This window comes from Podarcis bocagei, assembly GCF_964188305.1.
Source record: "Podarcis bocagei genome assembly, chromosome: 2".
Classification (NCBI taxonomy): Eukaryota; Metazoa; Chordata; class Lepidosauria; order Squamata; family Lacertidae; genus Podarcis; species Podarcis bocagei.
In genome coordinates this window covers 52331682-52575474 of record NC_138126.1, presented here as the reverse complement: position 1 = coordinate 52575474, position 243793 = coordinate 52331682, and the positions used below count along the sequence as shown (strand labels likewise).

At 42.7% G+C, this 243793-nt stretch overlaps 1 protein-coding gene and 2 long non-coding RNA genes across 4 annotated transcripts; all 3 read left to right on the top strand.

The window, feature by feature from the left end:
• The first annotated feature begins 3971 nt into the window (after nucleotides 1-3971).
• FBLN2 (fibulin 2) lies at nucleotides 3972-131261 on the top strand. Its single transcript, XM_081175932.1, is given in 22 exon segments — nucleotides 3972-4044; nucleotides 17718-17751; nucleotides 19504-19584; nucleotides 25312-25347; nucleotides 25350-25419; nucleotides 25421-26793; nucleotides 72329-72440; nucleotides 75261-75390; nucleotides 81479-81665; nucleotides 99311-99517; nucleotides 102799-102909; nucleotides 103387-103488; nucleotides 104861-105001; nucleotides 112803-112937; nucleotides 114544-114681; nucleotides 115006-115149; nucleotides 118411-118539; nucleotides 119600-119725; nucleotides 121882-121998; nucleotides 122097-122225; nucleotides 126063-126186; nucleotides 127893-131261. Coding segments are annotated over 20 exon segments (3903 nt in total). The 5' UTR covers nucleotides 3972-4044; nucleotides 17718-17751; nucleotides 19504-19550; the 3' UTR covers nucleotides 128251-131261.
• A 42017-nt stretch (nucleotides 131262-173278) lies between these two features.
• Nucleotides 173279-198776, top strand: LOC308577301. Of its 2 annotated transcripts, none has more exons than XR_014003578.1 (3): nucleotides 173279-173464; nucleotides 188246-188432; nucleotides 198542-198776. It is a non-coding gene; the product is annotated as an uncharacterized lncRNA (long non-coding RNA). The 2 variants fall into 2 exon arrangements; XR_014003579.1 differs by lacking the exon at nucleotides 198542-198776 and adding an exon at nucleotides 194404-195861.
• A 1045-nt stretch (nucleotides 198777-199821) lies between these two features.
• Nucleotides 199822-200773, top strand: LOC308579936. The gene is made up of 2 exons (XR_014004650.1): nucleotides 199822-200119; nucleotides 200253-200773. It is a non-coding gene; the product is annotated as an uncharacterized lncRNA (long non-coding RNA).
• The last annotated feature ends 43020 nt before the right edge of the window (nucleotides 200774-243793 follow it).

Here is a 243793-nt window from a genome sequence, read left to right as displayed (position 1 = left end):
GTTAATGGGCTAAATAGGGCCACAACTTTATTGGTTACAGGTGATGAGCGGTATTGGCCTAGGCATTGGTCGTGACTATATCCAACTTCAGCCCGTCTGGGGAGGGTTAACCACCAGTAGGAGGAGTCCTGCTGATGCACGTCAACTAGAAACTCCCCCGGGGTCACTGCTCGGGGGTGTGCCTTAGGCCCTCACCTCCATAGGCTTTGGACAGGGCCACGCCCCCCGGAATCCTTTATCGGACTACCCTTCAATATGCGGGGCAGGTGATGGCGCTTCCTCCCCTCTTTCAACTACAGAACAATACCAGTGCCTAACCTCCAATACCAAGAAAGTTGTGACGATTTGCTACGAGGTAGGCGAAAACCAAGTGGCTGGTGCCAATTTGCCAAGTGGAAAAATTCCTACCAGGCCCCTCAACGGCGACCAACCAAGGTACATAGCAAGGTCAAGGAATGGAAATCTTATAGAGTGGGAGGGTGGGAAAAGCAGGCGGGGAAAGAGGGAGATCCCCGGCCACGTCCTGCATTAAATAGGGCAGGCCACGCCCCCAGAGCCAGCCGATTGGCTGGCCAGGGTGTGACGCGGCCGGGAATCCCCCCAATCGCACGGGGCTGTGAAGCCCGCAACCCCACCACCTCTGTAGGGTGGAAGTGGCTTTGTCAAATGAGCTCATGAAACAACCAGTGACCCTCCTGCAGATGATTCCAGACTACTATTTTTTTTATAGTTTTACACTGGTTAAAAAGAAAAGGAAAACTATCCTTTCTTTCTTTTAAAGGAGAAATAGTTTATATTTATGAAATAATATAGAGCATAAGAACAGAGCTCTGTGGATGGGAACATGCTTGTATAAGACATCATCATGGCAAATAAATGTACCAATAATTATTACGTTGGCCAAGGATTGAGATGTTGTAGCCATCCAGGTGTTGCTAGACTCCAACTCCCATCAGCCCCAGCCATCATGGTCAATGATAATGATTCCTGCATGCTGAATCTTGGACCATGCATTGCCCTTTGAGAAGGGGCCCTTTATCCAGTAGAGATTCCTACTGGCGGAGAAGAGGGGGAGACATTTGCCACCAATCTTCTTTCCCCTGCAGTGCCCAGTGGTACTTTCAGTGCTGTCTTCCACCTTTCTAGAACAGATTTTCAGAAGTCATGGCTGGCTTCAAGGGAAGGGCGAATTGGCAAAAATGACCTGCTCCACTTCTGCTGGTGGGCATGTTTCATGAGCAAAACTCAACTCACAAAACATTACTGTATTAAGTACTTTGGGCTGTAAGTGTGGATGGCCAAGGAGACTAATGTGTGGAATCACAGGTGCCGAGTGTGCAGGGCTCTCAGGGCTCCAGCCCACACAACACACCCCATTAAGAGGCAGGGCACCCACAATTTTTTGCGGTGGGGCCATGCACACTGCGCGGGCATGTGTGCTTGACATCAGCATGACCAGCAGGAGAACATATGCTCCCGCTGGGAGCGTCCCCAAGGGAGCCCGCTCCGCCCAGCTGAGGAGAGGGGCAGCCAAATCCAGAGGGCCCTGGAGTGGCTACGCACACTGCCACTACCCCCTCTCCAACCACATACCTCCTTACCTTCTGGAGGCCTGTTGCAGCTTCCAGAAGGCCCTTCGGGGCCCACTGTGGCTGCAGGAAGGCCTGATGATTCCCACTCCGGCCTGCCTCCAGCTATGACAGGCCCCGTCAGGCCTTCTGCAGACCACAATGGGCCTTGGCATGCATTCCCATGGCCACAATGGGCCCCGTTGGGTTTTCCAGAGACTGCAACAAGCCCCATTAGGCTTTCTGGAGGCTTCCTCCTACCATGTGACGTCACATGTGTGCCACGTGCGCAGTGGCGGAGTGGTGGTGGGCAGCCGCAATGGCACCCTGGAGATCGCACAGCCAGGGGTGGTGCGCTCCCCCCGCATGCCTCTTCCTCCGCCAGTGCACGTGCATGTCATCACAGATCTGTGCCAAGCACACACAATGTGGAGCTGGACCCGGAGCCCTTGTGTGGAATGGCTTTGTAGATGGCAGAGAAGGTTTTCTGCCTCTAGTAGCTGAAAAATAAGAGATGCCTATAGGAAGTCCCAAAGCACGGCATGAGGACGACAGTTCTTGTCGTTGATTGCCAGCAACTGGTATTCAGAGGCACCATCTCTTTGATCCTGGAGGTAACCTTGTATTCTATTATTTTGAGAGAAGGAGAAAAGCTCTTGAATCAGCCCATCTAACAGGACCAGTGGTCAGGGATGATGGGAATTGTAGTCCCAAAACATCTGAAGGGCCGAGTTTGCCTATGCCTGGCCTAGCTAGTAGTAAACTGAATGACTGAAGGTTTCAAAAACATAAATGGAGTAGCAGAATGATTGTTTCTCTCTATACACATAGAGGGCAAAATTTCAGGAAAAAACGCCAGAAGAAATGAGGGCTAAAACTATTTGGAGGATGCTAACCCAACTCAAGACCTTTCAGAATTGTGTATGATGCTGTGGGGGGGACAGCATGGACACCTGTGAAGGAAGGATGGACTCTTTCCATTTCTTTTATCTGGGACATATATTAGCAGTGTCTGCACTTCCACAATTACCATACTTATCAGGTAAATCTTATTTTCCATGAATTCTCACAATGGACTAAGAACTGATTTCCCATACCCTGTGTCTGCCTAGCTATTGGCCAAGCTGCTGTAATGACATGGAATATTCACAAACATTATGATGACTCAGTGGAAATCCTCTGAGAGAAGCAGAGAGGGGTAGGTCTATGGGACTCTTAAAAACAACAACACACATTCAAAATACAGGGACCGGAAGGGATGTATGCTGTTTATGTGAGAGAAGGTTGACTGAGTCTCACTCCAGCTGTCTTGCGATAACAGAAGTAGGGGGGGAAACCATGAATTCTAGCATGGCCTAGAAGTGCAATGTCTTTAAATATCCCATTCCACAAGCCACTTGAAGAAAAATTGCTTACTTCTAAGGAGTCCAGCTTAGCTAGCACACAAATTGTAACGAAACCATTTGTGTTTCCTGTGTGCTCTAGTTTTATATCTGTTTCCTCTTATTCTGAATTGCCTTGCTGTTGCTTATCTTTAATCTCCTCTTGCAGCTGTTTGTCATGCAGCTTTCCCTTCCAGGTGTCTCTCTGGGCTATCCGGGAAGACAACGGAAGTGTCTTCATCAAATTCTGTTTCACTTACATTTTCATTCCAGACTCAACTGTAGATATGGGGGGCAACCGGGGGGGGGGAGCCACAAAGAGTTGTGAATCTGCAGCATCCCATGATGTGGATGAGAGTTCATGGGGAAGAAAAGGGTTCAGAAAAGAAAAAGCAAATCAAGGTATCAGGGAAGAATGCCCATTATTATTGCTTACATTGATAGCCAATTAGGGAACTTTAGTGAAGAAATAAATTTCATACATCTCCAGACGACTTTAAGCAGCACATAACCCAACTAGCATGCAGTCATAAAGATTAAATTGTAGGAGAAACTAGCCATTATATTTTTAGTCTATTCTTCGCACAGGCGGTGCTGGCAAGTCTGTGCTTCTGCACAATGTGTGACTGTTACTTTGAGTATGATTGATCTCCTCAGTCCTCTCAACTCCCTCCAGAGCCTCTAGAAAAAGTTAGCAAAAAGATCTGTACCAAGCAGGCAGGATTAGAGCTGGTCTGCATGAAAGCCAAGTGGTGGTATTTCAAGGCAGTGAATCTATTTAAATGCACAATAAAACACAAAAAAATTCCAAAATGGCCACATATAAATATGCTGCTGTTAATTTCTAAATCCTGCTGAACAGAAAAACAGTATTTCCATTTTTGTGCTCTCCCCTCACCCCGTTGCACATCAGAGGGAGGTAAAAAGTGAATTAACCGTATCATAGGCACATGGTACTACCCTGCTCAGATTACACCACAAAATCTAGGCAGTTCCTTTGGAATGGATGTGAGTTGAAAGCAGCACTTGGAAACAGAGGACCAGTAATATGACTGGAGACAAAAGGTTATAAGAAACTGTAACTATAGTCACAGGTCTGTAAATCTACCCACATGTGCATTGTAATAGTTAACTAAATGCATCTATTAGGTTTATTATTGCATAAGAATTTTAAAAATCTTTTGGTTTAGCTTTGGTTTTGCTACATATTGTGATTTGCTAGTTCTAAAAGTATATATTGCTGTCCTCTTTATTCCTAGGCTTTGTTCTTAAGATTTACCTCTCAGCATTTAAAGTTATTGTTAAGTTTGTTCTGTCTGACAAGGTTTGAAAACTTTTAGCAGATGTAAAATGATTTAGTGGGTATTTTTAGCTATTGACTGTAAAAACTATCGTGAAGGTTGCATACAGAGTTTTTGCATTCTACTTTTCTGCAAGGTATCTCAGATGCAGAAAGAAGTATTTGTATTATTAATTACATCTTAAATTGGTTTATGCATTCTTTTTAATGAGAAGCAATTGCTTTAGATGCTACGTCTGGGCTTTGGGCTGAACTAAGCAATGTCTTTTAAACTTTACATTCTTAGAGAAAGTTAAGTTTGCTTTTGTTGGTACAAATCAAGGAGGAGTTGTGATTCAGTGTGACAGATTGAATGTGAGCCATATGAGACTGACAGGGTCAGGCCCTTATAAAAGCTGATTGCGTGTGTTACAAAATATCAGAGAATAATTTAGATTCTGACAGTGTCGAGGGCTTCATGAGCTTTTTTCCTTTCTTCATTCCATTGGCTTGTGTGATTAAAAATGCTTGGGAGCAGTCATTTCTTTGCAGAATTTCTTGTGATGTGAATTCTTAAGGAATCACAACAGCTACAAAGAGTGCAGAGTAAGCAAGGGGTTGTATATTCAGTTGATGGTCATAGCTGAATCACTTCAGATCAATCAAAACTAGCTATGTTTAGGGTTTTTTTCTGCATTAGGAAACATGCTATGAGACACAGCATACTCCAAGCACCAGTCTTCTCTTAATAAGGATTACATTTTCACTGTGGCATGTGATGAAATGTAACTCGCACGACTCTCATTAACACTGCTTACAGAACTTGCATGTTCACTCTGATGAACAGTTGTCCCTAAGAAGACCATAACAATGAATCAATTTGCTGCCTCCCTTTTGCTTTTAGCAAAGAGAGTGTATGTGTATTTGCAATCTTTTGATGAATAGATTCTCTTCCAATCTGATATTTCTTTTTTAGAATGGAGTAATTGTCTTCATTATGTAGAAGACAAATGAAAGACATAATTGTTTTGCAAGTCCTGTTGCTGGTTAATCATGAGGTCTCTTGATACAATGTGTATGAGCACATTTTTTTTCTTTTAAACTTCACCTAATTCTCCAGGAGCTGAGACAATGTTAGAGCCGATTGTGAATGGAGGATAGTGTGTGTGTGTGTGTGTGTGTGTGTGTGTGTGTCTACACTAGTGAGAAGCAGAAAAAGGAGCATTTTTGTGCATTCACACGTATTTCTTGCATACAATATAACAGATGCATCATAATATAAGAGAATTAATCATCTATATTATAAGGCATTAAAGAGTTTTATAGGGGAAGTGAAGCTTTTGTCAGCAATTGCCTGAGCTGTCCTTGTGTTAAATGTGTGTTGGGCAGACAGCAGCTGCCCTAATCCTAGAGAAGGGCAAAGGAAATCAGGGTCTGGGGAAAGGGGGTTTCAAAGGAGACCCTAAGAAAGAAGGAGGCAGTGGGTTCATAAAGCAGCATATCCAGGATGGAGTTGAATAAGAAAGTTGGAATGCTAAGAAACATAAAAGAATGAGAAAAAAGAAGGTCAGAGCTAGAAGAATCAGGTGGGAAAAAATCTGTAAGAGAGAATGGACACTGAAGATAGGACTATGCAGCCAATTCATGACAAAAGGGGAGACAGGCCAAAGTTCACATACAGTGGTACCTCAGGTTACATACGCTTCAGGTTACAGACTCCGCTAACCCAGAAATAGTACCTGGGGTTAAGAACTTTGCTTCAGGATGAGAACAGAAATTGTACTCCAGTGGCGCAGTGGCAGTGGGAGGCCCCATTAGCTAAAGTGATGCTTCAGGTTAAGAACAGTTTCAGGTTAAGAACGGACCTCTGGAACGAATTACGTACTTAACCTGAGGTACCACTGTACTGATCTGAAATAGGTGTCCAGATCTTTGACTCCACTATTTAACCAAAGATCTAAACCAGGCTTCCTCAACCTCGGCCCTCCAGATGTTTTTGGCCTACAACTCCCATGATCCCTAGCTAGCAGGACCAGTGGTCAGGGATGATGGGAACTGTAGTCTCAAAACATCTGGAGGGCTTGGGGTTGAGGAAGCCTGATCTAAACTGTAGTGTTACATACTAATAAATCTCTACCTACAATATACTATCATAATACATAACCGATTGAGGGTCAGCTAGAGAACTGGCCAGTTTGTATCTCCATTGAAGTCACAGTAGCCATCCCTGTGCATCTTAAGCAGTATATGACTTCTTAACCAAGAGACAAAAAGACAACTCCTGATATTGGTTTATTATGAAGGATGTGCTAGCAGAAGTCATCCGATTCATTCTTACCTCATCTTTGTAAGAAGCTGTCCAAATTCTGTTCTTAATTTATGGAATGGTAAATAGTTCCTGGTCCTATTGTGCCCATCTAGAAAGAACAGATGGTAGTTTAAACAAGTTCTGCTATGGGATAAAATGTTCCAAGTCTTTGACAGATCGTATCCATCTGTATGGAAGAAACAGGGTTTGTGTAAAGTAAACAAGATAAATAAAAAGAATTTAAATTCTGTCTTGAAAAAGGGCTGTTTGTGGTTCTGTACCTCAAACATTACCCAGTCCAAAGGCATTATGTACACTTAAATGTGCTATTTTTGTCAGATAGGCGCAAAACACCAAGAACCCGTAGAACAGTGGAGAACAGTGGTCACTGTCCAGGATAATAAGCTCAGAAACTAATGATCTATTACAAGCAGCCAAAAAAACAGATGTTCTTTATTTATAGAAATACATCTGTATATGAGGCTAATTGTTGCCTTTGTTGACCCAACTGGCTAGAGTTTAGCCCTAGCCAGCCCAGTATATATCAGCTGAGTTAAAAATATACAAAAATATAAGAAGTGCCCTACTAGATTGGACCAAAGACCTAGGAGGTTGGTTTGTTCAAACATCGGAATAAGGGCCGTCTGTTTACTCTCTTGTGTAGAAGCCGACCTCCAGATGTTACTGAACTACAGCTCCCATTTTCCCTCAACACTGGCCAGGCTGGTGGGGGATGGAGTCCACTCACATTGGGAGAGCATCATATTGACTACTGCTGCCTGGTGGGTCCTCATAAACTGGGGTCTTACTGGGTGTTGACATTTTCTCAACATCTAGTAGGTCTATCCCAATTTGGTCTTCGGCTTTTTGTACATTTGTGTTCCAGAAATGCTACACTGGGCAAGAATGGTATTGCACCTAAGGGTTCAAAATATTTAACATTTTATAGGCAAGCATGACCCGCCCGCCCCTGGGTCTGTGTACCCCAGGCTATGCATGGACCCCATCAAACAATTTATATATTTATGTAATATGTGAAAGTGTCCACTTAGGCCTTCCACTTCCACTAAAGAGTTACATCAGGTCCTCAGAGGGCTCATCCTACCATTAGCTAGAGTGCTTTGAGGTGTCATGGAAGGGCAGCAAACTCTGAGTTATATACAGTGGTACCTCTGGTTATGTACTTAATTCGTTCCCGAGGTCCGTTCTTAACCTGAAACTGTTCTTAACCTGAAGCACTACTTTAGCTAATGGGGCCTCCTGCTGCATGATTTCTGTTCTCATCCTGAAGCAAAGTTTTTAACCCGAGGTACTATTTCTGGGTTAGCAGAGTCTGTAACCTGAAGTGTATGTAACCCGAGGTACCACTGTATATTGGGCCCCGCCCTGGGCTCCCTCCCTCCCTGTCAGTGATCACTGTCTATACTGTGATTCTAATAAATCAAAATGTAATCTAGAACAAATGTTCGATTCTTATCACTGGGGAAGAAGATGTGTTTTAGACATATATAGAGTATTAATTTTATTGATAACATGTGGTGCTTTCTATCAGATTGAAAACTGCATCTTCTTGAAGGCCTTTCTTTTCATGTCAGTTGTTTCTTCATGTTTCCTTCTGTTGCATTAATTTTTACTGGCTCTGTTATCTGTTGTCTACGGACTGTGGGCAACGTGAGTGGATTGCTTGAGCATTAGCTCATTTTCTTGCTTCCTTGTAATAATGAGTTATATTCCCTTGCTTAATCCCGCTTGCGTTTATAATTTTCCTTTACTGGAAAACGAATAAGAAGTTGCTTGTTTTCAAAGGAATGAAGAATTGACAAAAGTAGAACATTTCATTGAGTGGCTACCATGCTCAGATGACTTGCCTTCACCCATTTATGCCAAGCGGTAGGAATATTGTATCATACATTTGGGCCTGTACTTGTCTAGGAGACTTTAACTAAATAGGACAGTAAAATGCATGTGTGGAGGTTGCTCGTATGCCTCATAGCTTTCCTGGCAGCTGTGTAGTAAAGGGCCTCGGAATGACCAATAACTGCATCTCCCTTCTATCCTGAATGGATGCTAGCAGTCAGACTTTGAAAACCTTACTGGCGCATGACAGATTTTACACTGGAGTTTCTCTTCTAGTTTCTCTCACAGGAGTTTCTCTCTCTTGTCAATCTCTGTCCCCTGACCACACCCAAACCCTATGATATTAATGGGTCAGCCTACACACAGTTGACTGAGGCATGTGAGGCTCATCTCGGCCAGCTGACCTCTAGTTGAATGTTACTGCTGTGGATTTGCTGTGTAGGCCTGTCACTTAGGACCAACCTTGAGTTTAAGCTTTGACAAAATGACATGAAGGTTCCTTGGTGATGAGTTAAAATCTGTTGGAGCAAACTGTTGTTGGAAGATGGCTTTTTGATACACAGTTCTCTGTGGACTGTTCAGATCTGTAAAGTCAACAAGGGTCAAGCTAGATGAGGACTTAGGCACAATGGTCCTGCCCCAGAAAAGCAAAAACTGTAGGTTAAGGATTCAGGTAGGTAGCCGTGTTGGTCTGATGCAGTCGAAATAAATTAAAAAAAAATGTTCAGTAGCACCTTAAAAACCAACTAAGTTTGTTCTGGGTATAAGCTTGAAGAAGTGTGCATGCACATGAAAGCTTATATCCAGAACAAACTTAGTTGGTCTCTAAGGTGCTACTGGACAATTTTAGTAGGATAAGGAAGGCATCTAGTAGGATAAGGAAGGCATCTAGGAGAATATTCCTGGCTAGAAGGGCATACAAGATAGTGCAAGATTCCTAAAACAGCCAATTTCATCTTAAACAAGGTTTTGTGATATTAGGGGGTGCTTGGGACCACTTTTCTGGCTCCAGGAGAAGAAATAAGGATAAATATAGAAGGTAAAGCTTTTTGGGCAGCACAGACCAAGTGATTAAGAAATGGGTGTTGGATATGAGTCATATTTCTTCAGTGAAATGTTTAAGAATTGCTCTGCAGTTAGGTTCTAGAAATAGGTATTGCACAGAACATTTGGACCCATGCTCAGACTTGTGCTTAAGTGCTCGTTCCTTCCTTTCAGTCTGTTTCATCTGGTATTTATGTTTGAGCAGGAAATAATACAACTTGGGGCAATGAGACTAGCCACAGTAATACAACATTTGATGGACAAGGGCCTTCACTTTAGCCTTTCCTTTTTATTTGTTAATAAAGTACAGCACAACCCATTTGGTACAGGACTGGTTTGCAAGCCACATGTTACTTATGGAAAAGACCACAATAACTTCCTGTGGTAATAAGGGAACATAATATATAATTTACAAAAGAAACCAAAACAGATATTCTAATGTGATTCTGGTTTATGGGGGAAATCTGGTATGAAGCTCCAAGCTCATTAAGATCCTGAGAACCACACAAATACATCAAGGGCATAATGTGACTGTAAGTATTTTCCCCAAATTCCCAGAAAGACTGGCCTTTGCAATTACTATGCATAAATTCCATGTAGTATACAAAAACCCAGACCTCAAGGGTTTGCAAATTGAATTAAGATAATGAAGCAACCTATATATATTGGCTCTTTTCCAAAGGTTAGTTACAATGCATACCTAACCTGTCTACCCAAAAGTAAGTCCTATTGAAGTCAATGGGGCTTACTCCCCAGGAAACTGGGGTTAGAATTACAGTCTTAGCCACCAGACAAACCCACAATTTTGTAGCTTGTAATTCACAAGCATTACTTCCTTACCCCCATGTGTCACGTGGCACCCCGCTTTGAAGACTAACTTTCAAAAGCAGTTTATTGTAAGTGATTGAAGCCTGATGTTCTGTGAATAGTAAATCTGCTAGGCATCTCTAAGCACATCTAAAATAGCATACTGGTTTCCAACATGTGTCCTGGTCTGCAATAGCCCCATGTAAGATAGATCTGGTAAATAACATAGATTTTCATTAAATTCTCATTTTGCCGCTGGTGCTGGTCCAATTTCAACTGCTTGGAGATCTCTGAATGCCACATTGGTGACTGACATCTCCAACTAGCTGAGCCCTCCAGCTTTCTTAGGCAGCTAAGCAGAAGAGCTTATTTAATGTATTTAATATACTACCTTTTTCTCCAAGGAGTACATGGTTCACCCCACTCCTCAGTTAATCCCTAGAATGACCCTGTGAGGTAGTTTAAGAGACTATGACTGGCCCAAGGTCACCCAGTGAGCTTCATGACTGAGTGGGGATTTGAACCCAATCTCCCAGGCCATAGGCCAACGCTCTAACCACTACATCACCCTGGCTTCCTAGAGCAGTGTTTCCCAACCGGTGTTCCGCGGCACACTAGTGTGCCGCGAGATGTTGCCTGGTGTGCCGCGAGATGTTGCCTGGAGGGAGGCGGGCGAGTCCAAAAAAGGTTGGGAAACACACGCCAGCCGGGGTCTGCCTCCGCGTTGCATCAGCTTCCTCGCTCTCGGCGCTCTGCTTGCCAGCCTGGTGGCCTCTGCCCCGCCCCGAGACTGGAAGGGAGGGACGGGGCTTCCACTGCGGCTGCGTCTCTGGCTCTTTCGACTCATTCCTCCTCCGAGTGGGCTTGAAAGAGCGGCCGATGGATGAATCGGCTGGCGACCCTGAAGCCTTGTGCAAAGTAGAGGAGGCGGAGAAGCGACGGCAGGGAGCTTAGGCGCCGCATCTGGCTCATTGCGGGAAGTCAAGATGGCGTCGGGTAAGTGTGGGAAGCAGCTTTTTCCCTCCGCCGCCCCCCTCTCACCGGGAATAAAGGGGGCCCCGCTGTGGGGGGGTGACGTTGTAGAACGCAGAGTTCTTATTTTGGGAAGGTTTGAGGGGTCGGACTAAGCGGGTTGGGGGCTGGTCTGGGCTTCCGCTCCCTCCCCTCCCCACGGAGTGTACCTGCGGTGCAAGGAGGCGCTCTGAGCCACTGCTCTGGGAAAGGAAGGAGGGCGAGGCGGCCTGGCCAAGTGCAGGGGAGACCCGTAGTAGGGAGCAGGGGGAGGAGGAGGCACCGAGGAATGGAGGCGGGGGAGACTCCCTCGCTTTGCAGAAACTGCAAAAAACGAGGCAGGAATTGGGTTTGTTTTTGTAGCTTAGGACGTGCTTCGCTTCTGGTGTGCCTAAGGCGGCCGCCCCAATTATCCCCTAGCCCGTCTTTCCAGGTGCTGCCCCCCCTCCACAAAGGGCCATAGAACTGTAGAGTTGGCAGGGGTCCCAAGGGTCATCTAGTCTTAAGTTTCTCTTTCAAAAAGGAAACATGGGTTAAAGCAGCGACGCCGCCCCCCACTCACTTTCCTGCTCTGGCTTCCCTAACAGTTTTCCGAGTTGCGTCACTGGATCTAGTCCCCTTTTCCACAGGTGACACGGGGCTGGAGGGAGGGAAAGAGGGCTTTACGTCACGCACAAAGGCAGCCTCCTAGAAGCGCTCTGGGCCGGCGCCGTTTCGCCGAAGGCGCCGGAGGACCCCCACCCTCAGCTCCTTCAGAAAGGACTGGAGCGGAATAGCCCTTTCTCTTCTTCCCCAACCCTTGTCGTTGGAGGAGTCCCTCAGTCCCTCGCTTTGCTGCCTCCTCCCCCCCACCCCCAAAGCTTGGAGGTTCCCCGGCAAGGGGGAGGAAAAAAAATTGAAACTTACACTTTCGTGCGTCCCTCCCGGCGTGACGCTGCGCGCTGACGTCACGGGGCTGTAATGGTGGTGTGCCTCGAGATTTTTTTCATCAAACAAGTGTGCCTTTGCCCAAAAAAGGTTGGGAAACACTGTCCTAGAGTACATCTGTTATGGGGCAGCTTTATCATTGTAGGTAAATAAATATAGGAAAAGAAAAATGTTACTTAGAGAAGGATCTATATATTTTCCTTGAAGCTTGAATTTGATTTATTCTGGACTGTTTTGTTTGTTTATTGCTTTGTTTATTTATTGTTTATTTTATTTAATGTGCTGTAAACCGCTTTCAGGTTTTTTCTTTAGAATACAAAGTGGTATAGAAATGAAATTAATAGTAATAGTAATAATAAATTCCAAAGCAGAAAAAGGCACCTAGACATTCCCTTGTGGCGACCATAGCCTAGGTTTAAGGAGCCATTTGGTGGGTGATCCTGAAGCTTTGCTGTAACACAATATAGGGGGAAAACAATATTTTAAATTCCAGTAAAGTTAAGCAGCTTAAAAATAAAATTTGTCACCAAGATCTGCCCACTCAATCTTGCCCTGCACTTCCCATCCCAGAAGCAAGTTGGTTGTAGAATGGTTGTAGGTTGTAGAATGCTTCCAAAGGTTCTTCAGTTGGTTGCTTTCCAAGGAGAGGTACTCCCACTATAAAGCACATAACATTTTGATCTTTTCTACCTGTATACCTTGAGTTAAGGCACTCCTTTCATCAGTCTTACCCCCAGAAAGCATGTGAGATGAAGGAAAGAAAAGGGAACATGATTGTATAGAAGGTTTCCGCCATACAAAGGTTGAAGAAACAACTGCACCCTTCAATCACTTCTAAATAAACATGATTAGGAGGAAAGTCCCACTACAAAGGGGGAAAGTTTTTTTTAAAAAAACAACAACCCTGTTTGGTATATCCAAACCCTTGTGCACTTCTAAAGTTGCTCTGTTATGGTAGAAAATGTCTGTTAAAGAACTGAGAAGAATCTTCAAAGTGGGGAAGAGTGGACAGCAACAGACCCACAAAGATTGATCCAGTGGTCACAAATGCCTCCACAATTCCTGAATAAATATTACAACGTTGTGCCCACCATACTACTTCCATTACTTTATGGAGAGAAGACCATTTCACAAGATTCTCTCCAGAGGTTCCCTATGTGCCAGCCTCTTTCATACATTCATCAAAATGGGCCAATATCTGGGACTATGTCCAGAGCACAAATAATAGTAACAACAACAGCTTCTTCTTCCTCCTCTTCTTCTCCTCCTCTGTTTAATCTGTATGCTGCCCTTCATCTGACAATCTCAAGGTGGTTCACAGCATAAAATGTCTGGGATGTAGCTAGCTGGTGTTCTCCATGTACATTAGAAACACGGAGGAGAATATATGAAAGGGGCAGAGTCCAGAGTGTTTAGAATGGGAAATATCCGGATTGTAGTGTAGGATTCTACTGTAACTAATGGATAGTGTAGCAAAGAATCCTTCTTGGGCCCATTACATACTGCGCAACTGTCCCATTTAAATTGGGACATTCCAGATTTACAGAAGCCACCCTGGCTTCTGACCCCAATCCCAGGTGTCCCATTTTTCACGCCGTGCTGTGGCACAAGTAAATTGGCTCACACCAGAGTTCAGGACCAAAAGACAGAAGCAAAACTTACCTTGCCCCGCCCCCCGTCACCAGTGTTCTTCTTCCTTCCACTGTGCCTTTCCAGCCAGAAGCCAGCACCACACTGGCCACACTGGTGGCAGTGACCATGGCAGTGGTGGCTGAAGTCAGTGCACAAAGATGCAAGGGAGGGAGCTAGAGGTGAGAGGAGGGATGTCCTCCATCAAGGTTGTGTCCCAATTTTCCTCACTCCAGTGTTGGAAGGTATGCCATTAATTTGGGGTCTATTATTTTTGGTAGGTCTACTCTGAACAGGACTTCAACCTTTATTTGCTAGCCTGCATTCAGCCTCCTCCGCCCCCAGCTTCTAAACCCTTGTTAAGGTTTCACACTGTCTCCTTGGCATCTGATGGAAAAGAGAGAGAGAACTGGGAGATGTTTGCATATTGTTGACACTGTAGTTTTAATCCCTCATGACAGCTTCACACAGTTCTTTATTCAAAGTACAGCACACTTAAAAGCAAACATGAGTTACATGGGAGAATCTGCTGGAGAAACCTCTACAGTTGGTGATATTGTTATTTCTGAATGGCAGCATTTTACATCAAAGAGAAAGGCATGCATCTATGTATCTTAACGAATCAAATTAATTTCATTATCTTTTATGGAGAGATTTTGTACAAGCTTTTGACTGATGGTTAATGGTTGCAGACTCATTAACAGCATGACAGATTTAAGCTTCAGTTTCAAAGATTTTGCTTCCATTCCTGGAGAAAAACTAGAAAGTACTGTTTCTCAGCATGTTTGGGTTTTGTGTCATTAAAAACTCCCCTCTTCCTGAAACATTTGTCTGAATTCAATTTGTTTGAAATCTGTGGTAGTGATTAACATTTCAGTCTGAGTATTTCAAAGACGTGCTTCAGCTTGTCCTGCATTAAACAATAATTTTTCGCCTCCAGCTAAATGACATTAATTGGTATTTATATATTATTATTAGGAAAGTTTGTTTTGTCAATTGAGTTTCATAGTAAACTAAACAAGCTGCTGGTGTGAGTGGAAAAGCCAGATGCATTTATGCCACATCTTAATTTCCAAGAAACAATTTAACCCATTCAGCTGTTATGCCAACTCACCCAATGCAGTTAAACTGTGGAATTTAACTATGTATTGGGTTCCGCAAGATGGCCACCAACTTGGATCACTTTAAAAGGAGATTAGATAAATTCATGGAGGATAAGACTGTCAGTGGCTACTAGCCATGATGACTTTGTGCTACCTCTAGTATCAGAGGCAGAATGCTTCGAAACATCAGTTGGTGGGGATCATGAGTAGGAAAGGGTTATTGTGGTTGTGTCCTGCTTGCTTACTGTGAGACTAGAATGCAGGACTTCGAAGGATCCTTCTTGTGTTATTAAGTAAAGGCTCAGTATCTGTGTTTAGTGCCAGAGCTTGCTGTCTAATGGAGAGCAGAGACTGTCAAGGAAAGCAGGCAGCTCAAGTTACTTGCTCCTTGAAGCAGAGCAGCAATAGTCTCCCCATCTCCAAGTCATGGTGCATAATGCCCAAGGCCAGCCAAGTCATTTTGGCTCCTGAGACAGATCATTCCACTTAGCAGCAAATTGCTGGTTATTTAATTTACTATTTCATGACATCTCAAATCGGATGCCTTTGGGGTGGCTGCCTCACTATATCTAATGGTAGGACTGGTCCCAGCTATAAGGGTAAACAGAGATGTGAAGCCTTGGAGTTGTACTATATCTATATTTGTCATTCAGAAGCCAAATGGGTCTTTTCTCTAAAAAGAAATAACAGGTTGAAGATTTCATCTTTTTAAGGATGAGCTTACACAAGGAGAGTAGTTAATTGGTTGTTAAATGCGACCTTTTATCTAAGGAAGTGTAACAGGTATGTGAGTGCAGAACAGAAAAGGAACCAGTTTAATACATTTAAATTGCTCTGAAAAGTGTTATTTGAAAAGCAGCAGGGGTCATTCTTTGTGAAACACAATAATTTTTTTAATAAAAAATGTTTTAAAAAGGCCTGATGTGTATATGCCCACATTACAAGACCACCAGCCAGGCTAGAAAAATGGTATGACTGGCATCTTATCCTCTGGAGAACTGGAGTTCTTAGATGCTTCATGAGTATTTTGAAGATCAAAGCATAAGCACATTAACAGACTCCAGTTTTATCTGCAGCAATCAGTCTCTTGCTGTCAGAGTGTGGAAAATCATAGAAAGGCTGCAACCAAAACATGCTGGAGATTGATATGGAGAAAGCAAAATATGGTGCAATTAACATGTTACTGTATATTGCAATCAAATTTGACTGTTAATCATGGAAATGGCATTGTCTAGACAACTTTGACGGACAATTTATTACAATAAATAGCAAATACTCTTGTGGTGAGGTTTATTGTGATACAAATGTCCCATGATTTTTTCAGAGTTCATTATCAGACTTGAACCAAATCTTATCTGTTATTTTGGAGATATGGCTATAGCAGAAGGTGAAACCACTAAGTATAATTGACAATTCAGGGTGCACTACCAAGACTGACATACTATGGAAGATTTCTGGATGCTGGGCTTTGATGCTGATATTTCCCAACATGAAATTCAACAGTTTCAGGAACAGTCTTGGTTTGCTGAAAACAGCTGATAAACATATTTCTATCTTCCTATTTTTACCTGAAGTGGAAGGCAACATCCCTGTGGTATAGCATGACTCTAGAACCAAAATCTTGAGAAATACATGTCTCTGTGGTGACGTGTTTGCATGCATGTTTCTGTGTAATGTGTGAGCTTGGTTACAACAGATACTTGCAATTTATCTAGAGAAAATTCAACAGCAAAATTGCCTGCAGTGAATTGAGCCTTCATAAATTCACATTCTGCTTAATATTTTAAATACCCAAGCCCCTTTGGAAAACATGCAAAGAAACATTAAACTTTGGGTAGTTCTTGTATTTCTGAGGGATAACCTGTGTATGCCTTGGAGAACAGAGTGGGAAAGGAAAGTATGAGAGGCAGCCTGTGGAAAAGACACAAGTAACCTTTTATACATGCAGAAGGGAAGGTCAGTGTATGTATATGTGAATGCATTTATTCATTCTGGCTTGTGGCCTGTCTTATCCCAAAGGTGGATAACATCATATATAATATATACAGCCGACAGAAATGGAGGAAAATGCAAGCAAAATATAATCCCCTGTCCTTGCCACAGCCCCTATCCTGCTACTCCTGTTGCCTCCCTGCCCAACCCGCTTGCTCCTATTCCCAGCCAATACTCCCTAGTACAGAGGTCAGCAAACCTTTTCAGCAGGGGGCCGGTCCACTGTCCCTCAGACCTTGTGGGGGGCCAGACTATCTTTTTTGGGGGGGAAATGAATGAATTCCTATGCCCCACAAATAACCCAGAGATGCATTTTAAATAAAAGCACACATTCTACTCATGTAAAAACACGCTGATTCCCAGACTGTCCATGGGCCGGATTTTGAAGGTGATTGGGCCAGATCTGGCCCCAGGGCCTTAGTTTGCCTACCCATGCCCTAGTATGTGGACCAGTTCAATTAAACCAAATTCTTTCCCAAATGCATTCTTACAGGCTGCAACTCAGGCCCCCCTCCCCCATTTTTGATTGGTTGCAAATCTGTCTCCTTTTTACAAAGTACTATGATGACCCCTATGATGACCTTTGACTACAGGTTTTCTTGCATGTTAACATTGTTTCACTATTTTTTACTTGGTTCAGCATGTAAAATTGTTGAAAAATTGTGCCAGTTGTGAGCATGGAGATCTCTATGCTGGCTGCATCTTCCTATGCATATTGTAGAATTTTCTGTCATGTTGCATGTGATGTATTTTTATGTAATTATGGGCACCAGGAATATGCTGAACTACATAATTTGTTTTTTGTTTCAGTTACAAAGATGAATAATGAACTTGGAGACTCTAAGTAAGTAAATAAGTTCCCAGGCTGTATGCTGATTTGTTTCAGCATATGATATGCTAATATATACAATCGGGATATTGAAGGAATTTTAATTAGTTCGTAATCCATCATGGCCTCAGTACATAATGACGAAGGCTGGTGTTTATTCGTCCCCATCTAAATTTACCATGTCCTGGCCAGGGGGAATCTTGGTAACAAAAAAAGTGTGGTTTAAAGAGATCAGATAGTCATGGGGGAGGGGTCCTACAGCTTTGACATATTCCTAGCATTCAGCCTGGGCAGCTTGGGGAGCCAGGATAACTGGGATCAAAACTGAGATTTCCCGTGGCTCATTGACTGATCACTAATATCCTCATCATTTGCAACTGATAATGTAAAGGATTAGCATTAGTTCCAGAGGTTTTTGTTTTTTGATCAGGCTGATGGTAAACAGCAATGGAAGGGCTGCTGGTGTTGAAGCCATTGAGTTTGCACTTGGTCACCATGTGGAATCCAAAAATGTCCTTTAGGGAATATACAGGAATCAAAGCATGCTTCGAAAAAGAGGATTAATGATGGCTGGGTCCCTATCTCCAACAACTCAAGAACTGGCTGTTCCTTGATAGGTGGAAGTTCCTCTATCAACAGGACTCTAGGTTCTCATTGAATTAGCCAAGGTGCTAGGCAAAAACTTAATAGAAAGCCAAACTGTGGTTAATATGATTAGCCACTGTTCAGGGTTCTGATGAAATGCAGAAATTCCTATACTCCTTTTTGTGGCTGCACCAGAGGCAGAAAGGGAAATTCATGGAACCTCAGGCTAGCCTAGCCTTATCCTCATAATGCTAAACCATGGCTTTGTGCTATGTGAGCTAGAACGTTTTCCAGAACCGTCCCTCAACACCACCCCAAAAACCTGTCTCCCCCGCCTCCCCCTGGCACGATCTGCGTGTCATTTTAGAACCAACTAGAAATGCTGACATCGAAATAGAAAGGATCCCAATATTTTACTTCAAAAGTCAAATTCTGAGCAAGCTCCTTTGAAAATTGCAGGTTTCAATGGGCCTGTTTGACAGTTGTTCTTAATCCAGATTTGTACGTCCAAGATTTTGTCTGTTTCCAGTGAGAGAATGCTGTGAGATCTTGGATTTAGACTGGAAATGCAGCTCTTACCTTCAGTTGTAGGGTATCCTGCACACTGCACAAGGAAATTTATATGCCGTTTGGCAGGACTACAACTCAGCCCTTCTGTTTCTACATCTCTCACCTTCACAATCCATTGACTAATTTGTGGCTTTTCAAAACTTAGCAGTGAATATCTATAGCATCTATATTAATATCTAAATAGCTATATCTATCTTCCATGCAGTTTTATTCATTTCAGTAAGAACCCACCAGGTAAAATCCTACCAGAACAGTGCTAAGGATAACAGCATGTCCACATGAGTGCGAGAGGCCCAGTCAAAACACAAACTTGATTTTTCTGTGGCTGAAAATATGTGTTTAATTAGAATAGTGCAAGGGAGAGGAAAAGGAAGGGTCTCATGAGAATAGCCCAGGTGTATGATCTTTCCAGTGACACATTTCCCCAACCAACCCTGGTATAACAACTGGCTATTCATAGATGCTGGAGTAACATTCAAATAATATATTACCAAGTTAAGCACTAAAAGAAAGGGGGGGGGAAGATTTATTTAAAAGCCGGCTCTAAAGATAATATTTCTAGTGGCAGAAGAATGCTATTTATTTTACATTTACGTTTTCCATTCTCTTCAGAAATTCCCAGCAGAAAAAGAATGTAGGCCGCACTCTGAACTGAAGGCATGGCAGGCAAGTTCACAGATAGCAAGCAGGCGTGTAAGTCCTAAAGGAGAAATAACGAGGATAATGAAATTAGATGAACATTGTATTTTAAGGTCAAAATTACTAAATGGCTCCATTTTTCTATTCAAAGTTTGCCACATAAGCCTGAAATACTGGAACTAAGCACATTCATACTCCCTTGCATACTCAAGTTGTCCATGATATTTATCTTTTTTATATATGCAGGTAAAAAGGTAAAAGGCAAAGGGACCTCTGGACAACTAAGTCCAGTCGAATTTGGCTATGGGGTGCAGCACTCATCTCTGCTTTCAGGCTGAGGGGGCTGGCATTTGTCCACAGACAGCTTTTCTGGGTCATGTGGCCAGCATGATTAAACTGCTTCTGGTGTATGGAACACCATGATGAGTGCCAGAGCACATGGAAACACTGGGAGGGGGGTTGCGTGTGTATGATATCGAACGTGTGTGTGTGTGTGTGTGTGTGTGTGTGTGTGTATTTCTGGAAAACTGTAAACCTAACAGGATTACCAGCATACTTCCTTAAAACTCTTTCACACAAATTTGCATGTGCATCCAGACAAGCAAACACCTATTTACTTACCATTCTCGTATAAACCCCAATTATAAAATTAAAGTGAACATATTTGTAAGCCACATAATCACAACAGACACATAAACAAAAGATGCAAAATCAGCCCCTACTGTGTGTGTTTTAAAAATTATTACTGCCATGAAAGCAGTTTTGTTTCTACTGTCTAGGACAGCAAGCCCATATGCCAATTTCTTCTATTGTTTTTCAGCCTTCCTTTCCCTCCTCCTTTTAGATTGCTATACTTTTCTGCTTTGCTCACCAATCAGTGTTCTTCCCTTCAAAAGAATGTTTTCCCCACAGCTGGTGGCTGCTTTTGTTTTTCAGATTTCCTTATCACCATGAATGTTCTGTTTTATTGTGATGGGCTATATAATTTTTAAGTGGGCATGGAAATAGAGGTCTCTGTTCACTGTTAGCATAGTCACAAAGTTAGGCTGACAAGATAATGAGTGAGTTCGCATATAATTCTAAGCCATGTTTTGTTTAACCCATGGTTTATTGAATAAACCTCAGAGCTGTCTCACAGATGATCAAACAAGCCATAGTTTGTTTCTTCAAAGTTACTTTGTTTTCCAGCTGTTCTTGCCTCATGCCTCTGTAGATTTGCAAGTACAGTGGTACCTCGGGTTACATACGCTTCAGGTTACATACGCTTCAGGTTACAGACTCCGCTAACCCAGAAACAGTGCTTTAGGTTAAGAACTTTGCTTCAGGATGAGAACAGAAATCGTGCTCCGGTGGCGTGGCAGGAGCGGGAGGCCCCATTAGCTAAAGTGGTGCTTCAGGTTAAGAACAGTTTCAGGTTAAGAACGGACCTCCGTAACAAATTAAGTACTTAACCCGAGGTACCACTGTATGTGCAGTTGGGTACTCAAACAGACCATGGTTAACAAGGTTCCTGGGTTGGGATGTAATGCTGAACCATAGTTAAAATAAGCCATGGTTCATGAGCCAACAGGAAATTATGGCTTCACATCATGGTTTATTGCTGGAAACAAACTGTGGTTTGTCTGTCAGACAGGGTTCAGATATTCAAACAAATCACACCTTCACTAAATAAACAATGTTTCAGTGTTAAGTGTGAACCCAGGTCAATAAATACATAGAATAGAAAGTGTTCTACAACATATAATTATTCGAAAAATATATAGTGTATAGTGCAAGTATTATATTCTATGTTTTTACCACCATAGAATTGCCAAAACTTGCTAGTTTCATTTGACTTTGGTACAAAAAGCAACCTCAAAATTTCAAAGCACAAAGGGAATTGAGGTGGGCCAGATCAGTATGAAAACATGTTTTGAACAAAAAGAAGTAATAGGGGAATCATGTTCAAAATATATAAAACCTACAACTTCAGAAAGTCTGTTCCTACCATTAGATAAGTGCTTCCTTTCACACCCTCACAATCCGGAAATGTGTGAGCTCATCACAAATTAGTTTGAGAATATTCTTGGCATTTTTACCAAACCACACTGTCAGAGGTAACTGAAGTGCTTTTCAGAACATGAACGAACAACTGGCAACTGCAATAATTATGCAGTAATTATCCTATATAATGTAGAGGATAAACTGCTTGCTTGAGATGGGTCAGAATTAGACTCCTGACAAAGACAGCAGAAGATTCTAAGCAGGAATAGCAAACATTGTTTGAGGGCAAAAAATGGCATAAACTGACATTTAAATCCAAAGACATGTTTCATATAATCACCTTATATTCAGACAACTCAGGAAATGTTTATGAAGAGGGAATCCTCTTGCCCTTAGGCTTCATGGAACAGTTTTTGTTCACCAGTATCATTTGAATAATTCAATAAGATGGCCATTGGAATATGGGCACTTGCACCAAAGAGTCTGTACAAATCAGATTCAGAATTACTTACTCCTATTATGGATTGTTGAAAATGAGAAAAGCAGGAAATGCTGCAAGAATTTGTAAGTCTGTTCAGTTCAAGCTCCAGTGTTGCAGTGGAGTAATGACCTTCCCCAAGATATCTTGCATGTTCAGGTAAACAGAAGCAAAAACTGATAGTGAAAGGGGAAGCATCAGACGTTGCACTGATGTTGGATGAACATGTTGAGGCAGCCCAAGTGGTCAGTGTGACTACTTTCTTTCTCAAACGCATTGTATTTTAATTCCAAGCATACTTTCAGCTGTTGCCTTTCTATACAACAGTGGAAAACATGGCTCATAGCAAAATCACAACGTATTGTTACAAGGTTTTGGCGTTTCCATTTTTATTTTCTTCTTCGTTTTATTTGAGTCAAACCCTTAGAATAAGTTCCAGATCTACTTATTACATTCCTACTCCACCCTTTCTGTAAAATGATGAGGTTGACACCAAGAAAATCCACATATAATTAACAAGAGAACAATGTAACAATAAAACCAAAGAATGAATATATACAAAAAATCTGCAGCTAATTAAAAATAAAAAACAGATTAGAAACACATATTAAAAGAAAGAGAAGCAGGGGGAGGGGAATTAGCCCTGTAAACCAACATGGCTCTTACGTTCTATGTCTTGTTGCCTGTGTGTCTTCTGGAATTCCCCAGAGGGATCTGGCTAGGCACTTTGGGAAACAGGGTGCAGGGATGGGTGGCTTTTGGGGTGTGTGGTGTGATAGGATTGGGGAAGGGCACAGGCCAGGATGGAGAGGCTGCATGGAATCTGTAGGGAGAAGCAGGATGGTTTAAAGAAGATAGAGGGGTGTGTATAGCAGAGAGAAGAATTATGTGCGATAAGCAGCATACAGGCAACTCCTAATCTTCCCACCCTGACTCACCTCCATGTCCAAACACCCCATGAGCACCCTACAAGCTACAGACTTGCCTTTTCCATTGGGTGTACAACCCCGTCCAGAAGAGGTCACCCAGGTCTCAAGACTTGCAACACATAACACCTCTTGGAGGTTTTAAAGCAGAGGCGGGATGCCCATCTGCCATGGATGCTTTTGTTGAGATTCCTGCATTGCAGGGAGTTGGGCTAGATGACCCTTCCAACTCTACAATTCTATGATTCTATTAAATGGATTGCGTGCCCAAAACATGATTTCATAATGTTGTATTGCTGGTCAAGTTGCTGAAAAAGACAACAGCTCTTTCTGGCAATAAGATGGAGCAGGGTTTGAAATGATTAATGCAACCTGGACTCATTTCATCAAATGATGAATACTGCTGTATTTTTAAGGTTAAAAAAAAGAGAAAGACTAATGCAAACTTCTTGAAGAAGTAGTTCAAAATTTATGGCGAATCAAGGGAAGCAGTTGTGCAGTTAACTCCTGCTTCTGCTGTCTATGGTGAGACTGTAACGCCTAAAGGAGGCTGGCTTTTCTTGCACTTGAGTTGCAGATGTTGTGAGCTCCAGGAGCTCTTGTTTGGAATTCATAGTCCGCATGGACAACCCTCGTCTCCTTGTTTCTCCTTGTTTTGAGCTGCTCTGGGAACACATTGTGACACTGTTGTTTCATTTCTAGGGCTGTAGTTACTTTCCTTTCCCATTAGTGCAGAAACTCATAATATCAAATATATTTATAAACACAACGTATGGTTGCTAAACATCTCCCAGTAAGATTCTGAATAGACTCAAGAAAAATGATTAGTTTTCACCGTGGAAAACATTGTTTTTGGGGTGAGCCCATTACAGTTGTGGTTTGGGAAGTATGGTACCATTCCTGGGTCATGACAGATGCTTTCACATCTTTGCTACTGTATTTCTCTACTTAATACCTTTCCTGTTGAGCTCCAGTGCAGCAGTGGCATCCCATCTCACACACTACAATCATCCCTTTCTAGGACTGGAGTTCACTGTGCTCTCAGTGATGCCACTGGGAGAATTATTATTGATTTCATTTCAACAGTTAATATGCAGCTTAATTCCATACAGTACAGTAAGGTTGCAAAAGATGCAATATAGATAAAATCAGTTAAAATAAACCATAAAAACTTTCTTGAGGTGCCTTTTGAAATACAAAGGTCTCCACCAAGTGCCAGAAGTTCAGCTAAGAGGTGGTCTATCTTAGCTCAGCCAGGAAGGAGTTCCTCAGCACTAGACCCATAATAATGAATGTGTGGTTCCTGGTGGATATGAGTTGCATGTCTGTGCCATGGGAAGCCTACTGACAGGGAACTAAGGAATCAAGCAGTTCTTAAGGTATCCTGGAACCCAAGTTGTTAAGGGCTTTGTTGTCAATTAATATAAGAATGATGGGCCTGAGGGACTTCTCCTATATTTTCTTCCATCATAACAGTATTGGTGACAATGACTATGTTGGTGAGGGGCATACACAGTTGGGGTTAGGGGCCCAAGAAAACAAGGGGAAATGGCTGGTCAGATTCCCAGATTCTTTTCATTTTCTGTGCCTCCTGGTGTCCCATGGACCTTCTGGTTCATGTCTGTCACAGCATTTAGGGCCTAGTGAAGGTCCAGCTGTGAGGAGTTGCTGCCATCAAATTAGTTTGGGTCAGGGACAGGGACCCACGCCAGAATTGCCAAACTGAGACCATTTTGACTGTCAAATTCAGATTCCAAAGGGATCAAAATATAGTATGTTCACCCCTCCCCCAGCTGAAGTTTAATTTGAAATTTAATGTATGTGTGTATCAACTTGAGAAACTGCTTCAAATTGATACACACACACACACACACACACACACACACAGGCAGCCTTCCAGGGCAAAAGCCTTCACACACAAGGCAGTTTCCACAAAGTAAAATACAGTATACAAAAGCGAAATTATAGACACCATAAATACATTCTATGATCAAATATAGGAATGTTAAATCTGAAGAAGAAAGAACTGTGTATTTGTCTGCCAACTATTAATTTTTTTTAAAAAAACCAAGGCTTCTAAAATAAATAAATAAATACCAAATGTTTTCAAAATATTGCTTTTTATTTTACTATGTGTATATTTTATGAATAGATAAAAAGGCCACTTTCTTGTTTCTTTTTTTTAAGGGGTAGTGAGGGGAGGCAAAAGACAGAGAAATGAAAAACATGCATCTTGGAATTGGGTGTCTATAGCGCTTGGACGAGATATTATGATTAATTTTATATGTAGCTTTCCAGATGTTGGAATTTTATCCCATTTTAAAACTATCTCTAATGTCTAACAGGATATGTGCAGAGTATAGCCTTTAACAAAGTTCTCTTTCATAAACCTAGGCTCTAGTTGCAAAACAGAATCCAGGGAAATATTTCTGACCAGGAGCTGAGTGAGCAGAAATTCCAAAGGGGGGAAACGCACGAGAGAGAAAGAACGAACCCAATAAAAGGCTGGATTTTTGCTGCACTTGTTTTGGAAGATTATGGATAGGCACCGAGTGCTACATTTATGCTCGCTGAACACAGCCCTCTTGCTGCTTATTTGGATTGGCATCTCCAAAGCTCAGAAGGATTGCACAGGTGTGGAGTGTAAGCAGCTGGAAAATTGCATTGAGGAAGTGCTTGAGCCGGACGAGTGCTGCGCCTCTTGTCTCCAGCATGGCTGCACCTGTGAAGGCTATCAGTACTATGACTGTGTGAATGTCGGTTTTATCAACGGCAAGGTCCCCGAAGGGCAGTCTTACTATGTCGACTTTGGAAGCACAGAATGCTCCTGTCCCAAAGGGGGCGGCAAAATCAGCTGCCAGTTTATGCTCTGTCCAGACCTTCCGCCCAACTGCATCGATGCCGTGCTGCCCGCGGACGGGTGCCCTCAGTGCGGGAGAATCGGCTGCCTCCATGAAGAGCAGAAATACGCAGCAGGACACACGTTCCACATGCCTCCGTGCAAGGTTTGCCACTGCCCCAATTCGGGAGGGGATCTCATGTGCTACCTGCTCCCAGACTGTAATGAATCCACATTAAACCCTCATAGCCCACCCGAGACCGGGGACACCGAACCAGAACGGCACTATGATGATTCCTATAGTTATGACCAGGAGGCACCAGAAGGAGACACCACTCAGGTAGAGCCACCTAAGAAGTTCTACAGCTATTCGGCTCATACAGAGCAAGAGAGCATGGGCCAAGAGCAAAGTGAGGATTATGATTACCTTGCAAGCAGCAGTGTTACTCCTCTGTCATTAACTCACCCTGCTTCAACGACAGAAGATTTGCCACCCACAACCACAGTCGCTCGTGTTCTGCAGTACCCTGAAACTAGTCGCGCCACTGAAAAGAGTGAGGAAAGGATTTATACGACAAGCACGGTATCAACCCCCAAAGCACGGCAAAGGCATCATCGGACAACCATTGCTAACAGCGTTAGAAAGGAACAAGCTGCGGTTACAACTGAGAGGCCCAGAAATATGGCAGATGTGGAGAGGAGAAAGCCAGCCAACAGGGAGAGGAATGAGCAAGAAGAAAATGCCCGCTTCAAAATCAAGCTAAACATGAAGAAAGACAACAAGCAGAAAGAAAACAGGTTGCTGGTCTTACAAGAGTCCAATATGACTCAATCGCATGGGCTAAACTCTTTGCAGGAGAAAAATGAGGAAATTAAGTTCCCCAAGGTCAAGTTCAATCCAACACAACCATCTCCCATTGCACTGAAAGAAGACAACAATAGGATATCCTTAAAACAGCCTCAGACTCTTTATCATTACACATCTGAAGAGGACATAGATCCCAACTCTGTTCAGACTTCCCCCAAGTTATCAGAAGGTAAGATTTTGTATTCAAAACCGATAAATCAGATTTTGTATTCATAACATTAAATGTTTCAAAAGAAATAGAGCAGAATATTGGTTTTGCCTGCCTTGTATGATGTCAAACATAGCTCTAATCTTCAAAACTATCGACTCAATTCTCAGTGAGTGGCCTCAATCAATGGTCAAGTCTTTGTTCCATTGTGGCCTATTGTTTTATTAGAACTATTTCTCAGAGTGAGAAGTTTAACGTCTGCATTATATATATATTTAAAAAAACAAGCATGAATAATTGTTCGTTTTTGTAGAACTTTCATTATTGTATTCCTATCCACTCTACTTTCCTTCATAGATTGTTCACAGTGGCCCAGTTCACACATCACCCTAGTAAAACCACCAGAGGAGGGTGCAGAGTATGGCCTATGAGTGGGGTATGGCCTGGGCAGAGTCCTGATGGCTGGATAGTGAGGCATGGTGGGGGACATTTGGTCCCTGAGCATGATGTACAGTAAACCATGGCTTATGTCTTACCATAGAGGTTGCTAATATGTGGCCCTCCAGAGGTTGGAGGTTTGACTACAAGTCCCATCTACCCTTGACCACTGCTTATGCTGACTGGGACTGATGGGAGTTGGAGCCACCAACATCTGTAGGGCCATAGGTTAGCCATGCTGTTGTATGGAATCTGGCCAGTGCTATCTATAGTTATAGAGATGTTCAGTCTGAGAAACTATTCACCTGGTTATAAATATCTGGTCAAAATGCTAAATGATGGCCTTTTAAAAATAATGTTGCTAGTAAACCTAGTGACAAGCAAGTTGCTTATAGAAAGTTAAGTCAATCTCCATATACTGTTGAATTTGGAACATACTATCTGTTGTGACATTTCTATGCATTATAGGATATCCTCTCAATATATAACACAATTTCTCATGAACTGTGTAGAGGGAGTATCTGACAGATATGCAGATCTGTTCATGAGCTATTTGTTACCAGTAATTAATGTTAGCTAAATGGTTGCAATTCTAAGTGGTTACAATGTTTTGTGATTAGCCTCTACAGTGTGTCAGTCAAAATGACCATTTGCCGTAGTGGTTTACCATAGTACACACAAAACTCCCTGTTATCTGTAGCATCTAGCAGCGGCGTAGCGTGAGTTGTCAGCACCCGGGGCAAGGCAAGTAATTTGCGCCCCCTAACCCGGGGCAAGGCAAGTAATTTGCGCCCCCCCAACCCCTAACCTGCTGATCTGAGGTGAGTTGCCGCTGGCGCTGCCGCCCAAACCACGCCGCTTGCCCGGAGGAGGAGGGGGGCAGAGAGGCGAGGAAAATGCAACATGGCCCAGCAGCAGCAGCAGCGGAGGCGGGGCTGTGAGGAGGGGCTGCCTGGCATGTCCTCCGCGGCCCTGACGCACGGGGCTGAGAGCCGCTGCCTGCCGGACGCCTTCAGCCCGGGCGCACGCACAGCTCGCCGGCTCCACGAGACATGGGGCTCCGCTACAGCCTGCGCCGGAGGCTCTTCGGGGACTCCGGAGGCAGCGAGTGCGCCCCCCCAGATGTTGCGCCCGGTGCGGCTGGCCCCCCTGGCACCCCCCACGCTACGCCACTGGCATCTAGCCATGAGCTGGTGGGTATTTCCTTTTGTTAGTGATATGAAGTGTGGCAAAGTAGAAAAGAGGTAAAGGTTGCCTTATTACTACATGACTGTGCACTGATGACGATCTGTTACTGATACGGCTGTAGGTAACCTCCACCCAGTGCATTTGAATAAAGTAAAGTGCATATACATATGTCTGTGCTATAGAATACTTTGTGGAACTGCAAAAATAATTTATCAGTGGTAATCCACGGTAATCTAATTTTCCTTAGGGTAGTGAAAGCTAAGGCCACTGATGTGAATAGTGACCAATATGTGACACAGTTCAGGTTCATTTTCTGTCAGACTTTATGTCACCTTTATCATGGCATTAACATATTTCTTAATAAGCACACTACCATGTTTATTTGTACCCACATTTAATATCTGAAAAACGTCCAGGAAGCCCTGATTATTTTGGAGGCTTGACTTTGCGTTGCATTTCTTCACAGTAACAATAAGCCATAAAGTGATCCCTTCCTGTTCCCACTCTGATAAGATGAGAACTGAGATCAGATCACAATGGCTCTTGTCCAAAATAAACCATATCCATGATCTAAAGATTGGGACGTCTGCCTCTCCCTTTCCTGCCAATCTGAGAGTCCCCATGCTTGTGTTTCTCATTTCTTTTGTTGCCAATGCTGACTTAATCAGTCACGATTGCCACCCTAATCAGACGGAGACCTTATATGTTCCAAACTGTGGTAAAATAATATCCTGAACTAGGTCAAATAGCCTAGTGCCAAAAAGATAAAATGCATTCATTTGTACAGTAAATGGGCTGTATTTCTGGCTGGTGTTAAAGTTGGGAAGTTGCCACTTAACGACTTACTGGAAATCAACGCACGCAAGTAAAGGAAAGTAAAGATTCAGGTTTGTATCCAACTAAGGTTGGAACTAGATATAGTTTGGAACATGTTATTGCCACCAAAGCAGCGGCCTTGTTTGTCCTGTACTTCTCATTCCCCTCAAGAACCTGTGCTATTATAAAAGACATGATGGCATGTCACAACACTGGGAGTGTCCCTACCCCTGCAAGCAGCATCCAATGTTGCATGAGGGGATGGGGTATAGCATGATGACATCATGTCAGACATTACTTTGATGTTTCCAGGGGAGGGGAGGAGCAGGAGGAGACATGGAGAAGGAAATCATCGGGGTTGAGGCATAGTTGGCCACTGAGTAGAGGTCAGGAACCAAGAGTCAAGCAGAAGATCAGAGATGAGAATTCAGAGCAGTAGAACATGTTGAGAGTCAGAACTAGACAGGCATAATATAGACTACTGTTGTCTAAACAAAGCCCCAGCCTAAACAGGAAGTCTCTATAGCATGGGTAGGCAAACTAAAGCCCAGGGGCCGGATGCGGCCCAATCGCCTTAGAAATTCGGCCCACGGACGGTCTGGGAATCAGTGTGTTTTTACATGAGTAGAATGTGTCCTTTTATTCAAAATGCATCTCAGGGTTATTTGTGGGGCATAGGAATTCGTTCATTCCCCCCCCCAAATATAGTCCAGCCCCCCCACAAGGTCTGAGGGACAGTGGACCGGCCCCCTGCTGAAAAAGTTTGCTGACCCCTGCTTTATAGCCTCTTTCTGGCAAAGAAATCAGTGGCAAGCCTGTTACTCCAGCACCTTGAGATGCTTTCTTCCTTGGCTAGGTGTAATAATAATAATAATAATAATAATAATAATAATAATAATAATAATAATAATAATAATAATAATTTATTATTTATACCCCGCCCATCTGGCTGGGCTTCCCCAGCCACTCTGGGCAGCTTCCAAAAGAATATTAAAATACTATAATACATCAAGCATTAAAAGCTTAATGTTTAATGTAAAAGGTGCTTAATGTAAAAGGTGTAGCCAACCTGGTGCCCTTGAGATGTTTTGTTGGCCTGCAACTCTCACCAACCCCAGCCAACATGGTCAAGGATGATGGGAGCTGTACTCCATGGACAACTGGAGGGCACCAAATTGGCTACTCCTGCCTCAGGGAGACACTCTCTGGTCTGTAACCCTTCTGGCTCACCACACAGGGCAGCTGTGCATAGAACTGCATGTCAGCATCTGACTTGATTTTGGGGGTAGTTTTGTTTAGTCTTTACCATGAAAACTTCTACAGCACTGTTTCGTCATCAGCATGTTAAAAAGGTGTTTCTTTCATACGCACAGTATGTATACACTCAGTCTTAAGCAGCACTGCCATGTGATGAACAGTGTAAAGCCCTCCTTGCTGCCACACAGCCCCCCAAGTGAAGCAGCCTGCCTACAGTCATGTATACCTAAGTGTGCAAGGGGCCTGGTTCATGCTATTCTTGACCCACAAAAAAGTGGGGGGATTTATGTGAACTAGGCCTCTGCCTGATGGGTATCTCATAGAGGTTCATAGTGGGTGTAAGATACACACATGGCTTTTCCACTTAGACATAGTAGTGCAGTTCTGGAGTGACTGCATTAGCCAAAGTAAACACATGGTTATTTTTCTGGATCGCACGAAAGGAAAACAGCAAATGTAGTTGGGTATAAAGTGTTAGCAAATCTCAGTGAATCTAAAGTTCACCGAGAAATATAAATTGGTACATTAGGAAGAAATGGATGCACTTTCTGGCACTGAAAACATCCATTACCACTCTCACATTTACAGGATCTTGAAATAGCTCTGAGCGCTAGAACTAAGTCATTCAACTCTTTCAGTTTCCTCCATTATATTACAATCATGGCTCCAAGGTAGCCGCGATGACTAATTTTGGCATCATTTGAAAAGTATCTGGTGATGTTTTGTGGATATTACTTTTGCTGACACAGACTGGATAGGTTTTGTGACAGCACCAGCAAATTTTCTAAACCATAGACTTGAACCATATGTTTTTTTAAAAGGAAGGCGGAGGTTGCCAGTGCCTGAAAAAGTGGGAGTTCTGTAAGTCCCACCTAACCGATCAAGCTATCATGCTTTCTGTCAGTTCTATACACTCAAACTTAGTCATAAAGCTATCCTTCATCTGTATTCTACTTACATGGGTCCTGCCAGCCATGATAGCTAAATAGAATATTGGGTGCTGAAAACACAACAGTGGAGGACCATCACCCCATTTTAAAGTTCTGTAGATGAAGGTAGGAGGACAAAAGTTTGGTGGTAGAACATCAGCCTTGCATACAGAAGGTTCCAGGTTCAAATCCTGGGGCTAGGAATGTCCCCTGTCTGAAATCCTGGTATAGACACAGATTGGAATAGATAATATTGAGCTAGATGGACTGGTGGTCTGCCTTAGAATCATAGAACTGTAGAGTTTGAGGGGACACTGAGAGTCATCTAGTCCAATCCCCTGGAATGAAGGAATCCTACTCACAGCCTTCCCTGGGTGGGCTCGAACCATCAGCCTTCTGGCTACCAGCCAGATGCACAAACCAATTGTGTCACCTGAGGACTAGATATAAGGCAGCTTTCTATATTCCTATATGTTTGGCTGACCTCTGTTAACAGTGTACTGTATGGAGACAAGTGTAGGGCTGCCATACGTCCAGAATTTCCCAGATATATCGGGATTTGCCCATTGAAAATAGCATAGAGGCGGAATTTTCAGAATTCAGTGGGGTTTTTTTTTGTTTTGTTTTGTTTTTAAAAATCTCAACTTTTTGAAATATGGCAACACTTCTTCAAAACCATGGACTACAGGATCCAGGTTTGGCCCTTAGCCAGAGAAGACTTTATATTTGAACATCAGCACTTTAAACCATGCTTAGTAGTGAACCAGCAGCCAGCAAAACTGGTGAGATATGCTCTCACCATCGCATTCCAGTTAAAATTGTATCAACAGCAGCAATCTTGAAAATTCTGGGCAATCTTCAAGGGCAGTCCCATACCGTAGTCTAAATGGGCCACTAGCAGAGCTTGGATAGCTATGGCTAGACTTTGTATGTAACCCTTCTTATTCAGATAGACATGAAACTAGTGCAGCAGCTGCAAAAGACCGATGATCAGAGCTGCACAAATGACAGGAATCAAGGCATTTGTTTTCCATTTTCCCTTTGAAAATAGGTGATATTGACACACTTTTAAAACAAGCAGGCTGCAAAGGATCTAAAAAAGCATCTCATAATTAGGAATGTCTTCTGTCATTGTTGGGAGTGGGACCAAATTACTGCCTGGTAATGATAGTCGCTTTAATTGGGGGTAATAGTGACTCATATGAGTGCATCCATATGTGTTTCATGATTAAACACACATGTTGAGGGTTTTTTCCTTGGTAACTCCTTGAGCTAGTATGAGTGGTGAGTTTGAAAGAAAATTGACAAGCTGGGAATGGGGGGGGGGAATGGGATTGTTAAGACCACATCTAATGCGAAAGTTAGTGCAGATGCTGGAATTGCCTTCCAGTGCCTTCCAGAAACCCACAGTTACTCACTGACAAAAAGCAATGAGATAATTGTTTTAAAGAGGGCAGTTGTTAAGCTCTCTCTTTCTCTCTGTTGGTTTAAGCAAGGTAAAATTAATTAGCCACTTCTAAATTAATGGTTTCTAAAGTCAGTGAAGAAGGTGGTCTGTTTAATAATTCTGATGACAATACAACCATGCAGGGGGCTTTGAAATTTCTCAGGTTCACAGACGTTTAATGGGTGGATACATTTTTCAGCTCAAAGGTTTGCGATGGAAATGTATTCGCAACCACAGAGCACAGTGTGGTGTAGTCATTAGTGTCAGAGAAGGTTCTGAGAAATCAGGAGTCATAGCTCCACTCAGACAAGAAGTTCCCTGGGTGACCTAGGGCCAGTCACTGGACTCTGCTGTATTGGTAAAGAAAAGGCATTTTATATGTGTTGTATATGCGATACAACACTGTGACACCAGATAGTGCTGTGGAGTCCCATCTTTCTCTACCGGATTTTCCTGTATGAGCTTACAACGCGTTTAACTGAATCGCTTCGTTGACATGTCTGGATCCACCCGCTGTCTCTCAGCCTAAACTATCTCACAGGGTTGTTGTGAAAATAAAATGGAGGTTGGAGTGGGCAGGGGAGAGAGAAGGACGCCTGCCACCTTGGAGGAAAGGTAGGATATATAAATGTAAATATAAATTTAAATCACCTAATAACTGAACTTCTGTTAAATCTTATTAATATCATGAGTATAAGCTGTATCAGTATGGGATAGTTCAGTCAGTAGAACCTGAGATTCTTAAGAGGGTCATGGATTTGAGCTCCACATTGGGCAAAAGACTCTTGTATTGTGGGGGTTGGACTAGATGACCCTGCTGGTCCCTTCCTGCTTTTGATTCTATGAGAGGACATCAGGGTCGGCCATTTGCCCTAGCTGCAGTTCTGTGCAACCCAGTATGATTTATCATGTATACGTCAGGTTGTGTTGCTTATGCATATACAGTATACCACTTTTAAGGGTTATTTAATGGAGTACAACTTGCTTTTGAGTAGACATGGCTAGGATTGCCCTAGGTGGAGTTTTAAATGTTGCATGACTGGTCTCTACACACACTTATCTGTTTCTGTAATTTTATTCTTGTTTATAGAGCTTGAAAAATCCATGCATGTATTGAAAGTTTACAAAAGAGCTAATCTACATAAATATATAAAGATAAGTTGTATAAGTATGCATGCATGAGGAGACTCTTTTCACAGCAGAAACTTTGCAAAGGTTCAAACAGATGATTATATTTCTCCTAAAGTGGGAAGCAATGCTGATCTTTCTGTTCTTATTATTAAGTTTCCTGGCAAATAATGATAATAATAATTCAGATGTGGTTGATTCCTTCATGCCTTTGGTTAAACATCTGGCTTTACTACTTAAGTTTTTGTTTTTTTTAATGTCTCCGCTTTGGTATTCAGTTTTCATCTTCTGAATCATGTGAGCTTTTAACCTGTAGCGTGTCACACCATAACATAATGTAGCTTGGGTTTCCCCTCCCTCTTTTTGTTTCCTCAATTTCCATTTTTCTTTTAATTTGGTATTTTAGTATGGTAAAAGCACACTGTATTATATCTCTGGAAAGAATAACACTGATGGGCACGGAATAAGTTAAGAGATAATGATTGAAGTAACACTCAGAAAAGGCAAACACAATGCAAACTTTCAAGCAATGCAGGAAGCTAATCACCCAAAGCAGTGAATGCAAATTGCCCTTTGTTTGTTCAGGTGGGCTGATCTGAGACAATAGAGACAAATCAAAGCAAGAAGTTCTGAAGATAATGGGGATGATCTGCATTCCAGCGAAGTCAGTGGCGAAGCTGCCATTGATGGATGACACCCAATGGAATCAGTGCCAATGCTTGTAGCAAGGAAGGGTGAAAGAACCTGGTGACCTATTAGGCTTAATAGGAACAGAAATTAAAATAGAAGATCAAAATTTGTTCATGTATGCTACAGCTGCCGCGAGGACCCTTCTGGCCCAAAGATGGAAAGTACAAGATATACCAACTATACAGGAGTGGCAGGCGAAGTTGACAGAATATGCAGAACTTGCCAAACTGTCAGGGAGGATCCGGGACCAGGGAGATCAAAGATACCAAAATAACTGGAGTAAATTTATTGAATATTTAAAGAAGAATTGTAAAGAGGTCAAGACACTAGCAGGATTGACATAATACCTCCAATGTATAATAGTACTAATTTGAGAATGATGTGTGTGATGGAAAGAGGATAAATATACCAGTTGTGGGGAGGGAGGGGGGTCGCGACTTGGCAGAGTCAAAGGAAATGTATGGTGCTATTACAATTTGTTGGAAAAGAATATGTAAGGAAAACAATAAAAATTCACTTGGCAAAAAAAAAAAAAAAAAAAAAAGAATCTGGTGACCACCTGCCACATCCTAGCTAAAGGATTGCCCTTGGAAAAAGGAGCATTGGAAGTTGCCTATTACTGAGTCAAATCAGTGGTCCATCTAGTGCAGTATTATCAATACAGTATGACTGACAATAGTTCTCCAAGGTTTCAGGCTGGGATTGTACTAGGGACCATCTGATTGTAAAGTGGATGCTCTGTCCTTGAGCTACAACTCTTCCCTTAGGTCAGGTACCAGCGATGAAAGGAAATGCAAGATCTCAACATAAAACCCATGTTTTATGTCACACTCACACATTAGCCAAAGATAGCATTGAGATACCATCCCTGCCCCACCAAAACCCATAGATGACAAAAAAGTACCAAAGGTTGTTTTCCATAAAATATACATTTAGACTCTTAAATACACATGCAAAGTAGATTTGGGCAAGATTATAGCTAGCTATGGACAAGGGTGGCGCTGTGGGTTAAACCACTGAGCCTAGGACATGCCGATCAGAAGGTCAGCGGTTCGAATCCCCATGATGGGGTGAGCTCCCATTGCTTGGTCCCTGCTCCTGCCAACCTAGCAGTTCAAAAGCACGTCAAAGTGCAAGTAGACAAATAGGTACCGCTCCGGCGGGAAGGTAAACGGCGTTTCCATGTGCTGCTCTGGTTCGCCAGAAGCGGTTTAGTCATGCTGGCCACATGACCCGGAAGCTGTACGCTGGCTCCCTTGGCCAATAAAGTGAGATGAGCGCCGCAACCCCAGAGTCGGCCACAACTGGACCTAATGGTCAGGGGTCCCTTTACCTTTACCTATAGCTAGCTATAAGTGACAGCAAAGTTTCCTGGTGACCTATACAAACCTCCTCATCTCAAGGATTTGGCTGCTCCAAAACAAATAGACCTGATCTCTCTTATTCTGGGAGACAGGCAAGTCAGAAAAGGAAGCAGGATGACAAGAGCCTGTGGCATGACTTAAGGAGCTGAGAAGAGACACCCCACAGTGGCTTTATAAAGACTGTCTAAAAATAAGTATTGTCTCCCAGGGTTGTCAGTTGGGGGGGGGGGAAGGTTGTTAGGCAAGCACTGCAACATGCCTGAGTTGTTTTACTTTTGCATGAGTTTTGAATGCATTTTCCTCCAACCATCCTGCCCACCCTGACTGTCTTACCCTGCAACTGTAGGTAGTAGCATCCAGTGGTGGCTGCTCAGTGCTTCCTGTAGCTCCCTTCTTCATTTTCCTCCTGATACATCTCCTGCTCTCCCTATCCCACCTGAGCTTAAGGGGCAAAGGTTGCAGTCCCTATCCCACTTCTGTGATTTTTTTTTAAAGCCAGTGGGACAGTGTGGTACCTTCCTGGGAAATGTGGTCTTTGCAGGATGCCTGACATATTTTAAGAACCATGTGAAAGCTACATTTGCTAGAGCATGCATCTCTTCATTAATGATGTTTCTCACCCCAGGGATGAGAAGATGACGAAGGGTGCAAGAAAGACAGCAAGAGAGAGAAAGCTCCTTCTTTTCTGCACCACAAAGTCCTTTATGTGGGAGACAGGTGGAGAGTTCTTTCACGGCTTAGGTAAAAAGGAACTGAGTTTAGGACAGAACTGATCACCCTTATACTGAAGGCCAACTTTGCAAATCAACAACATTCATATTAGGAGCCTAACTATTGCAAAACTTTGTCAGCCTCACTAGTTCTCAGTGTAAAAAGGACATGAACATACAGCTAGAAACAGAAAGTTATGTTAGATAAGGAAAACTATGTCTTGTTCTTCAGGAAGGTGAATGGATTGACTTTTTCGTACCAAGGATCTAGTTGATTTTGACCTATTTGCCAACAAAATATTTCCCCCCATTTGGTAGTGTTCTTGGCTTGGTATTTGGCCAGGTTCACATGAACCTTGCAGATGGCTTAAATCAACTATTCTTTGCTTACAGATCCTTATGACATGGTGTACCTCTAGGTTTTCAAAATGTTCTTTAGCTATGGCCATAGATGTAAGCAGAGAACATGTGTGATTTGTTGAAGGTATGAATTCCTATAGTTATGGTCCTTGTAATTGGCCGGCCCTCTCCCTTTCTCCATACAGATCCATCCAGTAAATACAAGATCATTGACTTTTATGGGAAAAGTAAAAAGGAAACCAATGCGTGCATGAGGGGCACATTTAACTCCAGATCCTGCCATCCCCAAAGTCCTGGGTTAGAAAGAATGCTCCCCATCAATGCTACAATTTTTAAAACAAAGGAAAAAACAAAACACTCCATCCGCTTCCTCCAGCTAATCTTATTTCTATTCCTTCCCAATATTTCCATCTCCCTCTTTTCTTCCAAGCTGTGCCCAGTTTCACCTCCATGCTTTGGTGGCCGTGTTTGGGTAGGTGAGCTTTGCTGTGTTACATTCCTGGAAGATATGTCTACCTAGAAAGGGCATTGCTTAGAGCATGGGGCTGCCATCGTATATCCTGACAGTTTGATTACTTTGTTTTCTACTGCTCTACCTTCTAAGAGAACTTCCTTCCTTCCTTCCTTCCTTCCTTCCTTCCTTCCTTCCTTCCTTCCTTCCTTCCTTCCTTCCTTCCTTCCTTCCTTCAAATTCTTGTCTGTGTTGCTGTATCACTCGTGGAAACATTTTAAATACTTCTGTTTTGCCTATATTCAGACCCATCCTTTCCACCCCAGCAATACATTAGCCTTTCTGCTGTTCCCAGAAGGAAAAAATGCTAATTAGTACATTCCATGAGGATTTGTTGGGAACATTCAGAGTGAAGTACAAGTAGCTACTCAGCTCAGAAGGCATAAATTACTTGAGCACATTTACAACCAAAAGGGTGGGAGGCAAGACTGACTTTGGCTTTATTCAGTTCCTTGCTTGGTTAGTATTGCTCCAACCTTGTAAGTGTCACAAGAGTAATAAAAAGGGGTAGTTATTGCCATGCCATATGTCCTCTTTCTCCATCCTAAAAAAGTCATGAACAAAGCTGAGAAGATAGAACAGCTTAGAAGAATTGTTCTCAAGTTTTATTACAGCTTTCCCATCATTTCCTATATGTTTTCCCACAAGACAATGGGTGTTTGTTTGTTTGTTTTGATCAGCAGAACTTGTTTACTCTGCTTGGTTATATTGCTTTAATTTAGGATTGCGTGTACTTGGAACAATCTTAAAAGCAACCAACTAATTTTACTTGAATTGCATTCATTACAATGGAAGAAAATACTGGTTGCACATCATGGTGAGCCATAAAGAAATGGCCTACCCTGGCAGCATGCAAAACCTCTGCCAAATTACCCCTGTTTTACTCCATCCTTTCTGGAGCTGCACACAACAAATTGAGAACCTCAATGTGCAAACCAGGGCCTGTTGTTTATCCCAATCTGCACTTTGAAAGTGCAAAGCAAAACTCTTCCCCATCAGCAAACAAAGTGTGAGCACTGGTTTGCATGTTGCAGTAAGCCAAAGTCCGTGGTTAGTTGCTACTGGCTCCAGGAGCAAAAGGATGGAGTTGAATCACCAGAATTAAGTAGCATGCTGTCCATTCACAGAAAGCCATGGTGTCTGTATGTATGGTTTATTGGGATGCGTGAATGTGTTCCATGGTTCATGGTGCTCATCCACACATTGCATCAGTATATTTCCCCTGTATCAGAAAGAGTGAAAATGAAAAATAAAATAAAAATTGATTCCCACAAATGTCTGCAAGAGTTGAAATGCAGTCCTTGCATATCTCTGACCATCCCACTCCCTGTGCTGGTATAGAGTACCCACACAGCACGACAGACACGTCTTCCATTACTCCTGAAATATGTTCAGTATGAGACTTGGATAGACTATATGGGAAAAGAATATACTATGAATGCGGGAAATGCCTTTCTGGGTGCCTTTTGTTTTGTTTGTGGATGGCAATCAATTTAGAGATGGAACATAGACAATCCCTCAGTAAAGGAGATGTTTAATTTAATTAACCACCCGCTGTCAAAAACTCTTCCAGCAAAACCAAACATAATACTGGCAGGAAGACATTATGTAAAATATTTACTCCTGCATGGCTATGTTTTTGTTTTTGTTTTTTAAAAAATCGATTCAGTGCTTATTCATGTGGTGGATAAAAGCCATACCACATCTATACCAAGGCTGAAATCCTGTGCCTAGGAATTTGTGGAATTGTGCCAAACCGATAGCAGGACTACACCTTCAGCATTTAAACCCATAGTGGGAGGGAGCTGAACTGTTATTATTTCTTCCCCCAAACACTGGGAAATGCAGTTCCACAGCTGCAGTTGTGTAGCCAATAATGCATGGTTGTGTTTCATCGAACAAATGAGATTTGAGTGCACATAGCTCAGGCCAGGAACTGTGTAACACATGCTCACTCCTGAACAAAATCGGCTATGGATCTTGCCATAGACAATATCTCTTACCTCTTGAGGGATTCTTAAATGGCAAGCCAAAAGTATCTGATGGTTTTACAAAGGCTTTCAGGTGGGGGAAAGACTTTGTATTTCATTGACTATCACCAGACTGTCTGCTTTCTCCAAGATGAGTTGTCGCCCCCTCCGGTGCCACGTATGGCTCTTAGCCAATGCTCTTTGGAGAGATAGAAGTCATTACGTTATCATTCCAAACAGCAAACCTCTATAGCAGGTTGACCCCTTCCTGCCTTTGTCAAAAACTCCTGAGGAACCATTGTTTGTAGGGCATTTTTTTTATCGTTGATTGTGGAGTGCATGCTTTGAGCCTTTCGTTATTGAATTATGTTACATATAAAATGGCAAAGACTCAAGAGCTCAAACTTGGCCGTGTAGTTTGCATTGTGACTGCAGAAACCACAAACAGGAATGACAAAGAATTTCCATGTTTTAAGGCTTTTCCTATTTTCTTTTTCAAATTGAAACTTGAAACTTAATTAGGTTGGAGGGAAACTTTCTGCCCCCAAGCATGACTTTAAGTGGTATATTTAGTTGTATAATGCTTAGGAACTTTTTTTTTTTTTGGTAAATTACTTTAATTTGTGCAGCAAGCTAATTTGAGAGTGATAATTTGAAGTCCTTAAGATCCCAAAATAAGAGAGTTTCTGAAATGGAAGCCAGTGATGGTTTGAGGCTCCTTCAACATTAAAAGTGACTGTTACTCTTTGTACTAACAATGGCCAGGACTTTGTGCGGGTGCCATGTTAATAAACCATTGTCATTTATAAAATTGTGCAGACTTGTTCGAATAGGGTCTGGTTTCCTAGTTTAAACTTTACATGTTGTAATCTAGGAAAATGAGGTGGGATGGGTCATATCTGTTGGCTTTGTGTCTGGCCCCATACATTAATCTAAATCTGTGGTAGGGAATATTTTTTTCATCTCTAGGGCCCCGTTTGCTTGCAGATAGTCTTCTGAGACCATCGACCATTGCTGGAAGGGCCAGAGGCAAAGTTTTGCAGAGCAATGGATGTAGCCTGTACCTCTACACAGTAGGCTAAATTCCAGCCATGTGAATGTAAGAGGTTTTTACAAACATCCCAGACTCTCTATTCAGGCAGGCAAAAGGCATTATCTTAGTTTTAAAACACGCTCTAGCTAGGCAAAAGTCCCCCCAGAGGGTTTTGGCCCAGTTGGTGACAGATGTTGTGTGAGAGTTATTATGGTCTGTTGAGAGTCCCAATGGCCAGATTAAGAGGGCTGGAGGGCCATATAGGGTCCCTGGGTCTGAGATTCCCTACTGGTGATTTAAACCTCTATAGACACCATCCACATGTATAGACAAGCCGCACCAAGATTGTTGCTAGGTACGTACTTAAAATACTAAGGGGCAAAAACAGGGTTGCCAAGTTGAATGAAATGGGGGGGGGGCAGGTAAGCCCTTCCCACATAATTGATCACATGATGCAGTGCATGCACACCATTTGAATAACAATGCTCATCAACTTGGGGGGTGTCGAATATTTTATTGGGGGGCTGTCAGCCTCTAGGAGTTGGCTCCTATGGGCACAAACCTATAGGGCACAATTTTGTATCACATTAGCATAAAATCAGAAGTCCAATTGAGTTCAATGGGGCTCACTCCCAGGTAAGTGGCTGTAGTCTAAATTAGGGCTAAAGGTTGAGGAATGGATAATCTTATCCACACACTTGAACAGATCCGAGTTAAAACATCTCAAAATATTAAACTGTATTCAGGCCATCTTTCCTCCTTTCTAGCCCCCTTCCTTTAATATGTTTATTTCTCATGACACACATTATTTTTCTAAGAGTGCAGAGGGGATGAAAGATGAGAAATTCAATAAGATTAATTCCACTGCTCCCCACCCCCAAGTCTTTAAAATGCCAAGCAACATTCCACCCTCTCCCCACTTCTCCATTGGCCCAAATTGCTAATAAATCACCGCAGACAGCCTTTAATTTCCCAGCAACATCACCATCTCATCTCATTTGATCTTGTTGCAATAATATGTCTCTTCAAATAAAAGTGGCACACAAAAACAGCAGCAAGCCCATTGGCAGGTCAGAGCATTGCATAGCGGCATTTTCAGTTCCAGTGGCAAGCTGTCTTTATTTCTGGGCATGCCAGACAAAGGCAAGCGACAAGGGAAGGGAGGGTGTGTGTGGACAGGAGAACAGCAGAGCACTGCAGAGCTCACCAGGCAGTGGGTGATTGATGAAAGATGACTCCCACCAGGAAGGGAGGGTGGGGCCCCTATCCCGGAGACCATTTATCCCTTGAGCAAACTGAAGTTGCAGCTGCTGCCCTTCCTGGTTGTCATGTGCTCCAGTGGCTCCTGACCACATGACTAGGCAGCTGATTAGTGGTCAGACTGGGGCCTGGGTAGGCAGCAGTGGCAGCTGTGAGTTAGGCTCTTGGACCCCAGGCTTGGAAAAGCAGGTGTGGCTATATTGCAACCACCAAGCTACAGTTGGATGTTTCTTGGGGTAGTAAAATGTGGTAGTAAAACCACAAGGATGTAGTGTCAGAAGAAGTAGGCTTCCTTGGGTCGTTTTTTGGCTCAAAAAGCCATGCGGCATTCTTTAAATCTCATTATATTAACATTTTAGATGGGCGAACAGATACTCCAGTGGTAAAGACAACAACAAACAAATAAATTTCTTCAGAAAACACTTTCTGGTCACTTAAATTGCATCACTGGATCATTTTTATTTGGTGGTGGTGGTGGTGGTGGGGAATTGTCCCAAATGCATTACATTGGCTGGCAAAACACACCTACCTGTAAAATTAAGCTGGGGATATTTTGTGCCCCAGACACTTTTTGTGTATAGAAAGAAAATTGTAAATGGGAAATGGCTGAACCCTGAAGATAATGTTTCCTACTGTGCAGGTGACAATGTCCTTGAAAGTTTGTTGCAAGTCTACCTCTGTGCAGATTCTGCAACAAAAAGTGCACTGGTGTGGAATTTTACCCCCCAGACACCTGGGTTAGATTTTGGGATTTGCTATCACAAGATTTGTCAACACTGCCGACATGGGTTGCCATACGTCCGGATTTTCCCGGACATTTCAGCGATTTCTGCCCAGACACTGCTTACGATATGTCTGGGAAATTCCAGACGTATGGCAGCCTTAATACCCACTATCTCAGATGCCAAAAAAGGGAATTGATGTGTGTGATGGATAGGACAGTCCATGGATAGGGCTACCAGTGATTTGTCTTTGCTCGGAAAGGAGCAGCAGCAGGAGAGGGCTGTTGCCTTCATTTCCTGCTTGTGGACTTCCCAGCAGTATGCTGTGGGAAACAGATGCTGAACTCACTGGACTGGTCTGATCCAGTTATGTTCTTAACCTTAGATGTCAGAGCCAGCCCTAGGTAGGAAAACCTTATTTCCTCAAGGATTCTAAAAGCCAGGAGTCCATGTCCTCTTTTATCTGTGTCATATTTTGGAAGAGAGGCAGAAAACAGATGGGAGTAAACCATGGGAACTGAGTTTCTCAGCCTTGGGATGTGATGCTGGGAATGGCAAGGACTAAGAGAGCTGGGTTTGTTGCAGAGTTGGTGAGCATGCTTCTTAGGTTGAGAAATGGGAGGCGATATTGTATTAGAGATACATAGAAATGTTGGGGGCTCCTGCAGTGTTTCCTTGAAGCTCAGTTTGTCTAATTACACTAGAGTGGTGCCCTCCAATTACCACCATTCTTGACTGTTGGATGATGTTGGACTGATGGGAGTTGGAGTCCAACACCATCTGGAAAGCACCACGTTGGGGCCCCTTGAGTTTCATTCTTCAATCTCCATAGCAAGTCATTTTTAATTCTTCCCACATCCATGAACCAGCATTGTTTGCTTGCTAAGCACACGTGGAATCAGTGGGCTGATTTAGAAGCACATCACATTTGTCCCTTGTTTTGGGGAGATCTTGAACTAAAGTTGTAAGAAAAAGAGCAACCTTTATTGATCTTTGGAAATTTTGAATGGAAGAAGAAAAAAACTTTGTTAATCTGAAATATATAGCATATTAATAGTATGAGCACCCTGATCCACTTAAATTTAATATTGAAACAAGAAGCAAATGCTGTCTAAGAGAAGGCATAATGATGTCATCAGAGAAGCTCCTTATAATTCTAGATTCTCAGTCAAATCAGATACATCAAGAAACAGAGCTCTGTCTAAACCCATTATTTGGTTAAGATGCTGGATCGAAATTGAGATCTTTATTTGCTCTGGCATGATCCTGAGTGACAGGTAAGGTGGGCTGTCTGGTCAACCGGAGTGAATTATCAAATACTCTCTCATTGGAAACTTAGCTTTATTGCTGAATTTTGCAACCTGAGTTCAGGCACCACATTGCTGTGAATTTAGCCAGGTTAATGAGCCTTTCAGATTTTGTGAGTTCTCTAGTCATTTCCAACTTATTTAGACTGCATCTTGGACCAAATATTTAGTGGCTTCCACCTCCTGTTTCAAAAACATCAAAGCTCCATGAATGATATTATTGTAAGATGTTGATAATGTGTACCCAATATGGAATGATTTCCCATTGAAATCACTTGAATGGCAGGTAATGCCCGATCCTGCAGATAACAACATTTGCTCTTTCCTTGGTTCTGAATCAAAGCCTAGAAATAGTCCCTTTATGCAATTTATGGTAGTTTTATTTTTTAAAAATGAGGCATTAAAGATGTGGGAGACTGCCAAGTTTCTAAAGCCATCAATTACAGTAACAAGTGAACATGCTGTTATCAGTGTGGATTAGTTCAGGTCAGTACTTGGTCTATAATAACAGTTTCGCAAGCTCATTTTTCATTTAAAGACAACATTATCAAGGCTACATCATCCAGTCATTTATCATGGACAGTAATCAGGGAGATACGATCCATTATTTCATCAGCATACCTTCAAGTAGAGGCTAACAGTATCAATCTCTTGCTAGTTCAAACATTTCCTGTAAGGTATGTTTAGTGCAATAAATTTATTAGTACACAATAAAGCCACATCTATAAGGACCGGGTTGTTGTTTTTAGTTACTCAGTTTAGTTCATTATTGGGCCGTGGGTGGCGCTGTGGGTGAAACCACAGAGCCTAGGACTTGCTGATCAGAAGGTCGGCGGTTCGAATCCCTGCAACGGGGTGAGCTCCCGTTGCTCGGTCCCCGCTCCTGCCAACCTAGCAGTTCAAAAGCACGTCAAAGTGCAAGTAGATAAATAGGTACCGCTCCGGCGGGAAGGTAAACGGCGTTTATGTGGGCTGCTCTGGTTTACCAGAAGCGGCTTATTCATGCTGGCCACATGACCCGGAAGCTGTACGCCGGCTCCCTCGGCCAATAAAGCGAGATGAGCGCCACAACCCCAGAGTCGGCCATGACTGGACCTAATGGTCAGGGGTCCCTTTACCTTTACTTAGTTCATTATTTGTGTCCCCTTTTGTCTATTACAATAATAAAAGTTGCTTGCAATATTAAAAAATAAAAGCAAGGGCAATTTAGACAACAACAACTTATTTATACCCCACCCATCGAAACAGTAAAATAACAAGAATTTAATACATCAGTAAGAGAGCAGAACTAAAGCTTCTACCAAATGACAAGATTAAAATTGTAAAGCAGGTACTGTAGATCAGATTAAAAACCAGATGGGATTAAAAAGACTTTACCAGCTGTCTATGGATAGAAAGAGAATCATAACCAGGAGGGAGTTTGCTGCTTAAATTTTTTGGTAATTAAGTGGGATATAAATAATTTAAATAAATAAATCACAGCACCACCACTGAGAAATCGCTCTCTCTTGTTCCTTCGTGTCCTGTGAGTGACAGAAAGAGATTGTTTATGAAGCTGGCTTTAAAGTCTTGGTGTGCTCAAACAGTTTCTGAGAGCAAACAGTTTCTGAGAGGACATGTTTATTCTGTAAGCAGATATGTAGGTGGGATAGGTCAATCAACAGAGCAATTCCCACAGTTACATTTCCCTGAATGCAAGCAGGGAAACTTGATCACGTCAGGAAACTAGAAGGTGTAGTGGATCTTCAGACCCTCTTATAGTCCTCATGGCTGCATTTTAGGAAATAGCTATATTAATGCATAGCATGGGTCGCATGAACATGCTCACGCGTTCCTGCTGAAAGAGAGACTTAGCTGCTCTTAAGTAGCGGGGAAATGGCTGTGTGAACTGTCTAGAACAGGGAATGAGACTCTTCTGGAGTCCTAGGGCTGCATTCCCTAGTGGATTCCCTTCTAAGGGCCACAGGGCAATGGCTTTGACGTATCTTTGACAGGAGGCTATATCCAGCTGTGCAAAACCATGTACATCTTACAATCTAGGCAAGCAAGAGGCATTATTCTAGTTCCATCCCAACAAAAGAACTGAAGGGGTGTGTGGCACAGAGCCAGTGAGGGTAAAGCCCTGAGGACTGGCTAGAGATGCCTAGAGAGCTGTATTTGGTTCCTGGGCCTGAAGTGCCAAGCATTTTGTCACATGGTGGACTCAGTGTATAGCTGGAATGCTTGCTGCAATACTTCAGTTGTCTTGCAACTGTTGCTAGAGAAACCTCTTTGCTTCTTGGTTCCCTTGCCTTGTCTCTGGTGATCACAATCTGCTCCCCATTTTTCTGCCTGTGTGACATCTAGCCAGAAGCTCTCCGACTTCTGCTCCTCAGCATCCATTTCATGCTGTTGCTGCTGATGTTGCATTTACAGTGGTACCTCGAGTTGCAAACACCTCAGGTTACAAACGCCTCAGGTTACAAACTCCGCTAACCTGGAAGAGTTACCTCGAGTTGAGAACTTTGCCCCAGGAGGAGAACAGAAATCGTGTGCCGGCAGCGCAGTGGCAGCAAGAGGCCCCATTAGTGAAAGCATGCCTCTAGTTAAGAACAGTTTCAGGTTAAGAATGGACCTCCAGAATGAATTAAGTTCATAACTAGAGGTACCACTATACTTCTTCAGATATGCACATCTGAGACAGAGCACAATCAAATAATCAAATTCTGCCTTCCAAGTCCTTATACTTAATTTATTTAAAAAACATACCTCATAGAAATGTACAATAATTATTCTCAAATGTTGCTGTAGCTATTTACCTTGGCTTTGCAAATTCCATAAGGGAATTTCTGTCTTCTGGGCAGAAATAATTTACATGAAGATGCATAAAGCAATGACAAGAAATTAATCCTGTGGTCACTCTTTCAGAGTGCGAACACGGGCTGAATTTAATGAACCAAACTTTGCTTTGAAAAACAGAGCGTTTCTCACACATCCCATGACAGAAGTCCTTTTCAGTTGTTCTCTCACATGTAATTCCCACCCTCACAGGAGTCTGCTGCAGTCATTGGCTGTGCAGAGTTCTAAATTACAAGAGGACAGCAGAGACCCAGCTGCAAAGGTTTTGCATGACTATATGGTAGTCACTTTCCTGTTTTATGCTCTGTAAACTGTTCTGAGGTGTTTGGGTTTTTTTAACAATAAATTTTATGAAATAAATAAATACTAAAGAAATCACAAATATTAAATAAGCAATTTTAAAACATACTATAATCATGTGACTAAAATTACACGCCTGGGTAGCCTTACTGGAACAACAACAACAACAAAAAGTCTTCGCAGGCACTAAAAATAATCCAATGAAAGCATTTGTCTAATATCATTGGCCAGGGAGTTAATGGTTTTTAGCCATGATAAGTCATTGCAACCTCCAGATTCAAGTTTCTGGAAGGGTGCAAAGATCAGTGGGGAGTTCTGACCACCAACTGAGGGGGTTTCCAAAGGCATCTGGTGGTCCAACGTTGGAAAGAGGATGGACTAGATTAAAACTTCATAGAATTATAGAATCCTAGAATCCTAGAGTTGGAAGGGACCCTGAGGATCATCTAGCAATGCAGAAATATGCAGCTGTCAGACTGAACCTCCAACCTTGGCATTATCAGCACCATGCTCTAAACCAGGCATCCCCAGCCTGCGGCTCTCCAGATGTTTTGGCCTACAACTCCCATGATCCCTAGCTAACAGGACCAGTGGTCAGGGATGATGGGAATTGTAGTCCAAAACACCTGGAGGGCTGAAGGTTGGGGATGCCTGCTCTAACCAACTGAGCTATTCAGGCCTTGGCTAAATATAGGCAGAGCTTTCCTTGTATTTTAATATAGGTGCAAAAAAAGAAGAAGCAACATTCCTTGTCCCATTAGGAAGAGAAGGTACAAAGCGATTCCAGCGCTCAAAGTATAAAATAGGTGTTAATGGCAGCACACACAACCTTTTATGTGTTTGGGTTACACATGTGCCATCTTAAAGAAATTGTGAAAACAGGATTCTGAATGGCGCTCTCAAACATATTGCAAGCCAGATTGTCGACATCTCAGGAGGCATGAAGTCATGCTGAAACCTGTTTTATCACGGTCAGGGATTCAGCTTTGCTGTGGAAAGAGTAGATAAGGCTTGCTGATGTCATTCTGCAGCTACTGCAGAAAGAGTTCACACTGGCAGAGTCTCTGGAAAGAAAGAAAAAACAATAATCTTCACACTTCAAGGGCTTTCTTGTCTCTTACCCCAGGAGGCCTGTCAAGCTCCAGTATCCCTGTGGTGTTCTGCTTCCTTACAAAAAAAGGGTGGGGGCCCTGACTCTCAGATTTAAAGGGGTTGTTTTTTTTCAGCCAAAGGGCATTAGATTATTAATGCTGAAAAGAGGCATTCTTCTCAAATAATTTATTTCCTTAAGAATATTTCCAATGTTAGAAATCATGCCAACTTTGCCTTCATCCCCTTCCAGAATGTGCAAAGAAAACATGAAAATGGTTTGGCTTTGTGCGCAGGAAGCTTTTCCAAAAGTTTTGGTTGCCACAAATGAATTTAGCTCTGGGGACTTGGAAATATTCAACTGTTACCCTATATGCTTTGAGTCGTTCACTTGTGAATGCTTTTGTGGTATGATGACATTCTCGGTGATCTCTGGCTCATCCTGAGAAAAGCAAAATAATGGCTTTTCCGCATTGGGTCTGTTGCAGAGGATGTAGTATGTATGATGCTGGCTTGCGTCTATATAGACTGAGAATATGCCTATGTTGATTCTTCTGGGCACCTTGGTTGCCTTTGATCAGCTCATTGTCAAGGCTTGCAAAGCACTGGGCAAGAGGCTTTGTAGGTAGCATTGATCGGCCTGCAATACCCATTTTGCTTCAACTGTGTTTTTACCTGTCCCACACCTGATAGGTCAGGTGGGTGTAGCTTGACCAAAATGACCTCATGAGTCAAATGGGGAGGATCTGCTGGTTCCCCACTGTTGAATGAGAGTATTCTTTCTGGCAATCTGTATGGAGAAGAATTTAGAGACATCACACTGGACGTTCTAGAATCTAATGCTGGGATTTATGTTTATTTGTTCACTGTATCCCAATGACATGGAGTGCTTAAAGATTTCTGCTGCTGTTCAACTTAGTCACCTGTTTGTTTGAGACAAAAGTGCTATCAACATGCTGATGGCAGTTAGCTCTGTTTCTCTTCTTTATCTCATCCAGGCATAGGCCAACTCGGCCCTCCAGATGTTTTGGGACTACAACTCCCATCATCCTTGACCACTGGTCCTGTTAGCTAGGGATGATGGGAGTTGTAGTCCCAAAACATCTGGAGGGCCGAGTTGGCCTATGCCGGATCTCATCCAAGTGTGGCAGCTGATGTTCTGATCCTCACAAGGCATTTGAGACCAGTCATTTAAGTAACTTCTACTGTATATGATTCGTATCATCAAGCACAACTCAGGCTGCTGACTGTGTCCTTTGAAAACCTACACTATAAATTGATTTTGAGCATGATATCTGAATTGCCTTATCTCAAATTTATTTAGAAGATTTCCGTGCTGCCCCCCTTTAAAAAAAAATCAACATACATGTATGCTGCCTGATCACTGGAGACCTTGTACTGTCTACCAAATTGTCAAAAGAGACTGGGGGGGGGGGGCTAGAATGTCCTCCACAGAAAAGTCTTCTTGGCCACCTCCCTCCTTTTTAGATGATAAGTGAAAGAAATACCCACTTTGAAGGAGAAAGGAGATTAAATGTTTCTTTGTTCTTCTGACACTGGGTTGAATCCAGCTAAATCATTGTTGTTGTTGAGTCGTTTAGTCGTGTCCGACTCTTCGTGACCCCATGGACCAAAGCACGCCAGGCACTCCTGTCTTCTAAATCATTACAAGAATGGAATGACATCTGCAGACACAATGGAACTTCCCCTCCCTCTTCTCCTGTCATGTGTCCCCCATTTACACCCCAAATCTGCTCCAGAGGTTTGGGGGAGCCCCCAGAGCAGATTTGGGGACAAAGTGCAGAAGGAGAGGAAGTTCCATCGCACTCTCAGAAGTGATTCTGGGCAGGCAACTCTTTAGTTGGATAAAACCTATCTGCATTACTCTGTGTAGACTGACAGCATTCTTTATCGGCATTAATTGTTTGCTCTTTTGCGATATACTGTGTGTGTGTGTGTGTGTGTGGTTTGGTCAGAACGGAGACCACAGTATTCAGGGAGTGTTGCTTCTGACTAAGCACGCATAGCTATAACGCTGTTGGCGATCATGGGTACATTCTAGTGGAAAGGCAGGATGTAAATATTTTTAAATCTATATATCTTTGCACACATTCACGATCTGTGGCCAGTTTCTCAGCTGGCATAAGTCAAAACAGAATTTCAGTGTCTCTCGCTGCTGTGGATGTAGCTCTGCCAATTTACACAAGTCAAAAGGCTGGTCCTTGGATTGTATAGTCTGCCTTTTGTGTTTTATTTCCTTTCCAGTCCCTCCGCCCCTTGGTAGGTGGTATGGAATAGGCATTTAATTAGTTGCAGGCTGCAAATGACAACCAATCCCCTCACATTGTTTACATTTCTGAACCAGACTCTTTCTGGAATGTGCTCTGTGGTTGAATATATTTGGAGTCTCCATAGGCCACATTACAGTTTGTATTTATGAGACGATAGCAATCTTTTCTACTGTACTGAGAAAAAAGGAATTCCGTTCCAAATAATAGACTTGACTGCATATCTTGCTAATTTTATGGTAATAAAAATCTTTGACATGATACAGTTTCCTGAAGCGCCGGCTGCGTGTAGCTGTGAGAGGTCTCCTTTGCTCTCTCCTTACCACAAATAGTGTGTAGTGCCAGCCAGGAGATGCACTGCTGCATGTGCTCGCCCTGGGTGCTAGGAATGGAAAAACTATGATGCACAGAGGCAAGGTATATCCTGATCATTTCAGAGACAGTGTGGTATAGTGGTTAGAGTGTCGGATTAGGGACCTGGGAGACCAGGACTCCAATCTGCCCTCAGTCATAAAGCTCACTGGGCCAATCATTCTCTCTCAGCCTAACCTACCTCATAGGGTTGTTGTGGAGATTAGATGAGACGGAGAGAAACCTGTATTCCATCCTGAGCTCTTTGGAGAAAAATGTGGGACCTAAATGCAATAAATAAGTCAAAAAGTCAGCTGTTCTAAGATTTGCGGACTGGATGTTTATGTATTACAGTGGTACCTCGGGTTAAGAACTTAATTCGTTCTGGAGGTCCGTTCTTAACCTGAAACTGTTCTTAACCTGAAGCACCACTTTAGCTAATGGGGCCTCCTGCTGCTGCCACGTGATTTCTGTTCTCATCCTGAAGCAAAGTTCTTAACCCGAGGTAATATTTCCGGGTTAGCGGAGTCTGTAACCTGAAGTGCATGTAACCTGAAGCATGTGTAACCCGAGGTACCACTGTATTATTTTTTTACTTCTCCGAAGAGCATAGGATGCTGCACCTGGTTCTCCAAGTACACTTGGGCTGGATCTAGACACATCAAAGAAGCGTTTCAGTTCAACGTGTTTTTGTATGAGAAATTGTGTTGGCAAAAATGGAACTCCACAGCACCCTCCGGTGTCACAGTGTTAAAATGCAAATATGAAACGCGTTTTCTTTACCAATCTAGCTGAGTCCTTAGTAATATGGATGGAGCAGCTTACTTGTTTCTGTCTGATGGGTCACTGGGGCAAAACGCCTGGCTAACAGCTTGTGGCTAAGTCTTGTAGTTAAGTTTAGCCAGCAGTACAACCTTGGGAGGTTGTGGACTCTCCTTCCTTGGAGGTCTTTAAGCAGAGGTTGGATGCCCACCTGTCATGGATGCTTTAGCTGAGATTCCTGCATTGCAGGGGCTTGGACTAGATGACCATTGAGGTCCCTTCCAATTCTATGAGTCTACACAAAGTAAATAGACCTCATCCTTAAACCAGGGAAATCTAGACTCTCAAACTAATCATAGCTAACTATGAAATCTGTAATATAATAATAATAAAATAATATTGATATGATGTAGGAATAACTTGCTCTGGATTTCAGAGCAAAGGGACTCCTTTATGGCAAAAATGTGTACTATGTACATTTTGTAACCATCTGGTTTACATAAACTACATTGGATCCAAGGACTTTTTCTTGAGACATGTCAAAATAAAGATTTTTTTATAAATGATTTGGCTTAGCTTTTGGTGCCTCATGTTAAGCTGGCAAAGGTGGGAATGTTTGTGTCATAATGAATATTCTCGGTTTTATCCAACTACAGTGGTACTTCGGCTTACAGACTCTTCAGGTTACAGACGCTTCAGGTTACAGACTCCACTAACCCAGAAATAGTACCTCGGGTTAAGAACTTTGCTTCAGGATGAGAACAGAAATCACACGGTGGCAGTGCAATGGCAGCGGGAGGCCCCATTAGCTAAAGTGGTGTCTCAGGTTAAGAACAGTTTCAGGTTAAGAACGGACCTCCAGAACGAATTAAGTTCTTAACCTGAGTTACCACTGTATGTCCTACACAGAGGAGACCCGTTGAGATTAACAAACCTGTTAGCTATGCCCAATAACTTCAAGGGGTCTACTCTGAGTAGGACCAGCATTGGGTACAACCCACAGTGATTCCAAGGCTTTGGGGACAAAGCAGGCTAGAACTCTTGCCACTGATTGATTTTTTTGAAAGGAGGAATAATACAAATACAAAAACTCAAAGCAAAAGCAAACAAGGAAAGCAAAAAAGCAATTCAACAAGCAGTTAAATGACCCACTTTGGGGTAAGAGAAGGGAACAGTAGCCGCTAAGCATGTTGCTTCAGTTACTGTGTCCAATCTCTTTTCCAGCAATGACTACATCACAAAGAACCAACTTACCTGCATTTCAATTTCCCTCCTCAAAACTTGTTCCCATTCTGAAGTCATATACGATACTGTTTTAAAACAACAACCTCTGCTTTTGTCACCATTGGCTATTGCTGCCATTGTTACGTGGGCAAAACCATTTTGTGTGGGGAATGACTTTGGCAAGCACAACATAATTACTCTCTCCTCCTCCTCCTCATGTGTGTTGCCCTTCCCAATCTGCTCCAGGTTTCCCCATAACTCCCCACAGCAGACTTGGGGGTGATGTAGGGTGGCGTGCAAGGGGGAAGAGAGAGGGGGGAAGTCCTGCTGCAGTCACCAAAGTTGAAAACCAGTTGCTGGAAAGCACAGGAGGGGAGAGGGCTCTTGCGTTCGAATCCTGCTTGCAGGTTTCCCACAGGCATCTGGTTGGCTACTGTGAGAACAGGATTACCAGTGGCTTGATCCAGCAGGCTCTTCTTATGTTCTTAAGGTTGGATTCGGTTACTACTAGATTTCTGTTTTTATCTGTTTTTTTATGGTACAATGATACCTTGGTTCTCAAACTTACTCCATTCCAGGAGTCCGTTTGACTCCCGAAACCATTCAAAAACCAAGATGCGGCTTCTGATGGGCTGCAGGAGCTTTCTGAACTCAAGCAGAAGCCACATCGGATGTTCAGCTTCTGAAAAACGTTCGCAAACCTTACTTCCAGGTTTGCGGCGTTCGGGAGCCGATTTGTTCAACAACTAAGCCATTCTGGAACCAAGGCTCTGTTATCATTTACATTTTTCTACCCTACTTAGACGTTTGAAGCAGTTTTGAAATACTTTTGAAATAAATAAAAATTGTTTTATCTTGTTTTCTGGTATCAGCTGGAGCTGTTTCCTTTCCCTTTCTTTGACACTGTACATCTGCTCTCTTCCTCGCGGTGCATTGTAGTTTGGCTTGAGTGGGTTGACTTGTGGAAAGCTGATCAATGGGTGGCAGCAGAATTGTGGCAAGGCTGGATGGTGTTTCGATCTCTTCTAATTCTGCGATATATTCTAACTCTGTGATATATTTGTACAGGCGGGGTGGGGGGAGCATGAAAAAGATGGCAAGGATTATATGAAAGAGCCTTGGGAATTGGACAGGATTATCTTCATAGTCATTCCACTTGAAGCCACTTGGAGCTGTCATTCTGTTAGCATTGCTTCTGAGAGAGAGAGAAATCTAGCACATTATTGGTTTCCTAGGACAGTCACTTCTCATACACACTAATTGGGTCTGAACTGACAGTGACTGACCAGGAAAATGAACTGGGGGTGGGGAGTGATGGAAATGTTAGTCATTAGGAAATGGATCAGAAATAAAACTGCTACCGTCATAATGCTTTTATACAAATCTCTGCATTTATTCCACCTGGAATAATGTGTACAGCATTTCAGAAATGGGGAAAGGGCAGAAGAGAGCAACCAAAATAATTGGGGGGCAGGAGCTACTTGAGGAAAGGTTGTAATGTTTGAAGCTTTCTAGCTTAGGAGAAAAGCAAGTAAAGAGGGAACAAAATAGAGGTGTATAAAATTATGTGTGGTGTCATGGAAACTGATGGGGATAAGTTTTTCTTCTCTCATACTCTTAGGCCCCAGAAGGCAGCAATGCTTCTGAATTCAGTGCCTCATGTTCCCTTACTGCTACAGTGCCTCCCAAATGTCACAACTTCCATTCCACATTGAGGACTCAGCTATAGAGCTGTAAATAAAACATTTTAAGTGTGCTGCAAAGTGTATTATACCAATGTGGCACTAGATGGCGATTGTGAGCTATGGCAAATTCAATATATTTTTCAAAACTTTTTTAAAAAGCATTTTCACAGTGTTTTTTTATATGTGTGTAGATTTGATCCCAGACTCTGGTGCGCTAAACATCAACTGTTTAAATAATTTTAATGTTTTTCCACAAATAGTAAATTTGAGACTAAACTGTAAAGCAGAGATCCATTTTTTATGTTAAGTATGTTCCCAAGTGTTGTTTTATGTCTTGCAGACTATGGTTGGGGTTTTGGAATTCTTGATATGGCTGATCCTCAGGCTAATTTGTCATTTGAAGTGGTTACCATCAATTGCTTGCCTCTTGTGGGGAATACAATTTTAAAATATCCTCCTCTTCATGTGGCCAAAAAAATGAATCATTAGGTTATTGTATTACTTCAGATGTCTGGTATTTATTATGCATACAATCAAGGAACAAAGGGTCTGAGAGTCTACCAAGATTCCCTTTGCAATATTTACCTAGAAACTTGATTGACCAGTGCAATCTTATACACACCCACTTAGGAATAAGTTCCACTGAGTTCAATAGGGCTTACTACTATGCAAGTGGATATAGAATTGCAGCCTTAGATGTATTTCTTTAGTACAGAACTGTAGCTCTACAGATGTTCCTAGACTGCAGTTCCATTATCCCCGACTGTTGACCCTGCTGATGGAGTCCAAAAACATCTGGAGAGCCACCAGTTTCCTATCCCTTCTTTACTTGCTTTGATGTACAACTATGATCCACATTTCTCTAGATAACTATCTGGTACCTTATTTCTTTACCCATTTCTGCAAATTAAGGGCAGAATTCCCCCAAAGATAAACACCTGAAGGTGTCACGGATTTCAAATGGAGAAAGTTCAGCAGCAACTGTCCTGCTGTAAATAATTAGTGCTTAAAAGAGCTTAAGTTTTGGATGAGTAAGGTCTCTAATATCTATCCTTACTTTTTAGCAGATTGCTGCAAGAAAGCTCCACTGTTATTAAAGTCTGGCAAAACTTCCCTAATGAGCAATTAACAGGGCACCACTTGAAGGAGTTCTCCTGGCACCACTTTTCGAGAACAGCAAGTTAGCCCTAGCATACTACTGAGTATACAGAACAAAATATTGCAGCTAGACTGGAGACTGGGAGTGGCCACTGAAACCATACAACACCAGTCCTGAAAGACCTACATTGGCTCCCAGTACATTTCCAAGCACAATTAAAGTGTTGGTGCTGACCTTTAAAGCCCTAAACAATGTCTCCACCCCCATCATTCAGCCCGGACACTGAGGTCCAGCTCCGAGGGCCTTCTGGCATTTCCCTTGCTGCGAAAAGTGAGGTTACAGGGAACCAGGCAGAGGGCCTTCTTGGTAGTGGTGCCCGCCCTGTGGAACACCTTTCCATCAGATGTCAAGGAAATAAACAACTAGCTGACTTTTAGAAGACATCTGAAGGCAGCCCTGTTTAGGGAAGTATTTAATGTTTGATCGTGTTTTTAATATTCTGTTGGGAGCCACCCAGAGTGGATGGGAAAACCCAGCCAGATGGGTGGGGTATAAATAAATGATGGTGATAATGATGCTTCACCAAATTTCCCTGCGAGAAATGGTTTCTCAGGAGTGAGGCCCACTATTAGGAGCTGGAGCAGCGTTGGCTTCACAGATGAGGTGGGATGAAGCAGCTTCCTCATGCGGTGAGCACCCCACCTGTCCTGCCTTCTCTGCTGCTGTGGAGAGGCGGCGTTGGTATTGGTGCTGATTTCTGGCGAGATCTCATGAGATCCTGCTTGGAATCTGCCACCTCTGCTTTGCACCACTGCCATGCGGCCTTGATAAGGGATGATGGCAGGGCAGGGCAGCACTTCCTGTTTGGTCTCAAGAGGTGAAATGGGAACTGCCGCCCCTGAGTGCGAGCAGCACAGCTTTTTCTTTTTCTTTTTTAAAGTGTTCATTTTGTTTTGTTTTCTGCTGTTGCTGCAAGCAGCTACAGCGGCAACTGTGTTGGCAGCCTGCCAATTTGCTTCTTTGCAACGCACTGCTACATTGTAAGGGAAAAGCAGCAGTTCGCCACAAAACATGATGGTGGATATCTAGTGAAAACACAAAAAGTGGCCTCCTTTTGCTAGGGTTGGGGGATGAGAAAAAGAAACCACTGAGAAATGTGTTTTCTAAAGTGACTTGTACGTATTCAGCCAAGTCCTGCTCGGAGTAGAACCACTGAAATTCATGAACTGTTCTGAATAGGACTAGCATTGCATGCCAGCCTGACTTCCACAATCTCTTTGCATTAGTATATGTAAGTCGTTGCCGTCAGTTATCCCTCCACATGTTTTTAGTTCTTGATGTGTAGAGCTGGAACATAAATAAACATTCCTTAGTGTGGTTCCTCTTCAATTTTGCCCCCATGCCTTTAGACACAATCCGCTTACTGGTTGGGGGCATAGCTGTCAACCTTCCCTTTTTTGCAGGAAATTCCCTTATTCCAGCGCCGTTTCCCACTGCTTCCTGCTGCTATCCCGGATTGTTAGATAGACTGTCCCTGGGACAGGTGAGGCTGCTTATCACTTATTTTCAAATCTGAAAGTTGACAGCTATGGTTGGGGGCAATCCTTTTCTAAGAAATGAAGGCAAGGACCATATATCCAGCTGCAAATATTTGGGACATGACCCAGCCAAAGTTGAGAACATTTAATTCCCAATACTTCCTAATGGATAGTAACAGTGCAGTCATATCCATATCTACTCGGAAGTAACTGCCATTGAACTCATTGAACTCGCAGGTAATTGGTTACAGCAGGGGTCGCCAACATGGTGCCTTCTAAAGGTTGCTTAGCTACAACTCTCAACACCAATGGCATTGCTGAATGGGGCTGATGGGAGTTGTAGTCCAAAGCAACTGAAATGTGCCACCTTAGCTATCCCTTGGGTATAGAATTGCAACATTGAGCATCTCCATCACTTTCTCCCATTGAAATCAATAGGACTTAATGGGTCCTTGATTGTGATTTGATTGTGTCCTTTACTGTCCACTTTTTAATCCTTCCAGCAGTGTCTAAAAAGGGCATGAATTGATCATTCTGAGAATGCATTAGTTTTTAATAATGTGGAAATTACTATTTTGTAGGGGGAAATACTTATGCAGCACCGATTTATTTTATTTTAATGACTTGAGGTCTGCTACTGAGCATCATGTCACACTGTGTGTTGTGGTGGCCCTGCTCCCGAAATGTAAACAATGTTAGAATCAGTGCTTTGGAGGCAAGATGTTACATGCCAGAAATGTTACTATTTTGCACAATTTATCTGACAGCTCCCCTGGATGATTATATTTTACCAGGCATTGCCCACACAGTTTGTATCTTTGCAGTCATAAGTATGAAAAAACTTTCAAAAGCTGAGATTCTGTGTCTAGTACCTCATTCGGTGGAGGGTTTTGTTATGAAATCACAGCATATACACTGGGTATTTTTAGGGATATGTTCTTGAACTGCAAATTACATATATGGAGCGATTCCAGTTTATTTTTGCAAAGTGTACTGTAGGGAAAGTAGTCGTTATTTTGGAAGAAAACATATTTATGACTTAGCCAGACATCTTTGCTATATCCCACATGTTTTAAATATGTCCAAAAACAAACTTCCCCCCTTTAAAATTCCTGCATCCCTTCTTAAGTATGAGCAAACCACTTCAAGATAATTTTTAAAATAATACAAAAGATTTGGTGCATTAAAAAAAATCTTGGCCAATTCACATGAAATAAAGTAACTGGTTTTATGGTGACTTCATCATGCATTATAATAAGTTGTGGTGAAATTGCAGTGGTGAAATAACTTTGTGGGTATGATACATGCTATGAATGCAGATGGCTTCAGGCTAGATGATCTGGTGACCTGCATGGACTTATGGGGCAGCTCAGGCTCCCTTGTGCCCCTGAGAAGAGGGAAGCGGTGGTGTTATCTCTGAAGATAGCCCCCAAACTGGGTGCTCTAGCCAGTGGCGTAGTGTGTGGGGGTGCAGGGGGGCCGGCCGCACCGGGCGCAACATCTGGGGGGGGGCGCTCGCACTCGCAGCTCTCTGCCCCTACCTGGCTCACTCACTCTCTCTCAGTTAGGGAGCGCAAATTACTTGCCTTGCCCCGGGTGCTGACAACCCACGCTATGCCACTGGCTCTAGCATTTTAGCTCTAGAGATCAGGAGGGAGGAGTTCTGGCATGTAAGTGACCACAAGAGTCACCTTTGTAAAATTTGGAAGCAGCTCCTTCTGTTTGCAACCCACTTTATGTCATTCTGATTCAAATTGTTCAATCAGAGCTCTCTCTTCTCTTCTGAAAAACAAAACAAAAAAACCTGCTAGAATTTGATGCAGATGGCAGGTGTGGTTGTCTCTCCTGTGGTACCAATTTGAATAAATTATTGTGGGGGCCCAGGAATGTCCCACCCAGCATAATCAATCACATGACGTGGTACACACACACCATTTGAATGGCAGTGCCCATCAACTTTGGGGGGCTCAGCCCCCACAAATGCTTTATTGGGGGGGGGTGAAGCCCCCATGGCCCCTAGGAGTTGGCTCCCATGGTCTCTCCTCTGGGGATGAAGCCTGAAAGATAGGTGGAGTGGTTCTGCTGCAATACCAGACTTTACCATTTGGGGGTTGGAAAACAGAAATCATGTTCCCTCCTCTAGTTTTTTGTGGGTGGGGGACAACCGCATGAAGACTGGGGGCAAGCTGAAGGTGCTCCTGGATAAGAAACCTTCCGAAAATCAAGTCAAAGAGTGGCGCAGAAGCTATCATGCTTAGGTGATTAAAACTGGAAAAGTCAGTTTTTCTTGCACAATCATGCAAAGTTCATGACTGAATATAAAGATAACATTTATGACTATGGTTCTTATAGTTCCTGGTGATTTCCTCGGCTTGCTCATAACATAAGCAGACAGTCATTTCAGATGATATTTCCCAGTCATCCTACAAACACATACAAAAGTATTTCAATATTGGGAGGCAGGGGAATGTTGACTAATCCCATCTCTCTCGACCACCTCTCTCACAATGAATTTTAACAGCAATTATAGCTCCAAGTGCAGACATTTCCTAGGGACTTCAGAGCTGGCCAAGTTTAATGGATCAAGGCATAGCTTTGGACTATCAACTTTTTCCTTAATCCAGGAAATACCTTGGACCGCAATCTTAATTGCTGACATTCTTCTGCAAGCTCTGATTATGACAGCTAATAAAGTGACAAAAGTAGGAAGCCATAAGGAGCAACGGTGCTTGACCTTTTGTAAATGCTATGTTTACTTGGCCCAGAACATAGTAAGCAGACACCATCATCTGTAATTGTAAAGATGGTTCTACAGACTGGTAGATGTCTATCCTCAGCCTTTGGGCTTGTGTCCCTTCCCCCACCCCCAAAAAGAGGTTTTGACATCTTCATGTCTATTGAGAATCTGAAGCATTTCCTTCCTATTAATAGCCAGTGGCCTCTGGCCAAACACCCTGTCAAAACCTCTCTTATCTAGAAGGAACTGGGCTTTTGAGGTGTTTGGGATTTGAAAGAAAATGCTCAACTCACAACACCACATTATCTTGCCTTTGGCTCTGGCTCTCATCAGTGCAGATCATGACAGCTGAGATAGGGCGCCCAAATTGCAACCCACAGATCCTGCCCACACCTTGGCTATTTTCAAGGCAGCAAGAAAAGATGCTACACTTTCTGCCATATCCCTTCACATGCTCTGCTTGTTCATCTACATTGATGCCCTAAGGCATTCTGGGCAGATAAAGGTGGCAGGACGTGGCAGCCTTGGATGGTGATTTGCAGTGTATACCTGCACCTCAACTAAAATCAGGTTAAAGGCAGATGAGAAGGGATAAAATGGATGTTGACAACTGGTATCAGTCCTGGTGAGCCTACCTGGCCTCATGCGCCCCAGCATTTGGCAGCCATGATGACTGCTGGTGATGGCCCTGCTCTGAGCCCTGTTGTCTTGATGCAAAGCAACTTCCAGCACCATGCTGAGAGGCAGAAGGAGAGCAGATCTAAGCAATGTAGTGGTGCTGTCCTAAGTAATGCAGCCTCTGAAGTTGCAATCCACTGGAGTAGGTGACTGAGCCTTGCCCAGTTGCCAAGGGAAAGTGAGGGCTCCTAGCCTGAACTTCTTCCACTGTGCTGCCTAGCATGGCCAGCCTCAAACATTTTGCTGCCCAAGAAAAAAGTTTGAGGTGATTATTATTATTATTATTATTATTATTATTATTATTATTATTATATTTAAAAAATCTAAGTGGTGTACAAAAAAGAAGCAACAACAGATAACTTAAAACAAAATATTACAAAAGTACACAACATTTTGATTTCACCCCCTGAGGCACATTCCACTATCTCTCAAGACAGATGGATGCCAACAACAGAAGCCTGCAGCCAATGGATGCCATCTGTTGGCTGCAGAGACAGCTAACTCATAACTGCTGCCTCCTATGTTGTTTTTGCTGCATTAACTGCACTGAAGTGACCTCTCTGAGTCACAAGCTTTTGGGTAGTGTGTATGGAGGTCCTGGGTTGCCCAGACAATAAGACCCCACTTTTGGTCTCCCTGTTGTGTTCCAAAGGAAAGCAGAGCAATACATTTGGCACCAGCTTGGCTGCAGGTGTTGGCAGAAGAAGGCGTACAAGGAGCCACCCAACCTTCTTAGGGACAGCACTCCAGACTTGTGTACCGTTTACTCCTTAGCCTTTTCTTCTCTAGAAGATGGACAGGTACAGATTTTTTCCCTTGGGGTTTCATCCTGAAGCCTTTCTCATGAATGAACATAGCTGCAAGGTAGTGTAGGTTTAGGATCAGAGTTTCCTTCTCCCAGGTCGATGAGCCCCATCTGCCCTCATTTTTCTATACAGAGTGTGCAGTAAGCACTGCTCAATCATATATATATACTCTGTGTTCAGGTAGGTAGCAGTGTTGGTCTGATGCAGTCAATATATTGTCCAGTAGCACCTATATAGTAGCACTTATGTTGTCCAAACATCACCCTGGGTAGAAAACACTTTAATGTTTGGGAAAATCCAATCATATGGCAACTCATGTTGGAAGTGTGGATTTTGGTGAATATCCTTAAAAATAGCTCAAAAACTTCATTAGTTGTGGGGTTTTTTTTGTTTTTTGAGATTTTGCAAACACACGCACACACCGTTGACCAAAGAAAGCTCAACAACTTTTGTGTCCAGATTTCACTTTTTTGCCAGCCAGCTTCCTTATTCAAAACAGTCAGATCCAAAAGCCTGCTGGAATAAAAAAGTATCCATCTGCAGTGGAAGGACAACAAGGAGTGAGCCAATCTAACATCTCTAGGGAGGGAGTTCCAAAGTCTGAGAGCAGCCACCAAGAAGACCCTCTCCCACATCCCCATCAAGTGTGCCTTTGAGGATGCTGGAACCAAGAGAAGGGCCTCTTATTTTCCTGGCACCACTGTAGGTATTGTGTGAAGTAGTAATGTATGCATTAAGCTACCAAGTTGAGGCACTGAGCATGAAGACAGGATGTAATTTATTTGAATAGAACTTTCAAGTTTGAAGGATCTTTGAGTATCAAAAGAGAGCCTTTACCTTTTCTCCATGAAAACCTGGAGCTAATAAATTATGCTTTCATGGAAACGTTATAGATTAAGCATGCTAAATTAGTTGACCTCTGTCTCAGATGGTTCAAGGTTCAAAGTAGGAGGATTATCCTACACTCTGGCCAGAGGGAATATTAACTTGCCTGTTCATTTGCATTAGGAGCAAAGTCAACCAAATCATTCAGGCTTATGGTTATGTGCATATGCTCATGGGGTGAGGAGATAGCTCTATTTATCTGCTTTTTCTAGTTGTCTTTTTTTCAGACTAACTGGATTTTTAACCTGAGAAATCAAGCCAAAGAACATTTATGCAGCAAAGTGTGAGCTATGAACAAAGAGAGCATTATTGGAATCATATCAAAGACCCAAATTTTAAAAAAATTAAAAATGAACAAGCAATTTATGAAAGCATGACTTTGGAAGCAGATATGGCAATAGCTTTAGAAGGAAAAATAAATTTTAAAACAAACCATTTCTTTATATAAGATATCTTATAGATAATTTTGTATACGTGAGCAGAGGTGCTCTCAGGACAGAGAAATTCCTTGCCTGCCTTAGTAATGCAAGTTATGTGATTCAGAAATATGAGACACTGTTCACAATGTTGTCCTTACAGTTTAAGGTATGGGTAGGCAAACTAAGGCCCAGGAGCCAGATCTGGCCTAATTCCCTTCTAAATCCGGCCCACGGACGGTCCAGGAACCAGCGTGTTTTTACATGAGTAGAACGTGTGCTTTTATTTAAAATGCATCTCTGGGTTATTTGTGGGGCATAGGAATTCATTCTCCCCCCACCCCCCACAAAAAATATAGTCGGGCCCCCCACAAGGTCTGAGGGACAGTGAACCAGCCCCCTGCTGAAAAGGTTTGCTTACTTCTGGTTTAAGGCAATGAACTTGTATATCTCTGTTATGCAAGCCTTAGAGGACACACAAGGCAAGAAGTTAGACAAGAACTTTATTGTCACTAATAAAGAAAAATAGATAGTAATGGGAAACTCTTGACTCCACCCAGAAACAGCCACCTAATGTCCATTATTACACTTTCCACACAATATAGTTTCCTTCACAATTCAATCTATTATTATTTGAAATCAAATAATTATTCCATATTCACAGTGGGTTCAATGGAATGATGGTATTGTTATTAGTGTTTCAATATTGTTTTATTCTTGTGTTTTGACCATCTTTGTCATATCAACCACAGTATGTATGTCTGTCTGTTTGTGTGTGGATATATATGCACTAATGCAAGACTGAGGAACAAGTTTGTGTTACCATCATTCCAATTCATGTTAGAAACATTGTAATTATTCTGGGTGTAATTATTTTTGACTAAGTGATACACAAAGTTGATCCACTGAAATCAGATACAGTATATAAATATAGGTACAGTATATTTAGAAAAATTCCAGGACTATGACAGGTTCATAATCAAATAAATTGTCAGAACCTGATAATTTTAGTTTCTTGGTTCTGCATATAAATATTTAGTTTGAAATGCCTGAAAGTGTGTGTCTCTATGTGTGTATGTATACAGTATGTAGGTCAAATCCACTTTACCTGATTCTGTTTCAGAACCTCCATTTGATTGCATGGAGGCTGACATGAGACATAATACAGATAAAAACTATGAGTTGGCAAGGATACTAACAGCCTCAGTTCACTAATGCAACTGTCTTACTGTCCTTGAATTTTTTGTCTAGATAGAAAAAGTAGATCTGTATTAGTAGTCCATATATTTCAGGAGAGGCGACTCATAACTGATCTAGACACTAATGTGATCTAGACATCTGTTCCAAAAAGGATGCAGGCCACTTCAAGCAGAGCAGGATCTGGGATAGCCCCTAGCAGGTGCACCAACTCTAGGGGGTGGAGGTGTCTTCGGCCCCCTTAATTTTTGTTGGAAGCGGCAGGGCCTCCTCAGTGCAGAGGGAGCAGAGGAGGCCAAGTGTGGCGCTCAATGCAGCACAGTTTCAGTGGCCGGCTGCTCCAGAGCGCTCAGCCTTCAGAAAATGTGATGTCACATATGTGAGCTGCGTGCAGGGCCCCTCAATTTTGGAGGCAACTTGACCCTTTGTGTTAACTCCCAGGAGCAATGGAATTAGCTTTGGTAAGGGTCTGAGCTTAACTGAGCAATTAACGTGGTAACTAGGCAGCTTTCATTATCATCATGTTCTCTGCTACTTGTTAGAGCTTACGAAGGAGGGAGGGCAAGAAGATGATGAGAAACTGGAGAATTTGATTCTTTGACTGACGTCTGAATTCCTGGGTTTGGGGAACAGCCAAGTGATGAATCCTCTGACTCTGGTCTCCTGCGTAGTGCTCTTCCTTAGACTGCATCTGAGGCCAGCTTGAAGTTGTAGGATTCTTGAGGCAAGGACCCAGTAATCCACCTCCAAATTTGACTGAGTCATCTGGTGTCCGCTAGATTATACCTTATAGAATACATGTTCCATAGCACAGGTCTTTCTTTAATTCCAATATCAAATACACACTGTGGTGGTAGAAGGGCTGCAGTTTTATATTTTCACAATATGTACTAGCAAATGAGAAATTTCCTGTAATTTAGATGCTGTTTCTGACACTGAGATTTATAAGTTTCCTACAAAAAAATTCCTCCTGAACGTCAAACCTTCCTGCAAAAGTTCATATTACCACAAATTATCTGTAATTTGTGTGAAATCAGAATTCATCTGGCCGCTTCATTTGCAAACACTGCCCAGCCAAATCAAGCAAAGATGTTAAAACCATATATATATATATATATATATATATATATATATATATATATATGCAGGTTTTGGTGTTTTCGGGTATCTTCCCGTGTAAGAGTTGGGGTGTCTAGGCGACGTTTCGACGAGGTCTCACTCGTCATCTTCAGGCTGGTGCTTTCGGCTTCTTGTTACTAGAACAGAGCAGGATCTCAGTGTTTGAGTTCCTATAAATACTGTTGAGGGGGTGTGGTGTATAGCCTCCAACGTTCTGGGCAGAGAGGAAGTTCCCAGGTTATTGTGCCTTTTCTTCTTTTGTTCATTAATTACTTGAGGGATATCTTGAGTGATTTCTTGAGTGATATTCTGAGTACCACTTAGGAGGGTCATTAGGTGTGGATTAGTTGCTAAAGCTTTCGTGTCTTGACCTCTTGAGCTTGTGAAGAGTTTTTCTGAGTTTTTCTGAGAAGAGTTTTTCTGAGAAGATGGCTGTACTGCACTTAGTTGTGCTCTGGCTTGGCTTCGTGTATAGGGGCGAGCTGTGGTTTTGTGCCCTGTGCCAGCCAGATCTGTGTAGGGATTGCAGGGGGGTGCAGCATCCGGAGGTGCCACTATGGTTTGGCTACTGGATGGTATCTGTAATTTATCTGTGGAGAGGGTCTGGGTTTGGGTCTGGTGTGGTTGATTGGAGATGGCGTTCTGTGTGCCTCTGGTTCTGGTGTCGGTTTTTGTGGGGAGGGCTAATTTCCAGATGTCTGGCAGGCGGGACGTGTCGTCACGCTTGTTCATGTTGTGAGGGTGTTTCTCTATCTCGATGGCTTCCATGATTATTCTCTTGTGGTGATGTTCCATGTTAAAGAGCAATTTGGAATCTGCAAAATTAATTTCGTGTCCTGTTTCTTTCATGTGTTGGTAAAGAGAGGAAGTTTTTTCTTCTTTTTTGACGGCATTCTTGTGTTCTGCGATACGTGCATTTATTCGTCTGTTTGTTTGTCCAATGTACGTGGCTGGGCAGACTTTGCAGGGTATTTCATAGACCCCTTGGTTTTCTAACTGGATTTTATCTTTTGGGTTTCTGAGGATATTGGCTATTTTTTGGTTGGTGCAAAAGGCTGTTTTGATATTGTGTTTATGGAGGATTTTGCTAATTTTATCTGTGGTGCCCTTGATATAAGGAAGGAGGGCCATGCCATTGTTTTCTTCTGTGTCTTGGTTTTTGGGGGGTGTTTCTTTTTGGATTAGCTTCGTAACCCTGTTTTGCTGGTATCCGTTGGCGATTAACACATTTGAGAGATTCTGTAACTCAGTTGTCAAGTGGTCTTCGTCAGCCAGGCGTTTGGTTCTGGAGATGAGAGTCTTGGCTACGGAGTTTATTTGTGCAGGGTGGTGGTGTGATTGTGCATGTAAGTAGCGGTTGGTGTGTGTTTTTTTCCGGTAGATAGTGTGTCCTAGGGAGCCATCAGGTTTTTTGTAGATTAGGACGTCAAGGAAGGGAAGTTGGTTGTTGGCTTCTATTTCCATAGTGAATTGTATTTTGGGGTGTAGGCTGTTGAGATGTGTGAGGAAGCTATCTAGTTTTTCCTTCCCGTGTGGCCAAATTACAAAGGTGTCGTCAACATATCTGAGCCAAAGTTTGGGTTTGTGTTCTGACTTGTCTAAAGCATTGGTTTCAAAGTGTTCCATGTACAGATTTGCGATGACCGGTGAGAGGGGTGATCCCATAGGTGCTCCTTCTATCTGTTTGTATCTTTGTCCATTGTGGATGAAGTACGTGTTGGTTAGGCAGTGGTTGGTCAGGTCCAGGATGTATTCGGGGGGATTGTATTTGTTTTGAATGGCTGTCAAGGCTTCATTAATGGGCACTTGTGTGAAGAGAGATACAACATCGAAGCTCACAAGTAGGTCATCGGGATGTAGGTCTGGCAGGCGGGACGTGTCGTCACGCTTGTTCATGTTGTGAGGGTGTTTCTCTATCTCGATGGCTTCCATGATTATTCTCTTGTGGTGATGTTCCATGTTAAAGAGCAATTTGGAATCTGCAAAATTAATTTCGTGTCCTGTTTCTTTCATGTGTTGGTAAAGAGAGGAAGTTTTTTCTTCTTTTTTGACGGCATTCTTGTGTTCTGCGATACGTGCATTTATTCGTCTGTTTGTTTGTCCAATGTACGTGGCTGGGCAGACTTTGCAGGGTATTTCATAGACCCCTTGGTTTTCTAACTGGATTTTATCTTTTGGGTTTCTGAGGATATTGGCTATTTTTTGGTTGGTGCAAAAGGCTGTTTTGATATTGTGTTTATGGAGGATTTTGCTAATTTTATCTGTGGTGCCCTTGATATAAGGAAGGAGGGCCATGCCATTGTTTTCTTCTGTGTCTTGGTTTTTGGGGGGTGTTTCTTTTTGGATTAGCTTCGTAACCCTGTTTTGCTGGTATCCGTTGGCGATTAACACATTTGAGAGATTCTGTAACTCAGTTGTCAAGTGGTCTTCGTCAGCCAGGCGTTTGGTTCTGGAAACCATATATATATGGTTTCCAGAACCATATATATAAGCATATATATATGCTTTCGTAGATTTTCACGGGTACAGGAATGCAGGTTTTGGTGTTTTCGGGTATCTTCCCGTGTAAGAGTTGGGGTGTCTAGGCGACGTTTCGACGAGGTCTCACTCGTCATCTTCAGGCTGGTGCTTTCGGCTTCTTGTTACTAGAACAGAGCAGGATCTCAGTGTTTGAGTTCCTATAAATACTGTTGAGGGGGTGTGGTGTATAGCCTCCAACGTTCTGGGCAGAGAGGAAGTTCCCAGGTTATTGTGCCTTTTCTTCTTTTGTTCATTAATTACTTGAGGGATATCTTGAGTGATTTCTTGAGTGATATTCTGAGTACCACTTAGGAGGGTCATTAGGTGTGGATTAGTTGCTAAAGCTTTCGTGTCTTGACCTCTTGAGCTTGTGAAGAGTTTTTCTGAGTTTTTCTGAGAAGAGTTTTTCTGAGAAGATGGCTGTACTGCACTTAGTTGTGCTCTGGCTTGGCTTCGTGTATAGGGGCGAGCTGTGGTTTTGTGCCCTGTGCCAGCCAGATCTGTGTAGGGATTGCAGGGGGGTGCAGCATCCGGAGGTGCCACTATGGTTTGGCTACTGGATGGTATCTGTAATTTATCTGTGGAGAGGGTCTGGGTTTGGGTCTGGTGTGGTTGATTGGAGATGGCGTTCTGTGTGCCTCTGGTTCTGGTGTCGGTTTTTGTGGGGAGGGCTAATTTCCAGATGTCTGGCAGGCGGGACGTGTCGTCACGCTTGTTCATGTTGTGAGGGTGTTTCTCTATCTCGATGGCTTCCATGATTATTCTCTTGTGGTGATGTTCCATGTTAAAGAGCAATTTGGAATCTGCAAAATTAATTTCGTGTCCTGTTTCTTTCATGTGTTGGTAAAGAGAGGAAGTTTTTTCTTCTTTTTTGACGGCATTCTTGTGTTCTGCGATACGTGCATTTATTCGTCTGTTTGTTTGTCCAATGTACGTGGCTGGGCAGACTTTGCAGGGTATTTCATAGACCCCTTGGTTTTCTAACTGGATTTTATCTTTTGGGTTTCTGAGGATATTGGCTATTTTTTGGTTGGTGCAAAAGGCTGTTTTGATATTGTGTTTATGGAGGATTTTGCTAATTTTATCTGTGGTGCCCTTCATATAAGGAAGGAGGGCCATGCCATTGTTTTCTTCTGTGTCTTGGTTTTTGGGGGGTGTTTCTTTTTGGATTAGCTTCGTAACCCTGTTTTGCTGGTATCCGTTGGCGATTAACACATTTGAGAGATTCTGTAACTCAGTTGTCAAGTGGTCTTCGTCAGCCAGGCGTTTGGTTCTGGATAAATGCACGTATCGCAGAACACAAGAATGCCGTCAAAAAAGAAGAAAAAACTTCCTCTCTTTACCAACACATGAAAGAAACAGGACACGAAATTAATTTTGCAGATTCCAAATTGCTCTTTAACATGGAACATCACCACAAGAGAATAATCATGGAAGCCATCGAGATAGAGAAACACCCTCACAACATGAACAAGCGTGACGACACGTCCCGCCTGCCAGACATCTGGAAATTAGCCCTCCCCACAAAAACCGACACCAGAACCAGAGGCACACAGAACGCCATCTCCAATCAACCACACCAGACCCAAACCCAGACCCTCTCCACAGATAAATTACAGATACCATCCAGTAGCCAAACCATAGTGGCACCTCCGGATGCTGCACCCCCCTGCAACCCCTACACAGATCTGGCTGGCACAGGGCACAAAACCACAGCTCGCCCCTATACACGAAGCCAAGCCAGAGCACAACTAAGTGCAGTACAGCCATCTTCTCAGAAAAACTCTTCTCAGAAAAACTCAGAAAAACTCTTCACAAGCTCAAGAGGTCAAGACACGAAAGCTTTAGCAACTAATCCACACCTAATGACCCTCCTAAGTGGTACTCAGAATATCACTCAAGAAATCACTCAAGATATCCCTCAAGTAATTAATGAACAAAAGAAGAAAAGGCACAATAACCTGGGAACTTCCTCTCTGCCCAGAACGTTGGAGGCTATACACCACACCCCCTCAACAGTATTTATAGGAACTCAAACACTGAGATCCTGCTCTGTTCTAGTAACAAGAAGCCGAAAGCACCAGCCTGAAGATGACGAGTGAGACCTCGTCGAAACGTCGCCTAGACACCCCAACTCTTACACGGGAAGATACCCGAAAACACCAAAACCTGCATATATATATATATATATATATATATATATATATATATATATATAGTTCCAACATCAGCAAGTATTTTTACTCTTCCATTATTTTCACTGTGATAGCTGATCTGTGAGTCCCTTTTGGATATTCCTGCAGAAAAAAGTTCAAAGGGCATGTAGGACCAAACATTTTCTATAATTGCCTATGTGCTTGCAACCTACACTTGAGATAGAGGCTGAAAAAATACCATATTGCCCCCAAAGAGCAATAGTGGACAGGCGGAGTCCCCCCAACCCCAGGTGACCCCCGAGCAGAATAATGACTCAAGACAATGTGCTATGGGATTAAAATTGGCCACAACTTTATTCAGATGTAGGGAGACCTTGGCTCAGGCATTGGGCGTTTACCCTTCCCAGTCCCCAGCCTGGGAGACATCAGGGTTGGCTCCCAGTACATTTCTGAGCCCAATTCAAAGTGTTGGTGCTGACCCTGAAAGCCCTAAACGGCCTCAGCCCAGTATACCTGAGGGAGCGTCTCCACCCGCATCGTTCAGCCTGGACACTGAGGTCCAGCTCCGAGGGCCTTCTGGTGGTTCCATCACCTTGAGAAGTGATGGAACCAGGCAGAGGCTTGAGAAGTTAGGTTACAGGGAACCAGGCAGAGGGCCTTCATGGTAGCAGCGCCCACCCTGTGAAATACCCTCCCACCAGATGTCAAGGAAATAAACAACTATCTGACTTTTAGAAGACATCTGAAGGCAGCCTGGTTTAGGGAAGTTTTTAATGTTTGATGTTTTATCATTTTTTAATATTCTGTTGGGAGCTGCCCAGAGTGGCTGGGGAAACCCAGCCAAATGGGAGGGGTATAAATGATGACGATGACGATGATGATGATGAACTGACCCCTGGCCTCACCCCAGTGTGTATGCTTAGACAGACACCATTCCTTGGATCTACTAACCCTATTCCTGAAATCCTACAGTATGGGAAGCATGCTTCTTCTGCTTGCCTGGGCTATGAACATCATTCTGCCTCCACCCCCAACCCTGAGGTAACATCCAATTGTTTCCAGAAGCTGCACTGTGGACATCAGAAGAAACTGGTTTTCTTTCTTTCTTTTAGCTTGCGGAACAAGCTTTTACCTGTGAGAGTTTAAAAATACATGAACAATGAAAGCGGATAGTGTTCAGCCTGTCTGTCATATGCTTTGTTTGCTGACAGCACTGGATTCTTAAATGGTTCGCCAGCTGCATCTGTCTTGTAAATTGGGCTGGTAATTGAGTATGCCTAAAGCTACTGGCCACAAACCACTCATTTTGGAGTCATCCCATTGACCTTCTGTACTGAACCTGAGCACTGAGGGTCTCTCGACAAGCAAAGTTCAGCTTCTTTTTCTTGGAGGCCTTAAGGCCCTGAGGAGTCTGTTCTTCACTGAATACGGTCAATACTTGACTAATGATAATTCAATAAAAGACATGGCCTTTTAATGCAATTATTACTCACATGAATATTGATCAAAACCAGTAACATTTGTTAAATCCTTGCTAGATAGTTATTCCTCTTGTATGCTACATTGTTGCTTCTGCCTTCAGCAATATAGAAGATTAATCAAAATTGGTTTTATGTAGAAACACCACAATCAAACATGTATTTTGTGAGTGACACAACAAAAAGAAAATAATCCATATGGCCCCTAGGAAAGATAAAATACCAAATTCTGGAATTTAAGTTTCCAATGTGTATATGAGTTTTGGTCCCTTCTGGCATCTTAACTAACACTTGAAGAAAAATGCATTGCAGAACTGAAAGTGCATGTGGCACCTGTATACAAAATGTTGCAGAAATGTGTGGCAGACATCCATGCCCTTTTACAGGATACTCTATTCTACCCCCCCCCCCCACCTTGCTTTCCATTTCTCTCCCTTCCAATAATCAGCCAGCATTCTGTGACCACGGAGTATGCTCAGTCCCCATAGGGCTATTTTGGGCTTTTTAAAAAAAATCCCCTTAACGTTTTGGTACTTCTGAAAACCTTGGCATTCCCCTAAGCCTGCCGATACATCTACCTTGTCTGTGGAAGGTGTCATTTGGCTATATAAGGATCAATTATGAAGACAATGAGCTCACTGTATAGGATGGACGACAAGGTGGGTGAAGCTATTCATAGGTTATATGTTGTTAATAGTAAATATTCGGACAGGATCTGTATCCCTCAGCTGAAGCAGCTGTTCAAGAGAAGCTTGAAGGCTGCAATCCCATGTACACTTACCTGGCAGTAACTCCCATTGGACTCAGTTGGGCTTACTTCTAAGTAGACAGAAGTGTAAGAAGCAGTACAGTTGTACCTTGGTTTTCAAACAGCTTAGTTCTCGAACATTTTGGCTCCTGAATGCTGCAAACCCAGAAGTGACTGTTCTGGTTTGCGAACTACTTTTGGAAGCCGAACGTCCAACGGGGCTTCTGCGGCTTCCGATTGGCTGCAGGAGCTTCCTGCAGCCAATCAGAAGCTGTGCTTTGGTTTCTGAATGTTTTGGAAATCGGACAGACTTCCAGAACGGATTCCATTCGACTTCCAAGGTACGACTGTGCTGTAATTGTAAGCTTCTGCACAATGGAATTTTGACAGATATACCCAGGTGTGTCCCTTTGTACAAAATCAGGAGACCAGGTTGCAGAACTCATCCTAGCATACAAAAATCTGTTTTCCCACAGCGTATTTTATATAGTTGTATATCTGCTATTTTTCAGGTTCAACAAAAGATTTAATTGAAACTTGCTGTGCTGCTGGACAACAGTGGGCTATTGACAACAATGAATGCACAGAAATCCCTGTAAGTGGAGCTGATGGCGATATCTGCAGGTATGTAAACTAAAGTTAAGAAGCTGAAAAATTACAAGCAGCCTGCGTTTTATAATCTGACATATGATCCATGTTACACACATACAGGGATTATCCACTCTTACCATTTGCCCTGCTCTTTCAACCCAGAGCTCCATGCTTTAACACTCCATGTCCAAACGTGCCTTTTCTCTCTTTTTTGGCCCCAAGCTTTTCTCACAAAAACCCGTTCTTTAAAACTTAAATCAGACCAAACATCAGTTCAGGTTTTCTGCAGATTGACGTTTGTTCTGATTGAGCTATAAAGAGCTAGTTTTCACCAGGAAAGCTCTGGAGGGGTGCACCCTGTCACAGAGCTTTAAATTGTGGACCATGCCTGGAAAGTGCAGAAGAAAGATATGGATAAGCCCATCTGCGCACATGCTGCGTAAACTTACTGAAGTGTGGCAAGACGGCCTGACATATATATATGGAACATTTCTCTCCCAAAATATAGAGCCTTAATGAACTTGAACCTTTTAATATGCACATTCCTCCAATTACAGGAGAACAATTATTTTGGCTTATCGCAGATCATACGATGATTTTTTTTAATGCTATAGATGAATAAGATAAGGCCTTTAATTTTGCCTGATAAAAGTCAAGCTCCCTGCTGAGAATCTGTGCTAAGTGCAAAAGTCTGTTTCTCATAAACGGCACACATAAAGTGCACTATGCAAAGGACTGTGCATATGGAACTGAGTTAATGGGATGCTTACTTTCCGTCACTGCCACCTGAATCTGTTTCCCCAGCGTAATCTCACAGAATTTGATATGACCCATTTGCTAAGAAGTGCACTATTATAGTTACATAAAGGAATCAAGACCCTTGGTCTAAAATAGCAGGAATACTGCAATTAAGAAAATGTGAGCCAGTTTCTCTCTCATTTGTGGGGGGAAATGTCTAGCACAAATGGAAACTAAATAAATAAAGATCAAATTTTAAGTAAATGAGCTCCTTACAAAGGGATTTAGAATTTAATTAATGGGTCTTTCTTCTCATTCCATATGTAAATATCAGACTGAACTCCTGCTCAAAAAGATTATACTCATTTCACTGCAACTTTTTATAGCAAGTTTACAAATAACCAAAGTAGATCTGATACTGATGGAGTACAGGAGCTTAGCGAGGAGAAAAAAGTGCACTTGGTGATAGAAGCATGATATTTGGTATGTATTTATACAAAGAGGAGCGTGTCAAGGCTCCTCATTTTATGCTTTTATAGCAGCTGCACAATCCCACCTCTTATCATGGCCTGAGCATTGTACCAATGGAAGGTGTGGACTGGATGTATACTGAGCCAATAAATAAATATGTATAAATATGTATTATATGTATATTATATGTATAAATAAATATGTATACTGAGCCAATAAATAAATAATGAGAATGACTGAATCCATGTTTGCCATGGATGGAATGGTAATGCTTGTATCTGGCAGGATAATATAACATAGGAGCCAACCCCTAGGGGCCAAGGTCCCTTTGGCCCCCTGAATAAAATATTTGAGGGGGCTGGTCCTCCCCAAGGTTGATGAGCATTGCCATTCAAATAGTGTGTGTGCACTGTGTCGTGTGATCTATTACGTTGGGACATGGCTTACCTTCCCCCAATATTTTATTCAAGTTGGCACCCTGCAATATATAATATTTCTATGTTGATCAAGACCTGGAATGTATGTTCCTGCATAGGGACCATAGGAAAGTGCCTTATATTAAATCAGACTTGTTGGTCCATCAGGACCGAACTCTCCAGGATTTCAGAACAGGGACTTACTCACAAGTAAGCATCCAGTGGATTGCAGGGCATCTTGCAGAAACCCCCCCAGAGATGGACAGTACTAATAGTCATGTTGTTATGAATAATAATAATAATAATAATAATAATAATAATAATAATAATAATTTATTATTTATACCCTGCCCATCTGGCTGGGTTTCCCCAGCCACTCTGGGTGGCTTCCAAAAGAATATTAAAATACTGTGATACATCAAACATTAAAAGCTTCCCTAAACAGGACTGCTTTCAGATGTCTTCTAAAAGTCTGGTAGTTGTTGTTCTCTTTGACATCTGGTGGGAGGGCGTTCCACAGGGAGGGTGCCACTACTGAGAAGGATGCATTTTAAGGACATGGAGAAACTAATTTGAGACCCACCACTTGGCCCCTAGATCCTTCTGAATCATGGTTGCTAAAATCATGGTCAACTCTAGGCAGTTGGATCATGCAAGACCAAGATTGCATCAGTTGCTCTAGTTGCCAATGAATTCCCAAGCCAAATGTAAAGTGCTGGAGGGGCGGGGGGAATCTCCGGGTTTGGTCCTGCTGGGTGTGGTGAAGCAAACCACTGCAGTCGTCAGCATTGAACCAGCTGGCAAGCAGATGGTTTAAACCTGCTGGGTGCTGCATTGCCAGCACAAAGCAGCCCCTTGCAGCCAGCAGGATTGAGTGGAGAAGTGCAATCCTGTGGGAAACACGCTGGCGAAGCAGCCTGCAGGATTGATCCCTGTAGGACAACAGTGCCATGAACCTAGAGCTCCACTAACACCATTCCACAACCTTCCTGTTGTGGCAAACACAGTACTGCCCCTACACACACACACACACACACACACACTCCTTTGCCCCTGTTGACCTCTTGATTCAGCATTTTGAGCTGCAAAATAGTGATGCCAATGAAAGGGCAAGAAAACATGCAGAACATCTATTTGGCGTGTCCAGTGGTGTCAGTTCTTATTGAATAATGGCATTTGCAAGTAGAAACCTGCCTTTTGAGAGCATCATGTGTTTTATTTGTTGTAGAATTGCTCAGAAGCAGTGTTGTGTCTCGTATTTAAAGGAAAACAGCTGCATTGTTGGCATGATTGCTGCCAGAGAAGGTGAATTGTGTGGCCCGGATGAAAGTGAGACCTGCGGAGGATCGTTTTATAAGGCAAGGCACAATGCTGGAACCTTTGTGGCACCATTACTAATTCAAATCAGGTTAAGCTTTGGCACTTTTAAGGGTTTGGCATTTGTTCTCTCTCTCTCTCTCTCTCTCCTTAATTGCAAAGCATCATGGACCAGGAATGAAAATTTCACTTAGCTAAGCATTTTGACTGCTCATATTTATTTCTCTGCTTCAGCCAGATGCACAATCTTGAATTTCAGGGCCTTCATTTTAATATGCTTTTCCATATATCTAATAGATAAGAATTTCATTAGTGCATAGCTTAAGAAGTCTATCTCCAGTATTATACTTAACAGCATGTTACTTGCTTTTTAAAAATCATATTATAGATAGGGAAGTAGATTACATCAGCCCCCTCCCCTTCCTTGCTTAACCACTTATTGGATTGAAGCTGAGCTGAACTGAGCAGTTGAACAGAACACTTGACTTAGAAGAAGAAATGTTTCACTCCAGAAACTTTAGCTCATAAATAAAGATCGACGCAGATGCTAAATTAGGGGGGGGGAGAGGGGGATTTGCCCTGGCAAAAAAATTGCACAGCTTCATTCACTTCATTGATTCCCATACAATGGAGCCTTGCCAGTTTCTGCCTGCTTAGGATCTGACTCCTTATTTATTATGTCCTTTCTTCCAGATTGTAGCCAAACTGAAGGTTTCAGAATTCATTAAACATTGATCACCATTTACAAAGTTGTTTGATACTCCCGAGTGTAATTTTCCATTGCCTCAGCAGGAAATGCATTAATCCTGCCAAGTCTTGTAATATCAAAGTGTCTTACGAATAACTTCTGTTAGTATGAAAAATGTAAGGTCATTCTTGGTGCAACACAGGGGTTAATTGGTTGGTGAGGCTTATTATTCCTACTGAATAATCTAATTTTCAGGACATTATTACAGTATTTGATTATTTCTGAAAATGAGTAAAAATGCTATGCTGAGATTTGTGTTATGGATCATTTATCTGCAATGGATGTTGCTATGATATAAACTGTACAGCCCAGTTGCCATAAAATTCCTAGTGAATGAACAGGGAGAACTGCTTGTCAAGGACGCCTCCAAATTTCGGGAATTACTTCTTTGTGCAGTGAAGTCTTGTTCCATGCGCATTATTTCAGAGAATGGGGCTGTGATTTCATGCATGCTTACCTGGGAGCAAGTCCCATAAAAAGGTTTGATGGGACTTGCTTATGAGAAGATATGCACCCAATTGCATTGTAAGCAGCATTGTAAGTCAGGGTGGTATTACTGGTGCAACTACACCTAATCACCTATTAAATAATGTTGAATGGTGAGCTGTTTGAAATAGGAAATGCATGCTGTGTTTGCTAGCATTCAGCCTCCTGCTGTTGGCAGTGGTGGCTGGTGCCCATTGGGACTGAGGGTGGAGGAGGTGGAGCCAGAGCCAATGACAGGTAAAGCCAATGACATCGCTTGTCCCCATCCTCCTGCTTGCTTTGTTCAACAAGCGTGGCATTGAGATGATAGCTCAGTCAGTAGAGCATGAGATTCTTAATCTCAGGGTTGTGGGTTCTAGCTACACATTGAGCAAAAGATTCCTGTACTGCAGTAGGTTGGAAATAATAATAATAATAATAATAATAATAATAATAATAATAATAATAATAATAATAATTTAATATTTATACCCTGCCCATCTGGAAACCCAGCCACTCTGGGCGGCTTCCAACAGAATATTAAAATCACGATAAAACATCAAACATTAAAAACTTCCCTAAACAAGGCTGCCTTCAGATGTCTTCTAAAAGTCAGCTAGTTGTTATTTACTTGACATCTGATGGGAGGGCATTCCACAGGGTGGGTGCCACTACTGAGAAGGCCCTCTGCCTGGTTCCCTGTAACCTCACTTCTTGCAGTGAGGGAACCACCAGAAGGCCCTCGGAGCTGGACCTCAGTGTCCAGGCAGAATGATGGAGGTGGAGACGCTCCTTCAGGTTGATGGCCCTTGTGGTCCCTTCCAACTCTACAACTCTGTCAGACTAAGGAGAAGGAGGAAGTTGAGGGCCAGGGCCAGCACTGGGGCTGCTTGTCACTAAGAAGGCAGGCAGCTGGGGGCCAGCTGAGGGCAGGCTGATGTTGGCAGTCCAGGGCTTAATTTGCCCTAATGGGCCAGCCTTCACTGGCTGATGGTTCAAGGAAGATGCCTTCAAAAGAACAGTTAATAGTAAGACTGCAAAGAGTATTTCTGAGGCATAGAGAAAATGGGATTGGGTTTCCCAACTACAAATGTGCACTGTGGGGCATTGGCAAGAATGAGCAAACAAGATGAATGGGAAAGGGAGGCATATTATCATATCTGTATTCCTGGATTGGTTTGTGGTGAATGTCACTAAGACAGGGTAACACTTAGTCCTGAGGGCATTCTGATTTTTTCTGAGACAACCCAATCAGCCTTACAGCCTTAATTGTGCTTGATAAGCTTCGTACAATGCTGTAATTCTGCTTCTCATTCCTTTGATTAAGGGTAGTGTACCTATAAAAAAAGAAATAAAATAACAGATTCCTTTTATTGAGCCAATTAATGTTGGTTTAAAAGCATGCATGCTCTTAAACATCATTTAGTATTCTGTGGCAGGCTACAGAGATATGAATATGAAAGCATCCAACACACTGAAAAGATAAAACCTCAAGCCCAGATGGAGGGAAGTACAATAAAGATGACATCTGTAAGAGAAGAAGGAAGTTAGAAGAAAAGAATAAAAGCAGGCGTGGAAAACATAGAAATGCTGCAGGACACTCTGCTCATTAAAGATTCCAAGTTTAGTCCATAATGACTCTCTAGTCTACGGAAGACTCTAGGAGGAATATAAAATGTATTTATGTACATTTGAATTTGTTTACTACATTTTGACTACTCGGGTCCTCAAAGTAGCAGCTTATAAGAAAAATAAAACATCAACAATGCAAAACATTATAAAATCAGTTCATAAGAACAACACAGATGCAAGATGTTAACAATATTCCATCTTCTTAAACACAAATGAACTACAGTAGTGCCTCGCAGGATGAAAAGAATCCGTTCTGTGATTCTCTTTGTCTAGCGGTTTTTTCGTCTTGCGAAGCAAGCCCATTGACGGATTAGCGGATTAGCACTATTAGCGCTATTAGCGGCTTATCTGCTGATCGGATCAGCTGATAAGCGGCTTAGCGGCTTAGAAAAAGGGGGGGAAGGGGAAAAAAACAGCAGGAACTCGCAAGACATTGTCGTCTTGCGAAGCAAGCCCATAGGAAATTTGTCTTGCGAAGCACCTCCAAAACGGAAAACTCTTTCGTCTAGCGAGTTTTCCGTCTTGCGAGGCATTCGTCTTGCGGGGCACCACTGTAATCCTGTCTTCTTAAGAAGTCAAAGTAAGTAGCCCTACTTCTTAGACACCCCAGTGGAATAAAGCCATCCTGAAAGATCTCACAAAAACTGCAGTGGGAAGGGTCTGGTCAATTTCTCTAGGGAGCAAACTCACAGTGCAGGTCCTGCTATGTTTCAGGTAGAGGCTAATTTTATCTCAGAAGTTTGATAAAACATCACCTTTGCTCCATGTAGACATATATATTAGAGGTGTGCATCAGATTCAGATAAATTTCTAAATCCCAAGCTGAAGAAGACTGCTTTTGAAAGGTTTAGGGCTTGCCAAAGGTGAACTGAGGTATCTTCAAGGCAGTATGTGTTGAAGCACCTCTGAAGTGCTTCATGGCTCCAAGGCAATCGAGATTTTTAAAAAATGCTTCAGACAGGCATCTATTATAAGCAAAAATACTGTCTCTAAACCTGCCATAATACCATAACGCCAGGGAGGAGTGATGGGCAATAGCAAGGAAACACCACAGTGGGGAGAAGGCAACGCAAAAGTTCCATTGTGCCTGACAAGTCAGGCTTGTAATCATCAGAGGGGGTTACTTTACCTGGAAAATGAATTATTTTTTGTTTGCACCTGATTTATTTATTCCCAGGCAAATTCTTTTAGGGTTGCAGCTTTAAAGTTAAAAATCAATACCTTGAAAGCAGCCTGTAATCAAAACAGCAACCAGTGAAATTTTCAGAAAATGGGTATGAACTCTGCAGGGCAGTTGCGAAGATGCCTAGCCTTTGGTGCTATTTCCTCTTTGAACTCAGGAGCACTATCCCCTTCACCACTTCCCTCAAATGCAATGGGGGCAATTTTGCTGCAGACATTATGAGGCCCAGAGAGAAATGGGCCTGAGATTAAAATAATACATTTCTTGTGACTGGCTGCTTACACTGTCAATCAGCCAGCCTGCCAATGAAGGAATAGGGGGAAGTATTTTGGCATCAACTCAAAATATACATGAGCACTTTGTTGCAGCATTAAATTAATATAAAAACACATTAAAATGCCTCTTTCAGTTGTCTTCTCTTTATTGCACCTAGGAAAGAAAGAGCTGTGGGGTGGAAAATCCAGCTCTTTTTAGTTGTTTTTGTTTGTTGGGAAATTATGTGCATTTTTATTGTTTGTTGTGGCTTGATTTAACAGTTTGAAAATGGAATCATAAATTGGATGCCGTAGGGGTAATTATAATTACCTGCTGCGATAAATTAAGTTTCTCAGTAAGAAAGAACAGGTCTATTATACTTGAATTTTCAGCTTTGAAACTTCTTGTTGTGGGTGATTGCAACATTTACTAGTAGGTACGGATCGACTGTTGTGTTCGTTAATGTGAATTTTGTCACAAATCATAAAGAAACATATGGGGAGGGAGGAGATCTGATATATGATCCTGAAACCTTTGTGTTGAAAACAGGGATTTGCAGAATGATGAAGTCCACCATAAAGATGCCATTTTAGCTGCTGAAGCCCAAGCACAATAGGTCTTGTGCAGCTGTATTGAAAAGCTGGTTCACACGTGAGCCTGATATATTAAATATCACATGAATTTGTTACAGTTTGTTCAGGGCTGCCCTGTCACCCAGTGACTGATTCCAGTGCCCCTGATTCTGATGCAGGTGAAACAAATGCACCCCTGCCTCCCTAATTTTCTTAGATTCGGGGTGATGGCTAGGGCAGCTCAGAAGCATAACTGTCAAACTTCCCTTTTTGGGTGGGAAATTCCCTCATTCCAGTGCCATTTCTGCTGCTTCCTGCTGTTATCCCGGATTGTTAGATATCCTGTAGACTGTCCCTGGGACAGATGAGGCTGCTGATCCCTTATTTTCAAGGCTGCTGATCCCTTATTTTCCAATCTGAAAGTTGACAGCTATGCTCAGAAGGGCCCTCGTGCAAACGTGTGTGTGCAATGGTAGAGGTCTAGCTGGAAAGCTTAAAGCCTGCTGCCACTACAAGGGAGACAGATTGAAGAAAATGTGAACTGGCTCCACCCCTTTGCTAGACCAACTGCAGCTAGAAGGTGGGTGGAGTCATAGATCTTAAAAAAGTGTAGACTCGCACACGCTGGCCAGCTTCCATTTTGACATGCATTGTTTGTTTTGGGCTCCTCAGAAGTACATAAAGGCAAGAAGTGAGGTGTGTGTGGGGGGGAGAGTGCCAGCCAGCAATGGTGCCCACCTGAGAGGTGCCAGGACTGCACTCTGTCACACTCCGACTGAAAAAAATAGCACTAGGAAGTGCACATTTCTTAGGATGGCCATGCTTCAGTTCATGTATTATTGGGGGAAGTTAGTAGGTTCACTTTCAATATGAATTGAACTGAATTCCTCTCAAGTTCCTGCCCACTAGAAGAAGAAGAAGAGTTTGGATTTGATATCCCGCTTTATCACTACCTGAAGGAGTCTCAAAGCGGCTAACATTCTCCTTTCCCTTCCTCCCCCACAACAAACACTCTGTGAGGTGAGTGGGGCTGAGAGACTTCAGAGAAGTGTGACTGGCCCAAGGTCACCCAGCAGCTGCATGTGGAGGAGCGGAGACGCGAACCCGGTTCACCAGATTACGAGTCCACCGCTCTTAACCACTACACCACATCATCATGCTAGAAGCCATTTTGGCTTACAAGTGATATATAAATTAGTAAATAAGAATAATATATAGCAGTTATTTGGTGACACCGCCAGAGTTGCCATGCTAACAGTCCCCTTCTCTTGCAGCAATGCTGCGATTGCTGTGCGTTGGGCCTACGAGTGAAAAGTGAAGGTCAAAGCTGCGAGTCCAACCCCAATCTTGGCTACCCTTGCAGCCATGTAATGCTTTCCTGCTGTGAAGGAGAAGACCACCTCATCCCTCCAGAGCTAAAGAGGCACCCTGAACCACTGCCAACAGTGACACCAGAGAAACGTAAGTGCTGCATTGTTAACTACAGGAAGCAGAGATGTGAGGCATCTTCTTCACACTCCGTAAAAACCATCAACCTGGAGGTAACTTGCATTCTCTAGGCAAACCATTTCCAAGAAATTTAGGTGACTCTCAACTGCAATAGCAATTACTTGCCTCTGCACAGTGCTTGGTTCTGCTCCTGTCTCTTCTGTTTATTGCTTGTTGCAGTATTTGTGAGAAGTGCCACATTTTACCATGAGGCCAAGCAGGTTTTATAAGGGGTTGTTAAGGACAATGTATATATACCTGTTTTTCCGACTTACAGAGATGGAGGTTATTAGCATAGAGTTTATGCTATCCACACATATTGAGGGACATGAAATCTCCTTGCTGCAGTAGTACATTTCTGGAATCAAAGTTTTCATAAACCATATCAATATATAGGTGCTATGGGACATAATTTTACAACTACTACAGAGGTATTTGGAATGTGTGCTTCAATAACATTATACTTTGTATTTCCTGGTATTTTCCCATCCCTTGAGTCTATGTTCATCAAAAGCATAACTGGGGATCTGTCTGTTGTCTGTCTGCCTCCCCCTGCTTTCTCGATCAGCAGCCTTTAATATTAAACAAACACAAAAAAACCACATATTGGAACAAGATACATTCAGCTACCATTATGAAACAAGACACTATGAAATTTATCCCCAATATACTCAAATGTAAGAGAATCTGCACCAATCATGCAACCATACTTATGATATGGTATGGGAATTTCAGTTATCAAACTACATTGTTTGAGTGGGAAATGGCTATCAAAGATTAGCTAATATCAACAGACATTTCTTACAATGCAATTACGACACACATATATATACATGAGAAATAATGTTACCAAGTGATAACCGTGTTGCTTGATAAATGCCCAGAAGAAGGGGATAATCAGCCGTCTATGAATGTTGAAATAAGATAAAATAAATTGTTGCAAGAGTTGCCAAGGGAACCTTTAGACAAAAAACAAAATTCATATTCAAGGAATCTTACTTCCTGCAGCAGATGAAAGGACACAAAACAACCACTTGGACATAAATCTTAGCAATGAACTCAAATTGGGATTTATTTGAATTTCCTGGGAGGTAATGACTGAGAGGTGAGATGCTTCGCCCTTGGCAAATGTGGATTCTGGCTACATGCAGAAACTAAAATATGTTTCACAATAATACCATTTTATTAGATAATTTCAAGTTGTTAGTACTAACATACACAGTCCTGAACAAGCTTGCCCTAGTACCAGCCAAACAAAGTTTTGAGTTCTGTAGTGGGGGTGCTGGTGCTGGTTGTGGATCCCCTGGTGAATGTAACGCAAGGCCTTTTCAGTGGTGGCATCCTCTGTGGAACTTCCTGTTGTTGCCCTGCTATTTTAATTAAGGAATCACTTCCAGATCTATTTATTTTTGCAGCCCTTTGTGACATAGTAACAGAGACCCGTTTGCTGTAACTGTATCACTGGTTGTTCTACACTTCGATTACTATTTTTTTTTTAGGTTGTGGTTTTAATTATGTTGTTTAAGCCTGTGTTTTTAGATGATGTAAGCCACCATGGGCTCTGTATGAGAAAGGGGAGATTATAAGATGTCAGGGGTTCAGAAGCAGAGACGCAGAGAAGGGAGGAGACAGAGAGCGAGGGGGAGGAATACGAAGGAAAGATGAGTGGGGATGACGAACCGAGATCGCCGAGCTTATCCAGTGAGTCCGAGGATTCCCAGAAGGGAGCGCCAGCAGTCAGAGCAAGGGGGGAAAGCAGGGGGACACCCCAGGAAGAAGGGTCCAGAGAGGAATCAGAGAGCAGCAGTTGGAGATCGGGACCCACGTACCCAGACGGGAACAGCGGGGAGAAAGGGGACCAGATATCGGGTTCCGGAGGCTTTCAGAAGGAGGGAGGGCATGAGTCAGGAGTAGTCACGCCCACCTCGGGGAGCGACGAAACGATCAAGAGGAAGGTTGAGAGTTGGGCGCGCGCGCCAAGTTCAAATGTAGCGGAAGCTGGCGCAGTAAGCAGCCCAGAGAGTGAACCAGGTCCCAAAGCCCGCCGCAAGGAGGCGGAAGGGTCAGGGGGGTCCGCGTCAGAAGAGAGTAGGAAAAAGGAGACCCCGGGGGGCAGAAGGACCCAGAGACGGAGGGAAAGGCGCAGGAGGTGGAGCAAGGCTAGGGTATTAAGCTGGTGTGCTAGAGGCGGAGACTCAGACGGGTCTTCGCCGGTCTGACCTAGAAGAAGTAGGGCTGCATATTGCAGTTTGGAAATGGAAGCTGTAATCCAATAAAGACTCTTTTAACCTGAACGCTGGCTAACGTGGTCCTATGTGAGCTGGGACTGAGTGGCAGCCCTGACAGTAAGACCCGTCTCTTTTAAGCTTCGGACACCTGATACCTCGCAGCGGAGGCAGAAGCAGCGAGAGGAGGAAATTGGTGTTTGGGAGCGAGCTCACAACGGTTGGCAGAGATGACGGAAGCAGAGAAAATTTCAGCGCTGCAACAGGCAGTGACCCAATTGAACGCGGAGGTACAGGCATCCAAGAAAAGGGAGGAGGATGCGGCAGCCGCCTACAGAGATCTCCACGCCAGGTTTGAAGCATTGGTTAAGCATGGGCAGCCAGGACCCAGACCGGAGGGGGTTGGGTTGGCACGGAGAGCAGGAGGGCTTGTGGCTCACTTCGATGGGAATTTACAACAGTACCCCAATTTTCGAGCAGACGTAATGTGCGCACTGCAACTGCTGGCGAAAGACTTTAGGGATGAGGAAGAGAAAGTGGGGTTTATACTATCCCATTTGCATGGGGATGCTAAAGCGTGGCTACGCAATTTGTGGAGGGATAAAGATCCAGCGCTTCAGAATGCAGATGCCTTTATCAAAGCGATGGATGCGTGCTTTTTATCTACCATTGACGTGGATCTTGCCCGACGGGAGATTCATGGACTGAAACAAGGGAGGGCGAGCGTACGCCAGTATCACGCCCGCTTTTTTGCGCTGGTCAGTGCCTTGGAATGGGACCGGGATTCGCCCCCAGTCAGAGACCTATTCTGGGAGGGTTTAAGCAGTGCTGTTAAAGACGAAATTGCGAGGGGGGAGAGGCCCCGGAGCACGCAGGAGGTGGTCCAAAGGGCGCTGACTGTGGGGGTGAGGCTGGAAGAACGTCCGTGGTGCAGAGACGAAGGACGTGGAGGGCGCGAAGCAGCGAGAAGTTTCTCTTTCGTTCCCAGGGACGCTACGCGTGCGCAATCTACACCTCCGCCAGGAGGGGGAGTGGAACCTATGGAGGTGGGAGGAGCCAGGGCTCAGTCAGCTACCAGAGCCCCTGCACCGGCGGCAGTCAAGACTAAACCTCCTAGAGGGACCAGGAAGTGTTATATATGCGACAGCTCTCAACACTTGGCGAAAGAGTGTCCCCAGAGGAGCTCCAAGCACACTGCAGCCTCCGCAACGGTGAAAGCGGCCACGCAACACAGCGAACACCAGCAGGGAAACGACGATGTCTGGCTGGAGACAGAGGCACTGGGGCCCAGCCAGACGCATCACTGAAGCAGTCCCCAGCGATCTTGCAACCCACAGACCCCCTCCCACCCAAACCAGTAGTGCAACTCACAGCATCTCTCCAGCTGCCCGATGGCGTCACTATCGAAGTCCCGCTTTCTGTGGATTCTGGAAGCAACGCAGACTTTATAGCACAGGATTTTGTGGAGCAGCACGCTATACAGCTATTGCCGGCCACTCTGCCCCTGCAAGTCGTCACAGTGGATGGCAGAGAGTTGCTGGGGGGGCAGGTGGTGAAGCAAACGCCGCCAATGGTGATGCGCCTTGGCAACCACAGGGAAGTCATCAGTTTTAACGTCACACGACTGTCGGACACACCCATTGTGTTGGGCATGAGTTGGCTGGACAGGCACAGTCCGACACTGGCTTGGTACCAGCGACAGCTGATCTTCGGCTCCTCTTACTGCGCAGAACACTGCATCCTGCCCGGACAGGAGGGAGAGGAGGAGGAATCACAACTGCAGTTGGGAACGTTGCAAGCAGTCCCCCACAAATACGCAGACTTTCTGGAGGTCTTCTGCGAGAAGGAGGCAGACAAGTTACCACCGCACAGGCAATATGACTGCAAGATTGACCTCCTACCAGGGGCGACGCTACCGAAGGGGAGGCTGTATTCCATGTCTGAGGATGAACTACAGGAACTCAAACAGTTCATAGATCACAATTTGGAGCGCGGTTTCATCCGGGAGTCCAGGGCAGTAGGGGGCAGTCCTGTTTTCTTTGTGAAGAAGAAGGACACGCCCCAAAAGAGGCTGGTGGTGGATTTTCGCCTCTTGAACAAGATGACCAAGCCCTCTGATTTCCCCATGCCCAGGATTGACGACCTACTGGCGATGGTGCGCAAGGGACGCGTGTTTACCAAGTTGGACCTGCGAGGGGCGTACAATCTCATCCGCATGAGGGAGGGCGATGAGTGGAAGACAGCCATGTTCACGCCTCTGGGCACCTACGAGTACAGAGTGATGCCGTTTGGATTGCAAAACGGTTCTCACTGTTTTCAAGCTTTCATGCATCACGTGTTGGCGGGACTCCTCTACAAGAAGTGCGTCTGCTTTCTGGATGACATCCTGATATTCTCCGAGTCGCAGCAAGCGCATGACCAAGACGTTCGGGAGGTGCTGGAGAGGTTGCAGCAGCATAGACTGTACGCCAAACTGGAGAAGTGCCAGTTCGACACGACGGAGGTGGATTTCTTGGGTTACAAGTTGTCGGACAAGGGGCTAGCCATGGACAGCGCCAAGGTGCGAGCGGTGTTGGATTGGAAGAGCCCGCGCAACCGGAAGGAGGTCCAGCGGTTTGTCGGCTTCGCCAACTTCTATCGCAAGTTTATCAAAGGGTTCGCGATGCAGACGGCGGCTATTACGGACACGCTAAGCTCCAAGAAAAAGAAATTCATCTGGACGGAGCAGGCAGAGCAGTCCTTTCAGGCACTCAAGCGTCTCTTCGCGTCGGAAGAGCAACTGCTGCATATCGACCCCAGCAGACCGATGCGGGTAGAGACAGACGCGTCCGATAGAGCAGTGGGAGCTGTCCTGCTGCAGAGGGACCCACAGGGGGTCTGGAGACCGGGAGCGTTCTACTCCAGAAAGCTCAGCAAGTCGGAGCAGAACTACACCATCTGGGACAGGGAGTTGCTTGCCATTCATGCAGCATTCAAAGCATGGAGGCACTTCCTGATCGGCGCCAAGCACACGGTGCAGGTCTGCACGGACCACAAGAATCTGGAGCACTGGCGCACGGCGAAGTTCCTGAACCAGAGGCAGATACGTTGGGCGGAGTTCTTTGCTGACTTCGATTTCCGAATAGAGTACGTCCCAGGCGACACCAACATCATGGCGGATGCACTGTCCCGAAAACCGCAATACCTCGAAGAGGCGACGCCAGCGGCAGCCATGCACATCTTCGCGCCAACAGCGTGGGCGTGCGCTTCAGCCACAGTAGACCTGGAGGCGGTGCGGCGGGCGTTGCAGGACGACTCATTCGCGCAGGCGAAGATGGCCGAGGTGCACAAGGGCACGGCGAAGAGCGACGAGTTCCAGATGCAGGACGGCTTGCTCTTACGTAAAGGGGCCATCTACGTGCCTGGAGATGAACTTCGCGCCAAGGTACTGCAGCAGTTGCACGACGCACCCACGGCCGGGCACTTTGGCACGGAAAAAACGGTGGAATTAGTCGCAAGGGACTTTTGGTGGCCCAGACTGAGAGGGGAAGTCGCGGACTACGTCTCGAGGTGCGACACCTGCCAGAGGGCCAAGCCGGTGCACAAACCACCGGCGGGACTGCTCGAACCGCTGCAAACGCCGTTTGAACCGTGGGAGAGGGTGGCCCTGGACTTTGTCACGGATCTACCCAGCTCGAGAGGCAAGACGGCTGTACTAGTGGTGGTGGACTTGTTCACCAAGATGGCACACTTCATACCGTGTGCGAAGGTGGCCACGGCAGAACAAACAGCCAAACTGTTCATAGATCACGTGTTCAAAGTGCACGGGCTGCCGCGGTCTATACTGTCCGACCGCGGTCGCCAGTTCATCTCGAATTTCTGGCAGAAGCTGATGGGCTTCCTGAACGTCAAAATCAACCTGACATCAGCGAGACACCCGCAGACCAACGGGCAAGCGGAGAGGGTCAATGCCATCATGCAGCAGTACCTGAGATGCTATGCCAATCAACAGCCTGCGACGTGGGTGGATTACCTGCCGCTCGCCGAGTTCGCCTACAACAACACGAAGCACGTGTCCACAGGGGTGACACCGTTCTTCGCCAACAATGGGAGGAATCCCAGAACCTTCCCGGGACTGGACAGAGTGGGGGAAGGGGAACCGCAGACGGCGGACGCTTTCGCGTCTGAGTTGCAGGAGGTCCACGATCAACTCCGACGGCAGCTGGAGCTAGCGCAGCACGCGTACAAGGTGCAAGCGGACAAGCACAGGCGGGTTGGCGAAGAGATCCGAGTGGGAGACTGGGTCTGGTTGGCAGCCCACGCAGTGCCGACCAGATCGTTAGCCAAAAAGAAGTTGGGGCACAAGCAACTCGGTCCATACCAAGTCGAAGCGCAGATCAACCCAGTAGCTTTCAGGCTGGTGCTCCCGGAGGGTTCCAGGATGCATCCGGTGTTCCACAGGTCGGTGCTCACTCCCTACAGGACACCTCACAGGTTCCAGGAACCAGGAACAGCACCGAGTCCGTCTCAGGAGCGGTCGGAGGCGGGAAGATTGCCACAGCAGGACCCCATCAACGAAGTCACGGAGATTTTGGACTCCAGATGGGGGGAAGACGGAGTGGAATACCTCCTAGCCAGAGAGGGCACCCGGGCTAGTGCTAATAGCTGGGTGCCAGACTACGCTTTGGAGGAACCCCTGCTCAAGGACGAGTTTCATGCCCTTTTCCCACACAGACCCATGCCAGCAGGCTTCTTCGACGACTGGTTGTTCACGCCCACACTTTCCTCCAGCACGTTCCATGGCTTCGACTCGGACGGGGAGCCCGCACAGCGCACACATTCCCCAGAGGGGTCACCGGAGGGTTCGGCGTCCGACACCTCGTATTGGTGGGACGATCGGCCAGAGGAGCAGTGGCGCCGGAGGTGGCTGGAGATGCCAGGTCAAGCGACCGACGCAGAGACTGACATGGACGTGTGCGGGGAGGATCTCGGTTTCGAGCACGGCGGCACTGAAATGGAGGCGGAGCAGCTCACCGTTGACGAACGCGAGGAGGAAGACTCGGAGGTCTTCAGTTGGCGGCCAGCAACGAGGAGCGAACTGTATCCGGCATTCACTCCTGTGATGATGGAGCACCCTGCAACCACCCTTGAAAGTGGGGAGGGGGGAAGGGGGGGCTTCGAGGGGGGGATGGATGTCAGGGGTTCAGAAGCAGAGACGCAGAGAAGGGAGGAGACAGAGAGCGAGGGGGAGGAATACGAAGGAAAGATGAGTGGGGATGACGAACCGAGATCGCCGAGCTTATCCAGTGAGTCCGAGGATTCCCAGAAGGGAGCGCCAGCAGTCAGAGCAAGGGGGGAAAGCAGGGGGACACCCCAGGAAGAAGGGTCCAGAGAGGAATCAGAGAGCAGCAGTTGGAGATCGGGACCCACGTACCCAGACGGGAACAGCGGGGAGAAAGGGGACCAGATATCGGGTTCCGGAGGCTTTCAGAAGGAGGGAGGGCATGAGTCAGGAGTAGTCACGCCCACCTCGGGGAGCGACGAAACGATCAAGAGGAAGGTTGAGAGTTGGGCGCGCGCGCCAAGTTCAAATGTAGCGGAAGCTGGCGCAGTAAGCAGCCCAGAGAGTGAACCAGGTCCCAAAGCCCGCCGCAAGGAGGCGGAAGGGTCAGGGGGGTCCGCGTCAGAAGAGAGTAGGAAAAAGGAGACCCCGGGGGGCAGAAGGACCCAGAGACGGAGGGAAAGGCGCAGGAGGTGGAGCAAGGCTAGGGTATTAAGCTGGTGTGCTAGAGGCGGAGACTCAGACGGGTCTTCGCCGGTCTGACCTAGAAGAAGTAGGGCTGCATATTGCAGTTTGGAAATGGAAGCTGTAATCCAATAAAGACTCTTTTAACCTGAACGCTGGCTAACGTGGTCCTATGTGAGCTGGGACTGAGTGGCAGCCCTGACATAAGAAATAAAACTTAATAAGATGATAATAATAATTAGATTTAAATCAAGCTTTAAAATCAGCTGCATCACATCCCTCCTGTTTTCTCATTGTAATTTTGCATAACTCATTTAATCAACTTCTTGGCTGTGATTCATTCATCTTCAGTTACTTCTCATGTGTCCAGCAGTTCCGGTCCTTCACCTGATATATTTATTAATTTTTCACATGATCGGGTGGAAGGCAACTTCATTCGGAACACAAACAGAATTATTGTGGGGAGGGAACCTGAATTGCAGCTGTTGGATTTGGAACTCCTGCTTTGTTCATTCCAGAAAACAAGTATCAAGAGCGGAGAGAAATGGAGCTTCATGAACTAATGAAGTGACAGTGCTCCATCTAACAACCTGGTGTCAGGGAAGGGGGTGTCCAGGGAATTCAGAGGTATCTGGAGAATACCCTGAATCCAAATAATCTCACAGCTCAAAAAAAGGCTTGGTAAAATGTAGGAATTCATATAAAAACTAGTTTTCAGCGTTGTTGTTTTTCCAATTCTCTCCTTGGCACAGATAGAGGGGAAAGATGGATGCTTTTGGGACACAGCCCATCCTCTGTGGACAATGATCCTATTGTGTGGACGCAGGGAGCGGGGTGAGGGGAGGATTTGCATCTCTGTGTACCACCCACATAGAATTGCATTATTCCTTTCTGCCCCTTTTTAGGGACTCTGTGATCCGCAATCCCTCTTTGCTCCCATCCTCTGCCTGCCTAAATGACAGGCACTCCACAAAATCAATAACATTTGCTACTTGGTTACAGCATAAAAGCTATTATAAAAGAAATTAGTCCATTGATCTGCCCAAACAATCATTTCGAGCAGATCCTCCTGGACTGTGTGCATGCACCCCCTTTCTTCTTCTCCGACTTCTGTTGAGAGTGCTCCCTGTAATTGCTAGTAATTGTAAGCAATTTCATTCTTGGCTGGAAGTAGCAAGAGAGCTAGCTGAGAAACAGAAGCATTTGCACAAGGCAGCTGGTGGCATGGGACCTTCCAAATGCCCAGTGCCTGGGGGGGGCAGGGAGGGCAAGAAGAGATTTGTCTTATGAGTAGGTTGGAACCTTGTTAAAACATGGGGTTGAACAGCTGAAAGGTTTCATCATCCCAGGTGAAATTATGTCTGCTCCAGTCATTTGCAGATGCCATTTTTCCAGCTGTCACTATGGAGATTCTGCACCCTTTCCCTTTCCTGTTCTTTTTACCTTCAGGGTGTAAATTCAGTTGCTTTATGGGTGTAACTGAATTATTTTGCTTTAATGTTTCATAAATTATGCTTTTGGAGATCATAAAGTAATTAATGCTGCACACTATTATTTTTGATGTTTAATTAGGTTTTACATAAAACAGAGCACAGTAATATATTACAGCAAAATCCATGTCAGGGAGTAATGCAGTAAAGAGAGAATAATATTTAATGAAACCCTTTTTTTTAAGAGAAGGAGGTTAGCAGATTGAAACTCACATAGATTCATAATAAAGCCTTTCTTAAGTGTGTAATGTGGTTTTATTGCAGTCACACCTATTAGGGAAAATAAGTCTTCAATTAAAGCACAGAGGAAGCAGATTAGTCTACACAGTGTTTCCCAAACTTGGGTCGCCAGTTATTTTGGGACTACAACTCCCACCATCCCTAGTTGCAGGACCAGTGGTCACAGATGATGGGAACTGTAGTCCAATACAGCTGGAGACCCAGTTTCGGAAACACAGGTTTACAGAATGGGTATGGGGAATCTGTGGACCTCCATATGGTGGAGAACTACAACTCTCATGATCCCTTACCATTGCCCATGTTGCCTGGGGATGATGGGAGTCTTCAGATGCCCACAAGACATAGATAAAGATGAAGGTTGGCCAGACTTCTTGGTTCAGGGAGTTCCATATGTGGAGTGGTGCTCCATAGAAAGCCCTCTCACAAATTGTCACCAGAAGCCAATGGCATGCTGAAGAGGGCCACATCAACTGATCTTAAAGGACCAGCAGATTCACATGGAAAGAGGTCATTCTTTGGGAAGCTTGGTCCTAAGCTATTTGGGGCTTCAAAGGATACAGCCAGCACCTTGAATTGTGCATAGAAATGAACCAGCAGCCAGTCAGCTAATAAAATAAAGGGGTCACATGATCCCAACACATGGTCCCAGTCAAGAGTCTAGCAGCAGTAATCGGCACCGATTGAAGTTTTCAAGAGCAACCCCTTATAGAGCATAGGATAATAGTCCAGCGGAGTTCAGCTGTTCAAGAGTGGAACGGACTCCCTCGGGAGGTTGTGGACTCTCCTTCCTTGGAGGTTTTTAAGCAGAGGTTGGATGGCCATCTGCCACGGATGCTTTAGCTGAGATTCCTGCATTGCAGGATTTTAGCCTACGCTCAGGGTCCCTTCGGACTCTACAATTCTATGATTTTATGAGATTTAAATAATGCATGTCAGATCATGGCCAGGACTGACCATACCAGGAATATGCACAGCTGGTATATTGGTCTGAGTTGGGCAACAGGATACTTGATTATTTTCCGCAACTAATGACTTTTTGCCCTTTAACCGCCAGTCAGTCAATCTCAATTCCTCATCTCAGTGGCCATGGAGATTAAGTTAACTGGCCCGGAGTAAAAGCATCTGATTTGCATTTAACTGTGAAGTTTTTCATAGGACCTTTTAGAGGGTGGAAGGAATATTTGCATTTAAAATAATATTTCTTGCCAGTTGCTTTGCTTGACTCCCAGTGAGATGTTGTGCTTCTATGGTCACCACTGAGGGTTTATAGCTTCACCATAAGGTGATCAAGATTTTAGAGGGTTGTACATCGCCTTTGAGATATTGATTATTGGGTCTTCTTCTATATTGTATACACATACAAAAAATAGATAAACAAGCTACTTGCTTCTTTTAATTTTCTGAAACTAATACTGTCAAAGTTACAAAAATAGTTTCTTTTATAACATCCTATAATTCCTTTGTTGGTGCCAATAACAAATGAATGGAGTCCATTGGAATGAAGTTGCCTGATGGCATCAATCCAATTCTTCTGTGAACTGTGGCTCTCTATTTCAGCAACCCCCAGAATTTTAATCACACATTCTTTGACCAAAGCAGATACAGGTCTTTTTCAATGCTGAACTCAAAACTATCATAGCAGCAAATAACTTCCTAATGCTTAAGTCTGTGGAATATTTTCCACAACCATATGAAACAATACATAGGGGCATCAACAGATATCTTAAAAATGATCCCAGAAGCTGGCAGTGGGAGATTATCAAGAATACGACCACTCACAGAGATGGAAAGAAGAAACAGTTCCAACCAAGGAAGATTGGCAACAAAAACTGATGGTGCGTGCAGAAAAGGCGAAACTTACCAGAAGATTAAGAGACCAAGAAGAGAGATGTTTTAATGTAGAATGGGGAAATTTTTTAGATTATATGAAGAATTTTTGTAAACACCTTAAATCATTAGCAAGACTGACATAAAAGTGCACAATGAGAATAACCTAAATAGAATATAAAGGATAACCAGTTAATAGATTTGAACTGGATATGCGGTGGTAAAAGATATAATATAAGTAATGGCATAAAAACCTCCAAGGAAGGAGAGTCTACCATCTCTTGCGGAATCTGTTCTACAGTCAATCAGCTCTTACCATCAGAAAGTTCTTCCTGATGTTTAGTCAGAAACTTATTTCTTGTAACTTAAATCCATTGGTTCAGGTCCGCAGGACAAAACAAGCTTGTTCCATCCTCCATGTGACATGTTCCTCTGCACATGTTCCAACATCAATAATATTCTTAAATTGTGGTGCCCAGAACTGGACACAGTATTTCAGGTGTGGTCTGAATAAGGAACTTTGTCAACAACCTTACTGAAATCAAGATATACATGTCCACAGCATTCCCCCGATCTACCAACTTTTCAACTTTATCAAAATAAGAAACGAGATTCATCTGGCATGACTTGTTTGTGGAAAAACCCATGCTGGTTCTTAGTAATCACACCATCAGTTTCTAAGTGCTCACAGACTGACTGTTTAATTATCTGTTCTGGGACCTTTCCTGGTATCAGTATCAAGTTCACCAGCTGTTAGTTACTTGGGTCTTCTTTTTTTTCTCCTTGTTGAAGATGGGGACAACATTTGCCTGCCTCCAATCTGCAGGGACCTCACCTGTTCTCCAGGAATTCTCAAAAAATTATAGACAAAGGCTATGAGTAGGAAGAGAAGAGAAGGAAGCATTTTAAAAATCTTTTGGGAGGAGAGTTATATTTATATGAATGATGGTGCAGGTGAATGCATAGCTGATATTTGGTAAGCTGATGGCATTTCCTGAGCAGATAACAATATTTTTTATTTGCTAATGTTCCCACACTTGCGTGTGTTATGGAGCTACGTGCTTTTTCTAAAAGAGATGCTTCTTGTGCAGCTGCACAGCCTGACCCATCTTTTATTATAATACAACATTTTTGTCCATTGTACTCAGGCAGAGTCCACAGGAATAAAAGAAATCTCAAATCAGCTGAGACCTGCCTTAACTCTCCAGGTCAAAATGTAAATTGATACCTGCCTCTTTATTCTTGCTATTTCTCTGCTCAACTTCAAACCACTGGTAAGCCACAAAAAAGAAATGAATAGGAAAAAGGTAACAAAACACTGATTAGTCACTTACACTGGCAATGCTGAGCTTATCAGAAGCAAACACATTCCTCCCTACTGGATTGTAGCTGCTTTGGGGAAATGCGAACAATTTCTGCCTAATATATCATTACCCTTCAGAGGCTGATATTTATTTATTTATTATTAGCAACTTGTACAATGTCTGTCGTTACTGGGTCCCCCCCCCCATTTCCCCCTTTATTAACATGTTCTTAGCTTCTTGTTTCTGTCTGTTTCCTTTAAAAGCCATTTTCAAAAACTTAGAAATATTAATGGATTTTCAAACATTGCACTGAAAACAAAACCATGAAGGTGACTCACGCTTGAAAGAGCGACTGTGCTTCTTTGCTGGACGAGTGGCAAAGGAAAGGTTCTCCAGTCACGTAGAAATGCATTAAAATATTTATGGGAAATGCAGTAAAATGATAGGGAACGTTGAAGTCTTCTCACCAGTGTTCAATAGCAGTCCTAATCTCAGTGCCACCACCAGTGGAAACTTGGTAAGAAATGAGAACATCACAACATCTGTAGCCCTGCTACCCAAGTGGTGGAAGGTGGAGTGCAGGATGATCAGGCCTGATGCTGACACGAAAAGGCAGTGAGACTGATGTGAGTTCCAGAGGATTCCAGGCTGGCTCAGCTCCGCCCTGTTTCAGGGCTTTGTGTTGGCTCCCATCAGCAGGAAACCTGCCAGTGGAACTCACCACCACCACCCCATCTGCACATGTGGTAGGCCAAAGGGGGAGTGCAGTGCCAATAGAGTAGCACTTGCATTGCTCTAATGGTAACGGCTGGTGGGAGGCCAGTTTAGCCAGCATTGGGAAGGTTTGGATTGCAGTGTAAAGTTGAAGATTATAGCTTGGCTCCTCAGTTGTGTGCAGTGGCACTCCATGAAATGGAAGCAGGGATGCAGTTTTCTCCAATCCCTAGAATAGAATCATAGAATAGAATCATAGAATCATAGAGTTGGAATAGACCACAAGGGCCATCGAGTCCAATCCCCTGCCAAGCAGGAAACACCATCAGAGCACTCCTGACATATGGTTGTCAAGCCTCTGCTTAAAGACCTCCAAAGAAGGAGACTCCACCATACTCCTTGGCAGCAAATTCCACTGTCGAACAGCTCTTACTGTCAGGAAGTTCTTCCTAATGTTTAGGTGGAATCTTCTTTCTTGTAGTTTGGATCCATTGCTCCGTGTCCGCTTCTCTGGAGCAGCAGAAAACAACCTTTCTCCCTCCTCTATATGACATCCTTTTATATATTTGAACATGGCTATCATATCACCCCTTAACCTCCTCCTCCTCCATAACTCCTCCTTAACTCTCTTCTCCTCCTTAACTCCCTCTGTCCCTGAAAGCCTTCTCCAGGAGTTGAAGGGCCATCAGGAATAGGAATAGGAAGGGAGGCGTTGCTGGGGGTTTTAGGGAGGAAGCAGAGTTGGCAAGTTCCACCTATGAGAACATCCAGTTTGTGGAGCAGGAACCTCTGCTGGATCCAGCTCACTTCCATGAATGGGAGGAGCCCTTCCATTTATAGCAGTAGTTCTCAAAGGCTGTGGCAGGAGAGGGCGGCAGGTGTTGTAGGCAGATTAAAGGACACCGAACATTAAATTTTGGGAATGGTTCATGTTCCTGTGCAGCTGCATTGTTTTCTATTTTCTGGGTGTCCCATGATCATATTATGAAGTAGTTGTGTTCTATGTTATGAATCAATCAATCACTGCTAGGAGTGTTTTCCAATGTATTTCTTATCCATAAAAATATATGGTGTGGTGCGAGTAATTTTTTATTCTGAAAGTGTGGTCCAGAGAAACTACTGATTTATAGAATGGCAGGTGTGAGTCCAGCTCTGTTGTTGTTGTTTTATTTCTTGTGTACAAAGGAACATCAGTGTACATGGCACTTCCCCTGAATGACGCAAGAAAGGCAATTCCCTGCCTGGGGAACTAATCTAAATTTAGACAAAGGAGAGAAGGGAAAGAAGAGGGGGAGAGGAACAATGAGATCAGATGCTGTGTACTTCAGGAGAAGTGGTGCAAAGGAGATATTCGCACACCCTATGCTTCTGATTAAAATGTGAATGGAGTGACTTGTGTTTTGATAGCAGCAGCCCAAGAGGAGAGCTTTCCAAACTGTACCCCGTCCCCTTTCTGGGCAAAGTAATCACTCCCCCAAAACACCCATTTTTGAAGGTTACCTGCACAGGTGACCAGCCTCATGTTGCCCCAGGTCCTCTCCCCTTTGGTTGGGCCTCCCCCATCCACACATCTGCCAGCTCAAATATAGGGATGGTGGTTTTTAAGAGTTTTTATTATAGCATCTTGAAGATTTATTTATATGCCAAGCATAACTGTTGAACTTTGTACCTTGCTCAAAGGTAGTAGGCGAGCTGGGTGCCAAGTTAGTTTTATATTATCTTGTACTCTGCTTATCTCTCCCTTAAACTTCTCTCTCTCTCTCTCTCTCTCTCTCTCTCTCTCTCTCTCTCTCTCACACACACACACACACACACACAGTGCTTTTTTCTTTAAAAAATGTTTAGGGGTACTCTCATTTTGACTCCAGAAAACCACCATTTTATAGTTCAAATGGGGAAAATAAATACAGTAAATGGACAAAAGTACAAAGATTCACAAAATGTTTAGGGGTATGCGTACCCTTGCATCCCCCCCATAAAAAGCACTGTGTAGATATAGAAATATAAACTTTAGTCATGAATCTAAAAGAATGACTTTTGGACACCAGTAGAATGATTGTGATTCTTTTTTGGTCATCCGTTTTCACTTGGCGTTTCCTATTTAATGGTCAAAGAACCAGGTCAGAATTTAATCAGCTCTGGCTACATCCATCATGCTCCAGGATTATTCTCTTAGATCATAGTCACTAACAATACAGAAGCATAAGGAAAAAGCACCCCCTCTCCCCCTCCTTCCCCAATGCTACTAGTAGTACTAGAAGCTGACGATCTCTGTGGAATAAACATATGTTAATCACAGGCATCTGACGAAGAGGACTGTATTTCATCCAAGCTCATGCCAAAATTGATTGGTTAGTTTTTAAGGTGCCATAAGGTTCTTTGTTGTTTTTGCTGCAAGAGACCAACATGGTCAACCCTCTGGAAATGGTTGCATTTTGCATCATCATCTGTTATGCATTATAAAGTCCATTTCTTGATAAATGGCACAGTGCAACGGAATCTGTCTCTAGACAACTGAAGTTTACACCAGCCATTGCCTATTCTGCATGACCTCCAGCAAATAGGTTTTCCTTTATTTCCTCTGTTTGCCCTCCACATTTGCTGACCAAATGAGCTGTGCACTAAGAGCTAAAGCAATTCCTTTTAATCAATGGTCATTTTAAAGTTCAATTCTCCCTCTCTCGGAGCTCTCCCTCCTCCCAGGTTTGTGATCAATTGCATTTAACCTTTAGGCTTCCTCTCTGCCCAGCCTCCTCCCCTCCTCCTCGTGGCAGGGAGAGCAGAACGGAGGAGGGCTAAGTTGTCCAATATGCTAATGTGGATGTATGCTTAGAGCTTGCCCAGAGGCAAGGCTCTAGATAGAACTTGAAACAAGATGTTCACCATTAAAAACAGATCCCCTCTCCTGGGTTTTAATATGTTCCTCATCTTCATTCTGTGGACTTTGCATGCATGCACTGTGAATGAGGGAAATCCTCTGGATTTGCCTCGTTCAGGGCACATGTTCTTCTTCAGCCTTTGTAAGCCACCATCTGCTGCTTCTGTACGCTCTTGTCATCTTGAAGATGGTACTGTGCATTCACAAAAGCTCTGAAGATCAGGAAATGTATTACTTTTATTTCCATCCATACCCCACTCTTCTTAGTGTCGTTCCATCTCTTTGGATTTTTCTGCAGTGTTACACATTTAAATATGGCTTCCCAGAGGCCTGCGCCCTTCTGTCCTCTACTGTCAGGTGTGGAGAGTCCTCCCCTCCCTTCAGTAACTTCACAGATAAGAATTAATGAGTGGTTGGTAGATTTATAGGCTTTTTATCACAGCATCATGTTGCAAGCACAAATACACAGCTCTCCGCAAGGAGGGCAGTTGGCTACTCTAAACCTTCCTTCTGACTTCCGCAGCATATTGGGCACCAGTGGGAAGTTCCTTCCTCCCTCTGACTCCTTTGCTCTCTGGTACATTCGGATCTCTGAGTCTGTGGTGAGGGAGGGTCCCCCACACTCTCAAGCAGCGTCTCAACTAGCTGCCCCATCCCTTCTGGTTCTCTTGTCATTATCTCAAAACTGAGTAACTCCTCCCTAAGCTGTTCAGCTTCTCTCTCTCTCTCTCTGCTTCTGAACATGCTGTGGACAAGGAGGGGGGCGACTCTTCCCCCTTCAGCTCTCCATCGGAAAAAAGGTGTTCTGCCATAGAATGCATTCCCCAGTCCTTGTCTTCAGACCATTCCCTGATATCTGCAGGGCTAACTAGAAGGCTCTGTGTGATCAAAGCGTAGGAAGCCTATTATGATGTGTCTACAGGGCTCTTGTCAGGAGAAATGCTCCCCTTTCTGCCACCATGGCACTTAGTGACAGGAACCCTGGTGAAGAGGTATGCGTCCCCCAAAGTCTACCTGTCAGTTGAATTACTGCTACCACCATCATTCAGAGACAAGTCAAGCTATGGGAGTAAGGCTATTCCTGCTCTCCCAGTCACAGCCTGTCAGACTGATGGGTTTTTCACTAATATATAGCAGTGCTCAAAGTCATGTAATCTGCATATAAAGAACATGCATTTCCCCTTGTCTTTACTAATGGTTTGGGCATGTTGACAGTTTCAGAGTTTGAGGATCACCATGAAGCCTTGTCGATCAGTAATGAAGCTGAATTGTCAAACAGTTTACCTGGAGATGACCTGGACGAGTGTCTTGCCTATCCTGGAGAACTCTGCCAACACCTTTGCATCAACACAGTGGGATCCTACAAGTGCTCATGTTTCCCAAGATTTACTCTGCAGGATGATGGACTCAGCTGCAATCCAGGTGAGAAGAAGAAACACTGGGAAAAGGGGAATTGGGTCCGACTACAATAGGTTTGCTCTCATATTTAGCTCTCATAATTTGCCAGCTGGGATGCGGGTGGTGCTGTGGTCTAAACCACTGAGCCTCTTGGGCTTGCCGGTCAGAAGGTCGGCGGTTTGAATCCCCGCGATGGGGTGATACCCGTTGCTCGGTCCCAGCTCCTGCCAACCTAGCAGTTCGAAAGCATGCCGAAAAAGTGCAAGTAGATAAATAGGTACCACTCCGGCAGGAAGGTAAATGGCATTTCCATGTGCTGCTCTGGTTTCGATATTCCATTGCGCCAGAAGCAGCTTAGTCATGCTGGCCACATGACTTGGAAAATCTGTCTGCGGACAAACACTGGCTCTCTCGGCCTGTAAAGCGAGATGAGTGCCGCAACCCCAGAGTTGTCTGCGACTGGATTTAACTGCCAGGGGTCCTTTACCTTTTAATTTGCCAGCACACATGTACATATGCATCAGCTGTTACTGTAATCATCATCATCAACAACAACATCATCATTTTTAATTTATATACCGTCTTTCTATCTTTCAATACTCAAGGTGGTTTGCAAGCTGAAGAAACAAAAAATGTACATCTTATAACAATCTAATGCAATACAAAAATGTGATAATAAAACATAACTTTAAAATAAGCAATGTATATCAAAAAAGTAACATTCAACAATCATTAGAATAGTATAAAATAATAATATCAGCATATAAAAGTTAAACAGAAATTCAACCTTAACAGTTACGATAAATAATTTCTAAACTATAATCAATAAAACAACGGCTAGCCACAGTACATAAAAGAATACAATAGAAATTGAGAAGCAGAGACTAGAGGTTGGAGCAAGGCAGGTGGAAGAAAGCCTTGCCTGATGAAGCCTCTCCCCTCACAGATCTTCCTCCAGGCACAGCTTCCTTATGAGGAGTCCCAGGGCCAGGGGTGGGGTAAGGCAGGTGGAAGGAGGCCTACTGTAATGATCTTCAACCAAATGTATGAAATGTGCCCATTGAAGAGTCTTGTGTGTGAGGTACTATGAAACCTTTATCTGTGCAGGCTGATATGTGATGGCTCTTTCACATGTGCCGGCCATCACATGAAAGGGATGCCCTGTACACCCAGTGTCTTCCAACCCCAACAGAAAAGGTGCTCATCCAGCACAGCAAACAGCTCTTGGGCTGGCTGAAGAGAGTATGGTTTCCCTGGGTATGGTGGCACATGAGAATCACTTGAGAGGAGGGATCGTTGGCAAATGACTAAGGTCTCATGAGACATCAAATATGCATTGGAGGTATATTTAGCCTTATTGAAGGCTTCTTCATTGGGGGTGTGAATTTGACAATGGCAGTAGCTTGTTTACCTGCAGTAGTATGCATGGGGGTGCTCCAGGCTCCAGAGGATTAAATTCCTCAGCAAGCATAACTCCAGGGGCTTCTGCGGGAATGGGAGGCCAATAAGATTTCCTCATCCAGGGTTCCAAAATACTTGGTGCCACAACAGTCCTTGATTACAACTCAGGTTGATTCAAAAATCTTTTCGCTTGTACTGCTTCCAGTCTTACATTTTCTTTTTCAAAAGTTATTCCAGTCATTTATTTTCTTCTTGCCAAAAAACCCTTATGTTTTCCTCTCCACCCTCCCTTTCTCTTTCTTATTCTCCCTTTGCAAAACTCCAACAGAATCACTACAAAAAAGTCATGATTTTTCTTAGAAAAAAATTGTGTTTCATTAGCTTTTCAGGAGGATAACCAGCAGGATTTAGGTGCAGTCCCTCCAGCAGTGATTCTGCATTCATAAAAAACATGTGTTGCAGCATTGTGGTTCAGATTTTTGTGCTTACTCTGTCCACTGTTGGGAAACAATTTTTTCATTCAAATGTTTGTGGTGTGTAATTTCCTCACCCATCACCAAAAATAAGAATGTGGTTGGAAGGTGGGGGTTGGGCAGAGATGTGGAAAGTACAATTAACTTTCAATTTGTTTAATTTGTATAGACAGTCCTAATTAGGAAACCATGACTATATGAACCTCTCTCCCTCCTTGTGGGATGTGGGCATTCTCTTTGACTAGAACTGCGTCATGTTATCCTGCCTTTTCATTGTGCTTCATCCTCACTAGAGCTTTCAGACTTCTTAAATACTTGGCAAACTTGATTGAAAATCCTCTTATAGTAACAACAGCCCCACATTTTCACAATCAGACATATAGTCATATCCATGGATGGAAGTAAGTCACAGCTTTAAATCTATAGCAGGGAGCAGAGTCGTATTCTGTATGAAGCCAGACACACACTTAATTAAAGTGAAACTGTTCACATTTCTATGACAAATAGAAGTAACTAAATCAAAATATGAAACTCATCCAGCCCCTGCCCCACAACCACCTCTTGTTATCTTTTTAGCAGATGCTGTTCTTACTGTTTTGCAAACAAAACTAAATTGCAGCAAGAGATCCAATGTATCAAATACAGTTTTCATACTTGTAAGCTGCCCTCTAAATGTCAAATAGGACAACTTGATTTATACAAATCATATCAATTATTCTTGTGGACTTACACTGCAATTCCTTCTCTTAGTGATGACTAGCTATTCATAGTCATCTATGTCTAATATATGTGTATGCTTTCAAATAGAAGAAAAATACACTTTTGAGATGCTAAAACATGGGTAGCATCCACCCAAAGTTAAGAACCTTGATTAACAGTTGTAAATGGAAGAGGTTTAATCACTTCCTGGATAACTCCAAATAACTCAATGAGACTTTCCAGTGCTCCCCTTCAAATGGACCGTACCCATCATTTGATCAGAAAACAAATTTGTCAGCATCCATAATGACAAATATCTTCAAAATATCGTTACACATCACAAATGTATCCTTACATTTTATTTTTGTATCTTTACAAAGAATTGTTTATCCCTCCCTTCTCAAATACGACTGTAGTTGTCTTTAGCCAATTTTCAATGAGCAGGCGAGGAACGGCTGAAGCTTCACCCACTGGTGTGGATCGCAAGCAATGGAACAACTGTGAATATGATTACTGAAAAAGCAGGAGTGTGTGGGACCTTACATACCAAACAAAGCGAAATTGGACCTAAACAATCCGTTTATGATATCAGCTCTCTGTCTGGAAGCATTCTGTGTTTTCTTATAAGCCACAAATAATAGTTTAGTTACTGTTCATGTCCCTGTGGCTATTGAGATATATGAAGCAAATTAAAGTTGATTTCCTCCATTTTTATATAATATAAATGTATAGATTTTGAAGAAGATGGACCAAATACTGCCTTACAGGACAAAGCCACTATTGCTCCAGAAGCCTTGAATATCCAGCCCGCAACCATCAACGAAGAGGAAGAGAAGTGTAAAGGTATGTCTAAATAGGCAAGGTGGAGACAGGAGATGGTTTTTACAAGTCTGCAATACATTCAAAAGCATCTTCGGCTGTTTTGATTTCAACACACGTCCACACATTGCTTGCCTCCAGTATTAGCCTGAAGAGAGCGAGAGACGGACAGAATCTCAGAAGGTAACGTGCTGAGGTAATTTGAGGTTAGCTTCTGAATTCAAGGTTATTTCATGCTATCTATTTAGGGCTGTTGAGGCAACACAGCTGTACATGGTAATTTCAAATGCACAGATGAGAATGAATGACACAGGTGTGTTTGCCTATAAAAGAAGGCTTGTACATAGTGATTAAGGTTACGAGAATAGATTGTTTGTTTCCACATTTTACATCCTGGTGCAATGACAGGGGTTATAATTAGAGGAAGAAATTCTTGGGACTTGGAAGGAATTTTGCTTTGCACAGGAGTTTCATGCATTTTTCAAACACTGTGTTTCCTAGATAATGGTCCCTGCAAGCACATATGTAATACTTTGGAAGGGGCCGTTGTGTGCTCTTGCTCACCTGGATATGCTCTGATGTCAGACGGGGTTTCGTGTGAAGGTACGTGAATGCTGAAATTCTATCTACTCTGTTTCATACATGGAAATGTATCAGGGAAGCTTCCTAGCAGCTTGTTTGCAAGAGTGGTTCATGAGAACATTAGCTAACTGGTGCAGGCCATGACACAAGACGTGTTGGGCAGCCCAGTTGCTCAGTTCATTGATGTTGTTGGAGGCAAGTCGCAAACATGGATGGCCTGTTTTATACATCATGCTAAATAGCTGTTGGGTGAAGGGTTGTGGATGATCTCTCTCTCTCTCTCTCTCTCTCTCTCTCTCTCTCTCTCTCTGTGTGTGTGTGTGTATTCCCCCCTCCCCAGTTTTCTCTTTCTGTGGCATCTTTTCCCCACCTTTTCTCCCCTCTATGAAATTAGGGTGAACCCCATATGTGGCTGTGAGGCCACAGGCTTTGCAGCCCTGCTTTAAAATCTGATGTATAAAACTGCCATTCATTATTTTCCGTGCCCTATGAAGCCCGCACTCCCACTGATGTTGTCATGCACCTAAGTTAATTTTCTGTCTTAGAGATACATATCACTGGGTGGAAAATTAATTAATTTAAGTGCCAATTAAGAGTCAAACACCTCCTTCATTGCCTTCCTCATGATCAGACCAAAGCTCTCATTTCTGCCCATGGCCTAAGTGCTGGTGTATGACCCACAGTGTGAAAACTGCATTGAAAGCCTCCTGTGGTTGCTTCTTTTACGCAAGAAGGTCTTGCTTAAGCAAGAGCATACCACAGGAATTGGGGCATTTCCTTCATGCCACCGCAAACTAAAAGAGAGCGAGCGAGCGATTTGATAGTATGGAGAAAACGTTCTGTTTCTCGCAGTAAAATGAATAGGAAACCACTCTGGCTGAGGGCCAATGAAAGTCACTTAAAGACTGTCATATGTGCTACTCTTGGGCAATGACTTTACCATTCAGTTCAATGTGTCAAAGATAGTATTGTGCAAAGCGGCCTCACATGTGTATTGTGTGACTAGTCTGCTAGAACTAATAGCAGAAGCAAATATGTTTCTGTTGGGAAGGACCTTCCTCACCCTCATGACCTCAGTGTTTCACCTTCTGCCTCTTTGGCATGTAAGAAGTAAGAGAAAGCACCACTAAATCCAAGGAAGCTGAAAGAGAAGTTTGCAGAAGCAACCCATAGAGATTGAAGTCAACAGCGCAAAAGGGCCCAGCTGAAGATCCAGAGACCTTCAATTCTTGAACGAGTTCAACAATTTAGCACAAGGAAATTATAGCACCATAACTCAGGCACATTGTTAATTAGATCGTTTCAGTGTGGAACAAATGTTATTTCATCCCCGGAGTAATTCTAATACAATTTTGTTTTTCCCCTCCCTTTTGACTGCAATGTGTTGATAAAGACCTGGATGAGTGCCTTACAGGTATTCACAGTTGCTCCAGAAGACAATTATGTGTGAACACATGGGGATCATTCTACTGTGTCAACCACAGTGTTATCTGTGCAGAGGGCTTTGTACTCAACATGCATAGAAAATGTGTTGGTAAGAGGATATGATAGGTGGCACCATAATTCTTCATGCTACGCAATGTGTTCAGCTTCATATCTTGGGTGCTATAATCCTCCCTTCCCTCTCTGTATTTAAGTCCATGAAAAGGCATGCCCTGTTATCTGGGTTGTGTTTAACATTGTCCATTTTCTGTTGCGTGGCTTTTGCCCAAGCAAAATCTCTATATAGTCCTAAACATCCATAGCTGTGATGGCTCCATTCTGGTAGAGGAGAGGCAACCATTTCAATCACCTACCTTTGTATGAACATGATAACATCTGTGGCTTTTGTCTTGTTATATCAGCTTCATGTATTTGTCTCATGGCCACAGTGAAAGACAGTGCAACCAGGAAGGACTGTGGAGAGAGAAGAAGGAACTGGGAGGAACTGAAATGGTTATATTTTACCCATCCCTAATAGGAAGCCATGGAGCTGCAAAGTCCATGGTGGGCCAGTGAGCCAGTGGAAGGATTTGCCAAACCTGGGCTGCGTTGCTGTCCTTTATGCCACTTTGATAGCATCCTGAAAATTCACGTTACCCTCAGCTGGTTCCACTCCAAGCCTATATTTGAATACAGTTGAAACCAGAGCTTTTTTCCAGCCGGAACTCACCGGAACTCAGTTCCAGCACCTCTAAGGTGGGCGCCATTACCATTATAATAGGCGTTCATGGTGAGTTCTGGCACCTCTTTTTTATATAGAAAAATAGCAGTGGTTGTAACTGATGCCAATATTCCTTATTAGCGTGAGATGTAATGCATACAATTTTAACACATACCAAAAGGTGGCTGTTCTTTCACAACGAGACATGCCCCTCCTAGTTAAGTTTTGTCTGAGCTATACTACAGCACAAATGGTTCTAGATAAATGTTGTTTCTGACACATATTCCATATGCACGTGTTTCCTGTCTTTGCATTTGATTTTGCTGTACGTGTGGTACATGGAGTACTCATTTGCCGTTATTAACATTTTCTTGACTTTTTAAGGAGGCAGGGAAAACCACAGATATATGATGGTTTCTAATTTATTGAGTTGCTGTCCCTTGAAAGAACCATAAAGAATCCTTGGCCAGCTCAACTGCTTTCGTGCTTCGTCTTGAACTATTTTGGAGGAAAATGTAAATGATTTTGAACTTAATGCCTGCAAATTATACATTTCTAATGTCTGAAGTTGTTAATAACATCAGTATGTGTAAACTTACCAGTAAGGGAGCCATCTTCTCTGGTTCCAAAATGGATCACTTAAGAAGAATATTGTCTCTTGAATTTCCTGTAGTTAAATAATGAAAGATTGAAATTCCAGCTGCATTCCTAAGTGGGTTTCCAGAATTCCTGATAGTCAGACATGCTGTAAAAGTCACTGTCTATTAATGCAGCATAGAGACACCTCTTTGGTGTTGTTCCATGAATACGAACTGCATTTTTTCCTCTCCTAAAAGTTTCATGTTTACCACAAAAAAAGGATTCACTGCCCTAGTTCACACAACACAGTAAGCTCCTCTCCAGCATTTTTTATTCCCACTCCTTGGTTGCAACTTGTGGTGAGTAGTGAGCATAAGTTTGGACAACACACTAAGCCAAACTTTGATTTAGTTCGCTGTGCAGTTGGAATATAGAGGATGGGAAGAGCTGTGAGCCTGCCTCTGAGGTCCTGCACAATCCTGGAAAGCCATACATCCCAGCTGCACTATACATATACGATAGTAGAAGACCACTTTAAACAGTCCTGGGCTTTACCCAAAGTATCCTGGAAACTGTAGTTTGTTAAAGGTGCTGAGAGTTGTTAGGAGACCCCTATTTCCCTAACAGAGCTACAATTCTCAGAGTGGTTTAATAGTTCTTCTACAAACATTGGGAACTTTAGCTCTGCATGTTTATCCCAAGGAAAACCTGGTGACCCTGTTTGGATGTCTAGGCAGCAAACTTTAGGTAGCACCCTTCAACCCCCCCCCCCCCCATATATGGCCACAACAGCATCTATTTAAGCTAACGAGCAACAGGAACAAGAGACTGGTAGCAAACAAAACCCAAATTCCTCCCAAGGTCTAGATGTGTTAATGAAAATCATTTGGCTGTACTTATGGTTAATTTGAGGATGCGGCCGGTAAGGTGGTGTTCCTTTTGTGCTACATCAAGATGCAAAAATGTAATAGGTTGCAACAAAAACTGTCCATCGGTTTATGTTCTTATAAATTCTTTCAACCAACAGGTGGCAGCAAAAAGGATGCTGTAGATCCTTTTGGTCTCTGCCACTTTAGCCAAGAGGAAGTGCAAGCAAGATCCCAGCTACAAGTGTGGCTCACAAACCTCTCACCCTAGTAGTGGTTTCAGGCAGGAAGGACTTACAGTACTGGTGACTTCTGCCAAAGGGGATCTCAGGGAGGTTAGCAAACCTCTGTGTTTAGCTCAGCAATGTTTCAGTGTACAGACTTAGTTGTGACTGAGTCTGTTTTTCTATACAGGTCTACACTTCCCTTTTATACTCCTTAACCGTTGATCAGTTTCATTAACCAACCTTGAGTTTTAGCGTCATGGGTGTTTTTGTGTGGGATGGCAGATTCCGTGTGTTCCTGGATGGGAATGCCGAGCTCAGTCATGAACACCTGAGGCCCTCCCCAAACTACCCTTTGTTTACTGGTGGTAGTCAGCTCTGTGCTCTGCAGAGCCTCAAGTGACTGAGAAGCTGGCAGGAACAGCAGAGGCTGATGCATCACATCACAAGTGTGCAGAAGTGACTCATTGGGTGGGGCAGGTGGGTCGCTATTACTTGCTGGGAGGGAGAGAGGCAAGGTGGTGGGGAGGTTGGCATGGTGCTAGTGTTGACATTCCATAGCTTCTGCTTACGAGTTTGCACAGCACTGATCTTCCTGTGGTCTCACCACTTTCCGTTTCTCTCTGGGTAAGCAACAGTGGCCTGCCTGCCAGGAAACTAGCATAGTGGATCCACCTCCATCTGCCAAGCTGCTTCTGCAAGTTTGCGTACATGGATACTTGCCAAGAAATGACTGCAGACAGTCGTTTTGTGATGGATAGACTGGCTAGGAGTCCACCCTTGAAGGATGGCCAATGGAGTAAAATCAAGCAGTTTACAGTGGGAGTCTTGCAAGCTCTCAGAAAATCTTTGACTCATGTCATTGCAACAACTTTTTCTAAAGCTACCCAAATATTCACGGAAGGCAATGATGAAATGTAGCAGATATTAGAAAAGTAATTCATCTAAAAAGCACGAAAGATTCCATTAAAATCCCCACTCAGGTTTCAGTATATTAATGCAACCATATGCTGTACATATTTGGAAAGCTGACTCTGAACTGAACATGAGAGGACTTGTTAACGTTGTTGCTTGTTGTAAAAAAACAAACAAAAGGCAGGATCAGCTGAACATTTCCGTGATAACTGGGAGGATACTTCAAGGAGATTTTTAGGCCACGTATTTTAGGAGTGTTGAAGATATGCTATGCAGAAGATATATTCAGAAGCACCCCCCACTGAGTTTCTTTGGGCTCACTCCCAAGTAAGTATCTTGAGGATTACAGCCTTTGTATTCTGAGATATGCTAACTTGGAAGTAAGTCTCATTGAGTAAACATCAGTAGAATTGGGCCACAAGTAAACTTTTCTGTGAATGTTTCCTTAGACTCAGTGAGTTATTTAATTTTTGTTGGCATTCATCAAATTTCATGATTTCACATTACAAATAAGACAATGTTGAAAATATTTGTTTCGCAGTGTGATTCAGTTTGTTTCCAGATAGGTCAGTATTTCCCAAAGAATATAGATTGCATTTTCTTCTCTCAACTAAGTTTTCACATTCAACTGAAATCAATCAGCATGCAAGTCAAACCTGTGAAATTTATTTCACTGGTATAAATTCCAGGGAGGGAACTATTTATACATCTTGGAGATGGTGAAAATAATTGGAGTCTTCTCTGTTTTCATGTTTCCATATCATTCTAGTTTTAATTAAATGTTCAAGGTCGCTTAGGGATTCCAATTACATTATGTTTCCTTCCATCTTTAATCTCTGACAGCTTTTTGAGAACCATCGAGAGTTGGAAGAGGCCTTGTACACCATCTCTCAGCCCCTTTGCTTGATACAGGAAATGGAGAGAGCAAGAGCATACCCTGCTCCTCTCCCAACAGATGACTTCCCAACCTCAGCTTGGAAACTTTAGTGAGTGTCCAATGAGGACATTGGATTGGAAGTTTAGTTCTTTATAAGCACAGTGCTCTATTACAACAGCTGCTAAGGTGCAAGAATCACATGCACTGTTGTTGTTGTTTAGTCGTTTAGTTGTGTCCGACTCTTCGTGACCCCATGGACCAGAGCACGCCAGGCACTCCTGTCTTCCACTGCCTCCCGCAGTTTGGTCAGAAATCACATGCACAGCTCCTGTTCAATAGCTGGACCTGGAGCAAATGTGCATCATGCCTCCATCAGCACATTTAAACCCCACCTACTGATGTAGTGTGTGCAAGCAACCGGTGGCTTCTCCTGTGCAGCAGCAGAGTAGAGGTCAGAGGAAATTCTAACAGCCCAGTTCTCTTTGAGGCTATGTCTTCCATCTCGATGCATTCCTGCACTTCTTCTCCTGCCTCCTTTTCTCCCATCCCTGACCACCCGAACCCTGCCTCACGGGTGGCGTAGAAACCCAGAAATCACTGGCCCCTTCCCCTGGATCATCCTCCTGTTCCTCTTCGCACCCTTTGGCCCCCTTCCTGTCCCTGACAGTGAGAGAGAGGCAATTTGACAAACAGCTCTCATAATTGAGAAGTTTCTCATAATGTACAGCTGAAATCCACCCTCCTATTCCTTGAGGAGTCATCTGGAGAGTTGGAGTGTGCTGTCACCTCTGTGCAGACGACACTCAGTTCGATCTCTCCTTTCCATCTTCATCAGGAGATGTTGTGAAAGTGCTGGAACAGTGTCTGGAGTCTTTGTCCTCTTCTATATGAAGGCCCTTCAGGTATTCTCCCTCAGCCTTCTCTTCACCAGGCTAAACATACCCAGGATCTTCAGGCTTCTCTCATATGACTTATTTCCCATACCACCAACCAACTTCATTGGACAGGATTAAGCTAACTTAGTCCTGCTATCAGAAGCCCATGCAAGCTCTTCTGTTAGTTCAACAGTACTTTCGCCCCCTCTTCTCCTCCCACACCTTGCCCTTCCCCAAATTGTCTCAGGGAATCTGAGAACCTCTAGATCAGGTCATTATCATCATCACACTGTTGATTCATCCCTCAGCTAGTGATTAACTGCAATCCTCAGATCATTTTCACATGCAGTACTGCCAAGTCAGGTATTCTTCCATTATATTACTTTACTGTAATACAATGTACTGTAGAACATCTGTCTTGTATGCAGAAGGCCCCAGGTTCAGGCCCTGGCATCTCCAGGTACGGCTAGAAGAGACTCCTGACTGATGCCATAGAGAGCCACTGCCAGTCAGTGAAGGCAATTCTAAGCTAGATGGACCATTGGTCTGACTCAGTATGTGACTGCTTTTATAATGGCTGTCAGCCTGGCTTATTCTGTGGCTCCCAGTAGGATTTCTACACCCTTTCTGCCTTTGACATTTTAAAAAAAATCCCCTGATTTATTTTTGAGATGCATCATTCTTGCTTATGAGACGTAAGTGGCTTGTTGGTTGTATTTCTATCACATAAAGCGTGTATATTACGGATGGACGGTCTGGTTGAGGACATTTTTATTTCAGGATTTATTTTATCTGAACACATTGCTAGTGTAGTTGCTCTTTTCCCAAGAGGACTGGATTCTAGTGGGGTGTACCTCAAACAATGAGGCGAATTGGGGTGATTCAGGGAAAGGTCTCACATTTCTGAGTAGGATTGTGCCATTGACGACAACAACAACAACAACAACAACAACAACAACAACAACAATTATATTATTTATACCCCACCCATCTGGCTGGGTTGCCAGACATTTCAAGACATTTCAAGGTAAATCAGGGACTACCTAAGCTTTTGGGTGGGTCTGTGGCTTCAGCTGTCTGAAGAATGCATGGCCATATTGTTTCTAAGAAACAAAACCAAGCTGGGGTAATGGTCCATGCTGCTAGAGTTACATTTCCCCACCCCAGACTTTCAGGGATATTTTTTTTACAACTCACTTCTCCGGTGGAAATAAATATGGAATTATATCTCTTCCAGGGAAAAGATGCTGTATTTCCCAAAATCCATGAGAGGCAGAAGACCACCCACCACCACCAAACCTTGGAGTAACAGGGTCCCAGCTGGGTGGTGACATTTCCCCCATCTCAGTCTTTCCATGTTCTTTCCCCACCACCAATACTACCCCACCTGTCCCAAATTCTGTTGTATCCACACCAAAATGTTCTTTGCTGCCGGGAGAACCACTGCAACTATCATTCTGAATTTGACAGCCTCAGAAGGGATGGCCATGCCTGCAAACTGCACCAATTTGGATAGAAAACAAAAAAGTTACAGATTTTCCTTTGTTTAAAGATTTTTTTTTTAAATGTGTCCTGCCTGAAAATCTCCAGATATACTCAGCCTGCACTGGGCAGGCTTAATTCATTTGTGGAGGAGGGAGGCTCATGTACCTGTAAATTTCATCCACTTTGGCGAAAAAGGGAGAAAGCTATGCATATTTTTAAGATTCTCTATTATAGCAAATGGGGAACACAGAACTTCATTTTAATTCGGCTCAGAAGCTGAATCACAGATCAAAATGGAGACAGCATGGACACCACACCCACACAGGAAATCTTGGGACCTGTGAACACTCCTAGCGAACACTGCCTTCCGTAAGATCTGGTGAATAAGTCGATATACAACTGGTTGAGGATATGGAACTGATTGAGGATATGGCTATATTAGGAATTCCTGGACCTTCTCACAAAACAAGTGAAGGGATTTCACTCTGCTACAGCCTCTTGCTATGTATGTCCCTGTCACCATTACTATACCCAGTAGCATACAGTGCCTTCCCTCTGGCTGAGATGCTGCTGCATACCAAGATGGAGAAAAGAAGAAGTGAACTAGTGGTGTGGTCAGCGTGGTGCAAATGCACCAGTGGAACCAATCTAGTGCTCTTGCCAGAACATCTGCTGTACCCCAGCCTTGCTGCTTCCTCACTCCTCCCCCTCTCTGTCCTAGTTTGCAGCAGTAACTCAGCCAGAGGGAGGTCAGATGAACACAGCTCCACCACAACATCTGTTACGGACTATATCTGTATTACTGTCACAGTCGAATTGGAAATGGCAAGAATCAGCTTCTGGCTTAAATCCTAGGACCTCCACAACTAGTCTTACTTAAGTGCTGGCACAGATACCTGTCCTTCTTTGTGGCTCTTACTCCTCGTTGCTTTGTTGTTCTACTCATGTTTGTCCTTTGTGCCCTGTTTCACCTAAGTGGTTTAATCTCTCTGAAAATGTTTTAATGAACATGAAATCTAAATTATATGTGCTGTCTTAACTGGGGTCATCCTGCGCATGAGATGTAAAGCTTTCCATCAAAGCCTTCCTAACTTCTGTGTCTAATCAATTCTTTCCACTGTGACCTTGATGAATGCATCATTCAGTGCAAAATCAAAAGAAGGAATATGTCTCATAACTCTACCTATAAAATGAAAGTGTTTTAAGCTCCTCTACCTTGGCAGGAAACTCTGGAAATAGCACCATGTAAACCTTTCCTTTTGGACAAAATAACTTCTACTAAATCTTTTAAGATGTTTGGTTTCCTGTAGTGAACTTAAAAGAGGTAAGTTCTTTGGTGTGTGCTATACTGACATCTGTTTCCTCTCATAGATATTAATGAATGTATAACAGACGCTCATACCTGCAAGAGAGGGGAGCACTGTGTTAACACAATTGGATCCTTTACATGTCTTCAGCAACTCAACTGTGAATCAGGTTATGAGCTGAAGGATGGTGAATGTGTTGGTGAGTTTACTTATTTTAGTATGAGTGGTGATTTGTGTGCTGGGGGTAGTATATTTTTAATTTTCAAAATAAATATAAGCACAACACACTATAACAACAACCTAAATGCAATGAGCCCGGGACTGCAGGCAGCTCTGCGCGGCCATCGGGAGCCGGGCGGGACTTCGCGCCCCACTCCCGATGGCCGCGCAGAGCTGCGCTGAGCCCGGGACTGCAGGCAGCTCTGTGCAACCCTCGGAGCCGGTCTCCTGAGGGTTGCACAGAGCTTCCTGAAGCCTGCATTCGCCCCATAGGACGCACACACATTTCCCCTTCATTTTTGGAGGGGAAAAGTGCGTCCTATAGGGTGAAAAATACGGTAATTGTCAAGGAAACTCTCTAACTTTGAATTGCTTACAGACACTCCAGTTTATGTTAGCTGGTTTCAAATATTTGTCATCATTACCATTTACAGATGCTTATGAATTTAACAGTGTTAGGGGTGGGGTGAAGCCCCTGATTTTAGCAAACTGATACATAAAATTGTTTCCATAAAATTGAATGGGAGACAATCTAGGAACACTGAGTTGTATTCAACTAAGCCCTACTCAGAGTAGACCCATGGAAATTAATGAATCTTAAGTTAATCATGTCCATTAACCTCAATGGATCTACTCTGAGTAGGACTAGCATGGAAGACTACCCCCTGTACATGCTACCTTGAGCAGGAAATTGATGTGATGAATAAATTAATTTTCATTACGAACTTGGCTGTGAAATTTTCTTTAATTTGGTAGGCGGCTGGACCTGCTGCATCATGGGAAATGGCTTGCAGTGTGACCTGCTGAGAAACATCTCTCCACACATAGTCTATGTAGCATCTTATGCCAAATTTAATATGCTAGTTCATTTGAAAGCTAATGTATTAAAAATTACAAAGCAGGTGCCTAAGTGGCCCTCAGATGGATGACCGGCCTCTAGGCCTATAATTCAAGTGCCCCTATAATAAGTAATGCCTGATTACTTGCTGTCATTTCCATGCGTTTGCATGTGGTGTAGATGCATCTTTCTTATTTTTAAGATGCTTCATCCTGTTTTCTTGGCAGAATGACTAGGCAATGTGGGCAACATTTGAAAGAGTGTAACATATGAGTCTGATACTTAACAGCAGGAGACATCTGTCTTTGGATTTCTTCATCCATGAATTTTGCTACAGATTGGAATTGTTGGCAGCCCGAGTTGGTTTTCTTTCCGTAAATATTCTTCAGATGGCTTATCTGACATGAAATGAAGATGCATGTTGTGTTTTAGAATATTTAATAAGAAAAGGTTAGCCACCATATAGGCTGTGTGAATTTTGCTCTGCAGTTACACATCCGTAATACACAGAGTAATACATTCTCCGATTAAGTTGGATTAGTTAATAAAGGAATGCCATAAATGATCTTAGATTAAATTGTGATGCTGTACAATATTGCAGCTTCGCATTGTAGAGTCATCCTCTAAAAACTTCTTTTGAGCTAATCTACATTAATGTACAAATGGAAGACATCAGAGAAGCCAAGACAACAAAATTGGGAAAGCTATCACTAGATTAATCCACTTTTACTTTTTAATTTCCCTTAAGACATTGATGAATGTGAACGAGGAACTCACAGCTGCAAGATAAACTTTGTATGTCAAAATACAAAAGGATCATTCTATTGTGAATCAAAGCAGCGGTGCATGGATGGATTTTTACAAGATCCAGAGGGTAACTGTGTTGGTGAGTTCAACTCGAACAATATAGTTGTAGATGAATGAGCTCCCCATACTCTTATATTACCCATAATTGTTCAAGTTTAATGGTCTTTCAAATTTTACTGTTCTCCCCCAAAACCTATCTCACTATTTTAATTTTTTTATTATTAAAAAAGGATTAGATTTACATAGCGTTAAATATAGAAACGTTGGCTTTATAGAATTCCAGCAACCTAGAATTTCTTGAATAATAAATCAAAACCAAATGAATAGGAAAGAAATGACAGCTGGAAGATGGCTCCCTGATTAATTTACTAGCTGAAAGCTTAATGTATATTCTCATCCACAGATATTAATGAATGTACATCACTTACGGAGCCGTGTAAGGCTGGATTCAACTGCATCAATACTGTTGGATCTTATACTTGTCAGAGGAACCTCTTAATATGTAGCAGAGGGTATCATTCGAGTGAAGATGGAGCCAGATGTGTCGGTAAGACAGACTAAGTAACCTGGCTAATTTTGCTGGATATCCCCCATCCTTAAATGCCAATAATTACATTCAAATAGGGGTTTGTTTGTTTTTTGACAGTTTTCTATACATATGCACATCCCAGATTCCCCTAACACATAGAAGTGTTTGTTGCAAACAATGTTTAAAGCTGGTGATGACTTGTTTAAACACTTTTTAAAGCTTAAACCATTCCCCCCCCCCAAACCGCGGAGATGGTGCAGGTCCTTTCCTGGCTACTTTCCCCACAAGGCTCCTTCGCCTTTCCTCAGAACAAGGCAAGTGGAGGTAGCAGTGGAGACTGTAGCCATTCTGGGTGGTGGTTGTTGGTGCAGCAGCAGCAAGAGGTCTGAACAATAATGAAGCAAAGGCCCTTGGGGGCGTGTCAGTTTTGCCGTACTCACTGCCTGCAGTGGTTGTCTCATTCTGCCTCATGTGCAAGCCATCCCTGCACATTGCTCTTGGAGACATTTCCACCTCCACTGCCAAGCACACCACTCAATCCTGTCAATCCAGACCATTGCTCAGAGGTGTCCTCTCTTTCCTGCCTCTGCCCAACTGCAATTCATTTAGAAATTTGGCAAGTACAGAGGTCAGCCTTGTGGCACACTCAATGAAAGCACTGCGCCTCTCTCTAGAGACAGGTAAGTGATGCACCTCTGCTTAGAGTCTAAATGTTCTACTGTGTGTTCTTTTTTTAAAAGGGAGGAGCATAAACAACAGAACCAGGAGATTTTGTGGTTTGACTTTTCTCTCCTTTTTTCGTAAGAGGCATCTTTCTGGATAATTAGCTTTCAGATTGGATTAACATATGGTAATATAAATAGATCATCTGGACAAGCCTCCGCAGCAAAACTGAGTCTGTGTGGTCGCTTTCTTTTGTTTAGAAAATTCATCTTCTCAGTGATGTTCATTCTCTCTAATTCAGTAGATTGGTTAGCAGCACCTTTATCCTATATTTAATTGAAAAATACTGTAGCTATCGTGAAATATGGTGCACTTCTGACTGAATAATGTTCTGGACATAATTAAAGCTGAATGCACTGGAACACACAATTTCACAGAAGCTAATCAAAGGGCTGGACCAATGAATTAATGGCAACTAAAGTTGCTAATTTGCAGATTTAAATCTATATTAAAATTAACTTTTCATGCTTGCCGCGATACAAAGACAGAACCAAAGGGACAGTGCTTTAATGAAAAATATCCATCCTTTCCAATATTGATTCATATATTTATTTAAAACACGACTGATTAGATAATGGATAAAACAGGAAATATTTCTAACTGTACCCAGGTTTCCCTATGGATTTCTACACTAGAGATGTTTTATTTATATCATTCATTATTTGGAACAGTTTCTAGTCATGCTTCCATGCAAAATTAGATGAAGCCTTTTAGTGAACTTTGCACAATAGACATATAAGTATTGTGGCTATTGTGCCTAAAATTTGTCCTGGATTTTTTAAAACCATTCTACATCAGAATTTTTTCGGCTAGCCTGCTGGTTCTTGTTGTACTTGCCTACTTTTGATGTTGCCAAGGGGTGTTTCTGGGCATCCTTTCATTCATTCAAATAATCTCTTCAACGGTCTGTGATGTCAAGCCTTTCTGGATGCAACACCTCCTGAAAACCCCATGACATCTTAGGTAGTTCCTATTGTGTGCCTAACAGCAGAGGCGCCATCTCCCAAAGTACATTGCAGGGCCTGTATTCAGTCTTAACAATGTGGGGCAGCCCTCAAAACCTCCTCTGGTGTCTGCATCTATCTCATGTGTTTTGAACCTGCTACCCTGGCTTTCTGCACTTCAATTTAAACCCAGGGAAGGACATCATGAGGTGGGGCTTTTTCAGATCAGGAAGTTTCATGCAGCCTGGGAGGCTAAGCCTAAACTTATGCCTAGCACAACAGTGATTGGACAAGGAGCTATTTTAGCTGAGGAAAAAGGAAAGGGGAAAGATGGTAAGTTGTCCAGAAGCATGTGATATTAGTTATCACTGTATAAATGGTCCAAAAAGATGTCTGTGCAGCATCCAAGTTAAGGCGTGTGTGGAAACCAGAAAACAATCTTAAAGAAGGAAAGCAGTCTGGCAGACCTCTGGGTACAGAAGGCCTCACAGTGTGAGGCCTTACAGTCAACATTTATATACAAATATCATTCACCAGAGATTCCAACTAAAATGTGATGGTCTTGGTTGCTTCTTAATTCTGAGTGTTAAGTACATGACTGATGTCTGTCACTGAGGGTTGTTATTTGATGCTCTGTATAATTTTCATATACAGTCGTACCTCCTTTTGCATCCGGGGTCCATTCCGGAGCCCCGGACACTCGACGAAAGGGACGCTCGACAAAGCGCTGCTCTGTGCATGCGCGAAGCAACGCTTCTGCCTGTACGTGAGTGGCAAACCCGGAAGTAACCTGTTCTGGTTCTTCCGGGTTTGCTCCGGACGTTGGACGAAATGGACCCTAAACGGGGGCGGACTCAAAACGAGGTACCACTGTACCCAACTATATTTGTTTGCAGGTAAATCCCTTAGTCCATTTTATAGGAAAGCTACGCATGTGTCATTCCGCCATCACTCCCTCATCTTACAGAGTTGGTAGCTGGGTGGGACTCCAGCACTTTGTAGATTCCATACATCATGGGAAATGTGTGAGTATAGGAAATTTACGGTGGATTGTATCAAAAGGCTACAACCCTCTGTGCGATCAAATCCTCAGACTGTGTGTTGTTGTTTTTTAATAGGTGAGAAGGGGAGAAAACAGATATCAATTGTGATTAAGTTAAACTATTATTGTTTGCCTAACTCGTCCATTCTCAGAAAATCCTGTTTTAATGAATCAAAGCATCACAAACCAGACAGGAGAATGTCAGATAAATGTAGATGTTATTACAATGTCAAGGGCACATCTCTTTTTATTTTGATAATCTTTTTGTTTGGAACCAACCACAGAGGGCATTCTAAGACCTTGCCAGCTGCATCTTCATTTTCATTTTGAAACACTGGCCTCTGGAAGCGTAGACCTGCATGAAACCAGCTTTGGGAGACAGGGATTGCTGATTGCTAATCACTTTTCCTGCAGTGTCAGGAAAAAGTTAACCGTGCTTCTGCTCCAGGTTGACTCTCATGATGCAAGCCTCTTCATTCAGTATAGCTGCCTGCAAACTGTGGTATTTGGAGAATGACCATCAGCTTGGCCCTCTGCGGTGAGAGTAATTGCTACCTTTTGCTTCTGTAGATGTTGATGAATGTCAAACCGGCGTACACCGCTGTGGCGAGGGACAGATTTGTCACAATCTACCTGGAGCTTACCGCTGTGATTGCAAGACGGGATATCAGTATGATTCATTCAGCAGGACCTGCAATGGTATGTGTGGCACAGGAGGAGATGATATTGCTGATTGATGAAACATGGACCTCAGGCCAGTGTGCAGTGCTGCCGTTTCCAGCACAATTATTAATTCCATAGCACTAGAACTCAAACAAGATAACAGAATTGCTTCTGAAACCACCTTCACTCGCAGTGAACAGCTTGTCTCTTAATCAGAAGCACTAGTGAGAATATGTTCTAATTTTATTTCAAGTATAATCAATTGATTGGATAAGAACTGAATTAGGAGGATTCCATAGGTGAAAAACCTTTCTGCTGTAAATATATCACAAATTGTGGACCAGAGAGTAGTTCAGTTTCTGACACAAGTATGGTTGGAGGAGAAATTCTATTCAATTCCCATTTAAAGGGAAATCTACTCAAGTCACACTTTCTGAAACAGCATATGAACTGAAATACGGCCATCCTTTGAAACTGGAACTTCTCTGAATTTTGCAATGCAGTTCTCCAGCCAAGTGAGGAGTACAAAAATGAATATACTGGGGTTAAGTGTGCACATAAATAGCATACAAAAATACAATATCTCATGTATGTATTCTGGACCCTCCTCATGTCAAATTCTATCCAATTTAATTTTCATTGGGAGGAAAATGTTTGGCAGCTGGATATGAAAATGTGTGCATGCTAGTTGGGGGACAGATGGACAGTGGATACTCTAAAGCTTGTGCACAGTATTTTGAAAGTGCAAATGTGCAATATCTTCTGATATTGCAAGAGTTCCTAACCATCAATCCCAAGAACTGTAGCTCTGTGGTGCGAATAGGGGAGTCTCTTAATAATTCCCAGCACTCTTAACAAGCTACTGTTATCAGGATTCTCTGAGGGAAGTCATGATTGCTTAAAGTGACATAACACTGCTTTAAATGTATAATGCCGATTGAGCCTCTGTTACATCATATGTTAATACAAAGTAGCATACAAAGTTAGGAAAATAAAAAATGAAATCAAAGCAATTAATCAATGCAGTCCTCAACATTTTTCCTGTTCTCTCTCTCTCTCTCGATTTATATTTTTGTTTACTGTGCATTTGTGGCAGACATAAATGAATGCTGGAATTATCCTGGCCGACTCTGTCAACACTCATGTGAAAATACTCCTGGATCCTATCATTGTTCCTGTTCTACTGGCTTTCGCTTGGCATATGATGGGAAGCATTGTGAAGGTATTGGGCCAAACATCTATTTGTTAAATCTTTATTAATTTGAATTTTAAAATATCAAAACACAAGAACATTTAATACAGACACAAAGTGAGAAAATGAAGAAAGAAAAAAAAGAGAAAAAAAGAGAAGGGGAAAAGTAATACTATAAGTTTCATATATGTAAATGCCATATCATATTTACAAACTCACAAAAAAGAACAAAAACATTACTATGAATTAGCTAAAAAAGGCTTCCAAATATTTTCATTTACTATATCTATTCTTTCCTTTATAATGTACAGTCTCAAATGAACTTAATTATTTTTGTACTTCCAAACATAATATCATTTCCACCTTTTATTTACATGAATCACTCTAGTTCTGCCAGGAGATTCTTATTCTTACAAAAATTTTTTAGATATTCTTTAAATATTCTCTGTTCTTTATATACATTCTGTTTTGATTGATCTCTTACTCTCCCTGTCATCTTTGCTAGCTGTAGATATTCTATCATTAGGGCTTGCCACTCTGCTATTGTAGGTATTGCTTCATTTTTCCAATTTCTTGCCACTAATATTCTGGGTGCTGTCGTTGCATACATGAACAATGTTTTTATATATTTTTTTTCCTATTTCTATTGGCAATATGCCTAGAAGGAGGGTTTCTGGTCTTTTTTAAAAAAATTACATTTAAATATCTTTTTAAGTTCATCATAAATATTGTTCCAGAAGTCTCGGATAACTATGCAGTTCCACCACATATGCAAATAAGACCCTATCTCTTTTTTACATCTCCAGCAGATAGGTGATCTATTTTTGTACATTTTTGCCAATCTTGCTGGAGTAAGGTGCCATCCCTCCATAGTCTCTCCCATTGTTCCATTTAAATATTATACCCAAGGTCTTGCACCCATCTCACCATTACTGACTTAACTTCCTTTTCTTTCACTTCCCATTCTAATAGGAGATCGTACATTCGTGAGATATATTTTCATTTTTTTAATTAGATCTCTTTCAAATATAGATGTTTCTTTTGCAATACCTTCTTTCCTATCCAAATTTAGTCTTTGATTTATCTGAAAATATAGGAGCCAGCTTGTCATATACTTTTTAATTTCCTCATATTTTTTCAGTTGTCTTGTCTTGGTTTCCCTCTAGTAATATTCTATATGTGGCCCATTCACCTTCCATTTTCTCTTTTTTTTTTAACAGCCAAGGCTTCTGTGGGTGAGGTCCACAGGGCTATTTTTTGCTCTAAAATTCCCTTAAAATTATCCCAGATCTTATATAATGACTTTCTAATTATATGATTTAGAGAACCCCTAACACTAACCAACACAGATGTGTTAGATCTAGAGGGCCACGATAACCGATATGGGTGGCACGGATACCTGACATATGATAAGGTGAGGATTCACAGGGGTATTTGGCTAAACATCTAAATCTAAACATGTCTAGGTTTTGTATGTCCTGATGCCACAAAAAATCCACAGATTCACATGTGCTTGACTGAGATTAATAAATTATTTTTATCTGTGTTGGTGAGCAGATGGTTGCATGAACAAATACTGATGACACCAAACTTGATATTGAATGGGGAGGTTAGGCAGTTGGTTGTGTGCCTATGAAGGCAATGCAAATGTATATCTGAAAGTGCATCCCATTCAAAGCAATACTCTGTATCCTCCCTTGTATATACAATTAGATGTGCCACCAAATCTAGGTTTTATTTGTGCCGCTGATCAAGCAAGTGATTTTGTTGCATTATGTATGTTTTGATCTTCTTAGCTAGATACATAATGAAACGACTGTTATAAGAATTACTTCTACTGTTTTAGACACAGTCAGCTCAATATGACTTTACTTTCCCTTGTTTTGTTAATTATTAAACTTTTCTTCATCAAGCATTTCCATGTGCTCATTGTTATGTGTCATTGTGAATGAAATATGTAAAAAAAGAGAATCCAACCAGCTCAATCAACAAAAATTTTAGCTGATGAATCAAATATATCATCATGCTTCAAGACACAAGATATTTCTGCAACAGTCAATACAAATTCACTGACTGTCAAAAATGGGCCTTTTCTTTAACCTTTCTGCTCTTTGTTTGATAACAGACAATGACTGACATGGCAGTGGCTGGACTGATTAAATGTTATTTCTATACTTCTTATACAGATATCAATGAATGTGACAACAATCCATGCAGTCAAGAATGTGCTAATATATATGGTTCCTATCAGTGTTACTGCAGGCAAGGCTATCAATTAGCAGAAGACGGCCATTCTTGCAAAGGTATGTTTTGAACTTTCCATTGGGATTACTATTGCACGTTCCTACTGGACAGCAACTTTATTGTCCTCACATGTCTATACATTCTTCTTTTTCCTCAGATATTGATGAATGTGCACAAAGTGCAGGTATTCTGTGCACTTTCCGCTGCATGAATGTGCCTGGAAGCTATCAGTGTGCTTGTCCTGATCAAGGATATACCATGGCAACAAATGGAAGGACTTGTCGAGGTAAGAAGGAGATGGAAGTGCTTCAGATTCTACCTGCTCAGCCATCAGGTCAAACATTCTTATCGCACTGTTTGCTGTTATTACAATTGCAATAAAAATCACAGTTAGTCCAGATATTATTGAGGTTGCACAAGGGGAAAAAAAACTTGGAAGGAAAGATAGCATTTGAAGGGCAGGCTCTATTTCTCTTATGTGGTTTGTTTGGGGCAAAAATACAGAAGGCTCTTTTGCTTGTTTTTCAAGTGCAAGCAGGGCTCTCATCACAATACTCGACCAGGTGGAGAGAGTTTGGCAGAGGGGAGAGATCATTTTGGACACCTTCATAGTAGGATAGGATAGCTGCCCTGATCGCTGCCATGCCCAGCACCACTCTCACTCCTGGGACACCACGCCACCCTCCTCACCAAGCTCCCAGAGCCATTTCAGAGTTGGTGTCCCTTTCGAATATGAGCCAAGCTTGGCTTCCACCCATGATGACTGCTGACTATGTTTAATTATCCAAACTGCAGTGCCCCAGCCTATAGAACTATGAAATCTATAGACTTAGTAGATCTACAGTGCTGGTATTTATAAATGAATAGAATGAGCAGCTAGTTTATTTTTTGTTTCACAGTCATCTTGAATTACAGCAATGTATACAGGTGATAAGAAAATAGCAGTGGTAACCAAGTCCTAATGGTTGCATAGACACACACCACTAGCATTATTCTCATATCCCAGGAGTGATATCATAAGCCATGTAAATAATACTCTGCTGTCTCTGAAACTAAACACCAGCATTTTTGTTTAATTTTCCTAATACAATTTGATAACAGTGGTAGCATATCAGTGCTTCTGAGATTACAGCATCAAAACTGGTACAAGTCGAAAGCAGCCTAGCTGAGGATCCTTGGATGGATTACTGGCCCAGTCACCTGGATGATATCTTAACCCCAAATTATCCTACTTTTGAAGGCAGAGTAAGATCATCATCATTCTGCCTTTTGAAGGCCATGCATGGGCATAAAAACCAAGCAGGACGCCCGATGGTCATGAACCTGAGTCACGTAGCTGCTTCCCAGATTTTGGGGAGATACTGGCTACATGATTTATCAACGTTGGATTTTCAGCACAGGAAGCCTATTTAAACAATAAGCTCCAAAGATCTTAGACATGAGATGGGTGAGCTCACTTCCACACCATGGGGAGAATGTAGGAAAAAAATATTTTTGTATCGGGGACATATTCGCCTATGAGTCATTCCACCCCCTTCCTTCCATTTCATTCATGGCCTTTTTATAGTTGAGTGAATTCAAGCTGATCTGTTTGAACTGGCATGCTGGAGTTTTATGTTATGGATCATTGTTTTTAAAGCTATGTGGTAAAGCTTCAGACAGCCAAGATGGAGAAGTAAATCTTTTTGCAACATCGGGTTCCATATGGAAACAATTTAACCTTTTCACCTAGTTTTAAGAAACAGTGAGGAGGGGGCTTAATTTACTTTAATTTTCTTTGACTTCCTATTAAATTTTTTGCCCTTTGGGCTTTTAAACCAAGCCATGCTCCACGCAAGAGCAATTTTTGACCCTCCGGGAAGGCTATGGTATTTCTTTAAGAGCCTGCCTCCTGCATGACAACGGGCAAATTTCACCACAGGATTTTGCCACATGGTTTGTCTGTTAACATTTATTTTATTTGCAAATCTCTGAATGCTGTCTAGACATCTGAGAGTTTTCTGTGTGGCTACACACAGACCTCAGCCAGTTTTTCCCCTCCCTCCTTGAACTGGATCCATCGCATCTGGTATCCCATATCTTCGGAACCGCAATTGAACATTTTGTCATCTTATTGTTCAAAAAACCGTTATTGTGCTCAGTAACAAAAGGAGTCTTTCATTCTGATCTTAAGCACATTTTGTGGAAATAAACTTCTCTGAATGCAGGGGAAATACAGGAAGTCTGCAATCTTTTTTTTAAGCTTAATGCAACTGTAAGTGCAGAAGAGGGTTTTGTTTTTTTAGTAACGTGTCCTAATAAGATAATAATTAAGTCCAAATCTGCATATGTTAATTTATCCTTTTATCTTCCTACTTGTATGAAAAAATACTGATTTGGTTCTCCCTTTCCACTGTTATTGCAGAGTACACAGAGTATACAGGTGTACAGGCCAAATATCAACTTAAATATAAGTATCCTAGTAGATACCTACTGAGTGATAGACAAATACTGTCACACACCATTTGCATAGCCTTGCTAAGGGCCAACCAATGAGATAGGGCTATTGGCTTCATGCTGTGCTTGTGAGCTCCCTGGGGTCTTCCAGCTGGCCACTGCTGGAATCAGGTTGCTAGACTTTAGATGAACCCAAGCTTGTGTGATCCAACTGGGCTTTTCTCAAATTCCTATTGCAAAACATACAAAAGTGTAGCACCCAGAGTGTCACCCTGGAGGCTATTTGTGTGCAGAAGTGGAGAGGTTGGCATGGATTCCCCACCACATAACTGCTGTACTGTCCATAACTGTTGTAACTGGATGGCGGCTAATGGATTGAAGTTGAATCCTGACAAGACAGAAGTACTGTTTTTGGGGGACAGGGGGCGGGCTGGTGTGGAGGACTCCCTGGTCCTGAATAGGGTAACTGTGCCCCTGAAGGACCAGGTGCATAGCCTGGGAGTCATTTTGGACTCACAGCTGTCCATGGAGGCACAGGTCAATTCTGTATCCAGGGCAGCTGTCTACCAACTCCACCTGGTACGCAGGCTGAGACCCTACCTGCCCGCTGACTGTCTGGCCAGAGTGGTGCATGCTCTAGTTATCTCCCGCTTGGACTACTGCAATGCGCTCTACGTGGGGCTACCTTTGAAGGTGACCCGGAAACTACAACTAATCCAGAATGCGGCAGCTAGACTGGTGACTGGGGGCGGCCGCCGAGACCACATAACACCGGTCTTGAAAGACCTACATTGGCTCCCAGTACGTTTCCGAGCACAATTCAAAGTGTTGGTGTTGACCTTTAAAGCCCTAAACGGCTTCGGCCCAGTATACCTGAAGGAGCGTCTCCACCCCCATCGTTCTGCCCGGACACTGAGGTCCAGCGCCGAGGGCCTTCTGGCGGTTCCCTCATTGCGAGAAGCGAAGCTACAGGGAACCAGGCAGAGGGCCTTTTCGGTGGTGGCGCCCGCCCTGTGGAATGCCCTCCCATCGGATGTCAAGGTGATGGACAACTACCTGACATTCAGAAGACATCTTAAGGTGGCCCTATTCAGGGAAGCTTTTAATGTATGATATTTTAGTGTTTTTTGGTTTCTGTGGAAGCCGCCCAGAGTGGCTGGGGAAACCCAGCCAGATGGGCGGGGTATAAATAATAAATTATTATTATTATTATTACTGTTGTGTGGAAGAAGCAAAGCTTCGAGTCTAAGGCTGAGGTCCTGTGCATGCTCACTTGGTCTTAAGCCTTACTGATCTCAGGAGGTCTGACCACCATAAACATGCATAGCATTCAGATGCCTGAGTCAGCACTCTAAAGCTGCAGTTGTGTGCTCATTTACTTGGGATCAAGCCTGTTTAGATCACTTAGACTTCTCTGTAAGCATGACAGGTTTCCCTACTGGCGGTTAATATTTTCCAAAGAAGCAGATGTACTTGAACCTTAAAAATGGTTACATCAAAGCAAATTTAATGCACTCTCTGCTGCTCTTAGCATAAAGTAGCACAGCAATAGTTCCCATACCTACATGTGAGTGATATTTCTTGCATAGTTTTGGAATAAAGCTGCATCTTGTGATTTGGAATAAGGCTGCAACTACACTGTTTTGTGAATATGTTACGTGATCTTTCTTACGTGTTTCATTCCCAGATATTGATGAATGTGCAATGGGAACCCACAATTGTTCCTCAACCGAATCTTGCTACAATGTTCAGGGCAGCTTCCGGTGTCTTTTGTTTGAGTGCCCAGCGAACTACAGAAAAGTGTCTGAAATGTAAGTCCAATAAGAAAGCCACTAAATCAGATGATATTTATAAAGTTCTCCTCAGTACAGTGGTGCCTCGCAAGACGAAAAGAAATCGTTCCGGGAGTCTTTTCGTCTTGCGATGTTTTTCGTCTTGCGAAGCATGGTCCGTCGCAACTGCGCCTCTTCAAGCGACTTTAAAAAAAAAACCAAGACGTTTTCGTCTTGCGAAGCAAGCCCATAGGGAAATTCGTCTAGCGAAGCAACGCAAAAATGGAAAACCCTTTCATCTAGCGAGTTTTTCGTCTTGTGGGGCACCACTGTAGCTATATCTTAGAGAGTTTGTTTAACCCCTACTGTCCCTGGCCAAAAGCATGAAACAGATGCAAAAAGATATGAATGAGAGAGTTTGGGGTATACTTTGGACCCCTCCTCTTGAAAGCTCTCGTACCAAAATGTTTGCCTACAAACATTTCATCCTGACCTAATTTAATTTTAATTACTTTTACAGCGTGCAGAAATGTGGTAATTGGCACTAGTTGACAGAAGAATGGAAACAGAAGAAAATAATGACTTTTTAAAAAGGGGATTCCAGAGCCTCCTTTCAAAAGGAAAATCACCATTAACTGCAGATAATAAGATAATAAAATTAGTTTTTACTGGACCAATTTCTTTTAATTGCAATTTTTTTCAACAGCTCAGTGGTTTGCTGGTAGTTTGATTTCTTTTTTAAAAAAACTTTATATCCTGAATTCTCCCCCCCCCCAAAAAAAATATCAAAGTGGCTTACAACACTAAAATATACAAACATAAATTGCATTAAATGTCCATCAGAACATACCAATATTATTAAAACAAAAAATGAAAATCACCAAAAACAGTAAATTGTTTACTCCACACCCAAATTATGAACTCTGACAATCAAGACAGGCCTAGTCCCTCATCTCTCTGGAGCGGGGGTGGTGGTGGTGGTGGTGCTGCAAGGGAAGGGAGAATGGGCAATCATGATCTCTCCCTCTCTGCCACCAATGGATTTTCTACAATAGAGCAGAGTTGAAAAACCATGTTGTAACAGTATAGGAAGAGGTCTGTTAGATCTAGTCCAGAACATTGTTCTTGCAGTGGCTAACCCAATGCCTATGGGAAGCCATGGCAGCATAATGTCAAGGTGTTTCCCTGGCAGAAGTGCATCCACTACAGTCATCTGGAGGTTCTGCTTGAGAATTTGCAGAGCTGTCAGGCTTGTGGGTCCTGGGACATTTGAGGTGACTTAGCATAAGGCAGCTCTTTATCCTCGATCTGTACTGCTTTAAATGAAAGCAGAAAAGGCACTCCTGGGCTGCCTTTGTAAGCATGACTCTCTGGGATTTTGTATATAGCCTGATCAGAGCACTGCACTTTGATGGTTCACAGATTCCTTTTGCAGGCAAACGGCACAGTACGATTTTGTCTGTTTTCCTCTATGTGCTCATTGTGGTGCTTCCAGAGGGGGCTTTCAGGGTTCATGATCTTTTGATACTTGGCTGTTATGCTGACAATTGCATCAGTGTAAAGAGTGTTGTAAAAGAAGAGCGAGCAGCTGTTAATTGCACAGTCAAAGTTTGCAGCTCTGTGGTGCATCTGCCTAACACATGAGAGAGGTTTTTCTGGGACTTTGCAAATTGCCCAGATGTGTATCTTTTCGAATCACAGTTTCTGCAGTGCTAACTATTTCCCTTTTCTCCTCTCTCTCTCAGGAGATGTGAGCGTATCAACTGCTTTAACTATGTGGACTGCCAAAACACTCCTTTGCGAATTACTTACTATCAGCTTAACTTCCAAACTAACATTGTCATCCCTGCGCATATTTTCCGAATTGGTCCCTCGCCTGCTTATGCTGGAGACAACATAATCCTCACAATCAACAAAGGAAATGAAGAGAACTACTTCAGCACCAGGAAGCTTAATTCCTACACAGGCATTGTCTACCTTCAGCGGCAAGTGAAGGAACCCAAAGACTTTTTGTTAGATGTTGAAATGAAGCTTTGGCGTCAAGGAACCTACACAACCTTCCTGGCTAAAATTTACATCTTTATCTCTTCTCATGCCTACTGAGGCATATGTACTCTAATGGGAGTTTATTGGTGCTATCGCCTTTGTGTTTTCTACCAAAGCTTATTATGATGCCTAGTTATAGATTTTTTAAATAATAATCATTTTCCCCCTTATTATTTTTCTAAAAACATCTTTGTTTTTTGTAAAATTAACTTAAAACGCATAACCCGTTTCTCTTATAACTCTGGATTTTTAACTGAGCAGAAGAAGGCATTGTGGTTTAAAGCAAATATATATGTACAGTATTTACGTGATGCTCTAAAATCTTCTATTGGTATTGCACCAGTGACAACTTCAGAATGAGTTGCTGGGAGGGGGGAGACAATCTATCCAAACTTAAGCACTTAAAGGTCCTGTTGATTTCCCAGAGAAGTAATCATGCGGCCACTGAAATTAATTTGACTTTGTGCTTAAATACAGTTGGATTGGGCTGGTTGGCAGGCAGGACGTCAGTCCCTGCCCATGGCAATGTCTGATGAAAGTGATCTCTTTACACCTGCTGAGCTTCTTCCGGTGCAGCTTTTAAAAAGACCCAAAGCCCTTAAAGTCTCTTTAATGTATTTACACTTATTTACATGTAATATACAAAGAGAGTTCACTATGCTTGGACTGTGTAGCAAAAAAATGCTGCATTCTGACATGCCAGCAAATCAGATGGGGACATGTTAGTCTCGCACCTCCTCATGCAATTGCCTGCTCAGTAACTTTAGCTGCCTCGTTCTCTTCTTCCAGGCAGGAGGAAGACAAAAGGTTAATATGAGAACTAATGCACAGCACAGCAAGCTCTCCTTATAGAGTTACATGCATTTTCAGCTTTGGAGGACAAGAGGTAGAAATCCAAAGGGTTGGATGAAATCCAGCCTCCTTAGGCACTTGGGTCTTGTCCAGTGTCCAGGAAGCTTGAACATTTTTTGGGTGGGAGGGGGGAGCGGGTCAAATCCAATGTTCATCATACTCAGAATAACCCACTGAAATCAATGAACTTAACCCCAAGTCCATGGATTTCATTGGATGTACGCTGAGTGTGACAACCAGCAAAATTGTAACCATGTCTACTCAGAAATAAATCCTATTGAATTAAATGAGAATTGCTCCCAGGCAATGCTTTCATGCATTCTCTTATGGTGCCATGGAATTACACCTTATGGTATATCAGAGATACTGCACCAGTAGTGCCAGATCAGTGCCACACTTTACATGGGAATTGCAATTGCTGAGGGCAAATCACCCACATCATGGGAAATACATATAGCCAGTGTCAGCACACTGTACTCTCAGGCAAATGCTGCAGGCCTGTTGCTTCTGATCTCTGCCTCTTCATTGGGCTGGGTATGAATTTTTCTTCTCCTTGGTCCCGCATGCCATACAGCCACAGCAAATCAGCAAGGGATATAGCCTTTCAATCCACAGGTGAGCAGCATGTGGCCACCTCCTATATAGATAGGCCCATCCTCTTTCTCTCTGCAGTGGAGAAAAGATTAGTGTTGCTGCACTGCTATTTACAGCATGGGGAAATTGAAGCCCACTGAAACCTGGAGCCAGTGTTTACATGTCTGAGGACTCAAATTGTACATCCTGTGACCATGCAGCAATCATGTTTGCTATGTGGGGCAGTTTTTTAATGTGCAAGCTGTGGTGCTAGAGTAGGAGTGGGGAACCTCTGGCCTCCCAGATGTTCCTGGGCTGCAGCTCCCATTAGCCCTAGCAAGCATTGTCAATGGCCAGAGATCATGGGAGCTGTTGTTCAGCATCATCTGGAGGGCCAAGGATTCCACACTTCTATATTAGGTAACATTCAGGCTGACATCATATACACAATTGCCTGGAATCAATGGGATTTACTTCTTATTAGACATGCATAGTGCTGTCAGTGACTTACTATTAGATGTCTTTTCTTTTTTGTCCTCATAATTTATGTTTACTTATCTACAAACACAGGTCCCTTAACGAAAGAACACAATTTGGGTGGAAGTTAATCCATGCTTACACTTAAACAAAGCCGAATAATTTTCAGATCCAGTGGAAGAGAGAGATGTGTTGTGCTTTCTTGCTGAAATTGACATTGCAGTTTGCATTACTTGCCTGGTTTTGTATTTAAATTCAGTACTGAAGGTGCCCATTCTTTTTGGGGTGCATACAAGTTGTATTATATTTTTTAAGGACATGCCAAAGATGAAGCATGACAGACCAAAGATGCAAAACCGTTGTTAACACCTTATTGAATGTCACGGCTATCCAATTAGAATGTTAAGATAAAACTTGAAATAGATCAGATTTATTTTCTGCTTTTCTGGCCTAAATGACATGGCAGAAGTAGGAATCTAGTTAATTTGGCAGCTTGAATAAACCATATACTATACTAATAGGACAATGCAAGGTTTAAATTCTTTTCAAGTTCTCTTATTTTATAGAAAACTGGATAAGGCCCAAATCAAGCAGCCATGTGTACTGATGAGTAGTTTAATCAAAATAATTTTAAAAAGTTTTTTTGCAAGTGAATAGCAGAATTTTAAAATAAATATGGTGTGGTGTTGTTGTTTTTTTTAAAAAAGATAGAACAGTCTAGTGCAAATCTTTTACTTAATTTTTTTAGCACAGCTATACATAAATAACATATGAAATGTTGTTGATCAAAACCATAACTGCAACATATAGATTTTTTGTGATATGGTTTAATCCTTTCCTTATATCGTAGTGGATCTTATTTTGTATATAAAACAAGGAAGAAGCCAAGCCTTTGGGGCCTTTTTATACAGTATAAAAAGTATTATAAAATGCTGCAGTATTATGACATGTAAAATACTAATTTGTACTGTGGATTAAACATGTAAATGCTTTTTATGTTTAACGGGAGCGAGGGGAGAAGGGAAAGATGTGCTGTCATCAGATTCATTGAATGTTGTCTTCCCTGCTATTTCTGCTGAGATTTCAGTCCATAGTAAAGCATAAGTATGGTTTTAGCTAATGTTATACATAGTTGTGCTTCTATAAATTCTTTTCTTGGTCTCTTAGTGCATATTTGCTTCCATTCTAATAAATAGACTCTTAGAGCTGAAAGTGGAATTGTTAGGTACTAACCTGGAGACTTTTGCTGTCACTCCAAATAGCTTATTGGCAGAAAATGCAGCAGGAATGTCTCCCACCACAATTCTCTGGTCATTTCTTCATCTATCTGTCTCAGTGAACCTGTTGGTTCCTGAAACTAGATTTTTCCTTCACAGAGCAATGGGAAAAGGATCACTGGACACATGGGGAAGGAGAGAGCGTCAAGGAACTCTAATTACTAGGAACTAGGAAACCTTACTTAGAAGGGTATAGGAACATAGGAAGCTGGCATTATCCTGAGCCAGATCATTGATCCGTCTAGTTCAGTATTGTCCACCCTGACAGGCAGAGTGTCTCCCAGCCCTACTTAGAGATGCCAGGAGTTGGACCTGAAAGCCTTCTGCATGTAAAACAGATGTTCTACCACTGAATTACAGCCCTTCCCCCAGAAAGGCGTCTCACTACACCACTCAAAGGCTATCCATATACAGTGGAACCTCAGTTTTCAAACGCCTCTGTTGACAAACATTTCGCCTTTCGAATGCCAAAAACCTGGAAGTAGCTGCTCTGGTTTCTGAACGATTATCGGAAGCCAAACATGCCACATGGCTTCTGTTTCGAGTTTCCCTATGATATTGAAGCTTCCACTTTCAGTTTTTGGTTTTCGAACGTTTCGGAAGTCAAACGGTCTTCTGGAACAGATTACGTTCAAAAACCAAGATTCTACTGTTATCATATACCATAGCAGAGTTGCAGAAGATCATGTGATACAAGCAGATTAGCTACAGAAAATGTGTCTTGGGTATAAACAGCCTCACACCTAACAACTACACATTTCCTACTGCACAGCATCTTGAGAAATGAGCAATAAAAGAGCAGGTGGAAATAGGTTTACTAGAGAAGTTCTCAAATTCCACCAGAGATGGCAGGGTAGGGCTGTAGCTTCAACTGCGGAGGAATCACATTGGAACAGACTGGAAGCCTATTTGATTCAGTTATGGTCCCAGAGTCCAGTAAATTAAAAGCCAAAAGTGTCCCAAACTATGACATGAATTCCATAAGTAATACGGAATGGTCTGCCCATCTCCAAGGCATATGCAGTACAATTAAGCACATCTTTCTGCAGGGAAGAGGAGCAGGGCAGTATGCAGTTATGAGACCTGAAAGCTTTTTTAAAAGCTCTGTGCAATAAACACATGATGGAGCGGTGGAGTTCTCCTTGCCCCGGCAGGGCACATCAAGAAACCATGAAACCCAGCATTTTCAATCAACATTAGCATTTGATTGAGTATAAATGCCATTCAAGCTCCACTGGTCTGTCCTGTCAGAGAAATAATGGACAAGCAATTTGTAATGTGGAGACCTTCCGCTGACTAGAAGCAACTGCAGTCAATCATTTTGTTAAGTCACTGGCAGGCAGTTTCCAATGACGACTCTTCATTTTCTAACAGAGGTAATTGATAAAGTCCAGTGTGAGAGGGGGGTCCCAAACAGACTCTTCTGCAAAGACTTTCTTTGGCATACCCACTCTCCTTTTCCCAACACTGAAAGCACCATTTTAGCTTTTGTGGAAATGCTAGAGCATTTTCTCCTCTAATTGAACAGGAATCTCTGCAGACATGGCTACTGTTGTCAGCTGAAGCGAGTCCCAAGATTACAATGTAACCTTGATATCCCAGTGGGCAGATCAGAATGTTACGGCTTTCATGTTATTTTACAGCTAAAATTTCAATGTCAACATTGGTTTAACAAAGGCATCAAGCGTCTTTACTCTAGCCACCTTAACAATGCAATCCTATGCATGTCTACACTGAAGTAAATTCTATAGGTCTGACATCCAAGAAACTGTATGTAGGATTGCAAACTGAGGATCTTGCTCACTTTAGGAGCCTTTGTTTTATGCTGTAACCAAATGGGTTTAATTGATTAACTGAATGAATGAATGAATGAATGATTATCAGCAGCTGACAGCCATTTTATAGTTAGACAGTTCCTCTGACTGTGGTGTGTGATGTATCCTTGAAGTCAGTATAATGTAATTTATGCCAATTTCAAAGCTCTTTCATAGAGCCACATGAGAGTGTAAATGTGAATTTGACTCACTAGTCTTGCTAGATACTCAAAAGCTTTAAGGAAGTTTGAAATTGGCTTTAGCTTTACCTTAAAATAATCCCAGATTAAGTTGCTTTGAAGGAAGCTACTGCCAAAGTGATAAACGGGCAATGGTTGCACTCCATCAATGATGAAAGCTTTTAATAAATTTGGACAATCTAAGAAAATGTTTAAGGCTCACTTCCCTATCCGTCTTCACAGAACTATTCAAATGCTCAAAAGAATGTGAGGGAGCTTAAACTGAGGATGCTGAAGAAGCTGTCCTCACCTCCAATATCCACATATTGGAGGTATGAGGTGTTAGGAGATGGGTAGTACTTCTGGTGGGGGACATATCATACTCCTTCTGGGGTAGTTTGCTCACTTTTGGTCCCCACCCTGCACTCAGCTCTCACTTGTGACTCCTAGAAGCTGTTAGCATGTGTCAGCAGCCACATTCTGGAAGCAGCTTTGACTGACTGGCTAAACCAGTTACAGATAGGTAGCCGTGTTGGTCTGCCATAGTCAAAATAAAAAAATTCCTTGCTGTAGCACCTTAAAGACCAACTAAGTTAGTTCTTGGTATAAGCTTTCGTGTGCATGCACACTTCTTCAGATACACTGAAACAGAAGTTGCCAGATCCTTCTATATAGTGAGAAGGTGGGGAGGGGTATTACTCAGAAGGGTGGTGGGAATGGGAGATTGGCAGATAGCTGAGATGAGCCTGTTGACGACTCTTAACGACTGTAATAGGTCTTACAGGAAAAGGCAAGGGGTGAGAAGGTGAGAAATGGCTTAGTCATGTATAATGAGATAAGAATCCAATGTCTCTGTTCAGACCAGGTCTCTCCATTGTTTTAAGTTTGGTAATGAGTTGCAATTCAGCAGCTTCTCTTTCCAGTCTATTTCTGAAATTCCTTTGTAGTAAAACAGCTACTTTGAGATCTTGTATAGAATGTCCTGGGAGATTGAAGTGTTCTCCTACTGGTTTCTCTGTTTTGTGATTCTTGATGTCAGATTTATGTCCGTTTATTCTTTGGCGTAAGGTTTGGCCTGTTTGTCCAATATAGAGAGCTGAAGGACACTGTTGGCATTTGATGGCATACACAATGTTAGACGATGAGCAATTAAATAGTCCTGAGATGGTATGTGTGATGTTGTTGGGGCCAGTAATGGTGTTGCCCGGGTGTATGTGGCAGCAAAGTTGGCATCTGGGTTTATTGCAGGCTCTGGTGCCAGTGTCCGTGTTAAGTCTGGTTGTAGTATTATTGTGGGTTAGGAGTTGTTTAAGATTGGGTGGCTGTCTGTAGGCAATGAAAGGTCTTCCTCCCAGAGCTTGAGAAAGAGAACTGTCATTGTCCAGGAGAGGTTGTAGATCTCTGATGATGCGTTGAACTGTTTTAACTTGGGAGCTGTATGTACCTTTTCAGAACTAAAATACCCAGCAGATGAAGTTAGACAACAGATCAACAGAGCCAGACTGATACCCAGAGAGAACTTGCTGCAAGACAGACCCAAAAAAGAAAATAACAGAACACCACTAGTCATCACATACAGCTCCCAGGACATTCTATATATTGGATTCTTATCTCATTATACATGACTAAGCCATTTCTCACCTTCTCACCCCTTGCCTTTTCCTGTAAGACCTATTACAGTCGTTAAGAGTCGTCAACAGGCTCATCTCAGCTATCTGCCAATCTCCCATTCCCACCACCCTTCTGAGTAATACCCCTCCCCACCTTCTCACTATATAGAAGGATCTGGCAACTTCTGTTTCACTGTATCTGAAGAAGTGTGCATGCACACGAAAGCTCATACCAAGAACTAACTTAGTTGGTCTTTAAGGTGCTACAGGAAGGAATTTTTTTATTTTGGCTAAACCAGGTGAGCGTAGCTGATGGGTCTCAAAAGTAAAGTAAACCTCAGGTTCATATTGTCTATGTGTACCAGTTGGCTTTTTGATGAAAGCAGCTTCAAAGCTAAGGAAATGATATTTTATTTGCATTATATTAGTGCCATTGCAACAGAGGGAGAGAAGAGAAGCTAAGGAAAGCAGGCCCACTCTACCAGCTCCGCTGAAACACCAGCTCCTTGTAGCTCCTCTTTTCCCTGAACTGCTTCCACCCCAGCTGGTTATTATGAAAATCCTGTGACTGGAATAAAGGGTGCCTGAGTTTGCTTCCCTCCCCCCTCTGCAGCCCCCCTCCTCTAATTCTTTTTGTTTCATTTCCTCACATTTTTATTGATCTCATTTAAGATGCTTTGGGAGACTGTACAGTTCAAAAGCAAGGCAGAAAAATATATGCTAGTTTTAACCTAGTTTTTAAAATTAATCTAGTTAACCTAGTTTAACATAGTTTTAAATACAGAACAATTACTGCAACACCAAATAAATTAGAAGAATAACTTGCAAACTTTTTACCTTTAGAAAAGAAAATTCTCCACATAGACATATTTACCAAGTAAGCTCTCAGCATCTATCACAAGACCCCTTCTTGTTGCAAAAGATTCTGGGAAATAGTCTCAGTTATGCACATAGTTCACCTTGGGCTTTTTGAGCAATCCTAGTTATTTTGGCTGCTTCGAGTCTTGTTGCTTGTTGTTGCTTCTTGATGTACGTAAAAGGTAAAGGTAAAGGACCCCTGGACGGTTAAGTCCAGTTAAAGGTGACTATAGGGTATGGCACTCATCTTGTTTTCAGGCCGAGGGAGCTGGCTTTTGTCCACATAAAGCTTTCCGGGTCATGTGGCCAGGATGACTAAACTGCTTCTGGCACAACAAGACACCATGACGGAAGCCAGAGCACACGGAAATGTTGTTTAGCTTCCTGCCACAGCGGTACCTATTTATGTACTTGCACTGGCGTGCTTTCGAACTGCTAGGTTGGCAGGAGCTGGGACAGAAGAACGGGAATTCACCCCATTGTGGGGATTCAAACTGCCGACCTTTCAATCGGCAAGCCCAAGAGGCTCAGTGGTTTAGACCACAGCGCCACCCATGTCTTTATGTAAAAAGGTAAAGGTAAAGGGACCCCTGACCATTAGGTCCAGTCGTGACTGACTCTGGGGTTGCGGCGCTCATCTCGCTTTATTGGCCGAGGGAGCCAGCGTACAGCTTCCGGGTCATGTGGCAAGCATGACTAAGCCGCTTCTGGTGAACCAGAGCAGCGTACGGAAACGGCGTTTACCTTCCCGCCGGGGCGGTACCTATTTATCTACTTGCACTTTGACGTGCTTTCGAACTGCTAGGTTGGCAGGAGCAGGGACCGAACAATGGGAGCTCACCCCGTTGCGAGGATTCAAACCGCCAACCTTCCAACTGGCAAGTCCTAGGCTCTGTGGTTTAACCCACAGCGTCACCCGCGTCCCATGTCTTTATGTAGTAATTGGTAATTTCAGAGTCAGTTATGGGCTGGAGTTAAGACTCCACCCTTTAGCTTGTTCTTGTGCATACTCTCACTTTCTTATGCAGCTGTGTGCTAGCCTGTTCATCAACAAACAACCTGTTGTTCTGCAGCAACTTTGTTTAATGTTAAATAAGTAAGAACTTTACAACAGCAATAAGTAAATTAATATCATATTATCCTATGGTATGTGCGACATGATTTATGTGCTTTATGTGTTTTTATCTTATACTGGTTTGTTGTAATTGAGAGAATGAGTATGTGTATCCACTACTTCTACAGTTGCCCTATTGCCTGTTTAGCATGCTGTATGTATGTATGTGCTTTTACCTTACCTTATGGCTGTAGTAACGATTCTTCTTCTCCTATGGGAAAATCGAGGGATTTAATTCAGAAACAGTGGAATGGCAGCAATATGTGGAAAGACTGGATCACTATTTTCATGCTAATGAAATCACTGAGGGTGAGAAACAAAAGGCAACAATGCTGATGGTTTCTGGCAGTGAAGCTTACTCCCTTTTTAGAACTTTAGTGCAAACCACAAAAGCCAGGGGACAAAAGTTTAGCAACCACAAAAGCCAGGGGACAAAAGTTTAGCAGAGTTGCACAAGATCTTGTCTGACCACTATATTCCAAGGCCAAGCATAACACTGGAACGCTTTGAATGCCATTTTAGGAGGAGGAAGGAAGGTGAATGTATACTGCTGGTCGCAAAAAGCTTGCTGAACGCTGTTCTTTTGCAAATGTTCTGGAGCGTGGAGTTGGTGATATTAAAATTCAAAATCAATGACTGACCTGGGACAAAGCTTTAAAGGGGGTGACAGCCATGGAAGCAGCAGTGAGAAATCTACAGGATATGGAACTTAACAATAAGGACAAAATACAGACAAAATGAGTCAATAAATCCAAGCGCACAGCCCACAGGAGAAACCTAGAGATCTGGAGATGCGTTGTCATTGTGGAGGAATGCATTCATCCTCTGTAAACACAGAATGTCTTGGTGCCACAAATGCAGAAAAATTGGGCATTTAGCAAGAAATTGCAAGAGGAGCTATTTAGTTGGACAACCAAGTCAGGCCAAGGAATGGGCAAGAAAATAAGGGAAGAGAAAGCAGATCAAAGGGTTCACAATGTGCAGCTGAGGGGGTGGAGAGAGAAAGTGGAGCCTAATCATCTAGTAGGCATGGAATTAGATGCAGGAGATTCTGTTACAGTAGCCAGTGAAGAGACTTACCAACAATGTAAAGGAGACCTAGGACTATTGGCCAAGACAAGGGTGAATAACAACAACAACAACAACAACAACAACAACAACAACAACAACAACAAATTAATAATAATAATAATAATAATAATAATAATAATAATAATAATAATAATACCCCACAACTCTGGCTGGGTTTCCCCAGCCACTCTGGGTGTCTCCCAACAGAATATTAAAAACATGATAAAACATCAAACATTAAAACTTCCCTAAACAGGGCTGCTTGTCTTCTAAAAGTCAGATAGCTGTTTATTTCCTTGACATCTGATGGGAGGGCGTTCCACAGGGTGGGTACCACCACTGAGAAGGTCCTCTGCCTGATTCCCTGCAACCAAAATGCTTGTTTACAAAGCAATTGTACTACCAACCTTACTATATGCTTGTGAAACATGGACCACTTATAAACACCATCTCCAACTCCTCGAAAGATTCCATCAACGGTGTCTCCGAAAAATTTTACACATCACTTGGGAAGACAGGCAAACTAATACTGTACCAGGGTACTGGAAGAAGCAAAGATCACCAGTGTTGAAGTAATGATTCTTCAACATCAACTTTGTTGGACTGGTCATGTTGTGCGGATGCCTGATGATCATCTTCCAAAGCAACTACTCTATTCCAAACCACTGTATATTGATATACATATACATATAGGTATATACAGTCATACCTCATGTTACGTTCTTTCAGGTTACGTCCTGCGGTGACCCGGAAGTACCGGAAAGGGTTACTTCCAAGTTTCACCACTCATGCATGTGCAGAAGCGCAAAATGACATCATGTGCTGCTGCGGGTTGCGTTCTTTTCATGTTGCGAATGGGCCTCCGGATAGGATCCCGCTCGCAACCAGAGGTACCACTATATACTCAATGAAACAAACTTGAATTGACATATGGGAAGTAACAATTAGAATTGAAGGCACTGTTATTAATTACCATTTTTAAAAGAATTATGTAGCCTGACTAAGCTTCCGCAGCTTTAGAGACCATGGATAGGTTTAGAATATTTATTTCATTAATACAATTACTTCGATTCTGACTTATTTAACAAAGCACCGCCTTCTTCATGCATGATCAAGTTTGTTATTCCTAGTTTCTCCAGGTACATTTATATAAAAGTAATGATGGGGAAATGTCACAAGAAGATGGCATTTTCTGTTCATACATTCAGATTTATTCATCCTTATACAGATGAGTCCTCTGTGGTAGAATTGAGGCATGAGAACATCAAATACCACATTAATTTTCCATTGCTGTATCACAGTTGGTTGCATATTGATTTTACTGGCTGGTAAACAACAAACTGTGGGGAAATTATGGAGCAATGCCATTTCAGTGACAGTTGCCCATAAAAATGTGCAACCTCACTTGACAATGCACTGCTATTTACAGTGACTCCACCAACTTTCACAAGTGCCACTATCTTTATCTCATACAGGGCACTTGAGTTCCTTTCATACCACAAATGTTCCTAGTTTTGTTTTTGGAGTTTATTTTTGGATCTGTTTTCATTGTGTCATAGTGCCATGATGCCTTGCCAATGCATCAAATTAACTTTGCTTCTTTGCGACATACTTCCTTTTGATGCCGGATACTGGCATTCCTGGGGTGGTGGAACCTAGCACAGCAATCACAAACTTTAAAATGTCTTAGAAGCCTAATGTGGTGACATGGCGTTGGCATGATGTCATAGCACAAATAACCACCCTTGAAGGGGGACCAAGAAGGGGGAGATGTTTGCGCTTGGATGCCCTGGCAGTGGCGTAGCGTGGGTTGTCAGCACCCGGGGCAAGGCAAGTAATTTGCGCCCCCTAACCCGTGGATTTGCGCCCCCTAACCCGTGGATTTGCCCTAACCCCAGATGTTGCGCCCGGTGCGGCCGGCCCCCCCTGCACCCCCCACGCTACGCCACTGTGCCCTGGCAATTTGGTGAGTTAAAATTGCTCCAGAAAAGAGGTAGCAGGAGGCATGTGGACACACGTACAACAAGGCACTCCATTGGCCCTACCCACTGCTTGCTTTTCCACCTGTCTGCTCCATGCTAGCTAGCCCATTCCTCCCCGCTCGCCATTTGCTTCCCCCCTGTCCATTTGTATGTATTAAATAGTGGGTGGACATAGCAGACGACACAGAGATTTCTCCAAGTAGTTCTTTGTAAGTAAGCTGGAACTGAACTGAACAGCAAACAGCTCAGCCCGCCTGCTTTTACAGTGGTACCTCAGGTTACAGACTCCGCTAACCCAGAAATAGTTAAGAACTTTGCTTCAGGATGAGAACATAAATTGTGCGGCAGCGGGAGGCCCCATTAGCTAAAGTGGTACCTCAGGTTAGGAACAGTTTCAGGTTAAGAACGAACCTCCAGAACGAATTAAGTACTTAACCCGAGGTACCACTGTATAGGCAGCTGGCTGTCAACATTGTAACAACAACCCAGGGTTTCCCACCTAAATTAACTGACGTGGACCTGAGTGAAAACTATATACATGGTGGCCAGGGTGATAACTTCAATACATCACAGTATGTATTTGCCTTTCTCCACCTGTTTTGCATATTTCCCTCCCTTCCTCAGCTAGCTCTGGGAACCATCTTGTGGTCCCTGCTCTCTGGCCTCCGGTGTGTCATGATAGTGCAGCTACCTTGCAGTTTAAAAACTGGGGGATAGTGGGCAGTAACTGTGTGAATGTTGCAGTCAGTCATGCTGACCTAAGAGTGGGAAAGAGAAAACACTGCCATGCAGGATTCCAACCATTCCTTTCAGCAAGGGATGGGGGGGGGATTGAGACAAGGTGTGAAGACCTCACAACTCTAATTAATGCCTCTTTTGTGGGGAGGGGTGTTTCTCTGTCCCTTTTGAAGGATTTACAAATACTGGCTGAATCTTGCTGAATACCAGGCCAGGAGATAATAGCATCATGTGACAGTCTAAATACCATGCAAGGTGATATGCCTTCATACTGCAATTAACCCCTGCTGTTAAAAAGGGGGAAATGGAAGCAAGAGAGTATGGCAGGAATGGAAACGAAAGACTGAGAGGAGTCAGAGGACAACAGTGAGGAGTCAATAGTGCAGCAGTACAGAAAACCATTTTTGAAGGAGGAGCAGCCAGTATAGAACAGAACCCCTTAAAAATACACATGAATTGGCATGACTAGTCTGATATCAGTGATGCTATGGTGCCTGACATCAGTTAAATATGTAGCCGAAATTCTTAATCCAAGCATTACAGCACAGAATTACTTCATTAAAAGATATGCATTGGATTAATGTGAAGATTTTGATCAAATCAATGTGTATCTAAAATAAAATCATTACAGGAAACCATAACAGTACAGTATTATATTGTAACATAAAGGTTATTTCTGTGGGATCAGTCCAGAGGCTCAGTTCTCTCTTATCTTGCAAGAAAAAAACCTCATCTGCCTTAGTGGAACAAAATCAAAGGTGACATTTTGAAATACAAATGGGGATTTATGTTTCTATGAGAGCCTGATATCACATCCCAATTCGCCAGAAAATCAAGCCAGGCAAATGAAATGAGACCAGTTAAGTCATTCTCAAGAAAGAGAAAAATGAACCGAAAGGTTCTTGAAACTGTTCTAAAATGAGGTATTAGTCTCCAAAGTTTTCATTTGATGTGTAACAAGGACTGCCCCGCAGGGTTCACAGACAGAAGAAAAATGTACAAATGCTGAGCTTTTTGAAATGTAATGAGGACAAAAGAAAGGATAATTTCCCCATTCCTTTAAAAAAAGCCCAACCACAGTCATTTACTGTTCATGGCTTTAGACATTTTTCAACCCAGGGGATACATTCTGTCATAGAGAATCTTCTGTGGATCACACGCCAATGGTGGGTGGGGTCAGAGACAAAAATGGGCAGAGCAATGGATGCGACTTTGTATAATAGGCTGCATCCAGCCATGCAAAGTCAGAGGTTTTGACACACGCAGCCCAGCCCACTGCATCCAGGTAATCAAGAGGCTTATCACAGTTCAAAGATGCATTTCAGGCAGGTAAAATTGCTCAAGAAGGACACGCAACAGGATGTGGGGAGACTCCCATGAATCAGATAAAATGGCCAGGGCCTCCATTTTTGCTTTAAACTTGGGGTCACCAGTGTGGTCAACGGTACCTCCTATGCATTTCACGAAATATCTCAGTATCCCCTCAAACAGTTCCGGTTTGCACTGATTTGTACTGTTCTGCATTAAACACATCCCCTTAAACATGCCCACATTTCATTGGATGACAGAACAGGACACCCCACACCCTTCAGTTATGAACAGAGGAGAGGGACAAAGATTTACTCTATGAGCAAGATCAACAATGGTGCATTTGTTGCAATGGTGCAACATAGGTGCATTTTTGCATTTAAGAAGAGGCATGTGTTATGTACTGAAGTTCTCACCCTGGGCCAGCAGGGGGATACTGTAGATAGTTTTCACTCAGGTCCACATATGCAAATAAGGAATTGAAAGTGACATTCAGTGACTGGATAGTTACAGAAAGTTGTTACTGTTGCCTTGTAGTTGAGCTCTATATAAGCAGGTTGGCTGAAACCTTCAGCTCAGTTCTGTTCTGGCCTGTGAATAAACAAAAGCTGTTTGAAGAATCGCTGTGTCGTCTGATATGTTCACCCACAATTTAATAACTTGTGGGTGGGGAGGAGTTACCTGTACAATTTTGTGGCCCTGACTCTTTTTCTATTCTCTTAGATATGGCAGCCATTTTGTACTATGCTGTGCCACCATGGCAGCCATTTTTGTTATGCCAACCCCCACAGTCAGTGCTCCCCCCCCAGAGGGTACTCAAGGGTACGCAGTACTAGCATAGCTGTTAACTTTTCCCTTTTCTTGCGAGAAATCCTATTCGGAATAACGGAGTTTCCCTTAAAAAATGGGAAACATTGACAGCTATGAGTACTGGCACCTCTTTTGATGTTGTTAAAAAGTGTGGCACTTATTGTAAACTTCATTGTGAGTACCAGCACCTATTTTTCTAGAAAAGAGCACTGCTCACATCTTGTGGAAAAAAGCACTGCTATTTTGTGTTATTCCATACCCATGGCAGCCATGTTGTGACTGTCTCAAAATTCCAAAATGCCTACTGCCGCCTGCCCCCCCATTGGTTGGCGCCCTCTGCTTTAAACTGCCTCGGGAAATTATGGCTGGGGTGGACTGACTCTAATTTTGTGTAGCCAGTGGAACAGGAATTCAGAGTTACGTACATCTGCAGAGAACCTTCTGAAAACACAGAGATTTAAAAATATTTAATTTTTCTACCAAGTAAATGCAAATAGGATTGGAGAGGCACTTCTTTCAGGCATTGCAAAATTTTGTCATTGTTCAAAACTATTGGGGTTAGGGGGGAATGAACAAAAATTTAACTCAGATCAGTGCATGTTGCCTGCTCTCTTTCCCCCCACCCTTTCCTGAAACACGGCATTTGGCATGATTTTCTGGCTTGAGAAGCAAACCAATCACAATAGTCACTTGTAGAGCTTCAATTCCCAGGGAGAGTTATGCCTGATATGACTAGTTCAAAAGGACAGGATCTCACACGGCCACAGGCCGAAGTGCCAGCCTATAAGCTGCAAGAGTATTTTCCTTGTCATTTCACAGCATTCCACAAACACTTCTTTCACTGAGGGCCTGGCATCTCTCTTAGCTCTCGCTTTTCATTTTGACACTGAGACAAAAGATTATGTTCAAACTAAAATAAGCTCTGGCTTTCGGACGCATCTGGCAAACCAAGTGCTTTCATTTCCCCGAATGGTATGTTCCTTATCGGAACAATTCTTATGGCCTAAGAAACATGTCATTCCCCTATATTCCCCCCCGCTACACACACATATTGACAATTCACCAAGGAAAAGTACTCAGAACATGGAGATAGTACTGTATTAGTCATATCATTTTTCTGCCTGTTATGTTTTGAATGCACTGTGAAGATCAGACACAAATTGCACAACCCTAGAACATTTCTGAACATAGGATGTCAGGACAGCAACTTCCTTCATCTATATTTTGGATAGCTTGTATTACCAGTTAAAATACTATGCATGATAATAAAAGAAAGAAAGAAAGAAAGAAAGAAAGAAAGAAAGAAAGAAAGAAAGAGAGAGAGAGAGAGAGAGAGAGGGAAAGAAACTCCTGGAATTCCAATATGTATATATTAATTTGTTGCTAGAAAATGTAAGGTTCATAGAAAATTATGGCAAGAAAAATAAGAAGTGTATACAACTGTCACCACAACCAGAAAACTGCCATACATTTTTAAAAAGTAAAAACAACAACATAAAATATTGTGTGTGGTGCTTATTGTGCAGCCAGTGAAATTTCAGGGCGCAATTTACTTGGTCTTTCAAGAGTGTGCATGTATTCACAGCCATTGGTGAGGCGTTCATGTTTCTTTCTGTTATTTTATTTTCTGTGCATATTGTTTTGTGGCTTTGAATATACAGTGTGATTATTGGGATGCTTCCATCATTTATTGTGTGCGGATCCTCCTTCATTTTTTCTGTCGATTTTGCTCAAGTTTGTCAGTAGCTGTGGCCTACTACTGCCTAGAAATTGAGTGATGACCTTCCCCACCAAGAAATTTGTAGTGAGTAAAAATGTAGGTAAGAGAAAACGTTGACAGAGTTGTGTCTAACTGGCAAATGCCATCATGTTACCTTCTGGTATGTCTTCCTGCCATGGTGTTACTGGGTGAAGGAGACCTAGCCTCTGCACTCTAGCTGAGTCCTCTGCAAGACCAATGTGGGTGAAAGAAAGTCACCAAAAGGTGAGCACCCCAGCCCACCTCTCAAACCTGGCCTGCAAGGGATGAGGAAGAGAACTACCTGGCTCACCAGACAAGTCCTGTTCCCCACCCCGACCTACAAGAGCTAGTGATAGGAATTACCCTTTGCACATAGGCCTTCCTTGGTAAGAAGAGTATCAGGGGGCAGAACTAAAGGCATTTCCTTTCTCATTCTCAGTTCCTTTAATTCTATATAGGGCAGCAAAATAAAGGGGAGGGGGAATCAACCTCCCTGCCTTTCCTCCTACTCTCAGAGTTCATCCAAAAGGCTGCAATTTTCAGTTAATAAATCAAAGTTTTACAGCAGATTTACCGCAAAGTCTGAGCTGAGGTGAAATATGAATACTTTCATGGAGTCATATTCCAGAATAAGCGAGCAGCAAAGGTACACAGCAGCCCTGCAGTAAGAACCAGAAGGTAGGCCATTGGCAGGGCAAACTAGATCCTCGTCAAATTTGTTAGTCCTTCTATACCTTTAGAATAAACAGTAATAAAACACGTTGGGGATATGCAGAACCCTTTTTCAGCCTTACATATAAAGTTCAGCCATATATTAAAAAGCCAGCTGTGCGTTTCCACTAGGCTCCAGTGCTTCCCTGGAATGTGATGACAATGGAGAATGAGGGGAGAAGTGATACGCACAGAACATCTCTGTCAGAAAAAGGTGGAAACCCTCCCTGATATTCAAGCCCATCTTCATGAGCACTACACAATATTTCTTGGTTTGACAGGATTATTCTGCTTTGTTCTATAGCCCTATTGACTAGTCCAAGCTGAAGGGACACAAAACCTAAGTACCCCAGAGCTGGGGAACCTTTGGCTCTCTGAATGTTAAAGGACTCCAACTCCCCTTAGCACCGGCCAGCATGACCAAAGGTCAGAGATTATGGAAGTTGTGGTCCAACAATAGGACAAAAGTTTCCCCATTCCTAGTCTACCCTAATTGCCTATATTAATAGTTTGTCATCAGGGCTTGTTCCATGTGCCATAGGATGGTTTCTCTGTAGAACTCTATGGTGTTCATTAATTCCAAATGTCATCTTTGTTACGATATTTCCATTCCACCTTAAAAGGGAGCAGGCTTTGTGAGTCACAGAGTCTGCGTATTTCCTGTTCACAGGAAGTTTCTGTTTGTCTATTGCTTTCGTTTCTCTCTCTGTGCCTGAGACACCGAAGCAGGCAGTCATGTTTTCTTTGTTCTGACCAACGCTGAATAAAATTGTAAATAATGCTCTCCTGCGTGCATCTTTCGCTGTGAGTTATCTGCTGATAGAGCGTGCAAGAGCTCTGGAATGTGGGAAGCTATTTCTGGGGCTCGTGTCGCTAATTGAATGATACTGCGTGTCTACGGGAGAACTATGGATCATCCGGAATCGACGTGGGGCCTTGATGGATGATGTCTCCCTGGCAATATCCCAACAATCTTCCACTATCACTTTCAGAGTTTCAGCAGATATAGTGGCTCAGGGTGAAAGTAAATGGAGAAACACTAAAGAGTGAACTCGTTATTAGCTGGACTGGGCAATTAGGATTGTGGCCTTTCCTAGTTCAGTGGTACCTCAGGTTACAGATGCTTCAGGTTACAGAAGCTTCAGGTTACAGACTCCGCTAACCCAGAAATAGTACCTCGGGTTAAGAACTTTGCTTCAGGATGAGAACAGAAATTGCGTGGTGGCGGCGCTGCGGCAGAGGGAGACCCCATTAGCTAAAGTGGTACCCTCAGGTTAAGAACAGTTTCAGGTTAAGAACGGACCTCCAGAACGAATTAAGTTCTTCACCTGAGATACCACTGTATGTCTTTTCTTAACAAGGGAATATGCTGATGGGGAAATGGCCCCCATGCTAAATTTCTGTTTGTCTGTTGTTAAAAGCAAAGGTGCAGGGAAATGACTGGATAAAAAAGGTTGGCAACCTATGGGTAATAGACAGGTGATCCACTTCACTGCCCAAGAATGCGGCTAACTGATCTCAAGTGATGTTTAGAAATGAAAACTGGATGAGTTCAGGTGCTGGGGGAATCTCCATCCAGACAACTGTCAGACTGACAACGGTTTATTTCGGAAGCTGTCTTCTCTTCCCATATTGCAGTATGATAGCTGAATTCGTAATTGCATATGTGGGCTGACCAACTGGCAGAGTGCTTATCAGGTTCACTTTCAGATTAGTATGAATTCCAGGCTGTGATTTATCAGTCTTCCAGAAACTATTTTAAAGCTCATCTTTCCATACATGGAGAAGGGATGACTTGGATGCTGAAAGGGCTAAGATTGGCTTGGCTTTGCCATCCTCATTAGTTTGACCGCTGGAGGTTTATTTATTCATTTAAAGTGATGCACTGGCTTCTAGAGTATATCTTCACGTTTATGATGGACACTATTCAAACATGCAGGATGCAACTTTGCAGGGATTCCTTGACTAAATTTTACCCATCTTTAGTTGTATTTCTGACTTGCAGGAAACAAAACAAAGCACCATGTGTCACCTTGCATTTTTAAAATATCAGTTAAAAGATACGGGACCCCAGTTCTCCTACAGGTGCACACATGTGCTACAAGAAAGCAAGGCATGATTCTTCAGTATTTAAAGTCAAATAGGCTGCACTTTTTGCTTAGATCTGTAGGCTCTCTGCTGGGAAAATTTCACAGTTTCGCTACTTAGTAATACCACTTCTACAAGGTTGTGATCCTGTGCATGTTATTTACCTGAGAATGGTCCTGACTGAAAACAGTGGGACGTACTTCTAAGAAAGCATGCACAAGTTGGGTTTGTCAGGCGGAAAATGGCTGGTGCTCATACACATGTATAATTGTGGCACATTTAATTTGGTTTATTTAATAGCATTAAGGCTGCAGTCATATACTTATTTACCTGGGAGAAAGCCTCATTGAATTTAATGTTACTTACTTCTGAGTAAACATGATATGTTCGTGCTGTACGTTGACTATGCAGAAAAGGGTGGAAGAGAGGTTTGTGAGCCTTGTCATGCAAAGGTGAGAATAACCACACCTCCTGAAATTTCTTCTTGTGTAGATCTATGAAATGTACACCCCGGTTGTCTGCTGAATCTGGTTTGTCTAATGCATTTGAACTACATTCTAAAAACCTTTTTCTATATGAGGTCCTTTCAACAGTTAAATAACTCTGAGTCATCCAGTGAAGGACAATGGCAGAGAAATCAGAACAAAAAAGTACAAAAACTACTAATATTTACACAACAGAACTGACGTATGAAATCCACTGCCACAAGACGTAATGATGACCCTAATTTGGATGGCTTTAAAAGATGGTTAGACAAATTCCTAGAGGACACCTCTGGTATTTCTTCTATCATGTAGAATTTTATATACTTATATGCTGCTTAATTCCAATATAGTCTCAAACAAAACCATACCAGCACATTTTGAAGTCCTATTAGGAGTCAGGGATCCCTTCGCTCTTAGAATCTGCATTATTTCACAATTTGTGAAACACATTTTAAAATTTTGTTTATATTTTGTTGCATTTGATACATTCTTGAGGTTCCAAAAAGGAAACTGGAGGGGGGGAAAGAGCTTTAAAGTGAACTTTAGCACTATAATAAGGCAATTTTATGCACACTTACTTGAGCTCAGGGTGATTGCACAACACATGTATATTGGGTTTACTCTAGAAACAGGCTGGTGTTTGATAAACCAAAGCAGGACATGAACACAGATGTTGCACATGAGCTGTGAAAATAAGAGGGAGATGTCCATTGCAGCAAATAGATCGAAGGGGACTGGAAACTGGTTTCACTTTTCAAATGGTGTATTTAATGTGACCTGGACGTCAGGGAATCATTTGGCAAACAAATCCAGATAAAAGCAGGCAGTGTTGGTATCAAACAGAAAAAAAGAAAGAAATAATATAGTCCTCTATTATTGCATGGCAGGTGTAGCTGTGAGATGAGTTAAAACTGCCACAGCCAAATTTGATCTATAAATGACTCAATCGCTGTGATTATCACACCTTTGCTGCCATGCAAAGTAATGTGATTCATTATCTCCAAAGTGCATTAATGATCATCTTTGCATTCATCAGCTTTCTGATTAAGGATGTGAGGTTCATTAATGTAAAACGAGAACCATCCACACCAGCGACAAATTGTTAGCACTCTTCCAGGAATATTGCCCAGGAACCGTTTATCGAATTGAGCTCAGCACTGAGAAGCATTGTTGATTCTTGAAGAAACTGAATTTGGAACAAGACAACACTAGCCATATTTTTACCTTTGATTCTCTACGCCAGGCACCAAGAAACATGTAGAAATTAATAAAGACACCTTATACGCCATCTGTTATAGATGCTTTAGTTGAGATTTCTGCATTGCAGAGGGTTGGACTATATGGATTTGTAGCTGGCTGACTGACCGAACCCAACAAGTACTCATTAATGGTTCCTCGTCATCCTGGAAAAAAGTGACAAGTGGGGTGCCTCAGGGTTCTGTCCTGGGTTCGTTGTTGATCAATGTCTTTATAAAGGACTTCGAATGAAGGAATTGAGGGGATGCTCATCAAATCTGCAGATGACTGGGAGGGATAGCTAATGACGCAGAAGACAGAATCAGAATTCAAAATGACCTTAACAGATTGGAGAACTGGGTGCAAGCTAACAAAATAAATTTCAATAGGGACAAATGTAAGGCTTAGCATTTAGGCAGGAAGAACCAGATGCACAAACATAGGATGGGGGACACCTGGCTTACTAGCAGTACATGTGAAAGGGATCTAGGGGTCTTGGTGAACCACAAGCTTAACATGAGTCAACAGTGTGATGCAGAAGCAAAAAAAAAAAAAAAAAAAAAAAGAGGGAAAAAAGCTAATACTATTCTAGGCTGCATCAACAGAAGTATAGTGTCCACATCAAGTGAAGTAATAGTACTGCTCTATTCTGCCTTGGTCAGACCACACCTGGAATACTGTGTCCAATTTTGGGCACCACAATTTAAGAAGGAAGCTGACAACTGGAACGTTGCAGAGGACAGCAACCAAGATGATCAAGGGTCTGGAAACAGTGGCGGAGGAAGCGACTTGGGCACCTGGGGTGGCGTGAGCTGCCCATAGGGATGGAGCACACTGCAGGGCCTCCAGAGTCTGTCTGCCTCCTCCCACACAGCCACCCTACAGCTGTGGGGGAGGCAGCAGGTGGACCGTTGGGCAGCGTGGCGCCTGTGCGTGCCCAAGCCACCGCACCTCTCCCAGGAGAGATGTGTGGCTCGGGCATGCTGCAGGCCCCACGGTGAGTGCCGCCCAGCATTTTGTCACCCCCCTCAGTGGTGACACCCGGGGCGACCAGCCCCTACTTCACCCCCTTCTTCCGCCCCTGTCTGGAAAGTAAGTCTTATGAGGAGCGCTTGAAGGAGCTGGGTATATTTAGCCTGGGAAAGAGGAAACTGAGAGGAAATATGATAGGCATCTTCAAATAACTTAAGAGCTGTCACATGGAGGAGGGAGCATGCTTGTTTTCTCCTGCTCTGGAGCGTAGGACTCGAACCAATGGCTTCAAGCTTAAAGAAAGGAGATTCCGACTAAACATCAGGAACAGCTTTCTGACAAGAAGAGCTGTTAACAGTGGAATGGACTCCCCCAGGAGGTGGCAGATTCCTCTTCCTTGGAGGGTTTTAAGCAGAGGTTGGATGGCCACCTGTCATGGACGCTTTAGCTGAGATTCCTGTGTTGCAGGGGGTTGGACTAGATGACCATTGAGGTCCCTTCCAACTCCAAGATTCTATAATTCTACAACAAATGTTAGCACATTAGTTACTCATTCTCTTACAGCAGTGTTTGCCTAGGAGGTAAGGGCTGCATATACACCACTTTCCCATTTCTGGTTGCATCCTTTCCTAGTGGCTCACCAAAGCTCATTGTATCCTGTCCCCAAAACTGAATGGCACATGGGGTTGCTTTCTATTATGCTGACTGGCTTCTCTAGCAGTGTCCCCGCAGTGCTTTCACATATGCTGCTTATTAAAATGAAAGTCAGAGCTAGCTTTTCTCATTAAATTTCATCACTTCATTATGACACTGACAAATACGTTTGATTTCTCAAGTCAACATAACGACTTAGATGGTGGAAGCGGCTTTTTGCAAAGGAAATGCTTCACAATGCTAAGACACGGCACAAAGGAATTCATTAGTTTACATCTCAAGAAAGTGCTGAAGTAAAAAAAAAAGCCATTCATTCACAGGAGATGCAAAGTGCACACTGGAGCATTTTCTGAACCTTATTAGCCTGCATTAGCGTATATTAAGCCACTTTGGCTTGCGTTCCCAGCAAGGGCAATGCTAGCTTGGGACGGGGCCGTGTCATTTACGCACGTAGTTCCTGTACCCAGACATTACAGGAATGAAGCACTGTGGAATCGCGCTGCGGGTAGCTGTGTGAGCTGATTCTTCAAAGGGCAAATGCGAATAAGTAAAAATAAATCCAGTTTTCAGAAAGGGGAAAGAGACAACTTTACAAAGTGGGGCAAGGAGGGAACTTACCCCTAAATCAAATTGGGTTTTGGGTTGTAAGGTAGGGTTACCAGACATCCCTGGTTCCCGGGGACAGTCCCCGGATTTGCAAATCTGTCCCTGGACAAATTCTGTCCCCGGAATGTCTCCAGATTTGCAAATCTGTCCCCGGGAAACGTGGCAGTGGCAGCCTCAGCAGCCCGGAGCCAGCCTGGTAGCGCACTTGCCTCTGGCTGGCTGCAGGAGCTGCTCACTGCCGTGGCGTCCGCCATTTTCCCTGCACCAAGGCAGCGAGCAGCTCCTGCAGCCAGCCAGAGGTAACTGCACTACCAGGCTGGCCTCTTCTGGGCAACGGCCGCCTGCCCGTGACTCCCGAGCCTCCCCTGATCTGTCAAAACAAAGCAGGAAGGAGATCAGGGAAGGCTCAGGAGTCACTGTTGCCCAGGTTCTTTTTTAAAAAAAACCTCTGCGTATTTATGTTTCACAGGGTGCGAAAGAAGGGTTTTGCACCTTTATACAATATGCATTTGTGCTTGGGATCAGGGTCTTTTGCCTCACCATCCCCACTACTGACTCCCTTTTGCTACTCAGCTTCCAAAAGGGGGGGGGGGAGTGTCCCTGGATTCATTGAAAAAAATCTGGTAACCATATTGTAAGGGGCTGAGCTGCTTTGATGTTGCCAGGGCTAAACAACTTATTTGTATCCATGCTCTTTTCTGTTTCCAAATTCTGATTTGCTGATAAACCTTTCCAAGGATTGTCTTACTATTAGTGGAGATTTCGGAGATGCTGAGATACTGCAAAGATCTCCGTTGCCCCAAAGTTTCACAAAGCTTATTTTGCATAATTGAACCCTGCATTGCTCCAGAAAATATATCTGAGCCAAGTTGCTCAGCAAAACTTATCATCCCATAAAGGATAAAAAAAATTGTTGGCCTATGCCAGTGGTGGCAAACCTATGGCATGTGTGCCAGAGGGGGCACTCAGAGCCCTCTCTGTGGGCACGCATGACATCGCCCCTTCCAACTCCCCACAATCCTATGATTCGATGGTTAGCCCGCCGGGCTGCACTTCTGAACCCCGCTCATGCAGGAGGGAGCAAAATGCTGCCAGGCTTACTGACAGTTCTGCACCAAGGTGCTTTAAGACAGCGGAATGGAATGTTCCCGTTTCAGCTGCAGCCCGCGGGCAGCAAACTGGCTACTCGCGCATGTGAGGCTATACTCATCATGCGCGCTGCCCCTACAAACTCTGTGCTGGGGCACCTCCCTTCTAGGCTGCAACTGGCAGCAGCAGAGCATTGAACCGCTGTGGTTCTCTGGGCTTCACTCCGGGATTTCCTTTTCACCTGCTTGGTCAGGCCAGGAAGCAAACTTTCGGGCTGAACTCTCTCCTATCACCATGGGTAAGTGCAAGATCCTCCCTGCTAGGGGATACACAGCAGAGGGCAAAGGAGACTGTAGTGTTTTTTCATACGATTGTGGGGAGTTGGAAGGTAACGAAGGATCATCTAAGTCCAACCCCTCTGCGATGGAGGGATCACAACTACAGCATCCATGGCAGATGGCCATTCAGCTTCTGCATTGAAATCTCCCCAAAAAGAGTTTCTTGAGGGGAAATTATCAAAACGGCCATGTTGTCTGGATGTAATTCCCTTTTTCATGATTTCCCAAACAAGGATAATGCAAACTTTTACCTTTCAATAAAAAGTTGTTTGTATCATTGAAAGCTCTGCTATTGTGTTTTTCTTTTAAGGCAAAAGATGTTAATGTATGAGTTGTTTTTTTCAAAGTGAAAACCTCAGTATTCAGGTTAAAATGCCGTGTTGGCACTTTGCAATAAATAAGTGGGTTTGGGTTGTAGTTTGGGCATTTGGTCTCTAAAAGATTCGCCATCACTGGCTTGTACAGGTTTTGTCTTCATCTGCTCACTCCCAAAAAGTCAATGTGGAAAAACATTCTGTGTGACCAAAAGGTTGGTGGCAGTTGCCTTGATCAAATCGGCACTTTTTCCGTATTGCATGACAATTGCTTGAATTCATATATTACTAATCTAATCACACATTAGATTACTTGGTGTGAGTGTCTTCCCTCCAAAGGTCTCTTCTGCTTAGGGGCAGGGAATCCATACTGAATTAACCTGCCTTTTGTTCTTTTCTTCCATTGAGATTTTCTAAGCAAACAAGATTTAAAAATCTTTCAGTCAGTAAACTGATGCTCAAAGCAGTTTTGCTGCCAACTTCCGCATAATCATCAAACAATCACAAAGCACATTCTAAAAAATAATAATAATAACAGTGTGATACCAAATACAATCCACCTTTTAAGAGATGTGCTGTTTTTAAATGGTTTGCCCCTGGTTGTTTTATTTCTGAAAGGTGAGGGGTTTTGTATTTGAGTTAAGAATATTCATGAAATAATCCTTCTTCTTGCATCATTTATTTCCTCTGCATTTACGCCAAGGTTGGGCTTTCTGCAGAGCATCCCATTAACTGCCATTGCCAGAGTGAGAAGATAAGTGTAACCTTTCACTCCCTTGACAGTGAGGAAATCAATGACTTTATTAGGACCTCAGTGTGCTTTACTGTAAAGCTCAGCAGTTGTTTAGGCTATCTGTACAAAGATGGACTCAGCTGTGCCTTCCTCATACCAGAATAGCCGTACTTGATCACTAAAGGGCACAGAGTATTTTACTAAGGGGCAGAAAAGGAAATGACTTTGCACTGAAAATATTGCAGATTGCTATCTTTTTTAGACAGAAGGGTTGTACACAAGCCTTTCCTGTTACTTTCACTCTGTGGCATTCCGGCTTCTGAGAGGCCAGAATTCAAGTTTTAAGTTTTAACTTAACCTATTTCAGGTGCCTTACAGTAGCTTATCTCCCCACCATTAGAAAGTTTGTTGGCGGAAATACCAAGATAAATTAAACACAATGTTTTTCACTGAAATCTGAAGATCCTCTATAGATAAACCATCTGAGAAATTTCAAAAGAGCATGTGGCGGTATTTCCATAAGATTTCTGATCTTTAGCGGGAAGAATTTCACACAATCCATTCTTTTCCATGCTGACTCAGTTCATAAACGGATGAATAAAAATCCTCCTTGTGCACAAAGCCTTTATATGTGAACAGCTCTTTAGCTCCATTCAGGTGTTCATTATCTTTGGGTAGTGAATGCGCGTGGGAAGGGAAGACTGCCCTTTCAACCTATTTGTGTTCATTTGGAAGTCTGCCTAGGCCTAAACAAGGGCTTATTTTTCTTTTTAATGTAAAGTTGTTTGAACTGATTAATTAGGAATTTCCCCTGCAACACTACCACAAACCCTGCAAATACTTATTCATCTCTTGTAATGAATCTGTTTGGTCTATGCAGCTATCTCTCCAGGGTTTGGGCTCCATTAATATTTTAACATTCATCCATTACAGTGCTAATGATCTTAATTAGACCTATTGCTTTTATTTAAATGTGCAGAGCCAGAGCCAGGGAAACATGAAGCATTTTGCTTCTCTATTCCTGGTTCCCAGTGAAAATACATACAGAGTAGTGATGTAACTCAAGCTCTTGTCATTCATTGTATCTCCCAGGCCTCTGTTACAGCTAAACTGCCAATTCCCTGCTCCCCGCCACACACGTTCAGTTAACTATTCACAAATCAAACCATTTTATATAGCAGAACAAGAAGAAACTTATATTTACATTTATACTTCTCTGCAGCATTACAAATAATAAAATAAATACGAAATCAACCAATCAGTGGAAATAATTAGGTGGTATAAATCGTGTCCTCCCTAAAAGAGGGCATGTGTTGCAGTGAGACCTGGAGACTGATCTCCTGGTTGTGGGTGGGCCTATTGGATAGCCACAACACCCGATTGGTAGGTCCCTCGTTGCTGGGTGTAATCTGGCCAATGAGGTGCAGTCTAAACAGATTGAGGGACCTATATATACCCATGCACGTGTCCCAGAGCTTCCTCTTTCAGCTCGTGCATTGGAACACCCGCCAACCTCTCCCTAATTTTAGGGCCTTTTGCAATTGACCTTGCTCTGCCGTCGTGTGTCGTCTGTCGTTGGGACAGGGGCACGGCAGGAATTTTCCCCACTTGGCTGATTGGCTGTGGCCATTTAGGTTTGGCCTGCCACGTAGCATTTCGTCACAACTTGTAAGGTTGTGGATAGGCACTGGTTCATGTGATAGGGATGGGAGAACGGTCTCGCCTTCCCTATGTGAAGGGTATTTTGTTAAAGGAATCCAAGGACTCAACTTGTTTTGGTCAACCCCCGTGAGGGGGTTGTGCCCGTGCCTGAGTCCAGGGGAGCATCTGGGGAGTGAATAGTGTCTGCTCCCAGACTTTTCACCTGCCTCAGGTGTTCACCCTTGGCTGACCTATGATAGAGCTCTGGGTCAGCACTAGCTGCAAGGGTGTAGGGAGCTAGTCAAACCGGAGCCTATGCAACCACTCACTTTTCTGTTATCAATAAAGTTGTGGCCTAAATTCTGCCAAAAACCAAAACTAAAATTTAAGTCAAATGTGTCTTTATTTAAGGGGGAGGTCTCTGGGTCTGAACACACAAATGATGGCATTTATCATTGCCAGATTTCTGGGTTCGCTGAGAAAATGAAAGTGTCTGGATTACCCAGCATGCCTTTGTGTTATTAAACTGTGTTATATTAAAGAGTGGAGCTGCTGCAGCACCCAGTCTGCTGCGATAACATATGAGAAGCCTTAGGCCACAAGGGAGGAGCTGCAGCATGTAGAACACATTGCAGTAGGCCAAGTAGGAGGTAACCAGAGCATGTTTCACTCTGGCAATACAGTGTGCAGGCAGGCAGGGTCTCAGCTGGCATACTAGATGGAGCTGGTAGACAGCTGCCCTGGATGCAGAGTTAATGTGTGCCTTTGTGGACAGTTGTAAGTCCAAAATGACCCCCAGGCTGTGTACCTAGTCCTTTAAGGGCACAGATATCCTGTCCAGGACCAGGGAGTCCCTCACACGTGTCTACCCTCTGTCCCTCAGAAACAGTACTTCTGTCAGGATTCAACTTCAATCTGTTGACTGCCATCCATCCTCCAGCCTCCTCCAGACACAGAGGAAGTTCACCGCCTTCACTGGTTTCAATTCAAATGAGAGGTAAAGCTGGGTATCATTTGCATATCAGTGAACATTGCTGATGATCTCTCCCAGCGGCTTCATATGGATGTTAAAAAACATGAGCGTAAGCTACTGAGTACACTCACAAAAGGACCTGCACACACATAATTATGCATCCTCTGTCAAAGACCAAATTATGAGCTCAAATAATATCACATGTACAACTAGCAAAAGGGACGCGGGTGGCGCTGTGGGTTAAACCACAGAGCCTAGGGCTTGCTGATCAGAAGGTCGGCAGTTCGAATACCCGCGACGGGGTGAGCTCCCATTGCTCGGTCCCTGCTCCTCCCAACCTAGCAGTTCGAAAGCACGTCAAAGTGCAAGTAGAAAATAGGTACCGCTCCGGCAGGAAGGTAAACGGCATTTCCGTGCGCTGCTCTGGTTTGCCAGAAGCGGCTTAGTCATGTTAGCCACATGACCCGGAAGTTGTACGCCGGCTCCCTTGGCCAATAAAGCGAGATGAGCGCCGCAACCCCTGAGTCGGTCATGACTGGACCTAATGGTCAGGGTTCCCTTTACCTTTACCTTACAACTAGCAAATATTCCGAGAACATACAGATTCTATTTAAGCAACCAGAGAGCACAAGTGAAATATCAGCATAAAAAGTCACAGAAGGATAAAGGTGGGGAGCAAATTTATTTCAGCTCTGCTTTGTGATAGACTTGGCTTTATTTGTATGAAAGGCTGCTTCACACCTGACAATGTGCCTCTTCTGAGATCATGTATCAGCATGGACAATATCGTGGTTGGGTGTGGAGTGCAATTCTGGTTTTGGTATTGCAAGTAGCGACGTTGGGAAGCCAATTCATGTATGCTACATTAAAGACTCCCCCCCCCCCTCGTTTTGACCTGTTGTGGCATACATATTTTGTACAGTTCTGTTCTACATGGATTTGATCTTTGCGGACAGAAAGGCTGCAAGTGAAGCAAGCCTCACACATTGTGTCATTCCCGGCTTATCCCTTGACCTTCAACTTCACTTGGATCTTTAACGAGATAGTGGAGGCTTAAACCGAACCAGGCTGATTGTTTTGCTCCTCTTCATCTCACTGCCTGCTTCTTTGAAGAAACCCGACTCTATTTTTAACTGTGGAATAATAATAAAAAATGTCCTAGAGAAAGAGTGCTTACGAAAGCAACATTGTTTTTGATAAGGTATGAGGTTTTTCTTTTCTGTTAATGAGCACCTTTTTGTCACAGAGTCTATGTTAAATGTCAACTGGGCAGATCTGTGAGAAGCAAAGGAAAACAAGATGTGCTGTTCTTCTTCTGAACCAACAGCCATTTTTGAAAACAGCTTATCCAAAGAATTTGGACACAGGCATGCAGAATCCACAGAGGTGTGGGCCTTGATGTATTGCTGCCTGACTGCTGTTGATTTGGGTAGATTGCTAGTTCAAAATAGCCTTCTCTGTTGCTTTGGTAATCTAGGAAGATGATTTTTCAAAGCTGACGTGCAAACATGCACACCTTTCTGTCATGCAGTGATACCCTAGCTGAGGTGGCAGAGCTCCTTTTCCAGATAGTTCAAGGGTGCCACCCTGTGGACATTATTGCTTATGTTTTGTATTTGTTTCGGAAGAACCGCAAGACCTCAAGGCTTTTCAGCTACACCTGCATGTGCAGCCAGCGTTCATTATTCGTATTTGCAGTTGTGACACAGGTAGATTGAATATCATCAAGTCATAGAGTTGGAAGGGACCACGAGGGTCGTCTGTTTTCCAGCTTCCTCCCACCGCCTAAAAAGCCAGATCATAATAATTCTGCTAATTTTTTCAGCAATGTTGTGAATCCAGCACACTGCAGGCAAAGTCAGGTCTTGGTAGGCATTTTCAGGCCCTTGCAAGGGCCCACAACCAGGAGTGGATATACTATGAAACCAATGAAGCTTCAGGGCCCCTACTACCAGAGGCGATTTTAGTGTGCACGGCTTAAAAATATTTGGACTAGTAATCAAATCGATTGCGTTTTCTGCTGTGTCAATTTCAACAATCCCAAAGTTTGAGAGTTAGTAGCACAGATGTTGTAAAGGTGTAGTGATCTGTCATGGAACAACCCCACTGAAGAAGATAGCAGGAGTTATCTTGTTGCTGGTTGTGAAGGGGGCCCCGCGACATTTCAGGCTTCAGGGCTCCAAAAATGTAGGTCTGCCCAGAGGTGGAGCTAGCTGCTCCAGCACCCGGAGCAGCGCACATGCTATGCACCCAGGGGTGGGGCTAGTGTCCCAGGGGGGTGCCACTTGCGGCGAGTGTCTCAGGGGGCGGGGCAGTGATGTCACCCCCCTCAGGGATGACACCCGGGGCGGACTACACCCACCACACCTCCTTCTTCCACCAGTGGGTCTGCCACTGCCCACACCCCTATAGAAGGCCCACTATCAACCCTCTACTGATCCTCTTCCGTGTTGTCACTGCACTTGGTAGAACCTGCAGCGAATTATAAAAAGGCTACTGGAATACAAATAATAACAACAACAACTTATTATTTATACCCCACCCATCTGGCTGGGTTTCCCCAGCCACTCTAGGGATCTTCCACAGAAGATCAGTAAAGTATAACAACAACAACTATTATTATTATTATTATTATTATTATTATTATTATTATTATTAATAATACCCTGCCCATCTGGCTGGGCTTCCCCAGCCACTCTGGGTGGCTCCCCGCAGAATATTAAATAAACAATAAAATATCAAACATCAAAGACTTCCCTAAACAGGACTGCCTTCAGATGTCTTCTAAAAGTCACATAGTTGTTTATTTCCTTGACATCTGATGAGAGGGCGTTTCACAGGGTGGGTGCCACTACCGAGAAGGCCCTCTGCCTCGTTCTCGCAGGGAGGAAACCGCCAGAAGGCCCTTGGAGCTGGACCTCAGTGTCCGGGCTGAATGATGGGGGTGGAGACGCTCCTTCAGGTATACTGGGCCGAGGCCGTTTAGGGCTTTAAAGGTCAGCACCAACACTTTGAATTGTGCTCAGAACCGTACTGGGAGTCCATGTAGGTCTTTAAGGACCTGTGTTCTATGGTCTCAGCGGCCTCTCCCAGCCACCAGTCTAGCTGCTGCAGTTGCTTGGAACATGGTCTGATAACGCCAAGGTCACAGGTTTGATCCCCATATGAGCGCATATTCCTGTATTGCAGGGGGGTTGGACTAGATGGTCCATGGGGTCCCTTCCAACTCTATGATTCTATGTTACTTTATTTATTTATGTTACTTTATTTATTTGCATCAATTAACACTCAAGAACAAAAAGCACACATAAACCTCCACCAGGGGGTGGAGACGCTCCTTCAGGTATCCTGGGCTGAGGTAATATCAATATATAATCTTACTACTACCTACTGAGCTTAAAGCACCTCAGATGCATTATCTAAAAATCCCTACAAACCATAGAGACAGAGGAAGGCACCTCTGTAAGGTGCCATGGAGGAGGCAGGATTGGCATCTCTGTAATTTCAGATGGGAGGCAATGCAAGGAGTATCCCAAAGGGCCCCATTGTACAATGTGATTCAGGTAGACAAGCAGATCATTGATCAAATAATCTGTTTAATGCTTTGTATTTTGGTTCTCCCCCCCCCCCCCCGCCATCCCCACCCTCTACTAGAATTCCAGCTCAGATGAGGGCTGAGTCAGGCCCTGGTCCTGGGAGTATCATTACTGAAGGAAGACTTTTCTGGTCCTTCCTCCATTTCTCCACCTTCAGGTACATCTTACATCTACTGCCTAGCTTCATTAATTCTTCAATAAGCAGTCAATAGTCTTGATTGAGCTCTCATTGTAAAGGGGCATTAGATTGTCCAAACTATTAAAAACAACATTACATGGCTAGAGGACATCTACTGGTCCTGAATGGGGCAACTGTGTCCAGGGCAGCTGTCTACCAGCTCCATCAGGTACGCAGGCTGAGACCCTATCTGCCCATGGACTGTCTCGCCAGAGTGGTGAATGCTCTAGTTTTCTCTCACTTGGATTACTGCAATGCGCTCTACGTGGGGCTACCTTTGAAGGTGACCCAGAAACTACAACTAATCCAGAATGCAGCAGCTAGACTGGTGTCTGGGAGTGGCCGCCGAGACCACATAACACCAGTCTTGAAAGATCTACATTGGCTCCCAGTACGTTTCCGAGCACCATTCAAAGTGTTGGTGCTGACCTTTAAAGCCCTAAACAGTCTCAGTCTTGTATACCTGAAGAAGCGTCTCCACCCCCATTGTTATAAAATAAAATAAAGTTATAAAATAGAGTTATAAAATAGAGTTATAAAATAAAATAATAATAATATATTTATACCCCACCCACCTGGCTGGGTTTCCCCAGCCACTCTGGGCGGCTTCTAACAAAAGATTTAAAATACATTAAAACATCAGTCATTGAAAACTTTCCTAAACAGGGCTGCCTTCAGATGTCTTCTAAACATCAGATAGTTGTTTATTTCATCTGATGGGAGGATGTTCCACAGGGTGGGTGCTACTACCAAGAAGGCCCTCTGCCTGGTTCCCTGTAATTTCGCTTCTCGCAGTGAGGGAACTGCCAGAAGGCCCTCGGAACTGGACCTCAGTGTCCGGGCAGAACGATGGGGGAGGAGACGCTCCTTCAGATATACTGGACCGAGGCCGTTTAGGGCTTTAAAGGTCAGCACCAACACTTTGAATTGTGCTCGGAAACGTACTGGGAGCCAATGTAGGTCTTTCAAGACCGGTGTTATATGGTCTCGGCGGCCGCTCCCAGTCACCAGTCTAGCTGCTGCATTCTGGATTAGTTGTAGTTTCCGGGTCACCTTCAAAGGTAGCCCCACGTAGAGCGCATTGCAGTAGTCCAAGCGGGAGATAACCAGAGCATGCACCACTCTGGCGAGACAGTCTGCAGGCAGATAGGGTCTCAGCCTGCGTACCAGATGGAGCTGGTAGACAGCTGCCCTGGATACAGATTTGACCTGTGCCTCCATGGACAGCTGTGAGTCCAAAATGACTCCCAGGCTGCGCACCTGGTCCTTCAGGGGCACAGTTACCCCATTCAGGACCAGGGAATCCTCCACACCTGCTCACCTCCTGTCCCCCAAAAACAGTAATTCTGTCTTGTCAGGATTCAACCTCAATCTGTTAGCTGCCATCCATCCTCCAACTGCCTCCAGACACTCACACAGGACCTTCACCGTCTTCACTGGTTCTAAGCTTTCAGAGAAGACATATTTGTGAATTTCAGGGAAAGCTATTTCTCATTTTTCCCTGGTATGAAGGGAGCGGCGAACAGGGGACACTGTGAGTATAGCATGCCTTTTAAGTTGAAAATCAGAATGTTTCCAATAAAGTGAAAGATGAATTAAGCCAACGCTATCGGCGCCTAACTTAGACTGGAACTACTGGAATGCTATGGTGCATCTGAACACTGAAAGATTACTAACATACTGTGCATAGCGTCCATTGACTTACCGGGCCATTATTTTAAAATAAACACTTGAAAATCTCAGTACACACTGCAAGCACCTCTAAAGTTTCCTTTATATTTGTGAACCTCTGTGTTTGCACATTCTTATAATTTAAGGAGCACTAAATGGATTTTTTGTTTTTAAACATTTTTAAAGTGTTTCTGGGCTGGCAGCCAGATGTCAAGTTCCTACCAGCATGGTTTTCTTTTTGTTCGGGAAAATAAATATATAAGCAAAGCTCCTGAATCAGGCGCTCATAATGAAAATGCTGATCCTCAGTTCTACTTCTGGCACTATGAATACTGATTTGCCAATTTGGAAAGAGGCCTTTGAATTAAAGACAACAATTACATAAATTTCAAATAATGCAAAATAATAATAATGCATTGCAGAAACCACTACAAAGTCTCTGAATCAGCTAGCTTCTGAGATCATCATTTTTCATACCTATTTTCCATGGAGCTTGATTGGTTATTATGCACTAATAGTTGGAGATGGACTGATCCTCTCTGTGTGAGAAGTGCTTGCACATCATTATATTCAGAGTATGACCTGCAAGGCAGCAACTTAAAAAAAAATAAAAAATCTTAGGCCCCATAAAGTTAGATTCATAATTAGGACTAACTGGATGTCCTTCCTCTTCATGGTGTTCCCAATTAAAGGCAGAATGATGTGGCCAAAAATGGTAGGTTATCAATGTTGGCAAAACCCAGAGCTAAATGAATCTAGTTCATTCAAAGACAAACGCTGATAACCTCTGGAGATTTTATTTTATTTTCATGTGGTGCCAGCAATGTACTACATCACAGGCGGTGGGGAACCTCTGGGTCTGCAAATCTAATTAGCCTACCGGCTCTCCTCGATTTAGCCCTATGTGACCATTTTCCCTGGACACCCTTCCCCACTGTCACTCAGTTGACATCAGATGACATCAGGTGTGGAACAAGCAGTGCTTTTTTTCTGGTGGTATACAGTACTGGCAGCTGAGGGAAGAGAAAGTGGGTTGGCACAGGGGTTTGGGTAGAGAGAGGGCCTAGAAAGAGAATAAAGTGATATGAGTTTCAGAAGAGGAAAGTTCTTTGGATCCTTGCTCTCGTGTAAGTGCCCATAACCCTGTTGTTGACATGCAACCAAGGAAATGGGGGCAATTGGCAGGCCCCCAGCTGGCTCCAGCTCACCGGCCAGTGTGCCAGGCGAACTCCAGTCCTTGGTACAGCATGAATCTGCAACCCAAGCTTCAGAAGCTAAGGCACGCTACTCAGCAGAGTAAACGCTACGCAACAGAAGTGGCAGGAGAGGCAGTGTGAGCATATTTACAAGCAGTTTATTCAGCGTACATCAGGACAAAAGGAAACATGTCTGATCCCCTTCGTGTCCAAAGCAAGACAGCTAAAGCAAAAGCTATACACAAACGGAAGTTCCCAGCAAGCTGTGCTGGAGTGTAAACAGGCATCTGACACACAACAATAAAATGTGCTGGTAGTGTATGTTTTATCATGTTTCCCCAGCCACTCTGGACAGCTCCCAACAGATTAAAAACATGATAAAACATCAGACATTAAAAACTTCCCTAAACAGGACTGCCTTCAGATGTCTTCTAAAAGCTTGTCCCTTCCAAAGCTTGGAGACTCCTGCCATAGACAAAAGCAGCTTGATAAACATACCCTACCAGCACATTTCATATTTTCAAGGACAGAATTTTAACAGCTTGCAACAAGAATTGTTGCCCTTTAAAATGAAAGCAGAATACTGAGTGCTCCTCTTTAGAAGAGATCTCTGCCGGACGTTTACGGGAAAAGGAGAGCTAGTCAAAGGGGTTAAGTGGAAATGACAGCGCTGGCCTTGTGTTCACTCCTAGGCTACACTTGTCATTTCTGAGCCCTCTGCTAATTTCATTACTCAGCAAGCTGTTGGGATTGATTTTTGTTTCCCAGCTGTTAGCAAGAGGAAATTTACATTTTTACTAGATTTCTGCCTTTCAGCAAAGAAAAATGAGCCAATCAGGATTCATGGTTGGCAAAGTTGCTTTGGAAATGTAAATGTAATTGGCAGTTTCTACATCAGCTATCTGTGGGGGAGCAGGATGGGAGGGGGTGCATGAGAGAGAGTCATAGTTGCTGAGTCCTTGTTATTAGGTTATAAATGGAGAATACTGCTTACCTCTCTCCCCCCACAAGGATCTACACCAGTGTGCAACTACTGACATCTTCAGTTCAAATGCAGGAAATTATAGTCAGCCGTGACTCATACATAAATCTTGAAGGATGTATTAAATGATAAAAATGGGGTTGCTGTCTGGTTAGTAAGAAGAAAGTTAGCCTTGTGGATTAGAAATGAGCTGGATTTATAACACTCTCAGCTTCTAGAAAAAGGTCCAGATAAAGCAGAGCTAGAGCACGCTGAATGAAAAATGTCTGGCCAGCCTTAGGCACCTGTATGTAACTCAAAAGAAGGGTTGAGGGAAAAAAGAGGGGCAGGTATGTTGGCTATAGATAGCTGAGCCAGAAAAGCAGCGACAAGGAGTCAATTTGGCATTGGGGTTGGGTTATCTTGGCCTTGGACACTTTGCCAAGAGGAAATTTTAAACGAAAGCATGGATATATCATATTGTATATTTTGTTTTAAAAAAATATTCTTGCAACACCCAGACATTTCAGTTTATTGTAGGACATCCAGTGGTTTAAAAATACAAGGTGGAAGGATAAATTACTTCAGTAGTATATATGTATATTCAAAACAATAATGAAAATATCACTCTTCCTGATGGTAAAGTGGGATTGGCTGTATGGATGAGATGGGCCCCAAAAGGGAGTCAGCAGGAGTGGCTCACTGCAAAAACCTGGTCCACTTGGTTGTCAGGGAAATCTGGACTTTTTCCCCTCTCCCCAACTCCCAGCCCCGTATCCTAGCTGGAAATGAGGGCTGCTCTTGTCCCCACATTAAACCCAGGCAGCACACAGGAAAACAGAAGGTTCTGATTTTGTGTTGATAACATCCCACCTTTAGTCTCTTCTGATTTGATGTAAAACCAAAGATATCAGCAGCAGGCAACGATTTCCTTAGACTGCCATATGTTGTTTACAGCAACTGAGGACAGAGGTTGAAAATAAGAAATGGAGAGGAAGAGGAAAAGCTAAGGTGAGTAAGAACATGTTGATGGAGGGAAGAAGATGCCAAAATACTGGAATGAAGAAACAAATCAGAAAGGGGAAAAGGTACATGAATGAAAACTGCATTGTGTGCAACAATGCTGACATCTACTGGCTTGTTCTGTTAGTTACACATTCTGATTGTGCTCTCTTTTATCACATTCATTCAAATTCCTCATAAATTTCTGGTCCTGCACCATAATCATAATAATATTTTATTTATACCCCACCCATCTGGCTGGGCTTCTCCAGCCACTCTGGGCAGCTCCCAACAGAATATTAAAAACACAATAAAACATCAAACATTAAAAACTTCCCTAAACAGGGTTGCCTTCAGATGTCTTCTAAAAGTCTAAAAGCTGTTTATTTCCTTGACATCTGATGGGAGGGCATTCCAGAGGGCAGGCGCCACTACTGAGAAGGCCCTCTGCCTGGTTCCCTGTTACCTCACTTCTTGCAGTGAGGGAACTGCCAGAAGGCCCTTGGAGCTGGACCTCAGTGTCTGGGCAGAACGATGGGGATGGAGACACTTTTTCAGGTATACTGGACCGAACTTCATGATCAAGAGAGCCACCCAGGCAGATGGGTGGGACATTATTATTATTATTATTATTATTATTATTATTATTATTATTATTATTATTAGCAAATATGCAAGAAGCTATCTAGAAGCCATGCTAAAGGTTTCCCCACAATCTTTCTATCTAACTGAGGTTAGTCATTCTTGGATTTCCTCATTCTTTTTATATCCCAGGCCAAGCATGTGTAAGAACTCTTCTCACTCTTGCCAAATGCATAGCAGGCAGGAGGAATGGCTAGTGGGCAGATTAGGGAAGGGCCTGCATAATCCCATGATCCCTTCCCATGCTCTTTAAGCACATGTGCGGGTCTGAATGAGTTCTCTATCCCGTTTTGGCTGAATGGACTTAATCCTTTCTTTCTGTCAAGTCAGTTGTTAAATCCCTTTGCGCTCCCTACAAGCCTACTAAACCATAGAAATCACAGCCGTCTCCCGTGCACGCTCCTAACATTTATTCATTTTGACTTGCAAAATATAATCCAGTAGAATGATCAGAAATGTGAATATCAGCCGCTATGGACAACTGTCCTCCTCAGCAATGGAAAAAAATGAATCCTAGACAATCAGGAAATAAACTTCTGCAGTGTCGTTTCACAGCAAGCCACTGCCAGCATATTTTCAGTACTGGCATTAGAATCACAGCACAGGATTGCACTCTGAGCTATAGCCCTTCTGCTGAGCTCTGTAGGTCAAGGTTGAATATAGAAGTCCAGAAAGTTGTCATTGCTTGCAATTGTTCAGACGCCATGATGATTAGAATTTTGGCTGCGTCGTTTTGAAAAAGATGTCCTTGATAAGCTGCAGCATTTCAGATTTCCTTCATAGATAATGAAGTGTACAATAACTGATATCACTGGTTATGGAGGGTTTACAAACATTGTGTCAGCATTCCAGAAATACAAGTCACCTCTTTTGCATAAGTTAAGATGACTGGTGCAAATGATTTATTCCTGTTACTCAGCATGAATCACCTTGGCACTTTCTTTAACAAAAATGGTATGAAAACTTTTTTTTGCCAGTCATGTATTTTCCTCATAGATGAAGTAAGAAAAAGGGTAGATAGGGCTATTTAACACTATTAAATTTCTCACTTGGCCATTCATGTGATTGTGATAATATGTTTTATGTGGCTGTACACCACCTTACTCCTTTATAATAGTGCAGTATATAAATAGCTTTTTGAAATAATTAAATTAAATTAATTAATTAAATAAATAATAGATAGATAGATATAGATGATATAGATACAGATACAGATACAGATACAGATATAGATATAGTAGATATAGATATATAGATATATATGAGAGTTTTACGTGTCGTGAACCAGCAGCCATTTCTACAAGAACAGATCAGTGCAAGAGCACATGGCATGTCCAAATAAATAAACAAATGATTTTGGGTTGGACTTTTGTACAAGGATCAACTGATCTTCAGATTGGACACTTACAGGTGTAAGGTAATCCTGTTTCTAGGTTCTTGCCTGGATTCTGGGCACACCATACATTGCCTCAACCCACGGCTGGATAAGCCATTGATAGCACTGTAGGTTTCTGGGCTGATTATTTTTGGATCTCAATATGGTTTTGTCTTTCAGAAGGAGTGAATGACCTTCTTCTCTGTGAAAGGTTATTGCCATGCAGGAAATGTCAGCTGTAGGCTGTGTCCAGTGGTGGGTACAGCAAGAGGCAAATGCAGACAGAGACTGCAGAACACACACTCTCTAGTCTCATTTTTCTTGCTCTCCGCCACCCCATCTCTCTCCTCCTTTCTTTCTGCTTTCCTCCTCCTCCTCATCTCCATCTATTTCACTACCACCCACTGCCGCCAACTCCAGGGCGCCCTGGATGCCTGGGCAACCACAAGAATTTCACTGTTGGTGCCCATCCACCACCACCTGCTGCCTTACCTCTGACTCTCCAGCAGTGGCTGGGCTGGGGTCTACTTCTCCACCGCAGGGCCTCTGTTTGGGCCCACAGGGAGCAGCAGTGTCAGTTGGATGCTGAGCAGCACACGTGAGACATGACGTGACGTCGTGATGTTATGTCTCGCCCGCCACTGGGCACCCACAGTCTGGGGCCCAAGTTGGCCTCTCTGCTACCACCCCATTTGCCCCTCCATTAATGCAGGTATGAGCTGATTGTTTGCAGAGGGCCACATTAAATTAACCAAAGGCCACATGCAACCCTTAGCCCACAGATTCCTATCCCAGCCTTAATGCTGGTCAGTGTCTGGAAACTGACAAAATAATGTTGATATTTCTTAATAGCTCAGCAAAACCAACATAGAGTTGGTTGGCAGCTAAAGATTAACAGATTTACTGTAGCATAGGCTTCTGTGGACGAAAGTCCAGTAGATGATCTGATAATATAAATCCATGCCACTTCCTTTCATACTAAATCTAAGGCCCAGCTGCCTGAGAGTTTGCACCTAACTGGGCCGTGTTCAGAAAGTGGTGGTGGGGGATGAGTGTTCAGACCCTTGGGCCCTCACTTGTGGGGTGCCTCAGGGTTCTGTCCTCTCCCCCATGCTTTTTAACATCTATATGAAGCCGCTGGGAGAGATCATCAGGAGGTTTGGGCTGGGTGTTCATCAGTATGCGGATGACACCCAGCTCTACCTCTCTTTTAAATCAGAACCAGTGAAGGCGGTGAAGGTCCTGTGTGAGTGTCTGGAGGCGGTTGGAGGATGGATGGCGGCTAACAGATTGAGGTTGAATCCTGACAAGACAGAAGTACTGTTTTTGGGGGACAGGAGGCGGGCAGGTGTGGAGGATTCCCTGGTCCTGAATGGGGTAACTGTGCCCCTGAAGGACCAGGTGCGCAGCCTGGGAGTCATTTTGGACTCACAGCTGTCCATGGAGGCACAGGTCAAATCTGTGTCCAGGGCAGCTGTTTACCAGCTCCATCTGGTACGTAGGCTGAGACCCTATCTGCCTGCGGACTGTCTCGCCAGAGTGGTGCATGCTCTGGTTATCTCCCGCTTGGACTACTGCAATGCGCTCTACGTGGGGCTACCTTTGAAGGTGACGCGGAAACTACAACTAATCCAGAATGCGGCAGCTAGACTGGTGACTGGGAGCGGCCGCCGAGACCATATAACACCGGTCTTGAAAGACCTGCATTGGCTCCCAGTACGTTTCCGAGCACAATTCAAAGTGTTGGTGCTGACCTTTAAAGCCCTAAACGGCCTCGGTCCAGTATACCTGAAGGAGCGTCTCCACCCCCATCAGTCTGCCCGGACGCTGAGGTCCAGCGCCGAGGGCCTTCTGGCGGTTCCCTCACTGCGAGAAGCAAAGCTACAGGGAACCAGGCAGAGGGCCTTCTCGGTAGTGGCGCCCGCCCTGTGGAACGCCCTTCCAGCAGATGTCAAAGCGATAAACAACTACCTGACATTCAGGAGACATCTTAAGGCAGCCCTGTTCAGGGAAGTTTTTAACGTGTGGCATTTTACTGTATTTCTGGTTTTTATGGAAGCCGCCCAGAGTGGCTGGGGAGGCCCAGCCAGATGGGCGGGGTATAAATAATAAATTATTATTATTATTATTATTATTATTATTATTATTATTATTATTATTATTACTAACTGAGGCGTCCTTCTTCCACATTCCCTGGCATCAAATGAGAACAGCCCTCAGCTGCCATCACCTAGTTTCAGGCAGGGGATGTAGAGGTCATCCCAACCCTTATGCCGTAATGCTGCATTATCACCAATTACTGTACTTTACCTTTCACGAGTCACTTCACATATTTTTGCATACATTTAAGCTCTAATGTCTAATTAAATTGACACAGACTGTACGTTCTGCATTTCATTGCCATTTAAGCCAACCTTTATGGTTTTCCCCTTTATATTCATGTGTTTAGATAACTCTAGTGGGTTTTACACAGTGCTGCCGTAATCAATGTGTTGGTCTTTTAAGGTGCAACAAAACTCTTGTTGCTTTTTATGTAACAAACTAACATGGGTGCCAATCTTAGAAAATGTGTATATTTCTGAGCAGTGCTGTGTGTGTGTGTGTGTGTGTGTGTGTGTGTGTGTGTGTGTGTGTGTTGAGGTACGCTCGTTTTGACTCAAGAAAATCACCAAGAAAGGAAATGAAGCCACCACTGGAGGTGGTAACAACAAAACTGGCCAATCACCATTCTAGATTCCAACTCCTACTTCACACATTAAACACTCACTTCCGACTCAGGAAACACCATGACAGGAAATGAGGCCGCCATCAGGGGTAGCAACGGAATTGACGATTCACTGTGCTATTTAATGGAACTGACGATTCACCATGCTAGAGAAGAAACTATTTTTTAAATTAAAAAAAAGTTTCTTCTTCCGTTAGATTCACAAAATGTTTAGGGGTATGTGTACCGCTGTGTCCCCCCAGAAAAAACACTGTTTCTGAGAGTAGATGGCCCAGGCACATCTGCAGTGGCAGACCCTTGTTGGCATTCACAAGGCTGGGTTCAAGTAGTAGTTGCTGTAGCAGGAGCTGCTGCAATGAATCCTGTTAATGTGGTGAAGATTTGCCCCCTCGCCTCCCCCCATGCCCCCCAAATAGCTCTGAGGGGTTGGGAGAGCCCCCAGAGCAGCATGTGGGGGGAGGAAAGGTGAGCTCATTCCAGCTTTGCAGGGGGTTGGACTAGATGACGCTTAGGGTCTCTTCCAACTCTGCAATTATATAATCTGGCAAGCAGAAATGGTTGCACTAAGGGAATTATTGTATTAGTGTTACATTGAAATCCATCCATTATATCTATTGTCTTGTTTGGCGAATAGCTCCAAGATCAAGTGCTTCCCAGTAGTATGTTTGTGTACATGCTGTTCATTAGTGTCTAGCTTTGTAGGCTTTCTCTCTGATGAATAATCTCTGAATAAAAGAAATTACCTCATTCATCCCTTTAATTTAGCAGTTGGAGTTTCTTCATGCTGTATTGATTAAAACAAAGGCATTCATTAGAATGATTCAAGAAAAGAGTTACAAATAAAAGTGGAAGGTATTCCACTGATAGATTCTTTAAAAAGCAATAGAAAATGATTAGGATGAGTCAGAAATAATCTAATTTCTACTGTAGGGTGGAAATAACATTCTTCAAAGGACATTTATTGTTCTCTTCAAAAAGTATCTATGCTTGAAAGGATTGCAAAACTGTATACTTAAAAACTTGAACGAGTTTTAAAAATGCATATATTTTCCTAATCCCAATATTATAGTGCTGTTTTTTTCTGCCAGCTATACAACAGTAGTGATTTTCATATATTTCTTACATCTTTTCTAAACGTATTGTTGCTTGGTGAGAGACACCAGAGGTTTCAGCATTTACCCAGCGTTCAGTTTCCTTGGAAAGAAGGTCAGTGGAAACTGTGGTGTCTTTAGGATAAATGGTTTTATTTACACATATATACAACCTGATAATAGGATGGAAGTGCCCTCTGCATTGACACTCCAACAGATCTTGCCAAGCCATTAGGTTCCCAGGGAGATCCCCAAACCAAACCAAATATTTGGGTCCATCATAGTGCAAGAGAAACCTCTGTGTCTGTAGCTTCTAGCATCAGCCAGATATCCCATAACAGACACTTGCTATTGTTCTTCTAACTTGCAAGGTGATGTTGCTTCCAACTAAGTGAGGGTAGGGGGATGGCTACTCCCATTTGTCTCTATGGCAACAGGGAAACCTCTTTGGACATAAAAATGCCAGTACTTGACTAGCCTTCTGTGGCCATTATCTTACAAAGAAACTGGTCTGACTGGTTCAGAGGCCTCTTCTATTAGATTTGAAATCTCCATGATACAGAATCGCAGAAGGGACCCACAGACTGACACCACCAGTCCAAAAAACATCAGAGTTTTGAGAAGTTAAAGGACAAAGTGCGAGATTGGCTCCATTATTATCAGATAATGGAGGTTTTTAAGTTGGACAGGAAAATTGGCTTCCAGGTGGAAAAATCAAAATTAGAAACAGAACTGATAGAACCCAATACTAAGAACTTGTCAAGAATGTATAACTTGCTGTTGAAATGGAATATACAAGATGAAACAGTGAAATCAGCTATGATAAAGTGGGCACAAGATATTGGTTATAACATTATGTTTGCTGACTGGGAACAGTTGTGGAACACCGGTATGAAATTTACGGCATGTAATGCCTTAAAGGAAAATATTATGAAAATGATTTATAGGTGGTACATGACCCCAGTCAAGCTTGCAAAAATTTACCACTTGTCTGACAATAAATGTTGGAAATGTAAAGAAATTGAAGGTACTTTTTTCCACCTTTGGTGGACGTGCCCAAGGATTAAGGCTTTCTGGGAAATGATATACAATGAAATGAAAAAGGTATTTAAATATACCTTCCCTAAGAAACCAGAGGCCTTTCTCCTGGGCATTGTCGGCCAATTGGTGCAAAAGAAAGACAGAACATTCTTTATGTATGCTACAACAGCAGCAAGAATACTCATCGCAAAGTATTGGAAGACACAAGATCTACCCACCTTGGAAGAATGGCAGATGAAGGTGATAGACTACATGGGACTAGCAGAAATGACTGGCAGAATCCGAGACCAGGGAAAAGAGATGGCGGAAGAAGATTGGAAGAAATTTAAGAACTATCTTAAGAAATATTGTAAAATTCATGAGTCTTAGAATGATGTGGTTTTAAAAAATTAAATGGTGTACAGCTGTAAAGATTAAGTTGAAAGAAAAGAAAGGATGACAATTAGATAAAATTAAGGGTGAGGATTTGCTGAACTAAATTTTTGAAATGGGAATGCAGAAAGGGGAGGTATGAGGAGGTCGGTGAAATAAGTTTTAAGAAAATAAGGTCTTGAAATTATACTTGTTCTTTTTATTTTATTTTATTTTGTGTTTCTGTGTATTGTTATGTTTGTTATAATTTGTAAAATCCTAATAAATATTTATAAAAAAACCAAAAAACATCAACCCTATAACAATATATTTATACTTCTAGCTGGAATTTGTTGGCTCTGAAAATAGGCTGTTTAGGTAGAGAGGCTGGAAACCAAGTTCATGAGAAACCTAGGAATGAAGTATATCCTGAAGTGTGAAGTAGCAGCAGGTGAACACCCACCTGAGAGTTTGATAGTGTCTCTGAAGTATCTTGGCTGTTTCCTGTGGCAGTTTCCAGAGAGAAAAAGCACTTATACAGTGGGTTTCTGTCATGCTAAGTGCCGCACTCTTAAAGTTTACTCTAAAACTGCTAAGTGCATCTTGTTCATTTTTGTAATTGTTAAAACCCTCCTTCTGGAGCAGTTGGCGGCTCTCATAAGCTCCCGGCTTATTGCACTGGGTGTTAGTCTATCTGAACTATATCTATGCACATATCATATTGGCCTGAATATAAGCCTCACCTTTTTTTAACAAATTCTGACCATGAAAAGTTAAAGTGCGGCTTAAATTCACAACCTTACAAAAATTGGCTTGTACGATATCGCTCCTGAAATAGACATATGGTAAAACAGAACGGGTGTGAGTGCCTGTGGAATTTTAAGGGAGTGGCTTATATTCAGGTATTCCCCCCCCCCTTGAATTTTAAAGATGCGGCTTATATTTGGGCCAATATGGTACATGTGAAAGGAAGGAAAGTGCACAGCTCATTGACAAAATGGCTACTGTTTATCTGCCCTGATAGCTGAATTATGAAGTGTATGGTTATGCTATAACGCCCCAGATTCCTTTTTTACCTTTGGCTCAGCACCTGCCTGCTCACCCTGCATACAATGGGAGTTAAACGTGTGGACATCACAGTGGCAAAGTTTGGCAGGTGCAGTTCAAGAGGAACAAAACTGAAGACAACGACCATTTGGTGAGCAGCCTGAGGGCATCTGTCAAGACTTCCTCTGACCTGCGCCTTCAGGTCTATGGGACTAGAAAGGATAGGGACATGGTCTTCCCTTGGAGCCTGCCCCCCTCATTTACACCCAAGGCCCAGGGGTGGGGTGGTACTGCCAGCCGCTCCTTAGCAGGGTCAACTCCATTTTGGGCAGAAGCAAGCAGGGGGGGGGGGACAGCAGCCACCCCCACCCAATCCTGAGCCCCCCAGCCATTCCCCTCAGTTGGAGATCAGCGCTATGGGTGCCACAGGCTTGTCATAAATGCCCTAGCCTGGCCTCCTGCCCCAAGTACACAGGAGGCCAGTATTAAGGTAGGATTGAACTGCTGCTCCAGTCAGTTTCTGTATATAGAATGTAGGTGGGGGATCTTTGCCTCAGGCAGGAAAAAATGTCTTGGGCCAGACCTGTTCTTCCGTACCTCAGTGTGAAAGCCCAGGGAGGCCATGATAAGAAAATGACTAGTCTTTGGCCCTGAGCCAAAGGAAGCTCACCCTGAAAGAGCTGAGAGAGAAGGATGAAAAGTCAACCTGATCGTGCACCTGCACCGGAGGTAGGAATTCAGTTACATCAGGCATAGGCAAACTTGGCCCTCCAGATGCTTTGGGACTACAACTCCCATGATCCCTAGCTAACAGGACCAGTGGTCAGGGATGATGGGAGGCGAGTTTGTCTATGCCTGAGTTACATTAATCATAATAACTGTTGCAGGTCCCTTTAATGTTTGCTAATGTCATTTCTCATTCAGACACCAAGACGTGAGTCTTGTCTCTTCATTCCTTGAATGTGGGAATATCTGTGACCGGGAGCGTACATTTACCCAGCCTCATCCAGCAAACAAGTGCACTGATTCCTCTCATGAAAGAGAAGTTGGGATTAGATCATACTTTCATTGCCCGTAACCTTTTCCCTGCCAGGCTCCTAAAACACCCTAATCTCCCCTTTGACTCCCACCATTTCCTACAGAGTGTGTCCTTGCTCAGAGCCTGGAAAAACATCTTGGGAATGTTCCCTCCTTTATACCGTGTTGTCTAATCATTCAGCTGCAGTTCTCTGAGTCATAGTATAGCACTAGGAATGAATCAATTTAATCCCTTAACCTTGATGTTTGTATCTCAGAAGTTTCTCTGTAATGGTTGGACCGTTTATTTTCATGGCAGAATTTTTGCAGAGAGGTTTCTGGCTTTATCTTCCTATTAAGAAAAATTAAATCAATACTGGCAATTAAGCCAAAACCCACAAAACAGTAAGCACCCCCCCACCTCCTTAAAGCAGTGGCACTTTGTGATTTAAGAGACATCCCTCAATTCTCTTCCCTCCTCTTCCAGCTCCAGGTTGCAACTGAACATGGTATCTTCTTCATTTCCTTTCTGCTAATGAGTAGATAGGGAAAGTGCACTCTTGCCACTCATATAACTCGGAGACAGTGAACATGAGGCTGACCCTTTCCTTTCTGCACTCAAAATCTAACCGGGAACTCTTCCGTATATTATTTTGTAGCTGTCTGTATGTTTAAGGATAGCAAGGTTTGACAAATTACTTGTTTCCACCAGTCACTTTATCAGCAAAAAAAGGTCATTGTTTGACAAAATGCCAGTTCATTTTTCGGAATACCCAGGCATAGGAAATGAGCCAGAGTTATTTTCTGCAGAATTTTAAAGCAGCAGCAAATATAGAAGAGATGTTTATATTGGGGATCAGGGTGAACCTTGTCATCTGAGATTATGTTTAAGACATTTTCATCATCTTTTCAACACAAAAATAATGGCGTTAACAAATCTCTCTGTACAGACAAGGCTTTTCCTGAGGAAACAATAGAAATATGAGAATTGCTTTTATGGGGTAAAATGTGGATAATATTACACACATGCCACCTTTTGAAATACGGCCTGCTGAATTTTCCCCTCTATGTACACTGAACACAACAAGCCAAATCAGCTTCTTAATGGCAGAAAACCCTTCAATAAAAATTGATGTGCTTTCCCCCCCATTTTATTTTTTTGTCCTCAAGATGGTGATAAGGATCTAATAAAGAGACTAGGAAGCTCTGGTACCAGAGCATTCGTGCAAATATTTCGCAATCTATGTGCTCCTGCAAACAATGGCAAAGCCCTACCTGGATAAGTTCTGTACATTCTGGAGGAAGAGCAGGGCACTTCTGTTTGAAGACTGGACCAACAACTGTCATGGGTGGCTGCTGAGTGGGCAGCAGCTGCCGGTCACATCTTTTAAACTTTCAAAGAGTTTGCCTTCATTGGCGTCCCACTTATATGGTAGAGAGAGGTTTTTGGTGGAGAGGAGTACTGGGCTAGGCTGGTGTCTTGCCCATCACTTGTAGCTGCCTAGGCTTTCCCTCCCTGTGGGAGCTCACTCACAACCTTGTGCTCAGCCTTCATTCTTAAAGTCTGCTGATATGATGACAGACATAGACATAAAACTTCCTACACTGTCAAACTGTGTCACAGAATCATAGAAAGCAATCCCATGTGCCATTCAGTTTTGGGGACAGGATACAATGAGCTTTGTTAAGTGGTTTTAGCAGCAATGTTATTAAGGTGTATGTAAAAATGGATTGTTAACAGATGAAAATCCAAAGTCATAATTTATTAAGTTAAAGGATTAAGATAAAAACAAAGAGGGAAAGGAATTGCTGAATCAATTAATAGAACTGGAATACAAAAAAGGGAGGTGTGAGGAGGTCAGGGAAGCAAGGAAATGAAATGTAAGGTACGGAAAGATTGATGTGTTTTTTTAAAATGTTTATTATCTTTTTTCTGTATTTTGTATTTTTATATTTTTTTATTTATTTCTTTTTTCTTTTTCTCTTTTAATTTATGTAATCTTTTCTTTGAAACTTTAATAAATATCATACATATAAAAAAAAGGATACAATGAGCTTTGCTGAGCAACTAGGAAAGGATGCAACCAGAAATGGGAAAGTGGTGTATATGCAGCCCTTATCTCCTAGGAAAACACTGCTGTAAGAGAACGAGTAACTAATGTGCTAACATTTGTTGTAGAATCATAGAATCTTGGAGTTGGAAGGGACCTCAATGGTCATCTAGTCCAACCCCCTGCAATGCTGGAATCTCAGCTAAAGCATCCATGACAGATGGCCATCCTACCTCTGCTTAAAACCCTCCAAGGAAGAGGAATCTGCCACCTCCTGGGGGAGTCCATTCCACTGTTAACAGCTCTTCTTGTCAGAAAGCTGTTCCTGATGTTTAGTCAGAATCTCCTTTCTTGTAACTTGAAGCTATTGGTTCGAGTCCTACCCTCTGGAGCCGAAGAAAACAAGGTTGCTCCATCTTCCATGTGACAGCCCTTTGGATGTTTAATTATAACTATCAGATCTTTGCTTGGTCTGCTCTTTTTCTGGCTAAACATACCATTCTCCCTCAACCGTTCCTCCTAAGGCTTAGTTTCCAGACCCTTGATTTTGACTAGGAAAAAATAGTCTTCCCTGTCTATTTTGGCATTTTACAGGCCTGTGTGAATGTACCCCTCTGCTGGTTAAAAGATACATAAGATATTACCTTGCATGCCATTTATTGATCTATTGCCTATTGACATTGCATGGTACGGTGACCTTATTTAATTCATACAGAAGTAATTTTTGAATTCAGAGCCCATTGGTTTCATACTTGGGGGTGCAGTAGAACCAGTTGCCGAAGAATAAATAGTTGGGATCTGATGACGGTAGCTCAGGCTTTGCAATGCTGTATGTTCTGTATGCATGTAACATGATCCAGTCCTGAAAGAAATAAAAAGCATTCACGGAGGACATACAGGTTCCTTTGTTTTAGCTTATATCATTGTACAACACTAGGGGGCAGACTAAAGATGCAGACTAGAGACTAGGAAGATCTTGGTCGTGCAATTATTTACTCTTTCACATCTTTCCTTTAAATATGCTGCAGTTTTGTCTCTCTTCATTATGATGGATAAACTGTACTGATCCTGCAATCATGTGCATACCAAAAATATCTCTAAACTCATATGGCTGCCTGATCAAGGCAACCTTAGGTATTTCCTTAACTGACAAGAGTAAGCCTAAAAAGAGAGTTGTAAAAGAAACTAATGGCCAGGGAAAGAAAACCATTTTATAATAAGTTTAAAATATGCCAGGTGTCAGCTTCTGGAATGAGCCATTTTTAGCCTCGGGGTTACAGCTCCCTTCCCGTCTAGTTTCAAATTGTTAGAGGGGGAGGAAAGTGGATATGCAACTCTCCATTTATTTATTTATTTCTAATTTTTATTTTTTTTCCCCATGGGGGAGATGCACAAAGCCACTGGAGACACTCTATAATATTCTTCAGTTCAGGTTCAGTACCTTGACAGCGTTAAAGCGAACATGCCCTTATGTAACCATTGTAGTATCCTTTCTATATATTTCTATATATTTTTAAATTAATTTTCACATTTTCACATTATCATCATATAAACCATAACAAACAAATACAATTAAAAAGAAAAGAAAAGAAAACATTTTCACACCATATTTAATCTATATTTTGGGAGTACTCAGATCCCTTGACTTCCCTCCAATTGCTCCCCTTGTTCTTTTATAATATCTTATATCGTACATGTCTACAATTTCCTTATCCTTAATTATTACAAATTTTAAACATTATCGTAGTATCCTTTCTATATTTACCATTTCTTTTTTTAAAAGTTGATTACATTTATGAAAGATTCGTATAAATGTTCTATGTAAACCACTCAGAGATATTTTTTAAAAAATTAAGCGGGCTATACATATTGTTAAATAAATATATTGGTACCTAGTACTTATAGAATTTTTTTCCTGGTCTTTCCTTGAGTTTCTTATTTTCAGTTTGATTTCATTTTAGCTTTGTCTCTGCTATTCCCAAGTGCTGATTTTGCAAAGTAAGGTTGGCTGGAAATGGCTTTCCAAAACTGACTTGCAAACTGTACCTGGTGCGAAATACAGCAGCTAAGTAGTTCCCCAGGACTTCCTTCTATGCATATACAGTGGTACCTTGGTTCTTGAATTTAATCCATTCCAGGAGTCCGTTCGACCCCCGAAACCATTCAGAAACCAAGGCACGGCTTCCGATTGGCTGCAGGAGCTTCCTGTACTCAATTGGAACCCGTGTCGGATGTTTGGCTTCTGAAAAAGTTCACAAACCGGCATTTGAGAACCGATTTGTTCGACAACTAAGCTGTTCGAGAACCGAGAAGCTGCCCAGACTGCCTGTCGGCTACTGAGCCAAGGCATATAAGGCTCTACACAGCTCAGGACCAGGTTATGTAAGAAAATACCTCCTACTGTAAGAAGAATCTGTGGAGGAGGCCTATTTAACCACACCACAGTCTACAGGCTTTTGTCTGGTTTTTGGTATCAAGGCAGGCCTTCCGTGTGGGCATCAACTCTAGGGTGCTTCCACAGACACTGAAATGCATCTATTTACTCAGTTGTCTCCTTGGTTCCCATGTCAGTCCCTGACGCACTATGGTTATTGTACTGATAATTTGCTAACGATCTGACTTTATGGTGTTCTTTGATGAGGTGTTGTTGTTGTGCACCACTCTGCATCTCTTCCTTGGCATGAAAAACAGTAGATAAATTATTTTAATATAAATACATAAAATGGTGAGGGATATACAGTGGTACCTCAGGTTACATACGCTTCAGGTTACAGACTCCACTAACCCAGAAATAGTGCTTCAGGTTAAGAACTTTGCTTCAGGATGAGAACAGAAATCGTGCTCCAGCAGTGCGGCAGCAGCAGGAGGCCCCATTAGCTAAAGTGGTGCTTCAGGTTAAGATCAGTTTCAGGTTAAGAACGGACCTCCGGAACAAATTAAGTACTTAACCCAAGGTACCACTGTATCTATGTGTTGGGTGGAGGAGGTCTGGCAAATTCTGCCATGGTGTATTGAGGTTTGGAAGCAAAGTATTTAAAAGTGTAGTGTATATTTCTGTGGTAGTCAGTCAGAAAGTGATTAACACCTTCTCCCATCTAGGTGGCTGCCTCAACCGCTGTGAGTTATAACTTTGTCATGAGCAAACTGATGCTGATATACTGCATGGGAAAATAGTTAGCTGATTGTGGCAATAACAAAATTGACATCCACACTCTCTGCAGACATAACTAAAGCTTGCCTGTGTGTTAAATAGGATTGTAAGGTGTTTATTTTAACTCATTTTTACAAAAAAGATAATAATAATCAAAGGTCCTATCATAGTTTATTTCTTTTCAGTGCTTACTGATATAAAAACAGTAGATGACTGTTTTTATTCCGCCTTCAGTTCATGCCCATTCTATAGGCTCATGATTGAGGACAGTGTGAACCATGGGGATTGTAAGGTCAAGATAAGAAGTCATATAAATAGGAGCGACCTTTTCAGGCAATCTGTGACACATTTCCCCTCAAATGTTTATAGCCATTCAGTTCCTTTCCAAATCACATTAAGGGCCATTTTTGTACTGTCTTGGGTTGGTCATCCATCTCATTTGTGTAAGACAAAAACCTGCCACCTTCTCATTTTATCTTCTCTTGCGGATGATAGAAAAAGGAACAAAAGTGTACACCATAGCCTTGAACTCGTAGGAGGGGGCAGTGAAAGTGAAGCTTAAGGAAAGCTGCCTCATCCTTCTTATTGATCCATGTCCCTCAGAATGTCTTGCATAAGACTGAAGCTAAAGTTTGTTTACAAATATGCTGCCATTGAAATAATGTTGTCCAGAAATGAAAGTGAGATAATATTCCATTTTGCCACTGTTATTTGGAGTGCCACTAGTGGTCTTTGTATTTTGCCTTGGATGCTACTTTTAGCCCTGATTTAACCTATTCCCTAGAGGGCAAATTGTCCCGTCCTGCCATTCCACTTGTGGGTTGCTCCTCATCCATAGTATACATACATGGAGTGCCACTATTTACCTCAAAATACCTGAAACCACAGTTCTTGCAGTCCCTTTAACTGGGAATTTGGATTAGCTGGGGAGAAATTGAAAGCTTAGTCTTATATAGTTGTTTTCTTATGGTAAAATGGAATTAATTCAGTCTTTGATTCTTTGGGGAAAGTGGAAGGTAATGTAGTTAGTCATGTAACAGGGACAGGCAATCCTTGGTATTGTAAATTTCTTTCTTGGTTTAAATTTATCTCTTCAAAGGAAAAGCAAATTACTTTTTTGACTAGCAGACTTTCTGCCTCTGGAAATTGTACTTCCAGAATTAGCAAACGGATTGTTTTTATCCTGAATACAGAATACCAGTGGTATTTATAATGTATTTTGCTTGTGGTTAAAACTGTCTTTACTGCAAAGAGCAATCACTGAATCATATCACCAATACAATTCTAATGTTTATTTTTCAATGTGGCAGACAGGTAGCGTCTTGTCAGAGGCAAGCATATCTGCAAGTGAAATAATGACTCTTTAATTAAGATAATTATAAAATAGGAATGTAAATACTTAAGGTGCAGTATGTCTGCACTTTTTTTTTCTTTCTTTCACATTATTCAGACACTTACCTTGCATTCCTGAATCCCTCCTGACCCCCTCCCCTCTCAGTCCCAGATGATGATAGCAGTATAGACAAAAGGCAATCTCGGCTACTAAACTCTGTTTAGAATGGGTGGCTCATTTGATCTCAGATAGAGCGGTGGAGTACATTTTTTCATAATGTCATGTGGCCTTTCCATTGCTTTCTCTTTCCATGTCCTCTCCTGTTTGTTTCCTCTGCACTGATAATAATAATAAAAAGTCAGTGACACCCACTGGCACCGGAGCCAACTCCCTAGAATTCCTTTTCAGAGTTATTTTTTTCAAGCTCATGGATAGATACTGGCTGCATGTGGCTACAGCCAGGCTTTAAACTTAATCTCTGTGACTTGCAGTGGGGATCTTGACTCGAGCCATCTATTCACAGTCAGATGGCAAGCACCCTCTTCAGAGTCCAAGCAACACTGGAAGGGCAGGAAGGGCAGGGGAACCCATAGGCTGGCCTTGGCCCCAGTCCTGCTTGTGGTGCCCCAGCCTTCAGGCATTAAGCAGGAAGGTCTGAAGGGGACTTTGGCAAGGGCATATTAGAAGCCACCCCCGGCATTGGGAGCCCTGAGAATGCAGAAGCTTCTAACTGCATTCAGCTGGATGTGGTGAGATGCCTCCTCCAGACCTTTCTGTTCAATACACAAAGTTATGGGATGGGAAAGTTGGCAGTGGGGCTTGCACACGCAGTGGCATAGCATGTGGGCAGGGGCACAGGGGCATTTGTCCCTAGCTCAGAATTGTTAGGAGTGCAAAATTTCAACACCTGGTTCCACCTCCGTCACTGGGCTCCACTGAAAACAGCTTCTCCCTGCGAACCAGGAAGTGACCTCTCCAGACAAGGGAACAACTCTTCTTCTCTTATCTCTGTGGCTGCGATTTCTTGGGTGTGATGCAGATGCCGTTAGGCAGTTGAATGTGTATGCGTACACCGTCCATTTCCCTCCCTCTCTCCCACCCACCCACCTCTCTGTGCAGTCCCAAGTTCTGCCAGCCCATGACACTCCACGGACCATGTGCGATTCTGCTGCATGTTCTTTGCATGTTCCCTTGAACACCTGAAGAGCGTGATTGCCTTAAACAATTATGTGAGAACTTCAATGTATGTCCATTGCATAACTGATCTTGCTTTTGCCAGGCCAACTTTTTTCAGTCCGGAATCAAATCATCTGGAGTATTTCATACTTACCTGCAGCTCCAACTAACAGTTGCCCCCAGTCTGCAGAAGTGAAGAGAAGTACACTCTGGCCTCTGCCTCCAGCCAGAAGGCAAGGGCTGCTGTGTCGCCTGTGGCAGCTCCAACCAAGCAAGTCAGATCAGCCTGACACCACCACCCTCCCAGCCCGGTGGATATAAATGCCTGTTAACACCTCAACACTTTTTCCTGGCCTTCAAAGCCTGGCCCGCCTGCTCTGCCTTTTCCCTCCGCGTCCCTTCCCTTGTGTGTCTTGTCTTTTTTTGGTTTGTAAGCCTGTCTCTGTTATTATTATTGATGTAAATTGCTTTTGGGAGACCATCTTTGCCTGCACATTGGAATGAAGATACCATACACTGTATAATATAATCTTTGTGGTGCAAACAAAACTTTTGATGCTGGATTCAATGATATGGGTGTTAGTTTTTCAATCTTTTAAAAATTATCTTCTAAAGGGGGGGACATGTTGTATCCAATATAATCTGACTTAGAGCAGGCCCATTAAAGTGAATAGACATGACTAACTGAGCATCATTAATGTCAGCGGGCCAAACTCTGAGTAGAACTTAGCTGGCTACAATCCAATAATTTTTGTGCGCTTGTTACCCCAAAATGGGAAGTACAATATTTCAAATCTTCCTCGCAAGTGTCTCCCTTCTGGAAGATTTCCAAGCCTGATTTGCAGGGGCTAGCATGTACAGAAGGGGTGTGCATGTTTTTAGATGTTCCTATTTTATCTGGAAGCCACTCTGAGTGCCTGTCAGGGAAAAAGGTGTGTGTGTGTGTGTGTGTGTGTGTGTGTGTGTGTGTGTGTGTAGGTAAGTGGTGGATAAAAGCATCCAAGCAGAATCACCACAACACTCTCTCTCTCTCTCTCTCTCTCTCTCTCTCTCTCTCTCTCACACACACACACACACACACACAAATATTCACAAATATTCCTCCTGCTTTTGGAGCTCTGCCCACTTCTAAAGTATGAATGATGATCAGACCCCCTGTTGGTAGAAAACACTCTGCCTTGGTCTACTAGAGGTTGACCTAGCAGTTCAACGCATCCCTAAATACTATTTGTGTAACTCCTGAGAAAATGAAATGAATTTATCATATTCTGACAGCCATTAAATCATTAGACTCACTGCTTGTCCATGAACCAGCGCGCTCATAATTTATACTTTTATCTCCTGTGTTTCCACATCTTTAAAAGCATGAAATAATAATGCCTACCTAATTAGGGATGTAGTGACAATTATTTAATTCCTGTCTGTAAATTTCTTTGAAGTGAAACCGCCTGCCTCTCCTTTGTCTTGTCTGGTCATTTATAAGTATCCTGGATTGTGGGCTAGAAGAATTTCAGCTATGCCTCACAGTTCATTTGTGCCAAAGTGGAAAACCTATAAACTGAAGTACCCCAAATAGTTTAAACAAGGGTAGGCACAATATAGAACACACTAATCGTGAGTGAATGAGAAGGGGTTTTGTCTGAGGTGCCAACGGTAGATTAATTTCTTTTAGCTGCTCTGCAGGTGCAATCCTCATGGGAAGATCAGAACTGCCCCCAAGGCTGGAGGTTTAGAGGAGTCAAGACTGCCTATGTTGTGTGTTGTATCTTTAGGTAGTGAAGGGTATCAGGTCAGCTGTAAACAGCAGCAAGAGCAGCGTGGATAGCCTTGGTGTCAGACTGTGCCAAGGACAACAGAGTTTCATACAATGATGAAGATTGATAAGTTGAAACAAGGATAGCCAGGATGTTTTGGACTACAACTCCCATCAGCATAGCCCATTAGTCAAGAATGATGGAAGTTGTAGTCTGTAGGACACCATATTAGCTATCTTCCAGAAAGCTTGCACATCCTGGATGGTTCAAATGGAGACTGCCCTTAAATACCTATTCTATTTAATTTTCTTGCCCACCTTTTGAGGCAACTACGCACAACTGAAGAAAAAACGTAAAATAAAAACATCAGATAACATCGCGTACACGTGAGCCTGGATTCATACACCTCTGATTCATGTTTGTTAGCATCTCTTGGTGGTTTCCAGCAGTTCCCTGTTCCCTTTGTCCTTGGTTTTCCTTTTCCATGTTCCATTTCCTACATGAGTATACATTTATATTCCTAGTCTGACATAATGTTGCAATGGAATGCAGTGGGCAGAAGGTGGCAATCAAGTCTATAACTCAGGCTACCAAGTGATCAGCAGAGGATGGAGAAGAAAATATGAGGAGAAACTATTTATATTAAGTGACCTAAGAGCTGGATTCCCGTTAAGAAGACAAAGAAGTCCCATGGACAAGGGCTGTGTGATGTATGTGATCATTACTAGAGGGCCTGGCTGTGTGCAGCTTTTGCCACATAAACAAGTCGAATCAAATTGTAGTCTTCAGCGGGAGCCATTTCAGATGCAGTCATGAAGCTCATCGACTTTCACCAGCATGACTGCATCAAACTCATTTTTTTTTTTTTTATTTACCTGTGATGCAGATTTTCCAGAAAAAAATGGACTGGAAAATTTGTACATTTTCTGTTTGCACTGGAAAATTTCTGATGCCCTAAATGTAAAGGACCCCTGGCAGTTAAGTCCAGTCGTGACGTGCTTTCGAACTGCTAGGTTGGCAGGAGCTGGGACCGAGCAACAGGAGCTCACCCTGTTGTGGGGATTCGAACCGATGACCTTTCGATCAGAAGGCCCTAGGCTAAGTGGTTTAGACCACAGCACAACTCATAGGACATCCAGGAAACTCCTATATCTGAACGCTGTCTGGGAGGGCCTCCACCTGGTGTTCAGCAATGGAGATAGTAAACTAGGATTACTGCTGATGTACCATCCACCTTGAGCTTCTCTGACTGAGCTGAAGGAGACAGTCTTGGGTGTGGCTTTAGGGAAACCCATAGTGATTTCAACATCCATGCTGTGGCTTCCTCTAGCGTTTGAACTCAAGACTTCATGGCTCCCATGACGAATATGGGGCTGTCTTAAGTCGCCATCAGTCTAATACAGAGGGTAGGGGACACCTCTGTCAAGGCTTTGGGAATTTTATTCCTCCCCCAGTGGCAGCAAGAAGCAGAGAAAACAAAGTAGAGTCCTTTTTAATGAGTTTATTCATTCCTACAAGCAAGAGACAAAAGAACGCAGCCAGCCCTGACAATGGCATTGCTCCATCTGAGCCTCTCCTCCCTCTTTCCTAGCAACAGCATTTCCCTTTACGGTGGCCACTTGTGGCCAATTGTCGCTGACTCCTTTGTTCCTGCACTCTTAACGAACGCAGAGTTCTGGGAGAAGGGGGGTCAGAAATACTCTCCAGTGACAATGTGTCAGCTGGCAGCTCTACCCTCTGTCTCCCCTCCCCCTTCTCCTAACACTTCCCAACTCATATGTTTGTCTGTCACTGAGCTGTGACCTTCCTCAAGCCCCTGCTGTAAATCAAGGCTGCATTCCTCTTCTCCTGCAGCGTCAGGAGAATGGGTGTGTGATCTCCACCATTCCTCCTCTATCTCGTCCCCTTGAGGCCGGTCCCTGAGAACCCTCAGCTGTGCTCCAGTTGGAGGAAAGGTGGTCTGGAATTAGCAGGGTTTGATCCCTTACTGATTAAATTTGGACTCACAGCTCCAATCTCCCACTCAGGTATAGTGGACTGATTTGGATGGTCCACCTCCAGAGATGAATGGAATCCAATATATTCCAGAATGCCCTGGCATTTCTGCCACTCACACCACACACACATCCCCGCAATGGATAGACCAGTCAACTCTGTTGTTGTGTTGTGCAATAATGAGACACGCTGGGCTCTTGACACAGTTGCCCTCTCTGGCACTGTAGAACCCACTTTGTACCTTAGTGTAACAGAGACCTAAGGGTAATGGAGCAGGCTGGGTGGTGCCTAGAACACAAGTTGCAAAAGACACGCTGCAAAGCTGACCAAACACAAAATAAAGCTCATAATGGAGCCTACTGTGTGGTAGTGAGTGCGTCACTTCTCTTCTGCCAGGGATGCGGGTGGCGCTGTGGTCTAAACCACTGAGCCTCTTGGGCTTGCTGATCGGAAGGTCGGCTGTTCAAATCCCCTTGACGGAGTGAGCTCCCGTTGCTCTGTCCCAGCTCCCAGTTCAAAAGCATGCCAGTGCAAGTAGATAAAAAGGTACCACTGTGGCAGGAAGGTAAATGTCGTTTCCATGCACTCTGGTTTCCGTCACAGTATTCCGTTGCACCAGAAATAGTTTAGTCATGCTGGCCACATGACCCGGAAAGCTGTCTGTGGACAAACGCTGGCTCCCTCGGCCTGAAAGCGAGATGAGCGCCACACCCCATAGTTGCCTTTGGCTGGACTTAACCATCCAGGGGTCCTTTACCTTACCTCTCTTCTGCCATTGTATCCTCAACCACCCATCCAATGGAGCTATTTTTTTTTTTTGTAATGTTCAGGGTCTGTTAAAATATACTCACAGAAATTGAGTTTTGGACCCTTTGGAAGCCCAGTGTGACTTATTTGCAAGGCACTTGGACGTTAAGTTGCTGTGTCTCACTCCCACAATGACTGCATAAACAGAGTGGATAGATCTGGGAGTAAGGCAAGAAAGCTGACATTCCTCAGCTCAAATGGGTTCACTGGGAGGATGCTATCTACTAAATAAGAAAAGTTATGTTGCTATATTCACTGCTGTGCACAAATAAAAGACTTGGGTTCAATACCCCTATCATTTTTAGATATTTTTTTTAAAAAAAACTAGATTTTTAAAATAAAAACCCCAATTTTATGCATATTCATATGGAAGTAAATCCCAAATTGTGCCATATTATGTACAGTTCAGATGGGTCCCCAAATATACTTACATTTCTACAGCAGTGATCTGTAACATGGTATTAATTAGTAATATTACTTGGGTCTCACTATACTTAAAGCAAACAAAACCCAACAGTAAAACTAACCCCAGCACGTAGAGTTCTCCAAATCCTTTCTCTCTCTCTCTCTCTCTCTCTCTCTCACACACACACACACACACACACATACACACAACCTAATACCACCCTCAATTTCTTTAAGAATAATCTTCATTCAGCCTCCATCCTGGACCATATATTTTTTTGCGCTTGGGATATGAAAACATTTCCCCCTTCCTTTCAAATTGGTAGCTGGCACTGCAAGAGTACATTTTAACCCTTTGCAGCAGGTTCACTTCCAGTTCAACAGGATAATTGATCAGCAATTATGTAGCAGGCAGGTGGAAAATGGGAATAGGGTGGAATTTGCCTGAAAGGAAAAAAAGGATTAAAGAGACCTGGATGCATGTGTCAGGCTCTAGGTCCTTTCCTGTTTCTAACCTTGTGGTGGTGAAGTGATTGGTATCTAATTGCTTCAGGGGTTCCTCCTTGTCGTCGTCGTCTTCTTCTTCTTCTTCTTCTTCTTCTTCTTCTTCTTCTTCTTCTTCTTCTTCTTCTTCTCCTTCATGAACAGGTCCTGTAATTCTTTTTCCTAGTACTATCAGTGGGAAAGTTTGTTTTCGTTTTTCCTGTACGGGGCACCAGTTCTGATTCTTTATGTGTAAGAAACGAAAAGGGTTCAAGGTGTCGGTGACGTTATTTAGTTCGCTAATTGTGATTTTGTTTTTGCAGCATCATACGTAGACAATTCTGGCTGACTCTTGGGTTTACAAGGTAAAATCCAGTTAGTTTCACTTAACTCCTATTGATTTCAATGGAGCTTGGGTTATTCATCATGTTGGCGCCTTGAGCTCCTCATTTTCTTATTTGCCCCATCTTTAACAGACAGCAGTGGAACGTCTCTTTTTTTTAAAAAAAAAACACCGCACACAACTGTCTTTGACCTGAATGTGTATGGAATTTGTGAAACTGCGAAGAAGAAATAATGATGGACGATGACTGATCAGCAACCTTCCATGACATGCTGACTTTATATCTGTATATGAGGGAAATGAAGTTTCCTAGAGGTTTAATCTAGGCTTGCCAAATATTTCTTACTTGAGGGAAATATCTCTAATTCCTAAACACTGCATCTCCGCACATTTTAATAAATTTCCCTCATTCCAAAGCACAGCACTGCTGTAGTCCTGTATGGAAAAGGAACCCAGGGAAGTCAAATGGCATTTATCATTAAAGCCTGATCTAGCCACTGAAGAATGTCTTGGCTACAACCACCTCCGTTCTGCTAGGAGAAGGGGGGGGTGGCACCAAAAACCAAGAGAGAAGCAGAGGGAGAGATGGCATTTCAAAATGGTGGTAAGAACTTTTTGTGTTTTGATAAATCCTGAACATAAAATCAATTAGTCAATAACAATGATTGACCTAAGTTTGAATAATCATATAATAAGGGGAGGATGAAAACAAAAATGAATAGTCCCGTTCCCCCCCAAAAAAATCACCAAAAGGCAAAAAATAGATACACAGTAATTTTCAGGGTCAGTCTTTATGAAATGCTAAAATGTCCAACCCTATTTCAATTTAAAACAACCTTCTTTGGGGGCACTAGGAAAGAAAAATAAGTAAGTAAACCAAAGTGCAGGCATTAATTAATAGAACAATCAATATTATTATTATTATTATTAGTAGTAGTAGTAGTATAACCTGTCCATCTGACTTGGTTGCCCCAACCACTTTTATACACTCTTATACATGGGGACACGGGGCATATGTTAAAACTTGGTTGGCACCCATGTATCTTGGGAGACAATGCAGGAGTGTACCTTTGGGATGAAGTCAAACCATTGCAGAGTTACAGCTGTGACTGTAGAGATTGATACAGGAGACACTGCTTTGTTTCAGCTGAGGCAGATGAAGGCACCCACTTGTACTGCTGCAAGTGCACTCTGTGCTCCTCCCAGTGTTCATTCCTCCTCTGGTCACTTCTATGGATGCATGACCTGTCTGTCTGTCTCCAGGCACTGCAGTCATCCGCAAGGGATTTCTACATGGTGGGGTTAATGTTGCCAGCTTTCGTGGCATGTTTGTGAGCTAAAACTGAAACTAAATCATAATGCAAGTGAGTGTCACAGAATTATCCAACCACAAATCCGTGTACATTCCATGGGCCACCTGAATTAAGCTCGTGGACTACTGGTAGTCCATAGTTCACAGTCTGGGAACCTCAGGTGTTGACAGTACTGAGGTAGATGGTGTGACTCAGTACGTCAGGCTTCCAGGAATCAGCTTCCTCCCCCCCCCCCATGGCAGTAGATAAGCAGAACAAAGGAAAATGAGTCTTTTTACCAGTTAGAAACTTTAATAATCACAGTGAGAGAAAAAAGAACACCCCCCCCCTGGAAATGGCAGTGTTCCCAATTAAGTTCCCTCCCCCCTCCATCCTATTAAACTACGTCACTCCTATGTCTTATAATCTGAGCTTGGAGCCACTGTGTTTTCTGTTCTGCCACTTTCTGAGCTCTCCGGGACTTTAGGAAAGGGGGGGTGGACACTCTCCAGAGACTGTGAATCTGTTAGCTCTCTCTCTTCTAGTGTTTCTTCTGCTAGCTGTTCCCCATCCATTATTTCCCAGCTTCTGCCTTCTGAACTATGCCCCTTTGCAAACCACTGTTCCAAATCTATACTGTGGCTCCCACCATCCCTGCTTAGTACTGCCCTCCTCAGCACGGTCCCTGATACAGTATAAGGCAACTTCCTATGTTAGTTATGTCCTATATATGAGAAATTATTAATAATGATAACTAATCATATAGACTTAAACCAACTTATTGAAAACATTATTGTCATATAAATCCCCATATTTCATCATGATTTGATTCTTAGCAACACTTTGATGTTTTTCCTCCTCCTTTACTACAATTCTGCTGTGCTAGAAATATCCACGTTTGGTGTGGAGACACTCTGAACATTACAGCCATGATCCCTGTGGTAAGTTGTTTATGACAGCATCTTTTTGAAAGTGTGACATGTAGGCTGGCCCTACACAAGAGGAAAGGAGAAGCCTGAGTGAATGATCCTTCATTTGGGCACTAGTGTCGAGCATTTCGTAGTTGTGACACTGCTTAAAAGTGGAGCCAGTGTAGTGAATTAAAATAGGTTGCTTTAGACCAGGTATGAGCATGTTTCAGGCTTGTGGTATTGCTAGAACTCCAAGGTCTGCCAGGTCAAAAGTGGCATCTATGGGCTGGAGCCATTATGTACTGAATCCCATAAGTCAAATATTGGAATGTACAAAATATAGCCACATGCACAAAGGTCTTAAACTGGCTACTAGAACTGCACATAGACCTGCTCAAAAGAAACCAAAGAATATTTATATTTTACTGTAGAGAAACACAAAGGCTGATAAGCTATTAGCCAAAAAAAAAGCAAAAAAAAAGCCTGACACAACAGTATTTTATTTTTCTTCTGATTATACAAGCTATTGTTGAGTTATTGAGAGTCATGGACCCTTGCTGCAAATCCTTCAGCAATCTACCATATGCCCATTCCTGCCTTAGATTAGGAACATAGGAGGCTGCACTATCCTGAGTCAGACTATTGGTTCAGTATCATCTACACTGACTGCTAGCAGCTCTCCGGAGTTTCAGGCAGGGAACTTTTCCAAACCAACCTGGAGATGCCAGAGTTTGAACCCAGCACCTTTTTCATTCAAAGCAAATACTCCATCACTGAACTACGGCCCTTGCCCAAAAACTGACAAGTGATGTGTGGTCTATCTCATAGGGTTGCTGTGAAGATAAAACAGAAAAAGCCACCTTGAGCTTCACTGAGGAAGAGCATGGCATATGTAGAAAATAAATAAGGTGGAACACACAGGCATTTCCTCTTCCTCGCTGTCCTCAGCCTGACATTTAGCCCCCACCATCATTCTGAAATGTGTTTCAGATTGATTTCCCCCCACCCCCCAAAAATTCATTTACAGATTCGTCTCCTTTGCCACCTGTTGTTCCAGTAACTAATATTTTAATAGAAGCTGGTATTGATTTATAGCTTTTGGTTTCCCTTCCCCGCTTTGTTCTATGGAACAGCAATGACTTCACTTAGCTAGTATGATGACAATAATAATAAAAAAAATCTTCGCAGATAATTAAATGCACAAACTCCCTAAGGCAATGCTTCCTTCTGGCCTAAACCACTTAAACTTTAAAAGGAGCTGGAAAGTGTTAAAGCCTCTATCATTTCAATACTGGAACATGAAATTTGTGACCAGATGCATTAAATACCATTCCTTTAATAGGAAAAAAAATGCTTTCATTTTAACAATCAGTGACTTTTTTCTTTTCTTTTCTTTTCTTTTACTAATTGTGCATATTATGCAAGTCCTTTAATATAATTGTGTCGATTGAATAAGAGATCTGATTTAAGACGCTCTATTAAATTACTGGCAGTGGTGGCCAGAGGCTAGGAGTGTTCTTCTTTCATTCCATTCATATTGCAGATCAAGGATCCAGTTCCAAGAGTAGTAAAAGGATACATGTTACAGAATACACCTCCACCTTTTGCTGGTTCTCTTAAACTTTTTTTAAAAAAACTTCTGTAAGCTTAATAAGGAAGAATTAATAAGATGCATTCCTTCCAGGTATGTTACTGACATCAGTCTTTCATATTTCTGCCGTATGACAGAGAGATAAAGGCTGTAATTTTATGCACACATACCTGGGAGTAAGACCAGTGAGGCTTACTTCTGACTAGACACAATAGGACTGTGCTGGGTTTGATCCAGGCTTAGTCATCCTTAATATAGACCCATTGCAACCATTGTGATTTAACTGGACTAACCTAATCTGGCTTGCTCTGAGCAAATCTGGATCAAACCCAACAGATTTAATGTGTGTTTAAAAGGAGCAAAATTCTACTTTCAGTTGCGGACTTCGCTCTGCTCCAACAGCAGAACACAGCTTACAGTGGGGTACAGTCAATATGTATACAGTGGGTGAGATTCACCTAATGAATTCCATCAGCGGAAGCCCTGCACAAGGACTTCCGGTTGTGCAATGGGGCTTCCTTCCTTTCCACCCCCGTGTGCCCTCTGAGTCCCCCAAAATTGGCTCAGCATGGAGGGGTTAGAAGAACATCAAAAACATAACAAGGTTGGTCTTGCTTCAGTTCCAGGGAAACTGAAGCCCAACCTCTGGGATTCAGCTTCAGTTTTTTGGCTCAGATTATCCAAGACCTGGTGCTACAAAGCTGAAAGCATGTGCTCAAGCCACAGCACGCATTACTGCATCAGTGTGTGGATCCATAAGCAAATCTTCATTCATAGATCTAAGTGACTGGGGTGGGATACAGAAAAGTGGCTTCTCAGAGACCCTGGTCCAGAAGCATATGAGGATTCACACCCAAGTGTTAGAAACTTGAATCTAACCCAGTAGAAAAATTGGTAGCCAGTGCAGTGCTTTCAACAGAGGCGCCACATGCAGATGCATTCTGCACTAGCTGCAGCTTCTGGACCAAATTCAAGGGCAACTGCATGTTAAGTGCAGCTATTCCTGTCCAACAATGGCCATTGCTGGTGACAAAGCTGGTCAAAGGCACCCCTGAGCCTCCAGTGATAATGCTAGATCAAGAAACAGCCCTAAGCTCCTCACCTGTTCTTTCTGAAGGTGTGTAACCCCATCCCAGCAGGCAACCCCAAAACAACTCACCCACAGAGCCTCCAACCTCTGGGATTCAGCTGCAGTTTGTTAGCTCAGATTACCTCCTGATTCAGATGATCCAGAGAAATGGAGCTGTCCTTGTGCTCCAGATCTAGTGAGTGGTCACAACAATCTCATGTAGGTGTTGAACTAAACACCTATGGTAGCAATTGAGATTAATTTGAGGCATGATTTATAGTCTCATGTTGACTGCATAATTTTTAGTTAATCATTGTGCTATCAACGCCCCATTTTAACTATTCTATCAATGTTGAATATGTATTTACTGAGAAATGGTATTTACTGAGGGACGCGGGTGGCTAAACCACTGAACCTCTTGGGCTTGCCAATCAGAAGGTCGGCGGTTTGAATCCCTGTGACAGGGTGAGCTCCCATTGCTCTGTCCCAGCTCCTGCCAACCTAGCAGTTTGAAAGCACGCCAGTGCGAGTAGATAAATAGGTACTGCTGTGGTGGGAAAGTCAATGGCATTTCTGTGCGCTCTGGTTTTCGTTACGGTGTTCTGTTGCACCAGAAGCAGTTTACTCATGCTGACCACATGACCTGGACAAACGCCGGCTCCCTCAGCCTGAAAGCGAGATGAGCGCCGCAACCCCATAGTCACCTTTGACTGGACTTAACTGTCTGGGGGTCCTTTACCTTTTTACCTTACTGAGAAATATTTTGTTTACAAGTATTTCCCTTATACAGGCAGAGAATTTGTCTCAAAGTCAAGACCAAAAAGGCCAGGGGGTGGGGGGATGGTGTTAAGAAGCAAAGCAAAGGAGATGTGGGAAGTGAAAGCAAGGACAAACATTAAGAGCAAGTGTTAAGAAAGAAACCCAGTTGCCACAGAGAACATTTGCAATTCTAAGCACGGGCCCTTGGGCCCTTGTTGATGTTCTGTAATGAGTGAGTAAGAATGACGCAGGCAGCTAAAAGTGGAGGACGGGGGTCTTCGCTCTATTATAAAGGCCAAATGCTGTCTTCATTTCAGATTGCTCAGCTTCATTACATTCAGAGCAGGTTGCACATGTATGTGATGGCAGACTTTGGCCTCCATCCAGGAGACATTGATTACACGGTCACCAGAGCTAATCACAATCAATGGTGCCAAGAAATTAGGTCATCCTAGTCCAAAACCCAGTAGTATGTGTACTGCAGTATGATAACAGGGACACCAGCAAAATGAATCTGAAAAAGGCAAACATTAGCCCAGTGCTTTGAACTCAGTAGTCAGGTGGCAAGGCACACAAAGGAAGGAGTCTGTGACCAGGACTCTACAATCCCATCCCCTTCGGATTCAATAGGACTTACTTCTGCATAGACATGGTTAGGTTTGTGCTCACAGCTCCTGCGCAAGAGTTAACCTTGGCTTCTGCTTATCCAGAAAAACAGCAGCTTCAGTTGTTGCAGAAGAAGAAATGAGCTTCTCGAAGCTATTTAATCTCATTTCATTTATGGAGCCTTGCTTTTCATGTTTGGTTAAAGCCTGCCATATGAAGGAATTCGCTGGACATCCCATGGTGCTCTGGGGCTATGGGTGTCCTATGCCATTGGAAAACTGCCTGAACATTGCCCCCTAAAATTGACTCTTGCTTACATTTGCCAAAATGTTTTCATTGTCTCCTAGTGTAGCCATTGTTTCAAGAGGTGTGAATCCGTGTTTATGGCCACCTGTGTACCCAAGGGAGCAGTTTTGAAAAAGATCTCTACAGTAGCACCCCCCCCAATCCTTGCTTCCACAATTCAGGCAGTGTAAGGGACTGTGCCAGAAGCCATGCCTGAACTAGGGGACTCTGGGAACTCTGGCCATCAGTCAAGACATTGGTGAGCCTTCACAACAATCAGGCATAATGGAAGATATATTGGGTAAAAACTAGTCCAGTTGACATTAGTGTGGGAAGTTTCTCATCTTGGTTTTTATCAGGCTTTTGACCGAAATCCTGTGCTTCCTTTTTCATTAAACTTATAAACAATCTTCCCTAGTAAAGGGGTTAATTTTAAGCTCATTCATCTTACACAGACGTGAAATATTTTCTCCAGCACATAAATTACAAATTTTAATAAACCAGGACTTTGATTGCTCTATGTGGTTTGACCTGCATTGTAATCTAGGAGAGACGACTTGACACGGTTCCAAAAGCCAGTTTCTGTTTTGCATGTTAGAAGATCTACAAATTTGGGCATGTACAGGTTTTCATGGCCTATGAGCAAACAATATTGTTGCTGGAAAATTATTTGACCAGCTCGTGAAAATAATTGCTTTTGCCAGAAAGTGATCATTATTTGCTTAGAAAAAAGTTCAATTCATTGTTAACATGGATTATCTTTAATTTATGTTCATATACCCTACAATCATTTCCCCACTCAAATTAAACTGGGTTTGTAATTGGAAACAAGGCTTCAATTTCACCCTACAGCCATGATCACTGAATTTCTTTCAACTGAGAATGCACGATCCAAAATCTGGAAATGTTTCAAGGTCAAGTTCAGTTCCTTGGTGTTCCGAGTTACTAAATCCAAGCTTCTGTGTAATGCAAAAGCTTTGTGTATATTTTCTGCAAATTCAAAAGAATTTAGCAGAGATTGTATGGTTGTGATATATATGAATATATGAATCAGTGATCGTGTGGTTTTTTTTAATTATATTTATACCCCACATTCCCCCCCCCAAGACCTCACAACAGCCCTATGAGGTAAAATAGGCTGAATAGTCCCAGGTCACCTGGTAAGATTACTGAGTGAGCAGGGATTTGAACCTGGGTCTCCCTGGTGCCCTAGTCCAACACTCTAACCACTACACCGCACTGGCTATCCATTTTATTTAATAGCATATTTATTTAGTATTATTTTATATATTTATCTGCTACATTCCTATCCCGCCTCTCCTCCCATGAGCTCAAGGAGGTGCATGTGGTTTTCCTTGCTTCCATTTTATCCTCACAACAATGCTGCAGCTAGGCTGGGATAACAACTGGCCCAAGGTCACCCAATGAGCTTCATGGTTCAGTGGGGAATTGACCCTGGGCCTCCATAGTCCTAGTTTGATGCCTTAATCGCTACACTACACTGACATATGATATTCAAGCATACTCTAAGTTGACCATGACTAATTCAGATATTTAGCTATTCAAATATATTGTGAATAAACAGTTATCTACATGACTGTTGTGTTTTCTTCCAAGTGATTTTTCTTCTACTGCCATGTTTCAGAGCAACAGTGGTCAAGGTTCTCCATTTAAATTAGTGGTTTGGAATGAGCAAAATATAGATGAGAAATGATATCCTCTGTATTTAGATAGCCCTTTTGCCTAGACCCTCTCAGATATTCAGGGAGGCTTGAGCCACTGCCAGCTTTTGGGACCCCTAGCCAGATAATCAGAGAAGACATGTTCATCACATAGAACATCATGGGGTTGGGTGGGTATCTGCAGTTGTGGAGAATTGGTATGATCTAGGGTACTGATTCTGAAGAGCGTTGGTTGGTGGAGGACAGCACTAACTTAGCAAAAAGATGAAGCATGCTGCAAAGAACTCCCATTTCTCTATGAAGCCTTCTCTAGATCTACACAGCACCTTCCAGAGCCCAGATTTCACAGGCATTTCTGTTAAAGTCATTCTCTTCTACTGTCTTTGCAGTAAAGAGAGAGTAAGTACATTGATGCCTTTTGTTTGTCTGAATACTAGTCTCTTCAGTGAGCCTGAAGAGTCCACTTTTTATTTATTTATATATTGCATTAGCCATGTGGCCGTAGCATGATATACATTAAAATAACAGCATAAAATGGGGGTGGGGAGGTAAAGGTAGATATCGTCCTGGGCGATTACTTAGAGAAAGGAAAAAGAAAAAAACTAACTGCTGAGATGTGTCTCAGGAGCCTGAAGAGTCTATAACCAATCCATTGGAGGGTCATACTGAGTCTCAGTTATGATGACACAGTCCATTCACACCACATTTCAGGGAATCCTCATTTTCACACTGCAGATGGCTCAGTCAAATAAGTAGTGCTCGTTTGCTCCACAGGATCCCATATCCATATCAGGTATATCACTATGTGGTAAAAAACATAGGTGCTTACATAGAGACAGCATCAGCTACTCTCTTGACAGATTGAACTGAGGTAACCATAAACATCAAACGATCCTTCTATATATCTTTCTCTATAGCATCCTGTACATGTATTAAACATTCCTTGTTTGTGTGAACTGAAAGTTCCCTGAAGAAATGGTCACATTCCTAACCGGTGACTTGACCTAACCCCATAAGGTTGGCATTGTTCATTTAGGAATGTGTTCATAACCACTTGGTTAGGTGCTGAACATGTTGTGTTCATGTAATCCAGGAATTACACAGCTGATGAAGATGCCATGATAATGATGCCCTAGTAATTTGGATCTAAAGTCCTCAAACCCTTAAGTGGTGGTGACTAATTCTATGACTATAGTGTTTCTTTGAGAATATAACAATACTTTCCAATAAATCCCATTGTTAGAGCTGACAGCTCGTCTTTAAACTTCTGAATATTTATGGCTTAGTTGAGTTTGGCTTGTCTGCTTTTAGCACTGTGTCATTTTCCAGGGACTTTTGCACATGATTAACAATTAACTCTGTTTGCTACCCATTGGGATGATTAATGTTCTTATATGAAACAAATTTCTGCAGAGCAAAACACTTTGTGTTTTTGCTAGGCTAAAATACAGAATGTGTGTTTGTTACAAAATAATTTATTATTGAACTTTCATCAGTGGGTTTGCTCTCTGATATTGTATCTCCCCCCATGCACACATCATCTCCTGTTATTGATTAAAACTGAATGTTGCCTACCTCACTGTTACAATGCTACTTTCCCACATTTATTATCAAAAAGTACACAATTCATAGGGGATATGTTGAAGTATTTGAAATTATGTAGCATAAGAGAACAGTAGGTAATAGATAAACAGGATTTTGAATAGCCTTGTAAATAACCCCACAGAAGTCACGAGCCTGCAGAAATTATGACTACCCTGTCACAGAAGCAAGAAGCCGACATTTTCATGCTGGACCATGCATGGAAATAATTTCAGATTGGTAGCTCCTGAGAAAGTTGCCACTATCAGTCATTCTTGATTAAAAAAAATTATATGCCCCAATCAGGAGACCCTTTTATGCTCAGATGTACGAACAGATCATCTGCATGTGCCAGTTGCCCAGTTGCCTTGTTCCATTAGAGGGTTCTGGTCTCGATTGTTGTGTCAGCTCACAGCCTGCACTTCCTCAAGGCACTTAGGGACCATGTATGGTGGCCATTTATATTTAATGGTTCTTTAACTTGTTTGGCCCTATTGTTTAGGCTGAAGTAAGTTCTCGGTGCAGTGCATACTAAAAAGAGCATGTAAAGGTCATCAGTAAAGATTTTACTCTAGGAGCTCAGCCAAGACTAGTATGAAAACTCATTTGTTCATGGATTTGGCAGCAAAGACTGACATGAGCATTTAACCATGGAGATTGTGTACATTCCTTACAGTGTGCTAAATCTCAACATACAATGCCATTCAATAGCATATTTTGTTCAATTAAGTGGATCCTTGACACTTAGTTTAATGAATGCCTTTTTATGTGTATCCAATTATTTTTTTGATATGTTTTTCCCCTTTTGCTGAAAGTTGTTAAAGCTTTGCTATGCTCAGTTCTTTTCTCTACTTCAACCCCATACCCTTCTTAAGGTTACATATATTTATTTCTAATCACAAATCTTACATCTTTAATATTAATTGTCTCTTGCTAGCTATCCTGTCCTGGAATCCCTGGGCTTGGGCATCACCAATGCAGAAGCCAAAAGAAGGGCCTGGAATTTGCATACACAGTAGTACACCATGTGACAGAAGAGGTCAGTAGGAACTAACCTGACAGCTGTTCTTTAGCAAGAAGGCCAAATTATCACTGTCAAAGTCTCGACATACATGCACGCTTACCCATCTGCCTATCCTGCTTCATCTCACATAGCTTTCCTCCTTAGTAGCTACTGGCCTTTTGCCTTGATTGTGTGCGGACAACCACTGCCCCCTACATGGTCTTCCAGCCATGGTCCTGTGTTCAGGCTTTCCATAGGCATAGGATGCTGAACTAGATGGGTCATTGGCCTGATTCAACATTTTAATGTTGGGTTTTCCATTGGGTTGTGGGGTTGTGATGTGGTTGGGAGGATAAATATAAATTCTAAGCCCAAAACAGATGGATTCTGCATCCTGCATATTTACATATTCATAATTTATTCTGCTGCATCCAATTATGAGAAAAGGTCAAGGAGTTCTGCAGATCTCTGACGTTCCCCCAACCAGTGGAGATCTTTATTCATGACTCTTGAGCTTTCCTGATGCCTAGCTCCATAAGCCATCAAACCTACAAAGGTGTTTTGTTTTGTAAACCATGTGCTCACTGGAAGGACAGATCGTGAAGCTGAGGCTCCAATACTTTGGCCACCTCATGAGAAGAGAAGACTCCCTGGAAAAGACCCTGATGCTGGGAAAGATTGAGGGCACAAGGAGAAGGGGACGACAGAGGACGAGATGGTTGGATAGTGTTCTCGAAGCTACCAGGATGAGTTTGACCAAACTGTGGGAGGCAGTGGAAGACAGAGGTGCCTGGCGTGCTCTGGTCCATAGGCGCCGACTCCATGGGGCTTGAGGGGGCTCGAGCCCCCTCAAAAAATTTTTTGGGGGGGCTCAGCCCCCCCAATAATCTCGGGCGGGCGCCCTTCCAGCAGAGCGCCGCCGCCGTCCCCTGCCTCCTCCTCACCTGCTCCTTCGCCAGCCAGCCAGCCGCGCGCCCTAATCGGAGAGCCCCGGCCGGAAATCCCGCGAGAACAGGGGAATCCCGACTGGCCACACCTCCCAGCCAGCCAATCGGCTGGCTGGGGGGGCGTGGCTTGCCCTATTTAGGGCCGGAGCCACTTTATTTGCATATTCATGAGCTTATTTATTATTCATGAGCTTTCCCGGGCCCCCCCAATATTTTTTCTAAGTCCGCGTCCCTGCTCTGGTCCATGGGGTCACAAAGAGTCGGACACGACTTAATGACTAAACAACAACAACCAATCAATAGCTTGCAGGATTTTCATGCTAAGGATTGCATTTGGTTCTTTTTTCCCATGTACTTGCAAGAAATGTTGGAATACATACAACCCTCCTAAATGGGGTTCTGTCAAATGGGGAACTGTCAAATATTGTAGCATTCCTATCATTTCCTTGTGCAATCATAGCAATAATGCATTTTAGTCTATAAAGCTCATGCAAGCTATATTGCCACAGATATCTAAGTGTTGCTTATCATATTTCCTTCTGATCATTTGTCAACAGTAGAGCCAGTGGCGTAGCGTGGGTTGTCAGCACCCGGGCAAGGCAAGTAATTTGCGCCCCCTAACCCTAACCCCCAAATGTTGCGCCCGGTGCGGCCGGGCCCCCCTGCACCCCCCCACGCTACGCCACTGAGTAGAGCAGTGGGTAGCAATGTCTTTTGCATTGGTAACATTAGGAATTGGAACAGAACCATTATTTTAAGCTAGGCGCGCAAACACAGTTTTGTTAAATGTGTCTTTTAACTCTGCTCCAAGATAACAAGTATCCAGCTTAGGCATGACATCATTGACTGGAAAAGCAAAACCCAGACTTTCAATACAAGCTGGCCTGCAATATAAATCCTTGAAACATTCATCCTGTAGGTGATATTTTATCCTGCATGCAACCTGGATTTGTAAGGCTAGCCATCCCTTCTTGAGTCACTTCTGTACAATTTGAAAGCACTGGTGCACAGCTAACTGCTAGTGCATTGTGTTCAGTTCCAGCAGCCAGTGAATGATTTCCAGGAGTTGATTATTCTTGGATGAATTGTTTTCTGACAAAAAGTATGTGCAGGATTGCCAAACTGTATTTTGTATTTGCTGTTACAAATGTGTAACTGTTAACCAACTGTTATACTCCATTGATAAATTAGTCTACATTGGTGGACTTCATTTTGTACATTCCATTGGCTATGTTCTTTGATATTTAACAATACAGTCTTCACGCTTAAATGATAGATGTGCTCTTGAAGTATTTGAATGGGGGAGGGGAGTTAGCTTGGTCAACAGGGGCAGCAGCCTCCCAAGAATCCTAGGACACCCCCCCACCCAGATCCCTGAATCTAGAAAATAAACTGCATTCAAAATTATCAAAGTGGAGAGAAAATGTTGCTGAATTTTCAATTTTGTTGCACTTACCTTACTTCCATGTTGTTGGGGCTGAATTTCTATATTTTGAACTAACAAGCTCATCTTCATAGCCAATAACAAAGGGTCACTTATTACTCTTTCAGAATCTTCCGTATGGTGCAACCCAATAGGTACAGTTATGAGGAAGTAACGTGTGAGCTGGCTGGACATGGTTCATGGGGTGGCTAAAACGGTGCTGCTGCAATCCTGTGAGTCATTGCTGGGAACTCAGGTGACAATGTGGAATCATACAAAGAGGATAATTTATCAAGATTGCCGCTTCATGTGGAGGATTTTAGATAACATTGTTACCTTTTAGCCCGGGAAATGATTGGCAGTTCAGCCATTTGCTATATCAATGGGGCAATATAATTTGGACGTCAAGAAGCCTACTGCTGCCACAGTGTAAGCATAAGAGCCAAGTCACATTATTTGATTCATTTACAATCCTATATGTGTCTACTCAGAATGAAGTCCCATTTAACTCAATGAGGCTCACTTCAAAGAAGAAGAAGAAGAAGAGGAGGAGGAGGAGGAGGAGGAGGAGGAGGAGGAGGAGGAGGAGGAGGAGGAGGAGAAGGAGTTTGGATTTGATATCCCGCTTTATCACTACCCGAAGGAGTCTCAAAGCAGCTAACATTCTCCTTTCCCTTCCTCCCACACAACAAACACTCTGTGAGGTGAGTGGGGCTGAGAGACTTCAAAGAAGTGTGACTGGCCCAAGGTCACCCAGCAGCTGCATGTGGAGGAGCGGAGACACGAACCCGGTTCACCAGATTACGAGTCTACCACTCTTAACCACTACACCACACTGGCATGTAGAATTTCACTGCTGGTGGTTGAATGTGGAATTGGAAAACAGATCACCTTTGACTGATGCCTTTAAGCCTTCTTACTGTCGTATACATCATTTTCTGTTCTCAGGATGGGTATATCACTATATTTTTCATATCCCCACACAACTTACTTTTATTGTTTTTAATCTTACTTATATTTTTGTTTTCCACCTCAAAAGACTTCCTTTTTTTACTCAAAGGCATAGCTTTGAAACTTGGTTGAAATTTGTTGATACATGCAATTTTCTGCCTTTATGAAACCATAGACAAACTCTGTCTGAAACAATTTTACCACTTTTTGTAGACACAGCTAAAAATATATTAAAAATGAGAAAGGGGTTATAATCTGGAATTTAGATAGCATGAACTGGCCTGCATTAAAGAAAAACTTCAGGAAATGTGAAAATGAACCAGAACCAAGACAAAAATGGCAGATCCAAATTCCCAGTGTCAAGGGCAGAAACTATGCCTAAAGTAGGGTGTGTTCTCTTCCTAATGGGAATTTGGCAGATCTGGTATATATGTGCAATTCCATGAATTTTCATTTTATCAGTAGCCATAATGAGCACATTTGTTATTAGTTATTTTTGAATAGTATCTTATAACAAATCTTTACGGGTTTTTTTAACTGAAAAAGAAATGTTCTCATATCAGATAATTTTATTTCAAAATTATGTTAACTGCTTACACCCCGGAAATTGCATAATCTTAAGCCATTTCCTTTGTGGGGGTTGCCTTTCTAATTCCCATTATGAAACCATGAAGACGCAGGGTAGGCCTAAACAAATCTGGGGAGTAGGCCTACAAAGAAGGAAATACCTGCCCTTTTTTGAGATTGCTCTCATGGAAAGAAAAGTAATATATACAGAAAGATACCACAATGCAGCCAGTTAAAACAATTAGAGGCAAGAATAATTAGTTGTAGGGTTAAGGATCTTTTATTCATTGCTTTCCACATCACAGTTCAGAACAAGATGTAAATGCAGCCAAGTGCAATATTGTGATTTGCACATATATATTAATGCAAAAATGGTCTTAGCTTCGCATGATGTTGATTTAATGCTCATGACACCACTGCAAGTGAAAATAAACAGCATTGTGCTCATCCTACAGAGCGAAACAGGAGAAATGAGGAGCTTTTTCCCTAGGAAGATTGAAACTCATTCCAGTAGTGACTTCTACAAAACTGCCTTCCGTTCTCTTGTGGCCTGCTCAGATTCTCAGCCTGAAAACAGTTGTGGTTCTCATAATCAGGACATGTGGGAAAGCAGACTGTTCCAAATAAATAATGAGTTGCCAAAATGTGCGTAGCCTTTCCCCAAATTAGGATAATACATTTCCTGGTAGGATGGTCTCCACCTGGAAATGGATCCAATAGACCTGCAGAGTATATGGTAAGGACCCTGTGTGGGAAGGGCAATATCTTAGTGGTACAGCATCTGCTTTGCACCCAGAAGGTCCCAGGTTCAATCCCCAGCATCTCCAAGTAAGGGCTAGAAAAAACACCTAGCTGAAGCCCTGATGAGCTGCTGTTGGTCAAGGTCAGGCATCCCGAAACTCGGCCCTCCAGATGTTTTGGGACTACAATTCCCATCATCCCTGACCACTGGTCCTGTTAGCTAGGGATGATGGGAGTTATACTCCCAAAACATCTGGAGGGCCAAGTTTGGGGGTGCCTGGTCAAGGTAGACAATACTGAGCATGATGGACCAATGTTCTGACTTGGATTAGGCAGTGTCCTATTTTCCTAGAATGGTCTCGTCAACAGCTGCTTGGTCAGTGACAGGGTCCGTCTCTCAAAGGCTCTATGCACCCATTCCTATAGTGGCTCTTAGACATATTCTGCTCACTACAAGGGACAAAAAATTGTGAGGCAGTTAAGATGATGACTGGAGTGGAAATGTTAGGAGATTCCTGGTAAATCTGATCAAAAAGTCTATGATGTGGTGGTATAAGAAGGTCAAGGTGTTATTTTCTCTTACCATTGTATTGTCGGTGTGTCAACTATATCTCTACTAGGTGGTGGATGTGGTTGTTACTGCTTTCCCATTCATATCCTGAGAATGAATCATCGACAGGTCATTGTGAACATTGCTTGCCAGTCATCTGGCTGATAAAATCATCCATATCTTGGATGCCACAATTAAGAATGAGTCCATATGTCTGGAGTGTTAGTAATGTCTGTGTATCATTTCTTCAGCTGATGAATTTCAGTCCTTTGCTGTCAAAGACACTGACAGGATGCAATATGGAAGACCATATGAATATTTTATCCATGTTTCTGTCTGTTGACTGAAGTTTCTGGAAGGACCTGCAGGACATGGTGGGTTTTTATTATTATTCAGGAAGTGTGGGATACTACTGCTATTCACTGGAATTTAAGCTATTCTTGGTTTTTAGAAGGAATATCTTAGCTCAGGCTTCCCTAACCTGGTGCCTTCCAGGTGTTTTGGACTACAACTCCCATCATCCTTGACCATTAGCCATGCTAGCAACATCTGGAGATCAGCAGGTTGGGGAAGGCTGCCTTAGCTGCATGTTTGGAGTTCCTACTACAGTTGAAATAAAACTGAAGTGACCGTACTCATTCAGAATCTTAATTTGTATATTCAGAGTCTCATGTTTCATATGTATTCATGTTCTAGCTACAAAATTTGGACTGGCAGTTCTTCTTACTGCCAGTCCAAATGAAGCCAGGTCATGTCTTCATCTGGACACAGCCATCTTGTGCTTGCTATGCCACGTTTGCTGCACAGATTTATAGGCATCATTTGGCTCCTGTTCAAAAATTCCCCAATGTTGGAAGACACCAAATTCTGGCTTGGAGGAACTTAGCTGCAGTCTGGCTCCTTCTTCATCAGATCATAGGCAAGTGAAAACTTGCAAACAGTTACTCATTTAAGTGTGGTTCTCCATCTCCCGCTGATTTTGCTGGAATCCCTGTGGCAAGTATGCTATTTTTTTTCAGTCCTTAAAAGTGCTTACAATATGAATCAGCAGCAACATGCTGAGCATCTACATACTGGCAAGGGCTACAAACATCCCATGGGGTGTGGAGACTCTCCATGTGATGACAGTGCTCTCTGTGGCAAGCCTGTCTACAAGATGGGGCTCACTCACCATGAGAAGCAGAGTCCCACTGTTTGGGTAATGAGTTTATGAGCCCTATTAATAGAGCAATGCAAGGCTTCATAGACTTCGTGCTCATCTTATTTAGCAGTTATGCTGTTTCATGCTCAATTCAAAGTAGCACACACATTCCATTGACTCCCCAGTTATAGATTCCAGGAGTAAATAAAATAGCATTATTAGCACTTAATTAGGTTCTCGCGGCACAGTGATTTATGGTGAGTGTAGCAACCTATTTGCTTCTAAGCCAGGTACAAGATTTTGGCTGCTACTATGCCAGACTCAAGGTATGTGTACTGACATCCAAAGACTTAAAAGAGCTTGGGATCCAGATACTTGGCAGAGTGCCTGCTCCTATATAGACTTGCCCCAAGTTGCTCTCTTGGCAGTGTCACCCTGTCCTCAAATTCATTAATACAGCTATGCAGGCAAGGGCATTCTCAGTGCAAACATTCCTCATGAATTTCCTTCCCCTCTCAAATAAGGCTGGAACTGACCATTATGTGCTTCGGGGTCCAGTTACACACACTCCAATATAAACACCGACAACATTGGCCTGCGAGCACTCCAACTGGAGGTGTCATGGGCTTTGAAGACACTCGAACTCAGGAGGAAAGGGAGAAATGCGCTAAGAGGAAGGCACGCTTGGCAAACCCTCAGCATGTCCCCACTGTGGAAGGACGTGTGGATCCAGAATTGGCCTCCACAGTCAGTTACGGACTCACTGCTAAAACCGTGATCATGGAAGACAATCTTACTTGGATACGAGTGACCGCTAAAGAACACACACACCAACATTTGTCAGATGAAAATGGGACATTTCTCACTCCCCCCATCCACCGACCCTCCTCAAACCCGCCCCCATTTTTGTCTCCCCCAGCAGGGACTTTCCTATCAGAAGGAGAAGGTCAAGTGCCAGCACCATTACACCAACAGGACACAGCACACATGTCGTCCACCGCCCTGAGAGAACCTCTTAATCCTGATATTATTTTGCTTTTTGGTAGATTGGCAAAGCAGCAAGAGTAGATGCGGAAACAAAAAGCATTTTTAAAAATAAAAATCAAGACTCATTATGTTCTGCTCTGCTCTCCCTTTCTTCCCTCCCAGGGTAGCCCTGTCCTCTGCCTGCCCCTCAGAGTAGTGCATCACACGGGGCCAGGCCTCAGTGGCAGCAGCCTCTGTTCCTCACCAAAGCAGGAGCCCAGCAGCGGCGGACAGGGAGAGGCAATGGGATGCTTCCTTGCAGCAAGTGCAGCTCACCCTCCTCCCTGAGCTTAGCAAAGGCAGCAATGGCGGGGGAACTAGGGGCAAATCACAAGCAAGGATGGTTTTCCAAATACCAGGACTGTCCCTGTAAGATCGGAACACTTGGGGGGGGGTATGCAGTTAAAACCCACCTATTTGGTCAGGCTTTTGCTCTGATGAAATTTTATTGGTTTTGTTGCTGCACATGTTATTTTATTGTTGTCTTTGAAGGATTTAATGCTGCAGCTCACGGTGGGTTGCCTTTTTAGTAATGAAGAGTGGGCTATAAATATTTTAAATAAATAAAAACCCTTTACTGCTTTTACAGAAACACAATGAATTCAGTAGTTTTCACCCAATGCTACAAGACAGCTCAGGTAGCTTTTCATTATACTTCTGCATAGAAGCTGTGTATGACCATGTTGGATCTAGTTGAAACATAATTTTTCAATTCATTACTACAGGCAGTGTAAATAATATCTGGGATATGGTTTTCACATTCATAGCAGAAATGAGCAATGGAGATATTTACTGTTGCTATTCCCTTGAGCATTTTCCTCCCATAGATGTGTACTTTCTCACAGTAGCCTGTCTGCACTTTATAATTATATAAGAAAGTAAATTCATTCATTATTTTTGGTAGATATAGCTTCTTATCCATTTGTAATTAAAGCAACACCCATAAACTAAATTATATTTATAGGCACAGATTGCATAGTCTTCTAAACCAAAGTGTTCTATAAACAAAGTCCTTAAGAGAGCAATCCTATGATGCTCCAAAGGATAGAGACAGAAGTCCACAGGTGTAGAAGGAAGTCCCCACATTATGGGCCTAGAAATCACCCTCTGTGTTGTGGTCTGATAGATGTCATGGGATGTGGCAGAAATTTGGTTCATATCACTTTTAAAGGCAAACTTACCTAATCTGCACTTTCCATGACAAGATGCAAACTGAAGCACAGAAATCCTTTGAAATTCACACTTTTCAAAATATAAATGCATATGTTACTGGGGGGGGGCATATTAAGAGAAATTGTTTTGCAAAGTGGTGTCTGTTAGGAGAGATTTGAAGTAAAATGCTGATGAATTTTACTGTGGACTTTAAAAAATCAAATTCGCAAACTCATGTGGAAATGTGGAAAAGTGAATTTAAGATTGGGAAAAAGAAACCATACGTATTTGCATGTCAAAGCCCCAAGCGACCCCCATGAGAATAAAGATACAAGGACACAGAATTTTAGGTTAATGTGAATGGGCAAAATTTAGGCCACAACTTTACTGGTTACAGAATGTGAGCGGTATTGGTTTAGGCATTGGCATCAACAGACTATATCTGAATCCTGCCCGCTATGCAGGAAGTCTGGTAAGGGTAAACCACCAGTAGGGGGTGCCCCGCCAATGTGGATCGACTCAAGCATCCCCTAGGTTCCTGCCAGGGTTGTGGCATGGCCCTAGCCCCTCCCCAGGCTTCAGACAAGATCCACACCCCTGGATTCCTTTAACGGAATACCCTTGAGCAGGAGGAGCAGGTGATGGCCGCACCTCCCCTCCCCCCACATTGCTATTCCAGTGCCTAACCACCAAACCTTACAAAATTGTGATGATTGCAATAAGGTAGGCAAAACCAAGTGCCCAGTGCCAATTTGCCAAGTGGAATAAGTCCTACCAGGCCCCACAATGGCAACCAACTGAAGTCCATAGCAAGGCCAATGACACAAGCTGAACAAAAGGTGGGAGGGATCCACGGCATGAGGCTGAAAAGGGGCGATTCAGTGTCGTGCAGTGATTTAAATTGGCCCCGGCCACGCCCCCAATCTGCCTGATTGGCCGCTTGGCTAACTGGCATGGCCGGGCCTCCCCAGCATAAGGTGGGACACAGTCGTCGTCCCCACACCGAGGGGGGAGGCTTAGTGGCTCACCCACAATGCATCCCCACAAAGAGGTGGAGCCGATTTGCCCACCGTGATGTGAACCACAAACCAAGTAATTACAGAGAAAGTTTTGGCTTTGGGTGTAAGAAAGACCAAGTGTCTACTGGTGGGCTTTGGGTAAGCTACTCTCTCTATATCCAGCCCCAATTCATCTAACCTAGGGAATTCTTGAAATAGTAAAGGGTAGAGTCCAACATAGAACAGTAGAGACTGAAATTTTGCATTAATTTGTGGCACTAGCCTTTAAATGGCTCTAGATAGCTCAGTTGGTTAGGGCATGGTGCTGATAATGCCAAGGTTTCAGGTTCGATCCCCGTATGGGACAACTGCATATTCCTGCCTTGCAGGGGGTTTGGACTAGATGATCCTAAGGGTCCCTTCCAACTCTACAATTCTATGATTCTAAATAAAGATCTAAAACTTGGCAATGTGACTTCCTTTGTTATGCTTTTGCTTACTACCCATTTTACTAATGTTTGCTTGAGAATGTAATGGAGATTGCACAACATACAGATTTTCTGATAATACTAAAAGCTGGCGCAGGATCAACTTTGCTCTATTTCCAGGCATAGAGTATATTCTCTAATTCTGCTGATACTGAGCGATACATCTCTTCATGGGCCAAACAATGAAAGCAACTGCAAAAAAGGGCTAGTTTGTTGCATTCAAACATATGAGAGTGAGGTCACTTCTGTTCATATTTGATTTTCTGTGCTTTTTCCATGTGGCTCTAATATAGACATCTATGTAAATAATTTAATATTTGCTTTATGAGGAGAGTGTGATACTTTGATTCTCTTTTCACACATCTAGAAACATTTCATCATATTCTTACCATTTACAAAGATACTTCCTTGACACAGCAAGTCATCTGTGAGTTCCCTGTCTCACATTATTTGCAATAAAACATATTGAGGATTTATATATTTGGTTTACAGTATAGTTTCCTTCTCATTCACAACTCTTTCAGCACATTTACACTTTTTATTAAAACATGTTAAAGCACTTCCATTATTAAACAGTGCTTGAGGGAACCAGTGAATGATAACAAAACTGGCATAAATCCCAGCGTGTTCTGGGGAGACGAAGGGCTAAGGATGCTAACTACCAAACAGAATGACAGTAATTAAAATTAATGAAAAAAATTACCACATAACACACACTGTTTTGACATACATTCAATACTTTTCAGAATCTCAAGAGATAGCCATCGTAGGTGAAGTTTGGGAACATCTCAACACATTTTATAAACAAAATCATAGCTAAATTAATATGTCAATAAAAACTGAGGTAAAAGTAGCTTTAAAAAACATTAGAAAATCTGTAATTGTGAGATTGTGAAACTGAGAGGCTATTGTACAGTGCACAGTCTGGTAAAAGTCTATCTTCTCTTAGCCAACTAAGTTCTATGCAACGTAGACCTAGTGAAATTAATGAACCTAAGTTAGTCATGCCTTTTAACTTTGGTGAGTCCAGTTTGTGTAGGACTAGCATTGGATTCAACCCTAAGACTACATTTGAGGCATTGAGCTCAGTTGTTTTAGTATGTTCTAAGTTTAAACATGCATGCCAAGGAAACCCATGTAAGAACAATTTATAAAATGCCTGTGGTAGGGTTGTTAATACTACAATTTCATTCCCTCTTCCCATTAACTACAAGAAATCCAGGAACTTCCGGTGGAGCGCGTCCTCGCAGCGAGAGGGGATTCGACCGAGAGCGTTAATCCCGACCTACTAAGGGAGGAAAAGGGGGTGTTGAAGGGCGAAAGACACCCCAGATACACCTCTGGTGGGTGTCCAGAGGTACGGGGAGCCCAGCAGGACCGGCAGCAGCTCGCCTCGCCGCCAAGTAACCTCCAAAAAAAGGTGAAGAGAGCGGCGGAGCTGAGCGGCAGGTCATGGGCAGCCATATCTACCCTCCCAAGTAGCGGAAGCCCCGGACTCGCCGAGGGAAAGCGCTCTGCTCTCAAACGAAAGAAACCGGGGAGTAAGATAAATCTGAGAGGCGCAGGAATTTTCCGAAGATAGAGAAACCCGGTGGAAATAAGTTGTTTAAGGAGTTCAGCCACTGTCCGGAATCAGCGGAGCCGCAGAGAATACCAGAGCAAAGAAAAGAAAGTGAGTTCCCCTAGTGCTTCTTTGTTTCCCTGAAAGATTTCTACAGTAAAGTACTTTGATACTTAATAATAAAGTACTTTGATACTTAATAACCTGGACTGTCTTAAACAGGGAACAGAGGGTAGTGTTTTTAAATTGGAACCGCTTAATGAACTGAGAGGGGAAAGAGAAGAAGGAGTTTTTCTCTGCACTAATTAAGAACAGTAAAGAGACAACGGAAGAGAAAGCTCCGACACCATTAGGAGAAATGGAAGCGTGATACTCGCTATCTAACAAACGACAATAAATTTTGACAGAACAGATTGGCTTGGATTATAGTCCTTTTCTGGTTGTGTACCCCCACTGCTGATATTTTAGACTTGAATTAGAGAGGCAACTGATGGACATTTAATGACTGAAAAAAAGACCCTTTTCCTCTGCATCTAAATTCTATAACCTATCTTTGCTGCAGATACAGCAAAGTAGGAAGGAGCCACCTTGTGGACGGAATACAATACTACGTTTGGACTTTTATATATATTTTTCTCTTTCTCTCGCCTGCCTCATATCTTTTCCTTTTTACTCCACGACCCCAATCCTAAGGTTTCCCAAGGTGCGAACTTCTTATTTCCCAACCTAAAGAAATTTTCTGCGAGCCCCTTTCTGCTGTTACTACGAGAATTTAGGAACCCGAGGTGGCCCTAAAAGCGACTCAATGTAAAATTTGTTGATTTGAAGTACAAATAGGAAAAGTTGGGCCAAAGGAAGAGAAAAGAGGACAATGCAACTTTAAAGACTGTGTAATTTGAGTGACCTATAAGACTGCAAAACTATTTTTGGTTGGGTTTATAGAGGTCAAAGGGGAATTGTTTAAATAATTGTGAACTAAGGCCTATTATTAATTATATTGTTGTTGTTGCTGTAAAAATAAGACATAATGTCGAACACGGGAAAGAGGGGAGAAGGGGGAACACCAACGGACAGAAAGGGTTCAAAACAAGAAATAGACTTTAAAGCAGATATATTAAGAATGTTTGCAGAGATAAAACAAAGTGAGAAAAATCTAGAGGTGAAATTAGAACAAGTAGATAATAGGATTGGGAAAATGGACAAAAAGATAGATGAAACAGTTAGTGAATTGAAGGGTCAACTGAAAGAGGTATTTAGGAGAACTCAAGCAGTGGAGGAAGGATTGAAAAAGACGAGATTAGAAGTGAAAGATGTGAGAAGGGAGGAGGGCAAGATAAAAGTGGACATTTTAGAGTTGAGTAAAAGCCAAGAAGAAATGAAGGATTTAATAGCTATGAATGAACTGAGACAGAGGGAGGCTAATCTAAGATTAAGAGCTGTGCCAGAAATACAAGGAGAGAATATAAAAGAGAAATTAATAACAGAGTTAGCTTTCTGGTTGGAGATTCCAGTAGAAGAGATGGCAAATGCAGTACAATCTGCATTTAGACTGAAAGTCAAAACAGCCAGAGCTAAAAAATTTGCAGGAGATTGTTTGATCACATTTAAAGAAAGGGAAATGAGGAATATGATTCTGCAAAAAAATAGAGTGAAAAGGTTGAATATTGATGGGAACTACGTAATAATATTTAAAGATATTCCAATTAGGTTGTTGAAACGTAGAGACCCATACAAAGAACTGGTACAGACTCTGAAGAGAAATAATATTGAGTTCAAATGGGAGTTTCCGGAAGGAATCTCCTTCACTTATAGGAGTAAGAGACAGAAATTGATAAGTCCAGAAGAAACTGGTAAATTTTTGAGGAAATATAAAGAACTGAAAGTTCAAAATGAAGAAGACAAAAGTGATGAGGCAGAAGGTAGGAAGGAGTCAGAAGAAGAAACAGAGAGGACAGAGGGAGAGGAAGAGGAAGAGGAGGAGGGGGGAGCGGACAGAGTTTAAAGAGAGAAAGTAGTCTACTACAAACCTAAATCATTATGGTGTTAAAAATTTGGAGCTGGAACATTAATGGGATGAATGATAAGAAAAAAAGGTATAAAATTGAATACATCTTTAAAAAAGAACGCCTAGACATCATCTGCTTACAGGAGACCCATATAGCAAGGAAACATAAAAGAGTTCTGATTAATAAAAGACTGGGAAATGAATTCATATCTTCACACAAAAATAAAAAAAGGGAGTGGTCATATATATTAAAAAACAAATTGAAGCACAACAAATTTTTAAAGACGAAGAAGGAAGGATAATAGCAGTCCAGATTAAATGGAAGGGAGAAAACCTAATAATAGTGGGGATATACGCCCCAAACGATAACAAGTCCGACTTCTATAGAAGACTAGAGGAAAAATTATCTGAATTTGTGGGCCAGAAAATAATATTACTGGGAGATATGAACGGTGTGGTGTCATCAGATATGGACAGGTTAAGAGAAGGAAGAGGTAAAGAAGGGAAGTTACCTAGAACCTTTTTTTCATTGATTAAAAATTGTAATTTGGCAGATATTTGGAGATTTAAACACCCTTTGGAGAAGCAATTTACTTACCACTCAGAACCAAATGAGTCATTCTCGAGATTAGACCAGATTTGGATTTCGAATGAATTAATACCAAGATCCTTACAGGTGGAGATCCAGGCTAAAACGATTTCGGATCATAATCCAATAAAAATGGAACTGAAAGGGCTGGAAGAAAGAACGTATAGATGGAAAATGAAAGATTATTTGCTAGATGACTTAGAGATTGTAGAGAAGGCTCAGAAAAGGTTAAAGGAATATTTCGAGGATAATCTAGGCAAAGATTCAAAAATAAAGGTGGTGTGGGATGCAGGCAAGGCGGTGATGAGGGGTTTCTTTATCCAACAGAACGTAATTAAGAACAAAAGAAGAGAAAAAGGGAAAAAAGATATTCTACAGCAGTTACTGGACAATGAGCAGAAATTAACTAAAAAACCAAATAACAAGAGAATTAAAGAAAACATCAAGGTTTTGTAATCTCAGTTAGCAATGATAATAAACAGAGAAGTGGAATGGAAGGTTAAGAAACTAAGACAAAAAAGTTTTGAATTTGCTAACAAATCCGGAAAGTTATTGGCATGGCAGATAAAAAAAAGGAAGGAACAAAATACAATAAATAAAATTGTGGTGGAGGGAGAAGAGACAAGTAACCCAAAGGAAATAAGGAAAGCTTTTTTGGATTTTTACAGAGGACTTTATAAAAACAGTGAAAGAAATAACTTGAGAAAAATAGGGAGGTTTCTTAAAAGGAAAAGCATACAGAAGATTTCGATAGTGGAAAAAGAGAAACTGAATATCCCAATTGAGACAGAAGAAATAAAAGAGATAATAAAGGAACTAAAAAAAGGGAAAGCTCCGGGTGCAGACGGATTTACTGTTAGTTACTACAAAGAAATGGAACCGGTTTTGCTGACCCCACTACAAGAAGTAATGAATAGTATCCTTAAAGAAAGAGAAATACCGAGACTTCCGGTCGGCGCCAGCGCTAATGGCGGTCCTCTTTCCGAGCTCCGGAGGAGGACTGCTCTGCGAGTTCGGGTCTGACCCGCTACGGCAAGCGGGGGACCCCTAAAATCACAGGCGCGGAAGCCTGTGAACAAGGAGATTCGGTGGGCACCAGGAGCGCCCCCCCTTTACCGCAGAAAGAGCCTTTTTAAAGGCTCCGGAACGACATCGGGGGAGCGCGGTGCTGAGAATCGCTACCCAGCCCGCAGGGTGAAGCCGCGTCGCCATTAGCGGAGAGCGCCGATTCCTTCCTGTAAATTTTGGACTGAAAAAAACCCGTGAGTAAGATTGAACGTCTATTTGAAACTAAAGATACTCGAAATTTGGTTGAAAACGGGGAAGGAGAAAATTAAGGAAGTCTGCCTTCCCCCGACTGCATGACAGTTAAAGCAACGAAACTTTAAAGCTGCATCCGCAAGAGACTTTGTCTTTGACTATCTAAATCTGACATTTGGACTTCAGACCTCCCCTCTAGCTAGCAGGGCGGAGGGGAGGAAAAAGAGACAGTAAGAACTGCATGATTTACTTAAAAGAAAAAGTCTTCTGCTGCCTCAATAACCTGAAACGGACTGCTAAATAAGACAATAGGGCACCGAACTGACTTTAAACTTTTGTGAAAGTTACATGGTGGAAGTTTTGCTTGATACAAAGTTCTTGGATTTTGTTGCTACAGTATATTAGAGCAGGCTGAGACAGTATCTATTGGAAAAGTGTTGCAATTCACATTTACAAGCCTCCTGATATACTTGTTTTAAACTTTCTCTGTCTCTGTACTTGGACATTTTGATTTGCTCCCCCTAGAGGGTAAAGTAAAGGTTGTTACAGCCCAGGACAGTGGAATTTTTCATTGGAAGACGGTTCCCGTGGGAAACGACCTTGGGACATGAGTGGTCCACCAGAAGAGATAACCACAAGAGCTAAGGCTAAACAACAACAACAATACCAGCAACAGCAACAGCAACAAAAGAAGAGAGGCTCGATTACAGGCGCAACTCCTACAGGAACAACAGGACAAGAAAAAGTGACAGCTGCTTCCATGGATGCAGTAACACAAGCCTTACTTAAGATAAACCAATCCTTGGAGACTCTAACAAAGCAGAGTTCAGAAAACACACAGAAATTAACAGAATTAACAGCAAGACTCTACTTGAACACAGAATCTATAAACAAGCTTGTTCAGGAAAATTCTGCAACACGTAAAATTGCAGAAGAAGCTAGAACCATAGCTGGAGAGACCCAAGAGAACTTAGAACCGATTGCTAAAAAGGTGCATGAACATGATGCAACTCTGGCTTTGTGGGAATTACAGAGAAAAGAGAGAAACTTGAAATTGAGATTAATTCCAGAGAACGAAGGGGACAATCTCGTGGAGTTCCTAACACAAGAGTTTGCTGATTGCTGGGAAGATTTGGAGGAGGACGAATTCAAAATTACAACAGCGTTCAAACTGGGTAAAAGACAGAACAGAAAGACTCCGAGGGACTGTTTGATTACTCTTAGATCCAAGGAAGAAAGAGATAAAATACTAAGATTACATTTTGAAAAGGCCTTGCAAATCGAAAATTCATCTATACAGATCTTTAAAGATATCCCTAAATATATCTTGGATCTGAGAGCTTTCTATAAGGATTTGACTTACCTGCTAAAGAAGAACACCATCCTCTTCAGGTGGGAATTCCCACAGGGACTGTCTTTCGATTACAAGGGAAAGAAGGTGAAAATAAAAACGATACAAGATAAAGAGAGATTTTTGGAAAGAAACCGAGAGGACATACAGAAGGGAACTGTGGACCCAATTGCAGAACAGAGGAGAGCAATAGACATTTTGAACCTATCGTTTGGACACAACCTACCACCATCAGAGGAAGAGCAGCAACTTGGAGCTGTTGGAGGAGTACTAGAAAAATAACAAGATGGCCCTGCAATTCCTTAGTTGGAATTGTAATGGGCTCAACATGCCTTTGAGGAGGCGACAAGTTTTTCATATTTTGAACAGAGAACAACTGGATTTGATATGTTTACAAGAAACTCACATAACCAGAGCTCACAGGAGATTACTTATAAATAAAAGACTAGGACAAGAATTTATTTCATCGGACAAAGTCAAAAAAAGAGGAGTTGTGATCTATGTAAAAGAGAAGTGGGTTCCAAAAATGATGTTTAAAGATGAACAAGGAAGATATTTGGCAGTTGAGATACAAGTACAAGGAGAAAAATTTCTGATAGTTGGAATTTATGCACCAAATGAAGGCAAGGCAGAATTCTTCAAGAAACTTCATGAAATTTTGACGGACTATCTGGATTACAATATGATAATTATGGGAGACATGAATGGTGTGGTCTCCACAAACATGGACAAGGCACAAAGATTGACAGTCACCAAGGAAGGGAGACTCCCGAAGACCTTTTTCGAAATGACTGAAAATATGGACTTAATAGACATATGGAGAACAAGGAACCCTCTTCAGAGAGAGGGAACCTTTTTCTCCCAAGCAATGATGACCTGGACCAGAATTGATCAAATTTGGATTACTAGTGGGATGGCTCCAAAGATTAAGAAGGTAGAAATCTGCCCAAAAACCTGCTCCGACCATAACGCCGTGAAGATGGAAATGAAACTTACAACAACTGGTCAATTTAGATGGAGAATGAATGACACCCTATTTCAAGATAAGGAGATCCACATGAAGGCCCAAAAAACTTTAAAGGACTATTTTGAAATAAATTTAAAGGCCGATGTGGAAAAAAGAGTGATCTGGGACGCAAGTAAAGCTGTGATGCGAGGCTTCTTGATTCAACAAAACTCAATAAAGAAGAGGAAACAGAACGAGAAAAAGGAAAAGATCTTGGAAAAGATAAAGGAAGGAGAGAAAAAATTAAGAGCAAAGCCAAAGTCCCAGGAGATTCTGAGAGAGATTAAGTTATATCAAACACAATATATGGAATTGATGAACCAAGAGATTGAATGGAAGATAAAGCAAATGAAACAAAAGACATTTGAATCGGCAGACAAATGTGGCAAACTTCTGGCATGGCAATTGAAGAAAAGGCAGAAACTAAATACAGTTACAAGCCTAGAAGTGGATGGAAAGAATATATCTAAACCTAATGAGATTAGAAATTGCTTTTTGAGTTATTTTAAAAAACTTTATGCGCAAGGACCACAAAATGAAGAAGATATAGATAAATTCCTTATAAATATGGATTACAAAAAATCTCTCATCAAAGTAAGATGGATCTGAACCAGAGAATAACAGAACAAGAGATAGAGGGTGCCATTCAGAATATGCAATTGGGCAAGTCTCCAGGACCAGATGGACTGACTTCCAGATACTACAAATCTTTGAAGGAGTGGTTGATCCAACCGTTAAAGGAAGTCTGCAACGAGATCCTAGAGGGAAAAAAGGCACCTGAATCGTGGAAAGAAGCGTATATTTCACTCATACCAAAGACAGAGACTGAAAAGACCCAATTGAAGAACTACCGCCCAATATCATCACTTAATGTGGATTATAAAAATTTTGCAGACATTTTGGCAAAAAGATTTAAAAAAGTGTTGATGGAGAAGATTCATAAGGACCAAGCAGGCTTTCTTCCAAAAAGGCACCTATCAGACAATGTAAGGAATATAATAGATATTTTGGAAAAGTTAGAGGTGAATATAAATACTAAAGCAGTGCTGATTTTTGTGGATGCGGAGAAAGCCTTTGACAATATTTCTTGGAGCTTTTTGAAAAAGAATCTTCATGGGATGGGGGTAGGGCAAGGATTTGAGAATGGTATGGGTGCAATATATTCTGAACAAAAAGCTAAGCTGATTGTAAATAACGTAATAACTGAGGAACTCAAGATAGAAAAAGGAACACGACAGGGGTGCCCAATTTCCCCATTGCTTTTTATCTCGGTTCTGGAGGTGTTGCTGAATATGATTAGAAATGACCAGCAGGTTAAAGGTGTACAGGTCGGAGCGAAACATTACAAGTTAAGGGCATTTGCAGATGATCTAGTATTGACCTTGCAAGAGCCAAACACTAGTACGAAAAAGGTGTTAGAAATAATTCAACAATTTGGCCAGGTAGCTGGATTTAAACTGAATAAACAAAAAACTAAAGTTTTAGGAAAAAATTTAACAGATATGGAGAAGGAGAAATTCCAAGAGGAGACAGGTTTGACGGTGGTTAAGAAGGTGAAATACCTAGGGGTTTATTTGACATCTAAAAATTTGAATTTGTATAAGGACAACTATGAAAAATGTTGGTTAGAAATTAAAAAAGATCTAGAAATATGGTCAAATCTGAAACTGTCAATGTTAGGCCGAATTGCAGTTATCAAGATGAATGTATTGCCTAGAATGTTATTTTTGTTTCAAACCTTGCAGATCCTGGACAAGATGGACTGTTTTAAGAGGTGGCAGAAAGACATTGCGAAATTTGTCTGGCAGGGCAAAAAGCCCAGAATTAAATTTAAAATACTGACAGATGCCAAAGAAAGAGGGGGATTTGCCCTGCCGGACTTAAAATTGTATTATGAAGCAGCTGCGTTTTGCTGGCTGAAAGAGTGGATGCTCCTCGAGAACACAGACATTTTGGATTTGGAAGGTTTTAATAACGCATTTGGTTGGCATGCATATCTATGGTATGATAAAATCAAGGTGCATAGGGCCTTTAAAAACCATATTGTTAGAAAAGCATTGTTTAATGTCTGGATAAGATATAAAGATCTGTTGGAAAACAAAACCCCTAGATGGGTGTCACCTGTGGAGGCTAAGGCATTGAAGAAACTCAATATGGAGGTCGGATGGCCGAAATATTGGGAAATTTTGGAACAGGAGGGAGATAAACTGAAATTACAAAGTCATGAGAAAATGAAACCTAAAGTACAAGATTGGTTTCAATATCACCAAATAATGGAGATTTTTAAACAGGACAGGAAAATTGGCTTTCAGGTGGAAAAATCAAAATTAGAGACTGAACTGTTAGAACCCAATACTAAGAATTTGTCAAGAATGTATAACTTGCTGCTGAAATGGAATACACAAGATGAAACAGTCAAATCGGCTATGATTAAGTGGGCACAGGACATTGGTCATAATATTATGTTTGCTGACTGGGAATGGTTGTGGAACACCGGTATTAAATTCACGGCATGTAATGCCTTAAAGGAAAACATTATGAAAATGATATACAGGTGGTACATGACCCCAGTCAAGCTAGCAAAAATCTACCACTTGCCTGATAATAAGTGTTGGAAATGTAAAGAAACTGAAGGTACTTTCTATCACCTTTGGTGGACATGCCCGAAGATTAAGGCTTTCTGGGAAATGATATACAATGAAATGAAAAAGATACTTAAATGTACTTTCTCTAAAAAACCAGAGGCATTTCTCTTGGGCATTGTCGGCCAATTGGTGCCAAAGAAAGATAGAACTTTCTTTATGTACGCAACGACAGCAGCAAGAATACTCATCGCAAAGTATTGGAAGACACAAGATCTACCCACCCTGGAAGAATGGCAGATGAAGGTGATGGACTATATGACATTGGCTGAGATGACTGGCAGAATCCGTGATCAGGGAAAAGAGACGGCGGAAGAAGAATGGAAGAAATTTAAAATTTATCTTAAAGACTACTATAAACTTGATGAATGCTAGAATGTCGAGGTTTTCAGAAAGAAAGGGTTACAGCGATATAAGATTAGATTAAAGAAAAGATTAAGAAGATAGAGGTTGGAAAGAAATACTTAGAAGTTGCTAAAAAATTATGGACATTGGGATGCAGAAAGGGGGGGTATGGGGGAGTCCGGGAAAAGAGGTTTATGAAAAAAATGTTATGAAACTATACGTGTTTGTATGTCTTTTTATGTGTTTGTTTGTTTTAAAATTTTTTTGTAAAACCAATAAAAAAAATTTTATAAAAAAAAATTAAAGAAAGAGAAATACCAGAGACATGGAAGGACGCACTAATTACATTAATTCCAAAACAAGACTCAGATTTGCTGCAGGTTAAGAACTACAGGCCAATCTCCCTATTAAACATAGATTATAAGATTTTTGCTGGAATTCTGGCGAGGAGACTTAAAAATATACTAGTGGAAACCATACATAAAGATCAAGCGGGCTTTCTGCCTGGCAGGCAAATGAAGGACAATACAAGAAATATAATAAATATTATAGAATACTTATCTGCCAGGTGTGACAAGCAAGCTATGATGATGTTCGTAGATGCAGAGAAAGCATTCGATAACATAATTTGGGATTTCCTGTTGAAACAATTAGAATATATGGAGGTCGGCACAGAATTCTTTAACGGAGTAAAGGCAATCTACACGGAACAAAAGGCGAAACTGATAATAAATAATGTAGAGACAGAGGAAATAAGAATAATGAAAGGAACAAGACAGGGATGCCCATTGTCTCCGCTGTTATTTATAACGGTATTAGAAGTTCTCTTAAATTCAATAAGACAAAATAAAGAGATAAAGGGAGTAACAGTCGGACAGAACGAATATAAAGTTAAGGCATTCGCAGACGATCTGGTTGTAACATTGGAGGACCCGTTGGGCTCAGTAAAAGAGGTACTTGAAGAATTTGAACAATTTGGAAAAGTGGCCGGCTTCAAATTAAATAAAAGGAAAACAAAAATCATGGTAAAAAATATGGATACAGAGGTGATTGAAGAGTTACAACAACAAATGGAGATAGAGGTGGCCAAAAAGGTGAAATATTTAGGAATATGGCTAACTCCAAAAAATATAGATTTGTTTAAAAATAACTATGAGACAGTATGGAAAGGAATTAAGAAAGATCTCGAGTCGTGGGGAAAGCTGAAAATGTCATTCTGGGGTAGAATAGCCAAAATCAAGATGAGTGTGCTCCCAAAAATGTTGTTCTTATTTCAGAATATCCCTGTAATTAAAGGTACGAAGATATTTAAAGATTGGCAGAGAGTTATATCAAAATATATCTGGCAGGGCAGGAAACCAAGGATAAAGTTTAAACTTTTGACAGATGCGAAGGAAAGGGGGGGCTTTGCCCTGCCAGATCTGAAATTATATTATTATCGTGCCTGTGTTGGGTAAAAACATGGATAAAATTGGAAAATAAGGAAGTGCTAGACCTGGAGGGATTCGACAACAGATTTGGGTGGCACGCTTATCTGTGGCGGGAGAAGAGAAAAGTACATAAGGGCTTTGAAAGTCATATTTTTAGAGGCCCGCTGATTGAGGTATGGGAAAGAAACAGATATATGTTAGAACCCAAAGTCCCCCACTGGCTATCCCCACTAGAAGTGATGAGTGTTAAGAGGATAAATATGAGAGAAAATTGGGCTACTTATGAACAATTGGTAATCAAAGAAGAGGGGAAGTGGAAAATGAGACCATACGACCAGGTTAAAGAGAAAGTTTATGATTGGTTTCACTACTTCCAAATAAATGAAATGTTCAGGAAAGACATAAAAGACAAAGGATATGCTGACAAAGACTCAAGATTCCAGACTGAGATATTGAATAATGATAAGAAAATTCTATCTAAAATGTACAATCAGCTATTAGAGTGGAATCTAATAGACGAAGAAGTAAAGTCAGTGATGATATACTGGGCTAGAGATATCGGCCACAACATATATTTAGAAGAGTGGGGAAAACTTTGGAAAGAGCACCTTAAATTTACAGCTTGTATAACGCTAAAGGAGAACTTAATGAAGATGTTCTACCGATGGTATATGACTCCTGCAAAATTAGCTAAAATGTATGGAACTTGTAACAAATTCTGGAAATGCAAGGAAAGGGAGGGGTCCTTTTACCACATGTGGTGGGAATGCCAAAAAGTTAAAAGTTTTTGGGAGAATGTATATAATGAGATTAAAAAGATTTTGAGTTATACCTTTGTTAAAAAACCCGAGGCTTTCCTGTTAGGACTAGTAGGAAGGGAGATAAAGAAGAAAGACCACAAACTGTTCCAATATGCAACAACGGCAGCAAGAGTTCTATTGGCTCAGCATTGGAAACAAGAGGGTCTGCCGACAATTGAGGAATGGAGACTCAAATTGTTAGATTACGCAGAGATGGACAAGATGACAGGGAGAATCAGATATTTAAAAGATCAGAGGTTCATTAAGGACTGGGAAAGTTTTACGAAATATCTGGAAAATTTAAGTGAAGGACAGACAACACTAGTGGGATTCAAAGGGGCTCTGTGAAAAGAAAAGGGTATTGCCTAGGAGAAATGGAAGAACTGGGGTGATTAATGGCAATACAAAATAGGAAATGCGAACCTTTATAAAAGACTGATACGAATGATTTGTGGAAAGGCTGAAGGAAGTCAAACCAAAAATCTGTGAAAACAAGATGTTGAATTTTTGTACTATCTTTATTATGGAAATTAATAAAAATTATGCATTAAAAAAAAAACACTACAAGAAATCCAGACTTTGAGGGAAGAGATGGACACTCTGAGCTTGCCTTTGCCAACACACTTCCAGCCACAAGTGATCCAGGACCAATGAAGCCAAATGATGGAAGATTTGGGACAGAAATAATAATAATAATAATAATAATAATAATAATAATAATAATAATAATAATAATAATTTATTTATTTATTTATACCCCACCCATCTGGCTGGGCTTCCCCAGCCACTCTGGGCGGCTTCCAAAAGAATATTAAAATACTATAATACATCAAACATTAAAAGCTTCCCGAAACAGGGCTGCCTTCAGATGTCTTCTAAAAGCCTGGTAGTTGTTGTTCTCTTTGACATCTGATGGGAGGGCGTTCCACAGGGCGGGCGCCACTGCCGAGAAGGCCCTCTGCCTGGTTCCCTGTAACTTGGCTTCTCGCAGTGAGGGAACTGCCAGAAGGCCCTCGGTGCTGGACCTCAGTGTCCGGGTAGAACGATGGGGGGGGGGGAGACGCTCCTTCAGATATACTGGACCAAGGCTGTTTAGAGAAAGAAAGTATTACTTCATGCAGCACATAATTAAGTTATGGAGGCAATGGTGGCTTGGACTGCTTGGGGGAAAAGATTCAACAAATTCAGGGAGGACAAGGCTATCCATGGTACTAGTCACAATGGCTATGTTCTACCTCCTCTGTCAGAGGCCTTAAGCCTCTGAATACCAGAGGCTGGGAATCACAGGTGGGCAGAGTGCTGGAGTCCAGCTTGCAGGCTTCCCAAAGGCATCTGGTCAGTCACTGTGAGAACAGGATGCTAGTCTAGATGGGCCATTGCCAGATCCAGCAGGTTCTTTTTATGTCTCCTTGTGAGTCGACGACAAAGACAAGACCATAGTATTGTTACCTACATTTGTACCAGAAACCTCCAGTTAAATTGATATGCCTTGGGAAGCTTGAACATCTGTTTAATAAACATGAGGAATATAATAAAGATAGTTTCCCTTGTTCTAAGCAGAAAGAGGTAAGTCTGTTTTTTTCAAAATATTAAGTTGTCTCGTAAAAGGAAACTGTTCAAGATTACAAAATAAAAAATAAAAAATTGAGATGTTGCGGTATGTAGCATGTATGGAAACATAATTAATGAATTATGAAGCGGCTACAATATCCTTCATCAGTAGGCACCCTTTGTCCAGTTTTTGTGCTTCAGAATGGTCCTTTCTGTTGGAATAGAATACGGTGGTACCTCGGGTTAAGTACTTAATTTGCTCCGGAGGTCTATTTTTAACCTGAAACTGTTCTTAACCTGAAGCACCACTTTAGCTAATGGGGCCTCCTGCTGCTGCTGCACTGCCAGAGCACGATTTCTGTTCTCATCCTGAAGTAAAGTTCTTAACCCAAGGTACTATTTCTGGGTTAGGGGAGTCTGTAACCTGAAGCGTATGTAACCCGAGGTACCACTGTAGAGTGTTTTTGTTGTTTGGGCTCTATTTAACCAACACCTTTGGTTTCAGAAGACATGTTGGATGCCTTAAATGTTAAGGATCTATAGATTAGTAGCATTGTTGTGTCATGATTTTGTAGCTGGGATATCACAGAACAGGTCAAGACAGTGGCATAAAATATTCTGACAACCTAAGAACGTTGCATATAAATATTGGGCATACTTTCTTAAAGAGAAACATAGAACCTAAATAGCATTAACTCATATATTTGTTTCTTATCGAGTGTCAGACATTCTTGAGGACTTGGCAGAGTTCCCTAATCCCTCAAGCTCTGAATGATTTATTGCTCTCCATAATGTTCAGTGAAGTAATGATATGCCAGCTGCACAGCCTGCTCACTGGTGGCAGTTCTCCTACTCCCTAATCCAAATCTATATGCACAGAGAGAAGATCCATGCCAGCAGCTCCATAATTATAAGTTTGTGTAAGGCTTTTATCCCTCTGAATAATGTCCTGCAGCCGGACACACACTGATCTATAGGCAGACTCCCCTTTTACGTCAAAAGGACTGGTGTTCCCATTCCTCTTCTGTGCTGGTTTTTCTAAAATGGCTTGTCCAGCCAGATTTACCTGTTTCATTGAATTATTGTTGTGTCCTGTTGTATGTTTGTGCTTGCAATTCCCTGTGATAGCTATTTCACAGAAGACAGGTGGAATGTGTTACAGGGTTTCTGGTGTTAATGGCCCTGTGAGATGTTTTTATTTCCAAATATCTGCAGCACTTGCCATTTCTGTGTGAATTTAATGTGACACAATCCTATGTTACAACAGAAGAAAGATGCATAATAACACTTTCCTCCCAATGTGAACTGCAGACCCACCCCAACATGGCACTTTATCATTTGGCCTTCATCATGAATGCATGGAGATGGTAGGATCAAGATCAAAAGTACCAGTTAGCATTGCTTCAAAACGTCAGAAGTGCAGGAAGACATAATCTGCATTCCTAGATGTTCTCTTAACTCCCACTGGAATGCCTATTTGACTGAGGCTATACCATTTTGTAACCGTATAGTTGAGTTATTTACTATATGTCTTAAAGAGATGTCCTGGGGTGTGCAGCTATGTCTATTTTAATTGCAGCCACATGAAATTAAATACCATTAAAGTGAATTTAATTTGAATGATGCATTTGCAATTAAGCTATAGTTTAAATAATTATAGACTCCTTCTAGAAATATTAGCAGAGGTAAACTGCAGTATGTAAAAGATGGCGCACATTGTAGAGAAGATAATAAAGGAAAATGAGCACTTGATAACCAAAGCCCTCATTTTCCTATTTTCTAAGTAAGACCACAGGAACAATTAATTTTTCTCTTTCAAAATTAACAGCAGAACTAACAATTCCAGTAGTTGCACACATGATCAGCCAGTCTTGTGAATGGTTCAACACAAGTTCAAAGCACGCCAGAACATGTTCTGAAAAAATGTTTTAAAAGTACAGTATTCCATGCAAGGACACCTTGTTTTGCAAACAATGCTGAACCACTGACAAGACTTCCATTGCAAATCTGAGAAAGTGCAAAGGTTTTATGAACCGGACCTAAGGAGCAAACTATGTGTGACAGATGTTATAGGACTGGGCTGAAATGACCCTCCATGCTAACTGGGTCATGGAACAGGAAGGACCATTCAAGGTGAGGAGAACATTTCAGGGGCTCCTTATCTTTCTGACTGTCCTTTTTTCTAAGTACTCCAAGGTAGTGCTAAGGCACGCTCTCCTCACACTCTTGCAGGAGAGGGGGGGGGGCTGCCAGCTTCCATTTTATTTACCCCAAAAGGAACAGGCCCTATGTACTGCTTCTTCTGTTGTCTTCTGGAGGAAAAGCAGGTGGTGACAGCCAACAACCCTCTCTTTCAGTCTCCAGAAGAGGGTGGGGTGATTTTAATACTCTCTCTTGGGCTGCTTTCAAAAAGCTGCTAGGTAAGTCCCGTGTTCACAAAAATGTTTCAGCCATTTCCCCTGTCCTCAAAAACATCCTTCCTTTTGATGACTATTTTGGCTCACCCCTACATTAGGTGCTTTGTTGAATTGTTTGGTGGTTGACAAAGCAGCTGCAGAGAGCCATCAGGATTGGAGTCGTGGCACCAGGGGAGAGGAGTTGAACCCTTCCCCACAGGCAGAGTGAGAGAGACAGAGAGAAACTAGTTCACAACTTAATAGAATAGAATAGAATAGAATAGAATAGAATAGAATAGAATAGAAAGAATAGAATAGAATAGAATTATAGAGTTGGAAGAGACCACAAGGGCCATCGAGTCCAACCCCCTGCCAAGCAGGAAACACCATCAGAGCACTCCTGACATATGGTTGTCAAGCCTCTGCTTAAAGACCTCCAAAGAAGGAGACTCCACCACACTCCTTGGCAGCAAATTCCACTGTCGAACAGCTCTTACTGTCAGGAAGTTCTTCCTAATGTTTAGGTGGAATCTTCTTTCTTGCAGTTTGGATCCATTGCTCCGTGTTCGCTTCTCTGGAGCAGCAGAAAACAACCTTTCTCCCTCCTCTATGTGACATCCTTTTATATATTTGAACATGGCTATCATATCACCCCTTAACCTCCTCTTCTCCAGGCTAAACATGCCCAGCTCCCTTAGCCGTTCCTCATAAGGCATCGTTTCCAGTGAAGATCTCCACTATCAAAATAAAAGGGAAGGCATTTTATGTTGATAGCTCCTCCTCCTCCCCAAAGCCTCTAGCACCTCAAAAAAATCATCTCCAAATTGCTGAGAGACCTTCAAAGTAACATAAGAACAACCCTGCTGGGTCAAGCCAGAGGCCTATCTAGTCCATCATTTTGTTCTCGCAATGGGAAGCCCAAAATAATGACCTGGGTGCAACAACCACTCTTCCACCATGTGATTCCTAGCAACTGACATTCAGAGGCATACTATCTATTACAGTGGCACCTCAGGTCACATACACTTCAGGTTACATACGCTTCAGGTTACATACGCTTCAGGTTACAGACTCCGCTAACCCAGAAATAGTGCTTCAGGTTAAGAACTTTGCTTCAGGATGAGAACAGAAATCGTGCTCCGGCGGCGTGGCAGTAGCAGGAGGCCCCCATTAGCTAAAGTGGTGCTTCAGGTTAAGAACCGTTTCGGGTTAAGTACAGACCTCCGGAACGAATTAAGTACTTAACCCGAGGTACCACTGTACATTTCCTTCTTATTTATTTATAAATAATGAGAATCAGGCTCAGAACATTGTGGCAATCTCTTCCTGATTTTTAAGTAACGATCCAAATAATGGCATGCACTTGTTGATGTTGTCAGACAACTTTTTACAGATTAACTGATGCAGTACAACCACACAGTACTGCTTCACTACATTAATATATTCCAGCCTACAAAGGGACTAATTAATTTTGATTGCTGGCAGGCAGCTGCCGGAACTCCACCTTTCTGCATGAAGCCAATGTCAGAAGCCCCAGTGACAATTTATATCTCGTTACTGGGCATATGTTATTAATTTCACAACAGAGGAGTGTGAAGCCTTGGGGGAAGTGTTTTGGTGTTGCTTCCAAGATCTCATTTGCATTTCAGGGATTTCTGATGCCACTTATGCAATGTTTGCCCCTAACCTCTCCTCTGTTTGCAAAGGCCTTAAATGTACTGCTTAATAGGCTGTATGCCAAGTTGCTTGGTTTCAGTGGTTTCTGAAAACTCGTCTAAAGACCAACAGAGAGAAATAGCAAGCCACAGTTTTTCTTGTTCAGAGAAGTAAACATAAAAGCAATGTAGTGAAGAATAACACAACAAGCTACCCTTAAATATTCAAGTGAAGAACAAGAGTTCAACACTGTTCACTGTTGTGCTTATTGTGCTTATAGAGCCAGTCCTGACAGACCTGAATAATTGGCCAATACTGTATTAAAAACAGGGCCGGATCCCACTTTCAGGGGGCCCTGGCCAAAGTGTCCTCTGATGGGACCTCTCCTACATCAGTGGGTCTCCTTGGGCTTACCTGGCAGCAGTAACAGAACTCTAAAGGTGCCTGGGAGATGCCCTTTCTATTCCTTCCACAGTGCCCAGGGCACCCAAAGTAGTGTCAGTCTGGAGTATTGTGGGAAAAATACAATTGACACTAGCAGATCTAGCCACACAGCATGGAGGCCTGAGGCAAGTGTCAGCACTGATGGGCCCCAGCAGTTGCCTTAGGAAGCCTGGTGCTGACCCCAGGCCTGATTAGGATTGGACCAAAGGACCACCTGGTCCAATATTTTGCTCCCATCAGTAGACAGGCAGGTGCTTTTAGGAGACTTACAAAGCAAGGCATGTTGAAGATAACCATCCTCTATCCTTGTCCCCGACTTCTGGTAAGATGTAATCAGAGCTGTACTGCCTCTGCACATGAAACCTCCATTTTTGTCCCTCTCTTATTCAAATATTTATTTGAGGAAATATTCCATAAACAACATTCTACAGATATCAAGAGTGGGATAATGATCTAAGTTCCAGAAAGAATTAGTTAATGAATAAGGCGCATGCATTTGCATGTGGATTTGTTGTGCAATCCTGTGCATGTCTACTCAGAAGCAAGTTTCCTTGAGTTCAGTGGGACTAACTTCCAAGCTAAATGTGCATAGGGTTGCAGCCTTAGTGTGCTCAGAATCTCAGGTTTTCATCTGTCTTCCGATGTACTGAGTTGCTGGAAACTTAAATGGGAGAGTAGGGGAGAGAGATTGCAGGCCTTTAAGAGCCTGCCCTTCCAACCACACTTTCAACACCTGGCTGAGGAAGGCTTTGGTGTAACAAAGGTTGATGACAGATCCTTATGCTGACATTCTGTGTGGTGCTGCCTGTCTGTCTGTTAGCACACTGCTACTTTGTAAAAGCAGAAGCGCTTTATAGCTTGCTTGTTTTGAGAACTAGAAACACATCCTTTTGAACTTAAACCTATAAACTGCAGCCTCATATTAGTCACCTTGTGACAATGAGTTTGGGAAGCAAATGATATGTTCCAAAGATAAAACAAGGCTTGCAATCCTGTCATTCTGCATGAAATTGTTTTTTAACAAAAGTCTTTCCCCCCTCTCACCTTTGTAGCCTTAGAAATTTGAGGGTGAATGGGTTCAAATTCATGATATTTATTCACTTAAAATATAGTTAAGCAATTAGCTTAGTAGGAAACCTACCCTCCAATTTTATTCAAGAGTGACTCACCTGGTTGGGCAAAGCTGCTATGCTAGGCTCATGGCAGGTGGGAAGAGGCGAATGGGGAGATACTATATTGGTTCAACCACACCTAGCGAGCCATTTCTGATTTAACAGGAATATAGTCTGTTTTACACTGGATGTAACATAAGTGGTAGCTTGGATGTTCGTAATGGATTGTATTCAACATAGTGTGACGCAGTTCGTTCCAGTAGTGCAAGGATGTCCCCTTACACAGTGGAATGATGGGATAAACCCCCTCGCACTAACGCTAATCTTTGCACCAGCAAGAAATGTAGTTGAATACTGCCCTATATCTATTTATTTCTACATAGGAGTTAAGTTATACCCCAAGAGAGAGAAAGCATAATCAAAATGGGGTGGTAGTGGCTAAAGTGGAAATAGGTTTGCACAGAATTTGCCTGTGCTAGTGTATTTGCATAGCCTTGATTTCATAGTTCTAAAAAGTGCAAGATTAAGGGATTAGATAGGGATGACACAATGCTAAAATATGCAAGTTTATGACATATAGATGTATATAGATATATGACTCCTGAATGATAGGGAAATGCATGGAACTAACTTGAGCCTCCAGAAACAACAGAACTGGCTTGCTTTCAAATCTACTCTGAAGAGCTCTTCTCTGGCATAATATAAAGAAAATTTGCCTGGTTTCATTCATGAAAAGCTGTGTGCAGGGTTGCAGATGGGGAATAACAATACACTCCTAAACAGGTCTAGTCAGAAGTAAGGCCCATCAAGTTCAATGGCTCTTACTTCCAGGTAAGTGGTATAGGATTGCAGACTTAATTGATTCCTTCACAGGAATTCATACATTTATTATCTGTGGATTATTATTGGTATTATTACTACTGCAAGAAAAAAATCATTTATAGATGGTTGAATAAATGAGATTTTCCGTTTTTATTCACCTATCTTTACTGTTTGTTTTGATTTCTTCCTTTCATGGGAGTGGTCCTTTTGTGTGAGCAGTGTAACAGGTGAGCTTAGAATACCTCCGATATTAAAAGGATCGCCTTCCTTTATCTGAAGTTGTCCTCTGTTTGAAGGGCTGCACAATCTAGACCAAGAGCCACAAGAAGGGAGAATAGCAGGGGCCTTGAAGTTGCATACCCTCCAGCATCTTGAGTCCCAAAACAAGAATGCGCCTCTTCCCAACCGTGTTCATGCGTGAGTCTTGTGACCCACATGAGATTGTGGAATCCAAAAGACGCACTTTGGGGGGGGGGGAGAGGCTGTGTCCACAAAGTGGATTATGTCAGCGATCAAACTAGGATATAAGGCGGTCCTTAAGATATCCTGGACCCAAGTCATTGAGATGTTGCATGTGTTACAGAGGTGTTGTATGCTGTTGGCCCTCTGCTCCCATCAGCAGCCTAGCTGCTTCATTCTGTACTTCTGGAGCTTATCAGTCAGGTCCGAGAGCAGCCCTAACTTGACTGCATGACAATAATCAAGTCACAAGGTCACCAATGCATGGGTGGCCTTAGTAGACCATTTGTACCTCAGTAGGAACCTGGGTGGCACTGTGGTCTAAACCACAGAGCCTTGGGTTTGCCAATCAGAAGGTCAGCGGTTCAAATCCCCGCGACGGAGTGAGCTCCCATTGCTCGGTCCTTCTCCCGCCAACCTAGCAATTCAAAAGCACGTCAAAGTGCAAGTAGATAAATAGGTACCGCTCTGGCAGGAAGGTAAACAGTGTTTCCGTGCACTGCTCTAGTTCGCCAGAAGCGGCTTAGTCGTGCTGGCCACATGACCTGGAAGCTGTACGCCGGCTCCCTCGGCCAGTAAAGCAAGATGAGCGCTGCAACCCCAGAGTCATCCACGACTGGGCCTAACGGTCAGGGGTCCCTTTACCTTTACCTTTAGGTACAAATAATACATTATTATTATTAATCCATAGATGCTTTCTTTCGATCATACTACTCCATATTTCTGGAAAAATTATCCCTCCTCTCATTTTTTAAATATCTCCTCCAAACCCCCTTTTTGCTAAACCTTTCCTTAGGCACCATATCATAACATGTCAATCCCAAAGTCTTGAAAGCCAGGGTTTTGGAATGGTTAGAGTCTTGAACCTGGACTCGGGATCCACTTATCTGTGAAGCTCACTGAGGGACCTCAGGCCAATCACTACATCTCAACCTAAACTACCATTTTGTGGATAAAATGGGTAGGAAGAGAACAGTGTACACCACATTCGCCTTTTTGGAGGAAACGTGGACTATATAAATTAATAAATAATGTAAATTGTTTATTTACATTATTTGAAGCTTCATGTAACTAAACAATGTCCTCTGTTGTGTGGTCCTTGTAGAAATGCCATCCCTACCTATGTGTGCAAAGTAGGGACAGCATCAATATTTTGCAGATTTGTCAGAGTACCCCTATAGTGTTAATAACGAAATGGAATAAATGAGAGGATTGGCCAGTGGATCCAAGGCCTGTTTTATATTAATTCTAGTGTACCAGAAATCTTTTTGCCAAATTATAGACAAGACTTCAGCTTGTCTGAACTGAAGCTGCATACATTAGAGAAGATGTTCATTAAAATCTGGTTCCAGTGAGTTGCTTCATTCACGCTCTTCCTGCTGTACAATATAATGAATTCTTTAGACTTTGAAAGTGAGTTGTTGTGGCCTAAAGTAACAAATCAGTTTTGGAATGCATGCTGTCTGTTGTAAATGATTTGGGGGTAATAAATTTTCTGTTACAAAGCAATAGGCAGAGTTTTCATAATGTTGAACAGTTTGGACTTGTCTTGAAGTGAACAATGTCACTAAAGCAATGCATCGGTTCCAACTATTTGTTATTATAAAAGGTGAATTTTTTTTTGTCCTTAAGGTAGAATCCTCATCAAATTTCATTCTTTGCTGTAACATGTTTTATTTCATATGTAGAACAAATAAAAAAAAATCTGAGTGTATTGGGTATCTGTTGCATTCTTCAATGTAAACCACCTCTGGCTACTTTGTAAAATATATTTCTTATTAATTAACAGAGAAATGTTTAATATGAGCTCTAAATCTGTTGAACGGGCCTCAAGATTACATACATTTCTAACTATACAATATAGGTAGCTTATGGTTATATGTAATAATAAGAGATTCTTCCAATGTATTTCCTCAAATTAACTTTATAATGATTTATTGGACATCTTATTTTATTTCAGTTATTTAGCACCTCTTTTAAAGATACATTTTCCCAAAGCAGCTTACAAGGAAAAGACACGTAAGCAAAGTGACCAGACACAAAGATTAAAAATAAATTAAAGAGAATAAATGCAAATCATAAATATATGGCCATTTTTACCATTTGATTTAATTTCCTTTCAGAAAATGATTCTCTGCCCTAAAACTTGGAGTGTCTTTAAGAATTACAAATATTGACATGGTTTTGCTGGTACCCTCACATCACTGCTCAATCCACTCTGCTTTTCCCTTTCTTTTCTATTTGTTTGAAATGTGTGAACCACATTCACTAGAATCAATTCAGCTTGGTTTTAGGTATGCAACCACACACATGAAGGATAAGGACATAATATATGTGTAAACAGCCAGCATTATTGAAACACCAAAAGTTGCAAGTTAAGAGGAAAGGAGAATTCTTCAACAACCTTCAAGCACTGAACAAGTCACATTCCTTTACTGACATTTGTTTCCCAGCAAGCCCTAATACTTCAGGGCAAGTCAGCCTAGAGGAAGAAGTCAGTATACCTCTTAATTATAAACAAGACAGAATGTCTCTTTAAACTTCTTTGTCAGAGTACATCCATGCAGGTTCTTCGGGTTATTTCTGGTCAACGGGGACAGCAGCAAGTGGTCTAATTGCTAACATCTGTAAATGTATTGCAGATAATGTATTATTTTTTCACTCATTTTGAAAAGAAAGTTACCGTACATGTCAGAGAACCCACCTTCCAACAGAACTTATTTATCCAGAGGTCTTGGCTGTTTCTCACCGACAGGAAGGAATACATTAAAATATTCTCTGTCAATTGCTCTTTTGAATGTCAGTAAGATACCAAAGTTGCATCTGGAATTTTGACAGTTTCTCACCATCGTTACCAATCGCTTATTTGTGAACAGTCATGCGGTGCAGGGTATAAGACTTCCCTTCACAATACCTTTAAGGGAGGATTGCCTAACCTGTAGCTCTGCAGGTGTTGCTGGGCTAAAACTCCCCAAATATCTGGCCGTGCTGCCTGGGGCTGATGGGAGTTGGGAATCTCACATCATCTTGAGAGCCACAGGTTAGTCGCCCCTGCTATGATGTGCAGCAATTGGTCTGTGTGTGCAAACACTAGAGAGGGAGAGAAGTAGCAGGTTTATATGTCGTGGCTGAGTTGAATTGCAAATAGAAAGGTTCATCGCCATAAGCTCAAAGCTCCATTGCCCTCTGGCCATATCCTGAACCTTGCCTTCATCTCTCTCACCCCATGACAGAGCTACAATTCCCAGAGTTCCTTGTGAAGGAATATTGTTTGTTAAACCATCTGGGAATTGTAGCTCTGTGAGGGGAGTAGAGGGTCTCCTACCAACTTCAGCTCCAGCGCATCTTCTGAATATTCTTTATTTTGACTTCTGCCTGACTCTTACACACTTTCTGTCTATCCTGGCCACCGAAGTCTGTGCTTGTGGATTATCTCTGTGGATTATGTTCTTGTGGATTATCTCTGTGGTCAGACTGGGATACAGTGGAACCTCGGCTGTCAAACGTAATCTGTTCCAGAAGACCGTTCGACTTCCAATAGTTTCGACAACTGAGGCACAATTGCCGGTCAGCAAAATCCATTGAAAAAATGGAGAAACGCACCTTGGAAGCTGTTCAACTTCCAAGGCGCATTCTAAAATGGAAGCATTCACTTCTGGGTTGTCGGTATTTGAAAGCCAAAACGTTTGACTTCTGAAGTGTTTGACAACCGAGGTTACACTGTATAAGGGTTCAGGCAGTCCCCAAGGTACCCTGGACCTAAGTTGTTTGGGCCTTTGTAAATGAATGCACAGGGACGCGGGTGGTGCTGTGGTCTAAACCACTGAGCCTAGGGCTTGCCGATCAGAAGGTTGGCAGTTCAAATCCCTGTGACGAGGTGAGCTCCCGCTGCTCTGTCCCTGCTCCTGCCAACCTAGCAGTTCACAAGCTCATCAAAGTGCAAGTAGATAAATAGATACTGGTCCAGTGGGAAGGTAAACAGCATTTCCGTGCGCTGCTCTGGTTTTGCCAGAAGCGACTTAGTCATGCTGGCCACATGACCTGGAAAAACAGTCTGTGGACAAATGTTGGCTCCCTCGGCCAGTAAAGCAAGATAAGCGCTGCAACCCCAGAGTCGTTCACAACTGGACTTAACTGTCAGGGGTCCTTTACCTTTTTTAATTAATGCAAGGACTTTGGAAGTGGCTTGGTAATAGAGGAACAGCCAGTGCAGAAGTTTTAACAATTGTGTCACATGTTGTCATTCATAGGTTCAGCCACTTGTTCACAACTGTCAAGCATACAGGACTCAACCTTGTCCACATCTTCAGGTTCCAAAGACTACACTTGTTTACTACAGCCGATGACCGGGTAGAACAGTTGTAAATGGAAAAGCTTGTCCCTTCTGCTAGCTAATCCCCCCTCCTCAGCAGTTCCAGTTGTTTAGGCTTCCCCCACCCCACCTGCACTATGACTGCCTAACTCTGCAACCATTGTAAGCAATGGCACAGGAAGAAAATCCCATACATTCACAGAACTCCATTTGCCATGATTATCTATTAAGTCCCATACCAGCATGTGCTCTGGATCACAGCCTGTGAATTGGGGGATTAATCCCATATCACAAAGATATGGGTTGTACTCTTGTACTCTAGACAGGGAGGATCCTAGTTCCCAATATGCCTCCTGAAATCTGCCTGGTGAGACATGCTTTGTAAATTTCATACATGCCCATCCCAGCTGCGGTGACATAATAGTGATATTTAGGGAGAGCCTCAAGGACGTAATGTGATACAGGGAAAGGCAATTAAAATATATTAGCCTTTTACTACTGTGTTTCGGTATAACCAGACAGAATATTGGTGTCAGTCCTCTGGTGCTTGACCAAGCTAAAGCAAAGTGAATACAACTTTTAGAAGACAGATGCTTAGGGCTGTTTGTATGTGTGTTTTTGTTGTTGGTGTTACTAAGGCATTGCTGATGAACTTCTGAATGCTGTAAGTCTATCATGCAGCCTTCCATTTCAAGATTCAAATTTGGCAGCTCCTTTCAGTTCTCAATGGGAATTGCTTAAGGTGATAGCAGCGCATCCACCTACATAATCAAACAACATCAAAGCTGGTGATATATACTTTATAAAAACACAAATCACTGAATGCATAACACTCACCTGACAGCCAAAATATTTCCCTAATTATGATATTAAATTTAAAATGCCAATTAAGATTAATTAGATTAATTAGGGTATATTGTAGTACGTGTGGAAATAATAATAGTGTGGAATGTTGAAGGATTAGTCACTTAAATTGCTTACATTTTAGATCTACCAAAATAGCAAATTGAAAACTTTGTTGCATAACGTAGTCATAATGATTGCCATTGCAGGACAATAATTTTAGGAAGTGGGGTCAGGGAGTGATTTATGAAGACCCTTTCCCTCTCCCCCTTTTGACAAGCTTTTGGAAATTGCTGTGTTCAACTGGCTCAGGAGGAATTTGTTTGTCCTCAACTTTACAGATTGGTTAGGTTCACTCATTGGACCAAGAAATATCAGCCTCACTACAGATCGAGGATATAGAATGAATATGAACACTAAGTGAAGATCCTATAATCTTCATTCATCTATTCCTCAGTGATGCAGCATGCAGCCAAATCTGAGTAGCTACACAGTGTCACTGAGATTATCACATGCACTACTTAACTGTAATTAGCCAATGTCACAACTAGGGAAGCAGTGTGTGGAATAGAAATATCCTGCTTACACCAAGCCTCTGTGCATGAGCAGCTGCTTACACAAAGGCTTCCTTTTTCAGATCTCTGCCCTGAACCTGCCAAAATCAGGGGCAGCACAGCAGTAAGGATAAGTCTTACATGTAGTTTGCCCAGAACTTCTTCCATACCTTCATGCTGCTCCTTTCTGAGGCTTAAATACTAAACTGACAACTTTCTCTTTCCTCACAGAAGGTAGACTCCAAATTATTATTTTTTTAAACTTTTGTTTTGCTTTAAACAGGTACATATAAATATAGACAACCAAAATTACACAGGAAAATTCCTTAATAGTAATGGGGGGGGGACCTTAAAAAAACTACAAAAAATATCAAAGTACATGACACAGAACATAAGCAACTATGGGAAAGATAAAATAAAAATAAAAATAGAAAAATAGGGGAAAAAAGAAAAAGGAAGATGAGCCATAGCAGGAAAGCTCATCTATTGTACACTTCTGTCAAGCTCACAACAGATCATTATTCTTATCAATTATCTCTATCTGCATTCCAAAGGAATCCCTCATCTTGGTATCAGGGAACATTTCTCTATGCGGTATCATTCTAAACATAGCCAGATCTTTCTTGCTGAGTCCTTGTTCCCTAAATAACTATTTAAACATTCCCATTCTTCTTTCACCAATTTTTTAGGTTTATCTCTTATTGCATCTGTTAGCTTTGCTTTCTCCAAGTACTCGCACAATTTGACTACCCATTCCTCTTAAGTGGGTGTATTTTTATCTTTCCAGGGTTTTGCCACTATAACCCTTGCTGCTGACGTTGCATACATAAATAGCCTAGTTTTGTTTTGGGGAATATTATCTGAAACCATTCCTAGTAAAAATTCTTCCGGTTTCTTGATAAATGTAGTTTTTATCAATCTCTTTATCTCTTCATAAATCATGTTCCAAAATCTTTGTATCTCTAACAGGACCACTACATATGGTAGTATGTTTGGCTAGGACTCCAAATTATTTGCTACCTTAACAACTGAACATTCTTTTTGCAACCAAACCAACTCAGTCAGTGCTTCTGGCTTTATAGCTCCAAATGAAATACAATATCAACATCAATGGTATTCAGTGATCTCACCTGTTAAGATGCTGTTTGTCATTGGCACAACCAATAATTTGGGGTTAAGATTTGAATACCCACTGTTCTGCTTCTTACAGGATTTGAGAACAAAATAGATAGGAAAGGGTGAACATTGTTTTAAGAGTCCCTTATGAGGGATGCGGGTGGCGCTGTGGGTTAAACCACAGAGTCTAGGACTTGCCGATCAGAAGGTCGGCGGTTCGAATCCCCGCGACAGGGTGAGCTCCCGTTGCTCGGTCCCTGCCAGCGGCGTAGCGTGAGTTGTCAGCACCCGGGGCAACGCAAGTAATTTGCGCCCCCTAACCCGGGGCAAGGCAAGTAATTTGCGCCCCCCCAACCCCTAACCTGCGAGTTGCCGCTGGCGCTGCTGCGCAAACAACGCTGCTTGCCCGGAGGAGGATGGAGGCAGAAGCAGCCGCCGCCTGTGGCTGGGCCGAGGGGATGGCGGCGGCGGCAGGGTGCAGAGGCTGCCCGTGCCCGGCCAGGCGTCGGTGGCGGCGTCGGCGCTGCTGCAGCGGCTGCTCCTCCTGCGAGCAGTGAGCGGAGCGCAGCCACAGCGATGGCGGGGGCGCGCGCACGCTAGGGCGCAAGGCTGGCGGTGGCGGCGGGGAGCCCGGCGGAGGAAGGAACTTGTCCCTTCCCTCTGGACTCGCGCCCCCCCAGATGTTGCGGCCGGTGCAGCCGGCACACCTGGCACCCCCCACGCTACGCCACTGGTCCCTGCTCCTGCCAACTTAGCAGTTCGAAAGCACGTCAAAGTGCAAGTAGATAAATAGGTACCACTCCAGCGGGAAGGTAAACGGTATTTCCGTGCGCTGCTCTAGTCATGCTGGCCACATGACCCAGAAGTTGCATGCTGGCTCCCTCGGCCAATAGAGCGAGATGAGCGCCGCAACCCCAGAGTCAGTCATGACTGGACCTAATGGTCAGGGGTCCCTTTACCTTTACCTTTTATGTGGTAATATCTGAAATTTTTTTAAAATACCACATTAGGTAAGAAATATATACTTTTTATAAGAAATAAAAAGAGGGGGAAAGATTCATCCCTTTATAATATATATTTTAATACAGGCCAATAGAAAATGCTTTCCATCCAATATGTCTGACCTACATTCATTTTTAAAATAGACTTTAGAGCCTTTTTTGAGTGAGAAAAAACAGAAACCAGGATGTCACATTGGCATTTTTGTTTCCACGTTTTCTTTATCGCCAGCTGAAGAATGTGTTTTTCATTTATACCTACCTGGTACTTTACTGCAGCCTAACAAACACTTCACTGCATTTAAAGAAAAGAAGTGTCATGCTAATGATATGTTACTTTCCCCCACATGTGTGTGTGCACGCACACACATCACTTGAAGGGTAATTTAAATTGTCTTCTCAAGGCATGGTTTGCATTATTGTGCTAAAATGTGCAAGTTAAGTACTGTAAATGGGTAGTGTGGGAGGAAAAGAGTCCCCCCCCCATAAGATTTAGTAGTGAATTTTTTTCCTGTTCTGTATTGAAATATAATTGCTGTCTCTCTGCTAAATCTTAAAGAATGTGTCCTGCTTTTATTAACACAGCTTTTCATATTCAAATTGAATTCTCAGCCCTTCAGAATTGCTTTTTAAGAAAGTAAAGCTGAAATTATTTCTGTAATTGTTTATAGTTTGTAGCTCTTCATGAAAACAATCCTTAATGAGCCCTAGTGAACTCAATGGGTTCCTGAGTGAACATGTGTATTTCATTTTTGTCATTTCCAATGCTGGGATTTATCGCTGTGTATTTGCCCATCATATGCATTTCTTAGAATTAAAAGGCTCTAGAGCAGTCTAGGAATTAGAGGTTTTTCGGAACATTTATTTGTCTCAAATAAACTGAATTTGCTTTGTTGCAAATATGCTGAATTGTGGTCCTTAAAATGGTGTGTGTAACTGAGGTCATAATCCTGAAGTTGCTGGTTTTGAAGAACAGACATTGACTTCAGCTTGAAATTAGCCAATTAAATACTGGTAGCCCATAGATGAGTGGGTTAATGGTATCGATTCTGCATTTTGAAGGAAGGTAGAAACAGTTCCAATGAAGAAAATGAAGGGCACAGAAAAATGGCCAGAAGGAGGAACAGCATGAGAATCCTCTTTGGCCAGCTAGAATGTATGTGCCTCTTTAAGGTGGTGCAAGCTTTACTATGAGAAAACTCAGAAATTGAGCATGGATTTGCAAAAGGTGGATTGTAAGCAGTGGTGATTGCACTTGTTCATCAGGGCCAAGCAACATTGCCAGTGGAGAAAAAGCAAGAATCACAGCAATGGCCTCCTTTTTTGCTTGTAAAAAAACCGGTGTATTTGAAGCGCACTTGTTAAGGATATTTCATAAAGAATATGGGATGAAGGTTTGCCTGCATTCTCCTCAAATGGTGTTGCTGCTGCTCCTTGCCTTGTTTTCAGTAGCAGGTCCAGAAGAACGTGGCACTTTGTGGGACCATATTTCATCACTCTGTGATACATGGAAGAGAAAAGAAACAAAACAGGATTTTAAAACTAAAATAAAAACTGAGTAGTATGTTGATGTATATAGATAATCCTATACTTTCATCTCACCTTTCCTGAAACCCGGGTAAATGTTGAGGGAAAAGATCAGGTGGGCTTGTTTTTTACTAAAACCCTTTTACTTCTTCATAAACATAGCCACTTGACAGGGGCTTTTAAAAGTAAACTATCTGCAGATCGGCAACTGGAGACTTGAGTGGCATTTCTAACCTGCACAGATGTAGCACACTGCACGGCAGACCACTTTTTGTTGTCAAAATAGGGCACTGAAGCTTTAGAAGGGCACAATATTGTTAATTACCATTGAAGTGAGAGTCCACTGGCCATCAGCACGTATTTGATCCACTGAAAGGAACTGATGAAAGACTTACTGAACCCTCTTAAGTTCTGCCTGTTTCGCTTATGATGCAATGTTTCCTTTCCAGCTTTTATTTAAAAGTCACTAAGCACACACACTTATGTGGACGACTAAAATGTAAAGGGTTATTTATATATTTGCTTTATATTGCGCAGTCCAGGGGCAAAGAAGGAAGGGGGGAATACACCATCACATTGCCTGTGTATTCTGTGAAAAGGCTGTTGTCAGGGGTACAGGGACAGAGGCACAGGGAAGGCAGGAAATGGAGAGCGATGGAGAGGAATCCCAGGACAGCGAGGAAGAGGATAGCAATGACGCAAGGGATTCCATGAGTCTCTCCAGCGAATCAGAGGATTCCCAGAAGGGGGCGCCTGTGGTCAGGGCAAGGGGAGCCCCAGGGGGAAAGTGTCAGGAGCGGGGGGCCAGCAGGGGACCCCAAAGCGGCAGCTGGGAATCAGGGCCAGCCTCCCCACCAGAGCGCAGCGAAGGGGGGGGAGGTTCCAGTGTGTCAGGGGAAACAGCTCCGGCGGCAGAGAAAGAGGAGGGGTCAGAGCAAGCCATTCTCCCGGAAGGGGAGGAGGGCAGTGAGGGGAGTAGCATAACTGTCAAAAGGAAGGTTAGAGGTTGGGCGTGCGCGCCAAGTTCAAATGAGGAGGCGCGCGGAAGAACAGGGAGCCCAGAGGAGGATCCAGGTCCCAAAGCCCGCAGGAGGGGGGAAGAGCAGTCTAGAGATTCTGCGTCAGGAGAATCCAGGAGGGGCGGAACCCCGGCGGGCAGAAAGACCCTGCGGAAAAGGAAAGAGAGAAAAAGGTGGAGCAGCGTAAGCTTATTAAACTGGTGTAGGGGAGGGACCGATTCAGAGGGGACTTCTACCGTCTAAGGTTAACAGACGTGGGGGCTGCGCGCCTCGGTTGTGGAACTTACTATGAACTGCAATAAACGTCCTTGTATATAAGAAGAACTTGGCGTTGGTCTTTCGTGAGCTGAGACCTGAGGCAGCCCTGACAGCTGTATTCCTTAAGCGTGTTCTCTTTCATAGAGAGCATGTGTTGCGGTGGGGTCTGACAGGCCACCCCTCTGTTGCTGGGCAGGTTAGTATGGATGACCATCCGCAGTGATTGGGCGGTTGGGTTACTGGGCAAATTTTGGTGTTGCCATTTGGGGGGGGGAACCAAAGGTTATAAAGCAAGGCACGCAGCACTGACTGGACACTTTTGCTGCATGCATCGGATCAGCTGCCCACCCTCCCTTATTTAGGGCTATTTGTGTTGATTTTGCTATGCCTGTCATGGGGTCGTCTGCTTTTGGGGCAGGGGCCTGGTAGGAATTTTGTCCATCTGGCTAATTGGCTGGTGCCATTTGGTTTTTGCCTACTGCGTAGCAAATTGTCACAACTTGTAAGGTTGCGGTTAGGCATTGGTTAAAAAATTGGTTGGTGGAGGGGTAAGGATTGGAGGTGCCTGCCCCTCCAGTGCTGCTGCTGCAAGGGAATTCCGTTAAAGGAATCCAGGGGCTTGCCATTCTTTCGTCTGTACCCCTGAATGGGGCTTAGGGCTGCGCAAGCCCCTGGGAGTGTGCGGGGGGTGGGGGTTTGAGGGTCTGGTGCCCAGCCCCATGCTCGCCCCAATATTATTTTCCCTTACTGGCTTTTGCTGGCATCCAGAAGTCAGTTCTGTCCCTGGGCGTGGGGACAGATAGTCATAACCAATGCCTAAGCAACCACTCACATTTATGTATTTTAATAAAGTTGTGGCCAAAATTATGCCAAAAACCTTAAACAAAAATTATGTGTGAATTGTCAATAATTTAGGGGTGGCTTGGGGGACCTCGACACGCAACTGAGTATTGCGGGTAACTTTAAATTTTTATGTATGGAACTACCAAAAGGATGTCACAGGTTTGTCTCCCGTGCTGTGTCCATCGTTGGAAAAACAATGGTAGTAAATTCAGACTGACCATCTGTCCAAACACATAAGCTTTTTGTGTCTGAAGGCTATTTTACTATTTACTTCATTTGTTACTGAATATTTGTCTGTGCACCTGCAGGTTACACAGAATAGTTTTCTTTATATAAATATTTACATAGCAAGTACTTGCCCTCAGTCTCTCTTCATTTCTACGGTAGCAAAAAAAAGGGATAATGCCATTACAATGTAAAGTGACACGAGATGTATGCAGCATCTGCAGTAGGTTCCTAATGGCAATGTGTTCTTCATTACCCACCACAGAAGTTGGCTTGAGGCTAATAACTTACTGCATTGAAGTTTGGCCACCGTAGAAACACACGGTGGGAATGGCTTGAATTATTTCCTGCCATGATGTGGGGGGAGGGGGCGGCGGCAATGAACTCATTTAATTATCCTGGAAATCTGCAATGCTTTCTACAGAGTTAGCTCCGCCCTCTCACAAATTTTTCTAATATGTTTATGATGTAGTCCTTTCCACATCTCAGTGTGGTATATATCTATTTACAGAGTACTTGTTTGATCTAATGCATTTTTTTTTCAGCAGCAACAATGGTTGAGGTCAGGAAACTTCGTGCCCACACTGACTGAATCTGAGTGAATGTAATTTTTCTACATTTTCATTCAGTAACAAGCAGTGTTTTCAAGGACTAGTCCATTGCTTGTTCAGTATTGTGAGGATTCAGAAGTAAACTAGGCCCAAAGAAAAGCTAAGTGTTGTTTTATATTGTATTCATCTAAGGATTTTAGCATGCTGTTGTTGTCTGCAGCCTATCTGAAAATTAGATCACAATCCTGTTTACAACTGGGCTTCTTTAGCCCTATTGAAATCCGTGGGGGTTTATTATGTCCAACTGTAGTGCAAAACTGAATTCAAGTTCTCCACTCATAGTATAGCTCTGATAGTATAGCTTTCTCACACTTTTTTCATTTTATGAATTTAGCTATTGCCTCTGACTTTGTGAAAGTAACGGGTAAATATTACATATCTTTTTATATACTGAAATAGTCTTCCACTCCAGCAAATCAGTTACAGAACTGTGTGACAGCAGTATAAAATATATTTTAACCTATATGATTTAGTGATCATATAATAGAAGTAAATTTTACTCATAGTTATTTATTTTGTTTACATTTAATGCTGCACTTCTTCAATTTCACAGGATTATCAGAGTAGCTCACCATACAAAATAAATGGTCACACCAACTGTTGCTTACTCTTCTCGACTAATTCTACATGCATACTGTCCATGTTTTCAATATACGGTACCTCTTTTATTCGTATAAAGGTGAGACTTTCCTATTGTATTAAAATTGTCAACCTCTGACTGCCATTTTACCTTCCATTCTCTGCAATTTGTTTATAGATGATCCTTAATCTTCCCTTTTCCTCTTCCCTGTCATCTCCTCCTTATAGTGATTAGAAACCTTCCTCACCCTTGAGGAATGGCATGTCACAAACAATATATCCAGATGAAAGGGAAATACTTGACCAACATGTCTTGTCAGCTCTTTGATCTCCTTGTGGAAGGTCTGTGCATCTTCCAACATTTCCTTTTGTAAGGCAAACAAATGAAACACTGTCTTGTTTGGACAGAGAGATCTGCATGTTTTACACAGAAGGAAACATTGATCTCTTGCCACTCGCCTTATGGGAAGAAAAATTTTGAGCCTTGAGAAATGAAAGATGTGCTTGGAACAAACACTTCCAGGCAAGGGGACCAAACTGATTGCATGCTGTTTTTTACATCACCTTCTAGCATAGTATTCTAATGTTGTTATTGTCTGCTTGCTGGGACATTCCAGATATTTTAAATGTACCATATACTCTCTCTCTCTCTCTCTCTCTCTCTCTCTCTCTCTCTCTCTCTCTCTCTAATTCATTTGGAAATGCTTCAGTATGATGGCTAGTGCGGTGCAATAGCTAGAGAATTTGTTTGTGCTGCTACTGACAGTCTGAAGGAGCAATTTGGACTGAAAAGGAAAAGTCTCCCAAGCAGGGCAGGAATATGAGGACGATCACTCATAGTCTTTCTCTTTTCCCATCTAACAAGTGAATACCACTTATCCTGTAAGG